We start from the raw sequence: 288,358 nt of genomic DNA on the forward strand, positions 1-288,358 counted from the left end.
GTCAGTCTGCCCCAGGGCAGCTGTGGCTACAACCGTAGCTTGCCTCCACCAGTGTATGAATGCGAGAGTGAATGAATAGTGGCATTGTAAAGCGCTTTGGGTGCCTTGAAAAGCACTATATAAATCCAATCCATTATTATTATTATGAGAACTCTTGGTGGCTGGCCAGGGTAACATTGGTGAACGTTGGGTGGAAAATTGATCAATTTGTGTGGTGTTTTTGGAAATGTGTTTCCACAGCTTCAGTGGAAAATGTAATGTTTTCATTGTAAAATTACACCGTTTGTCCTCAATAACCCTAAATGTTTTGGGGTTTGTTTGTTTTTGTTTTATTGTAAATTTACAGCTTTAATCGTACAAATTGTTAGTGTTTTCCTGCTGAATTTTACACTTTTTATCTTCTAAATTTACAAATTTATTCTAATTTTTTTTGTCATGACTTTGGCACTTTTTTGTAAATTTACAAAACTGATTTTAAAAAATTTAATGTTATCTCATAAATATGTATTTTTTTCTGCTAAATGTACTTCTTTAACTTTTTTTTAATTTAAAAGAACTTTTCTCGTGTTTTCTCGTGAATTTCTTTTTTATTCTGTAAATTTACAACTTTAAGCTTGAACGATGTGAGGGTTTTTTTTCCACAGAAACAAAAGTTGTTTTTTGTGAAATTCGCATCCTTTTTACGGAATCGTGTATTTATTTATACCTAGTACACCGTGGTGACTATATTCCATTTTGTTTAGAATATTTTATTTTGAAAGCATTTACGCACACTTCCGGCACCGAGGTGAATTTCTGCAGCCTGAACTCCGAGCTGATCGTAGGCAGCAACATATCTGCTCTATTGAGTGCGCTGATGAGCAACACTATCATCCGAGGAGGATCATGGACTAAACATGGCCCACAATAAGAGCTTTTTCTTTGAAGGTAAGCCGTGACACTCTGCTCCGTGCTCCGGCCGCCCAGCAGCTTTTTTACCCACACACAGAGGCAGGTTCTGGCCGCTCTGGCGTTGAACACCATCGGTCCAAATTACGTGTGGAACACCAGCGAGTTATGGCTAGCATTAGCTCGCTGTTTAAACACATTTATCCTCACACACACGGGGTTGAACTGAGCGCTGCGAGGCCGCGGGCACAGACACACTTCGGGGCCCAGAGGGGGAAGTTGAGACACGTGCAGTCCAGTCCGGTTCGGTTCAGTTCTGCGGGCTTTACTGGACTCTGGGCTTGCACAGTCTGAGCTAGCGACCCCCTCGTTAGCGCTGACGTTAGCTGGGTTTGCAGTGTTCAGCGACAGGCCTTCCTGTCTCTGCTTGGCAGCTAGCTCTAACAACACGTTAATACAACAGGAGAAAGATGCAAAAACACCCGAGTGACACACAGAAAAGCGGCGAAAATGACACACGCAGCGCCCAACCTAGCAGGGTAACACCAGCCCAAGATGTTAGCATGCTAACTGTAACATTAAAAAAATGTAAACATTAACCCACCGTGCTTTCTCTCTGCCCTTCAGCTTAAATTCAGATTGAAAATTGAACTCTGAAGGGCTCCCGTCACTCACAGCCAGGTGGTTTACATATGTCGGTTAATGCCTTGCTCACCGGCTTTCTGAAAACCACACAAAACAGATTTTATCTGAAGGTGGTGCCAAGCAGTTAAGCTGTCTCCTCATGAAGCAGCCCTTTTTTTTCTTTTTTTTACCCTGGAACAAAAAATAAAACGTATATCTTTTTGTTGTTATTATTGGGGGCATTTATTTATGTATTGTTCAGCCCATCCAGTATGTTACATATGGCCCGTGAGGTTTGCTGTTATCTTTTTCTCATTGAAAAGACTGAGGTTTAAAAGGGATAATTACATTAGTGAATAATAAAATTCAGATAGACTCAGCAAGTTTATTTTGGTCGATTGTTGAGAGTTAGGAGAACATTTCATAAAAGCCAAAAATCACATTTTAGTCCCGCAGGCTTGGGGCATTGTTTTTCTTGGCTCGTGGGCATTCAGGGGCTGATTGGTCATGTTTTACTGGGCTTGGGATATTACACCTGCAAGCGCAGTTGGTCTGAGCTACCTTTTTGTTAAACAGAAATATGTGCTGAAAAAAGTGGATTTTTCCAGCTTTTGGGGACGTTGATGAACAAAAAAGGCCTTGTTTTGAAGTAAATGAGGTCAAAAAGCACCCTGCTGGTGATTTTCCTTTATCTTTGGGAGGCAGCAACATTTTCTGTTTACAGGGAAAACCTTATTACTGTTTCGATTAAAGCTTTGCAATCAATCAAAATTCAAACTCAACTGGCTTCCAACAGTGATTAAAATAAGATGATTAACGTCGTTCATCTTTAGCTCTTCTCTGAATCCTCAGTCAAACTCCCATAAACAATGTGGCAAGTTCATTTAAGCTTGAGCCAAAAATGGTATTTAAACCAGATCATTTGTTTTTAAATGATTTCATTTCAAGAACTCTGTCAAGGAACAACAAACATATAATAATAACTTTATTTTGTGTAGCATGATTTAAAACTCTCAGCTAAAAAGTGCTTTGGTTTGGATTAAAAATATATTTAACAAATATATGTAAATTATCAGTGTTTCAGTCATTGTTAGATATACACACACACACATTAGAACAAAAGCCGTAGACAATGGACAAAAGAATAAAGAGAAGCTAACCTATAAAATAATTGTTTAGTTCTTGTTAGTAGCCGAGCTACAGTGTTAAGGACCAGTTGAAGATGAGCTAAGGAGGACTGAGAGATGCATGTCAAACAGACAGTAATCGAAATGGGAGAAAATTAAAGCGTGTACTGGAAGTTTCAGATTATTTGGTGTCAGTAAAGGACTGATTTTAGTGATATTCATTTCATTCATTTAAGAAACAAAGACTGGATAAGCCTTGAGATGTGAGCTTTAAATTTGCACTTCTGGTTAAAAATGACAGCAAGGTTCTAAGTAGATGATTTGTTGGCGAGGGGGCAGAAGAACATCAGTTTTGCCAGGATTGAGAAAAAGTAAATTTGAAGACGTTCAGTCGTTAATGCCAGTGATTGAGGTAGGAGAGTCTCTTAAGGTTGTTTGGATTAACAATAAATTACAGCTATATATCATCTGCATAGAAATGATGCAAATTGTCTTTGAAACTGTCCTGGGGTAACATATACGAGGAAAACAGTGTTGTTCACATGTGAGGGATGCTGATGACAACCTTAATTTTAGTTCTGAATTTTTCTTTTCTTCTTTCACTAGTATGATGGGGGAAAAAATGTCAGAGATGCCAAACCAGTTCTGTAATCTGTCAGTGAGTTTGGTATGGCCAGAGATGTTGAAGGCTGCAGATAAGTTAAGATTGGGCCTTCATGACTCCCAGTTCATTCTTATCTCATCCTGGACCTTCATGCAGCTTCTCAGGTCTTTCTGTATTGAGTTAGTTTTTCAGTCTTTTAACTGCGACCTGCTGGGGGTACATTTAGATGGGGCAGGGTGGCGTTTTTAAAAGCAGGTGGAAACCCTGACCTGCTTTTTGTGCAACTGAACAATGGAGTTGGGGTATGCATCTGTTGACAGATGGGAAATCCAGAAAGTGCTGCAGAAGTAGAACAAAAAGTTTGAAAGTGCTCAGATCAGTGCAAAGACATTTGTTTACACTAAAAACAGCTTTAGTTTTAATCTCTGTTAGTGCAGCTTTTTGAGACTGTGAGTTAACTACCCCACAAACTGTTGTAATAATTTTTTATTTAAATACAAATATAGCCTATATTGTAATTTAAAAGACTAAAACTAGCACAGAAACAAAAAAAAATCTAAACTGAAAAGAGAAAATCTGCAGGCATCAACTGAAGCCCAACTGGCCTGAAAACAAACTCAAAATGAAATAAAAATTAACGCAAATACTAAATACAGGTAAACGTAGGAAAATAGAGTTGTTAGCATCGATACCCCACCTGGCTTTTTAAATCAAGATCAGAATAATATTCCCTCCCTTCCTGCTTAATCTGGGAAATGTCATGTTCTTAAAAAAAATCTCAATCTTAGTAGAGGAATTGCAAGCGTTGTAACCCTGAAGCTGCAGGCCAGGATTTGATGTCATGCTGTGGATCTGTAGAAACCGATTTCAGGACTGTGCTTGAAGTGTTTCAGGTGAATGAACTGGGTGTTTATTATGGGGGGAGGAGGGTCCCTCTGAGCTCATTTATGATTGATAATAAGCTGTCAGCTGCTCAAACATCTGTTTGGATAATTCCTGTGTGACAAAGATGCTTCCCAACCCTCTATCGTGGATTTGTCCTTCAGGAAATCTACTGTTAGACCCCCTGCAGTCCAGATAAATGAGCGGAGTAAACCTCAAAGAATTGAAACGGCCTCGACTCCCTGTTTTCTGGGGCATTTGTTGTGATTTATGAAGCTGGGAGACGGAGCCAATGTGAAGCTTGCAGAGTGTGTGTGCGGGGTCGTCTCTATTAGCTGGAAGAGATAGGAACAGGCTCAATTAGGTTTGTGCAGGATTGAACTAGATGAGAGGCAGCTGAGGCAGGGGAGCTCTGGAAGAGTAATGTAATATGTGCATTTGAATTTTAGCTTCTTTTTCCCCCCCTAGTCATTTAAAAAGACCCATAAAATGGATAAATCACTAAAAATAGAGCAGTGTTTTTCCTTACAAGATGAAAATATTCAGCTGCTTGTCTCTCCTAATCCTGGCCTCAAGTTTTATGCGGGACACTTGGGGGGCAGTGGCCTCAGAATTAGTGTTTGTTGGCGGTAGAGCTTTAAAAAAGCATGCCTGTATGAACCAAGGGGACCTAATTGTTTAGCTGCTGGGCCTGCAGCCAGACGGATAACCTGCATTAACATGATGCCATCAGTTTGTCCACTTTCTGATCCCCTAGATGGAATAAATCAGCTGAAATGCAGCCTGTTTAATAACTGTTAGGTTTGTTTTTTCCTGGTTTACTGAAGTAAAATTCTTCCACCTTTTGAATTCCCTGCTGGGTGCTGTGGTTTTGAAATCCGCTTCAAAGTAAATCGGTTAATTTTTGGGGGGAAACAGGAAGTCAAGCGTTTGTGGCGACATCCAGCAGATGTTTTTGCATTGGTATTTGTCTCCGGTGTTTTTGTTTTTGGTCAGTGATTCAAACTAATATGCAAATTTTAAAAATATTTTTCTCCCTTGAGGAGGTTTAGGGACACACAAACACCAAAATAAGGTATTAATTCCTAAGAAGGTTGCATGTCACAGCATGACAGAGAGAAGGCGCGAGTTTAACAAAACAAACACAAAGGTGAAGAAAAACGCGCAGCTGACATAAAAGAAGCTCCGTTCCCCTTAAACTTAATATGGGTATTCACATGTTTAATGAGACTTCGTGGAGAAAGCTGGACGCTGCTTGAGGCTTAAGCTTCTTGTTAAAGGATATAGTGACTGTTCCAGGATAAAAGATGGCTCTAAGCCGGTTACCTTTCTAACCAGCAGCCGCTTGTTTTCAAAATGCCACCTTTCTGAGAAAAATTTGAGCTATAACTCAGTTTTCAGAGTATGTACTGTATTTTTAAAAATGTGTTCTGTGAACAGTAAATCTCTTTGAAAAGCCTCCCAGATTCTGTTTGCCAGGCTGCCTGGAAAAACAGATTTTTATTCATTTTAAATATGATTGTGCAGCTGTTTATTTTAACCCCATAACTCATGGATAATGCAGAGCATGGACAGCTGCTCACTGTGTTTTATCACATGAAACCTGTCAAGTTAAGGTCACCGGTAACAGACTACTTGCATATGTTTCTGTCAGTAACACACATCAGACTCGCTGAGTTTACTGTCACATGTAGTGACCGCTGAAGGTCCATCCTGAGATGATGAATCCACAGCAAAGCTTAGCTGGAGGCATTAAACTGCCTCTGACATTCATTCATACATTCACAGACATCAGTGACGTCTTTACGCACTACAAACCTCTTTACCTCCAACCTTCAAGGCTTGGTACAAACATTTAAAAGCAGTTTTGTTTGTTGGAGGAAATGTCAGACATCTTCTGCAGGACTTCCAGGTTATTCCCACTGATTTGAATGTAGTTTCCAGTTGCTCGTAAAATGAATGAATTCTACTCTCATGTCACAGGTTATCACATTTGGCATCTGTTTAATAATCTTTATTTAGAGACACAAATTGGCATCGTTGTCACACTTTCTCATTGATGCTAACGCAGTAATTAAGTCTGTAAAATGATTAGAAATTTGCTGTTTGATCACACTTCATTGCAGTGACGTGAGTGTATTCCTGTTGTCGCCACGCTGCAGCAGGTTCCCGTCTTTGCTGATTATTACCAAGCTTTTCATATCTTCTAGGTGAAAGGATCAGCCCGTGAATTGCGGGGCATCCTGTAAATGGTCATTTCAGCTAATGCCTGTGTCTTGTTTCCGTGCACTGACATGAGTCTGATTTATTATTCAATTCAAGCCCTGGATAGATCAGAGACCAGGCGAGATGGAGGGTACAAGCACAACTGGAGCTTTTCTCTTTCTGGTGACTGTGAAGAGGAAAGGAGACATGAGTAAGCACTTCTCCAGCCCTCGTTTTCAGCACCACCATCAGCGCTGCACTGCACTGCACATACAGGAAAAAGACCCCAGTGACACCCCTGCTGCTGACGAGCAGCCTATTCCCCACTGATTATGAGTTCAGTGGTGTTTTAGCGCAGCAGACCTGAGCAGTGTGCTATTGTAAACCTCTGCGTGCGTGCACATCCTCGCCTGCTAGGGTTGGACCGATATGTTGGCTAATATTAAACATCAGCGACCAGGATGGGTCGCAGATTTGTAAAGGCTTCCAATAATAGGAATGTAAAAAGCAGGACATCAAAGCAACTGATGATTAATTTCTATTTAATAATTGCTTAATGTTCTAAAACCCAAGCAGATGTTCTTTTAATGTCTTAATCTGAATGGGCAGTAGTCCAAAAACAACACAGCCACCATGTTTACTATATACTGTCCTAACGCTAAAGAGGAACACGAAGCATTCCTCTTTAGTGTCATTTTAGGACTTAAGCTAAACTACAAAGTCCTTGTTAGATGGCAGGTAGAATGGGAGTTGGCACAAATACATAAGCACCAACAAGAAGAATGGGACAGTAAAGCGGGTCCTGAATGTTAAAGTGCCTAAAAATTTGTGACTAACTTCAAAACAGAGTCACCTCTGGCTCCAAAAACCAACATAGCAGCGGCTAAAATGTTAATTTTTTGACTAGTTTACCAGCCGACCCTCTGGGAGGCATGGGGCAAATTTATTTAATTTTTTTTTTGGGGGGGGGGGGCAGCTTCCTGTGGATCTCCAGACAAGACTTGGTTTTCTACTAAACCACCATCATGGTTTTGAGATTACATTTGGTTCATTTTGTGCCTTTTTTTTTGCACTTTGCATGCAAAAGAAGAAAAATTTGTTAGTCAAATTTGAAAACCAAACTGGGTGCCAAAAGTCCCATCTGTCTGCATCTGAGGGATCATACGCCCATCCCTGGGACTGAGATTTGATCTAAAATTGCTGCTTGCTCTAACAATTTGAGTTTGAGTTTTATTTAAAGTTCCTTCTTTTTAAAGTTACCAATGCTGATTCAGAAATCAAATCTCATCCCAGATATAAAAACAGTTTCTCTTCATTTATTATTAGTTGGCATATCTAGTAAAAATAAACTCAGCCTTTAGTGTTGAGATCACTTGTCTAAAGTTGAGGTCCACAACCTAAAACAACACACCCATTTAAAATTAAAAATGTAATAAATAAAAAATGGTGAAATGTTAGTTGCAGGTTGGATTACACCTGGAAGAATTGACGTAGCCACCAAGGCTACGTCCACACTAGCCCGGATAGATTTGAAAACAGCGTTTTCGTCCACACTAGCGTTTTCAGTTGTTTTCACAGAGTTGTGCGTCCACTCTCGAAAACTGATACATTTGAAGACTGTGCGTCTTCAAATGTATCAGTTTTCCAGAGCGTTTTTCTTCAGGTAAAACGCCGTCTCAGTGTGGACGGGAGGCCAAAACGAGAGAAAACGATGTGTTTTTGTTTGAAAACGCATTAGTGTGGACGTAGCCCAAATTAAAAAGAACAAAAGCGTCAAATTGGAACAAGCTCATGTTTTCAGATTTTCATTGATTAAACTTTTTTTTTTTTTTAAATAGCTTCTAATAAATTTTCTGTCTGCCTCTTAATTATCTCTGCTCAGTCTGTGCTAAAATGAAGGAATACAAATAGTGGAGTAATGAAAATATATCGGTCAAACCCTACGACCCACTTTGTCCCCATTAAAGTGCAAACGTGTTATTTTATACCCACACGGACACATTGAACAGCCTTTGACAGGCTGAGTGTTAAAATATGTTAAAGCCGAGAATAAACATGCTTTTCATCATGTCCTCTTTTCCTCTCAGTGCGAGTGTGGTGAGTGTGGAGGACATGGACCGGCAGCCGCTGAGCTCCCCTGAGGGGAAAAAGGTAAGCTACCCCTCTCTCTCTCTCTCTCTCTCTCTCTTCTCCCCGTCGCATTTCCTGACTCCCACCCGCCGGTGGCGTGGACTCCCAGCGGGCCGTGGTGCTCTTCGATCAGTCCTGCAGTCGGAGCAGACGATGCCAGAATCTGTTTGGCGCCCGGCGTGGCACCCGAAGGACCCCGGCGAGCTATGAGCTCAGGCTGCCGGGGCGTCGTGGGAGTCGATTTTAAGGGCAGCTGATGATGATGTTGTTGGGGAAAATGTGAGCTCTTGGTGGGCGTTGGCCTGTAGTGATTCTCTCGAGGATGAGCTTGCAGTCAACTGGATGTTTTTTAATTTTCGAGACTTGTCTTCATTACAACAGCGCTCATTTATGCCCGTTTCAAAACTAAATGAAGCCTATGAGGTTGAATGCAGGAAATCATAATTAAATGCATCACTGTCTGTTAATCAGTTTAAAACTGCTGTTGATGTCATTTTAAATGTTTTTTTCTGACCAGGAATCCAAAATGCTAAAAGGGAACATTAAGAAAATTGAAATTAAGAGAAATGACTGATTTTTGCTAAAAAAAAAAAAAATGACTGGGAACACAGATTTGTACTAAAAGGTTCAAAAGATTTGCCACAACTGTATTCTAAATTTCAGTGTCTTCATCACTATCTGTGGCACTATTTGTCAGTAAAATACTGACAAATCCACCTGGTTGGTTGGTGGTGCATTTTATTTACAAAATAATATTTATCCTGTATTCAGTAAGATTTGAAACTAGCAGCTTGGATCATGCACTGATCAGAAGACTGTTTACTGATCTCAGAAATGAATTGAGATGTTGGGTGGTTTTCCCATACACTTCTATACAGGTGAACTTCCTGAACCCAGAGTTGCTGTCCCCTACTGGTCGTTAGAAAGAATGCAGTTTAAAGGCACTTCCGTGTTGCTTCACATTTCAGATCTGGAAGCGAGTGATGTAATTCTCAGTGGCAGGAAATTTGTTGCATTGGGTTTCACAAAAGTGCAAAACTTTAAGGTTTACTGGTTTGTCTGTAGGCTGACTGTTTATCTTGTTTTGTCTCAAACTGCTGGCTTCCTTTTTTTTTTTTTTTTTTTTTTTTTGTAATAATAATAATATACGTCTCCTCTCTCCAGTCTCCCACTCTTAGGCACTTCACTCCCTCGGATTCCTTGAGGACGTATGAAAACCGGACGAATAATCACATGAAGCCTCTGACCAGGCTGGCACCTAAAAGGCTCAGGTATGCTGCGTGCTGTTTGTATAAGCTCTCTGTTTGCAGGCAATGGAGTCAGAAGTGACCACAACAGAGGGCGGAGTATTAGGTTATCAGATGATTGTAGCTTGGTTTGTTATAAACCTGCATCCATAAATCCCTTAAAAAGGCTCAAAGTCTCAAACTGCACAAAGTCTGATTAATAAGGACCATGTCAGTGGTTTGAATTCTCTGAAATGAAGTCAGGCCTCAGTGATAGACTGTAAGCCTTAATAAAGTATAAGTGTGTCATTAACATAGAATTAACCCCTTTGGCAGCTGGTGTGATGTGAATAATGGCTAAAATAGTTTCTTGTAGTGGGCTGTAAACATGTAAAGTTGGATGCTTGTGGAGCCTCAGGTGGCTGTTAGCAGAACTACAGTTGTTGACTTCACTTGTTGCCAGCAACAAGACGAGACACGGGTGAACAAATGGAGGACGATTTAAATGTTGAAGCAGCAGCGACAGAGGTAGAGCTGGTGGAGGAGGAAGAGGAGACGCTTGTTAACAAAAAAAATGCATCATCAATCGTTTGGCAACATTTTGGATTCAACAAGGATGATATTGATCAAAAAATTGTTAAATGTAAACTCTGCAAAAAGACTGTTGTGTCAAGTCAAGGTAACACAACCAACCTCTTCCACCACCTGCAGCACAAGTTTTTGTTTAAGAGTTTATAGTTTTCACTAGTCACATGGCAGTGCTTAGTATTTATTATACTTTTTTCTGTGTTCAATTGACATTTGTGTTTGTGACATTATTTGTTTACAAGTTATAGTACCTCAAGGCCTTAGCAGAGATAGGCCTTTGTCCATGATGGCATTACATTTGCACAATCATTGTTTACTTTGTGAATAGCCAATGTGAAACATATTTATTATTAAACTATTTTGTTTACAAGGGATATACATTTTTTAGAGAGCATGGTTACATATTGTATCCTACACTTTTTATTTTGTTCAGTTAATAAATCTTAACCACTAAAAGTACTTACTACTATTGTCTTCATTTATTTTCAGTGACATTTTACAGTCCTTTAAAGTGGTAATAATATAATTGCAATGAATAGGTGTAGGGGGAATAATATTATCAAAATAACTAGAGGAACTATGCTGCCTGCCACAGCCCCATCAAATGAAAAACAAAAAACAAAAAACGTTTGGGTTTTTTTTTTGGCACTTGGGGTGGTTATCGTCCATTTATCGTTATCGAGGTTAACTGCTCAATTTATCGTGATATTGATTTTAGGCCATATCGCCCAGCCCTAGTCTCATTACTTGAAACTACAGGCACACTAAAGAATCTTTGGGGCTGAATGTGGGTAAAAATATTTTCAGAGTGAATTCGTGTTTTGTGTCTCTGTCTTTGTGTTAAAGGGTTAATGTGTTCTTTCTGTCTCTCCTGCAGTGAGGGCCCTCTCACAGTCGTGGTGCCGTCCATGTCCAACGGACCCACACGCCTAACGTCTGCACCTTCACAAGGAATTTTTATACAAGGGCGCCACTTTCAGCACGCACAACTGCCCTCCGCAATAAGGAAACCAGTCCAAAGGTGAGACAGAGCCAGTCCGAGCAACTTCTTGTACAACTGCAGATTTGTTTTTTATTTTTCTCCTTTTTTTTTTTTCTTTCTGGCTTACTTGGAGATAGGGCTGTGCGATATGACAAATCTCATATCCTGATATAAGACCTTTATCGTCCAGACAACGATATTTAACACAACATTTTTACTTTTTCTGTAAATTCTGTGAATCTCGGGCAACTCGACTTGCGTGAAGTGGTTTCACCTGGATGATAGCTGCTCCCTTTTGCAGTCTTCTTGTATATGTGCATACATGTCACTCAATTACTGTAGCAAAAAATAATGGATGTAGACATTTTCTACTGTACCTGAGCACCCAGAGCGCTTCATACAGAGAAGGCTTTGGACTGCGTCCCTGAGTGTGTCCTGTGGGGGGTGCTGTGGTAGTGTGCGGCATCAGGCCTGTGGTAACGTGATGTTTGATTCTTGCGCAGCTACAACGAGTCCTCGGTTTGCTTTGCTGCCGACAGGCTCAGACTCGTTCTACATTGCCTCTGGTCGGTGACTCTGGTCATAACTTCTGTGTGACAGAATTTCCTGGTGCAGCCCAGTGATGGAGCGGTTCTGGTCTTTTGTGGATGATGAAGTTCTCTTGGCTTCACTTTGTAGCTGAGAGCGATGTGGCTGGGAGGAGCATCGGCAAATGATGCCACGGAAAAGTGCCCAGTGTGAGGGAGCTGCTGGCTCAGCCAGAGGAGTTTAAGTATCTCGGGGTCTTGTTTGTGATTAGAGGAGGGAGCAGGAGATTTTTGCAGCATCTGCACTGATGTGGATGCTATACCTCTCTGTGGTGGTGGAGCATGAAAGCCAAGCTCTCAGTTTAGTTGTTACCCACCCTCACCCGTCGTCACGAACCGTGGATACAAGCACCCTCCAGAGTTTTCTTTGAAGGGTGTCTGGACACTTGGTCAGCGGGGGCTCAGAGTACAGCCGCTGCTCCTCTGCATCGAAAGGATGCATGGACGCCTCCGAGGTCCCATAAACACATCACGAACGTCTCCTGCACGCTCGATACTGCTGTTTATGTGTGAAATTTGCTTGAGCTATGACTTCAGGAATCGTGTTACCGGCCTCAGAGTGAGTGCTGCTTCTTACTGGAGTCATTCTGAAAAACCACCGTTTAGCTTTTACATCCCTATAATTCCACTGTTGGGAAACAGGCTGCGTAAATGTTCCTTAACTAGATAAAACTAAGCTGATGCTTGATAAGCATGAGATATTCTTGACAGTAGATGAAAGTAATTTGAATCTAAGAGATGTGCTCGGGTTCCTTTTATAGTCTTCCTGTGTGTAAAAGGAAGTGTGCTGCAGAGAAATAAGTTTAATTGAACTGCAGCTGCAGAAAATGAATTACAGTGCAGGACTTGATTGCATTAGTGAGATGTTTTTCTCTCTTGATTTTCATCTTCAAGCAGCCTTGATTTGAAGGAAAGGTAAGGCTTTGATCCGAACTAACCGGAGCTCATTTCATGGCCCTGGATCGTTGATCCTCTCATTTGTTTCTAAAGGTTTTTTGTTTGTTTGTTTTTGTGCTCAGCACATTTTGTCAGTTTTTGCTTTGCTTAAGTTTCATGACTGTTTGATGGAAACACTCTTTCCAGGAAAGTTACTCAGGGCATGTTTTTCACAGTTATTGTTTCATTAACGGTGTTGAGGTTTTTCTGAATGAAGAAGGATCTCAACCTCCATAAAATACCAGACTGAAAGCCAAACTTGCTGGATGGTCTGTTTTACACTGTGTTGGAATTACTTTGTCACATAATTCCATTTAAAAGTGCTACCAGCTACAGCGGTCGTGTCACACTCCCCATATATACATAAAATTAAAAAAATTGGACCCCTGTGAAGCTGATGATCGGAGAAATTGTGCACATTGAAGAAGCACTCATGAAACTCGGCATATTTCTAAGATGTTTAGTTCTTGGAGCCTTTTGTTGACTGTTTGTTTTGTGCCGTTGGACGGTTATGAGAGGGGAAAATGAAGAACTTCAGTCCCATCCAAAGATACTGGGACAAAATCAAATGTAAACGGCTCTGGAAGCTTTACTTGCATGCCTCTAGTGCTCGGTCTCCATCATAAATATCCCATCAAACACCTAAAACGAATTTTCTTCAGCCAGAGTGCCAAACCGTTCCGTTTGCAAAGTTGTACAACAGACTCTTTGTAAGTGCTCTCATCAGAAAACCTGGAATCAGTAAATATTTATCATTAATTGCTTCATAAATGACTTAATTTTTATGGCAGCATCTGTTTCTTGTGATTTTTAGCTTCAGACACCATCAGTCTCCGTGAGAGGTTTGTGTTTATTTTAAGCCCGGTTAAGCCTCTCAGTGTTCAGCCTGTTAATTATTTAGCCTGCGGTGTCTCCACCACGATCAAGATTATTTTTAAAGTTTCTCAATTTACAGAAAAAAAAAATGTCTGAAAGTCAGAGTGAAGATCTGGATTTGCTGAGAACATGAACTGCCAGCTTTGCCAGAGGTTACCAAAGTATTTATGTTTTGGTTTTTTTTGGTCCCCTTCTCCTGCAGAAACGACTTCTCCACCACACAGCAAACTCTCGAGGTAGACAACATCGTCCTCACCTGCCCAGAGATGCCAGGTAACCTCACAGCACACTGAGCGCATCGCACTGCATGTTTTTAAAGACTTTCCCGAGATCAGGCTGCTGGCGATTACAGGCAGTTGGCTGGTGTTGAGTTTCGACAGGCACGCTGTGTTCCCGTTACCTGCAGAGAAAAGTGTGCGTGATGTGTTCGGCATCTGTGTGTGTAAGATGAGTGCTACTCGGTGTCTGTATTTGTGTAACGTTTGTGTAAGCAGGCTGCGTGTGTGTGCTCGCTGAGTGTGACAGCCAGCAGCGTCTGCAGGGCTACAGATCTGGGCTCAGCCTCCTCCTTGTTCCTGCCAGAGGACGAGGAGGAGGAGACCCAAGGCCTCCCACATTAATCCTCCAAGCTCCCGGCAGATGCAGGAAACTTAGAAAAACATTTGCTGAGCTAATAAATGCCAGGCTCTGAAGGCCATTGGGTTATTTTGCAAAAGATATTTTCAAAATAAAGTGTGACCTTGGAGAGGAAGGTTTTCTTATCAGTAGTTTTAATTTTGCCAGTTAAAGTGATTAAAGGAGCTCAGAGAGAATAAAAGAATTTCGTTACGTGCTGAGGCATGTTTCACTGCTCATAATAAAACGCTATGAATCAATATTTGGACACCTGTGAGCGCACCGAGCATTTCCACTTAAAAATGTACACTTCTCCAGTCTCACTTAATAAGATCATGTGGGACTGTTAGTACGCGGCAGCTCGTGCCCGCTGCACTAGTTCGCCCTGGGTTTCGCCTCCCAGACTGCACACACGCTGCCTTGTCTTTGTCCAGGAAGGTTTTCAGAATGATGCCACCTGTTGATCCTTTTATGGGTTCATCTTACAGAGGAGGAGACCCTGAACATAAAACGTCGTGTCCAGCAGAAGAGGAAACCGCTGGAGGGATGCAGCTTTTCTTCGCAGGTCAAAGCAGCAGAGGTGAGGGAACCCAACACTCGGCAAACAGTCAGACAAACTGATGAATGTTTGGCAGGAAGTGGGTATTCGCCACGGTCTAAACTAACAGAGTGAAGAGCTGGTGAACAAATGCAGAGTTTATCCATCCCGTGTGGAAGACGTTAGATGAATTCATTCATTTAAAATCTGTGATTTATTTATTTTATTTATTTTTAAATAATAATGCGTCAACTATGTTGTGAAAGTGATGACTGTACAGTTTGCTGCCCAGCTGAAGCTTCATGCACACAGAAGGGGCTGCAACACAATCATTTAAACGAGAAATCAGACTTTTGGCTGTGAAATAATCGACTGTGGGGACAAAAATCGACACCACCCAACAGTAACAGAGGTGATTGCATGTATGAGGGGTTTGTTTTATCATTTTCAGTGGGGAAAAAACATTTTGTCACTCATCCTCAGTCTGAGGACCAAACACTACATCCACATGAATCAACATTTCCAGACCTGGATGATTCAGTTGAATCAAGACAAATTATTTAATGTGGTGTTTGGTCAGTTTTGAAAGCACTAAACCAAATCTGGAGTACAGGTGTCTTAGACAGTCTGTTAGTACTGCTAACTGCACAGTAAAAGTACTTCAAAAGGCTCCAGCAACACATCCTTTAGACAGGTCCACTAAACATCAAGCCTGAACACAAATGAACAGGCGAGTTTTCACACCTTTATTTCTATGGGGCTGACCCCCTGCTGGAGCCTCTGGTGGACATTAAAGGAACTGCAGCTATGTTAGTCTTGGCGGTTAAAGGTCGGAGTACATGTGTGAAAAAAAGCTTTAAGAGGCTGAGCTTGGCAGCTGTTATGTGTCACAGGAGTTGTAAAGTAAATATTGGTTTAAGATGCTGACTCAGATTCCTGAATGGGTAAATAAACAGTTTTTCCTAGTAAGGTCACCATATCTGATTCCATGTTATGTTCACTGCTTGCTTCTGCTGCACATAACTTTATTTTTTTAGCCTCTTTAAGTTTTGTCCACCTTCTTCCTTCTGATCCCGTTTAACTCGTAGTTTTGGAGCTGAAACAATTTCATTAATTCTCACTCATACAGACTCTCGTCTTCAGTGGAATAAAGAAGAAAATCTATAATTAAATCATCTGCTTGTAACTTTCAGATTGTTGTAGTGACCAGAACAAAACCTTTTATCGCCTCTCTAATGAGTGTTTTATGTCGGCAGCCTCTCCGGTCGACCGTCTGCTCGAGGATGTGTGTGAAGTGCAACAAACCGAGTAACGACAGCAGCAAGTGTCAGAACTGTGGGAACAATCTATCGACGCCGCCGTGCCAGCAGACTACGCTGCCCACCCCGGCCCTGCGGCCCTCCATCAGATCCCAGCCCTCCTCTGGACCAAACAGCCTGCAGCAAAACTTTTACAAACCGGTCGTGACCGCAAGGGTTCCCCGCGGGGACGCCCTGTCCACACGGCTCGCGACCACCAGGGGGACCCTGCTGCCTCTGAACAACGGGAGGACACCCCTGTTAGCAGGGACGTCGAGCTGCTGCGCGGCCAGAAACCCACCCAAAGCTACGAGGACGGCGACGGCGGCACAGCAGCACGAACTGAACGATCCTAGTGAGTAAAGCATCCGAGCTTTTCATCGAGCTTCTAGGTAAAGCAGAGTGTGGAGATGATGAATTCACTCGTCGTGCATCACTTTGTGGCTGATGTTGACAGGAAAGTGTAAAAAATATTTAATAAGTAACTGCAAATAAGTAAGTACAGTAAAATGAGATTAACAAGTAGTCTCTGTAATTTAAGATGGCTTTTCTGCTTTTGAAGGATTTGGTTTCGGGTGATTGTGGCTCAAGAGTTGGGAGTTCGTCTTGTAATCAGAAGGTTGCCGGTTCGAGCCCCGGCTTGGACAGTCTCGGTCGTTGTGTCCTTGGGCAAGACACTTCACCCGTTGCCTACTGGTGGTGGTCAGAGGGCCCGGTGGCGCCAGTGTCCGGCAGCCTCGCCTCTGTCAGTGCGCCCCAGGGTGGCTGTGGCTACAATGTAGCTTGCCATCACCAGTGTGTGAATGTGTGTGTGAATGGGTGGATGACTGGATGTGTAAAGCGCTTTGGGGTCCTTAGGGACTAGTAAAGCGCTATACAAATACAGGCCATTTACCATTTTATATTTTCATATCCAGTACCTTTCCTGTTTTTCTCTCCGAGATAGAAGCTTTAAAAGACTTCCCCTAGAAGTTCCACATTTTTGGGGGCTCAGGATGGAAAAACCAATTAATTTGTCGACTTGCTTCCTGTTTACTTTTGGGTTTTGCATAGTTTATCATACTGGGATAAGGCGTCCTTTTGATTGATTAAATGAGATGTTCTGGGCTTTTACTTTAACTGCCTGTCCTGAAGTTGATCCCACGTCTCTCATATTTTTAGTTTGATAGAAACTCGGTGATTGAAAGCTCTCAGACTTATTTTCAGTAGCTGTTTGTCCTCGTGCTTGAAGCCCGTCGTCGAGAGTGTCTCCAGTTTTTACAGAAATGCAGTTTTCGCCTGGTGACCGATCGGGATTAGCCGATTCATGTCTGCACACCACCTTCGGTTTGTTTAATGAAGCCGTGCAGGATTTGAAGATTCTCAGAGTTAAAGTTCATCGAGGGATCAGATTCGTAGTCATTTTGTTTGTCCACGTGTTTGGCTGCTAGAGCTGCACAGAGCTCAAACATCGGAGGCTTTGTATCAACCGGAGACGCTGAGAGACCGAGCTGACATTTTAAAGGCTTATAGCAAGAATGTACAGTAATTATTCCACCAGTGGAAGTGCATTTTTAAAAAGCTAGACAAATTATGTGCTTCTAGTTCTGCCGTGTTTGAAAAGACACAACCTGAATATCTACATCACTCCTCATGCAGGTCCAGATTTGTGTGGTTTGCTTTTTGCACATATGAGTAATGTCGTGTGGTTGAAAGGTTTCCGCTCACTTCAGGCACAAAGCTGAAAATGAGCCAGCGGAGAGACGTTTAACAGGGTTTCATGTTACCCTCAGTCGTCCTGTCCAGTGATGAGGAGGAGGAAGAGGCCGACAACGCCAGCACAGGAAGCGTCAACAGACTGGACAGCGTTTCCCCTCGACCCGCCGACTCCGCTCACTCCTCTCCGGCGCCCTCCGGAGGCAGGGTGGAAGCGGCAGTGAAAAGCGTCGCAGAGGAGGAGGAGGTGAACCTGGACTTCTTTGAAGAAATGGTGAGCACGAAGATCACGATACCTCGGCGAGCGCGGATGAAAGATCAGGTGAGACGTGGTAGGATGTTTTTGGGGCTCGTCCGATTCCTCCTGTAGCTTCACCGCAGATAACTGATGCTTTTCCTTCTTTTCTTCCACAGTTTGGGAATCAACCTCCCGAGCAGTTCTCACCGAGGACGAAGAAACCCAAAATTGAGTCCAGCCTGTGCGACAGCATCATCCTGGAGTGTCGGAGCGTAAGAGTGGGATCTCTACGCAGGATGGTGACGAAGCCCGTCGTCGTGAGTCTCTCCAGTTTTTATAGAAATGTAGTTTTCAGTCTCGGGATCAGGATCAGCTGAATTGTGTCAGCACACCACCTTTGGTTTGATTGATGAAACCGTGCAGGATTTGAAGATTTTCAGAGTTAAGATTCACAGAGGGTGGGTCTCAGATTTGGTGCTTCTTAATCATTTTTCTCACATTTTGAGCCCTCTGAGTGCAGAAGCTGGAATCATTACATTTTCAGGGCTGGAAAAAACACATTTAAGCTTTACAAACTGCATCCAAGTCAATTTTCACCCACTTAGAGTCACAGTCTAAACCTGCGTCACGTCTGTGATGTAGAGGAACACGAACGAGCTTCGGTAATTAAGATGCTTTGTGTGTTTTCTGATGATTCACTGGAGAAAACGTCAGAGTGCCTTTTCAAAGGTCATATCAACCAGAGTGCTTTCCATTTAAGGCCCATGTATTCACTTTCTTAATGACCAATCAATTCTCCAGAAAATAGCATCACCATTCCCGGAAGATCCCTCGGATCTGTGTGTAGAGAGCAGGAGGGCGTGAAGCGTCTGATGTCTTTGCATTTCCCTCACGATCAATAAGAAGTAGAACTCCGAGATGCAGCTTTACTATTTGATCTTTTCCAATTGGCTACAAACAGTTTAGTTGTTCCTATGAGCATTAATACCTGATCCTAAACCAGCTCTTTGCTCCTGCTGACATTCTCTAAGCCTGCACTTTAATGCTGGTTTTTATTTGTATTATTGAATGTCAGACCTTTGAAACAAAATGAAAATGAAACACTTTTCTTCTTACGCTGATTTAGTCAAATTTTTGAGATGTTGGGAAGTCTGTCAGCTTACAGCTTCAGTGATCACCGTCGGCCTCTGTTTTTATTACCACTATTCATCGGCAGCACGTTTTAAAGCTCAGTTTTTAAAACCTTATGATGTAACTACAGCCCAGCCTATGCAGCAGTGTATATGAATGACTAACGTCAGATTGTGGATGGATTATCTCAGTTGTTCTCCTGGCTGATGTTTGGTCCGTTTACAGCATCCTGCCATGTGATTGCATTTGTCCCTGACCACCGAGAACGCTCACGTTAACTTTTATCAAGTGGAAAAAAGTTAGCGTTCATCCTCCAGCTTAAATGTGTTTATATTATGTTAACCATAGCTGTGTAGCTAGCCACCACATAGCACAGCATTATATATGAGCTAGCCCAACTTCAGTAACCCTACAAACGTCACTGCTGTTTAGTTTTCTGTCTCCATTTATATTTGAAGTGATGGCAGAGCTGTACGTTTTAATTTTGTCAGAAATCTCTGAGTCAGAAACTCAGAACTTGTATCTAATATGTTTAGGTGGAAACTAGAAAGCTAACTTCTAACTCCATTAAATTTCATAAATTCTGTTTTCATGGATGTCTGGATGTTAAACTTTATTGTTGCACCTGGTAGAGCAGCCACACTGATCACTTTATTACAGATGAAAGAAAGTAGACCGTCTGTAACTGTCAGTGATGCTGCAGTGTTTGTTTGACTTTGGGACCTGAAGCAGAATTTGGACCCAGAAACAGCTAGTGATGTCTTACTGACCAAAGAGCTTAAGCATGCACCTTTAGCATGTCACTCTCGTAGTGCAGTTTCACGTTATTTGTGAAAACAGCCACTTACCCATAACTGTGATTGGGATGCTGCAGTGCCACCTCTTTCATGTGAGCACACAGGGGAACCTCTGGGTTAGCTTAGGATAATTAAATCCTGATAAAGAGAAATTAATTCGATTGCAGTTTTTACACAGAACTTGAGTGTGTTTATACTTTCACTCCACTTCTGTGTTCTCTCAGGGACTTTAACTTGGATGATTTTCAGAGTATGAATTTTGTAGTGTAAGCTATTATACAAACCAAAAAAAAAATCAGCGGTGGGGGATGAAGGGGTCTATTTTTCATTAAATGATCTTTTATGTTAGTATTCTAAGAAGAGTTTTAAACACTTACCAGCAGCAAGACATAAACTGCTGATATGTGAAAAATGACTGAATTTGTATTAGAAGAGTTATAAGGATCTACAGTAGACAAATCTGCTGGTAAGTAAATAAATAAATAAATAATAAATAAGATGACACATTTAGACTTCTGGCAGATTAATTAAACAGATTTAATTAGATGTACCGTAATTGTAGTTGCCATTTTTTGTGGTGTTACCTTATGTGTGACGCTAGGGGTCACTTTTTGTGTGTTAAGGTATGGCGTGTTTATGGAACTGCATTTAAGGTAGACACGGGTAATTGGTGTCAGGTGTTATTGGTCAGAAGAAACAAACAGTTTGTGACCGCTGCACTGTTGTGATTTTTATGATAAATGATGTTGGATAAAGAAAGTTTGAATAACTAAAACAACCGATGGAATGCAATAAAGATGTTAAACAGATGCGATAAGTACGACTGGAGTTATTGGACTGTGACAAGAAAATTCATAACGGTGGCATCGCGTCACCCCTGCCATCGAACACCTCAGTGGCTTCAAGCGTAGGCTTAGCCTCTACCGATGTACAATGTAAAAATAAAAATGTTTTAAAACCTGAGATTTAAGCCTCAAATTTAAAAACTGATCGAATCGTGAGTCCGGTGAGAATAAATTAGTCTGTCTTGTTCTTTTGTCTCCTCAGTTTTCCATCGAGCACATCCAGCTGGAGACCGAAGGTATGAAGCCGCACTAATGATGGCATTAAATAACTCGCAGAGAGGAGGAGGAGGATGATGGATGCTGAACATTGCTTCAGAGTAGAGCTGGGCGATAGTACGATAACGATATGTATCGCGATATAACTTTTACTCGATAGAGAAATTAAGCTATCGCGATAGACCTCGCCGCTCTTGTCCTCCCAAAAAAAAAAAAAAAAAAAAAAAAAAAGGTCAGCCAATCCAAATTAAGTAGCGCAGAGCCGAACCAATCGCAGCGTCACGTCGCGTGACTTGTTACGTACAGCACAAGTGCCAAGCCGCACGTGTGTTTGTTTGGGAAGCAGCCAGCGGGTAATGGAGGAAATGAGTGTGCCGACTAGAAAAATCAACCGAGCGTGACCGAAGAGAAAACAGATGATGGTTCCAACGCCGGAGAGATTGTCGAACGGAAGAGCCATAGAAGTTCCGTAGTGTGAAGGTATTTCGGCTATTTCAAGTCTGACAAAAAACAGAGTAGCGTGCACTGTAAATTGTGCCGAAAGCAAGTCTGGAAATACAATAAACTGGTGCATGCGTCACACTGTGCGCCACGTTATTGTTTCAGTGAAATGAATTTCTACAATACTGTTACTGTTAATTCTACTCTCTGCAGTGTTTAAATGCTTACATATACACACAGTTACTGTCCCTCCACACATACGACTCGGTTCTGCTTCTATGCCCCAGCTTTGTTTACTTTTTCCCACCGAGGCTTCTAGACTTCTGATTGGCCAACATTTCTGCACGGTTAGGAATCTAGCGCCACCTGCTGCTTTGGCATGTTCATAGCAGCGTTTTCCTTCATTTCTGCCTTTATGTGTGGACGGGATTATTTTTTTAAACGAAAACGGAAAATCTCCGTTTTCAAAAATACCCGTGTACGTGTGGACGTAGCCTCAGTCTCTGACTGGAAGCGCTAATTCGTCATTCGGCTTTTGTCAGACTAAAGTAACTGTTAAAACTGTTTGAAAAGCTAAGCTATACAACAAGGAGAGATTGAGAATTTCCTTTTAGTTTTCAGTTTATTTGATATTGACAAAAGTTAGTCAGTTTTGTCTGTTCTTCTGTAAAACAAACTAAGATTTATTTTTAGAATTAATATTTTGTTTCTAAGTGGAATTGACAATTTAGTCTGTTTCGTTTGTTCTATTTTGAAACTTAAACGCTTTAGCGGCTGCCTTTTGTGTAGTTTGCAATATTTGCCTTTATTTATCTGAAAAAGTCTCATGTTCCTTAAGTACATCTACCCTGTTGAACTTATTATGGGAAATAAATATTTAAATAAGAACAAGCTGCTGATTATTTCACATTTTACTTGTGAGCAACGGCACAATTAAATCTTACAAATATAGTTATTTGGCTTATATCGTGATAGATATCGTTATCGCCTGAAATGAAAAAAACATATCGTGATATGAAAAAATCTCATATCGCCCAGCTCTACTTCAGAGAAATGCAGCTGTGCAGTTTCCTCTTTGTGCTTGTCAGCAGAGATCAGAGCTGTTACTAGGGGGAGAAAAAAACCCCTGAAACTGCAGCAGACTGCAGCACGCTGCCACTGATCAGATAAATGATTAAATAAATCACATGACATCAGGGTGGAGGAAGCCCGCAGGGTGTCAGGGGCAGGTGTTTGGTGTACATTTCCTAATAATTAATAACACTTAAATGAACCTGTGATCTCTCTTTTATAAACCGATGAAAACATGTGGAGGACAGAAACTCTGAGCTTCAGCAAACGTGAAAATAAAGTTGTTGTTTACGCAAACGCACCCTCATGGCGTCCCTGTTCGTTTTTTTTGTTTGTTTTCCTGAAATGTGTCCATTTGTCCACCTTCAGGCTCAGAGCGCGGCACTGTAGAGAAGGTGTGCCTTCAGGCGTCGGAGCTGATCAGCTGCGAGTGGTGCAACGTGCGGAAACTTCCCGTCTTGTTCTTCCAGACGACCCCGCAGGAGTGCCAGCGCCTGCGCACTCAGCTCAACATGTCCAAGGAGAAGGGAGGCCAGTGGTACGACTGCACAGGAGACGGTGAGTACACAAATGTTTCCTTGGCGGCGTGGCATTGACGTGTCTTCACGCTGAGTCAAAGTAAACTCAAGTCAGACCGCTACCCCTTCTCGCCGCCAGAGTCGGACGAGAAGTACATCGTCCTCATCTTCGAGAACGGCTTGCCGATGAAGGAGCAGATGATCCTGGAGGACATCCTGGGCGAGATCGGCAGGACCAACAAACTCATCCCCTTCCCTGCCAAGCTGCCCTTCGAGGAGGCCAACATCCGACTCGTCAACTACAACAAGGCAACAAAGCAGAGGGAGGAGAAGGTGGGAAACCTGCAGATCTCAAAATAAAGTCAAAACTGGGCTTATGTAATGTTCGAGGTTAACGTTTATATGTACCAGTATTACATTTATGCAGTAAACTGGACGCCCTCTGGGGATGGGTATCGTTTAGGTTTTATCCGATACCAGTACCAAACCGGTACTTTTGAAACTGTGCTCGAACCAGTGCTTAAAGAATGGAGAACACAAACTTTGTCCTAAACCTCTCATGTTCAGCTGTTTCCCACTTTTTCTTTGGTCATTTTAGCCTTTTTGGCCAGGGTGAAGGGAGTATCTGCCATCAAACAAGAAGACAGCCGCATGTAACTACGACAGTGTTTGCTAGTTCACCTTACATGCATTAATGTAATAACGTGGTTAGCATACTCAACGTAAATTACACACGAACAACATTAAGCTACTCGCCCAGAGAAGAACGGCTGCTGCCGCCATCATCATCCGTCATCATTTCTGCTACACTGGCAGGGCTAGGGGGCAGGACTCTCCTCTTCGGGTTCTTGGGGGATGTTGCTAACTCCGGGTCCGATAACAGGCACCACACCCGCAGTAGATGTGCTCGGTGTGAGTTCTTGCAGCAAGCTACCAAATACGGCGCATTTCTCGGCTTTTAAAAAAAAAAAAAACCGCTTTGCATCACCAGCTGTTTCATCGGATTTGAGGTGTTACCTCCTTTGCACAGTATCAGCTTAAAGCACTTGTTGCAGGCTGCTGAGTTTGCATCTTTTGCTGTGGAGTACAGCCAGACTTTTGACCGCTTTGCTTTGGGCATTTTTAATCTGTAGCTCTGCTCTAAAAGAACGTACGTACCTGGGCCCGCCTACTATCCTCGGAAAGGTAAAATGATTGGCTAGAATTCAAATTGTATGACATCTCAGGGGGAAAAAAACACCGAAATAAAGCACCGAAATGTGCGCTGCTTTTCGGTCTGGTTACTACCGTTTATGACAGAACCGGTGCCATAATTGCACCAGATACCGGTACCCATCCCTAACGCCTGATGACTCATATCCACTATCCACCCCCAGGGCTGAAAAATAAATTGATTATGGCGTGTTTTTATATATAAAAACACGCCATAATCAATTTATCTATATGGTCATATTTATGTGGTATTGTGTTATACCACAGTGACTGCAGCTGGTCAAACAGTTTAAGATTAAAAGCCAGATTTCTTTTCCTTTTTTTTTTTTTTTTTTTTAAATATTGCGCTACCTTTTATTTCTTTTTTTCTTTCTTCTCTTCTTTGCTCTCTGCAGGTGACGCCGGTACACACCCCACCCAAACTCACCCCCGCCTCCTCCCCAGTAACCAAGGCTTCACAGGTCTCCCCCGTAGCATCCGTCAGCATGCCTGTGCGCACGCGGATGGCCACCCGACAGCAGACCAGCGCCTTCTTTGAAGATGATGAAGACGACATGACCGACCTGCAGCCCACCTTCTCCGGACCAATCATCAAGTGAGCACCTCTGCTGCCCCCTGCAGGGCTTGTTGACCTGTTCAATTCAAAACTAATCCTGCAGTTTAAATCACAGCGTCACGTTTACTTTTCAGTATCAGGAGTCATTTAACTGTTTGCCCTGTTGATGGCGCTGCTGTTACCCTCATCTCTGTGTTGCAGGTTAATGGTGTACCCTCCTCCTCCAGCCAAAGGTGGAATAACCGTCACTAATGAAGACCTGCACTGCCTTAATGATGGGGAATTCCTTAACGATGTTATCATAGACTTTTATTTAAAGTAAGTTTTCATGTCGTCTATACTCAAGATCATTCTGGGGTTTTTTTTGTTTGTTTTGTTTTTTAAGGCTGAGATCATTTTCGGTGACATTTTCTTCCTGTCCTGTTTAGATATTTAGTTTTAGAGAAGTTAAAAAAAGAAGATGCACAAAAAATCCATGTGTTCAGCTCTTTCTTCTACAAACGGCTGAACCAGAGAGAGCGCAGGAACGCCCCGGACACCACAAACCTGCCGTGAGTGTCGCCTCTGCCTGCACCGGATGTTTTTAAAGATAATTGTCTGACGGTTTGACTCCTAAACCTGACTTCTTTTGGTTTCCCAGCATCCAGAAAAGGAAGCACAACAGGGTAAAGACGTGGACTCGACATGTTGATCTATTCCAGAAGGATTTTATTTTCGTTCCTATCAATGAGTCGTGAGTGTCTGGATCTGTACTCGGCTGTTTTTCATGGGAAGCTTTGGTCCTGTGAAGCCGTTGAAATGCTGAATGACGGAAGCTCTGTTTCTATTTCCTCAGAGCGCACTGGTACCTGGCCGTTATCTGCTTCCCGGGCCTTGACCGTCCGGTGCTTGAGCAGAATCCGCTGTACCACAGCCTGTTTCCCGCCACCCTCACCGCAGAGTCTGAGGAGAACATCCCGGACCACTGCCGGCCTCTGTCTCCCGACAGAGACGGGCTGGACAGCTCCTCGGAGCAGCTTTCACCCGGAGGAGCTCCGGAGGGGTCCTTGGACGATCTGACTGATGGCGAACTCGCTACTGAAAGCCCTGCATTCACGGAGGGTGGGCAGCAAGAGCCCTCTGCAATGTCAGGGAACGGCCAGGTCAACGGCGAGCAACAACACACGAGTGAGTCGAGCACCGGGGCTCTGACCAGTGGTTCAGTAAGGGCGTTTCAGAGAAACACGGGGTAGTTAAACTTACTTAATACACCAGAATGTGGTGAAGTTTGAAACGTTCGTCTCTCGAGAGGCATTTAATGAAAACAAAGCTACATGTTGCACACAACGGCGTAGCAGGGAGTTTGCCTCACAGAGGCATCTTCATCACACCCTTCTCACCCTGCTGAGGGTTTGATGAAAGTTTGTATTCAAGTTTTCTTCTGTTTAATAATCTGTTGATTGGTTTCTGCGATTTCTAGGCGGATTGCACAGAATCAGTATGTGCTACGGTTCAGGAAAAATGGACGACGACCCCTACACCTTCTCCGATGACCAGAGCTCCTGTCAGGTGCTTCAGCCTTCATTGAGTGTTTCCTGTCGTGTGTGTGTGTGTGTGTGTGTGTGTGTGTGTGTGTGTGTGTGTGTGTGTGCGCGCGCGCGTACACACACTCAATGAGTTCTGTGTCTGTGCAGGACGAGTGCAGCGAGGACGGGACTCTGGCTGAAGATGGTCTCGGCTCCGACGCCTCGAGCCTGACAACCAAACAGAGCCTTTGCAAACAGTGAGTGCACGCACTGCTGCTACTCCACCTGCAGAGGGCGCCGCTGCCCTGCTGAAGCAAAGAGTAGAGCGAGCCCTCGCTCACACAATCGTGTGTTCTCTCTTTCAGGCCTTGTATTCTCATCATGGACTCCCTGAGAGGCCCGGCTCGATCCACCGTGGTCAAAACTCTGAGAGAGTGAGTGTCCACATCTGCACTGACAAACATCTGGCTCATTCCTGGTATTCGTCACTGTTTAAGTCCATGTCGTATGAAAATAGGCCAATGATCATTTCTATATAGCTTGTCTTACACGATTAGCCCCCTCTATCACAGGAAACAACTCTAGGTATCCAGTTATTTATTTTTACAGTCACTGATTTATTTATATATTATGTTATTTCTACTAATATATTCTTTTAGCACTGTAGCCTAAAATGCTCATTACTTTTGCATAGCATTAATAAATGCCTAACTTAACTGAATTAAATAAAATGGTATTATAAAGTCTTTATGGTTAATTAAAAGGAGTAAACTGACAAAAATGTAATTTTAAAATCTTGGACCTGCTCACCTGTAGCTGTGCTACTCTGCAACCAAAACAATGAGTGTGTCTTTACCGCAGCTTCAAGTTAATACAGAACACAACCAAAGAAACCCGATGCTGCAGTCAGCTAAGTTTGATGCCTAATCTTAGAGGAGACAAACATTATCAAAGAGATGGTGTCTGTCTCCTGAATCCAAACTAGAAGCTGGTTCCACAGAAGAGGGGCCTGAAAACTGAAGGCTCTCCCTCCCATTCTACTTTTAAATACTCTAGGAACAACAAGTAGGCCTGCAGAGCGAGAGCGAAGAGCTCTAATGAGGTGATATGGTACTATAAGGTGATTAAGATGGGGCCTGATGAAGACCTTGTACAGGGAGTGCAGAATTATTAGGCAAATGAGTATTTTGTCCACATCATCCTCTTCATGCATGTTGTCTTACTCCAAGCTGTATAGGCTCGAAAGCCTACTACCAATTAAGCATATTAGGTGATGTGCATCTCTGTAATGAGAAGGGGTGTGGTCTAATGACATCAACACCCTATATCAGGTGTGCATAATTATTAGGCAACGTCCTTTCCTTTGGCAAAATGGGTCAAAAGAAGGACTTGAGAGGCTCAGAAAAGTCAAAAATAGTGAGATATCTTGCAGAGGGATGCAGCAGTCTCAAAATTGCAAAGCTTCTGAAGCGTGATCATCGAACAATCAACCGTTTCATTCAAAATAGTCAACAGGGTCGCAAGAAGTGTGTGGAAAAACCAAGGCGCAAAATAACTGCCCATGAACTGAGAAAAGTCAAGCGTGCAGCTGCCAAGATGCCACTTGCCACCAGTTTGGCCATATTTCAGAGCTGCAACATCACTGGAGTGCCCAAAAGCACGAGGTGTGCAATACTCAGAGACATGGCCAAGGTAAGAAAGGCTGAAAGACGACCACCACTGAACAAGACACACAAGCTGAAACGTCAAGACTGGGCCAAGAAATATCTCACGACTGGTTTTTCTAAGGTTTTATGGACTGATGAAATGAGAGTGAGTCTTGATGGGCCAGACGGATGGGCCCGTTGCTGGATTGGTAAAGGGCAGAGAGCTTCAGTCCGACTCAGACGCCAGCAAGGTGGAGGTGGAGTACTGGTTTGGGCTGGTATCATCAAAGATGAGCTTGTGGGGCCTTTTCGGGTTGAGGATGGAGTCAAGCTCAACTCCCAGTCCTACTGCCAGTTTCTGGAAGACACCTTCTTCAAGCAGTGGTACAGGAAGAAGTCTGCATCCTTCAAGAAAAACATGATTTTCATGCAGGACAATGCTCCATCACACGCGTCCAAGTACTCCACAGCGTGGCTGGCAAGAAAGGGTATAAAAGAAGAAAAACTAATGACATGGCCTCCTTGTTCACCTGATCTGAACCCCATTGAGAACCTGTGGTCCATCATCAAATGTGAGATTTACAAGGAGGGAAAACAGTACACCTCTCTGAACAGTGTCTGGGAGGCTGTGGTTGCTGCTGCACGCAATGTTGATGGTGAACAGATCAAAACACTGACAGAATCCATGGATGGCAGGCTTTTGAGTGTCCTTGCAAAGAAAGGTGGCTATATTGGTCGCTGATTTGTTTTTGTTTTGTTTTTGAATGTCAGAAATGTATATTTGTGAATGTGGAGATGTTATATTGGTTTCACTGGTAAAAATAAAGAATTGAAATGGGTATATATTTGTTTTTTGTTAAGTTGCCTAATAATTATGCACAGTAATAGTCACCTGCACACACAGATATCCCCCTAAAATAGCTAAAACTAAAAACTAACTAAAAACTACTTCCAAAAACATTCAGCTTTGATATTAATGAGTTTTTTGGGTTCATTGAAAACATGGTTGTTGTTCAATAATAAAATTATCCCTCAAAAATACAACTTGCCTAATAATTCTGCACTCCCTGTATGGTGTGGGAGAAATTAAAAAAAATAAATAAAAAATCCACATACCAGCGAATACTTGGAGTCATGGCTGGAAAGTTCAGAAAGTTGTTTTTATTGTTTGTTGTAAAATTTACAGTTTTTATAGCAGAAGATTTCTTTTTAAAAAGCTGCTGCACAGTCATCAGTTATTTGATTACCTGTTGCTGTTTGCACAAAATCATCATTACTGTGTTAAACACACATTTTAAACCTAATCAAGAATGTCAGCATAAATATTTATGAGAAACCCAAACTGTATGAAAATCACTTATTCGAGTTCTGCAGTCCTCTGCTTACACACACACACACACACACACACACACACACACACAGCACCTGTGCTGACGCATCTTCCCAGCGACCAATCAGTTGCCTCCATTTATCAATCATAGAAGTAATCTGCTTGGAGTGCATAAAATGCTTTAACGTTGAGGCTACTCGGACCTGCTCTGTGGGTTTCGTGGCGTCTGACTGCGTCTGCGTTTGTTTTAGGTACCTGGAGGTAGAGTGGGAGGTGCGTAAAGGCACTCAAAGGAGTTTTGGGAAGGACGTCATGAAGGGTTCCAGCCCACGCGTCCCTCAGCAGGACAACTTCAGCGACTGTGGCGTTTACATCCTGCAGTATGTGGAGAGCTTCTTTGAGGTGAGAGCTTTATAGAGTTGGACATCGGTGCAGTTCTGGTCAGGAGTTGAAAATTCAGGCTGCTCTGTAAGTGACATTTGTCCTTCGTCCTTTCCGTACAGAATCCGATTCCCAGCTTCCACCTGCCAATGAACCTGTTGGAGTGGTTCCCTCAGCAGAGGATGAAAACGAAGCGCGAGGAGATCAAGGAGCTTATCCGAAAGATTCAAGCTCAGCAGGAACTGGACAAGAAGGAGTCTGACCAGGTCGAGGCTCCGCCGGGCTCCCCAGAGGAGCCGGAGATCGAAGAGACATCTGGGTTGAACGGCAGACTGCCAAACGTACCCATTAGACCCTGAATCCACCTCACCCCCCTCCTGTTTGGCGTGGGAGGGGGGCGTGGACCTGATTGTACGCTGCTGGTTTCACTTTGACGTGTCTGAAACGTTCCTCACCTCCCTCCGTTAACCACAGATCACACCTGAACTTTGTACTGAATAAATGATGAAGTGTAAATACGCCGGAGTTTCTCCCGCTGCCTTTGTAATTTACTGTTATACGAGTCATTCATGGAGTGCCCCGTTAAGTTATGTTTCATAGATGTTCTTCTCTCTGCAGGAGGATCCCTGCAGAAGATACTGTCTCGCTCTCGCATTGGTTATTTTCTAAGCTTTCAGGTTTGTGTAGACAAACAGAAGGAGAAGAATAAAAGAACAGAAAATTGCTGTCTAAGTTATAAGGATCCACCCGTCTGAGGAGAGAAACAGTTTTTGGAGAGTTGATTTCCAGCTCGTGAATCACACGGTCGTAGTTCAGTGCTTGTTGTGTCTCTTCCATGTGGAGTGGATAAATTTTCAGCATTAAAAGAAAACTTTTGATGCAAGAGCACTTCCTCTGCCTTAGCTTCTCATTTGTTTCCTCAGCCACAACATCGACACCCACCGTCACAGCGCGGACCGCCGGTCAGCTGATCCGGGCTCCAGCTTCAGGTGGAGGTTTGGTTTGAGCGTGATGTGGGAGGGGTGTAAATGTAGCAGGAAAATATCCTCCCAGCTACGTGCTGTTGATATACAGTGGCTTGAAAAGGTATTCGGCCCCCTTGAACTTTTCCACCTTTTGTCACATTACAGCCACAAACATGAATCAATTTTATTGGAATTCCACGTGAAAGACCAACACAAAGTGGTGCACACGTGAGAAGTGGAACGAAAATCATACATGATTCCAAACATTTTTTACAAATAAATAACTGCAAAGTGGGGTGTGTGTAATTATTCAGCCCCCTCACATGTCCTTTGTCCTTTCCGTACACATTCAGATGTGCAGAGCTGGTAGAGACATACCCTAAAAGACTGGCAGCTGTAATTGCAGCAAAAGGTGGTTCTACGAAGTATTGACTCAGGGGGCTGAATAATTGCACACACCCCACTTCTCAGTTATTTATTTGTTAAAAACGAAGTGGAACGAAAATCATGTCTGATTGTACACCACTTTGTGTTGGTCTTTCATGTGGAATTTCAATAAAATTGATTCATGTTTGTGGCTGACAAAATGTGGAAAAGTTCAAGGGAGCCGAATACTTTTGCAAGCCACTGTAAGTGAAATGAAGCAGGTATGTCAAACATCAACTCTGCTGAATTTTGTTTTCACCAATGTTTGGAGTTTTCTGTGACCTCATCCATCTACCTGAATGTCTTCCTTGACTTGCAAGGAGTGCCTGGAGTTGGCCACCCCTGCTCTAGACGCTGCTGAACTAGCCCAGGGGTGGGCAACTCCAGGCCTCGAGGGCCAGTGTCCCTGCAGGTTTTAGATGTGTCCTTGAACCAACACAGCTGATTTAAATGGCTAAATTAGCTCCTCAACATGTCCTGAAGTTCTCCAGAGGCCTGGTAACGAACTAATCATGTGATTCAGGTGTGTTGACCCAAGGTGAGATCTAAAACCCGCAGGACGCCGGCCCTCGAGCCCTGGAATTGCCCACCCCTGAACTAGCAGATTAAGGAGCTGCTTCACTCCTGGCTGTTTCATCTGGGCCGCCTAGATGCCGAGAGGACTTTGAACGTCTCTGTGTGAACCTGCGTTAATTAGTTCCCTTCATATCAGACCAATCTGTGAACCTGAGAAGCAACCCCACACATAATGCTATCACCCCCATGCTTCACAGTAAGTCTGGTGTTAACAGTGCCTGGTCTTTCCTCAGCAATAATTTAGTTCACTCCCTAAAAATCCAAGTTTTGAATTCATCTTCAGGATTTCACGCTCAAGTCTGGAAGGTGGACGTCTCCATGTCAGGCCTCTGATGCTCAGTTAGAGGCTGTTGGGCTATGACAAAGGCTCTTGGCTGATAATCTCGGAGTATAACGTCTTTTCCCACGACCACCAGAGTTGCTCACTGCAGCTGCATCAGCTAGTGTTAAATCCCTTGAACCAAATTAATCGCTGTAGTAATTATCCAGTGGAAGGTTCTTTCTAATTTGCTCTGTTCAGTCCTGCTGGTGACTTTATTTTATATATGTGTTTTTTTTTTTTAGCAGGCAGCGTTCTTAAGAGATGTGAGATGTCCACTTTCGACCAATCGTGGAACAGTAAAGATATTACGTCTGAACCAGTCAACTCCAGATTTTCTCTTCTTAATTGGATCGAGCCCCACGTCACATAAAAACACATCCATGCAGACAGGCAAACCGAACCGGTCCCGTCACCATCCTAGGAAAGTCCAGAAAGGTGACTAACCAGCTGTTTGATTCTTTTAGTTTGATATGCCAGTGAGCAGAAACATCTGGACCTGCTGTGTGTCCTCACTCAGGTGTGGCTCCTCGCAGTGATCAACATGAAGCAAGTTCAGTTTGTTGAAGGTCACCTGCTGCATCAGGTGGTTTGTTTGAAGCGCTGCTCTCAGCTTTCAGTTTTCTAACCAGCGTCCCATTACAGACAATAAAACATTCATGACTCCTCTGCGGTGTTTTGTCCTTCCACTTACCATGAAACCTTTACAGCATCAAAGCATTAAATATAAATTAAGTGTTTTGTGTTGATGGAAGCCGAAGCCCTCATCATGATTGTCTTTAAGAAGATAAAACCAGCGCCTGCTTTACTTCCTGGCTTCTTTCCAGAGTTTTTAAATCAAGAGCAGCCACTCAGGCAGGGCTTTCTCCAGCTGCTCTAACAGCCTGAGCTTGTACAGTCTTATTATTTCAAACTTTAAATAAAGCCTCGTAGACTCGAGTCTAGCGTTTCTGACTGACACAGACTGAATACATCACATATAACCTCATCAGATGCTTTTCTGCTCTTACTGATCACTCAAAGCACTTTTCACGCATCCTTTTTGTTTTATTCCCTGAAATGCTTCATCCACTTTGCATCCACACCAAACAGACACAGCTGTGGTAGGAAGCCGGAGTACCCGGAGGAGGAAACCCGGGAGACCCCAGGTCTCATCTTGAGATCTACATCAAAGAGAAAAGAAAGCACCACAGGAGATGGCAAATACCATAAATAGACACAAACCACAACAAGAACAAAAACACTTCAAAGAGACACAAAAAACACAAATACACAAAGGATCTACAAAGAGACATCAGTAATGACGAAGACACAAAACTACCAGAAATAGACAAAAAAAAGACTCAAGCATCTGCATGCAATGAGTAGGCAAAAATAAGTGTATGCAAAATATTACAGAAGACACAAAACCACGTGAAAGCAGCACACATTTACCTAAACAAATATAAAATGACCATGAAACAACTTTCTACACTTTTAAGAAGACAAAAATAATCTTAAAAGAGAAAAACACCTTGGAATGGACAGAGCAAAAGAAAAGGAAATAAAACGCCTATGTAACAGAGAAACAAGATTGTAGACAAAAACTGTCTCGCAACACACACAAAAATTACCAAAAGACACAAAAATGATAGCAAAAACAACAACAACGACGACAAAACACTCCTATGTGAAACAAACGATTAAAACGCATCACCACAAAAACATATAAAAACAGACATAAAAACAAACATATGGAAACGTCATGAAACAATTCGAAGACACAAAACAACAACAACAAAGCAATCCATGCACTGACTGCAAAACAACACAAACCGAGCACAAAGAAATCACCAAACTACGGAAAATGATTACAAAAACAAAACGACGTGAAATACGATGAGGCAAAAATAACCACGAAAAAGATGAAAACATTTTGTGAGAACCGCTGAAGAGACACAAATGTAAGATTTTTTGTGACCAGTGTTTAGAAATAAAAACACTATTTCGTATATTTCTTTTTTTTTTCTTTTTTGTGTAACATTGTCAGTTTTTCTCCGTTTTTATTCAATTATTCTTTTATTGATATAGTGAGAAATTCAGTCCAGAACAAAGAAAACGCGTCACAGAAGATTTTGGCTCATCTTTAAATCACAGACCAACTTTGACTCGAGCAACGAGAAGAGTCCTCTCAGCAAACCAAAGCACAAACTCCACAAGCATCTCAACCACCTGTGACAGCTGAGGCAACATCTGCATCTCACCTGGTGCTTACAGCTTCATTGATATGACCTGATTAATTAATGATCATCTGTATTTTACTGTATTCCATCCGAGAGTCGTGTGCTGTGAGTGTGGCAGCAGACAGATTAGCACCATTGTTGTCGTCTTTGACATTATCCCTATTAATCCTTCCTCACACACACATCTGAACGTGTAAAGAGTGGAGATGATTTTTCTACAGCCTCTGTGGGACTTCAGATTTATTCGTGTCAGAGCTTCTGCTGATTTTCCTGATTTGTCTCAGATGCTTCTGTGAGTCCCAGTTTGGAGAGTGATTTTACTCATGAAAATGAGCTTCCTGGGAACATGCCAGAAACAATGAAGCGAAAAACTGCAGTTCCTCTAACGGCCACATGAGGCTGATTCTAAAGGCGAGTGCATCCTCACAGAGAGCGTAAAAGCTGGACCAGAGTCACCAGTGCTGTGCTGTACTGCAAATTTGGGTTTTGATCTAGTACCAAGTAAATATCAGGCCAGTACTACCAATAGCTATACTTTAAACTTGTAAAGGCAGCTTATGTACAGGGGAGCAGCGTGTCGTGATTTATGAAATGAATAATTATGAATTTTCTGAACTCATTTTAGTGAGTACTAAATCACTGTAATTTTTACTTTCCACAGTAATTAGTTAGTACAATGAGTAGTTTTCCCTCTTCATAAAATCTCTAACAAGGATGAATAATTATTATGAGCCATCCATTTGGATGCTGCACCTCACTGTAGCTAATTTAAAACACTGAGCTGGACCTCTCATTTGGAGTTATACGACCAGTAGAAACCAGACCAGTGAGTGATGTCACGGTGGCTAAATCCATCTTTAAATACAGGCTGGGGGACCCTCAGGGCTCCGTGTTCAGTCCACTTCTTTTTTACAATGTACACAAACAACAGCAGACTTCCTGCTCAGAACTTTGATTCCTTCCTGGGATCTTATGTTTTTCACACTCTTGTTTAAAACGCAAGGGGTTTTATAATTTATAATATATAATAGTTTTTTAATTTTCTGTTATGTATTTGCAAAAAATAAATAATACAGCACCAAAAACATTTTCATTTCCTAAGTCAGACTTTTTATGAGATATTTTAGTTGCTGTGTGAAACCCTGTTACAAATGCACCAGATTTAAAAAATGTTCTTTAATAAACTCTTGGCCACTGGGCTGAAGGTCATCCTCGTATTAAATATTCAATTTCAGATAAAATTTAATAAAAATTACATTTAACAATTTTTCAATGGTTACACTTTTTTTGTTTGTTAATTTTTAGCATTTATTTGCAAATCTTTGCTCAAATTTAAACTTTTACAAAGTCAGCAGATTTGCCCCCCCTCAATCTAAGAGACACATTTGTGATTATTTTATTAAAAATGATATGGGAACCGGGTTAAAATTAGAGTAACAGGATTGCACAAGTTATGCATTCAGCCACGTTAAGTAATATATATATATATATATATATATATATATATATATATATATATATATATATATATATATATTACTTGTATTTGTAGATTAAATGTGACAAAAACCAAACAAAAGAAGGAAAAAGTGGATTTGTAACTTATTTTAGAAATGTTTTTCCATAGATTTCTTTTTTTATTTGTTTATTTATTTTTTTACAAAGTTTACACAATAAATGTGTGTCTTAGTGTTTATTTTCAAATTAATGGGGAGTGGGGGACAGAAATTGTTGAATATTTTGCTTTTCTTTTTAGCATAAAAAATGAAACTATGATGTTTAAATAAAGCCCTCCTCTCCGGACAGCGGCCCCTGCAGGACGGACCCCTCCGCCGGAGATTATTGGCACAGCCAGTGACGTCACGGGGCCAGTTTCCCAGGATTGCTGCGGGAGTCGGAGGCTGTTGGGCGGGGAGAGCGTGGGCCAGGTTGCCGGAGCGGATCATCTGGAGACAACCGGCACTGTGCGGCTAGTACGAGCGCTCCTTTTTCTGGAAATTTCTTTTTTTAAAACCCTGCTTCTGTAAAACAAGCTGAGGAGTCCCGGGAGTTTCCTCTGAGAGCAGGTAGGTCGTACCGGCGTGCACCGGGGAGGTTTTATCTTTACAAGCCTGGGATGTTAGCTAGCTGACGGGCTACAGGAGACGCAGCGTCCCGGTGCTAGCAACAAGCAACCCGGGGAGGCAGTCCAGACACCGGGGACGAAAACCGTCGACACTGGGCTAAAAGCTGGGGGAGGAACTACCGAGTCCACTGGAATTTAGCGCAGTTTTCCCCTAACAGCATCCACCATCTTTATTTTAATTTTTTTTTTTTTTTTACAATGAGTTAATATGCTTGGGTTTGTGTAGCTTTGTTGATAAGAGTTGATGCCACACTACCTTCAAAAACCTGGCCATTTAAAGTTTCTGTAACGACCAAAGGAGGGATGTACGAAAATTACAGTCTCCAATGCATATTTCGAATAATTAGGACCCTCTCTTAAATTCGGCTTACACAACAACTGCTGTGCCCCACTTTATTTCAATACAGCTTCCAACTTTTTAATGCGCTGCCATTACCACCCGATGGAGGGGTTCTGGTGGCAGGACTCAGTGTAAGAAGATGAAACAGCAAGATCAAAAAGTTGGATTATTTTCGTGGAAATTTTATACACCTGCCGAATGAAAACAGGTGTCTCTCGGATTATAAAAAACGATGACTCATTGTTCATATCCAGTGTGCGTGCGTGAAAGGCAAGGCGATTCAACATGTCACCTGTTTTGAACGAGGTTCGGCCCGGCGTGAGATCGCGTTAGAACATTTATCACAAGCCTTGTTAGGTTAGAGGGAGGTAAAAGGGGAAAGAGGCTGGCAGTTGAGATGCAGGTTCAGTGGTGCGTACATGACACGGGAGGCTGTGGTGTTGCAGCACCGATATGTCACATCTCACAACACGAGCAGGGCTGCGGCCTGCACAATGCACACTCAGCACACTGCTCCTGAGCCTGGGAGGAATCATCAATGGACATGCTTTGCATAAGAAAAAAAAAGGCAGAGTGGGCGGTGGGCTCGGTCTTTGTGATATTATTGCTTGAGCGATGATGGAAGATAATGTGGCATCTTCAGGAAAGTCAGGATGCAGAGAGGGAACGAGCCCAGGCTTTGCTCTGGTTTTATCTGTGTTGCATGATTATATAAGAGTACTCAGCTTTTATTGTGCGTTTCCTGAGCTCGTTGTTGTTGGCCTAGAGCTGCTTTGAAATCACTGTTGTGGAAATGATTATGACCCCAAATGCAGAAAACTGTGTGAATTACTCATATTTTATTCGATTTGTGATGCCCCACATTGCATATTTGTTCATGTATGAAGTTTTCAACGCCTCAGGTCCTTTTATAATAGAGCTCTGAGGTTATAGTATGCCTTTAGTTTGGGTGGAGGCCTCTTCAGCAGGAACCTTCTGATTTTCAAAGGGACTTTGACTTTTCTTTTATGGCCAGATTGCTGTATAATTTCATTATGTCACAACAGGAAATGACACTTGTTGTAAAGTGAGTTGCTCTTCCCTTCAGGAAAATGCAGGAAGGTCATGGATCAAGGTCCTCTTGACCACCTCCTGCTTTTAAACATGTCCAGTGGAAGACTAGCTTCTTTTTTAGATGTGTAACCAATATCAACAGCTGGATGGCACAAAATGTTCTTCAATTAACAACCTCAAAATCAGAAGTTATATACAAGTGTTCTGAAACTGTCCCAGGCCCCTTAGCATCCACAAATCTAGGAAACATTTTGATGGGTGGGTAAGTAGGTAGACGGGTACATATGTAGATAGGTAGGCTGATAGATGGATAGATACGTTGGTATGTAGGTAGATTGGTAGGTTGTAGATGGGGTACATAAGTAGATAGATGGATAGGCTGGAATTTATAGATAGATGTATATGTAGATAGCTGGGTAGGTAGACGATAGGTTAGCAGGTATGTGGGTGTAGATGGATAGCTTGGCAGGTAGGCAGATAGATGGTTCGGTTGGTTGGAGGATGGATGGATCATTAAGTTAGTAGGTAGGTAAATTGTTTAATGATTGGTAGATGGATACTGTTTTGTCCCCATGGGGAAGTCTGACTTGGACTCCAAAGCTACAACCCTGAGCACATATGGACACACAGCACCAACAGACAGATTTAAATACTAAACAAACAAGAAGGAGACATCACTCAGTCTGGAATTGCTTTGCAGTGCAACCTGTGGTTGTATCAATATATTCTTGGCCAGAAGAAAGGCATTGTTCAACCTGATAGAAAGATCAGTTTGCACTGCTGAGTCTGAATTGTCTGCCTGATGGCAGAAACTCATATTGAGACTACAGAACATGGATCACGCAGTATTCTCTCTTTTTGTGGGTTGAAGACCATTGAAGATGACGATCTTTCTGCAGTTTGAATATGCATGTTAACTATATTCTCAGTGACAAAGGACATTTCTTAAACTGTGACCTGATTACGCATTCTAAAGCAGCCCAATACAACTTAAAGAGATTTTGTTTTTTGTTCAGACGCAGTCTGCCATAACCATTGAGCCAAACATCAGAAAAGCTGTATAGTTCTGCTTCTTCTTTTTTCTAATTGTTCACAGCTTGTCTGTCCCTGTTCAGCTTTCCGTTTGAATTTCTGCTTTTGCTTGTCTGTCAAAGTGCTTTGTTATCTGTGTTCTTCCTAAGGTGCTGTGTAAATAAAGTTATGCCTGGTTATTGGATTAGTTGGATGACATGTTGCTCCCTTCAGCCCTTGCTCTTAAGTAGAAAGAGTCTGTCTGGATAAAGTTGATTTCTGGCTGCAGAGCTTCCATCCTCTGTGCTATGGCTCTTGGTCAAGTGTCTTATTCGCGATAAGCTGTTTATGTGCATCTTTATCCACTTTAAGTTCTCTCGTAGACACGAGGAGGCCGAGGATTCAGGACATGATACGGCTTCGGCGGCAGACTGGGTTTAAATGTTCATGCTGGATGTAATTTCTGTCAGTAAACACCTCTCGTGCTGTGTTGTGTTTTCCTTGCATTGTCACCCTGTGGAGGAAGCAGTTGGAGAGGTGGGAGGATAGGAAGGAATGAAGTTGTCCTTTGCCCAGTCCAGGAATCCCTGGAATATCCTGAAATGTTTAGAACGTGCAGAATCTGAGGATGTATTAGCCTCGAGTGTAATGAAGTAAGAACACAGGCTGACGCGTCACCATTTGGGCGCTTTGAACTTTTTAACAGCTGTTGGTAAACGGTGCACATATGTTGAAAAGTTGTGCAGATTTACCACCAATCAGACCTTTAAGATAACCTAAGTGTTACGGGAAGCTATTATGTAAAGTTCCATTTATTTTTCCTATAGAAATTTGAGGTACTTCCTTCCTTAAATGTTGTAGGGAACGGAGGGAATTTCTACACTCTGAGCTTATATAAAAGTCTTACCTCACCTCGTCTTACTTCAGATTGTGTTTGGTCAAACTCCAGCATGGCTGTAATTTCTGTTCGGTTTTTGTTTCGGTTGCTTTCTTTTCTTTTTCTGCTCTGTTCTTTTTGCCTCGTCATCACCTCAGCTCTGTGTATTTTACAAATCCGACAGCTTATTTCATGCTTAGAAGTTTGAGGCACAGTCAGAACTCATGTTTGGACAGTTGCTTCACTATAATAACTATAACCTTACTCGTCTAAGGATGCTGACTAGAGATGTACCTGCCACTTACCTAAGTAAGAAAAGCCTCAGGAATCAGTCAAAATGAGCACGATAACAGGCGAGGTTAAACTATGACCATGCTGGTACGCTGCCTGTATCTCAGTGCTGTGTGAACCCGCTGATCACAGCACCCAATAATCGAAACATGCTTTTAAAATTGCTGAAATTTGTGGCAATGTGAGCAAAGCAACGCACCTGCAATTCAGTGTGACAGTGCTTGACATCACCGCATTCGAGGTGAATTGGAGGTGAGAGCGCTGATGCCATCACCTCAAAGTGATGGGTTGCTTTTATAATGCAACAAAGCTGATTGTTAGTTTCCCACAATTAGACTTTCTTTGGCTGGAAAAGCATATTTACTTTGACATTTTTATTTTTTTATTCCTGTGGTCTCATTTTTAAAGCACAGCTGGTCAACACTGGCTCGCCCCGGTCGGTTCCATCTCGTTTCCCACCAGACGGGGTGGTCAGGTCGCTGTTGTGGCGATTTGCGATGTCATTTAGTCTCAAGCCTCTCTTGTCATAGTTGGTCTGACAGTATTGAACTTCACCTGTGCTCCACGTGCTGTTCACTTTATTTCATTAATGCTTCAGTTTCTTTATTGCACTGCCAGATCCAGCAAAGGGAGGATTCCAGTTAAAGAGTTGGAGGAATTGAGAATAAAGCAGTTTGTAGTTCATAGTGTTTCTGACAGGCGAGGTCGTTCAAAGTTAGCTGTTTGTCAGAAAACTGTGCATTTTTTTACTTATTCCTTTCAGAGAGATTAGGTGCTAAAAATATGATCGAACTCTGTGGAAGACCCTGTGTCTACTGTCTCTACTGTGTCTGCTGTTTATACTGTGCGGCGGGCACATATCCTGACTCCGGACCTGCTCACTGATTGGCTCAGATAACACTCCAAAAGCCACGTTACATACAAACAGGACTTCCCGAACCATGACAAACCTCTTCAGCCTGCAGCAGCAGCTGATGATGATGGAGCAGCAGAGTTCATGCATATCTTGTTTCTGATGGAGATATATTAATGGTGGTGGTAGCGGCAGTGGTGGGACTCCACTACCTTCCATCAGCCTTTGTAATAAAGGGAATATGAGCTGAATTAGTCACGCCACACCGAGCAGACCACATCGCTTGTTGATGATGATGAAGAGTGTCGGCTTACACGCCGTCTGCCTTGCCCCAGGGTTGGGTTGTTTTTTTTTTTTTTTTGAGTCTCTGTGGGACCTAAAACGTGCTGTTATGTGACTGTTATGTGTTTTGATGAATCACACAAGCGAAGCAGGAGTTGTAAACAGAAGCCTCGTGGACTTGTTTTCCTCGGAGCTAACAACAACCCCGTTTCTGGATCTTTTAAGATAAGAACCCTAAAGCTGAGAGCTAAAGTAGATAAGATGAATTCAGTAATGTAAAATAAACAGAACAAATGGCTCCCAATTCTTGTACCGACTCTAGCAAAGCAGACAAAATGAGAAAAGATCTTCTTTCTTTTTTTTCTTTTTCAAACATAACAGCTGGCTATCAGATGTCAGCATCTGTCTCTTGATATACCCATGAACCTTTGCTTTTTAGGTTGTTTCCTGCAGTTGGGTCAGATTTCCTTCCGACTCCAAAAACTTCAAAAGCTTCAACATTTGCCTGCTCTTCTTTGTGTAATTTTAAAAGGAAATTCTGGTTTAGTTCAAAATATAGGGCTGTGCGATATGACCAAAATCTCATATCCCGATATAAGAATTCTATTGTCCGATAACGATATAAATCACAAAAATGTAACATTTTCTGTAAATTCTGTGAATCTTGGGCAGCTTGACTTGCGGGAAGTGTTTCCAGCTGCGCGTCATGTACCTGGAGTTGAGTTTTTAACTGATGCATGAAACTACACATTTTTAGACATAAGTTGTAAAGGCCGCCGTTTTCTTTGCCAGTATTTATTACACGGCGTGCTGCGGGGAAAAGCCTGTTCTAACGTTTGAGTCTAAGGTTTATTTTTTTAGCACCTGGCGGCTCTTTTTTTACTTCTCATCCGTAAATAATCTGCTCTTTCACGTGATTCAGTTTATTTTGAAAAGTCTCAACAGCATCTTGAGCTTTATTGTGAAAGGTTTATGTGGAACATAAACAAGCGGACACGCGAGGGTTTTACCGTCGTTGTTGCTAACCACAAGCATAAAACAGGCGCTTGTCCGTCTGTAGTGTGGTTATATAAAATATAAGAGAAAGAGAGAACTTAAAAAATAATGATTATATTTCATGCATGAACAAATAAAATGACTCTATTGCCGTTTCCTACATATGCCAGGTCTCTAATTTGACCAAAAAAATGGGTTTTAAGTGTTGTTTGTATTTTCTTGGTCATTACATACAGTAAATACAACATTATCAATTGCATGTTAGCTCCAGTAGTGGACTGGCTCCTTTTTGACCTGATCTTCTTTATTCCCGTTGGTTCTGATCTGTTGGAGGTGCAGAAGGTCCCTCCTGACTCATATCTGTGGTGCTGATGATGACACCCAATCAAAGTGGGTGCACCATGTGTTATGTAGGGGGCTCTTTGAACTCACATGGAATCAGAAAGCAAGATATGTAAATTCTGAAAACACAAAAAAGGTAATCACATGCTCATTTTTTATTTTTGTTTTTTCGAGTAATGAAATGTAGTGAGGTGCGTTTAAGAACCAGAGCTGTGGCTAATTTCTAAACCAGTTTAATCACAAGTTAATATATATGTTAGTCAGCTTTATCTGACTCACCTTTGAGCAAACTCTTGGCAACAGTGGGAAGGACAAACTCTGTTTTAAACATTTCACAATAAAAGCCTCACAAATAAATGATGTTTTTTTTTGTTTGTTTTTTTGTTTGTTTTTTAAACTAAAAAAAAATGTGTACAGGAGATATTGAATCGATATAAACCAGTAAATTTAACAGAGTATTAAAATACCAAATAGGGTGAGAAGTAAAAATAAAAGGCAGGTTGTGATAAATAAAGAATGGTGACAAGAGTTCATGTTTACTTGTTGAAACATGAACAAACAAGGTGACAGAGATGTAAAACTCAAATTAAAGCGTTAAATATCATTAAAACTGCCTTTATTAGCTCATTTGCAGTGAATACTGCTCAATGATTGGCGATTTTCTGCAGGATTAAAGCTAAAAACAATTTATTCTGTTTCCTCGCAGAGTGTCGGAGGATGGTGCCGACGCTCCATGTTGTACTTTTATGTCAGGACAAACTATTTTTAATTTTTAGTTTATTTTAGACATGTTTATTTTTAGCGGCTGCCGTCGGCTTTAATCGCCTGTACTCTCAGTCGCTCTCTTCCTTCCTCTCTCTCCGTGGCTCAGCTGTGACTGAAACGCTGTGTCATGTGTCAACATGCAAATGCACCCGGGCCATCAGCACGCCATTATGGTAGTGGGGGCTGTAACCACAGCAACAGCGAGGGCAGCCATTTGTCTGCTGATGGTGACCTTTGAATACGGAGGCCTTTCTGGTAACGGAGGCCTTTTCTCCGCTCTGACAGGCAGCTCTGATGTTTGAATTTTGGGTATTTTTCCAGGGAGGCTGGCTGCTTTGACATGTTACTGTGTTTTAAGCACACAGCTGGTGTTGTCGGATATTATTAAGCTTTAAAGGAATCTGTTGAAAGCGATGGATTGTAAAAAGCTGAGCACGTTTTTCTTCTTGCCGTCAGTACTCAAGAGTATTGCTGTTGACTTGAGCACGGAGAGCAGAGGTGTATGTGTGCACTGTTTCTTCCTCTGATGCGGCGTTTCCTTGCTCTGGTTTTTCACACTGCTCATGAGGTTTGTGTGGCTCCACTCCAGGAGGACTTTGACCTGAATTAATCCGCCTCTCTTTAGCACTTAAATATCTAAATGACTCAGGAATACTGGCGCTCGCTGTTGCCAGGGTTTCACAGCGCTGGACCTTGTACTTCTAACTGCTGCTTTTGGGTCTGTTTTCAGATGTAATGTAAACTTTAAAGCTGCATCTGAGTGAATGTGAAGCTTTTTTTCGTTTGTTTTTTTTTTTTGTCTTCCTCTTTTGACTGCTCCCTTTAGGGGTTACCACAGTGGACCATCTGCTTCTGTTTCACGCTGTTTAACCCTTTGCATGTCCTACTTCACCACATCCACGAATCTCCTCTGAGGTCTTTTGGTTAGTGTCACAGAATTTAAAGATGAGGCCTCGTTTGCCTCTTATTGAATCCTGTGGACAGATTTAAATAAGAAACCATAGAAATAAATTTATAACAAGGACAAAAACAGAAAAATAAAAAACATTGGTGCAGCTGTTTTTTATTTTGTTAGCCAAGATTAGCTTGAAGGGAGTCTGTTTTACCTGGTGTTGCCTGTGGAGGTCAAACAGAAGTATGGCCAGTGTTGGGGCCAAACTGGGGCAGTAATGGGAGGGCGTTACATTTATGTAAGGACCTGCATTTGGGTTTTTTTTTTTTGTTTTTTGTTGGGTTTTTTTTAGCTAATGCTAGCTTGCCCATTGACACAGAGAAACTGCGCAATCTCCTATGTCAGAAAATAATGACGTGGTTTAGGTCGGCTCGTTAAACCAATCTCCTGGAGTTTTACGAGAACCGATTGGTTTCAAATAAGGTTTATGGTCGAATTTTAGCCAACATTTCTGAGTAAATGCAAATTTGTTGAGTGTTTCTTATTGTTAAAGTTGGTTGATGTCATCTTTTGTTTTATTTTATATATATATACACACATATATATATATATATATATATATATATATATATATATATATATATATATATATATATATATATATATATATATATATATATATATATATATATATATATATATATAGAGAGAGAGATATAGATAGAGATATCTCTATATATAGAGATAGATATAGAGATATAGAGATAGATATATATATATATAGAGAGAGAGATATATAGATAGAGATATCTCTATATATAGAGAGAGATATAGAGATAGATAGAGATAGATATAGAGATATAGAGATATAGAGATAGCTATAGAGATATAGAGATATAGAGATAGATATAGAGATAGATAGAGATAGATATAGAGATATAGAGATAGATATAGAGATATATATATATATATATAGATATAGAGATATATATATATAGAGATATATATTAAAAAAAAATTTTTGGGCCTTTTTGTGGCTTTATTTTTGACAGGGACAGTGAAGCCTGACAGGAAAGTGGAGGAAAGAAAGAGGGGAAGACAAGTGGCAAAGGACTTGAACCCGGGCCGGCTGCTCTCAGCCGTGTGGGATATGGTCGCCTGCTCATTCCAGTGAGCTAACCTGACGTCCAGCTTGATGTTATCTTATCTATAGCATGGACAAATTGACCTTCGTGAGTGAATTAGGTTGCTGATTTATCTGGGGCAGATCCTGGTTTCAGGAGAAAGCAAGAGCTCTGCTAGTCTTTCATAGTCTAACATGGAGAAATTGTTAGCCACAATAAACTGAATTTAATTAAAAACCTGGGCCCGTATCCCTAAAGAATCTTTGTGCAAAAAGTGGCTCCTAGCGGCCAAATTCTAAGAAAATTCTCAGAGTCATGACGTTTTCTTAGAATTTCCCCTAAAAGTGACACGACAATCCCAGTTAATATAAAAGCTATTCCTCAAGATTCCTAGCGCTTAAAAGGGCTCCTAAGGCGAGATCTGCTAAGAGCAGGGAAGAGGACTTTTAGTGGCTTAGGAGTTCCCCTAAGCAGCTGCACAAAATGGCCAACAGAAGAGGCAGGAGAGATGTCCTGCAAACACTGGATGACAGGGAATTATTGAGATGCTACAGATTGGATCGTGCAGGAATCATGTTTGTGGTGGATCTCCTTAGAGATGCAATTACTTCACCAACTCGACGCCACAACGCTATTACACCGGAGACGAAAGTAATCACAACCCCGAGGTATTTGGCAACCGGGAAAATGCAACAATGCAGCAGTGATGACTTGGGTCTTCAATCACAGACATTGCTAAAAGCTGAGTCGTGTTACCCTCGTTAAGACCGTTGTGATTTCTACTTCATTAAGGACAGCCTCTTGAGATAGGCCATCTTGTTTTCAACGGGGTCCATATGGGAGTGAAAGTACAAAATATGCCAGCTAGGATATTAATATGAGCAAATAAGACACGAATCATTATTTGAACAGGGTGTAATGAGTTTAAGTTTTCACATATTTTAGATTCTAATGGCTATAACCCCTACAGCTTACTATTCATTTTCCAGATATTTTCTTGAATGTGAAATATTATTTACAATTACAGTCAGCATAAGATTAGAGTATATAATATGTTTATTGATTTGAGGGTACATCCTTTGCTCATTATCACCAAAAGCTCATTTCCATCAAACTTGTAGGATCAACCAATCACGGCTTTTGAAATGATGACTCATACCTAGCAATGGGGTCAACCACACCTCCTCACTAAGATAGGATTTTCCATCCATTCCTTGCTCAGAGTTCACTGAAAATGTTCTGGAATCACTTCTAAGCTAAAACTCCTGGCAAGGAATTTTTAGGTTAAGTTAGGAGCTCTCTGAGAGGATTCTCAGAATCTTTAGGGATACGGGCCCTGGAGTTTAGGTTTAGGCACGCATCAGTGTACGTGATGTTGACTTTATGGGGTTTTTTGTTTGTTTTTTACATGATGTCAATTCTGAATATAACAATGACTCACAGTAAGCTAATAGCACGCACAAGCTCCTGTGGCATGTTGAGATGACAGTAGCACACAAACCTGTAATTTTTTTATTCATATTTTACATTTTGTAAACCCATATTTAATACAAGTTGTTAATTTTTGGGTTGTTAACATAGAGAGTGAAGTACTGTTGGAAAATACTACAGCTGGCTGTTGTTGGACTCACTGTGGCTGATTGGAAAATTTCGTCATTGTGGTTTGAAGGCCACTAAACATTTATTTCTGAGAGATCAGATTAATTTTGTGTTGACCAGCTGATCAATTATTCCACCAATAGTTCCAGTTGTAGCTGGGCACAAGTGGCAGACTCAAAGTTCGGGGCCAGAGTCAAGCGGGGTCCCATGGTTCGGGCCCAGTTTAGTACTGGTAACGGCGTCACAGCCTTTATTCCTCTCTGTTTCCTGCTCGTTATATTTAGCCGATACGGGTGCACAGCCAGCTCTCCAATGGCCCTCCACACTTTGTTGCTATGAGATGTGTTATGTAACTGTACGTCGTCCACACTCAGGAAAAAACAGTTTTCAGGTGGGGTTTTTTTTCTTAATGTGAACACATATGAGTATGTGTGTTTATGTTCCAGGATGCTCTTGGCTAAATAAGCTGATGCAGCTCTTGTCTTTTGGTCCTCGTTGTCTCAGAGTCTCTGTGGAGCCGGGCACTTCCTGTCCTTTTATTTTTTTTTAAATGTGAGTCGTTTGCCTGATATCACCGTCTGTCAGCCCCATTCAATAATCTGCAGTCAGGAAGTGACAGCATGGAGGAAAAGACTGCTGGACAGGTCATAGAAGTGTTTCAGAGTGACAGGAAGCACACTCAAGAGTCACTTAGAGTATTTTATCTGTTGGGACAATTTCTGGAAGTCAAAGAGTGCTCCAGTTGTGGGTTTCATGACTACAGAGACTTCCATGATAAGATACTGCTATTGACATTTTGAGTCGGGCTGCAGTTTCCATGTTTATGTTGTTCTTAATTAGGATTTAAAACAATAAAAAAAGTTTTTAGCAGGTTTGGTGAAGTAAAGGCAACTAAGACTACTAGAACAGCTACCCTGAGGTACCCCTGAGCAAAGTACCATCCCATTGAGCTTAGGATAGATCAAGGGTAGTTAAAACCAGGCCAAATGCAGTGAATCATTTGAGGTAAGTCACTTATCAGTTAGAATCCAGATGGCCTTCTTTTAACATGTGGACTAAACTACCCTGACATCACGTTTTGGATTGTGGACATTTGTGGAAAGTTGATTCTGTTTATCTGGAAATAACATTTTTACTGGAAGAAACATTTAGTCACTTGTCCAGGTGACTTCAGCCTAGTTTGGCCATGGCCATCTTCTTAGAGCCAAAAATGACAATAGAGGGTTGGATTTGATGGATGCTGCTAATCTATTTGGTAACATCCAAAAAGTTGATTTTGTTCATCTGGACGAAGCATTTTCAGTGGGAGAAATGTTTCATCATCCAAGTGACTTCTTCAGTCTCAGCTGATTGCAGGTTTCCACAACCTTATAAAGAGTACACTTGCACAATGACTATGATAGCCCGCTGATCAGTGGTTGCTGATCAGTGGTTGTTGATCAGTGCGGATTGGCTTTAGTATTTTCAGGGCTGTCACTGCTCAGAGCGAGTCGGCTCTTTGACTAATGTACCACCTTTTAGCTTCTTGTGACACTTTTTATTGGGGTTAGACTTCAACTTGAGGAGGATGACTCCTGTCAATCTTTAATCTGGATTACAAACTGTTCATAAAAGATCAGCACTTCAGAAAGCCCAGACGTCGGCTGAAATTGCAAAGAAGCAGCGTCCGAGCAGGTCATGCAAGGGACAGATATGCTCTTTGAGACCAACTGTAATGTTTCTGAGTTTTAAAAATAGGATAACAGAGTATTCCTGATATTCCTGAACATTTTTGGATGGTTGAATTTGCTAATTTAAGATATTTTTACTGAGGAAGAGGATTTACTTCTTGAACAATAAAGTTCACTGCCTGAGCGTGCTGTACTACAGCAGCAGTCTATTAGGGGTGTGTCTCTAATTTATGTCACAGTGTAGAGGCAGAGCACAGGATCAGATAAAAGTACTGTATGTGAACCAATACAAATACTAGTTTTTATTCACTAAACTGAATAGTTTCTGTGTGTTTGTGTGTGTGTATCACCACCTTTGTGAGGACAAGTTTCAGTTTAATTGTCTGTAGTCAGGACCTTTCTGCAGACTGAGGACCACTTCAAGGGATTGTCTCACACCTTGTTTTAAGGTTTGATTTGAGATTAAGAAGTGCAAAGTTGTGTGTGTGTGTGTGTGTGTGTGTGTGCGTGGGGTTACCAACTTTGTGAGGACCTGGTTCAGTTTTAATCCACTGCAGTAAGGACTATTTCAAAAGACTGTTTCAGACTGTTTAAATGTTTGATTTGGTTTAAGAAATGTAAACTGCAGAAACACACACACACACACAGGTTTGTATGTGTGTGTGTGTGTGTGTGTGTGTGTTGACCTATATTACCACCTTTGTGAGGACTCGGTTCAGTTTTAATTGCCTATAGTGAGAACTTTTGTGTGGTCGGTGAGGACCGCTTCAGAAGAGGTTTTCAGACATTGTTTTAAGGTTTGGCTTGGGATTAAGAAATTGAAAGTACAGAAGTACGTGTGTGTGTGTGTGTGTGTGTGTGTGTGTCAGGGAAGGTCACGTTACTTTCTGAAAGGACTCACCTGCTGACACGCCCTTTTCAGACCAATGTTTCTTGTGGGTGCGGCTGCAGCCGGTGAACTGCTTCAAAGAATGCTGGGTAACTTTCATGTGTGACTTTTTAAATAAACAAAACTTAACACAAGAAGAAAGTTTAGATCACATCCGGATTGGTTTGATCAGTTAGTGCGAGATAGCTTTGGTGTTTGATTTAGGCAGCAGAAAGTGGAAAGATGGCTGTGCACGAATGATTGTTTGGTTTCCTTTTAACCACTGAATAATAGAAAAATCAGCGAAGGTCTTTCACCTGATTAGCTGATTTAACCTCGGCTACTTCAGGCTCAAAGTTTTGTACATCTTTGAGCCCTCATACCTGTGTTACCCACATTAAATTAAATATTGCCAATACCAAATAAATATTGCAAACAGTCCAAAGACAGAACTGTTTTTTGTTTAGCTTTTTCAATGAGCATCAGTGTCATTAATTATGTTGTGGTCTCAATTGCAAAATTGCACCAATTTAAGTCTCTGATGTACAGGAAGAGGTCATATCACCATCAGGTGTAGGTGACTGATTTGACTACGTTATAGTATATTTTCTGAGACCCTCTGTGGGGGGGACAAAAGGATTGATTGCCCAAAGAGACTAAAAATCAGTTCAATAACCATTTAAAAACTCCTTTAGTGATACTATTACACAGAAGCAATGCACGACAGGTTTTCAAAGTTGCCAGAAGTGGGTCATTTAGATATCCCTGGGAAGGACACTGAAAATCAGAGAGTGTATGTGTGTGTGAATGGGAGACAAAAGCACTAAGACATAGATCAACAGTGAATGAGTGTGAAAGTGCTTTGAGCATCTAATTGTTTTTAGACTAACAATGATCTAATCCTTGTTATGTGAAACAGACTATCCTGCATCACATTAAACTATGAGCTAAGTTAAGACTGGTCTAACCCCACAGACCAGTCTAAACTATCTCTGTAAAACTGCTCCCACGCTTTGTTGCTCTTACTAATCAGCAGCCTTAAAAATACATAAGAAGATGTGAGTGAGCTGATAATGTTGCATCACGTCCTCAGAAGCGATGTCGTGCTGCAGTTTTATGGAGGAGGAAATGTGATGCTCGTTAGCAGAAAACCCTCACGGCTGCCCGTAAAGACACCCCGACGAAGGCCGTTATCAGCTGTGCAAAGTTCAGCGGCGCTGTGAGAGGGCGAAACACGGCATCATTTTCTGCACAGTTAGAGAACAGCCCGAGCCCATCAGCTGGTGTTAATCATCTCCCAGAGAGGAAAATGGCAACAGGACGAGCTGAAAAAGTTAGCAATCAGGAGCCCTTACTTCATGTCATGGAGAAAACGGCGTGTAGGAATAACCATAATCTAATGTTCGCTTGAATCGCTTTCACAATTCTGCCAGCCTAAAAATATACACATATTGTCTATTATGGTGGCTTATGCTGATTAACCTTTGTCCATGTCCATATAAGCCGGTGGGTCAGACTTTTACTGGCCCACATAAAACTCAGTTTAATTAATAAAAGTACTGCTACCTATAAGAAAGTATTTATTATGGAGACTTGAGTTTCTGAGTTTATATTAAAAACCTAACTCTATTGGAGTAAATGCTGAGCCATACTGTTTAGCAGTCTCTAGGTGATCGGGGCTTTTATGTTAAAGCCTCTAACAGCCCTGCTTGTTTCATAGTACGGAGCTCTGCTGCTGATGTCTAAAAGCTGTTTGGATTGTTTTTTATCACGACTCTTTAAACGGTGCAACTGGATAATTAGCAGTAGTTTCCCTTCATTGCTGGTCGATGGGGCAGCAGTCTAAACAGACCTCCCTCTCCTCAGCCTCCACCTCCAGCTCTTCTGTGGTGTAGGTGTTCCCAAACCAGCTGAGAGACATAATCTCTCCAGCATGTCCAGCATCTCCTCCCAGTTGGGGATGGATGAAACGCCTCACAGAGGACATGTCCAGGAGTCGTCCTGTTCAGAGCTGATGCAGATTCATGACTGTACGCTTCCTGTAACTACCCACAGCTCATGGGCGAGGGTGGGGACGTAGATGGGCTGCTAAATCAACAGTTTCACCTTGACTCTCAGCTTTCTCTTTACCACAGTATACAAGGTCAAATGAAGCTAAACAATGGCTGTTCAACTTTATGTGCACACTTCCATAATATTTGCTTCATATGTGGTTCACTGTGCTTTGAAGAATACCTCACAGGGAATGTTATTGGCTCTTCAGTAGGAAAGGTTTTCATTTTGGCTGTTTGTATCCACAGATTTCCAGCATCTTCCCTGGAAGTTTCAAATAAAGAATCTATCATGGTGTAGTTGTATCTCCTCCCCTCTGTTGTTGTCAGTCTGCCCTCGGGGGGTTCTCTGAATTCATCGCAGGCTCTGCGCTCACCACGTGACCTGGCCGAGCGGTCCTGACAGCGAGCTCTCAGTTAGCAACGACGCAGATCCAACAATCAGCTGTTTGTCGGCTCGGCGCAGAGTGGGTCGGCACACATACGACCGCAGGTCGATTCGAACAGTGCTTCCTCTGCTGCCGTGAAGAGCGGCGTCCTCAGAGCCACAGCTGCTGCAGCGCGAGCTCAGCCACTCATTTCTGACCACTCCACCGAATAAAAGACCGACTTTAACGCTACTGTAAGGTGGCTTACGACACACTATGTGCAGATGTTTCAGAGCATGGTTTTTAGATTGATCTTTAAATGTATTCATTGTTCTCTTTATTTGTGAGGGAGGGACTGAGAAAGCATTTTTGATTTTACACTTCAAATCATGTAACGCTAAACCCGACTTCTCCAAAACTGAGATTAAAAATCGAGAAACCAGCCCCAAATAGCCAGCGTACAGCCTCCAGTGCAGCATAAACCTAAAGCATCTCCTTCATGTGTGGGTGTGTGAGCTTGGTTAGCGAGCTTTATTTACCTGCCGGGACACTACTGCACGGCTCGGGTGGAGCTCCTACTACACCTGTGTGACCAATGAATCATTGCTGGGGTGAGGAGAGAGATCTTTCACACAGTAAATGAATTTTCTTAATTTCTAGGAGTCGAGGCCTTTCCTTGCCAGCCAAAAGATATACTCTCTCCAGGGTGTCATGGCAGGGGCCTTGGTCTGGTTGAAAAGGCCACTTTGGGGTGGCACCTTAGGGAGGCATCCCGGTCAGATGCTTAAACCACTTCTTCAGTTGGGTGCTTTCTGAGCCCCTCCTGAGTGAATGGGCTCCTCACGCAATGTTTTATAACATTTTATCCACAGCAAAATGTCTTCTTACCAAAGAAACAACAGAAGTGGTCACAGATGATCACAAGTAAACCTTCCCATCAGTTGGGTTGGGCGATTGGACCAACTACGTCAGTGGGTTTTCTTTAAACTTTATTTTGCTAATGACTTTGCCTCGTGAGAGTTAAAAAAAACGGACACATCCAGGAATGCAGAGCAGAGATCGCCAGCTGTGCTCTAAAGGTGCCCTCACACCCAGTTTGGCCCCTGGCATTGTCGAGTGTTCAGCCTTTGGGGTCTGTAACACAGCGCAGCTCTGATTTGTTGCTAATGTGGCTGCATAAAGCTGAAACGAACCAGAAGCACAAATACCACAAAGGCGCACGTCTCAATAGGGCAAAGAAAACAGTCTGTGGACTAAAAATACCTCCTGCTATGATGTGACTCAGGTCTCACAACGAGACTCGGCTGACAGACCTAATCAAACGCTTTTTGCATCACAGGGGAAACCAAAAAAATCTACTTCAGCTCCACTCAACCACGCTCGTCTGCTTCAAAGCAGCTGCACACTGGAAAGAGAAGTTTTCACAACCTTTATTTACGCCCCAATGATTCAGACACCCCTACTGCCACCAGTGTAGTCCAACATCCTCTCTGGTGCCCACATTGAAACCGGTGGCATGGTGGTAACTCCACCCTTTACTTTGTCCTGCATCAGGATGTTTTTCCAGTCATTTAACCACGAAGAGCTGGTCTGTTGTTTGACATCATATCACGTTCTCCCGCTTTTATTCATTATTCAGATGAGCAAACAACTGGCTGCTCTTTTACCATCGGCATGTTTGAATATGCAAACTCTGAAAGATGTTCAGCTTGTAAGCAAATACTGAACCTCTTTGTTGTGGAAGTTGAAAGGCTGAGAAGCAGGTGTGTCAGCCTCCTCACTGGAGACTGGAATAAAGGGAATAAAGGGTATAAAGTTTCCGACCTTGGAAACCGTAACCTCAAACTACTAAGTCACTGCACTTCTTCGAAATAGCCGTGGGACGTTTATGTTTGTTATGCTAAAATAATGGTCAGGACGCCATGGTGGTAAAATCCATTTTTCTGAGCGTGTGTTTAAACAATAAAGAGCACCTTTTGTTTTTGGTAAATATAGCATCCACAAATGATAAGTATTTTCCATAGCAGGCATTAATGTAATGTAGTGGTAATCATTCATATGCTGATGGTGGCTTCTGTTAGTCATGGAGCTGCTAATGGGCTCGTCTGCTGATGTTTAAGGATGTTTTCCTTTTTAATTCATGTTTTTATAATAAATTAAAAAAAATATCTCAGTGTGAACCAAACTGTAGATGTAACAGTGTTTCTATATGTCTGATTATTTTTGTGCTGGCTCTCTTTTCTTTCTTCACCTCTCAGATATATGATCCTGTCTTTGGTGGTATTAATATCAGCTTCACTGGGACTGAGGCTTGTGCTTGTGACAGCATATTTTTTTGTCTGAATAAATTCCTCATCGTGTGATTGAAATTTTTTGCTAGCTTTCCGGGTTTCCTTTAACTTCTAGGTGAAAATAATTGTTGCGACTGTGTACGGGAATTCCTGGGTTAGAAGTGCTAAAGCAGTGTTTGTGTGTAATAATGATCATTCAGTTCAAGATGTTTGCCTGGATTTACGGAAAAACAGACTGTATATAATAGATGGACATTGCCACTGTGCTTGCACACTCACAGACGGTATAAGACATGGATGAAAAGGCTTCAGGTGTGAGAAACTTGTTTTGTTTGATCTGTGAATCTTGATCATACTGTGTTTTGTTTTGTTTTTTTTTTTTTTAAACGGGATTATCCGGCGTGTACTCACTGGCTGACTTGTGATTGACAGAACATTAGCCGGTGAGAGTGCCGCGCTCTCTATCCTCCTTTCTGACTGGAATAAGGACTGTCATTTGCAAAATGAGCTTTACATTTTATTAATCAGGGGAGTCACACATGAGCTGAGACATTAATAGAGCAGAGGGCCGTGTTCTGATACACTGCTGCAGGCAGTGGAGCTTCCCCGGCTCGTCCTTTCACGCTTTGCTTCTCAGACCTGGGAAATACTTGAATATATGCAACTTATGTGAACAATTATGCACCACACTAATGATACGACATGTTCACTGTGTGAAACATGATAGAATACATTTGAACAATATGAATGAAAACTAAACATTAATTTATTGTTATTCTGTTTTTTAAGCATATTTAATAACTTTGGTTTATATTTTATTACCGTGTTTATTATAAAGTGTTATAAAAAGTAGTAAAGGTTATTTTTACTCTGACTTCAGGCGTATCTGTCATGATGCGACCTCGGTGTGTCCCATTTATTTTTAGGATGCTCATCGTGCAGCAGCGTTGAGGTGGCCGGTTTCTAATATTTCAGTTTCATTATTTGCACTTAGGTGAAAACTCGTCCAGCGAGTTGCTTTAAATACACTTCCCTGTATTTCCCTGTTTTCCTTTCTTCTTCTTATTCAAAGTTTTCACTCTAAGCAGCTTTTTATTATGATGGTCTGATGTGAACAATCAGCAGTCCTTCACTTCTCAGCTGCGTCTTTAATGTTTCGTCTGAATGACTCTGTTAATGGAAATCCTGCTCCAGAGGATGCTGACAGCTGGAGACGGGTTAGCTAAGGAGCTACACTTCCATGCAGGATTTTAATATTTAGGGCAGCAGCTAGAAATAGCTTCAGCCCTTTTAGTTTCAGGCTTTTGCTAGAAAAACCCCCCAAAAACATTAATGTGACGGTGAGCGCTGCAGTCGAGGCTCAGCTCTGCTGCTGGCCGGCTGTCGCTGGTACTTTGTGGTTTTCTTAATTAGCTGCTTCAGACGGGAGGGATCAGTCGTCCCCGCAGCTTTGTGAGCTCCGTGGTGAAAGCAACAATTATCGAGTGCGACGTTCAGAGTCTAAAATTAGCTGCAGAGTCAGTTTAATGTTAATGTAGTCAGCAGTAAGGCTCGTTTCTCCAAGGGCTTACCGTTGGAAATAAAGTTGATCAACAGCAGGTTTGATCACCTTTTCAGCTGTGATGGGTAAACGTTGTGCCTTTGTTTACGTTGGAAAAACTACACGGGATGACAAATAGATCATTGTGATTTTTTTATTTTTTAATGATTTGCACAACACTGGTCACTATATTCTTCATTTCCGGTTAATACTTGTACAGCTGCTGTTATTGTGTATATATTTATTTATATTTATATTTCTTCATACATTCTTATATAGTTCTATATTGTGTATTTTGTTGTACAGTTATTTTATTTTCAACTTTAATTTATATATTTATCTTTATCTTATTCTTCCCAGTTAAATTTACCCTTCATTCTAATTTGTGTTGTACAGTTATTTCATTTTTAACCTTAATTTATATTCTATTTCTGCCTAGTTAAATTTACCCTTTTTAATTTTTCATATTTATTTCCTATCTTATTCATAGCCTTTTCCTTTTTTGTTTTCTTTAGGTCACGAGCAGTTGTCCAAGCATTTCACTACATATCGTACTGTGTATGACTGTGTACGTGACAAATAAAATTTAAATTTGAATTTGAATTTGAATTTAATCTTTTTCGTGGCAAAAATTTGCAGATTTCAGCAAAGATTTTATACATTTAAAAGTAGCTAGGTGTGGACAAAAACATTTTAGTTAGTTGTGGTTTTTCAGTTTTTATTTCAGCTATCTGAAATGATATTTGCCAGTGACAAATATAATGTAATATAGTGTAAAATAACAATTAAAAAGACAGAAACAAGACTGAACTAAAAAACCAAAACTCCAGACAAAATTAAAACTGCAGTCCAATCAGTTTCCACAGACTTGTTGGACTGTTGTTGGCTGTCGCTCTAAGAAGCTCCACATCACTTCCTGGGTGGCATTGATGAGCACCCACGAATTAAATCATGTTGCTATATGTTGATCTGATTAAATCTGGAACTTGTTAGAGTCCTGGGATTGGAGAAAACTCTGGGGGAAGTGCAGACTGACTGTCCTGAGGCAGGTTTTAGTGACAGTATTGGTATGCTTGACACGTTTGTGTCATTTTGCAGGGGAAAAAACTGAAGTGAGATAACTTTATTAGATAAAAACATGTATGGATATGCTTTTGCAATACTCAGCATATCGCAGAATGTTTAAATTGCATTGATGTTGTATTGTGAATGAAGTATTGTGCAAATATTGTATCGCGGGGTGTCTGGCGAGTCCCACCTCTGTAAAGTACAGCAGCTGTGAATGGCACAAAGCATGCCTGACATGCCTCTTTGGTAAAAATGGCTGACTTGTTGGGCGGAGCTTCTTTGTTGCAATTTTGTAGGCGGTGCTATGGAGCGTTTTCAGGTACAGGAACCATAAAATATATAAATTGTTACCACTTCTTAAAAATATGAAACTTTAATAACAGCTTCCAGCTTCACCAGATTAATGCTTGAGCTTTATAGTGCTAGTTGTTATTATTATTATTATTATTATTATTATTATTATTATTATTATTTTTTTTTTTTTTTTTTTTTTTTTTTTGTTATTAATACTATAGAAAACTTCCCAGGGTGCAGGGAGGCAAACACAGCTCAGTCCCACTAAGTGGAACGATCACTCTTTGATCTTTCAGCAGTTTTTATTGCAGTAGCTCAGCTGAGTTAAAGGTGATTACATCACATCCTGTGAGCTGCAGGAGATGTTTGCTGTGTCTCTGATGGTCTGTGCAGGCTGCGCTGAGCCGCTGTAGCAGGTTTGATCTTGTCTTTGTGTGACCCGCCGTGTGTGCGATTGTTCTGGAGGATTGCAGACAGTGTTAGACTCATAATGGAAAATCATCATATCGATGAGAGGCCAAGGTTCAAAGCCAAAGTGCCCTGCAGCAGCGCAGCATCAGTATACAGGAATGAATGAGTGAAGGCTCCCTGTGGGAGTTTTGAATGCCTTCATTAACCTGCTGTGAGACGCTGTGGCAGACTGAACCTCTGCTGTACAGTCCTGAGGTTCCTGTACACTTTGTGCTGCTGTCAGTCACTTGGTGTTTGAGGCTTCTACACTGTAGATGTGTGAATAGTGACTGGCAGCTAGTGCTGCACTGGAACAATATATATAAATACATAACTATATATATCTATATATCTATCTATATATCACTATAAAAAATTTTTTAAAGCTTTTATAGACCAAATAATTTCAGAAAGTTACAGTTTATGTTACAGTGTGCTTATTAAATAGGTTACATTGTTTTAGCCTGTTGTCGAGTGTAGTTATGCGTTTCCTTTTATATAACATCAGCTGACATTTATCTGAACTTTAACAAATGCTTTATTTGTAATACTTTGGGTATATTTTATTATTTTTAAGTACTTCATCAATATAAGATTATCTTATTTTTAATAAAGTTGTTGTGTTTCAGATATTAAAGGTTAAAATAAAATAATATAATAAAATACAATTGTAGCATCTGGACACTGTAGATCAGTCTGAGAAATGAACTTTATTTTTTATTCTTAGTTTAAATAATATATTTGACCTTTTTAGAACTGAACGTCCGAATCAGTTACCGGTAGTTCAAAGCTGTGCCATCAGGAAGTCGGTTTGGATGACCTCATAGTTTTGTCCTTTTTTTTTTTTTTTTAATGAACTTCCTGGTCATCAGTCATCCATTTGTAAGTGCAGCTTCCTTCTCAGCTGCAGGATTAAATGTCCTGATCGAGGAGCTTTTGGACGCAGAGTCGTGGGTGAGGTCATATCTGTAGATCACTACCTTCGCCCTCATTGGCCAGCAGAAGGAGTCGGCGAGCGTCCGTCTGTCCATTTCTCCGGGCCATCGGCTCCAGCTGTTTGCTCAGCAGCACTTCAGGCAAACGTCTTTACTTGGTTTATACTTTTACAGTTTGACAAATTAATTCGACCTGGGAAACGAAAGTGTGGTTAATTAAAACATCTTTGCCTTTGGCTTTGAAACCAAGCTGCCAGTTTGGCTTTTATTTTAAAAGTTTAATTTAAACTTGGAGCAGTTTACACAAGGACAGCACACCTGAAACTGCCTTCCCTCTAAAAGTAGTTGAAGTTAACACCCAAACCCTTAATCTGCTGGCTCTGCTGTGCCTCGGGGCTCATGTTTGGACTCGTGCATGTGTTACTTTAAAGGTGTCTCTTCACTCACAAAGCGCTTCAACAGGCTTTGATGAGCATGCTGAATGAGCCGTGCCTTATATCAAATACAGCACAGCGATTACTCACTGCAGTCATTAACTTCCACTTCATTTTGATGCCAGATGCTACGACCGACAACCCCCCGCCCGCCTCTCTCTCGGGATAGTTTCATAATGGCTAACGGCCGTGCTCGAACTTCTCTCCACTGCAAACAAGCCAGAGAACCCACATTTCAGTTTGCCAGTACGTGATGTCACCTCATTGAAAGTGAACAAGAGGCCTGAAACGCATACCCATGAATCCTTCCTCCGGCTGCTGCAAACAGAGGAATTAGCATTAAGTGAAGTGCACACTGTGACCTAGAGTCCCAGCTGATAACTACGCTTTTTTTTTTCTCCAGTGACAACAATAATAATACTGCACACGTACAAGGTCACAGTTTGACCCTGTGACCTCGTATTTGAGCGTGCAGCTTGGGAGCGTGCATGCGGTGTGATCGGGTTTGCTTCTGCTTATGTAAATGTGCATCACAGTGAACACCTGAGGGGATCACACCTGTTGGTCTCCAATTACAGCAGCGTCCAGGCTGCTCTGATAAAAGGGGCTCATTGTACTGGGATTGTGATGGTTTAATATCCCTAATTAGTTTTGATGGGCTCTTAGTGCAGCACTCAGACAGTGCGGGGTAATTATTTTAAGTTCCCAGAGAAAAGCCTGCTGCTGTTTGGCAGGAAGCCACCGTGTGTGCAGGGAGCTGCTGGGTGACAGTCGCAGCTGTGTGGATGGAAACGAGCTGGCTCAGAGTCTCGCTTCTTATTGGCTGCTCACCCCGCCCGGCTCCTCTTTTTTTCTTAGCGAGGTCACGATGCTCCTCGATGGTTTTTCTTAGGCTTTGGGATGATGCTTAGTCATCCTCCAGTGAAACACAAGCTTTCACTTTAGAGCTTTCAAAGTTGTCTCCGCGTTCCCACGGCAGGATGTTCACTGATTTAGGAAGCAGATTTGTCATGTCCTTTTAAGAGTTTCTAACTTTGTGAGACACTAACATTACTGTTTTTATTATGATTCTTTGGCAGTTTTTATAATCTGGTTTATTATAAAAACTTGCACAGAAATGTCACTTCAAAGGGACAAACAGACTTTTAAGATCAGTGTTATGTGTTTTTTTCTTTGCTCTACTACACAAAGGTCAGTCATTGTCTTCAGCCAACCACTTTTACCACTAATGTGATGTGTGGTTTAGAGACAGTGTCACGGATTTAAAAGCTGAAGATGTTAGCATTTCATTGCGAGGACAAGGATGGGACAGAATTGGAAATGAGTCCATCGGGTACAGCTGAGGCTGAGATGGTGTGGACATGTGGGACAAAGGTCAGAGATGATTCATGGATGTAGTGAAGGAGGACGTGCAGAGAGCTGCTGTGACAGAAGAAGCTGGTATGCTGTCTGTAACCACACCATCGCCGGTACTTCCTTTAATGTGACAAATGCATCAATTCTGCATCAGGTTAAAACCTCAGTGTGATAGAAAGTGTTTTTTGAGCTGGAAGTCCGTGCTGTGTGCGTGTAAACACGCTCTGGCCTGCGAGGCTGACCGTCAGGTTCTCACACATGCTGGTAGTTTATGGTCTGCTCTGCCTCCGGCCGCTCGTATTCACGGAAACAACGGAGAGGACAGGAATGATGAACTGCAGCTACTCCGGCTCCATCAGCTTGCATTTGTTTACATCACTACATATCCGGTTGTTCAGTGATGATGCGACGAATCCTACTTCCGGGTCTAAAGTAGGCCTAGTCTGCGTTTAATATGGCTTTTGTGTTGTTAACATGTTTAATGTTATGTATTTTCTTCTATTTGATCTCAAAAAGCTCCTAAGACAGTCAGTGATCCCTGTTGACCTCCCTCGGCTTTTATTACCGCTAATCATTTATTTAAGCTCAGTTTTTAAAACCTTAGGATGTAACTACAGCCCAGCCCATGCAGCAGTATATGAATGACTAACCTCATATTGTGGATGGATTATCTCAGTTGTTCTCCTGGCTGAAGTTTGGTCCTTTTACAGCATCCTGCCATGCGATTACATTTGTTCCACCGAGAACACTCACGTTAATTTTTATCGAGTGGAAAAAAAGTTAGCTTGTTTATATTATGCTAACATAGCTGTGTCGCTAGCGGTCACGTAGCACATCATTATATACCAGCTAGCCCAACTTCAGTAACCCTACAAACGTCACTGCTGTTTAGTTTTCTGTCTTCATTTATGCTGGAAGTGATAGCAGAGCTGTACGTTTTAATTTGTTTCCAAAACCCCGCAGTCAGGACATGCTATATTGTATTTAGATAGAAGCTAGCGAGCTAACTTCCTGCTAACTTCTAACTCCGTTAAATGTCATAAATTCCGTTTTCATGGATGCCTGGATGTTAAACTCAATTGTTACACCTGGTAGAGCAGAACGCTGATCATTTTATTAAAGATGAAAGACTTTAGACAGTTTTTCAACTCTCAGTAATGCCATAGTGATCGTTTGATATATGGAGCTGCAGCGGAGTTTAGACCCAGACACGGCTAGTGACGTCAGACTGAACAACCGGATTACTGTACTCATAGGGGTTTCCACGACATACTATACTATACTGTATGGTGACACACATATGTGGTGATGCTAGCGTGGTAGTGCGATGAACGCTGTAAGGAAGAAATGGAAATCATCACATCAGTCTGTGGGGAAAAGAATATTTTGTGAAACTTTTCTTTTCGAACTTTTGTTTCTTACAACAAGGATTAACAAGTCCTAAACGTTACACTGCTGTTTTATAAAGTGTGTCATTTTTGTGATTTTTAGTGTTTCATGTTTGAATGACAGCTGTTGAAAATCATCATTTTTACAGCTGTCAATCCATAAAATCTGATAAAATATAAACACTGGTGTGCCTTGCTTTGTCCTCAGCGATGTTATTGTAAATTTATTGTCCTTTATTTAATTTTTGGGCCTTTGTTTTTGACTGTGTTCAGTTTCCAGAGCGGTTTTGGTTTATTTTAGGTTTGTTTTTTATTGTTTAAGGAATGCTAACGTTCAGACTTCATTACTTTGTGTGCTAGTTTTAATCTTATTAATGACTAAAGCTAAAGACAAATACTTGGGAGTTTCTGTCCCTGTGTCACCGCTGTAACGCGATCAGCTGCTGCTTTGACTCACTAACACTGTAATTGGTTTTCTTGCTGTCAGAAAAATCTCCAGAAAGCCCAGAGTCAGTGCTGTGTTTCAGTCTGTAGTATAATGAATATTTCTAATCTTGATGTCCATTTCATTGATAAACTAAAGAGAGACAAAATGGTTTAATAACGTGGCTGTTACAAATGCAGGAACAAAGTTTGTGCTCTAAAATATCTTTGGAAGTCAGGGAAGTAGGTGGCCCCACCCACCTCGTGTTTAAGCCTTCTGTTTGTGAGGGGCAGCCAATCAAAAGAAGGCTGGGCTGAAGGGGGAGGGGCTAAAACTGTTTCAGACAGAGGATCGTGGCACAGTGTCCGATAAATAAAGATTATTTTGAAATGCAAGTCATCAGGGTGCAGTGAGATAAACAGACTTTAAAACAGGAGGCACACCTCCTACATGTCACTCATGAGTACAGCATCCTTTCAGTGTTGTGTGATTGGCTGTTTGGGATTTTTATGGTTTGCTGAGTGAAACGAGTACCAAGGAGCTGAGGTGCAATCAAGGCAACACACTAGGAGCCAACTGAGCTTTAAACAGAAAGAAATGTTTGCATGTTGGAGCTGAAAGAGCGCCGCTGACTGTCGTGTGTCATGTTTTCCAGAGCCTTCAGAGCGGCGAGATGGAGGATGGGAAGCCGGTGTGGGCGCCACACCCAACAGACGGGTTCCAGCTGGGAACCATAGTAGACATCGGAGCTGACAGCCTCACCATCGAACCCCTCAAACAGAAGGGAAAGGTGAGCAAACTTTGAGGGTTACCTGCTTTACAGGAGCAGTTATTACTGCACTGCAGACTTATTTACTCGCCTGCCTTCCTACCCCGAGACCGTCCCCAATTTCCCAACTGCGTCCTGATGTCTGTGTGCAGGACTCGGGTTGGAAGGATGACATTTATTTTACCTCCAAGCATCAGCGTTGTATTAATAACACAAAGCAAAGACTTAAACGGCTAGCTGTAGCTTCATCACCTCTACGTCAGCCTTTTTATGCCTTCCTCTTTTATTTTGAAGAAGAATGAGTGAGATGAAAATGGTTTTGAATCGATCGGTCCGCTCTGGCCCTTCTTTGATGGGTTTATCTGATGTGCTCTCACCTGCTGTGTGTTAATGATTTAATGTCCCACTTAGCTCGCGGGGCTTCAGGCCACCTTTCTGGAAGCAATAAAGCATTGTTCACTCTGAGATTCACCTCCGGTGCTCAAGTGCTGATTAATCAGAAGCCAAGTGGCTCTGTGCAGCAAGATAAACGAGCTTTTTTTGATATCGCCTCCGTTGATTCGCTTTTCTGCTGCATCAGGTGCTGAATCGCCTTCAGCAAAGCTTTTAATGTCACTGAGAGTCTGTTGCTGTGGTAACCCCTAAAGCTCGGTGTCCGTCTCACTAATCTTCCCCCTCGGAGAGGCCTTGGCAGTGACAGCGTTCCTCTTTAAAGAGGCTCCTCACTGATTTACCGTCAGCCTGTAAAACACAGAACCGCATAGGTGTGTTTCCACACCTGCCTGAGTCATGAGTGATATTTAAACAGGAAAAGTGATTTTAATCCTGCGTTCTTTTAAGAGTGGCTCTCGTTCCTGGATGTTTTCTCTGAATAAAAGATGTTGCACAAGGTTGGCCTCACTGGATTTCTGGCCGTTTACTGGAATGAGTTGCAGCAGTTTTTACAGCAGTCATTCGACACTCACACAGCCAGTTTTATGGTTTTTATCTCCCTCCTCACCATCTCTATCCAGAAATATTTACTCCACCTTTTACTGTGCCCCTGATCTTTGCACATTTGCTCTGCAAACGACTGCATAAACGGGGCCTCTCTGCATTTACAGAGAGATTCCTGGTAAATGTATTTTAAATGTCACGCCAGTTTGAAATGATCTCCGTTATGGATGGAAAATTACAACTGGGGAATTTCAAGTGTTCAGTGATTCACAACAATTCATGGATTCAATAAAACACACGAGGAGACACTCCACTTTAAAAGTACCCGGTACCTGCTTCAGTAGTATTTTTTACTGCACACATTCTTCCATCTTTAGTGGAACAGTAAAAGTAAGCTAACGCTGACAGCTAACATAAACGTTTTATTTTGTTGGGACTGACCTTTATTTACCTCACCTATGGCCATACCTGGCCTTCTACTAATATATATTTATTATAATTAATTCCACTTTAGCATTTGTATCCTTCTTGCTCCTTCTTGCTACATTTCACTGTTTCACAGAAACCCTTCACTCCTTTTCAAGGCTTTTATTTTTAATCATTTGCACAAACTTGAGTGTAAAAATAGATGTTTTTCATTTGAAGAACCAAAAAGCTCCATGAATCTGACATACGTGTCTTATTATTTTTATCAAAGGAGCGACTGACAGAGGTGCAGGTAGAGAAGTGAGATGTGAGGAACAAGTAAAGGCTGATGAAGATGCTTCTAGACAGATAGCTTTATTATGTATTTGTGTACTCGGAGCGTTACACCTCTGCACACACAGTGTGTTGGTTTGCATTAATGAAGTTTGTCCCACGTGTATCAGTCTCTCACTCGTGTGCTGAAGTCAAAGAAATACGATGAAATATGAGACCTCACGTTACGAGCAGAACCAGCCTTTGTGGTGTTGCTGTTGCTCGCTGTGGTCTCATTTCAGGGTGTGAATATTGTGACGTGTCAATGATATGTTAACAACTGAGTTTATATTAAGTGTCATCAGTGATGTCGCCCCTTTTGAGCTGCTAGCTTCTGGTTTTCTGGTCACACATCCTCTTTAACAAAATATCTTCATGATATTCATCGTGACAAAAATATATTTCGTGACGATGGCGTCAGATAAGTCGCCTTACTGTGCAACTGAAAGATGAGAGCATCAACACAGGAAATGATGCTTATGTCTTTGTAGCTGACTTGACGCATTGGACCGCTAATGGAGGCTGTTTCAGTCTTCTGTCTGTAATCTGAGAAAGCTTTAACTCAGGATCCGCCCACTTTGAGCGTTCAGCAGTTATCTCAGTCGTTGTTGCTTAAAGTGACTGAATGTCATCGGCTTTCTGTGGTCAGCAAAGTGCTACTAGTTGCTTCCTGTGTGGACGACCCTTAAATCATCACCTGCAACAACCCTGTGACTGATGATGCTAACCCCGGCCCTCTGCTATTAGACTGTGTTGTTTCTGTTTTTAAAAATAGTTTTCCTGAGTCTTTGCAGTTCTGGACAAAATCAGTAATTATACTGACTGCTGCTCATCAGAAAAGTCCTTTTTGCTTTTCTTCAAAGCGGCGTGTGGGCATGCACCGCGAGCCCGTTGAATAAATCGGCTAAAATGAACTCGCAGTGCAAACTTTGATGGCGTCGATCAGTATAAGAGTGCAAGCTGTCTGCCGTCTCAGGTGGATTTGTTAAAAACCTGAGGATTTTGCACCTTGGAGCCATGTGAGTAAAATAGTAGGGTCCCTGAGTTTTGCCTCAAAGGAGCTGATAAACCAGTTCTGACCCCAACTTAAACACCATAAATCAGTTTTATCGGTCGAGGCAGTACAAAGCCTGCTTCAAAGGGTTTCCTGGTAGGAAGGGTCCCTCTCTGGGTTTACCACAGAAAACAGTATTTTAACAGTAATGCTCTGATCTGCTGTCAGAGCGAGTTTCTGGGCTTGAATCTGAACAATGTCCCGTCTGTCCCGCTGCAGCCACTTTGTGCCAGTGTCTGACGATGTGCTCACTCGCTGGCCGGCCTCCCGGGATGGACGTCAGGGGAAAGACGGAGAGCATGAGACCCTGTCATACTATCGCTCACAAAGAGCCGGCCTTGTCTGTGTTTCTGTTTCCCAGAGAGTGTCTGATCTGCCTCGGAGCTGCAGATGGACAAAACTGTTTGAAGGGCATTACTGAAGGAGATGAAGTTATTTTTGCAGCAGATACTTAAAAAGGCAATTTTGGAGTTACTTATTTTGTAACTTATTTTGTTCTCGCCAAGAATGAAATAAGATGATGAAGTTTGATGATGTGGCTTTAGTGCCAGGAAGTTATTAGCTTTGATTAGACTGGAAACAGGAAGAGGACTAGCTTTGTTTGTACCATAAACCATGAGTCACTTGCACCAGCTATTCATCCACTTGGCCAGTTCGTTGCACCAGTTTATAGCCAATCCTTAATATCCAAATCACTGATCAGCCACAACATTAAAAGCAACTTAATTCCATTTAATTGCATTTATATGCCACCAAATCACAGCAGTACTTATCTGAGTCTGCTTCAGGTTGTTTGGTAAATACTACAGTACTTGTGACTAGGGCTGGGCGATATATCGAGTTTTTTAAAAATATCGATATATTTTCATACGAGATATAAGATGTGACAATATCGTTTATATCGATATAGCTTATGTTACGTTATAATTATACTTGTGGAGCCGCAGGTTTGCCTCTCTTTCGTCCACTTTTGTCTCTACGCAACGTTACTCGGCCTCGCCTCTCCTTCACTGAACACAACTCCCCCTCCCACATAGCTTCACCTGCAGGCAATGACAAGATGAAAGCGGAAAATCTCCGTTAGCGAGTTACCGCGGATCGTCCCGTGCGTGGGGCTGGACGGCGTCAACGTGTTAGCGAGCTAACCGCGCTAACGAGCTAACCGCGCTAACGACATGCAGCCCGGAGGAGCTGCACGGCCTAAAATCCTTTCATTTTCTCAAAACTCGACAGTGCGCCTTATGTATGAATTCTGGTTGTGCTTACTGACCGCGAACCGATTTTATGTGGAACACGGCGCTCAGCAATCTGTCAAAAAATGTTTTAATATGACTTTGCTAAGCTACGGAGCTGCACCGCTTGATGGATTGTCGGAGGATTACGGCTACCGGGGAGGAGCCTCGCGGAGTGATACGTACTGTGCTTCAACGTAATATTACTGTACTGTGTGTGTATAAGGACCACAAATGGCACCTGTTCAGAGACGTGGTGCAGCTGTGAAATCTGTCTCTTTGTTATTATGCTCAGCGTCTATTAGTTTACATTTTGACTGCACAATTGTGAGCTTTTTGTTATGCACAAAAACAACATTGTTTTCTTTTATTTATGGGCCATGATTATTTAATAAATGCTGATAATTTATTTTTAAGTAATTTCTTCATGTACATCTACGCTGTATGTAAATAAAAGTGCCCGTGTGACATCTGGGACACAGTGTGACTAAGAACTCTCTTTTTGTTCTTAACTTATGGCTTTAAAAAGAAAATTGAGATATATATCTTATATTGCCATCCAACTAAAAAATATCGAGATATGAATTTTGGGTCATATCGCCCAGCCCTACTTGTGACTGAATCCCCAGCCCTCCAGTCTGAGAAGGTGCTTGGTTATGGTGTTGTCTCACTGAGGCAGCGGGTCCACTTCAGGCCACTTGTCATCTTGACACATGGCTCTTTTTCCAGGGCTAGGTGTGGAGGGTTGTGTCCAAAGCAACTGTTCTTTTCTTGCCTTCTTCCCAGCTACATGAGAGTGAGCCAACTCTCATTACTACATTTTCAGAAAGTCTCTCCCCAGTGGGACGATTGGGGTCCTTGCCAAGATATGGGAAGACATTGCAAATGTACTTGGATTTTAGGTCGCAAGCCACCCAAAACTTGATCCCAAACTTGTCAGGTTTACTTGCAATATACTGCAGGAAACAGCACCGAGTCTTTGATGGGAAAAGCTGTTCATCAACGGTGATATGTAGACCAGGGTTGTAGCACGTGATGCAGTTGGTGACAAATGATCCCCACACACTGGAAATTGCAGCGAACTTATCAGTCTTTGCTCGATCACTGCAGGTGGACTTGTCATCAAAGCGTAGGTGTTGCATGATGTCTTGGAAGCGGTTTCGTGCCATAGTTCCAATTATCTGTGGGTTTCCCAGGTTTGCTGACCAGCAGTCATTTAGAGATGGAACCCTGTTAACCCCCCGCAAGATGACAATTGCAATAAATGCCATTAGTTCAGGGAGGTCCATGAACCAATGAACATGCTCCGTGCACCACTCAGCAGGCCATTTGTAAATATGTGTACAAATGGTTGGTTTTTTGTACTGTTTTTATCAATAAATCGCAGCAACAAAGGACATACACCCATGTGTGTTGATTCTCCCTAAGATGGCAAACTGAAACACTCCAAGTTGGTGACTTTTGGAGATTTATTTCCCTGGATGATTGAGAATGCATCAAGATGAAACACAAAAGGAAGTTCACAGCTTTTAGCAGCTCGCCCACCCCCTCATCCACACACCCCCACTCCCCTCCCTCCAGAATTCCCAGGTAACAACCTAATTTACATATGAATGAAGAGCCAATTTAGCTTCCACTTGGCTGAAGCTAAAGCTTAGCTAAAAGCCTACCAGCCATTTGGCTGCTCTCCGGGTTTTAAAGGTAGAAAGGTAGGAGCCTGGGGGTGCTACTGTTAAACAACTCTGAAGCATCGGGGTGGGGGTGGGGTCACAGGACCTCTGGGAGTGTCCTGTGGTGTTGTGGAATTGGATGTTGGGGGTAGGGCCTGCGTGGATCGGGCTCGCTCCCGGGCATGCAGCAGATGCTTGATCAAACTGGGACCCCGGGGAGTTCAAAAACACTTCAGGCCCCTTGTTGTGTTCACTGAGGCCTCCCTGAGCAGTTAGCATGGCGCTGTGGGAACGCCGTGTGTGTGAGTTCTGGACTGTTGGGTTTGGAAAGCTGGAGAAAAGGCTGGAAACTGATGAAACTGATGGTGTGCTATGGTGAGCATTGATATTCACTGGGACCAATTTAGCTGTTCTTCTAACATGTACCTCACACCTCATCCCACACTGTTGGCAGACGAGTCCTCTTTACACTGGCTCCCCGTGAAGTTTAGGGTTCAGTGTCAGGTTCTGGCCATTTCAGAGCTCTTCATGTTCAGATGCCTTGAAGTGTCCACTGATCCCTGCTCAGAAGCAGCTCTGTAGGGGTCTGCACATTCCAGGAAGGTTCAGTAGTAACACTGAAGTAATAGCTGGCTGTGCTATAACACATTATTTCCCCCCTTGTCCTCACGCGGCGCAGTGTTGTGGAATCGGTCCAGCTTGGGCTGAGAATGTGGAACATGCCACCACTGGAAAGAATGAATCGGCTGTACGTCAGTCTCTGGCTCGAGCCGAGGCCTGCAGCGCTTCTTTAAAGAGCCCGATTCAAAGGAGTGAGAGTCTGCCGGGGCCTTCAGGAGCTGGCAGCGATCGGCTTTAAGATCACACGAATACGACACACACGCCCCCGCACTCCAAAACACTGAGGTCACACGTCCTCGTAAAGCCTCCAGCATTGGTTCAGCATGGCCGGCTTCAGCTCGAAGTCATGTGTGCAGAGCTAATGCTCCAAAGCTTTTAGAGTAAAAGAAAGCCGAAGGTGGAACAGTGAAACAGAGAGCACTTTGATTTTAGTTTGAGCCCTCAGGTAAATGCTAATTATACGGAGCATTAAAGAGCAACAGAAATGCAAAAACCATCAAATGTTTTTTTTCTTTTTAAGAAATTAAATTTGTTGTTTTTACTTTCACACTTTCAAAATTCAAAACTGAGCGCTAAGTTTGGCGCCAGGTCTGAGCTGGTTGTGCTGACCTCGAGACCACGTGAATGAGTCGGCGGTTTCAGACGTTTGAGTGGAGCCGGGATTGTTGCCGACCCGATCGAAAGTCAGTAGTTGGATGTTAATAATGCAGCGCGGCATTTCTCTGCATCTCAGTCATTGGACAGTCCCGTCGCCCTGATCCCGTTACCTCCTGTCTCCAAATAATTCATCGTGTCTGCAGCAACCGGTAGATGACACTCACCCTGCTGGAGCCATCATTTAAAAACATGAACATGAAAGAAACCCATGAACTCTGTCGAAGGTGCATCATGCATCAACAGCATCATGCACTGAGTTTTTAAAGCCCCTCTGTATAAATTAACTCAGTTTAAATACATTAAGCTGACAGTTTATTTCATCATAATAATAAATCTCTCTTTTCTTTTCTTTTCTCTCAGACGTTTTTGGCTCCGGTGAGCCAAGTCTTCCCTGCAGAGGATGACGTCAACAAACATGTGGAGGATAACTGTGAGTACTTGTGCTTCATCGCTCCACCTACAGATCTGGCTCCTCCTTTTTTTAGATATTTGACATTAGACATTTGTCGTCCTCCTTAAGCTGCTGTTACTCTGGAAGTCTGGGATCAGCTGTTTCTGGTCCCCGGGCCTTATGTTTGACACCCCTGGTCTAAAGTCTTTTCTTGATGCACATCAAAAAGGAAATAAAGTTCCATATAGGAGTATTTTTATTGCAGGAATTTTACTTGCTGATCTGTAATTTGAGTTAAATTCAGCTTTAACACAGAGTTATAACAGGATGCACGTCAGCAAATGTTGGTCTGATATTTCTGAGTCTAAACAAAGCAGCAGTGATATTCATAAATTTATTAACGGACCAAGTCGTCTCTTTTTTCCTTCAGATTTTCCATCGTGGCTTTAAATAGATTTTATTTATGAGGCGTTCTTCCAGTCTTTTCCCGGGAATGCACCGGGCGCAGTGCCATCATGATGATGCCCACTCAGAACAGTCTCCTACTGTGTCACTATGCTTCTCCTCGCTTAAATAATGAGTTTTTTGCTTGTTTAAAGAGCTGCAGAGGGTAGGAAATCAGGTCGATTTTTAAAATAAAAGAACCTCTTGTAGGCTAAACACTTTTCTCCTGGTGTTGCAGAAGGTGAGGTTTGAGTACCCGGTATTGAAAGCTATTCGCACGTTAAAATGCAGCTTTTTTTATGCAGCCAGGTGTGCATCTACAGGGAGGGGATGGGGTGGCATTGGCCCTCCCTGAAGACCCTGCTGTTTATTAGTATCTACAGTCATTTAATTACTTTGCTGAAGTGCAGTTTTAATCACTTTATTGCAGTATTTTCATGTTATGCTGTCTGGGTTCCCTATGTGCCCCCGACTGATAAAACCCTGCACACTGCAGTTTTCCTCTCATATAATCTGCTGGTTTGCCGACAGCTGTTGTTGTTGTTGATGATGTTGTTGTGTCTATAGCATCCTCACATTTCTCGAGTGGCACTGTTATTTGTTTTTTGTTTTTTCCTTTCTGTAAATTCAGCTGCTTTGAGTAAACCTATGCTTGTTTCTGATTGGCTACATGCTGCTGAAGGTGGTTATCAGTCTGACTGATAACCACCTTCACGTGAGCTCTCGGCCCGATGGATGATGCGATGTGCAGCGTGGATCCGCTGCTCTGCTGAGTTTAGTAACATTTTGTCCTGCTTGTGTCTCTCAGGCTCTTTGATGTACCTGAATGAAGCCACGCTGCTCAACAACATCCGAGTGAGATACAGCAAAGACAAAATTTATGTAAGTACAGACATGAGGGGGAGCGGCCGGTCGGTGAAATACTGTGAAACAGAAACGGTTGTGAGGTCGTCCTCATCCTCGGCGTGCTGTATTCACTCCTGGACTCAATGGTGTGTTAAATGCACAGGACACACCTGAGGCTCAGCCTTCAGGTGAACTTGTGGCGCTGAAAATGAAAGAATAAACACCAAAAGGTCACAAAAGCAAAAAGAAAAACTCATAAAGGTTCGGGGTTCGTTTCCTCTGATCGTAAAAAGTCAAAATTTCACACCGAACCAAAATAATTCCGACCTCGGAAAGACAACGTCACACGTTATCATCACCCGATGAAGGAAACCAGCTGCCGTGTCAGCACAAAGCGTCGGTCTTGACCTGCCCGCACCACCTGTGGGCGGGCCGCACGCTCAGTCATGTTTCCACACTCCACTGAAGCAGAGATCTACTCCACTCTCGCCTGAAACAAAGGCATCACATTTTCTTACTGGACAAACGTGTGCACTCCCAGTTCAGAAAAAATAACATGTGTGCAGGTTACTGTGTAAATATACATGTAATGTACGGAGGACTGAAGCTGCCAAAATAAAACGTTTAATGAATGAATAGATTAAAAACAACTCCTATAAATCAGATCAAACTTTATTAGATTTTTTTTTTTGCATCAACATGTGACAATTAATATTTCTGATTCGTTTGTAGTATTTGTTTTTTCTTGTTGCTCTTATTTTTTTTCACTTATTTCCCCTTAATTTTACTTTTTTGATTTTTACATTTTTTAAATTTTTTTAACTGAATTTTTGTTTTTTTATTTCTGATATTTTTTCTAGTTCCTGTTGATTTCCTTAGTAAATTTATTTTTAAATAACTTTATTTATATATGTATTTATTCATTTAATCAGTTTAAAGGTTTTTTATTTGCTTTTTTAAAATTGTTGCAGTTATTTCTACATTTTCCTTTTTCTATTTTCTTTATTTTTTCATTATTAGTCCGATTTTACTCACTAAAAATGAATTTTTGTTAGTTACTTTTTATTGCATTGCATTTTGTGTTGCTCTTGAAAACTCACTTTCACACTGATTGAATAACTGTTTTATTTTTTAATTATTATTATTTTTCCTTCATATGGATGTCTTCACTTCACGGGGTTCATGAATGATCTCGGCTCTTGTCACTTCAAAAAGACTTCAGTAATTATTCATGTCCATCCAGATAAAGAGGACGGCTGTCACGTGTTTGCTATTATTTAAATAATTATAATTTTGCTCAAGTCCTTAAGATGAAACATATGTGGGCCAAACAGAGTCTTCAGCTTACCAGCAAACCCTCAGCTGATGATTATTCCTCCACATGAGGCTCTGATAGGAGCAGCGGGGCTACACAGGGTGTCTTTTCACCCCAGGGGGCTTTTCGGCCCGGCCTCACACCTTGAGCACCCAGCAGGGGCTCATGTGACCTCTGCTGCCTTTGCTATTTAGCTCCATTTTCCTGTGAAGCTTCCAACTGATGTCAGCTGGAGTCAGACTTGGTCCACACTGACACCTAGTGGCCGAGGAGGGAACTGCACTGTGAAGCTCACAGAGGGCATTTCTGATATAAATCAGGTTTTATTGATAAATGAGGATATTGTAAAGCTTTAGAAATCTCTGCAGCGATTATAAATGTAAATCTAAACCTCTCCAAAACTTTTGAAAACACAATATAATCATTGTAACCTCCATGAAGACTGGAAACACAATCCTCAATCACAATGTGATGCTCAGGAGTTTTATGAATTCTTGAAATTCTTGAGATGTGGCTGAATGCTCGTATTACTGGCTGATATGGAGTTTGGATCAGTACAGAAATTCAGATTTTCTGATCCTGATTCCGTTAAACTCTGACAGATTTTGGAGCCTCACACTTTTTATAAGTGCTGAAAGAAAACGTTTGCTGCTCCTTCAGGAGGAGGCAGAGAAATTAGAGACTTTGTTGGTTTTATGAGCCAAATAAGTGATTTTTATTCCTCTTGTTCTTGTTCTTCTTTCAGACATTTGTAGCAAACATCCTGATCGCCGTCAACCCGTACTATGACATCCCGAAGCTTTACTCGCAGGAGACCATCAAGAAGTACCGGGGCCGGTCGCTGGGCACGCTGCCGCCGCACGTCTACGCCATTGGTGAGCAGCTCAGTTTATCACAACTTTTACATGCTGGACAGTATTTCCAGGAACTTGTCCCACATTTTTGTTCTGTGCTCGTGACTAAAGCTCAGTTTGAGCATTTTTGGTGTGTTTTTAGAAAGAGGGAAACCTTTCGTTTGCCGTGATTTTAAAAACACAAACAAATCGTAAGCAGAAAGCCTCACATTAAAGGAGAGACAAGAAATGTTCTGTTAGTTAGTGAAATCTACCTGTGGAGGGAACAAGGCATGATACATCTCTGCAGAGCTCATTTTAACCTGCTCGAGTTGAGCAAAGTTTGTTTACATATTCAGAAAGTTAAAGACTCCTGAGACGGTTTAGAGGTCAGTATCTTTATTTTAGACTTTTTAAGCAGTTTTTGGTCATGGATGCTTTAAAATGTCCTAATCCCTGTCATTTTTATAAGACTTATTTTAATGTTTCACAAATTGAACAAGATCATTAAAGTCATTAAGAAATTATCAGTTTAATCGTCCTCTAATAATTTAATACCAAAAGCAGTTCTTTTAGGGTGAGAGTTAATGTTGTAGTTCGCAATTTGTTCACTAGGGGGCAGCCAGCACTCAGATTTCCCAGAGTCCCCTGAACATCACGGTACCAGACTGACTTATTGAAACCGCAGGGGTTTAATATCTGTTTGATTTTTGGGGTCAGCGTGGCGTCTGATCTAACTGCTGCCTCTGTCTTCAGCTGATAAGGCATACAGGGACATGAAGGTCCTGAAGATGAGCCAGTCCATCATCGTCTCCGGGGAGTCTGGAGCCGGCAAGACTGAAAACACCAAGTTTGTTCTCAGGTGAGGGAGGCGAGGGTCTCGTCTTTCAGCGAACGCGGCGACGACAAATCTGAGAAAATTATCCACGTTTTCATGTTCGTGTGATTATTGTAATGTGACCTGTACTCGGAGCTTATATACACAATCAGTTTTGATATCATCGATTTTCATTTGACCTCATTTGTGATTTTAATTATCAGCTTGTTTTCATAATTAATTGATTGTTTTGTCCAGAAAAGGTCGTAAAATGGTTAAAAGGCCTGTTTTAGTTCATTTAAATGTCCTGTTTCATTTGACTCACTGACCCCAAATATTTTCTACTCAGAGTTATTCTGATAACTCAGAGTTTAAAATATTTTGCAGTTTTTCTTAAGAAATTACTTATTTGATTATTAAAAGCGGTATTTGATAAATGCTCACACAAAATCTGGACTTTGGATATGCTAAAAGCTGTGACATTACAGTGTTTAGACGATGTGAGCAGAAACGTTTACAGGCAGGTGAGAGCCGGTGATTCTAATAATGCTCTCCTCTGAAGCAGCTTTTCAGTAAGATGTCACGGTGTTATCCATGGTAAATGGCCTGTTTTTATATAGCTCTTTACTAGTCCCTAAGGGCCCCAAAGCACTTTACACATCCAGTCATCCACCCATTCACACACACATTCACACACTGGTGATGGCAAGCTACATTGTAGCCACAGCCACCCTGGGGCGCACTGACAGAGGCGAGGCTGCCGGACACTGGTGCCACCGGGCCCTCTGACCACCACCAGTAGGGGTGAAGTGTCTTGCCCAAGGACACAACGAGCAAGACCGTCCAAGCCGGGGCTCGCACCGGCAACTACAAGGCGAACTCCCAACTCTTGAGCCACGATCGCTGGTGGGCGATTGAAGCCAGAAATGAGCCTATTTGGATGAAAGGGTTAGCAGAGATATCTGCTGAGTACCAAACTATTAAAGGTCCTCTCTGTAGACTTGTTGGATGGTCGGTACCACACAGGAAGTGATGTCATCGCTCAGATAACCGCAATAAAAATGCTCCAGTTCGGTGATTCACTTAGCAGGCACGAGGTTTAAGCAGTGAGGTGTTAAAATATTCACCTGCAGTAATGTGGGAGTCTCACCGATGAAGCCAGCCTCTAGTGGACGTCTGAGGAACTGCAGGTTTGGGCTTTGTTTTGCCAGTTTTTCGCAGAAAGGAAGCGTTTCTGTGGAGGTCACAGGAAACTGTACTGTAGGTCATCTACTAATTGGAAGGCAAAAGTGTCCTCAGGGAGGGAACAGTGTGTTAATCAGAGCATGAATACATGTGAATAGGGGAGCAAGGCATGATGTATCAAGTGCTTTAAGTGCTCCAGTGGAAAAGCTCGATATAAGAGTCGTTTACCAGGAGCACTGCGGCAGCCTTAAACCTGTGCAGTGACCCTCTGGTAAACCCAGAGTTTCTGCTTTTCTGATCACTTTAACCTAAATATTTAACACAGTTGTACTTCCTGCAGAGCATCGTTCTTTGCTTTCACACAAACATCTGACAATCTACCGGATTTGTTTTGTTGAATATCAGAAATGGTCTTCTTCCTCCTTCTTACAGCATTTTCAGCAGTATTAAAAATGAAATATGGTCCAACAAAAACAGTTTTTATTGAACAAACTTTAATGTTTACTTGCTTTAAAAAACCTTCAAGGCTGTAAACCTGTGAGAACCTCTGCTTTAAAATGACAGACGAATCGCGTGTTCTCAGGTGTTGATGATGTGCTGTGCTTGCAGATACCTGACGACCTCGTACGGAACGGGTCAGGACATCGACGAGAGGATAGTCGAAGGTGAGGTCGCTTCTGCTTCTCTCATCAGCTTCCTGTTGAGGTTTGAGTTTGAACTCGACTTCTTTCTCCCTTGCAGCGAACCCTCTGCTCGAGGCCTTCGGGAACGCCAAAACTGTCCGGAACAACAATAGCAGTCGCTTTGGGAAGTTCGTGGAGATCCACTTCAACGAGAAGGTGCTCAGGGCCGTTCTCGCTCAGTCGATCACGAGCTTTAACGTCTGCTGATGAAAGTTATGAATTACAAATGAAGCCGCACTTATTCAGCACGATCTGTTTACGTTGATCTTTCTGCTTTTGTGAAGAGACGCGATTTGCCCTCTGCCATCTCAGATGCTTACGCAGCATAAACTCAGTAATGAGGCCTCACTTATGATCATTTATCTCTTTTGTTTCGCTCTTGTTTATGTGTCCTATAAATCACCGTATTTCCATGTTACCCAAAGGCAGACTCTTCTTTGTGATTTCCAGCTTTATTATCTACATTTTTCTTCTTTAAACTATAATATGAGATAAATTCTTTATATTTAATATTTAATTTCCATTTAATTCACCATATAATTTATTATAATGACAAAGTGGCAGGATATGAAGATGAAACGCGCTGATAGATGCCATAAATGAGGTTTTTTTTTGGTTTTTCCCCTGCTCTTCCTCCTCAGAACGCCGTCGTGGGCGGCTTCGTGTCGCACTACCTGCTGGAGAAGTCGAGGATCTGTCGGCAGAGCCCCGAGGAGAGGAACTACCACATCTTCTACCGGCTGTGTGCCGGAGCTCCCGAAGACATCCGGCAGAAGTTTCACCTCAGCTCTCCGGACACGTTCCGGGTACGGATATTAAGATTTTTATCATCCTGACGCTCGATAAGCCCAATCAGATGGGCGGGGGCTGATGGCTGATGAATGAATGGAGGAGGTGCAGATGATGGGTGGGGGCCTGATCGCAGACTTGATGGAAGGACTCTGTATTTTTCTTGTTTCTGTCAAACCAGCACTGAGTGTGTTCTTCTTCATCAAAGCCCAAACCCCACAAAAGTCCTTCATCACCACGAGCTGCCCAAAATCTTAATCCGCCACTGAAAATAGTCCTCAAAACACCACAGTCTCCTGATGTTTAAGTCATGTTTGCTGCCAAAATAATCAAAATAAAGCAGAGAGGGATGACTTTCCAAGCCCACGGTTCAACTTCTGGATGCTGCTGTGTTATTTTTATCACTTTATTTCTGTTTTTTTACTCTCAGCCAGTGCAGCAGTACAGTTAACTGTACAGCAGTAATATTATTGGTCAGATAGTTGCATTAAAAATGCTTTTTTACAATTTAAATTGGTTTAGTTATACAAAAAATTCCAGGAGAACCACTTTCTTTCTGCTTCCAGCATCGCACACCATTACTGTTTACGTCCTGCCAGGAGCACTCGAGGCTCTCGATGTTGCTCTTGCACAGTGATTTGGTTTGTGTTTGTAGTTTAGTTATTGCAGCCGAGGTTGAAGTGCCTCTGCCTGCAGTTGTTAGGTTTGAATCAAAAACGGGTAACGGTAGAATTTTTTTGTTATTACATAATTCTGTCTGAAGCCTAAACTCCCTCCAACTCCATATTTGTGCTCTTGTGCTCTCTATATTTGTCCTCTGTCTGAAACAAGCCAATTTAGCTCCTCCCCCTTTAAGCCAGCTCTCTTCTGACTGGCTGCTCTTCACGAAGAGAAGATGATCCCTCGTGATGTCATACAGATCCAAGGGTTGAAAAAACTATGTGGAACTGAGTGTTTGAAGCAGTTTGAAGGCTGAGCTTGTGGTTCATGCGTGTACATACACTGACCTCATGTGAAGCGTCGGCTGTGTGTGCTCAAAGTCTGCAGAGCCTGGTGTGGGTGTGACTCCTGGGTCGACTCTATGTTAGGAGGATTCCAAAAGATCTAAATAATGGTTTCAAAATCCAAGAAAGTCAGATGTCACACCCTTTAAACTAAGAAATTCAGCCTGCTCTTTCCCTGTTTGAACAGCAGGGGGCAGCTCATCCTCAGTAAAGCCCACCTGCTGCACATGCTCTGTTTATCAGCCGTCAGCGGTGGATGGAGAGCGGGGAGAGGGGGTGTCAGGTGCTCGTGTTTGCCATCAGGTTTGCCACCTGCAGCCACAAACGCAGACGTCCACAGTCCTGAGGTAACGGAGGCAAAAGCAGCCGTGATGGCTGTTACATGACGGTGATGAACTCGTGTTGATTTCTGTGCCGTCAACGCTCTAACATGTAATCTGTGACAGAGCTGAGAGGTTAGACGGGAACGTGTGACTTCTGAGTGCCTAGCAACCGGATTTTAGGGAAAACAACAACATCACAGATACACAAGAATCATGACAGCAAACTAAAGTTAAAAAGCAAACAGACTGAGAGATGATGGTTTTGCTTTCTTTTGGTTCACCTGAGAAGAGCTGACTCATCCTCATACTCACATCTTCTGGAGGAGAAGAAGAAAACCTGAGGTCACTTTCTTTGTTCAGGGTCGTTTCTTTTATTGGCAGCTTCTAAATTCAATCATCTACTCTCACCTCCGACGTTTGCTCTACGGCACCCGCCCCTGTCCCCCTGCAACTTATTACACCACCTGCATCTTCTGATGGTTCATGCATCTGCACTTTCCCCCGATGATGCGGAGGGAGAAAAATGCTCACACGGTTTGAGCCGTGATGAACTCCTGAAGTTCAGCTTTTGTGCATCACAGGAGGAGCTGAGGTGTGTTCAGGTCCACGAAGGCTTGTTTAAAGGGTCAAAGTGCTGATGACTCCAAAGAGAGCAAGAAGGTGTTTTCATCATCAAATACTGAAGAGGACATGAAGTGCACTTTTTTCTAAGGAGGGAAGAGAACATGAAGCAAAAAGGTAAAGGAAGAAAAACAGTGAATAAAGAAGGAAGCAATATGGGAAGATGCTGTTTCAGGAGGAAAGGCGGGAAGGAAGGAAAAAGGAGGAAAGTAAAAAGACAGAAGAATTTCACTTTTTAGAAGAGGTGGAAGAGGGGATAGAGGTTGAGGAAAGATGATAAAGAAGGAAAGAAATGGGAAGAAAGCTATAAGGAAGGACAGAAGGAAACGGATAAGATGAAGGAAGCAAGATGCAAACAAATGCAAGGGTGGAAAGAAGGAAATAGAAATAGAAGCGGTAACCAACGAGGCTAGATTAAGGAAATAAGGAGTCAAAGGAAGAAAGAGGGAAAGACAGAAAATGGAAATTAAGGACGTAGACAACACAAGGCTGAAGGAGGGAAGGAAAGAAGACAGAAATGGAGGGTAGAAAGGTGAAAAGAAAGGACATAACGAACCACATAAATATAAGAGTAGTCTAGATGAGTAGAATAGATGAGTGTGAAAAGAAGACATACAGGACAGGAGGCAGAGAGGGTGGAAGTAACTGAGGAAGCACCAGAAGGAGGATAGAAGCCAGGAAACAAAGGAATAAGGAGGGCTGGAAAAGAGAAGGACAGAAGGATGCAATGGAAGCTACATGAAGTCCCAGAAATCTTGAGAAAAAGTACTCAAGTATTTACTGCAGTAAAGGGGCCGAGGTGCATTTCACCTCGGCGGGGTGACTCTGAGGTTTTTCAGGAGGAAAACGAGACGCTCCCATCGGCGGTCTGCCGGGGAAATGGAGGACATTCGGTCCTCCCGGTGGCTTCGGCTCTAATGAAAGTTTTTGTTTATGTTCATCTTCTCGGCGAGAGAAGGGCTCGCCTCTGCAAACAACATAAGCCCTGGCTCGAACCAGCCTCCCCCTCTTCCCAAGACACCTGGGAGGTGAGCACCAGAGCCACTGTCATCTCGTGTCTGTGAAGAGAGGAGGAGGATGTCAGCAGAGCAAAGCTGCTTTTAATGCAAATGCAATTATCCAGGTGAACTCTGACCGTCTCTGAAGCAAAGCGTTTCCTGCACACAAACTCTGAGAGCACAGCGTTCCCATTTGACTGATGATTTAAGCCGTAAAACAAAGCGCTTCCATACATGGAGGCGCGAGGCCGCCTCTCAAACACTCGAGTCGGAAAATGACATTAGTGCAAAAACGCCAGTTTCTGCTGCTTCGTTTCTAGTTATTGTTGCTATGTTTTAACTTTGACAACAGGACATTTAGCTGGATTTGTTTCATTTCTGCTCATTTTTTACCTTTTGAAACTGCATCTTGAAGTGTTTTAGATGTACAACTTCACAGGACGAGCCTAAACCTAAACTCCACTCTGAGATAAATATACGAGTAAAGTTGTTTCAGAAAAATGCTGATAATAGTAAGTGACTCATATAAGACTACAGAAATTCACATTTTCTATTGAAAATATTATTTTTCCCTTAGTTATACTAGTCTGAAGCTTGTGCAGTCCTCCTTAATGTAATCAGTTATTAAAATGTATTTCCATGGCTCTGATTTTGCATATTTATAATAACACAGTGATGATAATTTTATTTCAGTTGTACTTTTCATGCAAGTGCTTTCCAGAGCAGGGAGTGCCAATAAAAATACATACATTTAAAAAGAATGGATAAATAATCAAAATGAGTTAGTTTTTTTCCCCCCAGGATTTATAAAAGCTATGACAACGAACTAAATACTAAGTTAAAAACAGCAAACCAGAGATAAAAAAATCAAAGCTGCTGTCAGTCCAGGGGTCTGAGGATAAACAGCCTTTAATGTCTGATAGTTTTGGATCTTTATCTTTTATTTGTAGTTTTCAGGACTCTGGACTCCAAAGACCACCTCTGTCTGCCGAGTGCGATTCAAAAACCTTTTTTGTTCTTTGAAGCTGACAAACTGCGTGATAGTTACATTTATGAAGTCGAGACCCAAACAATCGAAGAAGCTAAAAGACCCAACTTAGCAGATCTTTCCCCCCATGGTGGTCTGAGGAAGAAGTTCAGGGCATTTCTGCTGGAATGAAAGCACGGTGGATTAATCTTATGAGTCTTTTTTTTTTTTTTTAATGGCAGACTTGCACAAGAACAGCTCACGAGGTTAACCACACCGGCTTGTATAATGTCGGGTGATTTCTGATGTGCTCTTTCTTTTTAATCTGCCTTTGAAACTTTGCTCATCTTTCCTCTCTCTTGTGTCTCATTGCTTTGCAGTACCTGAACAGAGGATGCACTCGGTTCTTCGCTACCAAAGACACAGACAAGCACATCATGCAGAATCGGAAGAGCCCAGAGGTACAGTATGCAGAAAAGTCTCTGAGTTCAACCAGTTTATGAAACCTGGACCACAAAATAAGCAGAAAAACACAGTTTCACTGAAATGTGAGGCTGATATTACGATATTACAGCAATAAAGCAACATACTGATCATTCCAGTTGTATATTTTATTGTTGAACTCTGAATCATGCAAAGCTGCTCTAACAGAGTTCAGAATAATTCTTATATTCATGATTCTGGGACCTGTGCAGCTTCTCAAATCATCCTGTATCTGAAAAGAGGTGTTTTAGCCCCTCCTCCTTTAAGTAAACTGTATTCTGATTGGCTGCCACTCATAAACACTGAGTTTGGACAGCAGGTGGGTGGGGATTCTTGCCGGAGGTGATCATATCTGGGATATCCACACTCTGTGACATCATAGAGAGCAGAGAGTAGGAAAAAAACTGCGAGTTTAGATAGATCAGATACAGATCTGATGAGGTGATTTGGTTTCCACAAACAAGTTTAGTTGCTAAATTGAGTTTTTGAGCTGCAAATTTTCCCTTTTTTCTTTTCTTTAAACAGCAGAGAGGACTTTTTGTCCTCTTGTAGCTGCAGTAAATTTGTGTCCCCCAATAATTCCATTTCTTAGAAAGGAAACTCTAAAAACTGAGAAGAAAAACGTCGACTCATGCCCCTGTGGGCTGGAAGAAGGGAAACGGTCGCTTTGCAAACTCCATTAGCTCCTTGTTAAACCCGACTCAGCAGATTCGTTCACGTCGTTACGCCCTCCAGCTCCGCTTTTCTTCTCACAGTCGTTGTGTGAGCGAGCCTCTCTTATCTCTCCGATCACTCTGTCTGTTTGTCCAGTGGGAGCTTTTCAGAAAAGAATAAAAGATCTAAGAAGTTGGCTTTAACTTATTTGTCAATGTGTGAAATAGTCTTTTTTTTTTTTTTTTTTTATGGGGGAAAAGAAGAAGAAACCTGCCTGTGAAGCACGTGTGTGTCTTCACTGATAATTACAGACTTTTCATGAGAAACGTGTGTGATGTTTTTCATCTGCACAGAAAACCAACATGTGAAAGACTGAAAAATGAAAGAATTTATCCTGCACACGAATAAAAGTCCAAATTCTGATTCAGCCAGTACAATGCTTTTGCACGCCCAGCTTTGGTTTGTATGTCTGTTAAATTATTTCATTTAAATGATCTTTTTCTAAATTTGTTTGATGATCTGAAACATTTATTTGTTACAAATATGCACAAAAATAAGAAATCATGAAGTACATGAGTACAGCTTCACCATCATGACAGCGAACATCTGGAAGCAGCTGTTTCACTTCATGGCTGTAACAGCTGTAGCTGGAAGAAGCTTTCAGTTAAAATAGAAATTGAAGGAAGGAGATTTACAAAAATCAGGTTTCAGCTTCTTAGATTTTCTTCAAAAACATATATCTGTGTTAAAAATTTAGAAACAAAAAAAATCACGTATCACACAGCAAACGACCAGCACAAAAATGGACTCTGTAAGCTGCTGGGAGCAGAGAGATTCTGGTCCATGCTGACGTGACAGCTTCACAGACTGCACAGAACATCTGTGATGAGAATCAGAGGCGCTCTGTTAGATTTAACTGTGGACTCAGGCAGGCTGTGGGGTTTAGATGGTGCTCGGATGATACAAGGCAGGATGGATCCAAATTCTGTTGAGTCTGTGTGAACTTTATATCAGTTTCCTGTTTTTTGGCTTGCAAGACGGACACCTGGTGTGGTCTTCTGCTGCTGTAGCCCATTCAGAGATGCTCATCTGCATACCTTCACTGAAATGAGTGTTTAACCCTGTCAGGTCAAAGCAGTCTGGCCATCACTCTCCTGTGACATGTGACTGGATATTTTCTCCCTTGTGTGGGAAACTCCCAGCAGATCAGCAGCTTCTGAAACACTCGGACCAGCCTCAATCCAATCTCATCGACTTATTAGATGTAATATTTAATGAGCAGGTGTGTCTAATAAACTGGCCTGCAAGTGTATACGGTTAAATAATAGGCCCATAAGGCGAAAAGAACGGCATTGGGAATCTTAGAACTAATTGAAAGTTTGAATCTGAGGTTGTTCGTTAACACGCTGGTCCATCTGTGCTACCTAAAGCCTCAGAGATGGAAATAAACTGACAGTAAAGCTTTGATTATATGCATTTCGTTACGAGGCAGCAGATAATCCTAACAGCAGCCACCCTGTGATAATTCATTAGTGCTGTTGTGTAATGTTCTTGCCTGAAATTGCTCGCTGCAAACAGGCTCTGCTTATATAATCTCCTTGTTTTCAGATGCTTCATATATAAACAGCAAACATTTTAATTAGCAGCCAGACCGAGAGCCTCGGTGCAGCGCGGGACATTTAACGCTGTGCATTAATAAGAGAAGCTCATCATGTGAAATGAGCTCCTTTCTTTGCCTATGGCTTTTGATTAATTATGCACAAGTGTTCTATTACAGCGTCTGTACACGGCTTCCTCTGCAGTGCGTCGGTATTAATTATTGCAGCCATTAACAGGAGCACGGACGGTACATCGGAGCGCTGCTGAAGATGGCGGATGGAAAGAGGAAGAATCCGGTCGCACACATCCATCACTGGTGGTTAAGAGCATTGTCGTTTTAGTCTTTCATCTTCATCTCACCGAAGATTTAAACTGTACAGGTCTCTCGGTGAAGAGCAAGAATAGTTCAAGGTCTTACAGAACAGTTTTTGTAAGGTCTTTATGTGAGGTACTCCTAAAATTGGATCCGGTACAGTCTCTAAAACAAGTCTACCAACACTGTCCTCTATGATGATATATGCACAGCCATCCGTCCATCCATCCAGCAACAGTCTAAGACCTCCCTCACCCCGGCCACCTGTTCCAGCAACTTGCCCCCCTGTTGTTCCAGAGAAATATAATCTCTCCAGAGAGTCCTGGGTCTGTCCCAGCACCTCCTCCCGATAGAACCTCCCCGAAACGCCTCAACTGGAGGCTCCAGAGGTGGCATTGTTGGAGTTTAATGCTTTGTGGACTGGGTTGGAGGTCCTGGTGCTGCTTTTAAATCTGGTTATATGCACATTCAGTCTACCTTCAGTTTTATTCACGTAGCAGACCTTTATCTGGCTCAATGAACTGTGACTCAGTTCAGAGTCACAGTCGTCTTTGCTTTGTAGATGTTTTATAGAACCCCAAGAATCAGATGATTCTGTGTGAGCAGCATTTGGCAGGAAGAAACCTTCTGTAGAACCAGACTCGGGGACGGGAAGCCATCCGTGACTGACAAAAGAAAGTTTATAGATGCCGTGCATCATGGGAAGTCCCAAAGCAGTGTTATCATACAGCACGTTCTTATTCCTCAAAGTGTCCAAAATTCCAAACAGCAAACCAGTAAAACAACAATAAACACAAAAAACAACTCTAATATTAAATTCCAGTGACATCAGGGTTTCTCTTCAGAATAAAAACATGCAGAAGGAGAAAGAAGCTGACTGATTTTTCGACAGATCTGCTCCTCGTCCTTTAAGTCAGCGCAAGGGTGAAATAGATCAGGTGTCAAACTGTGGACTCGCAGAATTAAACTGTTTTTGGCAGAATGAAAAAAACAGATTGTTGGACAACGGTCCTTTTGTTGTAGCCCGGGAAACAATTATCTGGCAGCATCAGAGTGGGAGGCTTGTTTAATAGAAAGGAGGCACACAAAGGAAGAAAGTTGTCCTGGGAAATGATCTTCGGAAAGTTTGTTTTTTGCGTGTCCTCTTGCTTTATTTCATGACTTCCTCAGAGACCCAAGTAAAGAAGTATTTGCAGACAATCTCCAGCTTTTGTGCCTTAACTTGAGCTCTGGGAGGGAGGGCGTGCGGCAGGGCAACTCAGGTAATATCTGATAAAATCCCGGATCACAGAGGAATATCCCGCATTAACTGTGAGGCGGCCTCGGAGATCAAACGTTAGGGAAACTCGAGCTTCGCCCCTCCCGCCCGGTCCTTTGGGTTCACGAAGACAAATTGTGAGCGGGATCAGTCCCAGATTAGCTCGAGTGTAGCTGCTGTAATCTCTGATAAATGATGTGCTGTATGTCTCCTCGCTGCTCCGGCTCGTGTCACGCAGGACGACCAGGTGATTGGCTGTTTCTCCTCTCGCTTCTGACTTTCCGAGCATGCTTTCAGCTCTGCAGTGCTTTCTGCTCCTTCCTGCTTTGTAGAAAATAATCGAGCCTTTCAGTCAACCTGTGTCTGCTTTTGTGCATCTGGGAATGTCACAGTGCAGTCGGCCTGTCTCAGAAATGGGAGCTTTGCTGGTCCAGCCCATCGAAGATCCAAGTGGACCGTATGTGGCTGTCTAAAGGAATTACTTATCTTAGCTTAATGGCTGCCTGAAGCTGTCCTGTGCCTAGATTTGACTCCACTGTGGAGTTTATTCTAGATGCGACAATATTTATGTCACTTCCACCCAAAACTGCAATATTAACTAACACTTAACTTTATTTTGATTTATATCCTAAGTTTGGATTTGACTCTGCACTGAAATAAGCGCAATGGTGGCTGACAACAAACCACAAGTGCCGTGTTTTCTTCATTGCAGTGAATTACTCCTGTTTCATAATATCAAATCTGCGTAATTATACAAACTGGGGTAAATAAATACCAGAACAATAATTTATTAATAATAATTTGTTACATTGTAACACATTAATGTTGCAGCTGCAGATGATTTTAGTCAGGCTGTTTCAAAACAGGACCACATATTCACAAATGCACATTTTAAATAGAGCACAGAGTGTAGTGCATAGGTGTCAAACTCTGGCCCGTGGGCCAAATTTGGCCCGCAGCCTAATTACATTTGGCCCGCGAAGCCATACCAAATTACTATTAGAGCTGGCCTACTGGTATTATACAGCTAACATATATATTGTTTAGTATTAAGCTTTGCTTGTTCCATATTCAGTTTTCCAGAAAAACTTATTTGAGTCCATAAGAAAAGATTCATTCTTATATCTGGAGGAAGATTTTTTTTTCAATAAATATTAATGTTAGCCCACGACTTTGTTCCAGTTTTGAATTTTGGCCCACTGTGTATTTGAGTTTGACACCCCTGGTGTAGTGTTTTCATCCTTAATGCAGTGGAGTAGAAGCAGAAAGCAGTACAAGTACTCAGTTACCTTCCATAACCTGTCCTATGCGAGCACCCAGCCCATTAGTGTTTGCCGGGAGGCTGCTGGGCTCTGGCCTCGTGCAGGTTTCAGCTTCTGTGTTGCTAAAGTTTTTCTTCAGATGATTTTCAGGCGTCTAAGTGAAATTTATTCACATTTTTGTCTCATAACCAAAACTCCTAATGCTCCTAATGCTTCTAATGTGTAAATAAATACCGGTTAAACTGACTGATGTTTGCAGAAATGCTCCCTTCTGGCTGTTGATTCGACTGCTTGAGCTCTATTGGCGGGGGGGAAGGGAGAGAGAAATCTGGAGAGAACCTGATTAAATGGAAGAACCGGCTAAGCAAAATAATTCGTTTTCCACTTAATCCACTATCACAAGGGACACGCGTGCGCTGGCGTCTATAGTTTAGCCCGTGGTTATCGTTACAATGCGGCATTCCTGAGTGAGTTTTTCAGGTGTGTGTGTTTTTCTTCCTACTTCTCTCTGCTGAAGATTGTGCTTCTTCTTTCGCTGCCTGCTCTGCTTTGTGCAACACGATCAGTGATAAACAGGGTGATTGCTGCACTCTGCAGAGTGAAAGCATTCGGCTCGAGATTAAGTTAGAATGATTTGGAGATTCAGATTTCTCCAAAGTGAAGGAAGAGAAGAGAGCAGGTAGGCAGAAAGGTAAAAATGACAAGCGGTAAAGAAATGAAGTTAGAAGTGAGTTGTGTAAGAAAGGACATGAGAATAAAAATATGAAGGAGATGGAGATGAACGAAGATTTTTAAATGTCGGTGACGTTTTCTCTCCTGGTTCCTCAGCACACAAAGTCGGGCCCGTTGAAGGACCCGCTGCTGGACGACCACGGCGACTTTGCCAGGATGTGCGTAGCCATGAAGAAGATCGGCCTGGACGACACAGAGAAGCTGGATCTGTTCAGGGTGGTGGCCGGCGTGCTGCACCTTGGCAACATCGACTTCGAGGAGGCCGGAAGCACATCAGGTGAGAACAAGAAGTCACACATGTGAACCTGTTTTTGGACTTGGAGAAGACGTTTCACGTCCTTTGTGTTCTTTGGGTTTGTGGGGCATCGCTCCTGTTGTCACGGGGTGTTCGGTCCGTTTACAACCTCAGACAGAGTTTTGGTCAGACTCAGTCAGAGTGTAGTCGATCGTATTGGGGGAAACTTGGTTCATTATTTTGCAGACTTTTTGAATCTGCTGATTGGTAGATGACTACTTGGTCTGGAAGCTTCTTGGAGATGATGTGATTCTGTTGACAACCTGCAGTTTGGTGCCCAGAGCGAAGTCACCGGGTTGTGAATTGGCACCTCTAAGTTCAAGGCTGTGTCTTATTCCGGGCTGGGAATGAGTCGCTGCTCCGATTGGAGGAGTTTGGTGTCCCGACTCGTGCTCAGCAGTGAGTGAAGAAGGAGCAGGAGGCTCACTAATGCAACGTACACGTTAGATGTAGATCAAGGCTGTTGATCTACATTCCCACCATCACCTTCAGCCACGAGCTGTCGAGCACACCGAACATTTAAAACAGAAAAACGTGAAATTCATTAACAGCGTCGTGAAGATAATAAACCCTTAAACTTTCTGAGAACCTCAATCAAACTTTTTTTTTCTGCATCCCAGGTTGGTTGATGTGTCGCTGCCATTTTGACTTCCTCAATTTGTCATTCAAATGTCAGATTTCACACGGAGATGATTCCAATCAAACACAAATAGCACAAGGCCAAACAGGTCGTTCTCTTCGACTTTAAAAATGCAAAGACGTCACGTCGAAGCATTCACTGAAAGACGGGAGGGAAACGCAGCTGTAGTTGATGTGGGGATGGATGTCAGGTTTACCTGCATGATCACGCTGCATTAAAATCACAGTCCTGAACAGGAAGGCATTTTAAAAAAGTGCCTTTGTGTGTGTTGGTGCTGCTGAAGCCCATAACGCTGTCTGACTTGAAATTTAGCTAATGTGAATAAAGTTCTGCACCGAAATGTTATTTAATTAAACTTCCTGTGCTTGTGGTTTACATATCCAACCGCGTCCATCAGTCTGTCTGACAGAGAGCACCGATGGAGCGATTAGTTGTGCACATTTTCCAGAGTTTGGACCTTCCTGTTTGCACCTTCACTTCCACTCACTGATTACGTTTTAGCACTAAAGCCTACTTCAAGAACCCTTCTCGATCACTCTCCACGGTCATAAGTGAGCCACAATCCCAGCTTTGATGAAGCTGTGCTGATTGATGCCCCAGAAAGGAGAAAAGGGTTGCGTAATCCATAATCCACAAACCTTTTGTGTGGCTTTGCTGTTTGTTTATTAACCAGCTAGTTATTAAGTCTGCTAACAGAATAATAAGAAATTAAAACTACACCAGAAAGATTGACCCCAACAGATCAGGACGTGAAGCACTGTAACTCGACGGAGTGCGACGTGGCTGGTCGTGAGCTCTAACTGATGAGGTGGGCGTTCTCCGAGCGGAGCCCTGCGGCGCTCCGTGATTGCATTTGCTCTGTATCAGAAGTCATCCATCTCTCGGGCTTCCCAGCTCCTAAACGGCACCGGTTTGGCTCCTGAGAGGCCGACGCCTCTTTGATCTCATCCCTCAAAGCTCTGTGCTGTGATTGATTGCTGTAATATTCAGCCTCGATCTCCCTCCGTCTCACTTCAGCCTCGTTGCGATGGCTGATAGATGTCGCGGGTCTGACAGCGGCGTCACGGAAAGACGTTTTCTTCTTGTTGCACTTTGTTTTTTTTCGCAGATGAAAAACACTCAGAACACTAATGACTAATCTCGAGTTATTTTTCTCTGGCTGAGGGGAAATTCATTAATTACACAGCCAACAAACTAATTCTGTAATTATTCCAGTGAATATTTCAGGGATTATGCTCTCTGCACTCGCAGAGGCATTTTTCTGTGCCTCGTTTTTCCACAGCGGTTAAGACTCGAACCCTCAGGGAGGCTCAGTTTCCATGAAAATCAGCTGATCCTTTGAACTTCAACTCGGTCTTGAAGTTCCTCCCCGTCGTTTTCTCCCTGCGCGGGAAAGAAGAGGAAGCACAGCAGGGAGCCTATTAAACGGAAAGGTTCTCACAGCAGGGGGCTCACTTGGCACATGTTTTACAGTAAACGAGGATAGAGCGTTCAGGCCGAGGAGCCAATCAGATGGGGCTATTGAGACGGGCTTGGCTTGCAGTTGCAGAGCGGTCCCTCGGGGAGCTTTTAAAGAATATTTACTTATCTTAGACCCAGAAAGCATGAAGAAGTCAAGTTCATTTAAACAGCTATTCCTAATGCCGCCGTTCACACAGGAGGATTTCATTTATATGAGTTTTCCAGTGCGATCTGACCAATCGGACCGCAGCATTTGGCAATGAGTGCGCTTGTAGCTGAAAGCACGCATCAGCACTGAATATAGGATGATATGGAAACAGTCAAATAACTTCGACTGCATCTCTCAGCCTGTTTGTGGTTTTCAGGTTCTTTGATCACATGACAAAAGAGAGCGAGAGGGCGGTCTCATTAAAACGTTTCCATCAAGGATGAGTGGTGTAGAGCGGGGACGTTCTAATGAGGTCCAACCTTTAGCCAACAGATTAATTAGCGGATTCATCTCTGCTGTTTGGCTGTAATAAGTCCACTCAGACGACGGTGCTCTGAACGGCAGGATGGAGTCTCTTCAAAAGGTCAAACTGCTCTGAATGTTCTCATTTCAGCTCGTTGTTAAAGTCTTCCCATGAATCTCCTTTGGCGCTGGTGTCAACGCTCGCTTCTTCTCTGGACTCGATTCATTTCAGAGTAAACTGAGAAATCTATCCAGAGAGGCTGGAAATAACGGTCCTTAATTAACTGGGATTCATGTCCAAGTGTTCGTCTTCTGTTCTGATTTGTGGTTTGAGCGCTCGCCTCTGCGGGGCCTTCTTTCACCCTCCAGTTATCGATTAGGTATTAGCTTAGCTTAGCTTTCAGGGGCTATCGATTCCTGGCATTGATCGAAGGAGCAGCTGTAATGATGTGAAGCCGTGTCACGGGGGTTCACGGCTGCTCTAATCCAATCTTTGATGTGAACGGCTTCCGTCAGCAGCCTCAGCCCTGAACACCATCGGACCGCCTTTCATGTGAGAAACCAACTTGTCACTTCCTGTGGTCTGTTCACATGCCGAGGCGTTCATACGTAAAAGCCTGCGTCATATACGGCCTTCATCTTATAGTTGGATTCACTTGTCATGCGAGTGCTCGCTGTCTGGTAAGTGTGGGGGGTTTAGCAGGTTGCTACATTCATATTTTACATTCACGTAATCCTTTGGTGGGTCGGATCAGCTGCTGCCGCCATCGGCACAGAGCGGTATAGAAACAGCTTTTCTCCTTTTTCTCCTGCTCACAGTGAGTTAGGAAAAGATGAATCTTCATTGATCCAGCAGGGGAAACATGACCTTTTTAAATTGAAAATTTCAATAAATAACCCTACCCCTGACCCTAGATGGGAAGAAGTGTGGCATGGCTCCATAGTGGGGCTATTAAAGTGTAAAAATATAAAGGAAGTCTTGTGAGGTGTTAAAATATCAAAGTGAAAGGAAATGAGGAACATGTTCACAAAGACTTGCAGATGCATATAGATTTTGCCCCACCAGCATTTTTCCCATTTTCTGTAACCGCTGATTTATGTCGTGCCTTAAAGTGACCTCACAGCCGACGACACATCCGCTCTCTGGTGGAGTTTCACTTGTTGTGCATCTCACAGTTTCTATAAAGCGACACACGGTTGAGTTTAAGAAGCACACGTGTGATTGTTCACTGCTTTATCAGTGATGTATGAGTACAGGAGTTCGGAGATTCTCTGATTGCACATAGGAAGATGTAAAGATGAGACTTGTGGATGTTCTCCTCTGGTGGTCAGCAAGGCATGGTGACGTCACAGTTGGCATGCAACGACCAATGCGTTGACCATAAATCAGACCAAGAGTTTTGGTTTTAAAACCTGTGAAAATGTGGGTTGGTTCTGAAAAGACACCAGGTTAGAACTCCGTGTGGACCGCTGTAGTAATCATGCTCCAGGCTGTAAAAGCCAACCAGAAGACGTTTCTCTTAAGAGCACTCAAAACTTACATTGCTGTCAAACAAAGCAACAAACATTTCTTGAAGCGCCACTTTGATTTCTGGGTTTCCGGGTCAGGAATGTGTAGCTATTGTGCAATGCATTCCTCGGGTTGGATTCAATAAAAGTCTATAAGAAAACAGCCCTACATTCCTGGCTGCTCAGGCAAGATACTGAAACGTGAGTTGCTCCTGACATGCTGATGGGAGTGTGTGTGAATATTAGATAAATAAGTGTGTGTGTGTGTGTGTGTATATTCAGTACGAGTTTTGCCCTTTTCCTCGTCTTGCAGGCGGCTGCGCCATCAAGAACCAGTCGAGTCAGACGCTGGAGCACTGCGCTGAGCTGCTTGGCCTGGAGGAGGAGGACCTGCGGGTCAGTCTCACCAGCAGAGTCATGCTCACGACAGCAGGGGGCGCCAAAGGAACGGTGATCAAGTAAGAAGCTTCTGTCACTCACACAGACACACACAGACAGTCAGACAGCTGTGTTCACATCAGAGGACCTTTCACTGATTTATGTGCTACCCATGATCACTGCATTACTAACACTAACCAACAGTTTATTACAATGATGATGTCACGGGGACCAGAGGAGGTCAGGTCACCACCAGAACGTCTCTCTCTCACACACACACACACACACACACACACACACACACACTCTGACATTTTGAGGATCTCAGAGACCGCCTTGCTGCTGTTGGGTGGGGCCTCATGCTGAGAGGGACTACAGGTGTTTTGCTGACTTTAAGCCAACCGGTTTGTTCCTTTGAGCTCTGTGGTGTCGACCAGTTTAAAATGAGACGCTCTCACACATAAAAACCACCAGCTGTGCCTTTAGAAGGAGCGTAGAGGAGCATGAGAGTGCGTGCTCGTCTCAGAGGGATTTTACTGATGATGATGATAAAGGTTTTAGGCTGTAGTTTGGCACCACCTGGAGCTCCGTCTTTATATCAAGGACCACAAAGGAAGCACATCTTTGACTTTTATCTTTGTCTGTGTGATTTCATCTCTTTCATTCCTGGATTTTTTTAAAATTGCTTTTAACTGTTAGAAAACATTACTTGTAACTATTTGCTGGATAACATGGCAGCTTTTGCACAGTGAGAGGAAGCACTGACATTCTCCTCTTGATCACGTAGATTTGTAAAGCAGGGCTTCTTACGGCTCAGTTTAACTACAGAGCAATGTTTACTCCTAATGCCAGTCAGGAAGGCACCTGCTGTAAATCTTGGCCAGATCAACCAAGTGGATCATGAAAAATTAGATTTCCTTACTGGCTCGGTCAGGGCTCGGGTTAAGGACCGCCTCCGGTGCGGCAAACCGTGTTACTGTTTACCGAAAACAAAGGACGTCCAAGTGTGGTGCATAGACTGTATGTAAAAGATGTACATAGTCATTGGCTTAATATATATTGTCCTGAAGCCTCGATTGGAACATTTTGGCCGTGCTGGTGTTTTCAAAGCGGGAATGACAGACCTTCAATTATGAAGTAGCCACATCCCAAAGTGTGGAACATGGTCCCCAAGTGGGTTGTGAAGGTACTCCAGGTAATTTCTGTGAAATATTTACACTTTAAAAAGAAACTGAACTAATAAATAAAGTCATAGGATTTAAATATCAGTTACTTACTGTAATTTTTCCTCTTGCAATGTCTTTGTGATCCTGAACTCCTCTCATATCCCATCATTAGGAGGGAAGACGTTAGTTTGGAGAGACAAGCTATAAAAGTTCAACAAGAGAATCACTAGATCGAAATGATCCATTGAAATTCTTGATGAGATGTGATTATAGGTTTGGCTGGGAGCGTAACATTGGGCATTCAGTACCCTTCAAAACTGTCTGTGGTGTATATTTGCTGTCTTGAAGCTTTGTGTTTGGTCTCCACCAACCTGCGTGTGAAGTATCTGCCTCCTGAATGCACGGCAGTGTTTCCAGTTAAACTCTGTGTCTGCCGGCTGTTTGCTGCCGAGCGGAGCCTCCACGTGTTCACTTTGAGTTTTCAGTGAACTGAAACACGTTTTCCTGTCTGACAGCTCTCACCGTACAGCTTCTCACACTGTTATTGTTTAAAAAAAAATCTACTGTGCCTGCAAAAAGAATTGACAGTTTGAAGCTTGACTGAAAGCTTCAGAACAGCTGCCGAGTGGAGTTTGTACTCTGAGACTCAGATAGAAGTTGAGTAAATATGGTCATAATTTTATTTTAACTTTGTTTCGTGTTTTTTAAACCTTCCTTCTCCTACTGCATCTTTTGTAGGGTGTCCTACGTAACTCCTCGCTAAGAGCCGGCTGACTCTCCGCCTCATCTCGTTGTCCTGATAAACACCTGATTGAATCTGAGTGTTTTTGCCAAAACTTATTATGACTAAAGTGGAGGGCCATCTGGACTCTGATTGAAGCGCCGGGATGCTCAAATGAGGTTGATTTGAAAAGGTCAGAGTGGTGGCTGAATGTTTCAGGAAGGTCGTTCCATCGTATTTTTCATGTTTTCCTTCAGAAACACAAGAAAAATACGAAACAACCAAGCACGTACGCCCAGAATCCATATCAGCTGATCGGGGGCCAACAACCACATGGTCACATAGTTTCAACCCATCGGTGTCCCTGGCAGTAAATCGAAGCTGTAGGTATCTCTAATCCCCTCAAACTCTTTGACGTTTTCTCCAGTGAATAATCAGGAAAAGAAGATCAAACATCTACAAAAGAATCAACCAGAATGAGTCAGTTTTTAGCTTTAGATCAGGGGTGGGAAACTCCAGGCCTCAAGGGCCGGTGTCCTGCAGGTTTTAGATGTCTCCTTGATCCAACACTGCTGATTTAAATGGCTAAATCACCTCCTCAACATGTCTTGGAGTTCTGCAGAGGCTAGTAATGAACTTTTGATTCTGATTTGATTCGATTCTTTGATTTGATTCGTGTGTTTTGACCCAGGCTTGAGGCCTAAAGTTCCCCTACCCCTGCTTTAGGTGATGACACAAGGGCTTGAAACGCTGAAATACGGTACCAAGTCTCAGTCCACCCCAGTGCCCTCACTGGTCTCTAATTCTTTCGATAGTCACAGTGTGACGGGAACATTTTGCTCTTTGCTGCACAGAAGGGTTGGGTGGTGCCAAGAAAGCTAAAGCAGTACTTGGAAGCCAAACATCTGAAGGTCGCTGGATTTGAACCCGATGCAGAGAGCGTCGCATTGGCAAGTCCAGTTTTCATGAGCCAGGCGTAAAAAGATAAAAGCTGAATTTAATTGAAATTGACTTCAACTGTTTTATTATTTATTCATGTTGTGACACTTGGGGTGGCTGTAAAACTCTTCTGCTTACAGCTTCTGGAACGTGTTTTTCAGCCCAGAAAATTTCAGCTCTCATTATGAAGGAAGCTTAAAAATATTGGAAAGAAACAGGGGTGTTAGAAAAACCCCATCCTCATGTGCTTCCATCTAGTTTCCTTAAAATCCAGTCCATTGTGACACTTTAATTTGGATTTTTATTCCTGGGCATAAACACGTAATCCCAAATGGGAATAAAAGAATCCTCATTATTTCAAACTACTTTCAAATGTATCTGGGGTCAGAACATGCTTCACTACATGCCCGCTCTCTGATTTATCTTAAACTTCACACTTTAACCCGTCAACAATGTGATGCAGAAACTTGTAACACCAAGAGGGAGCAGCATGCACCAGTGTGCTCAGAGTGAGGGAGTTCCTGGTCTTAGGCACTTTAAATCAGGGTGACCTTTACGGTTTACTGCAGCCTGAAAGGGATCACAGATAATGCTGATAAAAAACATCATCCGTTAATATTATTAATGGCTCTTATTTAGAAAGAAAGGCGAGAGGAATAAAGGCAGACACTCACGGTGGATTTAAACAGTTTGTCTTTGGCTGGCTGCTTCAATTATGTGAATCTAAGGTTATATAAGATGTTGACTGTCTATGTGTCCGACTTTTTATCATGCTGCTTCTGGACCAAATGTCCACTGAGGGTTTTCTGTGCTGGATGCTCATAGTAGATGTGGAAGTTCTTGAAAAAAAATGTAGTTTTTTCTTCTCTGGGCTCTCTGTGCTGTCATAGAAGCTGTTCAAACAGCAGCGACCAATGAGAAGAAAGCTTGCTTAAAGCAGCAGGTACAATTTTACCTTTTAAAGGTGTAAAATACCAGCACACGACAAACAGACACCATCAGCAAGGAGTCCAACAAAGGTGACAGAGTCCTGTAAACATCATGCAAACAGGCTTCTAGACCTCTTTACTGCTCAGGCCAGTGTGTTTGCCTCACACCTTTATATAAATGTGCACATTGAAATTCTGTCCGTCTCCTCCTTCCACATGCTAAACACCTAATTTAAGTTAAATGTGACAATTGGCTTGTCGGAGCACATATGGCGCTCCCCTTCTGCTGGAGGAAAACACTGTGTGTGTGTGTGTGTGTGTGTGTGTGTGTGTGTGTGTGTGTGTGTGTGTGTGTGTGTGTGTGTGAGTGAGAAGAACGGCGTGCAACTTAAATTTTCCAGGCTTTGGTTTTGTTCACAGACATATTTAACGTTCTTTACATAATGTCCTGTTGTTTCTGGATTCTGTTCTCTGTGCTTAATGTGTTTTAAATTGCTGGTAATTTACCTGCTGCAGCAGTTTCAGTGTAGCGTGCATCACCTACAGGCAGGGGAAGGTGTTTTCTTCCAGCTCAATTTATGCACTTTTGTAAAATTTGTGCATAAAAAGCCAAACTGGAAATGCTGAAAGGTCCAAATGTAAACAGAAGGGAGTTTAGTTAGTGAGGACTTATTTATTTTTATGCTGTCATAAAATGCGTAGAAACGCAAAATCAACCCAATAAAATGGGCTGAAATGGGACAAAGGTAGCACTAAATATCCAACTTTTTGAGAGGAGGTGTAGGAGGCTCTGAATAACTCCTCTTTATTTTACCTGCTTCATTGAAGACCAGCTAAACTGAGTAAACAACATGGAAAAAGGCTAAATACATTTTTTATTATTATTAGTCCTTTATTTATCCAGGTAAAAAATCTCATTGAGATTAAAAATCTCATTTCCAAGAGAGACCTGGCATCATGGCAACAAAAGTTACATACCACATAGGTATATAACATTTAAAGCAAACACAATATCCCATACCAACATGTGTAAAATATACAATAACAGATCAAATTAAGAGTACATTAAAAACAATCACACTGAGTAAAAGAGCTGTTCTCTCGTTCCTTTAAGACAGACTTAAACTCTCCCAAGGTAACCAATTCTGATAATTTCAGTTCCTTCTGCAGATTATTCCAGGAAGCAGGGGCAGCGTATTTAAAAGCCTTTTTCCCCAATTCTGTTCTGATTTTTGGGACAATCAATTGTATGATATTGTGCGAAGGAAGGCTGTATTGGTTGTGGTTTTTACACATATAAACACATAAATAAGATGGAACCAGCCCAAGGAGAGATTTATAGATAAAGATCAACCAATGGGAGAGTCTGCGAATATGAAAGATAGCAGCAGCATACAAAGAACAATGATGTACACGATTTCCATAGCCAGTAATAAAACGTAAAGCACAATGGTACACAGTATCCAACCTCTTTAGGTAGTGGGCAGGTGCATTCATAAAAAGCAGGTCACCATGTTCCAATAAAGGTAAAAAGGTTGCACAAATCAAATGTTTTCTCACTTGGAGGGAGAAACAGGATTGGTTTCTAAAAAAGTAACCTAGTTTTAGTTTTAACTTCGACACAAGCCTTTGAATGTGAGTCTTAAATGACAAATTCTGATCTATAATTATCCCTAGATACTTGTAAGATGGGACCATTTCAATTTCAGTTCCTTGAATTGTTTTAATCTTAGGAGACATAGCTAACAACTCTTTGCCATTTGAGAATAACATGAGCTTGGATTTATCTGGATTTAACACCAACTTAAGTTGAGTTAAATGGGACTGAACGACATCAAAGGCACACTGCAGAAATTGCAGGGTGTGTGCTACTGAAGGGGATGAACAATAAATAATTGTATCATCTGCATAAAGATGAAATGCTGCATTTGACAAATTATCACAAAGGTTGTTTATGTAAAGAGAAAATAGCAATGGTCCTAATATGGAGCCCTGCGGAACTCCTTTGGGTACTGAGAGAAAAGAGGAAGAAGACCCAGCAGTATGGACACACTGTTTTCTTGCTGACAAGTAATTTGAAAACCAACTTACAGCATTTACAGATAGACCAATATTGTTTAGTCTATTTAATAAAATAGCATGGTCAACTGTATCAAAAGCCTTTGACAAGTCAAGAAAAAGAGCAGCACAGTATTTTTTGCAGTCCATTGAATCAACAATGTCATTAACCACTTTAATAGCATCAGTTATTGTGCTGTGTTGTTTTCTGAATCCTGACTGATGTTGGGAAAGAACTGAATTTTCGTCCAAAAAGTCTTTCAGTTGTTCACTAATGAACTTTTCTAGAACTTCTAGAACATCTGAAGGATCGCCTCCTTTCAGCAAAGGGAGAACATAGGCAGATTTTCATATTACAGGGATCTCACTGTTCGAGAGGCTAAGATTAAAAATGTAAGTTATTGGTTCTGCTAAAAAATCTACAGCCATCTTAAGAAAATAGGGATCAAGTTGATCTGGTCCTGCAGATTTATTTAGATCCAACAGATTTAAAGCCCTGTGGACCTCAAAAACATTTAACGGAGAAAAACTGAAGGGTTGGACCACAGGTTCAGTTTGAGCGGTTGCAGAGAGAGCCTCTTGTTGATTAAGCTGTTTAAAATCTGGATATAAAGATTCAAATAGAGATCCTGAAGAAACAAAATGCTCATTAAAGCAGTTTAGAATGTCAATTTTTCTCTGTTAAAGTGCAGGAGTCTTTTACAACAAAAGTTGGCATCTCATGTGTAGTTATGTCCCCATAAGAAGATTTTATTATTTTCCAGAATTTTTTAGGATCGTTCAAATGTTTAGTAGTATTTGAAAGATAGAATTCTGATTTGGCCTTTTTAATTAAGGAAGTTGAACGGTTTCTGAGCTGTCTAAAAATCAGCCAATCCGCTTCGGATTTAGTTTTTCTGGCCTTAGCCCAGGCAGCATCCCTTTTTTTGAGTAGACTGGAGAGCTGAGGAGAAAACCAAGGGTTGTTTTTGCATTTTACTCTAAAATTGCAGATGGGGGCATGTTTATTTATAATTTTGATAAACGTATCATAAAAACAATTCCATGCCAACTCAAGATCAGTTATCAGGTAGATTCTACTCCAGTTATAGTCCCATAAATCATGAAAGAAAGCTTGCTCACAGAAATGCTTAAAATCTCGTTTAAAAGCTATTTGTGGCCTTGATTTTGGGAGCTTTGATTGTCTGACTACAGCTACCACACAGTGGTCACTGATATCATTTGCGAAAACCCCAGTGTGAGAATATTTACACGGCATATTAGTTAAAAATAAATCAATACGTGATGACTTTTCTGGGCATTTAAGATTTGGATGAGTTGTGCTGTAAATTAGTTGTGTGAGATTATATGAATCACACATGGATTTAAAACTGTCTCAGGCAGAGGACAATCAGTCCCAGTTGAAATCTCCGGCCAGCACAATTTCATTAAAATCTAAAGTAGAATGTTTTTCACTAAGTGAAACTAAAGCCTCACTACTAGCTGAGGGGGGTCTATAACAGCCCACAATGGTATTAAAATAGCCCTTGAAAAGTTGGAGCTTGAGGGCAAGAAGTTCAAACTGTTTACAAACAGATACTGATGAATCGACAGTAACATGGAATTTGCTTTTTATATAAATTGCAACACCGCCACCCTTTCTGGGGCAGTCGCAACGGAAAAGATTATAGCCCGTTATTGCAATGTCTTTGTCAGTAATTGATTTAGTAAGCCAGGTTTCTGATAATATAAGAATATCAGTATCTAACTCTTTCATCCAAATTTTCACAAAATCAAGTTTGGGAAGAAGACTTCTGACATTTAAATGAGTGATACCAAGACCTGCTCGAGTTTTAAAATCACAAGGAGTACTTAAGCATTTGCAATCTGGACCCGGATTAGGTTGCACATTTCCAGATAAAAGAAGCAGAAGAACAATAAAACATTTTCTTTTCACAGATTTTTTTTGTAGGATTACAGACTGATTTCTCTTAGTGCCCAATCTCTTTGGGGGGTGAGAGGATTGGGAAATAAACCAGTGATATGGAATGAATAAATCAGTTAAATCAGTTGAAATGAGATCTCTGCTGATCTCACGTTTTGTAACAAAGAAGCCTCCAAACAGCAGACACGGCTCCTCGTACAGGTTCAGGTTCTTCACTCCGCCCATCTTTTCTTCTTGCAGTTCTTCAAAAGTGGAAAATATTAATTTTCGTATGTGTGAAAAGTCATGTTTAAGGACACAAAGATGAGCGGTGGAAACGGTCACACATGGATGCTTTGGAGGTCCAGTTGGTCCTCAAGGATGTCCAGGGTCATCTCCTAGTTGGGCCAGCTCAGCTCGCAGTTCATGAGTCAGTAGCAGTGGCTTTACTTTGAGCCCCTAATGGGCTACTAACTCGCTCTCATCCCGTTATATAGGTGAGCTTGGTTGTGTTTTGAAACCAGATGTGACAACTTAGAGGTGGATCTGACTGTAAAGCCGTTAGCTCATTGGCTAACGACTTGTCAAACACAAGTTGCCATAAACTCATCTGAGAACTGAGCTCAGCAAAGCGAGCATTATTCCCATGGACTTTTACAGGACCAAAGTCTTTTTGCAGCTACTGGTGTCGCCCCCCGGTGATCGTTAAAAAGAATGCAGGGTTAAGTGTTACCTGTTTACCTCGGCCAGTTAATGAATGCTTTGCCGCTATGATATACCAGTCCTGAAGGTAACTCAAAAGGTTTAAGTTTAAACGCTACACCAAACACCCATCAGTTGTCTAATTTTTTAAATTTGTTATTAAGAGTTTTAAGTTCAAATAAGTGAAAAACTATAAAATAACTTACAGACATTTATTTTCGCTTTTATTGTCTTTGCGTCTTTGCAGAGTTCATATTTATGGTAAATCCTGATGCTACCTAACTATTCGTAGTTCTCACTGTCCTAAATACGTTATTTTGGAGTGTGTACTTTGGTCTGTTGTTTGTTTGAAGATTGATGTGTGAAAGTTGCAGCAGTGACTTTCTGACGGGATTAACTGGAGTCCAGGTGGACACCAGCGTGACTCGGTGACGGATGAAGACTTGAGTGGCGTTGACGCATCTTCACTTGGAGAGATGGCCCGGACCTTTCACAGCTTTACCAGCTGGCTGCGGCTTAACGAGATAAATGCGAAGCCATGAAGCGTTCAGGAGGAGGAGGAGTTCAGATGAGTGTTATGCCATTTTTATGGCTCGGCGCTTGCCGCCGGGAGACAGCTTCATGCATTAGATTCTCCCTCTGGCTCAGAGAGGAGTGAATGCACCTAAACAAACCTTCCCCATCACCCAGTGCTGCTCCACCATGAAGGAGTTCAAGGCAGCTAATAACGTAATCCTCAGAGTGATGAAGAAGAGGAGATGGGAGGGCAGGGACACAGCCGAGCACTGGCCGGTGGTGATGAGAAAATAATACGACAGTCATAACAGAAACCGCCTAGCACGTTTACCTCGAGAGCTGTTTAACACTAACCCTAACCCGAGGAGGTCAGTGGAGGCGTTAGCTCCCAGCCTCTCTCATTTATGCTCTTCATTGTGCATGTTGCATACACTGAGCTCGCTCTCTGAGGCCTCTGATTGTTTTGTTGGCAGCTCGGCCCGAGTGTGCCATCTGAACGCCGAGCCGCTCGCCTTGGCTCCAAACCTCCCACGCCAACGTTTGTTTCCCGTCTTTTGTGTGCAGAGAGAGGAGTAGGTGTAGGTGCATTAAATGCCACTTCCAGCCTCTATCTGCCTGTCAGTTATCGACTCGCCGTACAATGCCCGTAATCTTCTGCTATTCTTCAAGTTCTGGTACTAGATGAGATGTTCTGCATCTGTTCGTCTTGGAACCCGCCTGCCTCGCATCACTGTTATTTGACTGAATTTCAGATCAAGTCTTTAGATTCCATGTTTCTCCTCTCAGTAATGTTAGGATGGAAATTCATTTGAAGCCCATTAACTGGCCTGAGTGTCACTGGATACAGGTCATCGCAGGGTCAACATTTCTGTGGTTTCATCACTATTTAGGCAAAAGAAGAAATGTCTTCTTTATTAAGAACAGAGAAACAGCAGAATTTGGTGCGGATTCCAATAAAGCCTGTCATTACTGACGTCTGTCTATCTGTATATGTGATGTCAGTGCTGAGCGCCTGTTCAACTGTTTGTGGTCCCTGAATGGATCTCAGGAGCGATGGAGGAGTGGACGGATTTGGACTAATGGACATCAGCTTTTCCTGCACGCTTCTCTGGGCAGTCATTTGAAGATTTTTAACTGGCTCATGGCCTGTAGCCAAATAATCAGACAGGCAGAGGAGGTGTTTGATGTTTTAGAATTTTAAAAAGTATATTTGACACAACTTTGCAACGCACATGTCCCAAATCACAAACACACACCAGGAAGGTCCTTCATTTATTACCTCCTGCTGGCTCCTGATGATCCTCTGATGTAGAAACCCAGAGTCCATCAGTCCAGCTGTTCGTCCTGTTCGTCCACCCCGTCTGCTTTGGAAATGTTTGGAGTTTCCCTTCCAAAGAGCTTTTCCTAGCAACAGTAAATTAGAAGAACCAAAACTGGCTGAAGTTGACACTGCAGTGCTGTCACACTGGGGACTGTTGTCTTGTGTGAGCGACTGAGTCTGGGGGAATTAGAGGGAGAAGTGCAGTCTGTTGATATTTTGGACTCTTGTACATTTTGCTTGTTCATTTTTTGGGGGTATCTTGTGTGGACCTCTGGGCAAATGCCTGGACCGAGAGCTGGGGTGGGTTTACTGTGGCGCCTTCAAAACTCTCAGGTTACAGTAAAGAGGACTGAATCCTAAATGCTCTAATGACCGGGTCGGGTCCAAAAATTATGATCCCTAATAAGGTCAGGTGATGTAGAAGAGAGCGAGAGAGAACCGATGAATATAAATGAGTGCACACAGCACCATAATACAAAACCATTAGTTTGAAGTAGAGCTGGGCGATAGAACGATAACGATATGTATCGCGATATAACTTTTACTCGATAGAGAAATTAAGCTATCGCGATAGACCTCGCCGCTCTTGTCCTCTAAAAAAAAAAAATTAAAAAAAAAAAAAAAAAAAAGGTCAGCCAATCCAAACTAAGTAGCGCAGAGCCGAACCAATCACAGCCGCAGCGTCACGTCGCGTGACTTGTTACGTACAGCACAAGTGCCAAGCCGCAGTGTGTTTGTTTGGGAAGCAGCCAGCGCATAATGGAGGAAATGAGTGTGCCGACTAGAAAAATCTACCGAGCGTGACCGAAGAGAAAACAGATGACGGTTCCAATGCCGGAGAGATTGTCGAACGGAAGAGCCATAGAAGTTCCGTAGTGTGAAGGTATTTCGGCTATTTCAAGTCTGACAAAAAACAGAGTAGCGTGCACTGTAAATTGTGCCGAAAGCAAGTCTGGAAATACAATAAACTGGTGCATGCGTCACACTGTGCGCCACGTTATTGTTTCGGTGAAATGAATTTCTACAATACTGTTAATTCTACTCTCTGCAGTGTTTAAATGCTTACATATACACACAGTTACTATCCGTCCACACATACGACTCGGTTCTGCTTCTATGCCCCAGCTTTGTTTACTTTTTCCCACCGAGGCTTCTAGACTTCTGATTGGCCAACATTTCTGCACGGCTAGGAATCTAGCGCCACCTGCTGCTTTGGCATGTTCATAGCAGCGTTTTCCTTCATTTCTGCCTTTATGTGTGGACGGGATTATTTTTTAAAACGGAAACGGAAAATCTCCGTTTTCAAAAATACCCGTGTATGTGTGGACGTAGCCTCAGTCTCTGACTGGAAGCGCTAATTCGTCATTCGGCTTTTGTCAGACTAAAGTAACTGTTAAAACTGTTTGAAAAGCTCAGCTATACAACAAGGAGAGATTGAGAATTTCCTTTTAGTTCTCAGTTTATTTGATATTGACAAAAGTTAGTCAGTTTTGTCTATTCTTCTGTAAAACAAACTAAGATTTATTTTTAGAATTAATATTTTGTTTCTAAGTGGAACTGACAATTTAGTCTGTTTCGTTTGTTCTATTTTGAAACTTAAACGCTTTAGCGGCTGCCTTTTGTGTAGTTTGCAATATTTGCCTTTATTTATCTGAAAAAGTCTCATGTTCCTTAAGTACATCTACCCTGTTGAACTTATTATGGGAAATAAATATTTAAAAACAAGCTGCTGATTATTTCACATTTTACTTGTGAGCAACGGCACATTTAAATCTTACAAATATAGTTATTTGGCTTATATCGTGATAGATATCGTTATCGCCTGAAATGAAAAAAACATATCGTGATATGAAAAAATCTCATATCGCCCAGCTCTAGTTTGAAGTGTGTGTGTGTGTGTGTGTGTGTGTGTGTGCGCGCGCGAGCGAGCGAGCGAGAGAGACAGACATGGCTGCAGTCTTGTGGCAGATGGTGGAAGGAATGAAAAGCTGATGGGAAAAATCCCGTCCAACATGTTTATTCTCTCTGTTAAAGCCAGAAAGAAAAACCCTGTGACTGAGAAAGCAAAAGATCCTCTTTGCACGAGGAGGCGGCAGACGCACCGATGGAGGCAGATGGTCGGAGGGGATGGAGAAAATGCTTTCCAGCATGTTCCTCCCCTTCGGGGAAGAGGAGATTTGCTGGGAAGCTGCACAATTATACAATTAGTTTAGAAGGAAATGAAGTCTTAATTTATCAGACGCAACATTAGTAATATAAGAGGTGTTAATACCCTGCGCGCCCGATGATTCATTTAAGTGTTTCAAAGGAGCACAGATACAACTGCTGATTTAAGAAACATATTGCTGATAAATAAATAAAACGTCATGTGACCTGTGGCATGATCAGCATGTACTGATCACAATATGGGGAAAAAAAGATTATTTTATCTGTTTATTTCAAAATAAAATGAGTAAAAATGTAGCTTCCAGGTCAGAAACCGGCCACCAGATGTCGACAGCTGTAGATGCTCAAAGACTTTCAGTCCTCTGGAAGTCTCCATTTACGTACTCAGTCGCTCATTTTGGGTCATAATGAATAAAAATAAAATCTCAGTCATTCAACATTATCTGAGGGTTATTTGGGAAATTATAAAATCCCACAGTAACTGGCTGTTGAGTGTCAACCACAAGTTATTAGACAAAGTCCCGCCCTGCCCTGCCTCGTCACACCTGCTGTAAGCGCTCAACTCGCGGCTCCGAAACAAGACACCCGCAACCAGCGGGTGATGCCACGGTAGCAATGCCTCAAGTGGACATTAGAGGAACTGCAGCTTTTGGCGCTTCCATACACGTTTCATTTTCAGCCGCAGAGGTTGCTCCTTATTTTAAACAGACTTCAGTAACTTAGATGTTGGCCACGTTTTTAATGAGTTTAATCTAATAATTTACCACTAACTAATGCTCCTCTTACTATTGTTTTTCTTTGAGTGGTTTGTGTTTTTGCTGCTTGACTGTGTTTGCAGACTAGTTTTAAACTGCAGGCGACTGCGGAAATCTACTGACGATGAAAGCAAAGGGAGGGTTTTTTGACGTAGTAAGAATGGCGACACGTGATGTAGAATGGCGACGGTGGCTCTGAAAAACAGAAATGAGGTCGATGTTAAGATTTTAATTGGAATGGAGCAGGATGGAGGCGAGGCTGAGATGGTCTGAGCATGTGCAGAGGAGGGAGAGTGAACATATCAGACTAAGGATGATGAAGATGGAGCTGCCAGGCAGGAGGAAAAGGGGAAGACCTCATAGAAGATCCATGGTTATAGTGAGGGAGGACATGCAGAGCATTGGTGTGACAGAGGAGGATGCTGGGAGGACATGGAGGCAGATGATTGGCCGTGGAGACCCTTAAAGGCAGCGGGTGACTTTCATCCTCGTGTGTGTCATTCTCTTGCTTTCTCTCTCTCAGTGAGCAGTAACAGATGCCTTTGACCCAATCAGAGTTCAGTGGTGAAATTCACAGTGTTGCTGGTTTGTTGACACCTTATTAGGAGATATTGTTTGGAGGAGGAGGAAGAGTAGGAGGCCAGGGGGAGAGCGAGGACTGGGAGTTCTGCACAGATTGATAGCTTTACCTGTTGCTGTTTATTTACATCCTTTAAAAAAACAAAAATCCAAACAAACAAAAAGTCTCAAACTCAGACTTTAATTTTGTGAGTTTCTCCCACATAGTGGCTGTAACTATTCAGAGCTCTGAGGGCGTTGTGAAAATGGTGTCGCAGCGTTGCGGTGGCACGGTCGGCTCCGTACTGTTGCTCATTTATATGAAAATTTCACACGCTATTGCTGTAATTTTCGCTGTTGGCAAAAAGCGGATAAAGCGGGTGAACTCTAGCGAGGCAGCCGGCTGGACCGTCGCCAGCTGAATGCATCGCGTCAGCCGGCTATTTGTGCGTGTGGTTCATGAAGGAGGAAGTGCAGACGGCGGCGTGTGTGAGGGCGAGAGACCGTCCGAAAGAGTGGGGGAATAAAGAGAGGAGAGGCGTGCGAGGCACATGGGATTCAGAGAGTCTGAATTAAAATCAGATATTTGTCTTTTGGTTCTTTTTTTGGTCTAATTTCAGGAGAGACATTTCAGTGTGTTTAGGTGCGTGTGTGTGTGCGCGCGCGTGTGTGTGTGTGAGTGAGTGTGTGTGTGCTGCTGCTGCTGCTTCCTATGTGACCTGATTTCTTCAACTTTCATCATGTTCATGCAGACACACTCCTCAAAACAAATTAAAGAAAGAAAACAATCATTAAGATAATGGAACTAACAGCCTGGTCAATCATTTGGATTTCACTAATTTTATTTCTGCAGACTGCAAATGAGCCTTTCATGTTCACCATAATACTCGATTTCTGCACTGTAGCTCAGGCTGAAGACAAGTAAGTGCACTTTCCTGCTCACATTTACTCGAATATTTCCTGAAAAATGCTTCTGACTTCAGCTTTTAATTTTAAAAACTGTTATTTCAGCAAGTGCATAATTGACCCTTTTTCAGTGTTGTGGACAAAAGCTGAGATCTCACAGTAAATTGAGTTGTTTTACAGTCATGTTTCTATGGCTTTTTAGCAAAGTGACAAAGATAACCAGATATGGCCGAGTTCAGCCAGAGTTCAAACTCTGATTCTTTGATGCTTCGGCTTCGGCTGCTGCGCCTTAAACAGGGTTCATGGACCTGCGATGGTGTCCAGGTGTTCGTCTCTGCAAAGTGGAGGATCGAGGCGACGCAGAGCAGCAGACACCGCGGTGATGTGAACCCTCCGCGGGGGTTTAACTGGTTTAACCTCCCAGGACCTGGCGTCCGCATATGTGGACATCACGTTTTGGGTTGTCTAGAACAAAATACTAAATTTTGCTCTACAAGGGCCTGATATCCACTTACGAGGACATTATACTGCCACTGTTCTATTGAAATTTAAAACGAATGCTGACATGTTTCCCACATGTAGACGATGCACTGCAGAGCCTTATGTGTGCTGTGTATACTATCAGTGCACATCAGCACCTCCTGCTTTGTTTCTGAGGCTCTTGGAGGAGAAAACAAATATGATGGGGATTCAAACTGAAGCAAGTAACCGGCTGTTGTCTTCCAGTCTATACCTACAATCCAGCAATCCAGTCAACACAGGAACATTGTGTAAATCGACTTTGTGCCCCTAACATTGAGCAGAATATTTGACTGTGTTGACATTCATTTGTTTCTCTGGGATGAGGTCTTGGAAAAACTGGGGTTTTGAGTCACTGTGGCATGCATGAATAGACTGAGAGTGTTAAAGTTGTCGTGTCTGCAGGCATACTAGAGTTCGCCTGGTTTCAACGACTCGTTCATGATCACCATTCTCACCCCTTTGAACAGCGCTGATTAACTAAAGTGACATCAACAGTTTTAAACCCTTCAAAAATCCAGTTCAGTTCTGTTCATAAAATGCAGAATAGCAACAGCAACATCCTCCAGTAATACAAAGCAAAGAGTGGGAAGGAAAACTCCCTTTTAAGAGGAAGAAACCTCCTGCAGGGAGGGACGGCCATCTGCTGCAAGAGCCCAAAATCAGCCAGTAGTTGTGAGGTCAGGTTGTCCGTTACATAAACCCTAACAAAGTTGTTTGCTCTCACTGCTGTCGCCTAATAACTTTTAGCATCGTCGCCGTGATCAGACGATGTAGGAGGAGATTGATCGTTGATGTCATTCACATTTGGACAGACTTTGAGCTCCACCTTGGACTGGTGTTTGTTCTGCTCTGAGCTGGAGTGCCGCTCTAACCAGAACCTGCAGCAGGTGGAAACTTTTGTCCTTACTCTGAGCGTGCTGAGGCTCCAGAGCAGATCAGACGCTACACTCTGCAGTCCAAGGTTGTATTTAGAGTTTACTCAGAGTCCACGTTGGAGGGGGAATTGATTATTGCATCACAAAGTGAATAATAATGTCGTCTATTCATTTAAAAAGCACCTTCTTTCTTGCATGCCCCACGCCCTCACTGCTGCCGTAAATACAAACCATGTTCTTTGCAGAAATAACAGATTAACATGGTCACGGAGTTTTTAGTCCTTGAACATCTGCAGTTGAACATCTTTTCACCTGCTGCTGATCTCACGTTCATAAACACAAAGACACACAAACTACTGACTTACTGAAAGGCGTCTCGTTGCTCAGTCAAACAGTCAATGTCAGGTCATCATGTCTCTGAAAGAACATAATTGCATGAAGATGCAGTTCAGAACGATTCAAACAAATGGCACGCTGGATGCATAATGAACTCGCAGAGGCTCTCTGACACGAGTCGCCTAATTACAAGTCAACAAACTGACTCATCGCGCCACCAGCGCTGTCGGGAACCTTTGATGCTTTTAAGGCTGAATGAGACTCGCTCTGTTTCGGCCGTGAAGAAGTCAGAAGACGCTTCAGTCTCGTTAGCGGCATAATTTATATTCCTCTGTGGCAGCCAAATGCGTACAAGGTTGCACAGTTTGTACTCAGGCACTCGGTAACAGCAGACTTGCGTGCACTTGTGCTGTTGTTTCATGGCTGCGTCCCTGGAGTGAACGTTTAATGGCAGCTTAGACTTGTGGAGAGTCTGTGCTTTGCTTGGAATTGCTGCGGCAGGTATAAATAAAGAGCATTCTGATCAATTTAATGCTGATGTATGGCAGATAAAACCATGCAGTGTGTCGTCTAAATCGGCATATGACGGCCATCGAAACGTCCAGTCACATTCACTGGCAACGAACACGAGAGCGCAATCATCGGCCAACTTGTTGCAACGGTGCGTGAGCTGGTGGTTTTCATGGAGCTGGTTTGCTTTTATTAACCAGAAACTCAATGATGTACCGCTTTTCCTTTCTAATCCGGTTGCTGCTCGTTGCCTTTCTGTAGTGCAATACTTCAACTGATTACATAGGCATGTGAGTAAATATGAAAAATTTAAGACTAATGTGCAGCGTGTCCCTCTATAATAATGGGTGACAGTAACCTCACCATTGGCGGATCTGATTTCCATCGATAAAAAGGGGTTTTGATGAATAACACTGGCACTATGAAAAGATCCTTTTTTCTGTGTGAACAGTTGTTTTTCTTTGCAGACTGTTCTCAGTCTTCTCAAGTTTGTTTGAATAAAGAAGGCTGATAATTTTGGGAGCTTTATATGTCGAGGCTCATCTCTCCAAAACATTTCTAAAGCAGTTCAGTCAGAACCATGTCAGTCGAGAGAAGATTTCTACCTGTAGTAATTATGTCTTTTCAATTTCAATTCAATTCGGTTTTATTTGTACAGCGCCAAATCAGAACAGCAGTCACCTCAAGCGCTTTGTATTGTAAGGTAGACCCTACAATAAAACATACAGAGAAAAACCCAACAATCATATGACCCCCTACGAGCAAGCACTTTGGCGACAGTGGGAAGAAACATCCGGCAGAACCAGGGTCAGGGAGGGGCGGGGCCATCTGCCGCGACCGTTTGGGGTGAGAGAAGGAAGACAGGATAAAAGACATGCTGTGCAAAAGAGCCGGAGATTAATAACAAGTATGCTAACAGTACAAAGCGGAGTACAGGTCAGTGACACCACCATGGGTTGAGGCAGGTTGCAAAGTGGCTTCCAGTAGTGAGGGTACCAGCTGATGCATGATGAACTGTTTGTTGCTGTTTAACTAAAGCTGTAGTGCTTTGGTTTGTTCTCATCGCTTGCATAATAATTCAGTTGAATTGAATTCAATTTCATTTCTACGGCACCAAATCACAACAACAGTCGCCTCAAGACGCTTTATATTGTACGGTAGACCCTACAATAATACATACATAGGTTATAGAACATTTTGTGAAACAGAAAGCAATATTTACTCTGTGAATAACCTCTGAAAACACTCCCTGCCATGTGCCAAAGAGCAGACTGACACAATCAGAAGGTGGGAATGGGCAGAAAATAACCAGCATTTGCTAGTTGTTGGGAACTATTCTCGCTGAAGATCACCTTCCACCTCAGACTGCTCACCAGGACATCAGCGTGGATCGCTGGGGCAGAGAGTGATGTTCTAGCATTCAGACTTTGGGACAGCCGTAGTCTTCCTTTGTTTGTACGGTATTGTCGAATCGTGCCGCGCATGTTTTAGGACGGCAACGCCTGATATTGCTGATGGCGTTGGTGTCATCCATCTTCAGTTTTTCTTGTTGTATGGAGAACAGAACATGGATGGATAAATGGAGGAGACCCCGAACGGGTCGCCAGTCCATTGCAGTTCTATAAAATATTGTTTGTTTGTTTTTTATATAGTAATGACTAATTGATTATTTGCGAGCAAAATGGAGTATTTCACAGCTAACGAGTTAAATTACAACAGGAGTTGGTAGAGAGCGAAAACGGAGAAGAAAAACTGGGTAGATCTTGGCGTTGAAATCAAAGATCATGTTGCTCCATAACTGAATGTAAATATTGTGTTAACAACTTGCTTTCATAGCCCGGAATAGCCCAAGCATAAACCTGCTGAAGTGATGGCACATTGGGAATGTGTCAGATCAGAAACCACTTAATTTTGTCACTCTGGAGTGCTGCAGTCATACGGGGTCCATTTTCTTTTTAATTTGGTGGAAATAATGAGTGAAATGGGAAAAAAAAACCAAACAAACCAGGGAAATGGAGTTACTTTAAAATGAAGAGAAATCAAGTGTTTTTATGTGACAAAGTAAAAGTGGAGAGAAAATTGAGTCGGGGGGCATGAAAGAGACGGACAATGTTCTGAGCATCAGATAAAATAAGCGGTGGTAAAAGAGCGACGGGCGGCAGAAAGAACTGAAAGCCAGGCGGGCAGAGTCGTACTACACCTGAAGCTTTACAGGGAACCTTTAATGTGAGTGTAATTTCAAACAGAGCGAGTGATTGGAGGAGTAATGAGTGGGAGGGCAAAGAGAAAATGGAAGATGCCAATCTGAGCGCTCGTGCCGGCTGAGGTCAACAGTTAATGGCTGTTGGAGGCTTGTTCAGTGACCTCACAGAAGATCCTGCACATGTAAATGTCTCCCAGTACTTTTACTCATCATTTCTAAGAAAAATTGTGGATCATTCTCTACCAGAAAGTTCGGTTCGTACTATTCCCAGATGTCACCATGTACCTCGTAGGGCCTTTGTGCTTGTTTCCTCTGCCAGTGTATCAGTTTTTTGTTGTTGCTAAAGCCAAACTTAAACTAAAGCTTCAGTCTTACAGTCTTACATCTTAAATCTGTACTTGTGTCAATTGTGCCCTAACCTAAGGCTGCTTTTAACCATGTGTTGTGTCTGTTAATTAAAACTTATTTTCAGACAAGAAAAAGTGTTTATCCACTCGACCAAAGTGGATTTCTTACAACCAAAATATGCAATCTTTCCCTCCATCCATCGCACCTGTATGATGAATGCGAATGACACTCGTGTACGTACTCGACAGCTGTGAGAGCCCCGTCTGCACATAAGTATATAAATGCAAACAAGCTAGCCACCTGCTGCAATGGGCATTCGGTGCAGTGTTGTAAATCACGCTAAGAAGGAGTCTTTTTCTTCGGGTATCATAAAAGTTGTTGTTATGGCTGTCAGAAAAGTTCTGATTTGTATCTCAGTGTGCCTGAGGGGCAGTAAAACAGAGGAAAAGCTGGGTTTTCAAGTTTAGCCGGTGAATGCTCCGTGTGAATGTGTCTACATGAGTGGCGGTGTAGTGCCCTCTCTTTCATATGTGAGTGCTGCTTTTTTTGGCTCAGAAGTCTGATTTAAAAGCAATCTTCTTGCGCATGTGGTGTCTTTGAGGACGGGGCCGAGGAGCAGCTGCAAGCCAGCAGGCGTCTTCAGAGCGCAGAGTTTCTACACAAGGCGACATCAGTAATTACACCGAGAGAGAAGAGGAAGAAACACATTCTCAGCACCGAGGCTCACAGGGAATACATATTAGGCTGCTTGTACGATTAGTGTTCTGACATTATGTTGCCCTGACATTTAGACCTCTTGGTTTTTAAATGAGCAGGGCTCTCTGCAGTGTTAGAACCTCCGGCTGCGGTGCCCCGGCGCCATGAATTTAACATGGAGAGAGGGCAAGCGTGAAGGAGAGGAGCTCCAGGACAGGTTATAGGCGATGAGTCCGATTTTAAGGTCCCCTCTGTGGCTGTAACTTTGGCTAAGTGCTAAAACACTTTGCGTTACATTCTGAAGTGCAACTCGGGTTATATTTACATTTAATTTTGAACCTCACTTGTTAAAAGTGTTAACTCTGCGAAGGCTAAGCTGTCACATATAATGGAAAGCATATCATTTTTATCTTTCCGATGCTTAATTTTGAGAGTTGATTGCAGTCACAGGAGCTTCTGGGTTTTTAAAATCTTGTATCTGCAGCACAGAGCAGCTTAGGTTGTTCTGAAAATGGTGAGAAAAGTGAAAAAGGAATTAGAATAATCCTATTTCTATACATGCAATACATAAGTAAAAAATACATAAGTAAAAAAAAAAGAAAAAGCAAACCAGAGATTTAATGTGAATCTCTAAAGTGAAACCTGAGTCACTTTCCCGATAGACGTTTTAGTAAATATAGCAAGGGGCACAAACAAGGCCTGTTTTCTCTTCATTAAATTGGAAACAGTTATCAGCAAACTAACTGTTAATAGAGTTTAAGGACCTGTGCAAACCCTGTAGCTTGGAAACAAAGAGTTAGAGATATATAACTGTATGTCGTCTGCATAGCGGTGAACAAAAATGTCCTTAGAAGTGCTCAAAATGTGGTGAAGAGGGAGCAGATGTAACAGAAACAATAAAGGCCCCAGAATGGATCTGTGTTTACTTTCACTTCCACTCCCTGGTAAACTGTGTGGTGGTTAGGGTTAAGAAAACGGTCACAGTTTGGGTTAAAATACACTGCTTCACAACACTGAGGTTAAAAAACGCAGAGTTCGTAATGTTTTATTAATTTGACGCCTCCAAAGGACGCCTGAGATGTGCCTTCAAAACAAAAAACATCTGCTTTTTACTCAAAGTGCAGTAAAGAGGCAAAAGCTTTAAAATAAGGACGTCTTCTGTACCATTAAATTCTAAGAAACTTAGCAGGTAGGTTGGTGGTTTGAAGCATCTTGGGTAATATAGCTGATCGATCTCTGTGGGGGCGGTCGGACCATCTGCTGCAGGACTCCTTGTTCTAACTGAGATGGTAATGACTGAGCAAACGGCTCCTCTTAATGGGCTGCACCACTTTTAAAATGACTCCAGAGAGAAGCTGCAGCTCCTGTTTACCACTCTCTTAAAGCAGTAATTTATTGTTATTATTAATAATAAAGTTTTAATGAATTCTAAGTGTGAGAATGTAGCTGAAGGTGATCTCAATTGGTGAAAATAACTGCTTTAATTGGTAAGAGAAATCTATATGAGCAAAGACGTATGTTTATGCACATGCTGGAGAATAAATTCACGATGCCTAAAATCTAAATGTGTAGCGCTTCACTGTATGTTTTCATGTATGCAAATAGACTGGAAATGCAGCTTTATTAGGTCTGCCCTTGGCTCAGGTCATCCTGCAGCATAATATATTAGAAAAATACCAACCGAGCCACCTGCAGGGATCACAACTCCCCTGATATCATGTGTGGCTTATACAGGTATGTGCAGAGGAGATAATTTGCCGCCGAGGGAGGGAGGAGGACTTTGGGAGTCGTTATTGGAAGCTTTGGTCGTCTGAGTGCCACTCGTGTGGAGTTATTTCCCAGCGTGTCCTTGAGTGCACTGCAGTCGTGCTGAAGTAAAGTCCAGAAGTAAAGCCGGCTCACAAACTCGGCCCCAGCAGCAGATTAATGCGGTGTATTTTCTCCAGCCTCTGCCATCAGGTCACTCCTTTTGTCTGCACTCAGTCTGAAGCAATTACAATGTACCTCCACAGAGCTCGCTGCCAGTTATGGTTTCTGTCGCCGTTTTATGGCCACTGCCTCCCACCCAATCCCCCTTTCTTTGCAGCTGTCAATAACACAATTACCTGCTTGGAAGGTCCAGCTAGCCCGGTTCATTTAAACCCAGCATTTATCTGCAGGTGTGTAAGCACACGTTACACTTTATCTAGACGTGGCAGATTTGTTGTTTTGGGCTGTAAGCTCAGTGTTTTTAAATCCTGGAGTTGCATGCCTGGAGCAGAAAACCAGTAAAAGGGGAGTTAAAGCCAGCATCACTGGGTATTGAGCATTTATAGCTGCCTGAGCATTATATGATGACCTGGGAGAGAGAAGAGGTTGCTGTGTCCGAGTGTCCCTGCTGGGATCTTTCTGTGGAACAAGAATTTGCTTTTGAAAGTGGAAGCCTGAGCACATGGTTTAACTTTTACACTTTCTCCCTATTTGACCATCTGTAAGTGAAAATAAAACCTAAAATCTCTGATTTATTTAAACCTGTTATCTTTGTGTCTTTCCCAGAGTGCCACTCAAAGTCGAGCAGGCCAACAACGCCCGGGACGCTTTGGCAAAGGCCGTGTACAGCCGTCTGTTTGACCACGTGGTGACCAGAGTCAACCAGTGCTTCCCCTTCGACTCCTCCGCCAACTTCATCGGCGTCCTGGACATCGCTGGCTTTGGTCAGTATCACAATAATAACAAAAAAACATCAGAATTTCAAGGTTTTTATAGATAACGTGTTTTTAAAACTAAGAAATGTTTGTTTGATGGTTTTAAGGGGAAAAAAACCTGTTGGTTGGTTTGATAACATTTTTTCTAAGGAGACAAAAAAGAAGTAATGCACGTTTTGAAAGCTCACATCACCTCAGAAAAGATCCTGTAATAGTCCACTTTGCTCTGACACACATTGTGTAACGAATATATTTGCAGAGTACTTTGAGCACAACAGCTTCGAGCAATTCTGCATCAACTACTGTAACGAGAAGCTGCAGCAGTTCTTCAACGAGCGGATCCTGAAAGAGGTGAGAACTGTTTGAAAGTAAAACCCTGCACCATCTCACCTCCGCCGGCAAACACCGTCAAATCAAAGCAGACATCTGTGGAGGACTCTCCATTTAAACTTTAAGTGTTTTTCTTATTGCAGGCAATTCTTTTCTGAGACTAGATGCCACATTTTCAAATTGCAGGTTGCAAAGTTTTCATTTTCCAAAAGTCTGAACATGAAGTTTAAATTTTCATCTCTGCAAAACATGAATTTTATTGTAATAGGTTTTATTTTAATGTGAAAGTGTGCTTCAGGTTTATTGCTGTTTATGTCAGAAAACTTTTCCATCCGTTCAACTAAGTTCTACCTTTTATTTGCACTTTAAGCAGACACATGCCCAAATACCCTCAACCTGGCTCCATGGCTGAGCCTTTCACACTACTTACATCAGATCCTCACATGATCTCTGGAGAGACTCCCGTTCCCTGCGTTCTCTGGAGCTTTTCTGAAGCATGTAGCATCCAGCAGGAATTTACCTCCGATACGGACGGACCTTTACCTGCGCTGTTCTCTCAGCGTAGAGATGTTAACACCTTAAATGTGAGCTAGACTCTCATTTAAGGTGGAAAAGTATATCTGTTGCTTTTTCTAAGCTTCAGAATTAAAAATCTGTAAAAGTCAGAAACCTTACTAAGATATAAATCTGGCTGATGATCCCTTCAGGATCATCTTCTTGTGCATTGCTGGACCATTTTGTGTCCTTTTATTTCCCTTTGTACCTGTTCCACTGCAGAGTGTTCAAGACCTCATCCACTATGTCAAAATGGCGCTCTTTAGACTCCACAGGAAGTGAAGGACATTTAAGGGAAGACGATCTGCTGAAGAGGACTGGTGGTCCTCGTTTAAGACCATCTTTTGATGGTTTTTCTGGCCCATTATCAGCACGGCCGCTATGACAGATTTGACAGCTCTCCTTGAAAGTTAGGAGATCCTTAAAGTTGATTTGTCATTTTTGAGTCATCAACAAAAGTCCTGAACTTTTGTGAACACACTTCGTAGAAGGACCAGCCTTTAGGCTCGTCTCGCCACAGCAGACCGGTGTGTTGTCTGCGCTACTAACAAAGCTCAGCATTGAAAGGTGGGAAGTTTCGTGCTGATTTTAGTAAACTTCTTCTTGGAACAGAAGTTGTTTCTTTTCTTTCACTTGACATCCTCTCAAGTTCAGATGAAACTCTTCACTTGCCACTTCTATCAGCACCCAAACAGTCATTAGCAACAGGTGGCACGGAGACTGACGGCGTCCAAGTCTGTGAAAAGCTGCGTTTCTGTGTGGGGAAAATAACAACGCTCTCTTTGAAGGTCTTCTTATAATAAAGGAGAAGGAACTTGAGCGCTCAGACCTCCGCCAACACACAGCGTTTGCTGACCTTGGAAAGCCACAGCCTCCTTAATGGGTTTATTGTCGTCGGGAGCTGTTTCCAACAAAAGAAATGCTGTTTAGTTGAAGACCCTGAGGTCCCTCTGTCAGACTGTTGTGTAATCATAGTTCACTCGCAGAATCCAGAGTTTTGGATCAGTGCCGTAATTGAATCATCTGCTCTGTCTGTAAACCGCAGACCTCAGAGAAGGGCCACATTAAATACTGGATTGTGTTTGACTTTCCCTCGACTGTGTTCTAACAGCGGCTGTCTGTTTCTTACCTTTAAAACTCCTCGTTTGCCCAAACATCTGTCTGCAGCATGAAAAGCCCCATCACCTTTAGATGCTCATTTTTGCATGAAAGTGTAATAGCAAAAAGCCTGGCCTAAGCGCCACTTGTTAGAGAGCTTGAATGCCCCCCAGGCAGAACCTCCGAGCCGTCCCTGCCCTCGTTAGACGAACGCCGGGCATGCCGTGAATACCGTTATGATTTCTCATTAGAAGTTTCTCTGTTGCATTCCAGGAGCAAGAGCTGTACCAGCGGGAGGGGCTGGGAGTCAACGAGGTTCACTACGTCGACAATCAGGACTGCATAGGTATGAAGACGCCACTCCTCGCTCAGCTCGTGTGATTGTGCATTCAGAGCAGCTGCAGTCACTCCTCTGTGCCGATGAAATTCTCTGCAGAGGGGTTTGATATTTGTTCTCTTTTTACACCACTCCTTTTATTAGTGCATAGAGCATAATGTGAAAAATTCCCTACTCCAACTGTGCACCTCAGATACCCAACAAAGGTGCAAAAAGCAGTTCAAATTCCTCTTTAAATATCTAGATGGTGCATGAATGTGTGGAGGGGATTTGATCAGCTTCCCCCCTTTTCTGCTCTGGAACAACCAGCGCAAGAGTTAAAGAGCTGATGAGGAAGTAAATCCCTTTGGTTTGATACTAAACCTTCAGCGCACGCAGAGTAATGCATCTTTAAAAATCCCACCTGCGGCTTTCACACAAAGTTTTGCCGTTAATGTGGAGAGTTTGTTGTTTTAGTTCACAAAGCAAGATTTCCTTCTGATCCTCTGATCAGTGCTACATCTTATCTTTTGTGTGGTTTATTATATTAATATTTAGAGCTATATTTTTTAAATATTCCTAAAGAAACACAGACTCATCCAGCTGTTTTCACTTCTCGAGCTGTTACTATAAAATTTCATCTCACACAAATAAAGTGTAATAAACCCGTTAAAATCTCTTCCTGAGAGTAAGTGCTCTGAGACCGAATGCTGGCTGAGTTTTTAACACTTTGTGCAGCACTTTATTGCGAGAAGCAACCTCGAGGCTGAAGTGAATGAATCCCCATTAGACTCTTAACGTTGAAATGTCCAACTATAAGGCTGAAATAAGCACGTTTACAGTGTCTGTGGATATCGGGGGAATCTTTGTGTGCTGCGTCCAATACAGTTTATGAATGCCGCTCGCTAACCAAGCGATAACCTCTCACTCCGCCCTCTGATTTAAATGTGGTCATTTCAGGAGCCAACACATCAATGCCTAAAATCCTTAGAGTTCAGATCCAAAATAAATAGCTGACTTCCAGACAGTGTTCATTTCATTGATTTTCATCATAGGTTTCATCAACAGTAATTTCTTTCAGGCAAAAACACAATAGCTAAATAAAATCTAATACATGAGGACGAAAACCATGACGTACTGAAACTTCTGTCAACGAATAAAAATGAGATGAAAACCTTTCGGGGAAACGAGATCCAATCAGAACTAATTAGGTTCTGATTAATTGAGGGGGGGTTAGCTAACTCCCATGCAAAAATAGCACTGCTTCAAAGATGGCTGTGCCCGTCGTTATTATACAGTCTATGGGGATGTGTTGATGTCCACTGGGTACATCAGACTGAAAAAGACAGCTCTAGTTCAAAGGTGTCGCCTAAAAATGAAATAGTCTATTTGCAGTGTGCCGTATTAAAGGAGAGCTAGGCCTCATGAAATTTTATTGTATACGAAAGAAAAAGAGCTTTGTATTTATATGTCAGCCCTATATGTAAGTGTGTCCTGTAAAAGCTGCTCATTATCCACCTCAGTGCTCATCATCCTCACTTTTAGGAGAGCTGCCTCTCTTCACTTTGACCTCCGAGCCTCGGTGGCGCTTCAAAGACCGCAAAGAGGACGAACGACGAAGCCCCCACGCCTGTGAACTCCCGTCCTGACTGAAATGTGTCTTAATAGTTCACAAACATGGAGGGAGACTGATGTGACAGGGCAATCTAAGGGGAAGGAGGTTAATGATGCTTTCTGTGCTTTCAGTATGAGATGTTTAACTACAGCAGAGCGAGCTGCAGGGAGGCGGGAGGCTGGCTGTGCTCGCTGGCTCGTAGCTTACCGAAACGCGGTTGTTTGTTTGCTGGTTTGGATTCCCGTTGCGTGTTATAAAAGGAGAAGCTCCTCTTTGTTCAGGGGACGTAAAAACCACAGTTGATGTAGCAGAAAATTACATTTGTACAAGCAGCGGCCACGTGACTGCACACAGAACAAGGTGGAGATGGAAACGAACAGGAGGAGGAGGAGTGGGAACTATTAAAAAGTTCTTTAACGTCACAGAAGTTTGTTTGAAGCGTTACTTTCACTTCATTCAGGTTTTATTAACTCGTGCAGCCATGTGCGCTTTCGTTTGTTGCTGGTTGTCTCCTGTGATGGAGAGAAGGTGGACGGATTGAGCAATGGAGGGGCAGATGACGGGATGCCTCCCGAGGTTTTTGCTGCTCGAAGCTCTGCTGACCTTCATTTGCTGAATAGTTTGTGAGTAGGAGTCTCCATCAAAGAGCCTCTACTGTGCAGCATGTCAGTTCCTGTCAGGAAACATTACTGAAAAAGACTGCTAAAGCTCACGTAGGTAGGTAATCATATCTTCTAAACAATCCCCCACGTCATCCTCTGAATCAGTCAGTCATCCCACGTAAACTTCCTCCCCTGCGCCTCAGTTTTCTGTCAGTTTGCTGGCTGTTTGTTCAGCGCTGACAGCTTTTCCTTCACAGGCGTGTTGTCGGTCACTGCAGACCTCACCTTCTTCCTTTATTTTCTTCTTTCTGTTAAAATAATCTTTAAAATAACATTTTGAAAGTAGGATCTGTAGCAAATTCAGAACATTTAAAGGGAAGGTTCTTTCTCCAGCTTCTTATTTTTTAGAGGAGCTGTTAAATATTAAAAATGAGCTTCCTAAATAGTTGTTTTTTAGGCTCTTCAGCTTCTTGAGTAAAGGAATCCATCTGTCTCCATCACTGAACAAAAGTGGTGGCCTATGACACCACCTGTCAGCCTCCTATAACACAGTCTTGAGAACCCATCACAAGAGATTCAACACCTGCTCACACCATGAGCCATCACGTGACCCCAACGGCTCACGTGATGATAGAGAGCCGTAAAAACTCTAAGGACCACCTCCTGACTGCACCTTAGAAGTTACATATCTGAGACCTGCATGAGTCTCTTGGATTAGCGATGGAACATCTTTAAGAACGGCTGCCTTCAGATCAAGCACCTGAGACAATCATGACCAGGATGACCGAGAACCTTCACAGATGTCCTTACAAAGACTGATATTCTTCAGGTGGATTACTTGAGTTCATTTTTCCTCAGTATACAGAAATAAAACAATACCACAACACCAGGTTCAGCTGTGTAATATTCTGTATAGTAACAGGAAGCTTCCATTTATCTTTATGCTCTCTCTGATTGTTTAAATAACCGTTCACGTCTCTCCTGGTGTGATCAGATATGCTCACAACCCAGGATGGTTCAAAAAAAGAATCTGTCTTTGTAAACTCACAGCTTTGATCTCTCATAGTCACACAGAGGGCTTCGCCAATGACGAGATTTAATCATGTATTTTTATATGTACAACTGTTTTTGACTTAAATATGCAGAGAAACTGGTTTTTACTTAACATTTCCATGTCAGGACCTTTCAGAAATAAAAGTGCATCCAACTTCCATCACGTTAGATTTTGATACTTTTGTAGGAGAAAGGAGCGAAAGTTGGTGCACGGCACAAAACAGGAAGTAAGCAGTGAGTCCTCGGGTGTCCCAGTCTCCGTCATCAGGAGCTTGAAGCTCATTACGTCCTTAAATTGAGCCGTGGCTCTTCTCTTTAGAATGGGTCAATGACTTTTAATAGTGAGAAGGATTTGATGTTAAACTAATAAAATAAAAATCACTTCTGCACCATCCGAGAGAACTAAACTGCACTAATGCAATAATAATAATTGTGATTTGGTAAATTAGGTCCCCATCACCTTTCAAGTCAGATCAGGTTAAGGAGAAACTGTTACAATCTCCACACCTCTTCCCATTCGATTAAACTTTAATTTGAATTTGCCTACATCGCACCCTCCGTGATTCAATCGGTCGCGTAGCCCGTCAGCCTCGGGGTGATCCGCCACAGCTTCATTAAGAGGACACGCAGCGTTTATTTTTCTCATGCTTGTCACGGTTTTCCCCGCAGACCTGGTGGAGGCGAAGGTGGTCGGCATCCTGGACATCCTGGACGAAGAGAACCGTCTACCTCAACCCAGTGACCAGCACTTTACCGACACCGTTCACAACAAACACAAGGACCACTTCCGCCTGACTGTAAGTGACCGCACAAAGGAAGGAAAGTCAGGGAAGCATGCCACTTTTAACGCGAGGATTTTATGGGACTCAGGGAATGTTTGATTTACTCAGGAGATTCTCTCTGAATCATTTCAGCTTAATCTTTAGACTCAGAAAAAACTGGAGCTGATTTATATGTTTGTCTGAGTCTTCTTGTTTTACCCCATTCCTCCAAATAATCTGCTGCAAGGCCTATTTAGACCTTATTTTCCCTGTTTTGGCCTCAGCATTCAGGGTGGGCTGATATTAAACCTGAGAGACTACAGATTACAAACGCAGAGCTGGAAAAAGTGCTTTTTTTCCTCCTATCTCTCAGGTAAAGGAAGTTCTAGTTTCGTTTTCGGCTTTGTAAATTTACCAGCTGCTAAAAGATCTATTAAATTAATAGAAAACCCAAGTGGTTCACCTCATTTTGTGTCCCAACAATTAGTTCTTTATATGTAAATGTGAAAATGACTGTCGCCAAACTGAGTCCTGAAATTGTTGCTTCTGTCCAAACAGCAGCCAAAAAACTTTATAAGACAAAGACTGCAATGTGAGAAGCTGCACGTTCTCACATTGACATGTTTCGATGAGTAAATGTTTAGACTGGGTCTGAAGACCTGCAGCAGGTGCAAATCTGTTACCTGTGCCTGCACGCAGGGTTCAGTGATGCTGCAGAGCAGAACAGCTGATATCACCAACTGCATTTAAAGGTGGTGGCACTACAGCCTGAACACGAGATGATGGACTCACTGCTCTGATATTTATCACCACTAAAGATTATTAGCCGAGGAGCACTTTATCTGCAGTATTAAACAATAACTTATCAACAAGGAGCTTCACCTTCTCCCATGGCTCCTTAATTTTAAAGCTTTTATTGATAATTTGGATAATATTGATGATATTGGTAAACACAAAAAATGGGAACTTTTGATATTGACTTGAAGTTTTGAGTTTCAGTGGAGTGACGTGAAGCCTGAGAGTGAGGTGATCTCACTGACGGTTAAATTACTGGCATCAAATCTTAATCTTCCCAGCAGCGAGTGATTGGCAGGACTGGGAATTAGTTTTCCATCGTAAATGGGAAGCATGCATGAACTCTGCTGAGTCTGCAGAGTTTTAGTGTGTGTGTGTGTTTCCACCCGTGATCAGGTGTGTGTGTGTGTGTGTCCTGCAGGTACCCAGGAAGTCTAAGCTGACCGTCCACAGGAACGTGAGGGACGATGAAGGATTTATCATCAGGCACTTTGCAGGAGCCGTGTGCTACGAGACGGTGCGTCACCAGAACACACTGCGGCGTCTTCAAAATGAATCATTTCTTTTCTCTGATCACTCGACCACAGAAAACTCAACTTTTAACATGAAAGCGTGCCATCATTGAGATGAGAGTTTTAAAAACATACCGAGCGTAGCTGCGGAGAGATTCAAGTCATAAAATCGTGTAGAGATTTTTCCTTCTGCAGTTAAGCAGGCGTATCAGAAACGGGAACAAAAAGAAGAGACTCGAACCGAGCGCCCCGTTCACGCTGAAATGTTTCTCCTTCAGACCAAGTTTGTGGAGAAGAACAACGACGCCCTGCACATGTCTCTGGAGTGTCTCGTCAGCGAGTCCAAGGATCGCTTCGTCCGCGAGCTGTTCGAGAACTCCAACAACAGCAAAGACGTGAAGCAGAAGGCCGGAAAACTCAGCTTCATCAGCGTCGGCAACAAGTTTAAGGTGAGCAGCAAAAAAAAAAAGATCCAATCCAACATGCGATGTGTGATACAAATACTTGTAGATATTTATGACCACCAGGACATGTGGAGAACAGGCTGAGTCTAATTAAAAGTCTTTGCCACCACTGGCTCGTCTGACTCTGATGAAGACGTCCTGTCTGTCAAAAAATAAAACAGAGCTGCTACACCTCATTAATGGCTTGAATTAAAGATGTGCTCCAGACGTCATCCCCTCAGATCCCGGCTCATTGCCCAGTCTGCTCAGGCGGCACTTTGGGCCCCGGCCAGTTCATACTCACACTTCTTCTTTACTAAATGCTTGTTGTATGTTTATTTTAGGATGATCTGATACAAGCAATGTTGCAAACCTGTTATGTAGCTATCAAAAATGCAGGCCTCTGTCAGCTTACACAAAACACCCCGAGGCTAAAAGGAGCTCCTAACTGGTTGAGCTGGGAAAACTCGGGCCTAATTTGAAGACTCTTCAGATTTTGGTGTGAGAGTACAGTTCGCTCGAATAAGCCCTTTAGGGCTGACAGAATACCCTCAGTGTGTTCTCTCCAGCATCTCCTGGGCCTGCCCCGTGGACTCTCAGATGGACATGCCCGAAGCGCCTCACCTCACCTAGGAGGTGTTTCTGCTCAAATGCCCAAACAATGTGAAATCACTCTTTTCACCTCGGCTGTTCTCCTCGCCCTCCACTTTCATCCTACAATCTGCTCCCTTTATTCCTTACCCGCTGAACTCATCCCCAACCTTAAGTAGGCACAGCGTGAGCTTCAGAGTTTGAGCTGCAAATTCTCATCATTGCTCGATGAAGCGATGATGAGATATACACAAATCCAGAGGCCAGCAGGCTCATTCAAGGGTTCCCACTCATCCTTAAAAAGTCCTAAAATGTCATTTTAAAATTTAAGGTAATTAAATGCTTTAAAATCATCGTGAGAGGATAATCTGAGGGGCTGCGCAGAGGCCTAGTTTAACATAAATAACGATGATGATAACTGTGAATCATGCAAAGCTACTCTACTCTAGTCCATTAAGCAGAATAGTTCCTAAATGTTTAGTCTGCCTCATTATATACATGTCTGACTGATTGTTATAATAAAGCCGACAGCGCCCAGGCTCACCTCCGAGGTCCCGTAGGTACAAAGAGTCAAAGTAAATGTATGAAATCTTCATCAAGAACATAATTTTTCACCTAAAAACAGTCAGATGAGTGTCTCTCTTTCACCCTGAGCACAGAGATGGCAACGTCTTTGCTGTCAGCTGGAGTTATAAACGGAGGATTTTTATTCTCCTCCATCGTGACTCATCCAGCTCAGCCTCTCACCTTGATGTGCGCTCTAATGTGTCACCTAACCAAAGGCAAGGTGAGCCAAAAACCACAGCGCCTGGCTCCACTCAATCATCCCTCCTAAAATATATAAATATATATATTTAATGGAGAAAAGATAACCTGAGGTAGTGATGGCCAGGTGTATTTAACAGGGTCAAAGCCAGAGAGCAGCAAGGTGTCCAGTACAAACAGGATTTGTTTCTTTTCTTTTTTTTTTTAATTAAAAACGCGGGAACACAATAAATTAATTTTCACGTGTACAGTGACAGTGATTTATATCAACCGGTCCTCCAACATTCATAACAGGCCTATGTTGCAAAAGTCTGAAACAACAGCAGGAGGGAAAAAGTGTTTACTGGAGGCCATTTTTAACCTCGCCCTGCATTTTTTCCAGGCTTAAAATTAATTGGAACAATTGACTGATAAGAGTTTCATTTCCACGAGGGGCCTCGTTTCTTTCCATTTCCTGACAAATTAAGGAGAAAGGAGGTCTGGAGTCGTTTGCACTGTTTAATTTACATTTGGCAGCTTTCAGAATAGCCTGATAATGAAATGCAATAGTTCAGCCTCGAAGTAATAAATGCATAAAATAGTTTTTCAGCATTAGCTGAATAAGGTGTTCTTAGTTATTTAATTTGTAAGCTAATAGACATGTCCTTGTCAGAAATCACACCCGGTGTTGCTGGAGGTCAGCGTAATGCCATTTTTAGGACCAAGCAGAATAAACATCATTTGTTTTCTGAATTTTCTGAAGTAGAAAATTACAGCGGATTGAGGCCTTTATGTCTGTAGTTTATTTCAATGATTTGTGTCATCCTTCTTCACAGATTCGTAAAACTGCGTGTCATCTGCATAGCAAAGAATGTATGTATAATGAGAAAAGTATTGGGCCTAGTTGAGAGCCCTGTGGAACTAACTTCTAACTAACAGCTTCTAGTTTCTGTAATAAAATGTTATGATCAGTGAATTTTAGTGCTCTAGCTTTGAAGAGCACAGGGACGAGTTCACTGTGGCCGGTTTTCTTGTTTTTTAATGACAAACCAATAAGACGGGAGGTGTGGAGTCGGCTGGATACTTTGGATTTGAGCAGCAGCTGTTTGTCTAAATTCTTAATAAGTTATCCAAAAGTGGTGACGATTCAAGTGATGAAGGATTATTATGAAGCACAGTCGGTACCAAAGAATCTGCCGGCCATTACAATGAGCCTTGTATGGAGGAGTAAGGAGTCTTGCATGAGACTGATCTTAAGTTTGATTTCCACTTCCTGTTTGTTTAAGTTTATAAAACAATCATAGTTTGGGATGAAGTTGACCCTTTTTTACAATATTAATGCTTTACCCCATGGAGACGACGTTTGAAGACCTTCCCCCGACCTTTAATGCCGAGTTTTCACACCTCAGTGTAGATGAACATAGACATGGTTTGACAACCATTAGAACAGTTTCCAGGTTTTTCCAAGGGTAGCTGCATAGACAGAGACCGAATCACTGATTTCTGCTGCACATCCAGTCATTATGTTTTATAAGTAGGCATAAAATATGTCAGAAAACAGCTTCAGGTGTTATTCCTGGTAGGCTCAGGCATCTCTTCTTATTTGTAGTCATCCTCACAGTAAGTGTTTTTAATCATAGTCTGCTGACTGAATTGGGCCAGTACTCTTCAGGATTGGTCCACTGGTTTTCTGTCCAGCTGAGTACTGTGGCTCTCCATCACGAGGCTATGTGGAAAGTTCCTACCATAATGAGTCACAGAACAGCAGCGAATTTAAAAGTATGTGAGGATAAATATACACTTCAAATTTAGATGTGATAAGGTAATTACATGAAGCAGACATTTTTCTAATGTAGCGCCATTTTTATCAAATTTGTTGGTGCACATGGATTATATTCTCAGCCAGGTGAGGTCAGCTGACCAGCTGAAACTGTCCGATGAAGGTCAGTGTTTCCTGTGGGTTTATTGCTTTTGGATTTGGGGATGTGCCTCAGGCTGCACTGTTTCTGTGACGCACGAGGAGAATGTTTGAAAACCGTGAATGTCCAGCGTGGAAGATCAACTAAACTGATGCTTTCAGGAAAACAAAGAACAAGTCATGTTTGTCTGCCACTGCACCAGCAAAAGCATCCCGCGGTCGTTCGAGAGGGTTTAACTCGAGTCCGTGCAGACTGGATTTAGTCGTTATTACGTGTGTTAGTGTGTTCTGTGTTTTCCTCATCCCGGCGCTTCTCCTCCTCCTCCCCTTCCTGAGCCCTCACTATTCGAGCTATGATTACGGTTCAAAAGGTGTACCGGAGGACCCAGACGGGAGGCGAGCCGTGGGTGCAGAGGCGAGCGGGGTGGGGAAAATGAGCAGTGATAAATCCGAGACGGTGGAGGTGATGGAGACGCTGCTTCCTGGAGCTGCAGCGATGAAGGGAGATTGTGATCCGTGCAGGTTTTCATTATAACCAGACACCGTGGCTTTGCCCCACTTCAGTGACCAAATACATCATAACAAAGGTGTCCTGCTCCAAAGGCTCATCCAGACATGGCTGATAATTCACCTGCCTGCCTCTGAATCATCTGCATGCTCCTCTGTTATGAATTACAAAGTCATCGTGCAGCAGCAGACCTGACCGGGTCAGATTGCATTAGCGGCTGTTTGTCTGTTTGCATGAGCATGACTGAGAGAGATGTAAATAACATCATAAACGCTTTACAGACATTTAAACCTTTAAATGGAGCGGAGGCCGGCCGGCCGTGCATTCTTCTGCTTTTTGTTCCGCACAGCTGCTTTTCGTCAGCACATGTAGGCTGCTGCATATAAAAGGGAGTTATGTAAGCCGTAACACACTCTCATACGTCCTCTCACGAGAAAATGGATGAGGCGAAGGCCAAGTCCATCATTTTATTAGAGCATCTCCAAGTATATGACTGTGTTAATTCCACAAGCAATTACAGTAAGCAGATGGATGGAAAGGCTTTCAAGCTGTCGTGCCTGTTTTAGCCTTACCTGTGCCGTGGCTTTAAGGGAGACATGGTGAGTTAGCTTTTTCATCACTGCAGTTTGTCTTTACTTAATTATATCACCAAAACTTGCAAAACTAATGATTTTCCAATCGGCCTTAAACGTAATTTGCACAGGTGCTGCAGTGGCTTTTTAGAAAGTTTGACGAAATAATTTTTTAAGCATTTTTAATACAATGCTTCCGAAACTTAACCAGCAGGGTCTCAGAAAAAGGCGTTGGGTTTTAAATAATGAAGGGTCAAGAAACTGTCCCTGCACCATCGCATCACCGTCAGTCTGAACAGTGGATACAAGGCAAGATGGGTCCATGCTTTCACTAAACTCTGACCCTACCTGTCCTTGTCATGTGTCCTCATCCGCATCACATGACCTTAAAAATGCTTAAAAATAAATATCTGGTGCTCTTCCTCAGCCCTGCTCTGCTTCTCTGGTCAGGCTCACCAGCCTGCAGAGCTTCTTCTTCTGTAGTTATTGTGGTGCTCAGTTTGTGAAAGCGTGAGGAAAAAATTTAGTTTTCGAGACAGCTTCCTGCTCGCATATGACAGTGTTTGCCACATCAGCCGAGGGCGTCATTGCGAGCCTGGATTGGCCGTTGTGTGTCCGCCAAACACATTAGTGGACAAACAAGGACGTTGTTGTGGTGTTAATTGCCGTTAGCGGGCCGTCCTTTACAATCCGTCACTGTTTGCTTGGCTTCACTGTGCACTCATCTGTCTTCCATTATACCCCCTAATCAGTATACATCATTTACATTTGCATATGTTCACATTCACAGATGCTCCTCGTGTCCACAGTCACATCAAGAAAAGCTACAAGAAGCTTTAATAATGCAAGCATTAGTGAGAAGTTTCCCCTCTCTGAATCCATTTCTGTGCTGACTTGTAACTCTGACTGTTGTTTGGAACAAACATTTTTTTAAAGAAAAGGCAGAGACCTGATCAGAAACTGCACCCAGCAGCTTACTGGGTACAAATATGCTGATAATGTAGATTTACAAAGGTTTTGGTTCCGTATCAGAAGCGCTGCCTGCAGACAGGGCGGCCCTGCCGTCTCCCTGCGAATCTTCTTCTCTCTCCAATCACAATTTTACCTTGTATCTGCTCCTCTTCCTGAAAAAACAGAGAAAAGATGCCTCCCTGCCTAGCTTTGACTATAAATGTCATTCTACCAATTCTACTTATTATCTAAGTTTGGGACATTCTGTTTGGACTCCGTAGGCCCAGAAAATATCCTCCTGACTTTTAACCAGCATGATGTTCTAAGCATGTTTTGCAAAACCCTCAGAACTTCTACATGTCAATCACGATAATTCAATTCAGTCATGGTGCTGAATGAAGCTTCTGACCTTCATTACACGGAGTGCCAACTCTTTAATGCGCACAGCAATGTGTAAAAATCATAAAAAACAACTTTATTTAATCATATTATCCCTAACAGCAGCAGCAGTCTGCAGATGGACAAATGTGCTGCTTTCAGGGATTTTTGTATGTTGTTTGCAGCCCAGTTAGCCAAATCTGATCTCCTCGGCACTCGTCTCTGTGCAGATGCACAGCTGCTAGCTTTCAGAGGAAGGTGCAGGTTCAGGCGGTACATCCCACCTAAACCAGCCAATTATGGACGGAAGGTCTGATATGACTGTCACGCTAAAACTGTGCAACCTCCTATCCCACATGGTCATGTAACCCCTGAAATTTGAAGTAAAAGCACTTTGTGACGCTTTCTTTAGTCAATTATCAGAAAGCAGATCAACATCCACAGTAGCATCGTGATACATCACATGATAGTGATGTTCAGTGGAGAAACCAGACTTTGGCTTTAACAATGAAGTTTGTAGCAGGACTTGAGCGTGTTTATATTCTCTATTCTCTATATTCTCTAACGTGGATCTCCTGTCCTCGTGAAGCTATGAGGGCTCAGAAATGCTGGAAAAATTATTTAAAAGGAGCAATTTTGAACAGACTCCTCGTGCATTCTTACGGCCTATGACTGGGAAAATATTGGGATGTGATGTGGAATAACCCGTACCCAGTTTTGCAGTCACATGATGGATGTCGGGCGATTGTGTGTCTGCCTGTCTCTTGAGGTTTTCTCAGTTTGTTTGAATAAAAGTGATGATGCGTCTCCCTCCTCTGTCTCCCGCAGACCCAGCTGAATATTCTCCTGGACAAGCTCCGCAGCACGGTCAGTGTTTGCTCCTCTTTTGTTTACATGATTGATGTTGCGAGCCGTCCTGTCCGTACATCTCGCAGTCCCCACCTCCCCTCCCCCTCGGCGCCGTGCATCACGTCCTGAGCCCGATATGATGAATGCCATGAATTTGTGATGTAGGTTGTGGATCATGCTGTTGGTGTAATAACTTGTTTCATCTTCTCCGCTCTGGTTTCTTTACCCCCCAACTCCTCCTCCTCCAGGGCTCCAGTTTTATTCGCTGCATTAAGCCGAACCTGAAGATGGTCAGTCACCAGTTTGAAGGAGCTCAGATCCTCTCCCAGCTGCAGTGCTCTGGTCAGTGTTTCCTGCACACTCTGATTTTAATGTTTGCACCTGGAAGGAAGTGAGGTCATTTCACTTCTAACATCACTTCCTGTCTATTCTGTCTTTTTGAAGAAGCAAAACATGTCAGGGCCTCGTTGTTCTGGTGTTTGAACACTTTTAATAGACTTAACAGTCTCCTCGAGACACTTTGTATTGTAAGGCAAGACTCTACAATAATAGAAAGGAAACCCCAAGAATCAGATGCCCTGCTATGAACAAGCACTTGGCAACAGTGGGGAGGAAAAACTCCCTTTTAACAGGAAGAAACCTCCGACAGATCCAGACTTGGGGAGGGGCGGGGCCATCTGCAGTGAGGGAGGAAGATGTGACAAAGACATGCTGTGGATGAGAGACAGAGATGAATAATAACTAATGAAGCGTAACTAAGGGAGGATTCAAGGTCACCTGATCCAGCTCTAACTATACACTTTAGTCTTTAAGCCTAATCTTAAAGGTAGAGATAGTGTCTCCTGAATCAAAACTGGAAGCTGGTTCCACAGAACAGGGGCCTGAAAACTGCAGTTCATAAATGGCAGCACATTATTACAACGGTTATGGTTTTGGACAGTTTTCTTTCTTCACCAACAAAAACCTCACAGTACAAGTGTCACATTAGCTCTCTGTTAGTAAAAGTTAATGTTCTGGCACTGTCTGTGTGCCTGAGGTTTGAGATTTTCCCATAAACTGTGCCTCAAACAGCAGTGCGTAGGTCTGACGTCCAAAGACGGCTGATTGTTTACTTATTAAAAAAAAAAAATCTGTCCACAGGTGTTGATAAGAAACAAACTTCTGTGTGACTATTTTATAATCTCCCCTTCAGCGCGTTTCACACATCTGTTATCAGTACGTCCTATTTGTCCTATTTAAATGACAAAAAACATGCAGCGCCTTTACAGGTGACACCGAGACTGCAAATAAGAACAAAATGTCACGAAATCTCAGAAAAACACGGAAAAATTTTACCAGAGAGAGAGGGCGAGACAAAAAGGAGGCAGTGACTCATCGTCTTTTACAACAAACAAGGATGTTTTTCAGACGAGTCTGCGGGAAAATAACAAGGGTTTAACGGTGTGAGAGCAAGGTTTGTGAATTATTTGAAAAACGAGTTTAAAAGTTGTACAGAAGGAAAACAAAGTGAGTTTAAAAAGTGACAAAACTGCTGAAGGTGAGCTCTCTGTCTTTATCTCCACAATAAAGCTCTCACACTGTCTTGTGTTGTAAATCAAACGCACCCAAACCGCCCACTGTTGGGTCAGGATCAAGCAAAGGTGATACGCCTTTGGCCAGACTGTGATCAGGTTGTGATTAGGAGACCCTCATCTTGGAAGGATCACTGCATGATATTTGTCAGGTAACACACAGTTGCTAACCAAAATAATGTGCTAATTTTTTCCATAATTAAGGAGCTCGTCAGGTTTGTTTTGGCCCGGTGTGCTCCGAGAACACGATTTCAGGTTGAGCTTCGTTTCGGTTACACAGACCTGCAGATTTCATCAGTAATACAAGCAGGAGAGTGCATCAGGAAAACAAACCGTCTGAAATTCTTTAGAGCTGCTGTTGATCTGATCGTCCCCACAAATGCCAGCTCACCTGTGGAAAAGCCACTCGTGGATGAAGCAGGTATGAGGCCTGTTCTTCCCTCTGTGCCTTGGAGCTTTGATCTGCTCCCATACTGTACATTAAACTCCAGCTCATGATTTACAGTCAGGAAGATTTTTATAGGCTGTTTAGTAAAAAAACGCGGAGATGCTACACACTTTAACATATCTCACTGCCATCAAATTAAAAAATGATTTTCCTGAAGGTGGTTGTTTAAAAAAAAAAGTGTTTTCTGTGAGTGATGCTGTTTTTTATTGCACATCTGTAAAGGAAATGGCTTCATTAATAACACGCACAACAAAACGGGAGCTTCCAAATAAAAACGAGTGCAACAAAGTGCTTGTTTATGCCAATGATCTTGTTTTCCTAATTGTTGGAGCTCATCGCTGGTAGTTCAAATTAAACTGTGATTAATTACCCAACACCCATTTGAAGCCACACAGCAAATCAACCTCCACACTGCGAGAAGAGAAATTGCGACAGATGTGTTTCGTTAAAAGACTTATATTTTTTAAAAAGGTGTTAAAAAGGATTTGAAATGTGTTTTTGATGCAGCTTCGATTTGATAACTCACGAAAAGTGCAAATAACAGAGGATTTACTAAACACAAGAACAAAAGTTGATTTTAAATTGATTTTGTTCATTACTTTTTCTTGCCTTTTTTTTTGTTTTTTCAAGTAAATGTAAATTGTAACCAGTCGGTATTTTAAGCATACCCAGATGGCCTGTATTTCCTGTGGTCCTGCTTGTGACTGTGGCCTTATTCTTAAACATTTTCTTTTTCCCTCTGTGAGATTCACCCCCATCTCTTCCCTGTCCTTGGCTTTGGAGGTAAAGAAGTGATGAGTTCAGATTTAATATCCTCAGAGATTCGGTTCATGCTCGCAGAGCTCAGATACCGCACCCCGCCGAACTCTTTATCACTTTTATTGTGCTGAGAATCGAAGTGTTGTTGGTCTGGAGTAGACGTGAGAGACTTCGGTGTACCAGCTCGACACAGTCGACAAAGTGGGAAGCTCAGCAACAGCCGGGGCACAGAACCTCTGAAAATGAGATGTAGATTTAATCTGAGCCTGAGACGGGGCAGGGTTGTCTGACCCGAGCTGCCTTGAGCAGAAAGTACAGATAGACTTAGAGGGCTTAAGTAAATCAGTCCACGTTGAAGTTGTGATACACCTTGCGAGTTAGACGCAGGACTTGATAACCACGTGTGGTGTTACAGCTGCTGGAGGGGAGGCTCACAGATTCAGGGTTTCTTTTCTTCTACAAACAAAAGCGCAGATCAGCTTTTAATACCTTCATGCCCCCCAAAAGGGCTCCAAGGTGAAAGCCCACACTTCTGAAAATTGCCTCCATGTAGCTGTGAAGGGTGATGTTTCAATTAAAGATGATATCAAATCCCCAAACAGGAAGCCGTGCAGCAATTACAGCTGAAAGCCCGATATGAGTTGTGTTCAGCTCGGGGCCAGCACTCAACAACTTTCAGCTTTATCTGAATACACAAGAGGGAACTTCTCTTATCACGGGGCAGCGGGCGGAGGAAGTCATTCAGCAGAAGAAAGTGCTTCGCGGTCGATGGGCTGAAGGTAATGATGGGGAAGATTTGAATTTGATCCTCGGGCTCCGGACGGTGTCTTGTGCTGCTGATTGTCACTCATCACCACAGTTTTATTAATCAATGGAAACTAATGAAATAGCAGAGACGTGAGCGTAGGCTAAACACAGTAGGAATCTAGGCAGTGTCTCTGTTGCTCTCAGTTAGTGATGCACCTCCAGGGTTCAAGTTAAAATAATCCTAAAATGTCTTATTTTGAAATTATATCAGTATCAAAGCTGGATATGCTCGCTGCTGTGGGAATGTCCTCATGCATTTTTTTTTCTCTTTATTTTGGAACGAAGTCATGTAAGCAAAACCATAGACTGTAAACAAAAGATGGACACATCCAATAAAGCAGTACTGAAGCCGCGGCATCAGCAGTTTGCCTCCCGCCATTTTTCCGTTGGATGCTGAGATTAATAAAATACTGACATTACACCTACAGAAACTGAAGCACAGACTTTTTGCATGGTTAGTCTGTACAATCCAGTCTGTAGAAACCAAAACTGTTTCTTTAACGGGACGGAAACGTGATATTTAATGCTGGAGAGTCTTTTTTTTTTTTTTTAACAGTGATATCTGTGGGTTTGAACAGTTGGGCATAGCCATTTCAGAAGTGCCTTAAACCTGCATGACCAGCAGGGGGCGACTCCTGTGGTTGGAGAAATATAAATATCAGTATGTACGATAGTGCAAACAGACACAAAGTGGCACAGTGGTAATTCTAACAATAATGCTGTTGGCAAACACCATAACAGGGAATAAATTATAGAGGATGCCATAGTGCTAATCCTCCCATCTGGTAAAGAACAGATGGATGGAGTATGATATCAGAGTGCTGATGTGCATGTGCAGATTTTTAAAGTGTTTTAACTGGTTGAACAGAGAGGAGTCATACAGTCTAACAGCCACAGCTGGAAAGGATCTCCTGTCGTGCTCAGTCGTGCAGCACTGAGCCTTTCACTGCTGTGGTGACCAATCGGTGACTCGCGCACGGCCTGGATCGTCCACGATGCTGAGTATCTTCAGTGACCTCTTCTTAGACATCTCCACCAGTTCCTCTTCCAGAACTGACACCAGCCTTCCCAATCATTTTCTTGGCATCAGCTGTTTTCGCCCTACTGCTCAAGCACAACTCCACATAGAAGACCACGCTCACCACCACATCGTGATAGAACATAGACCGTGTGCTCCTACAGACGTCTGTCATTCTGCACGGTCCAGTGTGCTTTCTGTGTGAACCGTAAACCGAACGGTTCTTACGCAGCTTCTGTTCATATATCTGAACTGCCTGAGCCACAGTGTTCATCATCCACCTCAAAACACTTTTCTGACGAGTTTATGGTCTCAGTTCTAGTTTGAACAAAGCATCAAGATAATTTTGTAAATTATATTATTAGAGTCAGAAAGGGGGAATAGCTAGTCTGTGCTCATTGGCTAACATCTTGTACAGCCAAAGTCCACGAACCAGAAAGCGACATCGCAGTGGCTCTGATTGTGTTTTATGTTCAGTGTGTCATAGCAAATACAAAAAAGTTCTCTGGTGCATGCTTCAGTCTTATGCAGTTTGAACGCTGTGTTGTCATTTTATTTCTTTATTTTATCTTTGAGCCATATATTCTGCGTTTGTGCCGTCCTGTGATTTAAACTGTTAACTCATTTAACGTGGCTGTGAGAGTACTTTATGCTGAGGAGGGGGTTGACGAAATCAGTGGAAAAACACTCGATGGAGGTCATGAGCTCCAAAGCAACTTAAGGACACGAACAAATACTGCAGAGAGGATGAATGAATGCCAATTAGCAGCATCTGTTTGACATGAAAGAGGCCTGAAAATGAGCCCTTTGATAGAAGCTTCCAGAGCAAAATGAGATGACTAACAATGCTTCAAAAATGGCGAATGATCTCCGTTTACAGGCGGTCTAAATAAATAGATTAATGTAATGTGTCAGAGGAAAGTTGTGGCAGCACAAGCAGCAGACAGAAAGGGTCACAAAGCTGAATATGCAGTGTCTGATAAAGGATGCTAATTGGCATGCGCAGACTGTTTGGACCAAGCTCTTTAAGCAGCCTTTAGCTGCTTTGAATTTTTTCTATTTGGAAGTTCTATTAATGGGATCAGCCGAAGCTCACTTCCATTTTTGTGCCAGTATACCTGAGAGTATTTTGATTTTTACCCATACGTCTAACAACAGATTGCACAATCCAGTGTCTAAAAAAATAACAATGCCATCTGTTTTGTTTTTCTGGGAATTATATTGTTCCTGTTTTTCCTGACAGCTGCCGTCAGGTCCGTAAGTACTTGTACAATGACAGAGCTTTTGTAGTTTTGCCTCTGTACACCACCACTGAGGATTTCAAATCAAACATTCAAGATGTTTATGACTTAAGTGCAGACTTTCTGCAGCTGTAATTCAAGGTGCTTAACAAAAGTACTGCATCATTTTTTTAGGAATTACAGAAGTTTTTATACAAAGGCCTACATTTTCTCAAAACTAACTGCTAGTCTGACATCATTTTAAGTATAAGCACGGCTTTTAATACTTTGACTGCAATAGATTTTCATCCGTGATTTCCTGAAGTCTAGAACCCGTAGACATCTTGAGATCCTCTGCAGGCCTGTTTCTGGGTCTCTGTTTTTGTTTAACACCTGCAAAGCTGCTCTGTTGGGTTCAGACTTAGGTTGCTTTTGCAGTTTATTTGGGTCATTATTCATCTGTTTTGTGAAGCTCTGTCCGATCAGAGAGTACAGCCCTGAACACTTCAGGACTGAGCAGAGCAGTCATTGATGAGCAGTCATCAATAAACTCCAGTGACCTGCTTTCCCCAGCAACCATTCATGCCCATGTTTTAACATGAGCTCATCAGCTGTTTCGTTCTTTCTTCAGACTTCTCTCTTCTCATCATTCTGGTACAGGTTTGTCTTGAATTTATAAAAAAAACAAAACACCAAAAAACATGTTGTTGTTGTTGTTGTTGTTTTTAATTAAAAAAACAAGTTTCTTTTGTTTTGTTTTAACTACACGTGCTCTTTTAGATGTTTTCTGGTAAAGTCTAATTCTAAAAAAGTCTGCTCTTGAGTGTAACCAGTGGTTTGCACCTTGTTGTAAGCTCTTGAAAGTGATACTCCTTAGTTAGTTTTTCTCTAACCTCTTGTTTCTGAACCATGGAAATAATTCTGCGATCATGTGCTTTAGCTGTCATCTGTGATCTTTCGGGTCTTTTGTTGTTGGTGAGCTGCTCAGAGCATTCTTTTTATTTATTTTTTTTATTTTTTTTTTTTTAAGAATGCACCAGATTGTTGATTTGGTTATTTGTAAAGTTTTTCCTCTGTCTGATTGGTTTATTTTGGTTTTTCATCTTAATTATGACCTCCTTCTTTTCATTTCAGTCTATAAGTTCAACACTTTGAATGACATCCAGATCATTTTATCTGCTCAACTTATCTTGAAATAATCAGGGAACAGGCAAAATGACAAAAACTGTGTTGTTGTCCAAGAGCTTATAGAGCTGTCTGTATTACCTACTTACCCCAGTCAAACCTGAAATGAGTGTTTTCTCGTTTTACACAGGTTAGTTGGCATCAATTCATATGCCTACTTATTAGCCTATAACAGTTTTAACCCTGGAAACCTAAGTCCTCATTAACAATGAGGAACACTAAGTCCTAAAACAAAACAAAAGTTTGGTGATAAAAAAAATTTAGTTTTTAATAAGTCATCATGTTGTTTCCTCTTCAGTGTGTTCAGATTTGAGGAGTCCAATGGTGCTTGGGAGGGGTGTAGAGGAAGCTGTGATGCTGGGTTAAAACAGCGGTTTTAAGTAAGACTCTCATGTTTATAATCGGTTCTTTAGAAGAAAGAAGAGATTATTTCGACTGCCAGATGGATTCATAATGAATCCTAATGTGAGATGATCTAAATCTATTATTAGTCAAATTCAGTGAAAAGATGTCCACATTGGTCACAGATTAAATTTTATTCATAACTGATGCTTTTTTTTAAGAGTAGGTCTCTTTTTAATATGGTCGGATCGTCAGAGGTCATCCACATTCGAGCCCTGCGACGATGCGGCTCGTCTATGAACTCGAGGATCTCCCCTCTGTCACTTCTGTTTGCATCAAGCCTCGAGGTCAGCCAGGCTTCCTGGTGTCAGTTATCTAATTTGGAAGACGGTCTTGGTCCTCGCTGTGCTCCTGTGTGTGCATAAGGAAGTAAAAATATTGTGTTTTTGTATTGTTGAAACTTCCTCTGTGTTCCAGTAACTTTCTATTTCTTTTTTAGCTGCAGCTAAAAAGGGACCTGCTTAAGAGAATAATTGAGTGAATAATAATTGAGTGACATTAATCAGTTAAGTCCATGAATGCAGAAACAAAAATGAATGCAGCAAACAACAAAAATGTATAAACAAGACTTTGGGGGAATTAGAGATCAGCTGTACATGGATACAAGTGAAGTCCAGACTTTATTGAGCCTGTATGTGATGGAGGAAATAAAAGGTTTCACTATGTCAGAAGGAAATATAAAACTCTCTGCTAGTAAACTTCAACCTGCTCCGCACCATCCACCACACAGCAAAGAGAGTGAAGAGGCTGCAATGGGATTACAGAAACTGGCTCTTCATCACTTCAGAGCTGCTGTTAGAGGTGCTAGTGTAAACAGGAAGCTCCCAGCAGGGGCTCCCCGGTTGGTTTCTATCTGCAGGCAGTCCTCAGAGCTGTTTGATGTGAAAGCAGGAGGCATAAAAACTGCAGAACTGGGCAGCTCATACTGTGGACTCATGCCTTTTCTCCTTGGTATCAAGTATTTGTGTAATTAATTTATCTTATATGTGTACAGGTGGAAACCTTGTGTCGAGTCTTTTCGTGTTCCAAAAGCAGAAACGTCTTTTCAGACGTCCACTGAGATATTTGGTTTATGATTTACTGGTTTGGAGTAAAATGCCTAAAGCTCATGAGCTAACTCTGAGGGATTGTTTTTATTGCCTTTCTTGGCTGTGCGGTTAGTGGATCTCGAACTTTTTTGTCTGGTAAAATCATATTTTCCTCTTTTTTTTGTCTGTAGGTATGGTCTCGGTGCTGGACCTGATGCAGGGCGGTTTCCCCTCCCGAGCTCCATTCCACGAGCTCTACAACATGTACCAGAAGTACATGCCTCCCAAGCTCACCCGCCTCGACCCGCGGCTCTTCTGCAAGGTCAGCCCTCCGCCCCTCGGGTCTGGCCCTGAGTGGTTATCATTTTAACAGAGCTATATCCCCATGTTTATCTCTGCCCTGCATATCTGTGTTGCAGGCTTTGTTCAAAGCTCTGGGGCTGAATGAAAATGACTACAAGTTCGGCCTGACCAGAGTGTTCTTCCGGCCTGGGAAGGTGAGGCTCTATTCCCTGCTCACTCTGGCTAATATAGATTTTGTTCACCTAAAGAAAGACAATAGAGCCAAAGGAAAAGCGCATTAGTTTTCTTTTGCTGCCGAGGTGAGACTAGATGAGGTTTTCTAAAGAAGTGCCAGAGCCAGCAGATGGGCTTTTTTTCTCCACCAGATGAATAATTAATCACGTTTGGGTCAGACGCGTGGCTTCCAGGAGGGACTTATGAAAGTGCACACATTTGCAGCAGAGAGCCTTGAAGCGCTACATGCCGGACAAACTATAAGCCTGACAGTATAGCTGCAGGACAGGGGGATACATAAATACTTAAGTCCTCGCTGGCTGCTTTCTGAAGACGACACCACCCTCCAGTGTAGACGCAACATCACATGGTCCCCGTGAATAACTGTTTGCACCTGCGAGCAGCCACCGACAGTTGTGGCTTCCAGTTTTAGCAAATGTTAGGTGGCAGAAAAGTAAGTTTTATGTGTCAAAGCTTGAAGCACAGCCTTGGTAATCTTTGCACATCTCAGAGGCAGTGTAGCTCCTAATGTGATGGTGTGAAGCTTCAGACATCTGAAACCCGGAGGCGGGCGGGGGTTTGGCAGGGCTGCGTGTCACTGCTGTTAGAAATCAAGATTTGGAAAACAAACAATAAGGACACACAGATGTTGAGCAGATAATGCAGGAAATTCAGCAGTTTCTTTCATCGTTCAGGGGTGTTTGGAGGACACGATCACAACAAACGTCAGCTGCACAGTCGTAAAGAAGAGCTCCGAAGCCTTATAAATCCAGAGCAGTTAAGGTTAGAGAGCATTAAAGCGTGGGAGATATCCTTGACTTCTAAAACATTCATGAATGGAGTAGAGAACTCGAACTAGAATAAACGTACACCTCCGGTCTTCTGGCTGCTCTTTAGTGAGATACAAAACACACTAACAGAAAAATAAACCTGCTTTTAAGACTGAAGGACAAGGATTCAAGGCTATGATGATGATGATGTGTTATTTGTTTGGGATTATTTTCAGCGGAGTATTTGATAAAGAAGAGGCACACTGCCCATTAAAATGGCTAAAAGAACAAACGAGGTTTATCCGGGTAAAAATCAAAGACAATCACTGCTCTGATCACGTGTTTCTCGTCTCTGTCCAGTTTGCAGAATTTGACCAGATCATGAAGTCTGACCCCGACCATCTGGCCGAGCTGGTGAAGAAGGTCAACAAGTGGCTCATCCACAGCCGCTGGAAGAAGGTCCAGTGGTGCGCTCTGTCCGTCATCAAACGTACGCAACGTCTGCTCTTATATCACGATCGTGAGCTTTAACATGACGATGATCTAACAGTGTTTGAAAATGTGCGTCCATTTAAGATTCTGAAATGATAGAAAAGCATCCTCAGTATGAATAACTGGCTTTATGTTCTCTCAGTTGGTGTCTCAGTGGTCATACTGTAGCTGATGGCAATGAATAAATAGGCTCACTGAGGTTCTGTTGTAACCACCACAAAATCACATGTGATTTTTTAACTATACATAGAAGCTCCTTTGTTCACAGCAGGTTGCTTCGCTCGTATGACTTGTTGGGTTTTTACATCGGGTGCCCTCCTGATGCAACGTTCCTCCTCCCGGGATCAAACCAGGGATCTCTATCTTGCTGAGGCATAGAACGCTGCACTTGCTGAATTTCATATTAAGGTTTTGCAGGTCTTTGCATGTGAGCACTGCCCACGTGACGTTAACTTAACAGTCATGGGGATCATTTAGGATCCAGTCACACACTCCTACAGACAAGTCTGCAACCGTCGGCAACCACCTGTCGCTAGGAAGAACGGGCAGATGTAGTCTGAATGTCAATGGACTTCAAACACCCTGCAGCTGTTCTCCAAGCTGTAGTGCAGCTGGGAGTGGATAAGATTCCGCTTCAAACTTAAGGTTGTGCCTGCTGAAGCCAACATGTGGAAGTGGAAACTTCCATTAGTTGGCGAGTATTTGCAGACAGACAGGAAAAACTACAGGTAACCATGGCAACATGGTAGAAACCAAAGAAAACACCTTCTTTGCAACAGATTGCACCAGATGAGAGAGAGAAACCTCCAGGAACCACCGCCAGCCAATCAGGGGGTTGTTTTCACCTTCAGTGTGGCAGGAAACTCTTGAGCATGGCGTCACCTGACAAATTGACACAGTGATGTAACTCAGAGCTTCGTGAGTCCAGTCATGCCAAACCCCAGAACGGAGGTGGCCACCGTCACCCACTGCTTCATGAAGTCCCATTTTAAAGCTTCCTGTCTGCATTTGGGACATTGTCATCTTGTTTGCTGAGCACTCACATTGACCACCTCTGTGAGTGTATGCAGAATACTTATCTGCAGTAGAGGCACCTGTTGATCTGTCATCAGAATCCTTCAGGGTTTTTTTTTTTTCTTTCATTGAGTAAAAAGAACCATTTTTTGTTGCTTAAAGGCGTTTAGGAGACCTTCAGGGACAGCAGCAGCAGGTCAGGTTTGCGCAGATTTGCGTAATTCTCGTATAAATCTTGCTCATTTAGCTCACAGTGTAGTGCAGGCAGATGTGTTTGGAGCCCCGTCGCGCAAACAGGAGGTGCACGGAGCAGGGAAAACAAACCACTGGCTGTTTATGTGCAGCAGAGGCTGCTGTGATAATGTGGGCTTGAGCTGTTGGAGGAGCGGTCCGTCTGTCTGCTGGTTTTTATTACTGCAGTGTCGGTCACTGCCTCTCTGTCTGTGTCCGTCTCCATTTATCCTGCTCTTCTCCGTTTTTGGGTTTTTCTCTCTCTCCTTCTCCATATCGATCGAGCTTTATTTGCAAAAACTACCCAAGCACGTCACCCATCCCATTAAAAATGGATCCAGGAGGCGTGGGGATGTTTCAGCCGTAACTGTTAGACAATACTTTGACTCGTGGGCTGCAGGAGCGCCTGGTGTCCTCTGCTCTCTAAATGCAAAGTCATTAATTCATCATCCTGTTATTGACGGTGTAGAAGTTACATATTCTGAGGTCATAACAAGATGAAACGAATTTGGCAGCGAGCAGAGATGTTATTGATCTCTGTCTCTATTTATCTTTCACACTTCATCTCCTCGGGCCTCCCTCGTAACCCCTCCTCTCGCTCTCTCTCGCTTTAATTTTCTCACTTCAATTCAATCCAAACTTCCTTCATTGGGAGGACGGAGAAGTGCCGGTGCTGTCACAGACTTGGAGACGGGTGGGTCTGAATCACAAATGATGTTTCTCTGTGAAGAAATCGTGAATTTCTGCAAACAACAGAAGGTAAACTGCATCAGAGAGCAGCTCGCCTCAAATTAAACCGATCTGTAGGAATTCAGCGGAACAAGGTTTCTTATCAGGACAAAGTCTGTAAACTCTAAGTTTTCTATTATTTACTCCTGAATTATGAGACAGAAAAGAAAGCTTCCTGCTGGCTTTGACCAGACCTGTACCTCGCATAGTCTGGACCTAGCTTCTGGATCTGCGTCTCCAGGAAGATGACCCTCAGCTCTGCTGATCTGAGGCCTCGGTCTCACATTTCAGGTCTTTTGGATAAAACAAATCTGATGTTTTATACCCAAATAGATACGAAATCCATGTGTGTTTTAGGGAAGGCTTACCTTGTGGTGCGTGCCAGGTCCTGTCTGCTTTCATAACACCAAGACGGGGACGGCAAAAGGTCTATAGTGAAACTTTACTACAATAGATTCAGTTCAGTGTTATTTATATAGCCCTAAATTACAGCAAGGTGCTTTATAGTGTCAGGTCAAGACAATAATACAGAGAAAGCCTCAAGAATCAGTCCCTATGAGCAAGCACTTGGTGACAGTGGCAAAGAAAAACTTCCTTTTGACAGGAAGAAACCTCAAACAGACCCGGGCTCAGGGTTGTTTTGCAAAAGACTTTTAGCTATCCTAGTAAGGAGTAAACCAGCAGTCTGAGTGCTCTCTCCAGGTGAGCGGTGCTATGAGCTCTTTGAGATGGAGCCTGATTATTTAAGACCTTTATGGCCAGCAGGGGGCGACGACTCTGGCTGGCAAAAATAAGTCGAGTTGTTTCGCATTCTGTAGTTTAATGTCCCGCTGAATAAAACAGGAAGTTAATTTATCTAATTATCGTCGAACTTATACTCTTGTAGTGTAGAGGTTTGCACATTTTTCTAACAGGAGGAAACACAAATCACTTCAGAGTTTTATCGTCCGGTGCAGAAATCTGCCAGATCAAACATGAGGAGATACCTGCTGTGAGACTTCTTGGGAATAAAAGCACAAAGCCCATAAATCACAGTGGTGTGAAGTCGTGACTAATAGGTCGTTAGCCAATGAGGTAATGACTGGATAAACCAACCGCACTTTGGGATTCTGAATGATCCCTGGTTTCCTACAGGATGCTGAAGTCGGGTTGTTTTGGTCTCGTGGTGCAGACTGTGACCTCGCTGCTTTCAGCTCTGAGGTTAAAGTTCCCATCTCGTTCTGCTTCTTTTCTTCTGTTTGTCACAGTGAAGAACAAGATCCTGTATCGAACCAGCGCCTGCATCCAGATGCAGAAGACGGTCCGGATGTGGCTCTGCATGAAGAAACACAAACCACGGTGGGTTTCCTTCTTTCTTTCCTTTGTTCCTCACTCCTCCTTTTCTTTCCTTATCTTTGTCCTTCTCTCTCCTCCCATTTTCATCCATTTATTCTTCTTAATTCCTCAGCTCCTCTCTCTCCTGCTCACGAAGTTTAACCCCCTTTCTCTTTTCTTCTTCATCTCTACCTCTTCATTATTTTCTTCATCTCCCTCTTCCTCTTTATGCTCACACAACCCTCATGCTCACCTGTTGCTACTCATGCTTTCTCTTCGCTATCGGCCTCTTTCACGTCCACGGTGTCGCGTTTCCCTCGGAGACGGCTGCTCTGTGATGCTTCAGCTCTGCTTATTACCACCAATCTCTCGCCGATAAACAACCTGCCGCTCCACGCTGCGTCCCTCACTGCAGGATGTGCTGGAGAGTGTGATTACAGAGGCCGGGTGGGGGTGCGCTGATGACCGGCGGGAAGAGTTTGGGCACAAATTCAGATTGAGCAAAGCAACATGACAAGGTGACAAGCATGAAATGAGCATCGTCAAAGTGGAGGTGGCACAAAGTCCAAGTCTGGCACGTCATAAATATGGTTTCGGTCATCGCGTGAAGCCCAGGCATCCAAGTCCTGAACAAGACTTTACACACCTGCATCCATGAATCATGCTGCACACACCTGATTAAAATATCGAGTAAAGTGGTGACACGTGATTTTCAACCAAACTCCTCTCTTGAGTAAAAAGATGCAGTTTAAGTGTGATTAAAATGAAGAGCTGATCAGATGCAGGCGAGTGTGAGCGTTAAACAGCGCGTCATCAGAGAAACTAATCAAGTGTTGAAGCCCAAACTGTGATTGAGATTATTCTGCGAGTAATTAGCGAGCTCTGCAGCAGAGCTGACGGTGCTTCGCTGACTGCCAGGTGACGAGATTACCAGCGTTTAACGGCTGCCCGCTGTTAACGAGCCCCCCGGCGGTGCTCTCTCCCTCTGATGCTTTTCATTACTGAGGCCTTGTGTTTGTGTGGCAGGATCGACGGGTTAGTCAAGGTGCGTAACCTGAAGAAGAGGATGGACCGCTTCAACGAGGTGGTGGGCGGGCTCAAGGAGGGCAAGCAGGAGATGAGCAAACAGGTCCGGGAGCTGGACGCCGCCATCGACACCCTGATAGTCAAAATCAAGGTGGGTGTGGTGCATAGTTTGACTGGCACTGAAAAAGTGCCATGTTTATGAGAAATGAGATGTATACAACATTTATGAGAAAAAAAGTTTGCAAATTTGGAACAAAAATTATGGAAATTTACAAAAAATTTACAAAAAAAAGATATTTTTTCTTAGATAAATGCTTGCAAATTTGTTTTAAAAAGAGTCTTTGATTGAATGATTGAATGTGATTTGAGGAATTTTATCTGGTTATCTCGTTGATTCACAGGCACTCAGCCTCTAAAGCGACCCTCTCACTGTCATAATGGTATTTCCTGTTAAACTGGATTAAACGGTGTGCTTTGTCTGACTGTAACGTCACCTCCTCTTCTAAGATAATCTTACCCGTGGATGTCATAAATCCTGAACGTGCCGCAGTGGATTATTTTTTTTTTTTTAATTTCCATAATTTAGCACACCGTAGCTTCCCTGTCACTTTTCTTCCTGGAGGGAAGTGGTGCAGGCGTGAGGCTGACAGGTGTTCACCGCGGTATGTGTCGAGATAAGAGGGACAAACGCCGGTGGAGGAAGTCTGACTGAAAGGCTCCCGTCACTTCAGACTCCGCCCCGCAGCTTTGTTGTGGAGTGACTGCTAGTTGGAGGAAAAGTGGTGCGGTGACAGCCAATGTTCCCTCTAATTTTTCATGTGTCTGAGTGAACACACAAGCTCCCTGAGCGGTGAGCAACAGCAGACGTGTGCACTGTGGTCACGCCGGCATCGAATCCATCCAAAGTTACATGGTTTATTAAAATAATCAAATTATAGCATTTACATTTATGTTAAACTACTTTTAATTAAGTGCTTTAGCCCACTTACAATGAAAATTAAAAACAATCTTGTTCATGACCTGTTTAGTATGTTAACACTATTGGAAGTAAAAATAACTTGAACTCCAATTTTGAAAACAAAATTTTCTTCTTTTTTTTTTTTTAAGTAAAGCTCTGACTTGTATTGTAAGTATGAGTCTGTGGTCTGGGAGAGAGTCCTGTAACTCTGTCTGCAAAATACAGTAAATAATGACCAATGTTGGGCAATTAATTATGTAGTTCTTCAAAAAGGGGTTAGGGTTTGCAAACAACAACGTTTCTTGCAGCTGTTTACCTAAAAATGCAGCCAAGGCATTTTTAAACAAACATTTCAAACTATTTACGGAACAATCAGGTGTTCTGCATCAAATTTGATGCCACACAAATCATTTGTGCCACTCCACAAAATAATTTCTGTCCACTATGAGATAAAGGAGAACAACAGCCTGATACCTGCAGGCCTGACATCAGGAGATGTATCACTCCTGTAACATTCAGCAGTCGCCTCATTGTTCTGACACACACAACAAAACTATTGACCAGAGGTGTGGACTCGAGTCACATGACTTGGACTCGAGTCAGACTCGAGTCATTAATTTTATGACTTTAGACTTGACTTGAAAAAATGTTCTAAGACTTGTGACTTGACTTGGACTTTTACACCAATGACTTGGGACTTGAATTGGACTTGAACCGGTTTACTTGAAAAGACTTGATATTTTACCCCAAATATAAAATTTAACACGCATATTATATAGAGATTGAAAATGTAACGTCATTCACGGGTAGAACCGCAAAGGATTCTGGGAACTCGTGGCAAGCGGTACTAGCGCACGCAGGCTTTCAATTAAAATCAGTTATACAGCGATAAAAAAGAAACACAAGAAGCTGTTGTATTATTAACTGCAATAGCCGGTCGCATGACAGCCACGGGAAGCCGACGGGTAAAGAGATCGGTTGTTATCGGATTACGTCGTTGAAGAGAAATTGTTCGAGCCATGTTTCCGAAGTAATAAAGAGGCGACTGGATTGCAGCCATTCAAAGACCAATTATAACGTCCCAGAACACTCCAGCTCACAGGTTAGTCTGCTCCAAGCATTTCCACACAGGTCAGTCTGCTGTTGTAGTTAATGCGTCATTTTTCTTAACATAATTGGTGATATAGGTTACAAGCAAGTCTGGCGCTGAACAGAAATGGTCGCGCTATGCTCCTTTATTTATTGTGCATAAATAGTGAATTGTCCTGACACAATATTGCGTTTCGCTTCTGTTATTATGGTACATTGACAAAAACATATACTTTTATTCACAGGATAAAACTGTTGTTTTGTATCACTAATTGCCCAGTACGATTACAGCATACAGTATTATTGTCACTGCTACATTTCTGTGATGCTACCAGAAATTATTTCCACTGCTAATTAATTACCGTTGAGCTCAAAGGTTATATTAATAAACGGTTAACGAATGTGTATTTATGACGACGATTTGTGAGACTGGTAAACTTATGATACGTACGATGGTCTTTACTTTCTACACGGTGCATTTCAAGGTCCTGTACCCATCCGTCGGTAAACTGTACCTGGGCTTGTTGCAGTGACCTGAAGTTACTAAACTTCATGAGTGTATGCACTCACTCCAAGAAGCGTATAATTATAAATATGCATATAAATATGCTACGATGAGATAGCTGACTTCATCTAACTAGCAAATGTTTTCCAGGCTACGTTGGTGATGCAGTTTTTTTTTAAAATGATATTTAAAAAAAAAAAAATCATTTATTTATGTATGATATTTTTGTCATGCGATTTTAAAGCCGGTCCTACAAGCGCATCCAAGAATAACATGCAGCTTATCTCAGAACTGTCGGTGAAAATTATTCTTGGAGCTAGGTTTAATTGAGCTGCATTTTAAAGAGGTGCAATTTCACAATTTGTGTATATTTTCTAAGTTCACTATTTTGTCATGTGTTGAGAAAAACACAGATTTAAAAATTACATGGTCTAATATTTACATTTAGCATATAACTGCAACATGCTTTTTTTCGTTTTTTTTTTTTTTAAGACTCGAAAGGACTTGAAATTCAAAATTTCAGACTTGTGACTTTACTTGGACTTTTACACCAGTGACTTGAGACTCGACTCTGACTTGCCTGACATTACTTGAGACTTGACTTGAACTTGAGGATAAAGACTTGAGACTTACTTGAGACTTGCAAAACAATGACTTGGTCCCACCTCTGCTATTGACTACACTACACACTAACTACACAAGATTTGCGGTAAACGTTGCTAATCTCTCACATCCCAAAACACCGTCACTCCTGAAACTCCCCCCATTCCCAAACAACTAAGTGCGATGTTGCCATATATTTTTATGATTGGTCGACATGGTACATTTTTCGACCAATAGGAAAGGGTGGGGGTTTTCAGTTTTGTTTTTGCTCGCAGGTGGTTTTCCTTATAAAACGCTGTTTTTACCGTTTCTTCCCGCAGTAAATATAAACAACGATAGTATTCAGGAAGAAAACCAAACATTGCATATAATTTTATCATAACTCTGGTTTTACGTGGCCTATCAACACAATTTCAAAAATGGTATAAAGTCCACACTTTTTCCATCAATTGTTCCGTCTGTCCTGCTCACATCTCCAATGGTTGTACACGTTGTCATTAACGTGCCAGCCACGCCGCTTTGCCAGCTAAAACACTGGTGTCAGCACATCAGGACGCTGTCATAGCCTGCCAACGATGTTGATTAGCTGCGTATATACGAATGAATCACATCATTGGCTGGACTATGGGATAAGGTGGCATCGTTCTAATCCCATACGCGCAGAATTGTTAAAGTTTTAATTTTTATTTCAATTCAGGTTAGATTTTTTTTGTGCGCAACGCAGATGTTCTGTGCTCAGAGACCAGCAGTGCGCAATTCCGCACGCGCACAGCTTAGAGGGAACATTGTTAACAGCAGATGCACATAAATATTCATCATCCTGAGACTCCAACGCGTTTCCCTCCTCTGGTTTACACGACCGCCCCGCCCCGTGTTTGTCTGTCAAATGTCAGATCGTGCCCCGATGACACCTGAACACGCCGTGACGGTGAAATGTGAGAATACCGACGCTTCCGAGGGAGTTTTTGTAGCCCTGGCAGAGACTTAAAGGCAGGCTTCTTCACTCTGTGATCACAGATATCAGATGTGGCCTACACGACCACCGGCTCAGCACAGAAACATAAACGGGGCCAGGGGTCTAAGCCCACCTACTCAGCGTGTCCTGGTCTGCCCAGGCCTCCTTCCAGCTGGATATGCATGAAACGTCCAGGAGGCATCAACCGAGCTCCTCGCCCTGTCTCTAAGGCTCCCTTCAGAGGAAGCTCGGTCACTATTCGTATCTCGTGGCTGGAGATGAGGGTGGAGGGTGGATCATAACCGCATTTCACATGCGTGATGCAGTGAAATAGATCAGCCTGCACAGATTCTCCATCCAGTGCTTTGAATCCGCACGGTCCAGATATCGGGATCGGTGCTTCCTTTTGTGAGACCTGACTGTAAGTGCAACCTTGTTTTTGTGCCTTGTAGACCACCATAATGGGCCGCATCGACATCGACCACGAGTACAAGGGCCTGGTGACCCGGTCAGAGAAGCTGCTGACCGAGATGCAGAAGAAGAAGAAGGAGGAGGAGGAGCGCGAGCGGCTGCGACGCATCCAGGAGGAGATGGATAGAGAGCGGAAGCGAAGGGAGGAGGAGGAGCAGCGCCGCAAGCAGGAGGAGGAGGATAGACGGCTGTAAGTGGGACGGGGGGGTTTAAAGTTGGAGTACTCGAATGTTTCTGGTCTCTTCACTGAAATACTTTTGTTTCGTTGTCGCAGCCAAAACGTGGAGAGGCACTCGTAGAAGTGACAAACACACTCAGACGGCTCGGCACAGATTTACAGCAGCGTTTACCACAGCTGTGTGTGTGTGTGTGTGTGTGTGTGTGTGTGTGTGTGTGTGTGTCTGTGTGTGTGCATGTGTGTGTATGTATATGTGTGAGTGTAATTCCTGTCCATAAATACAGCAGGTCATTGAAAGGATTTAAGAGATGATGCCTTCAGGATGAAGATTTTGTTGGAAGTTTTTACTGTTACTGGGCTGCGTTGCCATGTAACCTTTAATACCTGAGGATTTAAAAATGGCAAAAGCTAAATTTACATGTTTATATCGATTGGCTTCATGTTGGTTTCAGGTTTCAGGAGCCTTTTGTGTCCAGCTGGAGTTGTTTTAGTTTCCTGCTGTTTCCGAGTCTCTGTTTTAGCTCAGTTTTTGTTCTCCACCACCTTCTGTGAACGATGTAGGGTTTCTTAGCTTCACTTTAACACCACAGCTCTGCAGAATTAGTCTCAGGTTTGTGAGAGCCTGTCTTATAAAACACGCCAACTCCTCCTACACCATCAAACAACACTGGCACACAGGTGCATCTCAGGCCCCTGTATCCGATGCTATCATGTCATCAGATTGCTTAGCAACCACCAAGCAATGTGCTAAAGTGACCCACTTGTAGAGTTTATGCATCTCCTGAAAACCATGGTTTCACAAACACACACACAGGTTATTAATGCTGCCTAGCAACCACCTAACAGCCCACTAAAACACAGACCAACATTTCAAAGCGCAGCACTGACAGCCCCTCTGTGAGGTCATCAATAATTGCTTAAAAAAAGTGTTTTTTGCATCATTTGACAATAAGTGGGAAAGTCCACACAGGAAGTAAGATTTGGTCTTCCTGTGTGTGATGCGCCTAGTGGGTGGGGCTTTAGAAGATCTGCTTAGATTCAGCAACATCTCTTGTCGACAAGAGAAAGAAAATAGTTCCTTCATTTAATGTTTTTCAACAGAGGATTTCTGGGTCATGTTTTATTCTCAGTCTTCACAGCTTACCACAGTGTGTGGTGTTGCACGCCATCTTCACACACACACACACACACACACACACACACACACACACACACACACACACACACACTCTCTCTCACTAAACAGCTGGAAATTACATCTAGCTCCTTATTTATAAGGAAGTCACTCTTTTTTCTTGGTAAGCTTTCAATCAGCTCAGCAGCACTGTCTTTATATGTACCTCTAAAAGCTAAAAGCTCATTTAATGTCACAGAAGCACAAAATGTGAATAAGCATGTTTTCAGACTCTTTTATTCTGACATGTGTCCTGCACAAGCATCACTGTGCAAACACAGAGATGTCTAGCGTAAGTTGCTCTGTGCCGGAGTTTCCCAGATTCACTGTGGTTACGAACATCAGTCACATGTCACGGTGGTTTCCATGCCGACCTCGGCTCATGCACCAGTCTCTTTCATCCGCAATATAAAAGCACACCACACACACAAGCACATCTTAGCTTAAAGCACAGAGCATAAAATTGAAATTAAGAAACAAAATCTGTATAAATATATAAGTATGTCCGTGCAGCGTCTCAGTGATCCAGGTCGAAGGCAGATGGACTTCTTTTAGCTTTCTGAAGATGTTTCACCCCTCAGCTGAGAGCCTTCTTCAGCTCTGAAAGCTCCAGTTTTCTTTCAGCTGAAGCACTTTGGACCAGATCACGGGGCGAGGGCCGGCTGCTTCCATTATACTGAAGTGAAGGCAGACACGTCTACCTCTGAAATCTCCAAAACTTGAACCAAAAGGAAAAGGGCATAAATTTGGAGTGAACTCTTTCAAAGTTCTGCTGTATTTGCATGGTCTGTAAAGATAAAATACAAAAAACAAACTTCATATTATACAGTTATCTTTAAACATCAGCCGGGCTTTAACACCTCCACCTGAATATCACACGTCCTTTAGAAAAGAAACTACAAGCTCTGTTTTATCTGCTTAACGTGCGCAAATACCAGCCGTCCTCCTTAAAAAGTTCATTCAAAGTTCAACAGCCCAGCTTCAGCACTAAACCTGCCTTTGGGGGCTCTGGCTGTGGAGGTAACCTCAGACTGCTGTCCAATCAGAGCTGTTACAGCCCTCCTCAGAGCGTCGTATTTGTAAGGCTGAGAAAACCATCCAGGAGTGACGACGCGCCGCCTCCCGCGCTCCGTTTTCACTCTTTATCCTTTTCCTCGGGTCTTTTTTGATGTTTAAGAGACTGCTGAGGATTTGAATCCATCACACACCCGCAATCGCTTACACGGAAAATTTCATTTCCCGCCTAGATTGTGGCATTCGTATTCCTCACACGGGTTTGTCCTCCACATTGCTGCTTGCAGCGGGATGGAAGGTCTTTTAGGAGGACTGATGGGGGCCATTGTGTTCGTCACAAACCACTAGCTGCTAATATAAGACATTAGAGACGACAGCCTGAATTTTATGGCCCTCTTCCCTTCACTTTATTCTCCTCCTCTGGCGAGTTATGAACCCCCAGGATTCACCTGAAGGTCACAGACTGAAGGTCATGAGAGCAGATCTCGTGCAGCCTTAATCCTTGTAGTATCTGTAAGAACACACTAAAGCCTGCCAGGTAATGAGAAACCAGAAACTTCTGTCTTGACGACGACTTGGAGCCCCGTGTTCTGTCATCTTTTTCCACACAAAGATGACGTTTCTATTTACGGCGGCCCGCAGCATGTGCAGCAGCACAATAACCTTCAGGTCCTGCATGACTGGCGAGGACAAGCTGGAGGTAGTAAAGAGGCCAAAAGTCAGAGCTTTGGTGGTCTGATAGTTTTCCAGTGAGCGCACAACAGAAATAAAACGGCTGAGAGACGACAGGAGGAATCCATCAATCAGCAGATTTCTGAATATTCTTCATTCCACCTTCGTAAATGAGGTTTTTAAAATATATGCTTGACTGTGTGTCTTGTTTAAGTAATTATAAAGTCTTACACTGGGATTCTTTGTCTTTTAATGAGAGAGGAGAGTAGAGAGGTTTGCAGTTGCCTAAAGGCCACCTCAGCTAGGTGAGCTCTCACAGGAAGTCATTTCCAGCTCCGTGTTTTTTAATGACTCTGCTGGAGTAGCTTTGCATGATTCACAGCTTAGAATAATCCTCCTTTAATTTTTACTGAAAATTATATGAAACGAGCCATTCTTGCTCTTCGGTTTGTCAAGAAAACTTTCTTCTGATTAGCTGCCCCTCATAAAGAAGGAGGTGGGTGGGGCTTCTGTATCTGGCTCTCAGGATTTATGTGCACTTATCATCGAAACCTTGTTTAATAAAAATGTGTGACAGGAAACGAAGAGAAGCCAACAGGTCTGTTTTTCCACTTTAAATCAGATTTTTGTACAGAGCAACTTTTTGACGTGTAACCGAGTTTAAATGAAAGTAGGGTTTGAAATGATGCACCTTTCTTTGCTGTGCTAACTTAAACTTCTGATAACAAGTGGTTGGTGGAGACCAAATATGGGGCTAAAAGCACATTAGCTACAAAGCCACATGTTTTTACAGATCAGTAACCTGCAACAAACGTTTCAAAAAGCCTTTTAAAGGAAAATATTAATTCTGTTAGAAAATCATGCCTCTGGTAAAAGGTTTCAGCTGTTAATAATGGTCTTTACTGGGCCGAGTCGACGCTGCTGAAAATGTGTTGGTTGTGTTCGCGTTCATCCCCCTCCAAGCTGTTTTTACTCCTGTTACTAAAGCGTCAGAATGAAAGCTAGGAAAGCAGGTCTGGTTCTTCTGGAGACAAACAGAACAAGAGGCAGTTGGTGTCACACCGCAAATATTTCAGTGATTACATTCAGATCTGTGTATTTATGAGTGATTCATCATCGTCTGAGAGCGCTCAACATAACGGTGAACACACAGAGAAGCGCTGCACTTTCAGTCCCCCTCTGTCTCCTTTTCTCTGATGTTTTACTCTTCTTCCAAATGTGTTTTGCCTTCTTTCCGCTTTTCTGTCCTCATCTCTGCTTTTGTGTTTCGTCTCTGCAGGAAAGCAGAGATGGAGCTGAAGAGGAAGCAGGAAGAGGAGGAAAGGAAGAGGAGGGAGGAGGAGGAGAGGCGGATTCAGGTGGGTGTGTGTCGCTGCAGGCGGCCCGCAGACAGCAGAGCTCTGTTGGCCTTTGTTGTTTTTAACCCTGGAAGCTGTTTGCAGATGATTTACAGGACGGATCCTGCAGGTTAACAGTCCAGCGTCTATAAAAGGGGCTGTTTGAGTTTAGGTCTTCTATTTTAAATACATTCCAGAGTGTGACACCGTGATGAGTAACACTCTGCATTTTGGTACAACAAGAGGATGTGGATTCAGTTTGTTTCTATTTACAAAATGTGTCCTTTTTTTACAGAAAGGCACAATTAAACTTAATTAAACTTTTTTTTAACCTTTATTCATTCGTATAAAACGACACCAAACACAACAAAGTGCAACATGTGCAGATATCTTCACATAAATACGTTCCTAAATCAGTGCTCAGTTCCACCTTGGACATTTCTGTGTTACAAAAAGCAATGAAACTACCTTTTTTTAAAAAATGAAATCTTCTTTGATATGAAAATCCTGCAGGAAGTCTCCCCACAGAGGGGCCCTTCCCAGGTTTGAACCCACGGCCCTCGAGCTGTGAGGCAGCGGTGCCGACCGTGCAGTCTAAACACATCATTTCAGTTCAACCTGCGGGCATGTGAAACTGCTATTGTTTCTATGGTTACAAAAACACATTCAGACTTCAACAGGAAAATGTTGTTCAGATTTTGTTGTGATGAAAGAAAATCAGCAAATGTTATGTCTTATCACAATAAAAGGACCAGTTTTTCTATGTCATCCTCTTCTGGTGGAGCCCCACCAGCAGACTGGCTGCCCCTGCCTTGCTCTCTTGGGGGCTCTTCCTGTTATGTTTTATCCTCCCCACTGTCACAGAGTACTCCGTGTACTCCCCCCCCCCCCCCCCCTTTTTTTTTTTTGTTTGGTAGATGGTTTTGTTTTTAACAACTAGAACTGTACTTGTGTTGAACTTGGCCAGAGTCTCAGTAATGGTCAGTGCGTGTACAAATAATGTGTGAGAGCTGAATGCTCAGGTTCACTCTGTTTTTTTCTACTCTTGTCCCTGTGTGATGTCATACAGAGGGCATATCCCTAACATAGTGATCGTCTGCCCAAAGGGCTGGCCCAACTCCTGTTTTAAGAGGGGCAGCCAATCAAAAGAAAGTTGACTTAAAGTGGGGGGGCTAAAACAGCTCTTGCTGTGATGCAAAGCTGGTCTGTAGAGTGTAACTGAACCCTTCCGATAATTAAACTATTACAGGAGATGAAATGAAGTCACGCTATCACCATCATCATTTCGAATCCCACCTGATCTCAAACTCCTTAGCAGTTCTCTTTCATAGCATTCGTTTCGTGTCTCACTATGGGAATGCCTCCTGCGTGACCTCATCAGAAGCTCAAATACCATTACGCCAGCCCTTACAGGCTGGCTAGGTGACGCCTATGTCAGAAGGGGCCAGTGCCTCCCTATATAATAGGCTGACATAGCGTCAGATGTCATTCAAAAACCTCTTCTCGCCTCTCACCTGTAGACAACTGTGCTGTTGGGTGCTAAAGCTAAACTGCACACAGATTCGAGTGAACAACTCGGTCGCCGGGCGCTTTGTTCCCAGCTTTTCAGTTGTCCACTAGCATACAAGCAGTAGCAATACTGTTCTGTGGCTAGTGCCGGTGCCAAGTAGCAATACTTTCACCCAGCGAAGTAGCAACACTTTGCTAATAAAGGTACCCCTAGCTTCACCATCAGGTAGCAATACCCTTCGACGCTAGCGGTTTTACACATTAGGTAGCAATACCTGTAGAAAAGTAGCAACACTTTTCACCCCACGTTAGCGAGGAATAGCAATATTCTCCGCACTCGGTGTCAGTCTCGCTAACGTGCGCGACCCTCTAGCTAACCATGGCTACGACGGCCAACGAAGTTGCAAAACTTTGTCCTTGCGGAAAGAAGATTTCTGCCTGAGATACACACCCCGTGTGTGCGGCATGCCTGGGTTTATCTCACGCTCAGGCTGCCTTGACACCTGCACATGACTGTATCCACTGCGCGGCTTTCCCAAGCAAACTACTCCGCCGCAGGCTAGCTCGCCAGGCTAACCTGTTGGGCGGCGACCCTTTGCTGTGTGAGGCTGCTGCGGCGCAAGGAGAAACTGAGATGCCCGATGATTTGGCCGCAACGCCAGAGCCGAGCTGGGCAGAGGCAGACCTTCAGCCCATCACGACTGCTTTCCCGTCGCTGGAGGCACACGGAGATCGTGTGTTTTTCTGCGATGCTGGAGTCACCTGGGGAGGAGATGCTAACGAGGACGGAGATGAGTCAGCTGACTCTGAGCTCCTGCTGTCTGACGACGGTGAGGAGGAAGATTCCACCTCCTTGGCTAGCATCAGCTGGGCTGCAAAGCCCTCGGCTACCGGCGAGGTTGAAAAACCGACACCGCCGTCTCCCCTGGATCTCGACATGCAGGACATGTGCAAGCGCGCAGCCGCTAGGCTCAATATCCCGTGGCCCGCCATACAAACAGAGGTTGTAAAGTCTCGTTTTGACGGTAAGAAATTGCCGAAGGCGAAAAAGACGGGGAAGCATGTGTTGCCTGTTTTCCCTGAGCTACTCGATGAAATAGCGGTGACGTGGAAAGCAAAACCTTACAGCGAGAAACACCCCATCGTGGGGAGCTCCCTGCTGGATTGTGAGGGGATGGAGTCTATCGGCCTCCGCCAGATGCCACAAGTGGAGCCGTTGGTGGCGAGCCATCTTCACCCGAAGACGTCTCTGTACTCATCGGCTCCATCTCTCCCCTCCAAAACAGACCGCTTCCAGTCTAGCCTTACAGATAAGTGCTACAAAGCAGCGGCTCTGTCGGTAAGAGCCAACAACGCCTCTTCTATGCTAATGGATTACCAAGCTGAGCTAGAAGAGGACATGACAGCTAACCCAGATACCACAGTGTGGGAAGAAATCTGCGTTATAACTGACCACGTCCTCCGCCTCCACAAGATAGCCATACAGGCTACTGGGAGAGCCATGGGCCTCATGGTTCTTCAGGAGCTAGCACGCTGGCTCGGGCTCACCAACCTGACGACCAAGGAAAAAGAGGAACTCCTCAACACCCCTGTCGTCCCTCACGGTCTCTTCGGTGCAGCTTTTACATCCATGCAGAAGACATGTGAGGAGAAAAAGAGAGATGATGAGGCTCTGAAACTCTGCCTGCCGAGGAGGGCCCAGCACGCCACCCCAGCAGCGCCGCGCCAGTCATTCGCGCAGGCAGCGTCTCGCCCGGTCCCCGCTTTCAGGATTCCCAAAGTGCCTAAGACGCAGGCAGCCCCCAGGCTGCCCGGGCCCCTAAGAATCCATGGACTCAGAAGCAGTCTCCCCAGGCCAGACCTCAAGCGGCCCCTCCTCCTCCCCCCGCTGCCGCGATCGTAAGGAGGAAGAAGCGGCCGGCCTGACAGCCTCTCCTCTAGGCGGGAGCGAACCCAGTTTCTCCCCTTCATGGGCCGCCCTGCCGCCTCCCAGCTCCGTTCCAGAGCAAGTTCAACGGGACATGTTCCACACAGAGTGCTTGACTCGGGCCGGCGTTCCTGTCACCAGACCCGCCAGAGGGAAAGAGAGCCAAAGTTCGCAGTGTTGTTTCACGAGCACTTCTCTCATGCATTCTGTATTAAAAAAGCCCCGACACGTGCATCCAGGCAGTTAGCCGTCGAGTGTTGCAAAACACATGAAAAAATCAAACATGCTGAAAAACAGAGCACCGTCTGCCATAACGCAGCCCGTGGAGACTCGCGTTTCCACGGCTGTGATGATGCAGATGAGCCCGTCACCTCGCTCGCCTGTGACAGAGGTGATGGGACACTGAAATGGCGTATGTTTCGCGCTGCGACCACAAGGGGGCGCCAAAACGCCATATTCGGTGGAGTGGCCAGTGAGTGCTCTGTCTCTCCACATGAAGAGCTGGGCCACCTGCACTCAGTCAGCATGGGTGCTGAGGACATTGAAAAAGGGCTACAGGCTGCAATTCAGTGTCGCTCCACCACATTTCAAAGAAATCGTTTACTCTCGTGCTCTGGGTGAGTCTGCCAGTTTTCTCCTGGAGGAAATTTCCACCTTGAGAGACAAAGGAGCTATAAGAGTTGTCCCTCCCGAGGAAATGCACAGCGGATTTTATTCAAGGTATTTCCTTGTGCCAAAGAAAGGGGGGAGGGGGATGAGAGCCATTCTGGATCTCCGTGCCCTGAACCGGCATTTGAGGACATACAAGTTCAGGATGTTGACGCACGCCTCGCTGCTACGGTTTGTACGAGCGGGCGACTGGTTCACATCAATCGACCTGAGGAATGCTTATTTCCACATCCCCATATATCCCCCCACAGGGGATGGCATACGAGTTTGTAGTCCTGCCTTTTGGTCTCTCACTGAGCCCAAGGGTGTTTGTGAAATGCACTGAGGCAGCAGTGGCCCCGCTCAGGAAAAAGGGCATTCGGGTGGCCACATACATCGACGATTGGCTGGTGGCAGCCCCAACCCGCCAGGGAGCGACTTGTCACACAAATGCTCTCATACACCATCTGGAGAGTTTGGGTTTCCAGGTAAACGTGGAAAAGAGCACATTGACGCCAACTCAATGCATTACTTTCATAGGGCTCAGCCTAGACTCCCTTCGGGTGAGGGCTTTTCTGTCGCCGGAGAGAACAGCGGCCATACAGTCATTCCTAGCACTGTTTCGCAGAGGCAACACAGTGACCCTCAAACAGTGCCAGAGGCTGCTCGGTCTGATGGCTTCTTCTCTAGTGGCGATAACACTGGGACACCTGCACATGAGAGGCTTTCAGCGCTGGGTGGGCTCGCGGGGACTGGACCCTCACCGAGACGGCCACCGTCGCGTGAGAGTCTCTGCAGACTGTTCACTCGCTCTCCGCGAGTGGAAGTGGCCAGGTTTCTTGTCTCAGGGCGTTGCCATGGGGGCAGTTTCAGCCAGGAAGATGATTTCCACAGATGCCTCTCTTTCGGGCTGGGGGGCCACCCACGAGAGCAGAACAGTGAATGGGGAATGGGGCCCTCACATGCGCTCCACCCACATAAACTGTCTGGAACTGCTGGTGGTTCACCTGTCACTAAAACACTTTCTCCCTTGGCTGAGAGGTCATCATGTTTTAGTGAGGTCGGACAATTCCACCGTTGTGGCCTACATCAACAGACAGGGCGGTCTGGGGTCCCCTAAGTTACACACACTGGCACACAGACTGACAGTCTGGAGCAGTGTCCACCTGCTGTCACTGAGAGCAACTCACGTGCCGGGGATCTTGAACTTTGGAGCAGATCTTCTCTCCAGGGGCAACCCGCTGTATGGGGACTGGTAGCTTCACCCAGAGGTGGTGAAGCAGATCTGGCTGCGATTCGGTCAGGCGACCGTGGATGTTTATGCATCCAGGGCGAATGCTCAGTGTCCCCTGTTTTACTCGCTGCACGATCAGAGAGCTCCACTCGGGGTGGATGCTCTAGCTCATGAGTGGCCGAGAACCCTCCTCTATGTTTTTCCCCCAGTGGCCCTCATTTCTCCAACTCTGGCCAGAGTGAGGGAGAGAAGTCACTATATGATCCTGAAAAATCTCCGCCAGCCAGTGCTTCCCTGGCCCCGCACTGGCCAGGGAAGCACTGGCTGGCGGAGATTTTTCAGCAGCTGTGCGGCCCAGCTTGGCCGTTACCACTACGCAGAGACCTCCTGTCTCAGGCACAGGGGGAAATATTCCACCCCCACCCAGAGAGGCTAGCTCTATGGGCTTGGCCCGTGAGTGCCCGTGAGCTGGTGCTTAGAATCACAGGCCATCCCTTTTCAGTGCTCTGTGGCTGTGATTCTGTCATTTCTTCAGGACCTGACTGATAAGGGTAAAGCCTTCTCCACCATCAAGGTGTATTTGGCAGCAATTTCGGCCTGTCATATTGGTTTTGAGGGGAAGACTGTTGGCCAGCATCCCTTAATATGCCGTTTCATGAAGGGTGCACGGCATAAATTGCCTATGTCATGGCCGTTGGCTCCATCGTGGGACCTTCCCACAGCATTGGCTGCGCTCTCCTGTTGCCAATTTGAACCCCTGGAACAGGTTGGGTTAAAATTTCTGTCCTTGAAGACGGCTCTATTAATTGCTTTAGCTTCTGCTAAACGTGTGGGAGAGATCCACGCTCTCTCAGTGCATCAGTCATGCATTCAGTTCTCCTCGGATAATACGAGGGTCAGTATGCGGCTCAACCCTGCCTTTGTCCCGAAGGTTGTCGGCACATGTTCCCCTATGGAACTGCCGGCCTTTTGCCCACCGCCTTTCTCCTCAGAGGAGCAACAGCGGCTGCATGCCTTGTGTCCAGTCCGTGCTCTGCGCATTTACATGGACCGAACCCAGAGTGTCAGACGAAGTGACCAGCTGTTCGTGTCCTGGGCTAAACCACATATGGGAAAGCCTGTGTCTAAACAGCGCCTCTCCCATTGGATAGTAGGAGCAATTGCCCTGGCCTATACTAGCAGGGGCCTTCAGCCCCCTGCTGGCTTACGTGCGCATTCCACTAGAGGTCTGGCAACCTCATGGGCTCTCTTTAGGGGAGTTTCTATTCAGGAGGTGTGTGCAGCTGCATGCTGGACCTCACCTCATACATTTGCTAGGTTTTACAGGTTAGATGTGACAGCACCTAACCTAGCACATTCAGTCCTCAGTGCAGGTTCTTCCCGGGTGGGGGCCTCTCCCCTGTGAAGTGCTGTTGGGGACAGTTGTCTTCTTAACAGGCATGTCTGGCAATCCGGGAGTCAGTATTTCTCCCATAGTGAGACACGAAACGAATGCTATGAAAGAGAACTTAAGGTTATGTATATAACCCCGGTTCTCTGAGTAGCATGAGTGAGTGTCTCACCAGACCGCCCTCCTTGCTATGGAAGCGAGGAAGAGGTGGGCTTGTTTTGAATGACATCTGACGCTATGTCAGCCTATTATATAGGGAGGCACTGGCCCCTCCTGAAATGGGCGTCACTCAAATACCGTAATGGTATTTGAGCTTCTGATGAGGTCACGCAGGAGGCGTTCCCATAGTGAGACACTCACTCATGCTACTCAGAGAACCGGGGTTATATACATAACCTTAAGTTACTCTCTGTGAGAGAGAAACAAGGTTATGTTTCGGGTGTACTCACCAAATGTCTGCAGATAATGTTTCTCCGGTTTAAATTAAGGCCAGCAGTCGGGCTTGATGTGAAGCAGTTTTGTGCGCTCGGAGCTTTTGTGTCTCCATCCTCACAGATTTGTCTTTGCCATACGGCTGAGTTACAGCCCTGAAATCCCTCCTGTGGAGCTCTGTTTTTGCTCTAATCCATTTCTGGCTGTTCTGGCAGGAACCCGGCTGCTCTTCATCTCTCTCCATCACACTCTCTAATGGTCCTCTCTGTCTTTCTGTGTCACAGAGAGGATGTTCACTAAGATCAGCTCAGCGCGGTTTAGGAGTTTTAGGGGTTTCGAGCTAGTTTAGTCCCACTTTAGGTGCAATTGAGGCTGACGTGTTAATTATTAAAGCATTAAAAAAGCAAGTGATGAACCGGGTTGTCTGCAAATAGCGGATTTTTATCTTTGCCTCCTTGTCACCACCACTCTCTGTCACAAAAGCACACACTCTGAATGGCCGTTGACATATGAAACCATTAATGACTATGTTTGAGTGAGAGGGTGAAGTTATCAAGTTATCAGCTAAGGCTGGTTAACTTGGTGGACACACTGCGTCGCAGAGATATCTGCTGATTGGGAAAAGATAATATCCTCGAGCACAGACTTCCTGGATGGTTTATTAGTACATTTAACTGCTTCAGAGTCACTTCTGGAGCCCCGAGTGGCCACTAAATGAACTGCAGCATTAATTATTGGACGAACTTAACAGCTGTGGTTTTTGTCGAGTTAGCAGAGGAGCTGAAGTCGCTCTGTGTGAGCAAACAGCTGCAGAATGAGGCAATACTGCATGAAGAGCCACGCTTGTACCAAGCTGAATAGCCTTTTGTAGATTAAAACATTTATCAGGGTGTAGCTTTGTTGAAATCATAAAGATTTGATGTTCCGAAGCAGAGCAAGAAACCAGAATGTGTTTATGTAACATCGCTAACACGCACACGTCCCACAACGCTTTACAAAACCCTGCATGCAGCATACAGGATGAAGAGAAGAAGCACTAAAACTTAAAAGAAGAAAAAGCAGCCGATGTCTCGTGGTCGTTCTTTTGGTTTTGAATATGAATGAGAATAAAGTGGGTTACAGACTCTGGTGAAGCAGACAGGAAGTTGCAGAAGACCAGCGGGAGAAATCCTGATTTAATCCCAGCAGATACCTGTCAGTTGACTGACAGGTGGCTGTAGCTAACTGAAATCCCTGAATTTGATGTCTTCAAGCTAATGTTGAAGCTTTAAAATGTCCAAAGCAATGGCTGACATCGCGGAGGAAAATTTTATTCTCTGTGACCGAAACTGTTGGTGTGGCGGAGTCAGCGAGGCTGCAGGTGGGTCAGACGTGCTTTTAAAGGCGGCTGTGACGCTTCAAACATGTGCGTCATGTGTTTTCAGACTGTGCAGGTTTCAAAATCTGCTCTTTGATACTCGCGCTCTCTGCAGATGGTGTGTGTGTGTGTGTGTGTGTGTGTGTGTGTGAGTGTGAGAGAGAGAGAGTGATAGCGGGTTTTATGGTCACAGGGTTTTATGTTTATCATTTAGCACATCTCCGTTTGGCCCATCTGTTGCCGTGGCGGCTGGTGCCTTCGGGTCCCCGGGGCGTCGACCTGGCCCGGATCAAGTGCAGATTTCGGCAGCTGTTCAGATCAAAGCTGTTGGCCGGCAGCCCAGATCCCCTGGGCTGGGTTACCCACAAATCTGCTGCACTTCCATCAACTTGGAGCTGTTGGGCTTCTCAGCACGTTCGCAATGCTCAGAATTTTCACGAGTTGCGCTGCCGAGTTTATCGGGCCTCAGGATCCTCTACGCTGTGAAGTTTGGGTCGTCAATCTGAATGTGAAGCGTTTAGAAGTGACATGCTGAGATCACATGACCCATCAGAGTCAAATCAAAGGGGTCTTACTGCAGCACATTCTGCTCCTCATTCAGCCATTGTGTCACTGTTCTTAGCTCAGCTGGTCAAAGGATCGATGAGCTCGACACAGCGAGGCGTCCATCCTCCGTCCACAGAGATCACTGCTGCTCCTCCGCTGTTGGTCAGAATTTGGTCAAACTTGCATGCAGTGGATCAAATCAGATGTGTCATTGTACAGGCAGTGACCTTGAAACTCCACCCACCTGCTGTTCAAACCTTGTTTTTATGACGGGCAGCCAATCAGAAGTAAGTTGACTTAAATTTGTGTTTTTTCATACACACACATCATAAACTCAGTCACAGACTTTTCTTCTGTTTTTGTTGTTGCTTATATGCAATATGAGCCGGGCACTGATGATGTGTGTGGTTTAAATAGGTGATTTCTAAAAAAGCAAACCCTTGGAGGTTTGTGAGAAAGGAGGAAACGATCCACAGAGGCTGAAGCTGATTTTTACAGCAGGCTGTGAACCTTTTTATTTCTGCTGTAATGCTGAACATGCTAACGTGGGACTCGCTGCTGGAGCCTCAAGTGGACATTAGAGAAACTGCACCTTTTGTTGTTTCAGTGTTGGCTTCATTTTTCAGCAACAGAGACATCGGCCTCTCCACTGCAGCTCCTCAGGTTTTTCTCCAGGTGTGCACTTTAATCGGTCCAAAACAAACAGACTGAAAAACACTAAAACTATTTTTTTTTAAAAACAGCATGTGGAGTACTCTTAAATCCAACTTGTCCCTGAAGCAGCTGACGACTGAATTCGCATTTAAAAATCCAGCTGAGGTCTGTTGGCTCCAAACCTTCAAATGTTTCACCATGAAGCAGGAACATAAACAAAAGGCAGCTGTGTAATAAATTAAAATGAGTATTGCGGATAAATCTGCAGCTGCTAAACTCAGAATATTCCTGGAGTGGTCTCATGTGAACAAAACTTGCTGCACTGCGACGTGGCCTCACAGAGGAGTTACCGCATGGAAAACGTGAAGGCTAAAGAATTCGTCCACATCTTAAAGAAAGATGAACTTCAGTTAATGAAGTGATGGCCTTCAGATCCCTGCGACCTTCCTTAGCCAGTCAAGGAGCCGTTTCCCTTGATTCATGATGGAAAATGGAAGCCAGAGCATTAATCATCCAGTTTAGCGCCGCCCCTCGTTTGCCACCCCTTGTTCCTGCTTTAATGAGCAGCTCAGTCGGTGATTATTGGACTGTGTTAGCATTGAGCAGTGATACGAACGGCTGCCTGATTAATCAAAGCTTCATAATGATCGTCCAATCAGGAGAAGATGACATCATCTTTCTTCTGAAGATTGGGAAGGTTTGCCCACACATACGTCAGAATGGCTTCAGTGAATCAATGATGACCAAATAAAATTTATTTTGATTATTAGAAATAAAAGGAGCTAAAAAAGATGAACATGCACTAAGGAATCGAAATAAACTCTATAAATGTAAAAATAATTTGCTTTGGTTTGATGTTACAGCAAAAAGACTAAAAGCAGTCATTATTTTAATGATTTAAATATTTTTCCATAGTTTTTCAATAAAATTGCAATCCTGTGCTAACCTGCAGGAGGCCGGCGATGTGTGAAATCATTTTGGTGACGCTGTGCCATCTAAATCCTGTTTCCCTGCAGACGTGTTCAGAGTGTCCTGATGGACGAGCTCGGACAGGTTTGATGAAAATCGTCTGTGATTAAAAACAGGCGTTGTTTGTAGGTTTTTTGTTTGTTTGTTTTTTACAACTTTTCGATAATGAGTTATTCATTCTGGAAGCTTGAACTGATTATTATTTTTATTATTAACTGAACACAAAAAAAAGAAAACCTATGTTTGACGCACCCACAGAGCGGCACACAGCTCGATTCGTGTTTGTTTTCCTCGTTCTGTGTTTTGACAGCACACAGCTGAATGAATGCAGCGTCTCAGCGTGTCTGTGCAGATACTACTCTGTGCAGACAAAACTCACTGAGGCACGTTTTCCAGCAAGTTTCAGGCTCATGCAGATGGAGGATATCTGGGAGAAACTGCAAAACCAGGAGATGCACAGAAAAACTCTGGAATAATGGGAATGTTGGATGAGAAGACCTGAAACTGGATTTGTCAGAGATGCTTCAGAGGAGCTGTGATGAAGGCCAGAAGGCCTAAATGTTAGCATGTTTGTTGGTGTGAGCAGGAAGTGGTTTCCTGTAGGTTTTTGTCAATGCTACTTTTTTCATTATTATTCAGCATCGGAATGACACGACTCTGAAATTCGCATCCTGCTTGTCAGTGGCAAGTGGCTGGAGGTTGCTCGGTGAAATCAGTTGCAAAAACCAGCAAGTTGCCAGAATCATATGTAGTTTGTATGAACCTGGTCTGCAAACACTCTCAAAATAGTCTCCAAGCTGCAGTGAAACCATGAAAATCAACCAGAGGATTCTGGTTCATCAGAGAAGTCTCTGATGAAAAGTCGGCATGTTTGCTGACACGAGCGGAATAAAGTACTGAAGCTGAGATCTATTAGCGTTTGTGTCACCGCTGCATATTTACCTTCAGCACTGTAACTGCATGAGCCTCCGCCTTACTCCATCCTGTCAAGCCATCTGACGTCGCCACACTGTGACGTCAGATGGCGTCTATCCTGATCTCTAAGAGTCCCGTCTCCTCACCAGGTGAACGTAGCAATTAGTCGTTTTGTGTGCTGCTGCAGTTTTTCTGATGTTTTGCAGCTGAAAGCGTTTGCACGCATGAGCAGCTGAACCTTCCTGCGCTGATGCAGCATCGCACGCCAGCCGTGCCGCAACGAAGCTGGCAGACATGTTCGTACCAGCAGATGGTTGACAAAGTGGGAGCGTTCAGAAAGTGAACTGAAAGCTGGCTACAGCAGCACTTCCAGTCGTGAACATATGTTAACTGCGGCGGAGATGCGCCAGGTGTGCTGCGACTGAACGAGAGCGTGTGTGTGTGCTCGGTGTGTGTGCAGATGGAGATGGAGCTGCAGCTGCAGGCGGAGCGTGAGGAGGAGGCCGCTCGGCAGGCTGTTCTGGAGCAGGAGAGGAGGGACAGGGAGCTGGCGCTGAGGATCGCCCAGAGCGAGGCTGAGCTCATCCCCGAGGAGGTGGCCAACGACTCGGGCCTGCGCAGGTAAGCCTGAGTTTAAGGAGACCCTCTGCGACGCGTCTTCACGGGACGGAGACGTCTTTGAATGCCGCTCGGACTCGTCCTGGAGAAACCATCGTTTCCCTCTGATCCTGAGTTTAATCATTTTCTTCTTCTTTGTTTTCTTTTTGTTTGTTTTTTCCTCTCAGTAACGGCTCCTCAGTTCCATCGTCCCCAGAGCGATCAGCGTAAGACCCGTCGATTCTTAACCCTTTAATTTAACCCCCTCACTCCCACACACCTGACCTTTGACCTTTCAAACCATAACAAACCCTCTGCATGCTGTAACAATCTGCCAGCCCGGCTCTGCCCTCTGATTCCAGCTAACGGATGCATCAGTTTGAACACAGTGACTTTTATTAACTTACATTTAAATCCAGATATGAGCACCAGGTTTGATTCTCACCCACCAGAAACTCGATCCAGGCTCAGGTTTATCAGACTTCTGAGGGTTACGACCTTACAGCCATAGAAAGAGACAAAGTAGAAGTAAAATAGTCCAAACATGCACCCCTAGATCTATACTAGGATCCATACTCTGTAATTAAATAATTCAAAAGCTATAAACCTGGAAACGCTAAAAGTGTTATTACTTTTAATAAATAAGTAATATTGGTGTATTTTCATTGATATATACTGATATTTATATTTGATGTTAGACAGTTTTAAATAAAAGAAATCAAAAGAAACGTTAATAATTACCAAACAAAGGGGGAAAAAAGCAGAAGCTTCAGCTCATTTTTTTTAATGCACAAAATAATAACATTTTAAGAACTCACACGTTTAAAGGATAATTTTAAAAAAGCTGCCACGTTGGTCACAAAGATTCTTACAGAAACACGTCGCTCATCGCTGAAGATCTGCAGTCATGTGGTTCAATTTCAGACTTTAACTTTCAGTGCAGTAACATTTCAGGAATAAGTCACCCTTCATACACGGATCAGAGGTCAAAGGTTAACTGGAGAATTGATTTGGAAGTGGCTTTCACAGCCAGCTGAGGTCAGTCTGCTAGTTATTGCAGCATAGATGAAATAAAACATCGAGAGGTAATTCAGGTGATTTTAATCTTCTGTACAAAAAAAGAAACGAAAACTTAAATGTGCAAAAATCTCTGCTCTCTAGCCCCACCTCTACTTCACCTCCAGATCATCAAGATGCATCTGAAAGCAGGCTTTAGTCCAGATTAGTTTCCCTTCAGGTGTGACTTTCAGGAGTTTGATGAATCTGAGGCCTGTCCTCAGATCACAATTTGGAAGGAGAATGATTTCCTGATGAGCCTCGGGGGAAGGAATCACCTTCGCCTCCCTGATTGCTTTGTTATGTTGTGCTCTGCTGCTCCGTTATAATCCTGTAATCCTCTGTTTACAGCGCTGCCGCCGCTGCTGCTGCCTCCCCAAAGCTCAAGAGCTTGACCATGTAGGTTTCCTGTCACACCACACGCCTCAGACAGCTTCAGGGCACCGTGCGACGCCGCCGTGCGCTCACAGCGGCGAATCCAGACATAAAGCACTCGGTGTAGCCTTGGCCTCGATCACTCTTCTCACTTAGCCTGAAGCGACACGTCTCTCTGAAAGTTGAAATTGATGCTTCACGCCGTGACTCGGCTTTGTTAGTGGCTACATCAAACTGTTTGACCTCCCTAGAGCGCTGCGTCACAGAGCTTTGCACTGCGGGTGGATCGGCCACGTAGACCCGGCCTCTCTGTTCGGGTTCTGTTCTCCACATCACCGAGTAAAACCTGCACATGCATCAGTGTTAAAGATGTAGATTTGAAGAAAAGAGTCATCACAGACATTCAGACAAAAGAATCAAAGGCAGACATTGAAACCTCTGAGCAGGGCTGCCATGATCAGTTTTATCTCAGGTTGATCTGGACATAAAAATATGACTTTAAAAGAATAAAACTTGGAGGATGTCTTTCTTTAAGTACTTAACACCTACAAAAACATACAAAAAGCGTGAGTGCGTAAACACGCCTGACCTCACTGTGTGAGAAAACAGCTGATTTACAGCCTGAGATGTCTGGAGAAGAGCGAGTGAGTTAAAGGCCCTGTATGTGGTTGTTTCTACACATCAGTCTGTGTCAGAGCTCATAGATCCAAATGAAAGACATTAAAGTGTCAGTTATGAACTTAAACATGTACTCTTTCCTTTCCCTCACCTCCTTTCTTTTGGCATCCTTGCCTCCTTCCTCCCATTCCTCTCACCTGACTTCCTGTTTCTCTCCTTTTGTCTTCTGGAAGTTTAAATTCTCTTAAATGTGTCGGCTGTGTGCGTTTTGATTCAGAGCAGCTGTACTGGCAGTCCGCATCATGTTTCATGCTCAATAACTGTGAAGTTAAGTCATTTATTTTCTAAGCTAAGCTCATCTTCTCATGGCTCCAGGGCACCTGAGTAGAAGGAAGTGCAGGCGTCACTGTCATGGCCTCTGATTTGTTGCCAGTTGAACCTCTGGACTCAGCGTGACAGCGTTTAGTTAATGGCTCAGCGGCCGCATAATGACGCCCGCTGCACCTTTTTTTGCTTTCTTTTAACTACAGCAGCTGCTTCCTGCCTGATTTCACCTTCCTCCGTTTAATGCCTAATAAGGACTCGTGTAAACATCACAGGAGCGTCGTTAATGGCTCGCACGCAGGAGGAGGCTCGGACCATTAAACGTGTGACCAGAGACGACATAATGAATACATGTTTCTGAAGTGAACGAGGTCGTCCGTGCACAAGCTTATCATGTTGGTAATGAGAAGAATTATCAGATGAAGGTGGAGGTCTGCAGGCTTCAGAGCTTCTGCAGTCAGAAAGCCGAGCTGTGGGCGGCACCGTAGGGACCTTTTTTATAACGTGGACAAAAAGAAAGTTTAATTGTAACAAACAGGACAAGTAACGTCTCCGTCACACTAGAGTGAAAATACCACAAAGAATTGGTCGAAGCTGAGGTCTCTGATGTCTCAGCCTAATGGGAGTCGACCTGTCTCCAAACAGAAAGCTACCTTTAGCTGCTCCTTCATTCAGCGGCGTCGCCCAGCAGGTAGCTCTGCATGTTCGATTTGCTAGTTTTTACATTACATGCTCCTCCCGTCTTCTCACGGGATCTTTCGCTTGTAGCCAGTAATGTCTCCAACCGATACCGGTTTGTCACTCTTAGACCAGTTTAAGAAGGATTTTAGATGGTTGCTGTGTGCAACGACAGAAGACTCCACTCGGATGTTTATGTTCCTGTGTGAAAGCAGCAGAATTGAATTTCTGTGTATGCAAACAGCAACAGACTTGCGATATTCCCAGATTTATCCCAGTTATTATTGATCACATGACCACATTCAGTTCCAGACCAATAGCAGACTGACTGTTGAGTGGTTGCAGACCTGCTCCCGGTCTTTAAAGGCATCGAGATCACATGATCACTGCACACAGTGTGACTGTAGCATGAGCTTCTCCTCCGTTTCTGATCATCTGTGAAGTTACGAGAAGTGTGAACAAGTGTTGTCGTGTTGTAGTTTCAGCTGTTTAAAAATCGAAGTGCATGAACACCAACTTCTGTTTTTCCTTCTTCTTCTTCTTCTTCATTTTTAACCCTCTCTTTGTTTTCCTTTCACTTACCTGCTGTCCCTGTTTAGTGAAAAAGATGGTGATGAAGTATTTTGTAGTAAATGTCTCGGCAGCATACTAACAGTTTATCCTAACATCGTGCTTTTTAGGGAGGAAATGGCGAGGGAAATGTCCGAACTTCTGGCTCGGTGGGTAGAAACAGTCTATGTGGATCACACCTCAATGACCAATCAACTCACTCTTTGATCAAAGTTAATAGAAAATTTTAATGAGAAATGAACAAAAACTAAAACTGAATCATTTTTTGATTGTTGATGATCAAAAGTAAATTGAGCAGTGTTGATTACAGGGTTAATAATAACTATTTAGCCTCCACTGTAAAGAACATGATTTATTTTTCTTTTGTGATTTTGAAAGTCGGCCGTGTACACGGGGACGCCGTGGCCCGTTAAATGTCACCCAGCTGTTATTTCCCGCCTCCATCGCCCGGCCGCCGCAGAGGCTCCAGCTGCTCCTGTTTTTAAGATTTTACAGATAAAAGCTGTAACTTTCAGAAAAATGCAGAGTTAGTGGAGGATTTTATGCTGCTGCTTATTAAAAGTCCAGCTCAGCTTTAAACGTTGAAATGTTCACTTCATCATTTCAGAGACAAAATGATTTTGATCTAAATTTCTTTACTGTCCTGATATGTTAATGATAATAATATTTATTTGGAAATGTAAATATTTTCCTAGTTTTTAAAAAAAAAAAAAAATTTACTAAGAAAACCTTTTTAGATGTTTTGGATTTTTGGAAGCAAATAAAAAGTAGTTTGTTTTCTCTCAAAGCGCTGTTTTAAAACAGGGTCCAAATGCTTTATTTCCAACAGTTTTTTTTCTTCTAAATTCAAATTCGAATTTGAATATTGTCTCTTCAAGATGTTATAGAGGCGATATGTCTAATATGGTTAGAAAACCCACCCACTTACTCTCTAACGAGGGGCAGCCAGTCAGAAGAATGTTGGCCCAAAGTGAGAGGAGCTAAAATGTTGCAAACAGAGGATGAACCAAAGGGCTGCTCTATTGGAGTCCAGGAATAAAAACATGGAGCTGGGAATGAGCCGAATAAATCTCCTTCAAGGTTTTTCTCTTTGGTCTCTGACTGGATGTTAAAAGGAGGGTGATGCGTAGCAAACAGCTGAGAGCACAGTCAAACCTGGACCTATGAGATAAGGACACAGTGCATGTGCTCCGGCAGGTGCTGCTCAGGTGGTACACCTTTTGATCCTAATGCTGGAAAGCATGCAGTACAGAGTTCCAGATCTTTGTCTTCAGCCACACAAACAGCTTTTTTCTGTAATTACCTCTGCAGATGAAACACAATTGAAACACACTTTGAAACACATGCTCCTTTGAAGGAGCAACTCGAGTTCCAGTGATTTACTGCCCAAAAATGTAAAGCCATGACTTTAATAGAGATTTAGAGTTCAAATTCTTCCTCCTGAAACTCCACCACAGGGAGTTATTCCACCTTTAACCTATAGCAGGTTAAACTGTCGGTCCCGTCAGATTACTGCGAGCATACGCTGTTTTCTGCCCGTGTTCCTGTCAGCATCCCCGCTGCTGTGAATGAGTGATGTCAGCTGAAGCCGTGCCAGTCCCTGCTTCTCATGTTCGCCTGTCTGCGGTTAATTGGCGACAGGAAGCAGGGGCAGAAGGTGACTGCAGCGCTTGGCCACTTAGCACGCCAAAGTCACCACGTGCTTGTGAAAACACGCTCAGCAACCCCGGGTCTGAGGCCCAGCTCGGGCTAAACATGAGATCCAATAGGATTAGAGGAGCAGCGGGGTCCCGCCTCCAACTTCCCGGCGTTCTAAAAAGGGCAAATCCAGGTCACGGATTAATCAGGCCTGTCAGCAGCGCCGCAGAGGAGCGAGCAGCTGGAGGGTAGCCGCTGTTCTCTGCTGTCAAACGGTCATTCATAATTTAACAGAGCGAGCCGTCACGCTGTGGCGGCCACACGCCGACACAATGGAGGTGCTGTGTGGCTTCCTAGAGACTGAAACAGCATGCATTTTAATGATGTACTCACACCTTCTGTTCTTCTGGTCCTCTCCTTCTTTATAACGCTGCTGTCTGACACCCTCAGTCCTCCTCACCCTGACGTTCATAATGAACCAGCAGCTGTTTAAAGAACGTGGCGCTGCTTCTGTTCCTCGTGGAAAACTGGTTCCTGTCTCACCTGGTGACTTTCACCTGGGTGGAGTTTACTATGTGGGATGCGTCACTGACTGTGTTTCCATGCACCCTAATGAACTATTCAAGTCACAATCAGGCGTTATAGAACACATCCGGCCAACAAATCGTGGTTATGTCATCACTTCTGTGCAAAAGTTAAGGCCGTTCATCTCCATCAATTCAGTCGTTTTTGTCATCATTGCTTTGGGCAAACATATCCACCTCCGGGCTCCAGCGGCTGTGAGCCATGTTTCACTGCAAACGGTTGAAATATGAACCAAACTTCTGTACACCATAACTTCATTAATGATCAATAACCGTCCCACTTATGCTTCACACATCAGAAAAAAGAAGAAAACATTTGAGTTGCCTGGATGTAGAAAACCTTCCCCTGCGTTATTTTTCTTTTCTGAGATGCCGCTGTTGGGCTGTGCGATCATTTATCTCCAGGACCCAAAATTATAAATGTTAATAAGAAATCATTAAAATCTGATCCTCGCAATAATCCATCAAGTGTGCAGTTATAAATGGGATTTAGGTCCAGATATCCTGCGGCTCCTTTACTGAAGATTAATGGTCGAACAGGCCCGTTGGAGGCTTTCAAAAGCTAAAATGGAAATCAAACTTTAATGCTGGATGGTTTTTTCTACAACCTGGCAACTTAAGTCATTCTTAGTTACAGATTACACTATGAAACATTAGCAGATCAGTTCCAGATAATAATAAAACCATTAATTACAGAATTGCAGGTCTTTATAAATGAATGTTCTGCAGGTCTGCAGCATCCTTTGCCTCTGAAGCCACCACTTTAACTAATCTTATATCTGCACAAGCTAGAGAAACCTAATAACCTCAGTTCAATGGACCTGATCCAGAATTCCTCACAAAGAGCTTCTTTTCAGGACTTTTAAAATCTGAAACATGACTGAAGTTTGTCTCAGTATTTTAAGATTAAGATAAATGATCCCATCCTGTACGTTGAACAAAGACTTGATAATTTGATTTCTTCACTGGGTTGCTGAAACAATTCGCATCTATAGATGGCTATCACGTTTCCAATTCTTAGAGACTTCTGGGAAACACTAGATTGAAGTTTAAGAGCCGTATAACAGAAACCAACCCGAAACCTGCCCAGTCAGATACTCAAACAATGTAAAGGGGCCAGTGTAGATTGGAGGCAGGTAACCATGTAGGCCAATAAATAAATAAATAATTGACTAATACGCACAATAAGAACAACTCGTAAATTTTTCTTCCCTAATAAATTTGTGACTTTTATATCATGGATGGATGGAAAACCTATGAAGAATCCAACTGGGTGCATGGCACAGTCCTTTAATGACCCTAACAGCGACCCCCTCAGTAAACTCACCGATGTGGTGTCGGTGGAAATGATCACCTGCTGACGGTCCCCCACAGTTCTCAGCTGTGGGTCTATGTCACTCACCTCTTGCATCCTTCTTCTGTTTCCTGTATTAGAGGTCCGCAGGTCCAGGCGTCCAAGGCGGCTGCGGGCACCAAGAAGTACGAGCTGAGCAAGTGGAAGTATGCTGAGCTGCGTGACGCCATCAATACCTCATGTGGTGAGTGTTTTCTTATTTACTGTTGCGCTGATAGTTTTCCAATAAAGATAATTGTTTGACATTATTTAATGGCTATCCACACTTCCCCAAGCATAAACTAGACATTCTACGTGCCATTGTGGGTTACAAAGACAAATTTTCACTCATTAAATTTTTTTTTTTATTGGATAGTCAACGTTCTCAGAGGATGAACCACTTACCAGAGGTTGATGCTTGACAGCTGCAAGGAAATTATTCAGATAACTGACAGTACACATATTGAGTACCTTAACGTTCCCAAAGGATGAATCTTTCCCATTTTGGACACAGTGGGAGCTTCACCCTGGTGCCACATTCAAGTTGAATTAGTTTCATGCATTGACCTTGTGCATTTTGCTCTGTCGAGAGAATCAAGTCCAGACTTTGCCTTTTAAGAAGTGCTTTTCAAAATAAGATCTCTTTAATAATTTATCACCAGAAATCTGTGATTTTCAACTCCAACTTTTCAGCCTGTCAGATTAGAGATTAAGATTGTAAATGATATAAATAACCTTTTTTTTTTTTACCTTGCCTTGAAGTATTAATATGTAATGGACATATTTACTGTGTATATTCATATTCCCAGAGGTTGAACCTTTTAGATTTTAATGAACCTGTAATGTCCATTGTTGTCTCCTAAAATTCCTAAACTTTATGTTAAACTCAGAGCTTCATGTCCACATTTTCCTTAAATTTGATGTTCTCTGTTCCTTTGTTCTCACTGGTACTTTAAAGCTACTTTCGTGATGGACTTCTTCTGGAAACTGAGCAGACTCTCCTTAAATTTTTTAAAGTCACTGTTCTTGGTCCTCAGAGGATTAATAATGGATCCGGTAGACATTTCTCCAGCACTGCTGTGAGGCGAAATATATTTAAAATGGCTCAATTTGACTGACAGACTTGAAAAATCCTAATTTTCTCAGAATGTTCATACTCCTCAGAGGATGAGCTCTTTGATTTTTTATTTTTAAACTTTTTTCCATTATCAGCGCGCTTGGATAGAAATCTGATCTTTAACGGTGCAATGACAGGCACACTGATGGGAATTGCTGATTGTATTCACACTCCCTAAGAAGACAGACCGCTGTTATTTTTATCGACCCCATGGTCTTCCTTTGTCCTCGCTCTGAGAATAGCTAAATGGTCGTAAAGGCTGTTTGTTCTGAGTGAAGAGTTCACTCCTCTTGTTTCCAGCAAATGGGCAGCTTTGACAGAATTGTTTGCCACCGCTCGCTTTCCACACCACTTAATTTTATTTTTGTAAACGCCGCTTCATTTTATGACCACTTCTCTCGTGTGGGAGTGAACTGCCGGTCGAGCAGAACAGAGGACAACTCTTTTAGCCAAACTCATCGTGATGATACCACAGCTGTAGCAGGTGCTTTGTCAAACAGAAGAATTTCAGTACGAGGTGATATCACTGTAACATATCAGAGTGTCGAACCTACTCAACCTTTACACTGACATTTAAAAAGCGGCTGATGATCCTATCCAGAATATGTAGAATGTGTTACCTGTGCCAAATTTGACTGTTATTGAATTGTTGTTATATAATTTAAAAATGTTAGAGGAAAAAAAAGTGTGATTTCATATTTGGACCTGCACAGACAGGAAAGAGACCCAAAGGCAACAAATACAGATATAATATGTCTATATAGGTCTTTTTTTAAGGAATATGTTCAGTTACTACGTAATGATAGCAGCGAGGCTGCTGGTTTTAACTGCTGCTCTGGCTGATTTGCTGGTTTAGCTGTAAGGACAAGAGCAGGAATGTTCTTCTACCATAAAAGGCCAAATTTTTACCCTTTAATGTTGTGTTGCATCAGTTCATTGAGGTCTGCAGGGATTTGTTTATGTCCAGTTCTGTCAAGGTCCTGCACCAGTGTTTAAATCAGGTTGAGGTCTGGACTTCGGACTGTTGGGGCACCTTGATTCTTTGCTTTTTCAGCCGTTCTCCTGGAGATTTGCTGCTTTGCTTGGGATCATTGTTCTTCTCTGTGACCCAGTTTGGTCCAAGCTTTATCTGTGGCACAGATGGCCTCATGTGTCTATAGAGTACTTTGATATACAGTTCATGGTCCACTCAGTGACTGGAAGGTGTCCAAACCATCATCCCTCCACCACGGTGCTGAAAGCTTGTCTCAGGTGTTTGGGCATTTCCATTCAGAAATTATTTGACTTAATAGGCTTCCAGTTTTTCTTCAGCTTCCATACCAACTGGTGGATAAAGAGGCCATAGGTGCTGGCTTTGCCCCTCAGCAGGCTACCAGAAGCTGGACAATAGAAAGAAAGTGGTCTAATAAGCCTCAGAACCCTGTTTGAGGTGTTACTGCTGAGTTGGACGGCTGTAAAATTGTAGCTTTTGTCATCAATACACAAAGCAGTTCCTGCTTTATCTAAGATCTAAACATGTCTTCCATCCCTGAAGCCGTTATCTCAATGTACAGGAGGTGGAACATCCAATCAGGGGACTCTGATAGTGGACGAACAAACTTTCATCCTTGGTTTGATTTTGATTCACTTATAAAAGAAAGTGAAACTTAAAGAAAACAGCCAAGAGGAGAATATCCGCCTGTTTCCTCTCTTTCTTTCTCAGTTTAACCTCAGAGATCACCTGTCCTTATCCACGCAGCAGGAAGCGTGGAGGACTGGGACAAGGAGGGTCGACGCCCGCCGGCTTCTCTGAAATGAATGTGCTGAGAGTCGCCTGCGGGCGGCCGCATATAAACACATAGAATGACTCGGTCAGCGTTTAACAGTCCGCTCACCTCCCCAGACAGAGGAGGGGATCGCATACTGATGCGATCACGTCCACAGCTACGGATCATCACGAGCAGCAGAATAAAAAAGTCCAGCGTCGAGGGCCTGTTGACACGCAGCGTATTCTGCAGAGGTTTCCGCTCGCCTCAACAAACGGAGGATGTTTTTTTTGTTCGTCTGGCGTTACCTAAGCACTTAGTGTGCATTATGCATCTCATTGCTTGGTGTTAGCCTTCGCACTCTGGATGATAAATTGAATGTGTGTGTTTTTCTTTCTTTATTTCCTTTCTTTCTTTATATATTACTGAAGTCATTTATCTGAATCGTCCAGATGAAATGTGTGCTTAATGCTGCTGCCTGCCTTCTCTCGGGGCGCGCGCACTACATTGATTATGTTGAGATGAACATCAGCGCCGTGTGTGGGGGAATCAACAAAAGTTGGTCCATCTGCCAATATTAATTATGTGAGTTTTAACGGTTCAATAATGTGGATTTTTTTTGTCAACAAATTGTACTTTTTATGGCCAAAGGTTTGTGGACATAGAGAGCTGTATAATTGTACCCTAAAAAGTTCATAAATAACATCTATGTACATAAAAATCCACAGAGAAGATTTGTTTTTCCAAAATGTTAGCAATCAGGCAACCCAAACCAGCTGGAGAATTTAAATCTACAGCCACAGATAAAGCAAACCAACCTTCACTCAGTGCTTGCTCTCTGACAGCTGGTGACTAGTGGCCATGGCCCTGATTGCCCTTTAACCCTGTGGAGAATTTCTCATCCTAAATGCTTAGGAAACAAGCGGGGAAGTCACTGAGGGCGATCTTGTCGCTGGGCCTGTCACGTCTGCCATCCAAGGCCCGGATTTCAGTGACCTTCTACGTCTTATGGTCGCTGCTACTCGTCCTTATACTTGTGTCTGCCTGTTAAAAGGCTATAATCCCTTTATTTGATACAGCCTTTAGCCAAACACCGTCTGCTGCCTCAAGAAAACATGAATGAGGGAGTTTAATGTCAGGTAACCTCTGTTTAATATGGATTCCCAGCACCTGGTCCACTGCAGCCTCTGTGATTATGCAGTAAGAATTAAGCCCGGTTGACGGGATGTCGGACATCCACAGAAAAGGTCTGAACCAGTGAATCGGTCAGCCGTGCGCTGCTTCAGTTTGTGTTCACCCTCTTTGCTGTTTCAACCTTGAGGCGACTTTTGTTGTGATTTGGCGCTATATAAATAAAATTGAATTGAATTGAACATGACAGAAACAGTGAAAGCCAGCTCAGTGAAGAAATGGTTTCCCCACTTAAGTAAGAACAGAGCTCGGATTTTAACACCGACTTGAACTCAAACCTGATGACTCAGTGGCTGATTGGAGGAAGATGTGCAGCCAGCACTAATCAGAAGGTTGTTGGTTCGATCCCTGTCGGCTCCAGTCTGCATGGACAAGATACCAGCCCCAAATTGGTCTCCAATGCATCAGAGTATGAATGCGTTTGAATGTCAGCTAGTAAGCACCTAAATAAAAAGAGCCGCGAAAAAGTGCTCGTGTGAAACTGTGAATGAGGCGAACTGTGTAAAGTTTGAGTGCTCAGAGTAGCGGTGCACAAGAACCAGCCCACTTTCAATATGTAATTATCACCAAAGCTTTCAGTGCATGTTGTTATTAACTATTATTAAATATAATGGTGGAGTTGATGAAATCGGAAGGACAGCACTGCTTTTTCCAGAGCGACGGGGTTCAGACTCCTGTCAGATTCATGGTTCTCTGTTTGAATATGACTTTTACACAGATTCGTCCAAGTTCTCGGTTCTTTCAGGTTCTCCAGTTTTCAAATCGATGTACGTCTCTGAAATGTATTTGCAGAAGCTGTCAGTATTTCTTCTGCCTGATTTTCTGATCCTGTCTCCTCCAGACATCGAGCTGCTGGCCGCCTGCAGAGAGGAGTTCCACCGCCGGCTTAAAGTTTACCACGCCTGGAAGTCAAAGAACAAGAAGAGGAACACCGATACAGAGCAGCGAGCACCGAAATCTGTCACCGACTATGGTATGACGGGCGCCGCAGCGTTTATTCCTCTGGAGCTGTCTCTCTTTGTGTTTTTCCCACAGCGAGTGAAACGCTTTCTGCATTTTTCATGCACTCGGTACAAAAACAGCTCTCTCGTTTGCAGATTGACGTTGAAAGTACCTCAAAGTACCTCAAAAACATTTTTCGAACACTTCTAACTCCTTTTGTATAACCTTGTGGCCACAAAGGTCTCTCATCCATTTAATCTTTCTCTCTTATGTTTAAACTTACACTTGAAAGAAGGAAACAACCCGAAGCTTTACAGGAAGAGAGAAACACACTGAGCCTTGAACAGCCTGCAGGTCAGAGGTCACAGAGGTCGACTTTTGTTTGGATGTGAAGGAGTCTCAGATTTGTGCAGAACGGTGAGACGGATTTGGTTTGTGCACATTTATAAATGAGATCCTCTGACCTTAAAGATTCCTCTGAGCGATTTTAAACCTCTGAAGTCTCCAAAATCTGAAACTGATTCACCGTGCTGGACTCTGACCAAACAATGCCTTCATTTGAATGCCAGACTTTATAAAGACGAGCACTTCGGTCTGTCGGGGTCGCTGACAGCTTGCCGTGATTGTCAGTCAGCAACAAGACGAGCAAATGGACTCAGTCTCTCACCTCTCCACCGCCATCGCCTCATTTCCTTGTGCCACACGTTGAGTTGTCATGACGACAAAGAGCTCTTATTCAGAGCTGTCTATTGTGTGCACTGCTCAGACTACAGATTGGTCCACGAGCCCCCACACGCATACTCTCTTTTATCCCTCATCCTTCATGTGAGAGTCGCAGCTTTTGTCCTGCTGCTGCTTCGACTCCGGACATGTGACATGTGCAGCCGTCAGAAGATCCGGCTTTAACGGTGGCCGTGGCTCCGTGTGTGAAGGTGATGACATGTATTTATAATATCCGATCCCCAAATCACTCCCAGGGTCTTTGACGTGAGCAACCCCCTCTCTGGTTTTCTGTCTAACATCCACACTCATTAGCACCACGTGTGTCAGTTTTCACACGTGGTGCTGCACCGCTGTGTTGCACCAGAGTGTCGACAGAACCATCATGATGATTTATGCTTGCGTAGAGCTTCAGATGTAGTCTGTATAAGAGCCTGCTGCCCGTCACCAGGCGATGGGGTTTCTATCATGTTGGTACTGGTTCATTCTAAAACCGGAGGAAACGGCAGGACAAACGTGGCAGTACATCTTCTCGTGCTCTGCATCGATGTGATGTGCAACAGGTTACGGAGCAGATGCAATGCAGACGCAGATTTAAAGCCCCCAAAAGTTTTAGATTTGATGAGTCGCATATTTATGTTTAGTTACGTGTAAAAATCTGACTCTCCGTTCCTCCGTGTCGCCCTTTTTCTCGTTGCCGCTGCTGAACACGCCTCACTAACACCTGACTGAGACATGATGTCGAAGCGCGGTGCTGTCTGATACCGTCAGTGTTCATGTCTTCATTCTCATGTTCTCATTCATCACTGTTATCATAAAGTGTCAGTGTTGCATCACTTCCTGTGTGTGTGTACGTGTAACCTGGCATGTTTACTTTCAGATCATGCACCACCTGTGAAAACAGCATGTAAGTGGTCCTCTAGTGTGTAATGCTACTTACACCCCGCCGCCATTACTAACCCCTTCCTCCCCTCCCGCTCAGCCCTGGGATCGCTGCTGGCCTCAGGCTTGTGCTTTCGCTAGTAAACGTACTTTTTTTCTGTGGTAGGAGTAGGAAATAGATGGTGGATGGGTTTCCGTAGCAACTGCTGCCTGTATTGAGACATTATTTGGGCTTCTTTTTTAAGCACCATTTTGTCTTTACGAGCAGCGTGCTGGTGCCAGCTCTCGCCTGCCTGACAGCCATAACGCTTTGATAAAGAGTGGAGGATATTCCTGCGAGCTCTTTAGGCTGCTGTTATTGATACTCCCACAGAAAGGACTTCTCAAGGAAGAGGAGAGGGAGGGAGAGGAGGACAGAAGGCTTTCTGGGTTTTCAGGGTAGTTGGCTTCTGTTTGGCGAGGGATGATAGCATCATGTTTACTGCGCTGTGACGGGAGGAAAAGGCCGCCACGCCGGCTGATCGGAAGAGAAACGTAGTAAAAGAAGTCATCAGTGAAGCAGATGGCTCACTCCCCTCACTCCAGACTTAATGAAGAGTTTAGATACACGACAGCCTGTTCAGCTGAGCAAGGCACAACAGGGAGATTGAACTCTGAGTGACCAAAGAGGTTTATTTTAACAGGTATACATTCGAAATTGTCCCTAAAGATGAGGTAGATCATGTCATCAAGACTTGAACTCAAAAACACTGGAGAAAAAAGGTCAGGTCAGCCAGAGGAAACCAAAACATGTTTTATTGCTTGTTCCTGCTGAGGTTTTTTTGTTTTGTTTTGTTTTTTAATACAGTTTTCTCAGTCATTTAAGAAGCTCTTCAACAATATTAAAGCTAGCAAGTGAAGCTGTTGACGTCTGGACTGTATGTTGTATAAAGCAGGAGAAAATGTGGAAAGTCTTGAAACAAGTATCTGGATTTTCAGGCTGAATTTTGCCCTTAAAGGTTAAATCTGCAGCAGCAAACATCAGCTCCTCCAAAACCAAAGTGAACCAACACAGATGGACTAATCGCAGTTACCGATGGCCCACTGACCAAGTAAAGAGTGTCACTTATCATGGCTCATCAGCAAGAACTGTACAGCACGAAACTAGATAATTACAGGCTCATTTCAGAGACTCCAACCCATCTAGAAGTCAATGCAGTGCAACCTGAGAACAGAGGTTATAATACAAAACCACAACATCAATCCCTACAACATTACAAATAGCCAGAGCATGGTGTGCCTACCACCATAAATTGGACACCACCTGGAAAACACAAACGAACGTCGGCCCAAAACATCATGGAACTGTGATGGCGACCTGAAGGAGATGGATCTGGTGTGGGTAAGCCGGGTTGGGCCCAGATGGAGGCAGATCAACAATGTCGTCCAGGGATGATGAGGACTCATTCTCACTGTAACGTTCCAGAACTGCTCCCAATGAAGACATCTGGAAGAACACGTCAGCTACCTTACTTCCAAAGGCAGATGGAGACTCGGGTCACTCATCAGTTTGTTCATTCATACGTGGTACACGGCAGCGTGCAGCAATTCATCCACAGAAACCAGTTCCACCCTTTGTCAGTGCTATCCTGTGCGTTCGTCAGCCTTGAAGCCTGAACCCTCCTCTCGACCCCTCGTTGAGTCACCTCGGGTACTAAAATACGACAAACGGTAATCAACAGGCCGAGTGAATGCAGCAGGGAGTTCAGCACAAGTACCTCTCTGAAGGATAAACTTCCATTTCTGCTGCTTCTTCTAAACAAAGAAAGCTGATTTTTTTTTTTCCCCCTCTTTTTTGGCGTTTTTCTTTTGAAGTTTGCTGACGCCTGGAGGTGAAGTTTGTTTTCTTGGTTTCTGAGGTGGTTTGTAGGTGACGGCTAAACAAAGCGTTGCTTTGTAGAAGATGGTTTTCTCACTTTTTTTTGAAACGCTGCAAAAAACCAAAACCAAACAGACCTAAAGATGTTTGAAACCAGGTTTAAAATAACACGTTGCCTTTTTCTTCCATTTGTCAGCTTGAGAAATGGAACAAAAAGGCAATTTATATCAACACGAGCTGACATGAATCGAAAACTAGATTTTATTTTGTGAGTTTCTTTCTGAAATGTGATTTTCTGCAGATTAAATGTCCTTTATCACGTAGAGAAGCTTCTTCAATCTCTGTAGAGTATTACTTTACACTCCACTTTTTAGAAAGATGCAAATTGTTTTTTAAATGTTTCTCACGAGTGTACAAACCCCTTCGTAAACATCTGGCATCTGCTTCACGTCTCGCTGATTTCTTTGCTCTTCCACCAGCTCTGCTGTGATCTCTAACCCTCCTCCTCTTCCTCCTCAGCTCTAACAGCAGGACTCACTGACTGCACTTAGACATGGAGACCAGGGAACGGGCTCTTTGTTCAGACCTAATGGGAGTACGGCAGACGGGGCTTCATGTTTACATGCTGTGGGTTAATGGGAAATATGAAAAGGAGATCAAACATTTGACCAGGTTGTGCTGATTGAGATTCTGTGTTTAGTCCTGTTCCTGAGCCTTGACCTGTGTATTAACAGCTGTAGATATAAAGCAGCATTTCAGTAGAAGGTTCGTGGTCAGGAGTCCATGTGAATCGTAGACAAGCGCAGGGTAAGATTTAAGCATGAGAGCCAAAAGCAACAATCAGATATGAGCCCGTCCTGAGTTTATGCTGGTTGCTGTCCTCACAAACAGCAGACAAAGCTTTTGGATTTGTTTCATCCAAAAAGTGTGCAGGCCTGTCAGACTTTACATGCATTTCAAAGATGACTCAGTGCACTGATGGAGATGACCGCTGGAAAAAGAGATTTAACTTTTTTCTGAACTTCCTGTGTTGAGATTCCCATCGTTTAGGCAAGGCAAGTGTATTTATATAGCACAATTCAACAACAAGGTGATTCAAAGTGCTTTACAGAGACATTAAAAAACAAATAAAAAGCATGATTTAAAATTGATTAAAAAAACAGTAGATACAATCAGAACAGTAGATAAAATCAGTAGTTAAATGTAAGTTTTGAAATTTAAGCTTAAAAGTGTGGATTTGGTGCTTTATTCAAATGCAGCTGGGTGGGTGAGTCTTCAACCTGGATTTAAATAAACTGAGTGTTTCAGCTGATCTGAGGCTTTCTGGGAGTTTGTTCCACATATATGGAGCATAAAAGCTGAATGCAGCTTCTCTGTGTCTGGTTCTGACTCTGGGAACTGATAAAAGACCAGATCCAGATGACCTGAGGGATCTGGAAGGTTCATACTGGGTCAGGAGGTCATTGATGTATTTTGGTCCTAAACCATTCAGAGCTTTATAGGCCAGCATCAGAACTTTAAAGTCTATCCTCTGACGGACAGGCAGCCAGTGTAAAGACCTCAGAGCTGGACTGATGTGGTCCACTTTTTTGGTCTTAGTGAGGACTCGAGCAGCAGAGTTCTGAATGAGCTGTAGTTGTCTGACTGATTTTTTTTTTAGGTAGACCTGTAAAGAGGCTGTTACAGTAATCAAGCCTACTAAAGATGAATGCATGGACTAGTTTTTCCAGGTCCAAGACATCAGATCTTTTATCCTTGAAATATTCTTGAGGTGATAGTAAGCTGATTTTGTTATTGTCTTAATGTGTTTTTCTAAGTTAGGTCTGCATCCATCACTACACCCAAATTTCTCGCCTGGTTTGTGGTTTTTAGGTGTATAGATTGAAGTTCTCTGGTGACCTGTAATCGTTTTTCTTTGGATCCAAAGACTATTACTTCAGTTTTGTTTTTGTTTAGCTGGAGAAAATTGTGGCACAACCAGTCATTAATTTCCTCAATGCATTTACCAAGACCCTGTACAGGGCCTCGGTCTCCTGGTGACATTGTGATATATATTTGTGTCATCTGCATAGCTGTGGTAGTTTATTTTGTTGTTCTTTATAATCTGTGCCAGTGGGAGCATGTAAATGTTAAACAGAAGGGGTCCCAAGATGGAACCTCGGGGAACTCCACATGTGATACTTGTCTGCTCAGATGTGAAGTTACCTATTGATACAAAGTATTTCCTGTTTTCTAAGTATGTTTAGGGGAATACTGACGCAAGGTCAAGCAGCCTCTGACTTACAGTGCTGTGTTGATGTCAAGAACAAGATCATTTAAACTCAACACAGGTCAAGCTTTTTTTTAATCACTTGCATTTTAATGTACTTTAATTGCAGATTTGGTATATGCAAGTTTGCCTTAAAAGACTTTCATGCCAGCTGGTAAACACGAAGCTGCATCCTGTAACCAGATCTTCTAGTAGAAAAAAGGACAAACTTGAAGGTTACGAAGCTACCAATGACACCCCTACGGCTTTAATTAGATGTGCCTTTAAAACACCTTAAAGTTTGTCAGATTAAATGTATGTAAAACTGTATCTACTGAATTCACAGAGGTTGAAGGTAGATATTATTTACCAGGATCAGCCTCTCTTTTCCAGTTTTTATGCTAATCTAAACGGTCGCTGCTGTTTGGAGTGCTACTGAGTAAAATGCAAAAATATTCCTTTAAACTGTCCAGTTTGAGAATGTCAGATGTAATTTGTGCTCAGGCAGCTGTTGTTAATGTCTGTATGCTCACTGCAACTCACTATTGTGTCTCTTGCATAATTAACGAGGCCGAGCAGCTTTTAGCTAAAACACTAAAACGAGCTGTAAACATTGGAATTAGTAAGTTCAGATAAAAACAACTCCAGCCTTTTCTTTCATGTCATTAAGCAAAAAACTAAAGTTTTAAACATCCTCTGAGCCTTAGTGTGGTTTGTTGAAATTCTTACCCTCGTACTCCAAGTAGAAAACTATTTTTTAAAAAAAACAACAACAACAACATGTTTTTGTCTATCTTTAGTCTGCAAAGAACTCTGTCTTTACTCTGCTTCATAAGTTAATGCACAGGTTGATAAACAGGAAACAGGATAAGCTACATTTACCATAACCACTTCCCAGGCTACTGCATGTAAACATGGTCTCTGATTTATGAAAGACTCCTAACTTTTTTTTAATATATTTCCCTCTGCATCCAATCAACAGCCCAGCAGAACCCAGCCCCGCCTATACCGGCCCGGCAGTACGAGGTGGCGATGAACCGGCAGCAGCGCTACTTCCGCATCCCGTTCATCCGGCCGAGCGACCAGTACAAGGACCCCCAGAACAAGAAGAAGGGCTGGTGGTACGCGCACTTCGACGGACCCTGGATCGCCAGGCAGATGGAGCTGCATCCCGATAAACACCCAATCCTACTGGTGGCAGGTCAGTACAACCCAGATATCTGAGGGAGGCAAAGACTGAGCATGGAAATAAATCTCTGTCTTTACCTTACGTTATACATTCACCTGTGTTGGAAACATTTCTGCACACATATGTTAGTCGACAGTGGCCGGGTTATTCTGTTCTTTGAGAGTCTATCCATCTACAGACTAAATGAAACAACATATATATGCACCAAGTTAAACACAGTTACACCACCCATTGGGTTGCATCACAGTATGACAGAGTGAGTGACAGGCATAAGGAAACAAGCAGTTAAAGAGTAGAAGAAAAAACGAGAAGAAAGGGTGGAGGTGGAGAGGAAAATCGATGAGTTGATTCTGCGACAGCCACAGAAAGAAATGAAATCAGAAGCAGCACTTCGCTGTTAATCAATGTTCAAGACTTTGACTTTGTGCGAGTGCAGCAGATTGATTATATTCGAGTCATAATGCACCGTCAGGTCGTTCTCTGTAGAGACGCAGAGGCTTTTATTTTTAGGAGGCCCGTGCAACGAATCATCAACCGCGATTTGACGAGCTCTCCTTCGAGAATGCCAGAAATCACGCGTCAGCTTTTATCAGAACATTAGAGCGATACGCTGCAGTTTTCATTCTACATGACTTTATTCAGTTCAATTCAATTTAATTTAATTTATACAGCGCCAAATCACAACAACAGTCGCCTCAAGGCGCTTTATATTATAAGGTAGACCCTACAATAATACATACAGAGAAAAACCCAACAATCATATGACTCCCTATAAGCAAGCACTTTGGTGACAGTGGGAAGGAAAAACTCCCTTTTAACAGGATTAAGAGATTAATAACAAGAATGATTTAATGCAGAGAGGTCGATTAACACATAGGGAGTGAAGAAGAAACACCCAGTGCATCATGGGAATCCCCCAGCAGCCTACACCTATCCAGAGTTACTAAGAGAGGATTCAGGGTCAGCTGATCCAGCCATGACTATATGCTTTAGCAAAAGGGAAAGGTTTAAACCTAATCTCAAAAGTAGAGTGTCTCCTGAATCCAAATGGGAAGCTCCATAGAGGAGGGGCCTGAAAACTGAAGGCGCTGCCTCCCTTTCTACTTTTAAATACTCCAAATGTTGCAACACTACTTGTTTCGCCGTCAATTTTCCTCAACACCTCACTTCATATTTATCATATTTCATATTTGTCTGTAGAGAGGGTCTAGCCTAGGACCCTTACTGGATACAGGCGCCCCCAGGTGGGAATCGCACTTGCGAATCCCATTCCAAAGCCGTGCAGTCTTACCACTACGCTATCCAGCTGCAAGCCTCCTGAATATGTGCCTTTCATAAATGCCTTCCTTTTTTTTTCCTCAGAAATTTCCCTCATTCCAACAGTTTACCTTGTCGATAACATTCAGTTTTTACTTAAATGTAATCCCTTGATTGACCTGATATGCTGCTCTTTAATTCCCGTGTCTAAAAGAGATTTTATGAAAGTAAATGTTTAACTGGGGATAAACATTTACTTTGAATTGTTAAAGTGTGCCTGGGATTTCTTTAATTGTCCTCTATACAGAGCACTTCAAAGAAAAACAATCTGGAATCTTTTTCCAGTTGCATTAAAGAAAAAAGGTTTGAAACTCCAACATTTGTCAGAGCAAAGTGTAATATTTGTATTCTATTGATAACATAATATAACAGATATCCACAGATGCTGCTGCATCCTCCCACAATTTGCCAAATTAAATGAAAGCGCCTGAGTGAGTGTTTGTGTCAGAACAAGCTGTAAAATCGCAGATTGTACCAAATGACGAGTACAACAACAGTAAAGAAGGAAAAAACGAAGCGTTTGTTTTGTTCACCCACCTGTCTGAGCATATGTGTGCTGATGAGTTCAAACATCACAACTCCTAGCAGCATATTTCTCAACTTTAATTTGGCTCTGAGGGCTGCACTCGTCTGTGGGTTTGAGGCTTTATGAAAGCGAGTCACGGCTGTGCAGGATGTGTGATTTGAACACTGTGAGGTCGTCGGTCTCAGAAAGCTCATGTCGTAGGGAAATAGCTGCTGTTTTGCAGCCGCTGTGTTCAGATGGCGTCAGTATGTGGGTGAGTAACTGCCTCATATGACACTCAGAGAGCACACTGCTGCAACTTGTTATTGCCTTAACAGCTGTAGATACACACTGAATGTAAATTGCAAGCATTGAATATGTTTGGTGGAATAAAGGCATTGAATGCTTCTAGGGCTACAGATTTAATTCAGACTGTTAAAGTGGGCCTTAAACACTCTGTGATTTCAGATATTAAGAGGCAGTATCATTCAGGGCCATTTTCATTCTGGGACTCTAGTAGAACAGCTTTGCTTGACTGACAGGTCAAAAGACTTGAATGATCAAATATTGGCCTTTTAGGATGCCCTTCAGTATATCTTAAGAGGGTTTAGTTAACCTAAACACGCAATTCATGTTTCTGCCCATAAAATTTTGGTTGTTGGTTTTTAATTTTCAGTGTTGTACTGCTGTATAGTTTTTTAGTATTACAGAGGTGTATTTGCACTAACTGGGAACATTTGGTCTGCTAAAAGAGCTGAAATTGAGTATAAATATGCTCTGTATTAGCGTTTGTCTCCTTGAGGGGCCCTTCCTTTAAAGACCCCCAAACATCTAATTGGCCAGCTTCTGGAAGCCTGCCGGCAGCACCAGGAGCTTGTCAGTTGTACTGCTCGTACTTTGCGGCAGTCACGATGTTTGTCTGCTGTTCCTGTTGAAAATGAAGCAAAATTACTTTTAGCTACTTTTAACTCATTATTTGAAACTTTGGCTGTGTTTAAGCCTCTAATGTAAAAGTAGATAGCAACCACATCTATAAAAAAAGATTATTGGTGAAATATTTAGAAAAACTTTGTATTGTGTTTTTTTCCCTTTGTTCACATTTAAACCCCATTTACATAATCTCTATTTAAGATGACGTTATTTTTAGCTAACATTTTAGATATGCTAGCAGCAGCTCTGGGTTTTTTGTCAGTTGTCAACATGTTTCACAATAATGTCTAATTTTACCACCATAATTTCTCCCCATTTTAGAGATAAAAAACTTTTTTAGTTTATGGTGCAGTTTAACAACATTTATACATTTAGTATTTTAGCATGCTAACATGCTAAGTACATACATTTGAGCTATTAACATGGTAAAAAAATATATATATACTGTATCAGAACATTATTATCAACATTATTCTCGTGTCGTAACAAAATATTTCAGAGGAAGTTAAAAATTCTTACATTTTTTAAACAAAGGCTGTTAAGGCTGCTAACCTTACGAACGTTAGTTTAGCATTATATAACAATATGCACAACAAAGAAATGTGTTCAAGATGTTAGCATTCAACATTTTATTTAAGTTTGATATTTTTGTTAAATATCAAACTGATTTGTGTAAATATGCAATCATATTTAGCTTTACATTTATTTTGTGGCATTTATTATTAACACAACTTTTATATTTTTCTTTAAAGGGTTTATAACTCTCATAGACATCTCTCCCATTGTTTTCCTATTTGAGACTAATAGCAGCTTTACACTTTAACTAATTTATTCTTTAACTTTGTATTAAACTTTGAGCAAACTTAGAATCGGAGAGGATCTAAAATAGTAAATAATTAAATGAATGCATTGAAAGAAGAAAAATGGCTAAAATGACTTTGCTATCCAGAGAGAAATACATTTCTTTATACAACAGGCATCTGCACTTGGTTCTCTCAGTTAAGTAAAACTTCCAAATGAGAGATGTGAACTATTGCCACAGACTCGTGGTGGTTTTCCAGTGTGAAACTATTCTGCAAGCATTTTTGTTGACAGTGCAGTTGGCCTTGTTTGAGTTCCTCATCACTGCGTTTCACGTCTTTTTTTTCTTTTCTGACTCGTTTCTTCTCACAGGAAAGGACGACATGGAGATGTGCGAGCTGAGCCTGAGGAGACGGGCCTCTCGAGGAAGCGGGGCGCCGAGATCCTCCCCCGGCAGTTCGAGGAGATCTGGGAACGCTGCGGCGGGATCCAGTACCTCCGCAGCGCCATCGAGAGCCGGCAGGCGCGGCCCACCTACGCCACAGCCATGCTGCAGAGCATGTTCAAGTGACGGGGCCCGGAGGCGGGGCTTCGCGCTGCAAACAAAGGGACGAATGCACCAGCTACCTGACACAGATGGAGTGCGGGCGCGCTGCACAGGTTCTGACTCCAGGGCGTTCGACGTGAACGGCGTTTTGTTTTTCTCAACTGTCCTTTTGTTTTTCCTCCGTTTGATGAGTTTTCGTTCTCACTGGCTTTTGGTTCCTCAGTGGGGGCAGGGCGGGGAAGTTTTGCATTGAACCCTATGCAGAAACGAAAAATCATGCTAAATGATCACATCCGGTTGTTTTCCAACATTTCTGTAACATGTGTGCAAGTCTAACTATGAGGCCTTAATACTACTTTAACAGGGTTTAAATGCTGAAAGGTAGGACTTTCTGTTTGTTTATTCAAAGCTGCCTCCCCAGAACAAGTTTAATTCCTCTGTAATTATGCATTCCTGATGATCCTGATGATTACACTGAAATCTCACAGGTGTGTCGCTTCCGTCTTAACAGCTAGCTGGTGATCCCGCTCCGACTTAAAAGCTACTGTTTACGTCGTCTTCATGCGGTTATTGGAGGGTGAAAAAGAGAAACTCGCACAAGGAGCTGCAAGCTCTCACCACGAGGCTACATGCATGGGTGTCCGATTATTCCACCGAATTAAATCCAATATTTACAAATACTTTTTTTTTTAATTACCTCCTGTTTTTCCAGCTGAATGTAACTTGAGACCTTGTTGATTTTTTCATGTCGTGATTCTTTTGTTTCTTCTCATCGTATGTGATTTAAATTAGTAAAGGGTCCAAAAACCTTTTGAGACCAAACGTGGCTCCGGACATGAAACCTTGTTTTTGGTTTTTTTCCTCATTAGCGGAGCCCCATCCATGATTAATTTCTGTTTAAGGAGCCGAGCAGAAAATGTGAATTAATTATGCAACTGCTGAGTGCTGAGATACGACTCCACGTGTTCGTGGTGTTTTTCAGAACAGATCAGCGCCGCAAAAAGAGACCCGAATAACTCAGCCATGCTTCAACACTTTGAATTTGATTTGTTTAGTAATTTGCAAGTGCAGCGAATCCCAAGGTAGCACAAAACAATATGGTTTGGAATCAGTTGTTAAGATATTCTGTCAGACTGGACATTTCCCTGCTGTGTGAGAAGCTTTCGAGCACGAACTCTACGATGCACTGGTACTTGGCCTCAAACTGGAACATTCATATAACACTGAATATTTTCTATAGGGCGGTATGTGCAGACAGCAGTGTTATTCCTACTGGAATGTAAAAGTTTATTTTTCAAAGAACAGTTTCTACTTCATCGGCTTGGGCACATGAGATCGTCAAGCAATAAATCACACAAACTCAGCTAAGAAGGAAAAAACAGGCCTCTTTTGTCATTACTTAGAAGAAAAAAAAACAACAATGACAGACAATCTGTGGTGACGTCGCACTGCGTTATTCCCCCGAGCCTGTTTGTTCCCAAGCTTTCTGTTCCCCCTTTGATGCTCTGCACAAGAAAAATGTGGCTGAGATTGTCTGAAAGCATGAACATCTGTCTTGTTGCAAAGTAGCCGAACCCCTTTACAGACAGCGATAACAGCATAGCCAGGATGGATCTGATAGTTGATGAAGACGGCTCACTTACCACCAGCTAAATTTAAAAAGAACCTAAAACTTGATTTAAACATTATTTTATTAATCTCAGAAGTAGATTATATAAACAACTGCATGTAGCAGAGGGGTTTAATATAAGCATGCTCTGCATAGCCAGGCTTTTGTTTTAGCTGCTTTAGCTGGCTATACAAAACCTGAATTATCACAAAAGAGGCTGACTCAGGTTTTTGGCATTGGGCTCTGAGCACGATCACTGAAAAGGGGAATTTAATTCCCACATCGTAAACAAACGAGGCCCAATTTGTATCTGAGACATGCAACAATATAAGGTCATCAAAAACCATATATCACACGTCAACATCAACAATTGATGAAATCATACCATTTGGGTACTAATTAGGTTAGAACGACTGCTATCAATAGTTAAGTGAGTCCTTTTGGGACATTTCCTGTTAAAAGCTGCGTACAGTCTTGCCTACTGGAGCCAGAGAAAGACTAGAAATGCCAACCAAACTGATCAGAGGGTCAGATTACAATTTTGGACCCACTGCGAGCTTGGTGTGTGGGCCTCTTCCACAGCAGACATGTTGACCTAGCTCGGTTCCATTTACTAAGCCATCGCACTGAACCAGGAGCCGAGTGGACTGCGGCCATTGTTGATAGACACAAAATGTTTTGCTGGGGAAAAGGTCCATCATCAGTGTGGGGGGAACTGCAGCAGGACTATCTTGGAGACCGTATAATCTTCATGATTCATTTTGCCAAATAATAGCTTTAAAAAACATCAACATGGAAAATCAGACTGGTCCAGGAATTTTCATTTGTAAGGATTCCAGCCGTGTTTGAAGCAGGTCAGAAAACCTCAAATTTCTTCAGTAAAATCTGTACCAAATACAAAGATCAACTTCACCAAGCTTGGCATTTGTATATAATGTGCCAGTACACGTGTTAATGCTGAGTGTAAAGGGGACGCGCTCTGAGCTTTGCCGTCATTAAGACCTCAGTGTTTGTTTTAACCAAGTGATGACCTCGAGATATTTTCCTCCATAACATGCAAAGAAAGTCTTGTGGATTTGCTGCGATCTGTTTCTCGCCACACATTGCAATCATTCCTGGGGAAGCACTGCCTTTGTCCACTGTCATTTTTCTAACGCTGATCTCTAACGGATGAATAAAAGCATTCCATGTTTCACTCACCTCTCGCCTCCTCTTTTCCACCTCAGAGAAAATGCTTTCAAAATGAAGAAGATGGAGTTTTATTCAGCACAGTTTTGTATTTTCAACTACTGATTGCGAAACAAACACATAATATTTTAAGACTTTAAATAAGAAAAGTCCACATTACAGTCATTGGGGGAGGCTTCCCTCCCCACACAAGCAGCAATAACCATCAGTAGATGCATTGATTTGAGACAAAAACAGTGAACAGTGTTTACATCAATAAGACGACAGCATTTGGGAAGTTTCAGTATCGGTTTGATCTGTGACATGATCCGTGCGAGTAAGATTAATCCTGAGAAAGGTAAGATTTGGTCTTACTACCTACGACTTTAATGGAAGATCATTTGACTCCACAGAATTCATTTACAAGTATAACGCCATATAAATGAAACTAAAAACAAAAAGCTTCTTTTGTTCTGTTTTTTTTTTTCAGTTTCTAACACAATGAAAAATGTGTCCCGAGCCTCTCAGCAGGAAGAGATTTACAGGGCCCACTCACCAGTTTTATGGTGTGTTCACATCAAACATGAATACCGTTGCATTGGGATGCTTATTGTTATTGTTAATTATTGTTATCCATGCATTTTTTTAACCAAAAAAATGCAAATAATTTGTTCTTTAAAATGCCAAATTACAGTTATTTACTTGCATTGCTGAGCAGAATGACGAACTGAACGTTCTGTTTGATTAATTTCTGGCTTTTCAGAATAGAACTGCATGGCGGCTTACATTTGGGCAAAACCACATCAGTTTTCAGTTTGACTAATAAACCATATAATTTTTAGTTTTAAGCAAATATTTCTGACAGATTTCCAAAATATTTGTTTTCCTGTGCCCAGTGTAATAAGCACTTACATATAAATTATATACATTTTTTGTTGATGTCAATCAGAATTCCGTTTTTTTTTTCTCTACATAATATTAGCTTACGTGCTAGCGTGGACAAATTGCTGTGTCCTAGGGTTTACTTGTTTTTAGACAAACATTAACACTGCTGACTGTTCACCTTTTTTTTTTTTTTTTTTTTTTGCAAAGGAAAGTCTATGACAACTTCATTTACTCCAAGCTCTTAACTTTTTTTTCTCGTCTCTGTGTAAAAGTGAATTTGAACTGTATAGCTCCAGCTGCCCTGAAACAACATCAGATTTGACAGTTTAACTCACGTAAACTGACCACTACCAGTTCATGTTGGTGCAAATTTGCACCATAATATAGACTAACATATGTAAATGCATCACGCAAGAGAAAGTTTATAACTGGCGTCCTATTTAACTGTCTGTTAGGTATTTTGATACCACGGTTAGCATTTACAGAAGATTGTTTTATACAGAAAAGAGTTGCTCAATAAGGCCCATCTACTAGTTGTTTTTCTCTTTCTCTGTGACCCAAGAATTAATGTGTAGGACTCACAAGCTGGTACCCCAAGGTCGAAAACACCACAGAGATGAGACCACTTCCTTACTCCCATCCTCCCTTTTTCTTTATCTCCTGGAAAAGGCTCGTTAAAGGCTAGGTGGTTTGTTTCAGAATTCACTGATGAAAGAACTCTGTATTCTATGTCTAGGAGTGTATTTTGCTGGGATGATCATAAATTGTAGCTGAGCTGATAAACTACACACAGGATACTTCTTTGCTCACAAGGCAGGAAGACGTTTCCTTATTTGGTCTGTACCGGTTTGAACTGGGAAAGCTGACACACGAACCTTTTTTTTTCATCTATATAAACTGCTGTGTATCAAATAAACCTTTGAGTCGATTGGGAGGGCAACCTAAAGCAGTCTCTGTTTTCTTGTTCTCCCAAGCTGCTCCCGAGCTCGTACTAACACGCTGAATGGCATACCTGAGTGTTACTTTAAATAATTAGGAATCTTAGAAGGAAAGGACAAAACTCTGCTTATCGCTCACGCCACGGAGGAAACCCGGGACGGCAATTTCCTTCAATTTTGGTGTCAGAAGTGGGATCCGCTGACAGAAGGTAAATACACGTCTTTAATATTTATATGAGACCGTGTTATGCCTCTCTCAGTGATCGATCCATAAAAAAACGGGATATGCTGACGAAGTTTCACTTAGTGATCCAGAGAGATACACTGACGACTTCCTCAGTCCCCGAATAAAGTAAATTAACCCTTGTGTGGTGTTGGTGGACACAGGAAGTTGCCTGTTGTCTTGAATATTTTAATTTTGTTTAAGTTGCTCACTCAGAAAGAGTGACACAGGAAGTTGCCTGTTGTCTTAAATACTTCTCGTTAAGTGAGAAGTTGCTCACCAAAGAGTGACACAGGAAGTTGCCTGTTGTCTTAAATACTTCTCGTTAAGTGAGAAGTTGCTCACCAAAGAGTGACACAGGGAGAAGTTGAACGGGTCTCACAGACCCGATTACCATACAAGGGTTAAAAGCAGTAAATTAAAAGCAGAAAGACACAGGAAGTTGCCTGTTGTTTTACGAGAAGTTGCTCGTTAAGCGAGAAGTTGCTCGCTAAGTGAGAGTTGCTCACACAAACAAAAAATTGCTAGCAATAAATTTAAAGTGACCTCAGCTGTGCCGCAGCGAAAATACTAACCTAAATCCTCCTAGCGTGTAAACCCCTCTGGAAATCACTGAACATGGGTCAGAATTATTCAAAGACCACAGACAGGTCCGATAAAAAATCTAAAGTACCTGTAAAACCAAAAATTAATAAAATACAAAATAAAGTCTCAAATAACGGCTCAGTACAACTCCCATTTCCGGTTACGTGTAACCTACGTCCGCGAATCGGTGAAGACGTCCATGATCACGTATCCAGAACATGCGGGAGTGCTTATGTGACTGACTTTGTTTACAACTTAAGAAGTTCAATGCATTCTAATTTCTTTTCGGAGCCTTATCCCGAACGATTATCGCCAGAAAACAGGTCAGTAGAAATGTTGAATATCATTTGTGATAAGAAAAGTAGTCTGCTTAAAAAGTCCTGTAGAAAATATATGATAGAATGCCGCGACGTGATGCATCAAATGTTACCGCTATGGACAAAAGGAGGGTAAATAATGACAAAGTCGCCGATTTCTTTAAGAATCTAAAGAAATTCCTGCTAACAATGTCCAGAGACAAAAGTGACTTAAATGCAGTAACTATGTGTAAACAGAAGCCTGATGAATCTATCCTAGTATTCATAAAACGCTTTATGCACTGTTGGACAAGCTAGAGGTGCAAATTTAGCTCAGTTTTCCAGCAGCCGCAGACACCCAAAGCAAAAATGAATTTGTGTATTTAATTTAACACAAAGGGTGAAATGTTTGCTGACACTGATAACAGCTTATGTTTTCTCTGCCCTATGTACCGACATTGCCTGTTTACTGAAGGGTTTGGAAACAGGCTGATCGTGACACACGGAACTTTTAAAGTGGATCTCCTGTGGACTTGATTTTTAATGACTGAAAAAGACTTGTAGTTAAATCCTCCGCGGGATTTGTCTTTTTTTCCTTTTTCATCACTTAGCCTGGAGAAATAGTTTGCTGCTTTATAAGAAAGCCCTCCGCAAAGCCAGAACATCTTACTATTCATCACTGATTGAAGAAAATAAGAACAACCCTAGGTTTCTCTTCAGCACTGTAGCCAGGCTGACAAAAAGTCAGAGCTCTTTTGAGCCAACCATCCCTTTAACGTTAACTAGTAATGACTTCATGAACTTCTTCACAAATAAAATTTTTATCATTAGAGAAAAAATTACCAATAATCATCCCACAGATGTAATATTATCTACAGCTACTCTTAGTACCATTGATATTAAGTTAGACTCTTTTTCTCCAATTGATCTTTCTGAGTTAACTTCAATAATTACTTCCTCCAAACCATCAACGTGTCTTTTAGACCCCATTCCTACAAAACTGCTCAAAGAAGTCCTGCCATTAATTAATTCTTCGATCTTAAATATGATCAACCTATCTCTAATAATCGGCTATGTACCACAGGCCTTCAAGCTGGCTGTAGTTAAACCTTTACTCAAAAAGCCATCTCTAGACCCAGCAGTCTTAGCTAATTACAGGCCAATCTCCAACCTTCCTTTCATATCAAAAATCCTTGAAAGAGTAGTTGTCAAACAGCTAACAGATCATCTGCAGAGGAATGGTTTATTTGAAGAGTTTCAGTCAGGTTTCAGAGCTCAGCACAGCACAGAAACAGCTTTAGTGAAGGTTACAAATGATCTTCTTATGGCCTCTGACAGTGGACTCATCTCTGTGCTTGTCCTGCTAGACCTCAGTGCAGCGTTCGATACTGTTGATCATAATATCCTATTAGAGCGATTAGAACATGCTGTAGGTATTACAGGTACTGCACTGCAGTGGTTTGTATCATATCTATCTAATAGACTCCAATTCGTGCATGTAAATGGAGAGTCCTCTTCACACACTGAGGTTAATTATGGAGTTCCACAGGGTTCAGTGCTAGGACCAATTCTGTTTACATTATACATGCTTCCCTTAGGCAGCATCATTAGAAGACATAGCATACATTTTCACTGCTATGCAGATGACACCCAGCTCTATCTGTCCATGAAGCCAGATAACACACACCAATTAGTTAAACTGCAGGAATGTCTTAAAGACATAAAGACCTGGATGGCCGCTAACTTTCTGCTTCTTAATTCAGATAAAACTGAGGTTATTGTACTCGGCCCTGAAAATCTTAGAAATATGGTATCTAATCAGATTCTTACTCTGGATGGCATTACCTTGGCCTCCAGTAACGCTGTGAGGAACCTTGGAGTCATTTTTGACCAGGACATGTCCTTCAACGCACATATTAAACAAATATGTAAGACTGCTTTCTTCCATTTGCGCAACATCTCTAAAATTAGAAATATCCTGTCTCAGAGTGACGCTGAAAAACTAGTTCATGCATTTATTACTTCCAGGCTGGACTACTGTAATTCATTATTATCAGGATGTCCAAAAAACTCACTGAAAAGCCTTCAGCTAATCCAAAATGCTGCAGCAAGAGTCCTGACAGGGACTAGAAAGAGAGAGCATATTTCTCCTGTTTTGGCTTCCCTTCATTGGCTTCCTGTTAAATCCAGAATTGAATTCAAAATCCTGCTCCTCACATACAAGGTCTTAAATAATCAGGCCCCATCTTATCTTAATGACCTTGTAGTACCATATCACCCTATTAGAGCGCTCCGCTCTCGCTCTGCAGGCCTACTTGTTGTTCCTAGAGTATTTAAAAGTAGAATGGGAGGGAGAGCCTTCAGTTTTCAGGCCCCTCTTCTGTGGAACCAGCTTCCAGTTTGGATTCGGGAGACAGACACTATCTCTACTTTTAAGATTAGGCTTAAAACTTTCCTTTTTTCTAAAGCATATAGTTAGGGCTGGACCAGGTGACCCTGAATCCTCCCTTTGTTATGCTGCAATAGATGTAGGCTGCCGGGGGATTCCCATGATGCATTGAGTTTTTCCTTTCCAGTCACCTTTCTCACTCACTATGTATTAATAGACCTCTCTGCATTGAATCATATCTGTTATTAACCTCTGTCTCTCTTCCACAGCATGTCTTTATCCTGTCTCCCTTCTCTCACCCCAACCGGTCGCAGCAGATGGCCGCCCCTCCCTGAGCCTGGTTCTGCCGGAGGTTTCTTCCTGTTAAAAGGGAGTTTTTCCTTCCCACTGTCGCCAAAGTGCTTGCTCATAGGGGGTCATATGATTGTTGGGTTTTTCTCTGTATCTATGAAGCGCCTTGAGGCGACTTTTGTTGTGATTTGGCGCTATATAAATAAAATTGAATTGAATTGAATTGAATGATGGAGAAGGAACATCCTCTGTGTCAGCTGGACCCTCAGCAGAGAATGAACTCAACATCCTTTTTGTCCGGTACTCTATGTCACACACTGTGCCAAAAAAAACGTGTACAGACGCCACTAACAGGTAATCCCATGACTGGGAGCCACACTTTTGTTTCTCTCACACTGTTCAACAACATGATAACTGCTCACACAAGTGAAGGTCAAACAGTGATTTTGTCACATAACTCAGACATAGTTTATGACATAACTACACCATGTCGTCACATAGATCTAACCTACCCTATCCACTGTACTATTTCTGCAGTTACATTGCCAGCTGAATACCAGAATATGACATTATGGTCTAAAAGTGAGAATGATATAGGATTTATTGACTGTACACTTTATCACGTACACCTATTAAAACACAACAAGCAGTATATGTCAAGCAGCATCCCATTTCCACGGAAAAAGCCGCAGCCCTAGATGTCATGATAGGAGATTTATTGACTACAGGAGTAATAAAGCCCACACTCCTGTCAATCCTGTGCCAAAGCCTAACAAACCTGGCGTATGGCGTTTCATACAAGACTTAAGGCAAATTAATGCAGTCAACATTCCTCTGCCACCTCTCGTTTCAGATGTTCACAGCATATTGACATGCATTGCATACACATTTTACCGTGGTGGATTTATGCTCCGCTCCTTTTTCTCAGTACCTGTGACACACAGCCGTTATTTGCATTCACACATAGAAATAAGCAGTACACTTGGACTCGTTTGCCCCAAGGCATGATAGACAGCTCTGCTGCTTTCTCAATGGTGCTTCACTCCTCCAGGGCTGCACCCTGATCCACATGTGGATGACCTCCTCCTCTGTGCTGAAAGTGTAAAAACTATGTCAAACTGCTACACACATGCTTCTCCAGCACCTCCAAAAGACTGGCCACAAAGCATCAGCAAAGAAAATGCAGTACTGTCAGACTTCTGTTCAATATTTGGGATTCACACTGTCTCACGGAAAACGTTCCATGACTGCAGACAGGGTCAAAGCTGTGACCTCTGTCCCTCGTCCCACTACACAGAAGGAAATGTTGTCCTTCCTAGGCATGGTGAACTATTGCAGACAGTGGATACCAGACTGTTCTTTTCATGACCACATTCTGCGTGACTGTTGTAAAAAAGACAAGCCTCCTCGAATACTGTGATCCACAGAAATGACTGTCTCTTTCAATGCATTACAGGGAGTGCTGACCTCCGCCACTCAAAGGTGCTGCCTGAATTGTTCAGGGAATGCCGGCCTGCCTGAGGGCAGTAGCAGCTTGCTCTATCATGATAAGGGACTGCGAGAAGCTCACACTCTCACATGACACTATTCTACACACCAATCACCAGGTCACGACCATTCTAGCAAACATAACTAAACAACATATGCAAATCTCACATTTATTGATCCTATGCTGTGTTCTTCTGACCGACAGGATGGCTCAGACAGGCTTGACGATCATGACTGCATGACACGTATACAGGAATCCACAGCACCACGTCCAGATTTAGAGCAAACACCTATCCCAGACTCAGCCACGGTTTATGTGGACGGGTCCTGTTCAAGGCCGAATGACAACTCATTTCTTTGTGGCTATTCAGTGGTGACATTGCCTGACATCATACTAGAGGCTCACTCATTACCATTTCACTCAGCACAAAAAGCAGAGCTCATGGCTTTAATACGCGCCTGTGAGCTACATTTGGATAAGCATGTGACGATTTACACAGACAGCCGCTATGCATTTGGCGTTGTGCATGACTTTGGCACATTGTGGAGACAGAGAGGATTTAGATCTGCTGATGGAAAATAAATTGCTAAATTCTGATTTTGTTCAAAGACTTTTTCAGGCTATACAGCTGCCATCGGCCGTTGCAGTTGTAAAAACGAAAGGACACAGTACAGCTGACACAGACGAAGCAACAGGTAATGCCTTAGCAGACGTGACAGCCAAGGCTGCAGCTGCATCACAGCTCCCACCTCCGCAGGAAGTATTATCTGTGCCCCTACAGCTGCCACTTGTTACACTCCCAGACTATTTAGAAACAAATGTTGATTTAAAATTCATACAAGAGCAAGCCTCTGCATCTGATTACACCTATTGGGAGAATAATGACTGTACCTTAGATGACAGAGATGGCTTATACAAAATCTTAAGGGTTTGATTGCCCTCCCATATTCCCTGATGCCAGTCCTTGCCCGACATTTTCACGGTGTGAGTCATGTCGGACAAAGAGGGGTAATAGGGGCAATAAAATCAAGATTTGTAATTGAGAAAACATCACATGCAGTAAAAAGCATATTAGCAACCTGTCTAACATGTGCGCGAACTAATGTAGGTAGCTCAAAAGCAAAACATCAGCATTTACCACAACCAGATTTTCCATTTCATACATTACAAATTGATTTTACACATGCCAGCGCAAGGAAGCATCAAGTACTTACTGGTAATAGTGGATCAATTTAGTAAATGAGTAGAAGCTTATCCAACCTCAAAAGAAACTGCAGAAGTAGTCTGTCAAAAGTTGAGCAATGAAATAATACCCAGATTCGGAATACCTCACCAGATTAACAGTGATAGAGGATCTTCATTCACATTAGAAGTAATTCAAAAGTGTGCTAAAACTTTAATGACCTGGGTCAAATTACTTCCTCAAGTCCTGTGTGAAATTAGAATGACTCAATCTGCAGTAACCAAATTATCTCCATTTGAAATAAGATCATTTCCAACACCATGGTCAGCTTCCAGAGGGGCACCGCTAGTAGAAGGTGATGTATATTGCATTGTCCACTGATGTTCACAACCTGGTAGAAAAACTGAATAATAACTATCAGAAAGTTTGTCTCTCTCAGCCTTTCCCCTCCACAGTTCCACCAGTGGAGACAAGGAGACGCATGTTGGAGAAGCCACTAAAACCAAGGACTCTCTGGGAGGCCGCGCGTGTTCCAGCCCCAGACTGTACTGGCAGTGACGAAGAACCAGCATCCTTACGGACGGACAACCTCAGTGGATTCATGCCAGCAGGGTTAAGACCAGCCCAATCGGACCATCTCAGGCGTCGGATCAAGCAGACGACATCTCCGGCGAGCCAGCGCCCGGATCCAGAGCAAATAAACACACACGGGTAGATGACATCTCAGGCGAGCCAGCGCCCGGATCCAGTGCACACACGCAATCACTGATTAACACACAACGTCTGAAAGAGCCACAGCAAGGTACTCAAACATCCAGCAGGAACAGAAAGCCAAAAGTACCACATGATGTCTAACCTGATAAAGCCAGACTCATTTCATCCTGATAATGGAGAAAATGAAATGCCCATTGTCATCATACGACGCTTATTCAATGTCTCTCGAACCTGGGACCAGGCCAGGAGACGACTGAAGAACTGTTTTTCTTATATATTGTCTTATATATTTAGGTTATTTATCATATCTATCGCATTAACCTTAGGATTTCTCTTTGCTATTTTGTATTGTAGACTGCAACCATGTTCACATTTCTGCAGGTCATATTTTGCTGACTATACCTCATGCTCCATTTTGCAAGACACCTACTTAATGCACTCCTCACGCTCCCTAAAATCAGTAAATAGCAACATAGACGCCACTAATAAACCATCTTATGCACCCCATAGAGCAGGAGCTAATGCCTGGTATGAAAATGCCAGAACAGCCGCTCGTGACTTAGGAAACAGTAACTGTTATGTCTGTTCAAAGGCTAATCCAGAACAGGTAATAGTAGGATACCCCATATCCGGTTTCCCCCTCACTGAGGGACTAGAGAAAATCGGCGGAGATAATGCTCTCTTTAAAGACACTTTACAGTTGACTCTGAGCCCTCTCGACTGCCTACTTAGACACACACACACACCAACTAACCCTGAGACTCCATTAGGCGAATTATTGAAGTTATCTACTGACACCGCAGGGACCTGCGCCCCAATGAAACGCCCTAAGAATAGGTTAAAGCCCTCACTGCCCTTAGGACAGATCCCTCTCCATTTTAATACTAGTATGATATGTCTGCGCAGACTAAAGTTAACTGGCCCAGACACACACATAGATTATACAAAGGATAACTATACATTCTTCTCTGACTCCCCAGGTGCACGCTGTAATGAGACATGGCTAGCTGTCTCTATGGCTGAAGTTTTATCATATCTGGAGGAACACACACACAGTTCAAGTTCGAGCAGAGACTCGATCATTGTTCCCCCAGACGGTGTCTTAAATGATACTGACTGGGGGGAGTTAGTTAAATCACACATGATCACGCGCCTGACCAGACCAATCCCACATGCTTATTGGTTGTGCAATAATACCCTTAGATTAGCTTTACCTGTTAATTGGACCGGTACCTGTGGTCTAGTAACCGTTGATGTATGCTGTACTTTCATTCCCAATAATACCGCCCCTAACGGTTCATTCACACAAGCTATGAATAAACTTGAAGCATTGCAGATAGAACTAATTGCCAATGCAGGTCACGGTCAGTGGCTACATAAGTGGCTACAGGACACGTTTGGAAGATGGAAGGAACTAATTGTAGCCTTTGTAACCGTTGCAGCATGTTTTTGATGATTATTGTCTGTTGTGTGGTACCCTGTGTACGTTCAATGATAACCCGTATAGCTACTAGTACAGCTACTTCAATGTATTTGCAATTGGCACAAATTGACCCAGATTATGTGTCAGATGTTACCAATGATGTTCCTGATGTGTATATTGAACATTAGGTTGTGAACTATTACATTTTATGATTTGCTTTTTATATTATGTTATTACATTTGTGATTTTTCCTTTCTATTTGAGTTATTATTTTTTAAAAAATAATAAAAGAGGGGAGCTGTTAGGTATTTTGATACCACGGTTAGCATTTACAGAAGATTGTTTTATACAGAAAAGAGTTGCTCAATAAGGCCCATCTACTAGTTGTTTTTCTCTTTCTCTGTGACCCAAGAATTAATGTGTAGGACTCACAAGCTGGTACCCCAAGGTCGAAAACACCACAGAGATGAGACCACTTCCTTACTCCCATCCTCCCTTTTTCTTTATCTCCTGGAAAAGGCTCGTTAAAGGCTAGGTGGTTTGTTTCAGAATTCACTGATGAAAGAACTCTGTATTCTATGTCTAGGAGTGTATTTTGCTGGGATGATCATAAATTGTAGCTGAGCTGATAAACTACACACAGGATACTTCTTTGCTCACAAGGCAGGAAGACGTTTCCTTATTTGGTCTGTACCGGTTTGAACTGGGAAAGCTGACACACGAACCTTTTTTTTTCATCTATATAAACTGCTGTGTATCAAATAAACCTTTGAGTCGATTGGGAGGGCAACCTAAAGCAGTCTCTGTTTTCTTGTTCTCCCAAGCTGCTCCCGAGCTCGTACTAACACGCTGAATGGCATACCTGAGTGTTACTTTAAATAATTAGGAATCTTAGAAGGAAAGGACAAAACTCTGCTTATCGCTCACGCCACGGAGGAAACCCGGGACGGCAATTTCCTTCACTGTCTAATAACTAAAAGTTCATCCATGCTTTCTAACCAAACAATGACAAATAATCCTAATCCAAAGGATATATTACTAGCTTTGTTGCTGCAACATGGTTTTCAGCTAGCTCAATTTACTAACTCTTTGCAGTGCAGTTTAAGTTTATGGCAACTACATCCACTTCTAAGCCTCTAAACTGACTCAAATGTACATTTCACAGGTGTGCAAGTCGCACCTTTGATGGTATGCGGTACTTGAGTTCAAATTAATCCCCTCAATGAACTTTAGGGGGGTTTTGCGTATTGCTTGACTTCCTGTGTAATAGCAGCAGAATGTAAATAAAAATTACAGAAATATCACAAACAATGTAGGGAACAATTAGATAACACCAAGAGTTACACGGTAAACGTTTCTAGTTCACGGTGTCTGTCAGAGCATGTAAGAGCTAATATTACATTAAGGATAGTTAATGCATGTACACAAAGGATAAATCCATGAATCCATGTTGCATATATTTAGAACTTTGAGAGCTATATGTACTATCATGGATGAACAATAAAAACGTTGGTTATCCTCTGACAGTTCCTCTAGCGCCACCACCTGATCAAATTAATTCTCTCCCAGCTCTGCTGTAAAATGTTAGTATGCTAGCATGCAAATGTTAGAAATGTATTCAATAAAGCGGGCACTATGTTAGCATTCAGCCACCCACTAATGGTGCCACCTTTGATCAGTTATTGTAGCTGTAGACAACTGCACTGCATCTCAAATTGTGTACTTTACACTTTTGCTGTCAAATTGTTGTCAGCGACCATAGTAACAGTAGTGGTCAGTATCATAATAGGGATAGTGAAATTAAAACAGTCCAAATGTTGAGAATGCTCAATACTTTTAAGTAGTCGCCATGTTAGCTAGGTAGCAAAAAAGACAGAACCACAAACTCATGCAAAAGTTGTTAACTAGCTAAAAGCACCATATTTTTATTGGGCCTTTATGCTAAATGGCTTGTGGTATTGTTTTGTTTAGCTGTGTTGAATTGTTTCTGTCACTGTTAAATGTATTATTAGAAGACTAAAAAGTTTTAAATTTTAGCAGTTAGCATTACAGTCACAACCAAAAACTGCAAACAAGAAACAAACACTAAGTACTGTGTTTGATTTATGACTACCATGCCGAAAACACAATCACATACATAGTGTTACATGAAAAACTCTTTGGGTCTTGTTAAAGGTTTATTTTTTGACGCCTGAAAAAATGTCTTTGGTTAACTGTGGTTTTGTTATAGAAGGGTTCGGGGTTAGGTCAAGGAAGTGGGTGGATTTTTATTTAGGTTTTGTTGTAACTGTAGATTTAATGTTTAATACTAGCAGCTAGCACACAGTGAGTGTAATGTTCAGTTTGTGACAACACATTTAAAAGATAATAGCTTTTCATTTCTAAACGATCTGCTTATTTAACAAGGCTGAAGCAAAATCAAACCTTAACCATTGATGGGTCACCTGATTTCATGTTTTGTTCTACATCATAAAATAGATACAACTATTCTGTAATCACCCAAACTCCTGGATTTTGAAGCCACTACATGTGCCAGAGAAGGTGTGATGGTAATCCTCAACATTTTCACAGCAAATACAGGAACTCCGTAATTTTACAACAGTTTGTCAACAGTTTGTTAGTGTTTCATTAAAGTGTAAATCATCTTGCAAAAAAACATGGAAGTATTCCCACAGCTTAATTTCTGCAGTAACATCCAAGAAAAACCCTGTGGCTACATCTTAAAGGATCCAGGTGTTAACATCAAGGTTGGCCAATGCATACACGTTTTACTAACGCGGAGTCTTGAGCAATCAGCATTAGCTCAGCACTGCACTGCAGCTAGCCATAGTTTAAAGCTCTAGATTCCCAACCTTGGGATTAAGACGAGACCATAAAACATTACAAAAATTAAATATGGGGCATAATAAATCTAATAAGGGATGAGAGAAAGAATAAATACTGGATATTTTAACCTCATTAAGCATCCAAATGTCCTTTGAATCAAACTTGATAGAAAAGTAATAACTTTTTTTTATCACTACTGCATCTTCACTCGATATATAAGGTTCAGGTGTACAATAGGAAGTTAAAGAACATCTCTATTATTTATCTAGAAAATATTATCTGAACATCATAAAATTATGCTGGTATGAAACAAATTGCTACCCACCACTGGAGACCTTTTTTTTTTTTTTGTAAATTGCATTAACATCTGGGGAACCATCAGATTACTTCCTAATCATGTGACACACAGCCTACAGACATATAGAGTCAGCAGACATATATAAAAGCAGTCCAGGGTCAATCGATATCAACCCGATCGATGCTGTGGTCGTCCCCTGAGCTCCTCTTCATCGTCAGCTGCAGACGACAGCTTTCTGACATTTTTAAAATGGCCTAAACGTTTGTTTTCCCCGATGGCTGGTTGTCCTCTGGTATGAAGCTCAGAGCGCTGGGGAGTGTAAAAGCCAGCGGTTTGTCCCGAAACCTCCTCAGCTCTGCATCAACTTGAATTTAAACCGAGTGACTGAATGAGGCCGCGATGAGTCCGAGTTCCTGTTTCAAAGAGACAAGAAACAAGATCGGTGTTTTACATGTCAGTCGTTGAGCAGCCTTTGGGGAATTAAAACTTTGGCACCACAGCCAGAAAAAATGTATAACAATAAATAGGTAAATTTATGCTTTACATAACAAATTAGTGATTACTTTTTTCTGCTATAAATCTTGAAACAGTTTTTCTTTCCATATCAGGACATCTACCCTCAAACTTTCCCGGATTAGGACCAGTTTTACCCTACACTGTTAACGAGCCCTGTAGATTACCACACGATGGGCTTTCTTAATTGCCTTTAATGGCTTGATTTGTTTACCCGATGGTTTTAATTGCTTCTTAATGGCTTCATTTGTTTTAATATTTTTGCAGCACTTTGGTCGATGTGACATATCAATAAACTCTCTCGATTTGTGGTCCATCGTTTACAAAATCCACAAACTTACACAGTCAAAGAAGGGAGATTTATTAGCTGTCCCTATCATCACTGTAGCTTAATGTCCCCTGTAATTATTCATGTGGGTTTGGGAGAGCTCCAGACACCAAGATGTATTCAGTGCAGGTTTTGTTTTCAATATTCATGGAACTCAAAGCCAAGTCTCAGTGTTGAGTTTTCTTGTCATTCAGTTGTGGTTTCTCCTCCATTAATATTACAGAAAATTGGTACTTTCATTATTTATATGAAACAAACAGCAGTGGTAAGTTTAAGTTTCAGGGGAGAAAAACTGGAGTTACATTACACTACCAGGCTTTTTTAAATTTATTTTGAGATTTCATATAAATAAAACTGAAATCAACAGATTACAAAAGTATTTAAGAATAGAATTTAATTAATTTAATTAAGCAGTTAAGTACATCCACTTCCAGAGCCCTGTAAAATAAATATTTTTCCAGTAACTGTGGATCCAAAATGCTGCTTTCTGCCCTCAAACTTCTCCGGTGTTGCAGTTAATCTCAGCAGTAAACTCTTCAGCCTTTTCAAGGGTTCAGAATCTCTTTCTAAACGTACACGGAGTGATGTAGGAGCCGGCAAAGCAGAACAAAGACTTTAAGGCGTGTGACCCTGGTGGAGGCTGCAAGCCGCTGTCGTGGTTTATCTTCCTCTGAAAGCCTTTCAGAGATGTGGTTTCCAGGGTTTTTCTTGTTGGGGGGAGATGCTCTGAAATTACCTCGCAGCTTTGTGGCGACTCAGACCCCGAAAGAGGATCAGAGAGGAGGTAAAAGGTGGGCTCAGGACAGTTTGTACTAAACAGCAGCGTCAGGTCAGGGTTTAGTCGTCCTCCTTTGGGAGGTTTAATTACTCACTGGTCATCTGCCTAAACACACAGCAGCTTTAAACCAATCGGGGGTTTAGACTAGCAGGACAGATTATCTTACTGTGATTATTTTATCGTGCTGTAAAGGCGTACACAGGTGTTCGTGTTTGGGTTTAGAGCTAATCTCACACTGGGAGAAGGAGGAGGAAGGTCTCTGCATCATCTGATAACACTACCACTTCTTAATCAGCTCCACTTTACACAATGAAGTCCTGCTGAGTGTGCATCATGTTCTCTCCTGGCTGCAGCACACGAGTCTACATGAAGGACACAAACCAGTCCCCTCTCACCTGTGGTGGTGTTCTCATGTGCCGTCCGATCCTTTATATTCTCTTAACTGGAAAGGGCTGGGAGGGAATAGCCGTCTTTGTGTCTGCAGAGAAAAGAAAAAGCGGAGAAAATGAGGTGGGCAGGTATGAAACTGCAGCTACAGCAACTCTGCACATGCACCAAAATCAGCCTCTGTCCTGAAGCCACAGATATCAGAGAAGATCTGCAAATACTGCAAATGTTCAAAATACCTGCAGAGGAAAGAGAAAAAAATTACCTAGACTGTCAGCAGATTACACCAAACAGACTATTTATTTAACTCCTGTGAGAAGCACCTCGAGCCTGAACCTGACTGATTTACAACTTTCCACTGCGGTTTATCTGCATGTAATCAAACGGTCCCTCCTTCACAGCCGAGGCACAAATGAGCAGACGCTCAGCTCCTGCGAGTACAAAGCTTCAGACATGCAATGTTTTTATTTTCAACCGCAGAACATGCATTTTATTTAATGACCAGCTCAGCTGTTAATCAAACTGAGCGTGTCTCTCTCTGCAGTGTGATTTGGTTTCATTGCTACTCAGATCAAACATGAAGCTTGATTTGAAGTAAAAACTCTCACTTCTCTTTTACTCTATTTAGGCAGCATCATCCAAGGGCAGCATACAGCCATTTGAAACACATTTAAGTCATAATCTAATGAATTTGTTAGGATTTCTAAGTTTTTATTACTATGCTATGCAAATTAAACATTTCCATCTGAAATATTAAGTTGATGCTGTGGAGTCCATTGAATCTTGTTGTTAACGGATGACATATAAATCCTGCTTCCAGTCCAAACTCCTACTCCGTTCATTAAGGCTGTTGTCTTTATAACGCATTTTAATGCTTAATATTTTATTATATTTAACCTGAACACGTTTTAATCCCTCAGTCAGAACACGGTGTATTCCGGTTTGGACCCGGAAATGGTTAATGACGCCTCAGGCACAAAGTCCTAGGGACTGGCCCAGTCGTTGTAGGAGGCTGGTTGCAAAGAGACATATTGTGCCGCACCAAAAACCTCTCTGTGACTGCTTGGGTGGGCAGTAGATGGCTGTGGTCACTCGTAGTTTGCATGGAAAACGCAGACTAGTCTGCAAACACTGGCTCACTGCTCTCAGAGTGTAAGTAACACTTGGAAAATTAAGACACAAAGACGAAGCAGAAAATTTTCTCCTTCAAAGTAAAACTTTGGAATGCTTTGGCTGTAGTGGTGAGGCACAACTTTTATTTTGAAGGCCAATGTTCCCCATTTCCAGTTTTCACAGTTTACTACTTAACATTATTCGTTTGCATTAGAGCCCTCTTGCAGTAAAAGAGAAAATATATAAAATACATAAATAAATACAATCCATCAATAAACCAGCGTGGCATAATAATGTCTTGCACAGCTTTACTATCTTATGTGCATTTGGTCTAAAACACAGGAAATATTTCTGTCTTTGCAACTTGGTGAGTGTTTGCAGAAGTCAGCGTATTTCATGGAAACTGTGGACAACTGTGGTAATCTGCGAGTGACCAAACCAATCACAAGGTAGTTTCTGATTCAGCACCGTATCTTAGCAACCAATTTCACCTAGCAACTGCCAGCAACTATTTGCCAACCAGTCAGGGAATAATACATTAGCGACCAGCAGTGACCAGGGTTCACTGGTCTCTAGGCCTGTGTGACTGGACCTTTGTTAAAGTCACGTGAATAGTGGTCTAGTTAGTGGACAGCAAAACCTGAATATACACTGGTCTTGCAGTTGCACAGTAGCATCATATTGCAGGATAATGGTTTGTACACAGTGTGTACGTGCGAGCTGTTTCTGAGGTTGCACAGAGGTACTCTCATCTTAAACTAAAGAGCTAATTACACTGAGTTTCTTTATGATCTTTCTTCATTTTGTTCTGGTTCCAATATCAAAGAGCGCTTGTCTCATGTTGCTGTTAAATTGCAGTTTGGCAGCAACAACGTCACTATTTCTGGATTTCTATTTCAAATCTGGTTCTGGCAGGACTCTGAAGGTAAACCGTTAATGTGAATTTCTCTGCATTTAAGCAGCATCAGATTAGCAGTTTTTACTGATTTACCCTATTGTTGCAAACAGATTGCACATAATTGCCAAATTTATCCAATTCAATGTAGACTGATGGACTGACTGTTTGAGTTTCCATTTTAACACCAGTTGAAAATGGCTGCGAGAGGCTGCAGACTTCATCTCCGTCTTCTGTCATCTCTAACCACTGAAACATTAGCTTAAGTAATTTGATGGACAACAGAAATGGAAAATATTTCAATTAAAAAAAAAAAAATCACAGTTCTGAAAGAAACAAAATGATTTGTTGCAGCATCTTGAAGTGTACACGAAACACTATGTGGATTTACACTTTGAAGCCCTGCTCAGGAAATGTAAATACATGTAACTCTGTCTGTGAAGCTGAAGTTAAGAACTCTGTGCTTAACAGCCATCCATTTTCTTCCGCTTATCCGGAGCCGGGTCGCAGGGGCAGCAGCCCAAGCAGAGAAGCCCAGACCTCCCTCTCCCCAGCCATCTCCTCCAGCTTATCCGGGGGAACACAGGCCAGCCGAGAAATATAATCTCTCCAGCGTGTCCTGGGTCTGCCCCGGGGCCTCCTCCCGGTGGGACATGCCCGGAAAACCACCTCAACTGGCTCCTTTTGATGTAGAGGAGCAGCTGCTCTACTCTGAGCCCCTCCTGAATGGCCAAACTTCTCACCCTATCTCCAAGGGAGAGGCCAGCCACACTTCGGAGGAAGCTCATTTCTGCCGCTTGTATTCGCGATCTTGTTATTTCAGTCACTACCCACAGCTCGTGGCCATAGGTGAGGGTAGGGGCGTAGATCGATCAGTAAATCGAGAGCTTCACTTTTACGCTCAGCTCTCTCTTCACCACAACAGACCGGTACAGCATCCGCATCGCTGCAGCCGCTGCACCAATCCGTCTGTCGATCTCCAGCTCCCTTCTCCCATCACTTGTGAACAAGACCCCGAGATACTTAAACTCCTCCACTTGGGGCAGGGTCTTGTCCCTGACCCAGAGTGGGCACTCCACCCTTTTTTAAAGTTATAGTTTTTAATTTTTAAGTACAGAATGTCACCGGGTTGGTTTGTTGGTAGGTTCCGCTCAGAGCCATTTAATGGACCGATAACTGAATAAGACTCAAAGGCTCTGAATGTGTAATTTTCATGAACTTCAACATTGTTCTCATCTATAAAATGCTTTACAAACCTGAACATTACAGCTAACAGGTGGATTTTTAGTGCAGCTGGCTGTAGCTCAGTTCGCAGAGCGGATCAGCCACTAACCAGAAGGTCTGTGGTTCGATCCCAGGCTGCTCCAGTCTGCATGCCAAATATCCTTGGGCAAGATACTAACCCCATGTTGCTCTCCGATGCATCCATCGGAGTGTGAATGTGTATGAATGTTAGATACTTAGCACTTAAGCTTAGAAGTGCTTGTGTGAATGGCTGTGATTGGGTGAATGAATTAGCTGTATAAAGCGCTTTGAGTGCTCGGACAGAGTAGACAAGCGCTATATAAGAACCAGTCCAAACAATGATGACTCCTTTACTGCTAAAGACAGAGAGAGTGAAAGTGTAAAGAATATCTTTGGTTTGTTAACATAAAACTCATTGTTACAGCCAGGAGCAACTCAAAGGTGATCCCCTTGGACTGAGTTTAGGTTTAGTCCCTCATTTTCCTCTGAGTTATCGGTTCTGTCACTAGTTAGCTAACATAAACTAATTTAAGTCTATTAGCCGCAAATCTCAAAGCTAAGCTGGAGAGACAAATCAATCAATAACCTTTTTATTTAGCAAAAACCTATTTTTTTTAATGCATGAACCAGTATTAGGATCTGTTTTCATAAGCCCTTCATCAACTCAGCTGGTCTTCTGTAGAGAACCCACCAACGCAGGAACCACAAAGAAAGGCAGGATTTAAAGTGAGATCTTTCTTACTATGAAGCGACAGCTCTCCTTTGCTCCATTACTTCCTCTAATGTCCATTTAAGGCTCGCTCCAGATAGGAGTCGGTCCCCATAGACTTTGATGTTAAAATGTTTCACGTTAGAGCAGAAATAAATGCATTTAGAGCCTGCTACAAAAAAACGGTTTGGGCCTCTGTGCACAATTATCCAATTTAACTACAGAAATTACACACAGGCTGATGCTCTGCAACACAAACTGTCTTATTTTTAGTGCTCCAAAGTCACTCTTTTTTAAACTGTGCAATTCAAATAACTTCACAATATCTGCTTTAAAACACTACATTAGCATTTATTTGTGCCAGGTTGGTAGGTAAAGTCACCCAGTGCGAGTTTGCAGCAGATAAAAACACATTACTGAGGAAAATTTTTTTTGAAATATCAACTGAAGATTCACCCTGCGTGGAACTAAAACCTCCACCTTCCCCAGCTTCACCCTTTAAACCGCATATTAGAAAACCACACATGGTTGTACGCCTAGACACTAAAACCAGTCTGTTACACCTGCACTCACCCGGGCAAACACCCAACTAAAACAAGTCTGAGCCAGCCAGCGAGCAGGATTAAAGAAACGTGACCTGGAGTATCAGGGCCACATGGAGAGCAAGGTGCTAAAGAAAACCTGCACAGCTTTGTAGGAAAAAGAAATGGGACTCCTCGGAGTCGTTCCCTGTGTGCCTTTTCGGGGAGTCTTTTCATTAGAAAGCGTACCAAAATGATTTCACTGCTGCCAGCTCTCTGTGCTGTCAGGCAGCCAAATGAGATTAAAAGGAATGTGCAGCGCCGCGGTACTAACCTGCCAGGTGGTGTTCGGTGTTTACGGCTGTTTTTGGTTTCTTTGTCCTCTCTCGGCCGGTCTGGACGCTGGATTAGACCTAACAGGGTTCAGTGTTAATGAAACGTGGCAAATCTAAGTCGACCGCCACCCCCTCAATCCCCCAAGACGGAAGAGCGTTTCGGGAGGAAACCGGCAGCGGTTTCTTTCTGCTGCTCGGGCCAATCGGGCCAATCAAATATTCATGTTAAACAAAACCACAAACCGCAGCTCCGGTTCAGGGAAAAATCACGTCCGTGTCCTCGGCTCCGAATGCAAATGAAGACATTCGGGTCATCGACTAAATGTAAGAAAATCAGATGTCAGACTTTGCTTCAGGTGCACATCTTTCTGCACTTCACCTGTCATTTGTGGGCACGAGCATTCAAGCCTGAACTGTGTTTACTTATTTATAAAATGCAGAAATATCACATTTATCCAATTAGTACTGCTGCTTCACTCTTTCCTAGAAGCCGTTGGCAGTTACAGAACAAATACCCCTGGTTGTGGATCACTGGGCTAAGATGCTGACCGTGTATTTGTGTGTCCCTGGAAACCATCTCTCCTCCTCCTCCTCACATTTCCTCTAATCTCTCTGCTGTCCGCTGCCTACAAAGAGACAAGAAATCCCCCGAGATAATAAAGGAAATCAAAATAGTTTCCAAGCACCATCCAAATATAAATTCCTGTGCCCCCAAAAATGCTCTTTTTCTTCTGATTGATGAAACTTTTCATTATTCATATTCAGTTACTTGGTAAACATAGCCCTCCTCTCCTGCAGAGGTATGTGGGCCGTCGCTATGAGTACCGTTGGTGCAGCTGTCCGCACGCTGTTGCTGTTTCTGATGGAATCGTAAAGAAAACGGGAATTTGTTTTGGAGCTGCTCTTTTGGGCTGCTAATCTTAACCCACCCCAAGTTTGGTGATCACGACGTGGTCAGGAAGGTCGAAGAGTAAATGCAGAAATAAAAAAAGATCAAAAGAATGTGGAAATATGTTGTCACTTGTTTTGAGTTCTGTGCAAAAGTCTTGAGCTGGTCAAGGTGGAAGCAAGAGAGCTGTTAACCATATCCTCCAAAAGCACTGTATTTACTTATTTATTTGTTTATTTGGTATTTTGAGGAACAAGAAACTTCCGTTTTTAGTCTGAACCTCCAATTATGATACTCAAATTAGCTGCTGTGCTGTCCCTTATTTTCCTGCTTAAGTTTTTAACAACTGGGTTTCGTGTAGGTCAGGATTTTACAACAACGCTTAACAAGATGAATTCAAAGGAGATCACAAAGGATTAGCCCCTAATACACCACACTTCTTAGTTTTCTTGTGTTTTTCTCCAACGAACAATAAACGAAGTCCTCAGTCTAGAAGCTCAGAGCTGTGGATCTCCTGCCTGTTAATCTGTGGACACAGAAGCTGTAACGATGGCGTTTTAATACGTGTTTTACGCTTTTGTGGTTTCTCTAATGTCTCACCACTGCAGATCCAGAAAATGAAGTTTGTGCTGTCTGACAGGTGAAACAATGCAGACCCAAAACTATCTGTGCAAAGGTTGAGCTGATGGAAAATCGACGTTTGAGCGTGAGAATCTCTGAGGTGCTGTGTGTCAGGAGGCGAGGTGCTGGCATATAACGGTGCTGAAATTAGATTTTTCTGGCAGTTGAGCGGCAGCGACTCTCTGCAGGTGGTTAATAAAAGAAAAAACGCTTTCTCTCCGTTAAAAATCAACTTAGCATTGATTTACAGTGGTGAGGGGCTGGATCTTTGTGCGCCGTTGAGTAGGTGAAAAGATGGTTTCACAGTGTGTGGCATTAACTGGCAAACATGGAGGAGGAAGTGTGATGGTCTGGGGCTGTTTTGCTGGATCCAGGGTGGGTGACTTGTACAGAGTGAGAGGCGCATGAAGCAAAACGGCTCCCACAGCATTCTGCAGCACTATGCAATAGCCTCTGGTATGCATGTAGTTGGTCAAGGATTCATCCTACAGCAAGATAATGACCCAAGTCCAAGCTATGGCAGAATTACCTCAGGAAAAAAGAACAAGATAGTAAGCTTAAAAACACGAAGTGGCCACAGTCTCCAGGCTTTAACCCCATTGAGCTGGTTTGGGATGAACTGGACAGAAGAGTGAAAGCAAATTAGCTGTTACACCACAAAGCGACAGAAGAAGAAAAAGAGGCTCCACCCTTCTTCTTTCACCATAGATGTCTCTATACGCTCACTTTCCTGCAGTCACGTGAGTGGCTGGTAGTTATATCATGGCTTCAGTCTGTGTCAGCCTCCAGAGTTTATCTTCTTGATCCATTTCAGGTGTTTTAGTGCAAATCAAAGTGACAACGGGTGATCTGGAGAGGCACGGCAACACAAACCCCCAAATAGGGAATGGTTCTGCAGGAGATGGACACGGACCGCCGCGCTCTCCTTATCGCTTCTTGCTAGAGAAGATTGGATTGGTTCCTGAGTTCCTGATCCCAGATTGGATCAGGAGCTCAGTGGGCTCCTGGGACAGTCTGAATCAGATAGACAGATAAGGATTTTTTTGGTTGTCTGTCCTATTGTGGCCTTTTTGTTTGTTTCTTAGGGGGTATATTTGGGTGGCACAGTTGCCTAACAGCAAAAAGGTTCTGGATTTGAATCCGCTGGCCCGCTGAGGCCTTTGTGGGAGGAGTTTGCATGCATACCAACCTAACCGAGTAACTTATTGGCAATTAAAGAGCTTCATGCGTTATAAAAAAATCCAAATGAAGCATGAAAATCTGTGTATGAGTATGACTCTGTGTCCCCTCCAGCCTCCACATGTGGACTTTTTCACTTTAAAAGATGAAAGTGTTCACTTTCTCTCCACAGACGCCTCACCTTACCCTTCTCCCTGTGACAGCTGTGACAGGCTATAAGTGGTTAAACAATGGATGTTTACTAATCAGATTTCATATTTATTCTACACTGAACAAAAATATAAACGCAACACTTTTGTTTTTGCTCCCATTCCCCATGGGATGGACGTAGAGACCTAAAATTCATTCCAGATACACAATATAACCATCCCTCCCAAACAGTGGTCACAAATCAGTCCAAATGTGTGGTAGTGGGCACATCTGCTATATTGAGATAATCCATCCCACCTCACAGGTGTGCCACATCAGGATGCTGATCTGACATCATGAGTAGTGCACAGGTGTACCTCAGACTGCCCACAACAAAAGGCCACCCTGGAATGTGCAGTTTTTTGCGCTATTGGGGGTCTGGGGACCCAGAACCGGTCAGTATCTGGTGTGACCACCATTTGCCTCATGCAGTGCAACACATCGTCGCATGGAGTCTATCAGATTGTCAATTGTGGCCTGTGGAATGTTGGTCCACTCCACTTCAATGGCTGTGCGAGGTTGTTGGATATTCGTGGGAACTGGTACACGCTGTCGTATACGCCGGTCAAGCACATCCCGAACATGCTCAATGGGTGACATGTCCGTGAGTATGCTGGCCACGCAAGAACTGGGACATTCTCAGCTGCCACCTGCCCTGAACAATGTGAACCATGATTCATCCGTGAAGCGCACACCTCTCCAACGTGCCAGACGCCATCGAATGTGAGCATTTGCCCACACAAGTCTGTTACGGCGACGAGCTGGAGTCAGGTCAAGACCCCGATGAGGACGACGGGCATGCAGTTGAGCGTCCCTGAGACGGTTTCTGACAGTTTGTGCAGAAATTGTTTGGTTGTGCAAACCAATTGTTCCAGCAGCTGTCTGGGTGGCTGGTCTCAGACGATCTTGGAGGTGAACCTGCTGGATGTGGAGGTCCTGGGCTGGTGTGGTTACACGAGGTCTGCGGTTGTGAGGCCGGTTGGATGTGCTGCCACATTCTCTGAAACGCCTGTGGAGACGGCTTATGGTTGAGAAATGAACATTCAATGCACGGGCAACAGATCTGGTTGACATTCCTGCTGTCAGCATGCCAATTGCACGCTCCCTCATTGCTTGTGGCATCTGTGGCATTTTGCTGTGAGACAAAACTGCACATTCCAGGGTGGCCTTTTGTTGTGGGCAGTCTGAGGTACACCTGTGCACTACTCATGATGTCAGATCAGCATCCTGATGTGGCACACCTGTGAGGTGGGATGGATTATCTCAATATAGCAGATGTGCCCACTACCACACATTTGGACTGATTTGTGACCACTGTTTGGGAGGGATGGTTATATTGTGTATCTGGAATGAATTTTAGGTCTCTACGTCCATCCCATGGGGAATGGGAGCAGTAACAAAGGTGTTGCGTTTATATTTTTGTTCAGTGTATTTTAGTGACACAGTTTACGATTGAGGTGATTGCTAACACTGTTTAATTGTATGTTTAATTCCTGTCTCATATTTTATTGGGTATAATTTGGCTTCAGTCCTCTGTTTTGCATGCTTAAGGTTACCCTGCGTTAACCCCAAGCTGAGGTTGTTAAAAAGTACCTGAATAACTTTCTACTTTTAACAGAGAAAGTTAAAGAAGGCTGCAGAGAACAGCTTAAACTCGAGGCATCACGACCCTTTACAAAAAGAACGATTCCACTTAAAAAAAGAAAGCAGAAAATCACATTATACACCGGCAGGCTCCAGCTCCCTCTGATAAAAATTATACATCTGTAATGAAAATTATGGCTCTCGGTTTGAATCCAGCGGCTCAAAGAATGGCAGCTCAGTCTGAGTGAGGATAAGACAGTCACACATTATCACTCTGAAATGATTGTTCCCACATTCCTGCAGCCGGGACTTTGAAATGACTGAACGCTGACTTTCCCGCTGTACCTGTTTGCAAACCCCGGTCCTGAGATTTAAATTCTGCCTCACCATCACTCCAAAACTGAAACACGTGCTGCCCATGGTCTGTGTTCCTGTTCTGTTGTTCAGCTGAATGTTGTAAAAATCGTATTTTTAACAGTCAAATCAGTCGTGAAGGTCAGCTTTTACAAAACTGCAGCTGGTTTTAACTTTAACGGCCCTTTAATGACTTCTCAGTTGAACTGCGGTGACCCGTTTATGTTCAGTTTGTCCAAATCCACTCAGTAATCACAATTCAGCTCCTACACATCACGCAGTGGTCACTGCACTGGCTATCAATGAAATTTGCCCTCCATGAATCGACTCCACAGCCTCTCAAATAATCTGCCAACCTGCACAAAGTTCAGCAATCGACCGTTTGAAATCCTATTTAACACTCGTCCTGTTTTCATTCGCTGAGTCTGAGATGTCCTGTCCACCGTGAATGTTTCTTCCTGTTTTTTCAGTTTGTTGTTTTTATTTGCAGTCTTTTTTTGTATTAAAACCTATTATTAGCTTTAACCTAATGTTTTATTTGATTTCATTCATTTATTTGCTTCCTTCAGTTTTGTTTAACTCCTTTTTTCTTTAAACAACCCCCCAACAAAATGTTTGGGACGCTGTTTTTGTTCCTGTGTTCTGTTACTTCCTGTCTTATTTTGAAAGTCCCTCATCTCATGTGCTTTTTGAGTTAACTCTTTGTCTCTAGAGTTCTGCATATCAGTGTAATAAGTAATATGGAGGGACAGACTGAGACTGCCATTATATGCTGATGATGTGGTTGCGTTTACTGTAAAATTATAGAAATAATAAATTTTGTGATTTCTGCTCTGTGTTCTTTGTAACACTTTATAGACCAAACTGTGGACCTGCTGATACACAGTCCGCATACATCGTCATTTACCTGCACACGGCTCCGTATCCGGGAACTATGCGGCACTCTCCTCCTTGGCAGTAGTTCGGCTGGAGGACACACAGGCTCTGGCAGGGCAGACTGTCCACTGACACGAAGCCCAACTGGCACTGACACTCCGCCTCCTTCGTCCAGGCGTTCACCACGCAGCGAGAAAACTCACCGCAGGCCTGGAACTTGCAGGGATCGGCCTGATCAGCTGCAAGGAGAGGAAGGCAGAAAAACGTGGACACACATTAGTATTCAGGAGGAGTTTCCCGCGCCTTCCTCTAACCACCCTCCTCTCTCCGGGAGGTGTTGAGGAGTGTTTGATTTTAATGAGATCCTCTCCTCCTGCTCTGCACTGAAATGTAAGGTTTAGCCGGCCTCCGAGACTAAACGTCAGATTCACTCCGGGGAAATTAGCATGTGTGCAGGGTGTCACGGATGAGAAGTACATCATGTTGTGAAGCCACAGCACGTGGTCAGTATCTGTAATCCAAACATACATCAGCAAGTATGTGTGTTTGAATCAGGGCTTCTGCTGGGGGTCTACAGCCTTCGTGTCCTGGAGAGTTCCTGTTTATTTATACTGTATATTTATTAGAGATGGCACGATACCACTTTTTTATGTCCGATACCGATATCATAAATTTGGATATCTGCCGATACCGATATGAATCCGATATAGTGTTTTTTAATCAACAAAACTGTTTTTTAAATATCTTGCTGCATTTTGTATAAGTTCATACTCAAGTTTAAAACAACAACTACACTAAAGCTATTCTGTTATACCTGTATGCAAAAAAAAAAATTTCATAGTTCAGCAATACTGATCAATCTAATAAACTTAAACCTACACCATCCTCACTATTCTGGTATTTTAAAGAGTACTTAGCATAAATATTAAGCAACCTAACTAATAGGGTTCCAACTCCCAGCAACAACAAAAATAAATAAATAAAAAATAGGGAACCACCCCTCACGCTCCACCTCATGATGCTTAATCGACGTAATCAACCTTAATTTGATGCAGTGTGGAAAAAAAAATACACAGAAATCAATTCTTTTTCAAGAAATATTAAATAGATTCAACATCTTTCTTCAACAAAATTGCAGACTGCACAGATGGTACCTTCCCAAAGGAAAAATTACTATAGCTTACTAGGGTATATATATTAGACTTAATAGTTACTATATACAGTAATTGACTTCTATACATTTTACATCAGATTAAAACTTTGGGTGTAAGATTCAGATAAATATTAAATAATTAAAAGCTAGACATTTTAAATGAGAATAAGAAAGAAAAGTATGTCTTTGTGCCCCCTTTTCCCTGTTAATGCCCTATCGGCCCCCCTGGCTAAACTTTGCTAGATCCGCCCCTGCACAGTTACCAGCGTCAGCTGTGTAGAAAAAGATCCTGGAGTAGAAAGTAATATTAAATAAATTCTAACAACAGCTGATCAAGCTTAAACGTGCTGCTGTTGTTCAGCCGCTGGTTTCCTCTTTCTGGTGCAAAGTGGGCCAAAAACAAACAAGAGAGACGGACTCACGACAGAAAAGCCGATCAGCTGATCGTTAAGCAGTTTCATGATTGAAGTAGCAGCAGGAGAGGCAGTGCTTGTTAAGCTTAACGCAGGAATGCTTTACAAACATTCAGAGATGGACTTACACACTTGCTTTACTTCTCTCGGGGATAACTCTGTCGGAGATGAAATGCCGGGTTGCTAGCGAAGCTCCAAATGCTATCCAGACCACCGACAGGTCCCGCATGCCACAGCCGCTCTATCACGTGATGCATACTGCTCCGACGTGCTAACATTCTGAGGTAAGTTACGGCGTGTTGCAAGTTTTGTGAGGTGCTTTCGTGATATTTAATGGATCGGATTGCATTTTTTATTTTTCTCCGATATCCGATCCAGTAATTTAGGTCAGTATCGGACCGATACGTAATATCGGATCGGTCCATCTCTAATATTTATCAGTGTATGCCAGCTGGAACAGAAACAGCTGCTTTTACATCATGACTTGGAATAAATAGCCATATTTAATCTGTGTATGTAAAATGTCCCTCTTACTACTTTTCTTAGACTGTGTAACTGGCAGGTTTGAGGAATCTATCAAACATATCGCTGCACAGTTTTTGGGAGATTGCTTGTAACCCTCAAATCAACTACAAGAGAATTTAAGGTTTTATAAACCTGCATTTACCTTTGTTTTTACAGTGTATGTAGTGCTTTATAGCCTCTTTTAGTTCAAAATCTAGTCTTGCCAGCCACTTTATTAGGTATCCCTTGCTGGGGAACACTCCTCAGAGATGTTGGTCCATACCGATGTGATAAAAATCACACAGCTTCTGCAGCTTTGTTCACAACAAACACGAGTGTTTCAGCAAAAACCTGATTCCCAATCAGGATTTTGCTGAAACACACACACGCTCGCCTCGAGACAGAAGATGTTGCAGCAGCACTTCTCCTCTCAGCAGCTCACTTCTCATCTTCATCACCATTATTCGGGCCCTATAATGTTCTCTACGATCCCACCGTGTGCCGTTGGATTTGACATATAGACCTAATTACCAAGTCTGTTTGAATGTTTGTGATCTCTGCTCCCTGCCTCAGACTCATCTGTGGAGAATATTACATCACAAAGCTTTTAGAGTGTGAACTGCATGCAGAGGAGCGCTGCTGATACAACAAATGTGAATTATTCTAAGATGCCTGTTTATATCTCATACATAAAAAGAAATCCTGGCATCATAAAACACCACCGCACTGCAGCTAACAAAAGAAACGGCATGTTGGCTTTTTAATCTTTCATGTTAAGGAATAAAAACACCATCGCATGCAAAAAGGACTCTTAGATATTCAGTTGAACAACAGTAGAATCAGCACTGAGCCAGAGCTTGCTTTAATCACTGCTAACATCAGCCAAAACAAACTGTCTTCCTGTGTTATATTACTCTATTTTATAAACTGCTACGGACCCGTTGAGGCATGCACTCCACTCTACTCCTGAAGGTGTGCCGTGGGATCTACACCCAGATGTAAGCGACAGATCCTTTAAGTCCTCTAAGCTGCGAGGTGGGGGCTCCATGGATGGGACTTGTTTGTCCAGAATATCCCACAGATGCTCGATTGGACTGAGATCTGAGAAATCTGGAAGCCAAGTCAACACCTCAAATTGTTCCTGAACTATTTCTGGTTTGTGGCACCTCGCATTATCCTGATGAAAGACACAGCCATCAGGGAGTACTGTTTCCATGAAAGGGTGTACATGGTCTGCAACACCGCTAAGGTAGATGTTACATGTCAAAGTGACGTCCATGTGTTGGCAGGACCCAAGGTTTCCCAGCAGAACACGGTGGATGGGGTCAGTGTGGGAACCCTCGCTGTCTGTAGTGCCAGATGTTCTGTGTATTCTGACAGCTTTCTATCAGAACCAGCTTAAACGTTTTTTGCAATTTGAGCTAAAGTAGCCACACGGGCCGGGCTTCGTTCCCCACATGCATCAGTGAGCCTCAGCCGCCCATGACAACTGTTCGTTCCTTGGACCACTTTGATAGATACTGACCCCTGCATACCGGGAACACCCAACGAGAGCTGCAGGTGTAGAGACACTCTGAACAGCTCGGCCCTTGTCAAACTGTGATGGCAATCCTTACATTCGCTCATTTTACCTGCTTCTAACAAATCAACTTTGAGAACAAAATGTTGACTTGCTCCCACCTGCTAACAGGTGAAGAAATAATCACTGTTATTCACCTCACCTGTCACTGCTCACAATTTTAGGCCCGGCTGGTGTACATGAGCAGCAGACCGGAGTTCACATTCAGTTCGGTTTGGGGCAGAGAAAGCTCAGGACACCTGCAAACCCGGTAGCGTTTCACGCACCTGGTTCGATGTCCAGAGAGTGGGTGTCAATCTGGATGTGCAGCTTCTTGGCGGCAGCGGTGCAAAACTCCTCCAGGATGCAGTGGACCGCCTCGGTGATGTTGTACGGCACTGACTTGGTGAACTTCATCTTGCTGTTGACGACCACGCTGCCCTTCCTGAAGTTGAGGATCTCCAGTTTTTTGAAGCCCGTCAGGTTGGCCTGCAGGAACGGCAGCAGCTGCAGAAGAAGAAGAAGCAGAGAGTGACGCGTAGGCCATAGGGGAGTCTGACTGATTAACAAAACTGAAGGAAAAACAGAAGAAAATTGATGTAAATGTAGTTTGGGCCGATTAAACTGTCTCATCATGAATTCTGTCTAAACTGAGTGAATTCATAAATAACTTGATGCCTCTCTGCTCACATAACTCACATCTTTTATGCCCATGAAGTCAAAGCCTTGGCTGAATTGATGCACCCAGTCTGATTTTATCCAGAGTTTTGTGTGAATGTCTGGAATTTCTTTCTACAAATCAATACATTCATCTACGTTTCCTCCTCCTGCTCGAGAAATTCTTGCAATGCCTGAACTCACACTGAAGATTTATATTGTAATTCAGAAGCTGCAAAGAATACAGAACGCCTTTTAAATCACACAAACATCTCTCTGAGGAAGAAACCATCCCACTGTTTGAGTCAATCCGCTGTCAGCAGACACAGAAAGGAAAGATTAAAGTCATAATTTTAAACTTTAATGTGATATGGATGAACTGTGTCTTCAAACCAGAAAGTAATCAGAGGATTTATCCGGGTTTTTTCTAGTTAAATCCCAGTTTTTGTGCCCCAAATTGATTGGCTTATTCTTCTTAATAGGATTACAGCCCTGTTCTTTTCTCCCTTCAGTTTAAGTCAGTACTTCTTCTTCAATCCCATTTATCTTCAATTCACTTTAAAGTCGATCCTTTGGTGCAATTAATTATAGAAATTACATGTAAATTTTTACATGTAACATGGTTTATTCAATAACTTTGCATTAGTATGAACATCTGTACTGGAAGCTGTTTCCTCTCGTGCATTTATTTGTAAAAGATCCGCACAAAAAGCATCCACCTCATAAAAAGAGAAGAATGGCTTTCACCACATTTAGCCCGACGAGCTGCTTTCCATCTGTTATCAACCAGACAGCAATCGCTTCTATTATTTATAGTACAGCTAACAGCGGCGGTGTTGAAGGGAGGCATATACTTGGAGCTGACTATCTTATTTGTTCACATCTTACCGTTTTTGAGAACCTTTAGAAATGCAGTGACCTAAGTGTCTTCTGTTTGGTGTTGATCGCGTTGCCTCAAAGAAAGGAACAGCCTGTTCTGTCTTCCTCCCCACACAGCAGATAGCCGCAGATTCTTCCTGTTAAAAGGAAGTTTTTCCTTCCCACTGTCATCAGTGATTTGGTGTTATATAATCAAACCGAATTGATTATCTATGCGATGAGTTTACAAAGTTTACTTTAGTCTCTATCAGTGATTCTAAATATTTTTCCTCATTCATCAATTTAAACTTTTTTACGAATTTTTAAAATGTATTTTTATCATCGTGATTATTATTATATCATAAATTTCAGTTTAAAACAAATATTTTTCGACCTTAAATTGAACCCATGAGAGAGAGACAGTGATATATCACTGGTAGAAAAAAAAGGTTTTACTCTTTAAAGTCGGGTTAAATCCCCACAAGTCCAGTTTACCGAACATGCTTGTTTCTTCCTTCATTACACAAATATTTATGGTCCTTTTTGCATGTGCGTGTAAAATGTGTCCGGAAATAATAAGTACATTTATAAGTGCCGCTGGCAGCGAGTGCCACTGATGTGATTATGCTGTTTACGGAGGAGATGCAGTAAAGCAGCGCACTTCGTTTCAGTCATCACTCCTCTTCATGTATTCCTCCTGTCATTGAGTTTTTTTGAGAGCATCCTCACCTTAAATGAGACACTGTGCTGACAAATTAGTATCCCTGAAAATGAAGTTCAACACACACACACACGCACGCACGCACGCACGCACACACACACACACACACACACACGATCTGCAGAGTCAAACTAAAAGAGAACAAATAGAAACACTCGACAGTTTTGTTTCTCTAATTTGCATTGACCGGACATAATTACCTCTATTGATGCAGTTTAAACTGTTCAGCAGATGAAGAGTAAAATCTATTCAGAAAACGTTGGTCCCCAAAAGGATTTAAAGTACTTTCTTTACCAGGCAGTATCTGTCGGCCTGAGTCTGTATTTCTATTCATGTGATAATTACTGCGTCTTGCAGGGCTTGAATTAATTTTTCACCGCCAGCAGCAGAGCGAGGACACAGAGGAGACGACTTAAAGGCTGCTGGTTCAATTCCTCGAGTTAAACACAAATAAAAAGCTTTTCTGTGTTTTTTGACTCATATATTACCCAGATCTCTCCATTTTCCTGCCTGCCCCTCTTTTAATTAGCCGATATTGCTGATAATGCAAACTCAGCATTTCTGCAGACTCAATGGTTCCTTCCAAGTTACCCAATTAAACAAAAAAGAACAGTAACTCCAGTCTATTCACCTTTGCCACTCTTTCAAACATTGTAAATCACTGACACTCATTAAAAGCCTCAGCTCGCAGGCTGCTGTTCCTGTAAGGCTTTTAATGTGAAAAGTCTGCAGGAAGTGCTTACTCATCAATGAAAGGTATGTTTATGACTGCTGAGTATTTGAATAGTCACTCAAGCTTATGTGAAATATTTGCACCTTTAGTTACACTGAGCCGTTTTTAGCTCTGGATTCTAATTGGCTGCTGCACAAACATCACTTGCTGCAGCTCCATATTAGTATGTAAATGCCTCCAGGCTTGAACTCAATACTTTGAAACGTCAGTACGTAACGGTCACCAAAATGTACATTTGCAGCAGGAATTAGTTTAGGGTAGAGTGTTAATCATTGATGGATCCAAATGAGAAAAATAAGAAAGGTAAAGAAAGATGTGAGCGCCATGCAGAGAGTTAAGGTTGATAAAACTGTCTGAATGCTAAGAAATCCAGATAGAGCTCCCACTTCTTCAGAAATTATTTGATCTGAAATCTCAGCTGAAGGACACTGACGGCAGGCAATAATCTGCAAATAAAACTGCAGTAAGTAGGAGGCACGTTTCATCTTTAGATTAGTATTTCAGGCAGAGGACTCGCACCTGCATCATCCATTTACCATTATATTCCCCCGGCGTGTTCTTCCTGCCTCATTAATCCAGCAGAGTCATTGTTCAGAGAGAAATAAGGGCTGTATTGTACCTGCCTGAGCTTGAAATTATTCTCTCACTTCATCCAAAACATCAAAACATATCCATTCACTGCGCAACAACCTGCAGCTCCGACGCTGAGGGCTCCAGGAGAACTCGGAATGAAAACAGAGCTTGTGTTATTAATTGTGTCTGGCTTTCTGTTTTACCCATCAAGTCATAGAAGTATGAGGTATCGCACTCACCAGGCACTGTGTCGATACACTCTAAATATCCCTATTAATATGAATATTTTAATCAAAGAAGGAAAAATAGCTCATTGGCATCAAAGCGGGATGAAACCAGCTCCAATTAGGTCTCAGTTTGGGGAATATGTTCTCCTCTCCTCTTATAATAATGTATGAAATGACATGAAAGGAGTCTCTGGTGCTGATGGAGCCACACATGATTATGATCCGAGTCTGTAGCTCCCCTCAGCTCTCAGGCTACAGCTTCATGATGTGATGCTCTCCCAAATATTAAACAGTTTGGATTTTTCTGCATTCAGCAAGTGCTCAGTTTTCGATTTTAGAATTGGATAATTGCTTCTTCTTTTTTTAATGTGGTGATATAAACCAAATATATCGGCTCTGCCAAAGAGAAGAAAATATCTATGGACCCACGTTTAACGAGGAAAAATACCCAGAGTAAACGGATATGTCAGGTACAGCAGCTAAATCTATCACACTCCAGAACATTAATGTCACATAAAACCTTGAACTTTATAGTCTGTGTCATTTAACACTCTAAAATCACACATTAAAAAAACCTGCAGACATGACATGCAAATGAATGCATTAGTGCCAATACCTGCAGTACCTCTAGTTTCCACATGAGGCTCCAAAAGTGAGTCAGTCTCCATAGACCGATGGATAATATGTTAAAATGTCCAACTTTACAGCTGAGATAAAAACCTTCAGAGCCTCAATGATGCATTGAGTTTTTCCTTTGCAGTCACCTTTCTCACTCACTATGTATTAACAGACCTCTCTGCATTGAATCATATCTGTTATTAATCTCTGTCTGTCTTCCACAGCAAGTCTCTATCCTGTTTTCCTTCTTCCACCCCAACCGGTCGCAGCAGATGGCCGCCCCTCCCTGAGCCTGGTTCTGCTGGAGGTTTCTTCCTGTTAAAAGGGAGTTTTTCCTTCCCACTGTCACCAAAGTGCTTGCTCATAGGGGGTCATATGATTATTGGGCTTTTCTCTGTATCTACTGTACAATATAAAGCGCCTTGAGGCGACTTTTGTTGTGATTTGGCGCTATATAAATAAAATTGAATTGAATTAATACAAAAAACTGTTTTGACCTCTATGGATGGTTTCCTCCTTCAGAACAACAGTAGTGGAGAAAACCTTTTATTCAACTCTCCTGTTTGAGTTACATCGAGGTTTAAAGCTATGCATTAATATTGCCGTGGCCACTTTCTTTTTTTTTTTTTTTTTTTTTTTTTTCTTTTAAATGACATCAGAAACAGCAGTATGCGACATTACGTGATGGCAGAGCTTCAGTTCATCCTTTGTCATTTTTTTTTTTTTTTTTTTTTTTTTTAATAAATAGGACAGGGGGAATGAATGAGAGAAAGAGGGGGAGAGAAAGAAAGAAAACCAAAGGGGAGAAGAGACGGTGAGAAGGGGGGGGAAGAGAGAGAAAAAAAAAAAGAACTCCTGGGTCACCTGTATGGAGAAAAAAAAAACAAACAAACAAAAAAAACAAACAGAGGAGACAGCAAACAACAAAGAGCAACATAATAATAGAGAAAACAAAGCACCATCACAATAAACTAGCTAGTCATAGATATCAATATTTACTAAATAATAAACGATATTGTGCAGCACGCAAGATAGACAGCGCACAGTGTGCTTTGAGGCAGCAGCCAAGAAAGCTTTAGTCCGCGTCTGTGAATACCCATGTGTGCATACCTGTGTGGATCAGCATGCTTGCATTCCAAAGGTTTCTCCATGTAATGATCTGCTAGGGAGTGTGGGGGGGCCACAGCCCCGTCCTCCAGGGTGTGAAGCGGGTATGGAGGAGATCAAAACTCCAGACATCCAGAGGCCCCCAGAACACAAGAGACCATGGAAGACCAACAGAGGGGCAGCCGCGCCACTGTTCCAGTAAGAGCTGAGGAGAGTCCCAGATGAGGGCTCGCCCAGCAGCCGCGGAGCAGAAGCCAGGGGGAGTTGCAGTGACGCGCCCGTGAGCTCCGCCGGCCCCCAGCTGTGCCTGAGTGACCGAGCCCCAAGCTGAGAGGCCGGGGGCACCCCACCTCCAAAGGGGCCCGAGCGAGCCCCAGGCCCCAGGCCCCGACAAGCGGCCGCCAAGGAGTGAGCCGGTGTGTACCCGGACGCCCACCCCCAGACACAAAGAACCACCAACACACCGACACCTGAGGGAGTCCGCCACCGGCAGGGGAAGTGGTGGTGGGTGGAGATAGGCCTCCAAACCTTGGAGGGCCTGAGGTGTCCCCAGAGAGGTGGCGTCTGATACCCAACCTGACATATAGACACAGACATACAGGCACACACAGACACAAACATCCATTCCCACCCTCATGCTCTCATATGCACTCACTCCACACTCAACCAACGTGGAGACAGACATAAAGAGACGCTGTACACACAATCACACTCCCCAAGCGTACTCTACAAACCGGGTCTAGGTACCCTTGCCCCTGGAGGGGGGAATTGCACCCAGACCCAGGTGGTGTTACCCTTTTCCCTGCGGTGGGGAGAGGCAGACCACCCCGACTCCGCAGCAGCAGGGAGGCCCCACACCCCAGACCGCAGTCGGACGGCCAACTCCTCCTACTAGCCCTCCCGCTCCAGCAGGCCGCAGAGAATGGGGGTGGGAGAAGACTCCAAACCTCCCTCCACCCGCTCATTGTAGTGTTGATGCATATGTGTTCTAAGGTGCAATTAAAACCCAGGAGGGCATGGAGCTACCTGCCAAGGAGCAGCAGGTAAGCGCATAGTCCCTCCTGCTAGCCCTCAATGACTAAGTGTATTTAAAATTGAGAGGTGGGCAACGACGTCAGGGGTGAGGTATACACCCTGATGGTAATTTGGACTCCGTGATTGTGCCCACCCCCAAGATCCTATATGTATGTGTAATGAGAGTGTGAATAATGTGAATGTCTAAGTTGTGGGATAAAATTGAGGCAGAGGCAGCCAGAAGGGGACAGGGGGGGGTGGGGGGGTAGCCTCCTCTGCACCCTGGTGACATACCCCCACTCCAAGGCCCTGCATGTGTGGGTGGTTGTGGAGGAGCGGGAAGAGGGAGGCAGCTGGAGATGGGGAGGGAAGGAAGGGAGGGGCAGGTAACCCCTCCCTGGGGCCAGCTCCCCCGCTGACCCCAGTAGGCACTCCCACCCTTCGCGACCCGCCAGGGAAGGGGGGCCCAGGCCCATCAGACCGGGGCCCAGTGCAGTAGCGCCCTCCGGCTCCACAGAGCCCTGGACAGTCCACCCAACCCCACCACAGAGAAAACTGCACCCACCCCACCATCCACACATCTTCCAGACTACATAAGACGGTAAACGCCCAGGCTGAGATCTTCCTCCACCTCTCCTGTATCTCCCCCTCCTGCAGAGAGTTCCTGAAGAGAAGAAAGCTCCTGCAAGATGTGACCATCCCCCCCACCAGTTGAAGAGCCCCCCAGGCGGCTCGACGCACCGGCGGCACCCTGCTCCAGGGCCGGGCCCCCATGCACCCACCCGCCCACAACCCCGGCAACACACCAACCAGGACCCAAGCCCCCGAGGCCCGGCCGTGGCCACTTTCACAGACAGGCTGGTGCCGACAGGGCTAGCTGCTGTCAGCTCTGCATCATCGTAACTAGTTCATCCAAGTTTACACAGCACATTGAACATGTTTTATCAGTCATTAAGAAAAGCAAAGGCCCAAGGTTAGCAGTACCCTCAGGTTTACCCACAGTTTTATTAATTTTCCATCCATTTGTATTTTTCAGCTGGTTATCGATGCCCCACCTGCAGCGGCTCATGTCCCACAGTTTGAGAAATGCTGCAGTACGTAAAACTTTAAATATATTTTTACTTAAACAGCTGTAATCCACTAACTGGTGATTGCTGATATATTCAAAGAGGTGTGACAGTTTTGCAAACAACACATAATGACTCTTTAAACCAGACAAACCAGCAGAATAAAGAACCCTAAAGAAGGATGCAGGTTGCATTCCAACTCACCACGTCTAAGAAGGTGTTCTCCAGGGACCTGTACTCAGGTGAAGTCTTGTTGAAGAGGTCCTCAGAGAAGTCCATGTTGGTGACGCGCAGGCTGAAGAACACCACCAGCTCCCGGCCGTGGCTGGCCGTGGTCATGGTGGGAGTGGTTAGGTATCTCAGTGGAGGTGTGGCCGTGGTGACAATGGTCCTGTGTTCCTCCTGCACAGACAGGAAGCCGCTCCCCTCTTCTCCCTTTTCCAGGAGCTCATTTGGGTCTGTGGCCACCACGCTGGTTTGATCCAGCTCCACAGCCAGGTCCTGCACAGCTTCTTCCACCATGTCTTCGGTAGCATCCGGCGGGGTGGTGGGGCTTCCGCCTTCTTTTTTTATGTAGCCTCCCAAGTCTTCATCAATAATGACGACAGCTGGCTCGCTTTGCTCTGACTCCACCTCCGGCTCAGCGCTATCACCCTCAGGAGACTCAGTAACAATGGGGACTTCAGATTCCTCTGCTACCTCAAAGAGTCCAGAGTCAATTGTTGGGACGGGTAAAAACACTTCAGAAACATCGACAGAAGCTGCCGGAGGTGTAGGCAGTGAGTCTGAAGCTGGTGGTGCTGTCACACTGATGTCTGTTTCTGGGGATAAATTACTTTTTTGTGTCTCCTCTGGCAACTCTTTAGTGGCTTCTGATGTGCCTGTTGTGTCTGCAGCTGCCACTTTGAAATTTCAGGCAAAAAGGATTAATTAAGTCATGAGTGCACAAAAAGGATTTCAACAAATTACCAAAATGTGCCTGTATACATACATAATAAATTCATACAGCTAATGCAGAATCCTCACTTCTGCACTAAGATAAAATCTTACAGAAAAGATCCATCTGATGGAGTCTTTAATAATCAAAAAATAACCCACAACTTTTCATGCAGCACAGACACATTGCACAGTCTGCACTGAAATGTAGGGAGATCACATTTTGGTTTGTACACGGCTCTAAAATTATATAATCAATCCATCAGAAAACATGTAATCATCTCACTTCCATCTCATTTATAATTACTGTAATTCGCCCATATATTATACTCTTTATAGGTTTTACAAAAGAAACACTTAAGTAATGTAACAAGTAGTGTAGTGTAGTGTAGTGAAGCGAACTGATTTCTCCGGCGAGTAATTAAGTACTGCATTACTTTTAAGGAAAGTAAAAAATTATGTGTAATAAAGTACTTTTTTGAATAACAACCCCAACACTGCTCTTCACACCTGCTCACCTGTGATATGAGAGATCGTCTCCAAGTGTGAATTGCCTTTTGTCGTTTCTGTCATTGTGGTGGAATTGACTTCATGCTCCACCTGAACGTCTACACTCTCTACATCCTCCTCGTTGTAAAAATGATCAATGATGGGATAGTCATGGTCAGGTTCGCCTACATCTTCGCTGGAAGGTTGGACTGGTATGACGGGTAAATTATGCTCCTCTGCTGGGTGATGATAGTCAGTTCTGACAGGATACAGGAGGTTTTTATCTTCAATGACCTGAACAGCATCCTCTCCAAAAGGAAGGTTGTCCACACCATCCAAGGAGGGCAGGATTTTAATTGATTCGGCAGGTGGCTCAGTGGCATCTATTTTAGGTTCTGGTTCTAACATCTCTACTACCCCCTCACCTGGATCCGATTCTAGGCCATGAAGATGCTCCCCTTCTGATTGTTGGACTTCCTCTATTACCTCTTCTTTAGATTCTGGCTCTGAGACTTCTGGTAGCTTTTCCTCTGGTGGTAAACTGTCAGCTTTGCCTTTGACCGGTTGAGAAGCTTCTTTTGGTTTTGGGCTTTCAGCAACCTTCACTTGTTCCACGACTTCTTCAGATTGTGGTAGTGGGACCTCAGTTACATCCAGTACTTCTGATTCTTTCCCAGGTAATGGTTCGTATGGTACCTTTTTCATCTCTACCACCGACTCAGTCGGTTCTGGTACTTCTTCTTGCTCCTTTTCTGATTCTGCAGTCCCAACTTCCACAGGTGCCATTTCTGTTACTTTGGGCACTTGGGTTTCCCTTGTCGGTGCAGTTTCTGGTTCTGCAGTTTCTTCTGCTGGAGATTTAACTTTTTCTACCCGCAAAACCTCTTCCTCCTTTCTTTCGACATCTTTATCATCTTGTGCTGGACCCTCAGAAACCTCTTCTTCTGCTGGTTTCACATCTGCTGGCTTTTCCTGAATTACTTTTGCTTCAGGTTCAGAGGCCTCTGGCACTAGTTTTTCTGATCCTGTGGCATCAACCACCTCTCCTTTTGGTTCTGAAACATCTTCTACACCTGTGAGTTGTGACTCTTCCTCTGGTTCTTTAACACCCCCCACATTTGGCTCAGGCTGCAAATTTGGAATTACATTTTCGTCCATTTTTTTAATCTCTTCTGTAATTTTTGCTTTTTCCTCTTCTGGTTGTAAAACACTGGGCTGTTCATGCAGTGCTTCTTCTGTCAGATCTTTGACGGTGCTTTCTTCTGCTTCTGCCTTGGGCTCTGAAAATTCAAGGTCCTTCTCTTCAATACCTAGAGTAGTAATTACTTCTGTAATTACTTTTTCTGGCTCTGAAACAGCAACTTCTTGAGATTCTACTATAAACTCTTCCCCTGGCTCTGAGTCTACAGGCACTTTTGTGTCTGGTTTTGCATTTTCAGCTACTTTGTGACCTGGCTCTGAGGTTTCAGCTGGCTCTGAAACTTCAGGCACTTCATTATCTACTTCAGAAACTTCAGGTACTTCTTGACCTGGCTCTGAAGGCGCAGGTACTTCTTGAACTGGCTCTGAAGGCGCAGGTACTTCTTGACCTGGCTCTGAAGGTGCAGGTACTTCTTGAACTGGCTCTGAAGGCGCAGGTACTTCTTGAACTGGCTCAGAAGGCGCAGGTACTTCTTGACCTGGCTCAGAAGGCGCAGGTATTTCTTGACCTGGCTCAGAAGGTGCAGGTATTTCTTGACCTGGCTCTGAAGGCGCAGGTATTTCTTGACCTGGCTCTGAAGGTGCAGGTACTTCTTGACCTGGCTCCGAAAGTGCAGGTACTTCTTGACCTGGCTCTGAAGGCGCAGGTATTTCTTGACCTGGCTCTGAAGGCGCAGGTACTTCTTGACCTGGCTCTGAAGGCGCAGGTACTTCTTGACCTGGCTCAGAAGGCGCAGGTACTTCTTGACCTGGCTCAGAAGGCGCAGGTACTTCTTGACCTGGCTCTGAAGGCGCAGGTATTTCTTGACCTGGCTCAGAAGGCGCAGGTATTTCGTGACCTGGCTCAGAAGGCGCAGGTACTTCTTGACCTGGCTCAGAAGGCGCAGGTACTTCTTGACCTGGCTCAGAAGGCGCAGGTATTTCGTGACCTGGCTCAGAAGGCGCAGGTACTTCTTGACCTGGCTCTGAAGGCGCAGGTATTTCTTGACCTGGCTTTGAAGGCGCAAGTACTTCTTGATCTGGCTCCAAAGGCCCAGATACTTCTTGATTTGGTTTTGAGGCCTCGGCTACTTCATGACCTGGCTCTGAGACTACAGTTACCTCTTTTACTGGCTCTGAAACTTCAGGCACTTCATTATCCCTTTCAAAAACCTCATATACTTCTTTTTCTAAATTTGAAACTTCAGGCACTTCTCTGTGTGGTTTCGAAACCTCAGCTACTTCTTGGTCTGGCTCTAAAACTTCAGGCACTTCTTTTTCTGGTTCAGAAACCCCATGTACTTCTTTTTCAACTGATACTTCAGCTACTTTTTCATCAGGGTCTGCAACAGTTGCTCCTAGTTTGTCAGGTTCTTGAAGTTCATCTACCTTGGAAATTTCAGCTACTACTTCTTTTAGTTTAAACACATCAGCTGATTCTTTGACTGTCTCTGAAACTTCAGATACTTCTTTGACTGTCTCTGAAACTTCAGATACTTCTTTGACTGTCTCTGAAACTTCAGATGATTCTTTGACTGTCTCTGAAACATCAGATACTTCTTTGGCTGACTCTGAAACTTCAGATACTTCTTTGACTGTCTCTGAAACTTCAGATGATTCTTTGACTGTCTCTGAAACTTCAGATACTTCTTTGACTGTCTCTGAAACTTCAGATGATTCTTTGACTGTCTCTGAAACTTCAGATGATTCTTTGACTGTCTCTGAAACATCAGATGATTCTTTGACTGTCTCTGAAACATCAGATACTTCTTTGACTGTCTCTGAAACTTCAGATGATTCTTTGACTGGCTCTGAAACTTCAGATGATTCTTTGACTGTCTCTGAAACTTCAGATGATTCTTTGACTGGCTCTGAAACTTCAGATGATTCTTTGACTGTCTCTGAAACATCAGATACTTCTTTGGCTGACTCTGAAACTTCAGATATTCCTTCAACTGTCTCTGAAACTTCAACAGTTGCCTGCAAAACTTTGAGCGATTCTTCATCAGGTTCAACTGCCAACCCACTTTCTGGTTTGAGCAGGCCCTTTTCATTTTCCAACTCTGAAACATCCTTTGTTTCTGAAATATCACCAGCATCGTGGGTTTTAGAGACACCCAAATGTACCTCCTCTTCTTCCTCTGGAAGAGCATTTTCTTCTTCGTCTTCATGAAGTATCACTGTTGGCTTTGTGGGTGGCTGGTCTGTTATGGCGGAGACTGTTGTGATGGGGAGTCTAACATCAGGCGCCTCCTTTGCAGCCGGAATTGTAGTGAATATAATATTAGCGGTTGGGGTAATCTGAACAGTGTCCAATCTAGGACCTTCTCTGTCGTCACCAACAGGACTCAGGTCTCCCTCTGGTATCAGGTTAGGAGACAAACTGACGTAGGGAGCATCTGTCTCCAGCTCAAGAAGTGCAGGAGGGGTGGGAATGTAGTCTCGCACAAGTTTACCGGTTTCATCATGATGAATGGTTTCAATCTCATGTGTAATGATCAGCAATTCTTCTCCCTTCCCCTCTTCCTTTACTGGCCCGGGTTCACTCACATAAATCGACTCATCAGTAACGTCCTCCGAGCCTGGGAGTTGATCGCTGCCCTCTGCCACCCCACTGGTCACTGCTGTCGCATCATCATCTGGGACTGCTGTTGGGTCAAGCAGGATCTCCAGGGCATTTTCCTTCTCCATGGGGGTGAGGGAAACTGCCGGCCAGAGTTTGTCAAACTCTGGCTCCACAGTGGAAATTTCCAACTCGTTGTGTGAATCAGGCTCGCTGGACTGTGGAAGGCATGTTGGCAAAAATGAAAACAAAACAAAAAAAACCAAAAAAAAACTATTAGACAACTTTAATTTACAATATTTAAGTCTTAAGGATTGTATTTAAACATGTTACCAATCACACTGAAAGCTGTACAAGACAACACAAACAAAGACTGCTCTAGTGTGACCTGCACAGTTCTGGAGATCAGTTGTCTTCAATTTAATAGAACGTGATGGATAGAGAGCACTGCAGGCTCTATGGGGTTTCATCTGGGGTGGTCTCTCTTTAAAATAAGCCAACTACAGTTTCATTAACCATTATAATGGTCTTACCTGATTCATTACTCCAACTGAAGCGGTGGCTCTCAATGCTGGTAGGAGGATCTTTTCTATGACATTAAAAAAAAGCAGGTTGAAATCAGATAAAACCAATCAGTTACTCATATTTCTCAAAATCTTGTAGTGGAATTATACACCAAGCCTTAAATGCTTTAACTAAATAGAAATAGCTGATTGTCCAAATTAGGAGTTACGTAAAAGTTTCCACCGGATGCTCCAGGTATCACTGAGCCCAAAATTCTCAGTGGAACCACAATGTCATAGAGCTCCAGGGAGCCTGATTATGTAAGGTTTTCTATGTTTACAATTGGCCAGTACAAAACTGAATTAAAGTGAAGCTCTTTAATTCAGTTCCTCATTTTTAATTCAGATAAACGAGGCTTATTTAAAAGAAAGTGTCAGATGGGACGTTTTCGACTGTTTTCTGAGAATTCACTGGAGAAGTCTTTATGAAAGGTGTTTTTTTTGTTACAGACTGTAGCTGTGAATCCTTCTGTATTAAAATAATGTTCTAACATCGTTCTCGTTGAAGACTGAACAATGCCGGTGTTCACATGTTCTAAATAATCATTTGGGTGAAACAAATTTAGGTCCTGAAGAAATTTTTTAGCTTTTGAAGGGCCTGGATCACAGAGGACGATCTGAGACAGCTGTGTCACAGTAGCTGGATGTTGCCCATGCCGTCTAAAAAATGCAAGTAGAGCTGTTCATGACTCTTTACATGCAACTTATTTGTGCGATGACCATATAAATGAAACCAAAGAGTGACCTCTGTGGAGAGACGTTACCTGGTTCAAAGTTAATTGAATCCAGGTCGACTGGAAGGGACGCCTCCTCACGCAGAGCCTTGGTCACCATTTCCCTGAGTGCAGAGTTGGCTGAGGAAGACTTGGGTGTGTCAGTCGCATTCTCTGAAATCTCAGAGGTGATTTGAGGGGAACTGACCTCAAAGACCAGAGAGTAGTGCACCGAGATTCCTCCAGGCCTGAAAGAGGAAATATTATCCTTTTTATTTTTTAAAGATGGCAAAACAGACATGAATATGGGGAGCAGATGAGGGATGACATTCAGTTTCATGGGTAGGTGGGGCAGAGACTCTACAGGGTGAGCTGTGTCAGGGTCAGGAGATACTGCCTCTGAATCTTCTCACTAACCGCGCTGATCAATAAATGTCTGAACTCTGCAAATACAGGTCGACTGTTATGGAGATTTTGTGCTTCTCAGCTTTTGTTTCGTCAGTCCTGTAACATCGTGTTTTAACATAATGCTGCAGATTTCATCGTGATCTCTGCTACGGAGTGTCCTTTGGCAGAAATATCCGCTGTCTTTAAAGCAGCTGAGGATGCATAGGTGGCAAAAATCTCAGATTGGCACATTTGTGAATTGCACTAAGTTTTAGATGCCTGGTCTGTTTCGCTTGTTACTCTCTGATTGGATTTAGGCAATAAAAACTACTAACTACAAACTATGAGTTTGCGCTCATGTATGCATGTGAGATCACAGACACTAAAGGACAGCTTTGACAAAAGGAGCCGACATATGGGAAAGAGTTTCACATACATAGTTAAAAGGTTGCACTGAGAAACACTACTTTTAAAATGCCAGGCATTAATATCTGAAGCTACACTTCAAAAACAAGAAGAGAATATTGAGCTGCATCAATATTCTGCATCGCTATCATCATCAGCAGAGAATAAGCTGATTTGTTAGATGGGACAATTAGAATGCCGATGATGTGAATTTCTTTGTTTTGAGTGAACTGACGAAGTGAAAGCACTTCTTCTTTAGGCCGCGAGATGGTTCTCCATTCGGAACTTGTAAGTCACCAGGTTGGTTTTACACTTACTTCCCTCTTATCGCTGTTTTTTGTCTCCTCCACAGACTGTACATAAAGGAAAGGCGTAGTGATCTCCGCCCTAACACACCTTCCACCTTATTTGTCTTGTTGAATCCAATAATAATTACAATAATAAACTTCTTATATTCAAACAACCTAGTGGCACAGACTCATCAGTCACAGATAAATGAGTCCATGCTTCCCCTACCAACGCCAGTCACATGGTCCATTTGAGCACTTCACTAAAATAAGTTTTGTTGTATGTTGTTTGAGTATTTCTACTCCGCTGTATTGTGGTTGTAAACACTCTACTTTGCACTCCATTTATTTATTTACTACAGATTTGAAAACAAATGTACTCATGCATGGTAACATATCGCTCTAAAGCTAAATCACATTTATGATTCTACATAATCTGTACTTTTATTTTAGGTACTAAACATATTTTTATGACTTTTCCTTAAATAAGAGACTGAATACTCTTGTCACTCCTTCGTTTTGTAGAAAGTTACTGTTTTTAATACCTGTGATTCACATGTATTTCTGCAATCCTCCGTGGCTGGCTAACTGAATGAACGCCAGTATAACGCGCTTCCTTTTTCCATCTTTTATGTACAGTCTGTGGTCTCCAGCTACCCCTGACTAAAACATCTGGCTGCTCAAAACATCTTTAAGACTTGAAAACCAAAACAAGCAGCTTAAAGAGGCTAAAATCTCGAGGGGACACGGTCAGTCAGCCATAGGTTTGTGAGGTCTTCGTTACGTGTTGTTGTTTGATTTTATTTTTACTGACATGAGTCCAGCTCTTGCTGCTTATTAAGAAGTAAGAACAAGTGTACAGACATGTGAAAATATTCTTGCTCATTGTCATAATTCAAACACTGAGAAAAGTCACTCTTTGCTTTGTTGCAATCTGGCAGGCAGATGAAGGAAGGAGGAGCTGCGAATCCTTCCTGAGATTAGAGGACGAGCTCCCGCTGAGGCCTCACCTCCGTGTTATTGGCCGTGACAGCCCCAGACGCCACAGGGGAAGGCAAATTAATCGGGGGAGCAGCCTGACAATTACAGTATCCACAGGTCTTCCTGTTTCCCTGCTCACCTGTCTTCTCCGACACTGTCACAAACTTCATGAAAAAGCATCTGTGCTCCTTGTGTTCACCTGTAACGCGATTGCGATTCACAGGAAGCTGTCCGCCTGTCTGAGCAGTTATTTGGTCCCCGTGCAGATCTTTTCACTGAGCTGTGTGAACAGTTTGGGGGGAAATAATCCCCCCTCTGTGAGTCTAACTCGGACACAAATAAAAGCTGAGCCGCATGTTGGCAGGAAACTGAACACAAACACACAACAGGAGGCGGATACTACAGGGGATGTTTCATCTCTTGGTGCCATTTACCCGTCAGTGTCCTGGGTCTCGCTTATATTGGGGAGAAGAAAAGAAGGCATTAGAGCTGGAAATGAAAGTGTAACAGAAAGAAAGGCACCACCAGGATGACAAGAGCCACAAGAAATGAGCCATTTGAGTGTCACTTTAAATTCGGCATGAAATGATGTGTATTATGGTGGAGTCTGAAAAAGCCTGTTTCTCTGGGGGAAACATTGTAGACAAAAGAACAACAATCAATGTTAAAGCTGGCAAAAAAACATGCTCAGAATAAAATACAAACTTTAACAATGAACAGCTTAAATAACCTGCTGCATCAGGACCGAGTGGCTCTGACTCCTGCAGTGATTTCTGTAGCAGCGCTTTACATCAAAGGTGGAAAAGTGGGAACAGTGATGGGAAGTAACGGCATTACTAACGGCATTACTTTTTTCAGTAACGAGTAATCAAACTAATTACTATTTCTATCGTTGCAACACTGTTACCATTACTGAGAATGGTAAAACTAAGAATTACCATTTTTCAACAAACAGACGGTTGAAGCTGTGTTCAGCTTACCGCACTTTATATCAGTTGCACGGAAGTAGCTGTAAGTAATCTGGGCGCTACAGCTTTAAGCAGCTGCGCGTGCTCCCACCGACGGCAATCACTTTCTGCCCGACGATCACTTTTTGCACAACACCTGGAGCTAAGGGGGCAAAACAATCGCATGAGTCCTGCTGTTTGACTGAGGAAGAATAAAGTAGTCGTGGTAAGCCAATCACATGACCACTTTAAGATGACAAAGCAACAAGGTGATATTTACCAGTTTTTAAATTGTGTTGATAGGCCACGTAAAACCAGAGTCATGATAAACAATATATACGCTGTGTTTTTTCCTGAATAGTTTCGTCACGTTTACTGTCTAAGGACAGCGCAGCAAGCACTCTCTGCTTATGACCAAGAAAACCAAAAAACAGCCTGTTTGTGTTGGTGGAAAAATGCACCATGTCGACCAATCATAAAATGATATGGCAACATGAGATTTGGTTGTTTAGGGAAGAGGGGAAGTTTTAGTAGTGATGGTGAGAGGAAGAGAGAGAGAGATAAAGACAGCAGAAAGAGAGAGAGAGAGAGAGTTTTGAGATGTGAGAGATTTTTGACGTTTAGCATGTTTGAAGTGTGTAGTTAATGTGTTGTCTTGTGTAGTTAAGTGTGTAGTGTTGTGGTTTTGTGTTGTGTGTCTGAACAATGAGGCGATTGCTGTCTTGGGATCTCACAAAAGTTGAATTCCAACAATTGCAGCAGCTACTTAGTTGTAATCAGTTTTGGGACTAACGCGTTATTAAGTAACGCGTTACAGTAACTACGTTATTATTGTGGTAACGAGCACGGTAACTAGTTATTATGCCAAAACCGGGAACGCGTTACTCGTTACTGGGATTTAGATAGGCTCGTTACTCGTTACTTCGTGTGGTGGCTATCGCGGAGCTTCCACAGATTCAATAACATTAGCAAGTGGTGGAGGCCAGCAGGTGGATGAAGGAAAAGGGAGGCAAGAGGAGAGACCCGAAGCGGCCGCTGGTCCGAGAGTGTCAGGTGAACTGAACTTCAGGTAAGAAGTTATGACCTGCAGTGTATCTGAGTCAGATATGAACCAAGTTTAGGTGGAGTTTATTTTCGTTATGCTGACTTTTTCGTACTGCGTGCTAGCTAGCATGACGGAGTTTCTATACAGCTGGGTGGGTGCTATGATGTTACTGATGTTGAACTTTATTTTGTTCATAAGGTTAATTATTAGAGTTGCCAACCGTCCCGTAAAAAACGGAATCGTCTCATATTCAGAGAAAATATTACGCTTTTGGTATTGAGGTGAAAAGGAACAGTTTGTCCCGGACTTCAGCTACAATGAAAAAGATACAAAGCTGGAGTTATTCTGTCTTTATGCTACACAGCTGCCTCTTCTTCTCTCATTCTCTGCCCCTCCCTCTCCTGTTTCTACTTCAGTCATGAAACTGATCAATGATCAGCTGATCGGCTTTTCTCTCTTGTTTATTTATCGCCCACTTTGCGCCAGAAAGAGGAAACCAGCGGATGTCGCGGTAAGACAAATAACACCAGGATCCTTTTCTAAGTAGCTGACAGCTGGTAACTGTGCAGGGGTGGGTCTAGCAAAGTGTTGCCAGGGGTCCATGTAGGGCATTAAAAGGGAAAGGGGGGCACAAGGAAATACTTTCTTATTCTCATTTAAAATGCCTCACTTTTAAAAAAATAATTATCTGAGTCTTACAACAAACAATTGATAGATTGATACATATATACCATCAGAACAGTGTACATCACTGTCACAACAGTGTTTATTTTCATTCAAAGGCTTTATGATTTTTCCTATAATGGTTAAAATGCCCGGGACGATTTTTTTGTCCCAGTCCAGCCCTGTATGCAGCTCATCTGCAGTCTGGTGTTACCTACATCTTCCTATTCAGAAGGAAGAATTTCCGAGTTCTGAGTACAATCGAAAGCACCACGACTGCAGTTTTTGTGTTGGATGTAAAAAGCAGGCTAGGATAGAATCAGGCGTGGGATTTCTCTCATGGAAATGATTACATTATTTTTTCCTTTAATTGGTAGGTGGCACAGTGCACTTGTGGCAAGTAAGCAAGCTAGAAGACTGGAAATCTTGCTGGGTATCCAGTTACGGAAGCAACACATTAACAAGAGAATTCTGAGTAAAACCAAAGTTACTTTCCCTAGTAACTAGTTACTCTGAAAGTAACGAGTAACTTGAAGTAACTGAGTTACTTTTGATAGAAGTAACTAGTAATGTAACTAAGTTACTAATTTAAAGTAACTTACCCAACACTGGTTGTAATATTACTCTTTCTGGGTCACAAAATAAACTTTTAAGATATTTTGAGGCGTGAATGTAGTTGTGTAAATGTCAGATATCTGCTTGGTTTACAAGACATCACATATTTGCAAAAGTGCTCCGACGTTTTTGGAGATCTGACACCCACCATCTCGAAGCTAACGGGAGGTCGAGACCTACTACAGCCGGGAGGAACACCGCTTTCCTGGCACATCGTGCCTCAACCTCCCGGTCGGCTTCGAGCTGGCGGCCTCCGAAGAATGCGGTTTAGACTTTTGCGAGATCTCGCAAAACTTTTGTGAGATCCCAAGTTTGTTTTGCGAGAACTCGCAAAAGTCTGTCTTAATTTTTTTTTCTCCCATGTCCCTTGCGGGGCTCCGTAGTGTGGCATTTTAATGAATGCAGAACACCTGATGGTTATGTCAATAGTTTGAAGTGGTTATAAAAAAACGGGTAAAAGGTAAATGGCTGCAAATAACTTTTTAACTTTTTTAAAAATTGACAATTTATGTTTGCATTTAAAGTTATGAAATATGATTCAATAAACATGTTTGTGGTTGTTAAAAATATAACTTTTTCAACTCAGATTTTATGTTTTTTGTCTGATTTTAGATCAATTGTGTTAATACAGTATGTCAAAATGAAAACATAACTGTAAATTCAGACACGTAAGGATGTGCTGAAAAGATTGATACCAAACAAGGCGAAGTAAATAGTTTTTAAAGGTGAGGCAAAAGTAGTTAAAAATGGCCAATTATACCCTGGACCCCAGAGGGTTAAAGAATTTTTTAAAACGCAATAGTTACTTTTCAAGTAATTAATTACTTTTAATATCTTGTAACTCAGTTACTAACTCAGTTACTTTTCTGAAGAAGTAACTAGTAACTATAATTAATTACTTTTTCAAAGTAACTTGCCCAACACTGCATGTGAAAGCGTTTAATGAGACTTCTTCAAGAAGTCCTCTTCACAGTCACATATGCTCAGAGACACAACGGCGCCCCCTGGTTGGTGAACAGTTGCTTGGTGCAATTGACCTCAAACAGTACAGTGAAGCACTAAAATCCTTCTCATAGTTGCTTTGGTTACAAGCAGGTTGTCACGAAGATGCCGACCTGTCTGCAAACACTCGGAGACTCAGTGAGCAGCAGTGAAACATGCAGGATTACCAGTGGTGTCTACGGTGACATTCTCAGAGTTTTGGGGTTGAAGCTGAGGTACCGGGTGGTGAAACTGGTCTAGAGGTGCACGTGAGGATGAAAGGTGAATATAAGATTTATAACCACAGATGTCTGCACAGGCGTGGGAATGCTAGCCCGCAATAACAGAGTCACAAACAAAGCAAAGTGCTGATCATCTGAGTCAGAAAATGAAATGAGCAAGTGTTACTTTTATGTGCAGCCAGTTTGGTGGCAGGGTCGTCCAGGTGAAGTATGTTATCGGAGATAATTTCATTCTTTGGTTTTTAAGGAAGCTAAAACAGGCAGGATGCACAGACATCTGTGTGTGAAGGAACAGCATTAATCGATTACTCTTACATCAGGTCATATTGTGGTTAGAATAAATGCCCCATGCTGCTGCGAGGTGGCTGTACGGGAGGCGTCTTGAATAATTTTGCTTCGCTAAATGTTAGAAAAGCTCATAATCGTATTTGGCGCCTTGGTCAAGGGCTTTATGTGGACGTGAAAAAACCATATCAGGCATATATTTGTGATTGAGCCTTGGTGCGCTCGGTGAAACTGAATTCGAAACGCTTGGATTATAGAATCATGCAAAACAAAGCGCTCTGTGACGAATGGTTGAATGTTTGCTTAATTCATTCCTGTTTGACTGATTTCAAACCAAGTTTTTTTTCCTAAACGGTTAAAAATGACTTTGTTTTTGAGGAAAAACTATAATAATATTTTCTTCCCCCGTCAGGTTTCGATGCTGGCCCGCTGTCACTGCTTATAAACTGGAAACGCATCCAGCAGAGATAAATAATCTTTCCATTCAGTCTTGTTAGTAGTGGCACGAAACATTCGCCTGCGGCGGTGTCTGAAACAATCCGACTCACAACCGGCCTCTTATCTATTCACAGGCCGCCCACGCCAACTGATCTGCTCGTTTCAGATGTGATGAAATTATCGAGCCTCGCTGGATTGCCTCGCTGCCACCACCACCACACTGGAGAGATTTGATTACTCAGATGTATGCTTCACGGTTCGAACTCACCTGATACCCAGCACATGGATGGATCTAAATCCAGGAAGTTTATCAAAGACATGCTGCATCTGCAAAGGAAAGAAACAAACTTCTTTATACCGTCGTCACCCTCTTCCCGCTCCAACATAATCAGTTCTGGGCCACCAAACAAGAGCCAGCGTGTGAACATGCACAAACACCGCATGAATGGGAAACCCCCATTGATATCTATCTTTGGGCGAGTTAAGCACCTGGACACTTATGACATAATCGTCTTTAAGAGCTCCATCAGGCAGCATCCCGCTGCGCCTGGCGTGACTTTAAAGGACCCAGCTGCCTTTCTTTAGCATCAGAAAAAGAGAAAATAACTTTGAAGGACTCGATTTCTCAGCAGGGGACACGACATGACTCGCAGCAAGGAGCCCAGAGCAAGGAGACAAAAGGAAAACCCTCGTAGGGAGAGCGGGCTGGGGGTAATCTTCTCCCTTTCTCTGAACCCTGACCTCGCTGCCCTGTGGTGTAAGCTTCTTTACTATCAGCCTGGACCAGCAGCGCCGGCACAGACGGACGCTGATAGAGGAAGAGGAGGAGGAGGAAGGGCAGGAGATCAGACTGTCACAAGCGAAGCTCGTTCAGAAACTGAGAAATAAAGATTTAGTTCTTTGATTAAAAGTGCAGACTGAGCCTGATGCAGCAATGCAGAATTAACCAATCAGAGTTATTTAATTCTTCCGTTGCAGCCGTTGTAAAGAGCGAGACCCAGGAAGAACAAGGTCATTACACGAAGAGTGCCTCCCACCTCAACCCCTCAGAATCAGCTGATGTTTTTACAGCAACTTGAGCCCAGATCTTCCCCTCATATGTTGGTTGAAATTTGCTGATTTGTCATTATTTTTCCAGCGTTTCTCAGTGTTTGGCAGATATCCACAAGAAAGTGTCAGTGTGGAAAAACACGTTTAAACTACTTGTGTATGATATCCAGTAACCAGCTCTGAACATCAATGTCATGGGATATATCATAGTTTAAATAAATTGCACCAGTTTAACACAGAGGACCTGAAAAGAGTGCTGGTACCCTGGATGTTTGATATTTTCTGATAATTTTCTGAGGAAAACTGCAGAAAAAGTGAACTTTAAACGAGTTTCCACATGGTGGAGGACCCAAATGCAGACACGCGAAACAAAACCTTTAACAGAAAGCGAGCCGTTTATTGTGGCTGATAAAAAGTACAAACCAAACAGCTAGGCAAAATCAATTTGACCCTAAAAGAAAAAGCCTAAAATGAGAAAACTAGAAAGTAAACATAAAAAACCTTGAACACGGAAACCTGGGGAGATTACGTAAATACCTGAAAGCACAAAACCTTGGAAACATGGCATGAACATAACAGATGACCTGACAATAAATGAATAACAACAGACTACATAAATACACAAGAGGGTGACGAGGGAAACGAGACGTAAACTGGGAGCTTGACACGAGAGACAGAGAGGGAGTGAGACATGACGGGCTGAAGAAACATACATGGATACACATGACAGACAGGGGAGACATGGAACAGAGCACAGGGAGGACACATGTAAACAAGAAGGGTTGATGAGAAAACTGGACCAGACAAATGAAACTAAACATACAGCAAATGCTAAGAAAAACTAACATATTCCAAACACAAAGAATTCACAAAAAGACGATAACCTCAAAATGCTGGGTCATAATCACTTTGTCTTTTGCAGTTTAGGGAGCTTAGGTTTATTTTCCCACTTCTCTCTATTGGTTTGAGTGAGGTAGTTTTTTTTATTCTCATCAGTAGAGGTTGGAAAAAAAGGAATCAGGAGGTCTCACCTGGTCCTGCAGGTGTTGTGCCAGGTCGATGTACTGAGGGGAATCCGGGTCATCCAGCAGCTCTCTGTAACCCGGATCCACCAGGTCGATACTGAACTCCACGATCTGCTCCACCGGACTATCTGGGACGACGTTTGGAAGCTCCGGGTCCTTCAGGACGGCAAACGAGACAAATGAGAGGCGCTAAAAAGGGACAGCTTACGTGCATCTCTTCGTTATGCTTTAACATTTTAATTTGCATTTCCAAATACATGAAACTGACTGGTATCAGAGAAAATAACAAATCTGCTTGTGTGAATAGAACCACATATGCAGACGAGAAAAAAGAAACGATAGAGCGGGAAATTCAGGCTGAAAGCTCTTTTTATGATTCATATTTCAACAACCATAAGGATCAAAAGGAAGTTTTCATACATCCAAGCACAACAGGAAATAGCGTATCTCTTTGTTTATGTTTGAAACTAAAGCAAAGATATTCCATAATGAAAGTATGAGGAAAAAAATGGCTGCAAACATGAAATAGGCTCGTACCTGTATGTTTAACGCTCCTGTAGGCCGTGAAAGAGCAACGACCTCACTGCTGCGGTCATTTCAGAGAACAGTCAGCAGCGAAATGACGCCATGTTCCCTGCTTTAAAGGAGTTTGATGTCAAATGTCAGCCCGGGCTTTTTGTCCTCCTCCTCTCACCGTAACCATGAATAGGTCAGTGGTGTGAAAAAGCAGTAATTATCTGAGGGGGAGGAGTGAGGCGCTTAACAGCTCCACCTGTGCAGCAGGTAAACCCGCTGTCTGCAGACTGAAGGTCATGTGATCCTTCTCCAACAAACACAGCTGCCAACGTGCACATCTTTCAGGTTTTTGCAAAGCTGGCTTTTTCTTTTATTAGCAACTGTTTCACTGAAATGAGCTGAAAAGAAATTGATGTGACTAAAAATAAGTGCAAAAAACTTCACTGGCTGAAAACTGGCTGAGGTGTTAAGTGAAGTGTGAATGAAGTTTGTGCCTCCGTTCATCTTGTGTTCAGCTGGTGATTATCAGAAAACCTCCATCTGACGTCTGATGTGCAGTCGAGGACATTTCAAGAACAACCAGAGGAAAGCTAAAGGAAGCACGAGGACCACAGAAGAATTAAATGTAAGAATCTGTCACTCGATGGAATTTGACAAAGTAATAACTGATCCCAGCACTGTGAACAGTTTTTAAAAAACTAGACACCACCAGGTCCCGTGGATGTGATGGGACTTTCTCCTAAACACTGTGTCTGCTGTTGTGACTCCAGCTTGTAGTCTGTTGTTTCGGCTCTCAGCTGACTCAATCTTCATCCCTAAAATAATGAGACCCGTAGCTCTAACGTAACCATGATGAAATGCTTTGTTTGCATTCTGGTAGAGATGCTGTGGAGTGAAGCAGAGATCTGATGATGCTTTGATGGGTCTGAGCTCAGCGTTAAACACCAGCCTCCCTCACAGTCTCCTAAACAACACGACACACAAAGGTGTGTATTTTTTATATAATTAAAAAACAGCAGCAGGTGGAAAGTAACCTGGCTGTTTCACTCGTGCAGGAGTACAGGACACCCCCCCAGGGTTGTGTGAGCTCTCTCCTTCCTGCAGTATACAAACAAGCTTGTGATTCAATTCTCAGATCATATAGAAATTCTGTTTGCTTATATAAGAGAGAGGGCAGGGACGCTGCTTTGGTGGGAGGGCAAAACCAAATGTTAAATGTAAATGAAACCGAGGGAAGATCGCTGATCTGAGATCAGGCGCTGACCTTGGTTGTCAGTTAAAACCGGTTTGAAGCGTTGTTGTTGCCCCTTTTTTAAAGAAGGCTAACAGCACAGCGGGAGGATATTATTTTATAAGGGACCTATTGAATCTATTATCAGTTTTGGTATTACGTTTGGTAACCTGTCTGTTGAGCTCAGATCACAAACTCAAAATCTGATCAACAGGGCTGCAAATCTGGGCTCTGTGTGGATCTGATATCATGTTTATTTTAGGCCATGTGCTCCCTTGTTTGTCCGAGACAATAAAGTCTAATCAAATCTACCTTCTTCTTTTCCCACAAAGGGAATCCCGAGCTACTTCCTCCTGCTTTTCCTGGTGGACCCCAAGGCATCCCCAGGTCAGAGGCGATATAATCTGGGTGTGCGGATTTTATCCACTGCAGTGTTACCCTGAGCAAGCCTCTCCAATTCCCACTGAAGGTCACTGTTGACTGAAACCAGGAGGACATTGGAGGACATCAGAGGGCTGGTGGTTTACGTGCCACAGGACCTTCATTTTAGCACTTTGTTTTGCTTTGTTCTTAATCACCTTTTTCACCGTCTTCTTGTTTTCACACTACACTACACAAACGCTGTGGGAATAAGAACGAGGTGGATTATGCTGGTGCAGGAACCGGAGGGCTCACTGTTGTTTTGGCTCGGACAGACGTGAAAGAAGACAAAACCGATCTTTGTGCTTGTCTTATTTATCGATGTAGCGTTAAAAAAGAAAATCTTTGCTTGTGATTTGTCCACAGTGCGACGTCATCCCTGCAGTGGGTCATACAGCGGGACAATGATCCCAAGCAACAGCAGATCTCAGAACGGCTGAGAGAGAAAAGAATCGAGGTGCTGCGACGGTCCAGACCTCAGCCTGACTGACATGCTGTGCTCAGAGAGCTGTGCACAGACAAATACTGCAAACCTCAATGAACTTATGCAACACTGTGAAGAAGAGTGGGCCAGAATCCCTCCACAGTGACATGAGAGGCTGATAAATCACACAGAAAATGATTACTTCAGCTTATTGCTGGTAAAAGTGGTTCTACTCCATCATCAGAGTAAATTAGTTTTCACAGGACTGGTTGAAGGATAAACCTTTGAGTTCTCAAGTACGGAGCAGTTAGTAAGCAGCTCTTAATGGGTTACTTACAGGTGATTACAGGTTAAGAAAGAGGACAGAGGGACAGAAGTGATGCCTTTCACTCAAATTAACTGATGTATAATTTCATGAACGCCCCAGCGTGACATTTTCAGCCTGTCAGACACTTGAGCTCCTTCCTCCTTCAGCTTCCTGCGGCAGATAAGAGCGCCAGATTGATACTTCGTATGTAAATGTAAGTGCTCCTCTGTACCTCTTTGAGCTCCTTGGCAGGGTGGCTCGTTTCAGGGGCGGAGCTTGGAGAGGCACTCGTGGAACTGAAGAAGACAGTGGTGCTGGTGACGAGCACTGGGGGCGCTGACGGGGGATCGGTCTGAGCCTCAGGACCTGAAGAGAGACAGGAGCAACGTTAATCTCAGAATAAACCAACTACAATCTACCTGTATAATATATTTGTGTATACAGGGAGTGCAGAATTATTAGGCAAATGAGTATTTTGTCCACATCATCCTCTTCATGCATGTTGTCTTACTCCAAGCTGTATAGGCTTGAAAGCCTACTACCAATTAAGCATATTAGGTGATGTGCATCTCTATAATGAGAAGGGGTGTGGTCTAATGACATCAACACCCTATATCAGGTGTGCATAATTATTAGGCGACGTCCTTTCCTTTGGCAAAATGGGTCAAAAGAAGGACTTGACAGGCTCAGAAAAGTCAAAAATAGTGAGATATCTTGCAGAGGGATGCAGCAGTCTCAAAATTGCAAAGCTTCTGAAGCGTGATCATCGAACAATCAAGCGTTTCATTCAAAATAGTCAACAGGGTCGCAAGAAGCGTGTGGAAAAACCAAGGCGCAAAATAACTGCCCATGAACTGAGAAAAGTCAAGCGTGCAGCTGCCAAGATGCCACTTGCCACCAGTTTGGCCATATTTCAGAGCTGCAACATCACTGGAGTGCCCAAAAGCACAAGGAGTGCAATACTCAGAGACATGGCCAAGGTAAGAAAGGCTGAAAGACGACCACCACTGAACAAGACACACAAGCTGAAACGTCAAGACTGGGCCAAGAAATATCTCAAGACTGGTTTTTCTAAGGTTTTATGGACTGATGAAATGAGAGTGAGTCTTGATGGGCCAGATGGATGGGTCCGTGGCTGGATTGGTAAAGGGCAGAGAGCTCCAGTCCGACTCAGACGCCAGCAAGGTGGAGGTGGAGTACTGGTTTGGGGTGGTATCATCAAAGATGAGCTTGTGGGGCCTTTTCGGGTTGAGGATGGAGTCAAGCTCAACTCCCAGTCCTACTGCCAGTTTCTGGAAGACACCTTCTTCAAGCAGTGGTACAGGAAGAAGTCTGCATCCTTCAAGAAAAACATGATTTTCATGCAGGACAATGCTCCATCACACGCGTCCAAGTACTCCACAGCGTGGCTGGCAAGAAAGGGTATAAAAGAAGAAAAACTAATGACATGGCCTCCTTGTTCACCTGATCTGAACCCCATTGAGAACCTGTGGTCCATCATCAAATGTGAGATTTACAAGGAGGGAAAACAGTACACCTCTCTGAACAGTGTCTGGGAGGCTGTGGTTGCTGCTGCACGCAATGTTGATGGTGAACAGATCAAAACACTGACAGAATCCATGGATGGCAGGCTTTTGAGTGTCCTTGCAAAGAAAGGTGGCTATATTGGTCGCTGATTTGTTTTTGTTTTGTTTTTGAATGTCAGAAATGTATATTTGTGAATGTGCAGATGTTATATTGGTTTCACTGGTAAAAATAAATAATTGAAATGGGTATATATTTGTTTTTTGTTAAGTTGCCTAATAATTATGCACAGTAATAGTCACCTGCACACACAGATATCCCCCTAAAATAGCTAAAACTAAAAACAAACTAAAAACTACTTCCAAAAACATTCAGCTTTGATATTAATGAGTTTTTTGGGTTCATTGAGAACATGGCTGTTGTGCAATAATAAAATTATTCCTCAAAAATACAACTTGCCTAATAATTCTGCACTCCCTGTACGACAATATACAATGAAAACAGTAAAAAACTATCAGTGTATAAACAGATGACATGCATTCCGCTGAAGATGTCCTACCTGTGATCTCCGGGAGCTTCTGCGTTGGTGCAGGAGTCGTCGCTCCCCTGCAGAAAGACAAACACATCATGACACAAAAATTTCACATTCTGAAAGTGAGCAGGGGCATCAAACATAAGGCCCAGGGCCTAAAGTCGGCCGAGCAGAGACTCCAGTCTGGCCCCACTTAACAGCACTGAAAAATGTGAAGCAAGGTGTAAATGATTACGTTTTACAGCTTTATCATTACTGACAAAGACCTCCCACATGCCCATTCATGCTACAAGTAATTAGAAAATACTTTTAAAAACATAAAAGCTCCTGTTTATTCACTGTATGTGCTACAGAAGTTCCTGTTTTCACATGGATGCTATTTTTCTGTAATTTCGCACATTGATTTTTACAGTTAAAGAGTGCTTTCTTTCATTCACTTCAGCAGAATTTCTTTATTGTGTGGAAAAAACAGATGTGTTGAACATTGCACTTCTTTTTCTTATACTAGAATATCTCAGGGATTAGATGTGAAATTAAATTTCTTTGACATCCCCAATTTGGAGTTGTTGAAGAATTTCAAAACTACTAATGCACATCTTTGACTCATCTTTTCAAACATTTACAAACAATGAACATAGTTACAGGAAAACATATTACACAAACATATTTATTTGTGGCACAAAGGTATATGTTAGATTGTATAATGAAAACAGAGGATGATCTAGATAAGTACAGTGGCGCAAAAAAGTATTTAGTCAGCCACCGATTGTGCAAGTTCCCCCACCTAAAATGATGACAGAGGTCAGTAATTTGCACCAGAGGTACACTTCAACTGTGAGAGACAGAATGTGAAAAAAAAATCCATGAATCCACATGGTAGGATTTGTAAAGAATTTATTTGTAAATCAGGGTGGAAAATAAGTATTTGGTCAATAACAAAAATACAACTCAATACTTTGTAACATAACCTTTGTTGGCAATAACAGAGGTCAAACGTTTACTATAGGTCTTTACCAGGTTTGCACACACAGTAGCTGGTATTTTGGCCCATTCCTCCATGCAGATCTTCTCGAGAGCAGTGATGTTTTGGGGCTGTCGCCGAGCAACACGGACTTTCAACTCCCGCCACAGATTTTCTATGGGGTTGAGGTCTGGAGACTGGCTAGGCCACTCCAGGACTTTCAAATGCTTCTTACGGAGCCACTCCTTTGTTGCCCGGGCGGTGTGTTTTGGATCATTGTCATGTTGGAAGACCCAGCCTCGTTTCATCTTCAAAGTTCTCACTGATGGAAGGAGGTTTTGGCTCAAAATCTCACGATACATGGCCCCATTCATTCTGTCCTTAACACGGATCAGTCGTCCTGTCCCCTTGGCAGAAAAACAGCCCCATAGCATGATGTTTCCACCCCCATGCTTCACAGTAGGTATGGTGTTCTTGGGATGCAACTCAGTATTCTTCTTCCTCCAAATACGACGAGTTGAGTTTATACCAAAAAGTTCTACTTTGGTTTCATCTGACCACATGACATTCTCCCAATCCTCTGCTGTATCATCCATGTGCTCTCTGGCAAACTTCAGACGGGCCTGGACATGCACTGGCTTCAGCAGCGGAACACGTCTGGCACTGCGGGATTTGATTCCCTGCCGTTGTAGTGTGTTACTGATGGTGACCTTTGTTACTTTGGTCCCAGCTCTCTGCAGGTCATTCACCAGGTCCCCCCGTGTGGTTCTGGGATCTTTGCTCACCGTTCTCATGATCATTTTGACCCCACGGGATGAGATCTTGCGTGGAGCCCCAGATCGAGGGAGATTATCAGTGGTCTTGTATGTCTTCCATTTTCTGATGATTGCTCCCACAGTTGATTTTTTCACACCAAGCTGCTTGCCTATTGTAGATTCACTCTTCCCAGTCTGGTGCAGGTCTACAATACTTTTCCTGGTGTCCTTCGAAAGCTCTTTGGTCTTGGCCATGGCGGAGTTTGGAGTCTGACTGTTTGAGGCTGTGGACAGGTGTCTTTTATACAGATGATGAGTTCAAACAGGTGCCATTCATACAGGTAACGAGTGGGGGACAGAAAAGCTTCTTACAGAAGACGTTACAGGTCTGTGAGAGCCAGAGATTTTCCTTGTTTGAGGTGACCAAATACTTATTTTCCACCCTAATTTACGAATAAATTCTTTACAAATCCTACCATGTGAATTCATGGATTTTTTTTTCCACATTCTGTCTCTCACAGTTGAAGTGTACCTCTGGTGCAAATTACTGACCTCTGTCATCATTTTAAGTGGGGGAACTTGCACAATCGGTGGCTGACTAAATACTTTTTTGCCCCACTGTATAGGATTTGATAAACGTTTGCGTTCTCCCCCTAATATGGTCACTTTAAGCGATTTCATGTTTGTCTTTTTCTGTATTAACATTTATTACTTATATGTTTGAGATAAAGATTTGATTGATTGACTTCCTGTCACATCTCTCCTGCTCCAGGTTGGTGTATGTACGAATCAGAACATACACTCAGCTTCAGGCAGTTTTTTCTACTCGTGGTTCTTAATGACATCACAGGGAGAGGATATCCCTAATATGGTAATCTGAAACAGAAGCTCCACCCACCTTCTGTTCAGACCTTCTGTCAGAATGCAGATGACTTAAAGTGGGAGGAGCTAAAACAGCTTGTTTCACACAGGATTAACTGAGGGGACAGCAGCGAGGCTCAGTGTGACATAAAGAAGGTTTATGTTGAACTGTGAATCATGCAAAGCTGTTCTAGTATCAGTAATGAGCACAGCTGTAAGACTTCCAACTTTATGTTTTACAGATGCACTGATCTGAAATTAAAGACTTTTTTTTTTTATATCCGTCAAATTTTTAGAACTCTATTTGGTTCTTCCAGAAGTTTCTTCCTGTTAAAAGGGAGTTTTACCTTGCCACTATTGCCACTCTTGCCAAATGCTTGCTCACAGGGGGTTGTTTGGTGGGGTTTCTTTCTATCACTGTAGAGTCTTTACTTTACACTATAAAGCACTTTCAGGCAGCTGCTGTTGTGTCTGTCCTGTTTTTGGCCGAGTAACGCAGCTTAAAACTTTGCTCTATGTTTGGTGTGAGCACCGGTGGAAAACGGCCGATGTTTGAACAAAATCTGTTTTACTTCATGATGAGGGTTACACGCTGATATGCATTTGAGTTACTTAATAAAACATGGCCATGCTGTATGTTAAATGTAATGCTAATCCCATATAAAGCAGTGTTTTCGGGCTTAAGCCTGTCGTATCCAAACGCCACCACAAACACAAAGGATTTTGCTTTTAAGAGGGAAGAAGGGCTTCTTCCAAAGTCTTAAATGTTTTACAGAGAACATTTAGTGCAGATGAAATATTAAAACACTTCAAGTTAAAAAAAAATAAAGGTCTGGATGTTTTTTAATCACGTTGAATGAATCTTGCATAACCTGCCTTGTACTTCTAATAAGAGTCACACTCGACTCATCATAACTTCATCTATCTTTCATGAAGAGAGCAGCAGAACGAGCTGAAACACCGACGCTCAGATCAATGAGTGAAAATGATGAATTAAAGTAATAAACTTCACTCTGCTAACAACTCACACGCACACACATTACTTTGTATTTATTCCTTTATGGAAGAGACACAAAGATCAGAAATAATGACGGTGCTGAGTCATCCACGAATGATTACAAACGCACAAAAGTGCACCTGTCAGCTCCAAACGGCACTCTCTCCACCGTGTTCATGACATTAAAGCAACATCTGCACCCATGTGACGTTTCTCCCTGAAACATGACTCACTGACAGACTGCTCAGCTGAATCTATGAAAGTGATGCTTTGCTGCAAATCAATAAACACTTAAAATTTACAAATGAAAACATACATTTCAAAATCCTTTACTGTAGCACTTCAGTCCTTAGTAAAGATCCAATGAGGAACCTTTTGATTGCATGTGTGTAATTACCCCTCAAATCTGCTATTTGTTAAGGGAAGTTATTTATTTTTCATGCTCCTCTCCCTCTCCCTGCACACGTTATGTATGGTAAGATGTTTCTGATGCATGAATACATATTTTGAAGGAATCTTTCGATTGAAGTGGCAGAAATGTGTAGACAACAACAGAAAAGACCATAACGACCACCAGAAGCTCATCCACTGTTATTTTTGCCCAAGCTGTCATTGACGTCAGCATTGGAAACATGTCTGTAAATTTCAAATATTGCCAAAATATATTTGGCACCTGCAAAATTCCCAACCTGTAAATGGCCAATAACTGCCTGGAATCGATTAATTTTGCTGGCAATGACGGTGCTGAAAATCTGCTTCTCCATTCAATTCAATTAAATTACATTTTATTTATACAGCGCCAAATCACAACAACAGTTGCCTCAAGGTGCTTTATATTGTAAGGTAGACCCTGGAATAGTACATACAACTATATTACCAGTGAGCCAGCACTTTGGCAACAGTGGGAAGGAAAAACTCCCTTTTAACAGTAAGAAAGTTCTGGCAGAGCCCGGCTCAGGGGCAGGTTGCCGCCCCCGCCTTTTTTGAGTGCTCATTGTTAAGTTTAACTAATGAATATTTCTAACAGCTATGCAAAGTTCAGCACGTGGTAAGACACTAAAATCGTGTTGGTTTGCATAAAACCTCTGAAACACGCCTCAGGGAGTGAGGGTTCAATCAGAACCACGATCCTTTTAACCAGATTACAAAATCTGATCTTTAGACTGTAAACGTGTAAAATTACACAAATGTGTATTCATGTGTACAGTGTATAGTTTTCAGTGGATACACAGGATATCCTGCGTAAAAACAAAATGAAATATCTATAGTAGGTAGTGAAAAACAGGAACTTTTATGTAAGTGTTTTATTTAAGTTTTTTTTACCCAATTACTTTGGTGGAGCATGAATGACCATGTGGGAAGTTTCTGTCAGTAAATAAAGCTGTAAAACTAAAAGTCCAAAGTTTACACCGTCTATCACTTTTTTCAATACTGTTTAATGGGACTGCATTATTATTATGTTTGATACCTCTGCTTTAGACATTTTTTTAAGAAATCACCAAGTTTTTAATGTAAAGCTGATTTTCGCTCTGACACTCGAATCATTTGTTTAAATGACATTTCTGGACTCCTGCGGGTTCACACCCCCACACACACTGTTTAATGGCCTTGTTTGCATCATATTCACATTATCAGTGTGCATGCAGTCAGAGAAGCACAGTGAGAGCTTAACGAACATGAATCATCTGTCAGCTCTTACCGTGATGAAGGCCTCCTGTCTCTCAGCCGGTCCATCCTCTGTAAACCAATCAGAAACCAGAACAATTGTTTACTTTCACCACACATTATTTCAGCTCGTGTGCAGCTGTTTGGTTTTACTTTAACTGATTATTTGATTTACTTTTACACCAGGCTTCATTTAAAAAGTGCCTCTTGTGGTTTAAACCTTCATTTAGCTGCAGCTGTCCCTGAAGTTTTACAAACCTTCTGGCGATTAAACTTATTAAATCTCCACAGTATCATTTTTTAAAAACGCCTCTGAATGTTAATGAACGTTTTAAATGTCCAGCTCGCTCATATTCTTGGCGGTTTTGAGCAGCTAAATGCTATTAAAGCATCTCTTTTCTCCTTTGCAGGTTAACTGGACTGATTCAGTACAAATCTCCGCAGTTTTTAATCTTCGTGCCGTTAATGTTGAGACTTTACAGACAGGACAGATGCTGCGGTGACGAATGTTTGCATGTTTGCTGATGGATTTACAACGCGGCTGCCGGCCAACAAACTCCAACCACCACACTCCTGCAAGTGAGGTGCCTGAATGATTTAGAGGGACTGATTCATGCTGGGATAATCAGCTTATTTGTTGTAAAAACAGCAAAAAATATCCTAAATTAAGAAAACTAATTAGCTCATTGTGACCAAAACATTTTAAATGGAAGTGAAAAAAAAGTAGACTTTAGGAAAAAACAGTAGAAATGATGCAAACAAACACAACTGAAAGCAAAACATTAAAATATACTGGAAGTGTCTGTAGCTAAAGGCTCAGGTGAAAAAAAGAAAAAGAAACCAAAGAAAGTGAAGGATCTTCAGAAAACTGTAAATAGTATAAAGTAAAAACTGTCTCCATTCAGTTTCACTGTGATTGGATTAACATCAGGTTCTCAATTAAATACAGATGACAAGGAGCACTGCATATTTACTCTAGTTCACTGTGTGTCTTTGACTGACAGCGAAACTCACTCCGCTTCGTTTATTTAAAAGCATCCAAGACGTAACTCACGCCTTCAACATAACGATGAAAACAATGACAGGTTAGCTGGGATGAACATGAAACATGGTTTGCAGGCAGATGTGAAGAATCTCGTTCGTACCCGCTGAATCATGCTCACGTGCTCCTCCGAGTCGCTGAAGTTTTTGGCGAGGTCAGAGATGCAGAGCGACTCGTGCTGACACGTGTGAACCCATCGCTGGTACTCGGCCGTCCCCGGAATCCTGTCGAAGAAGATCCTGAACGCCTCCCACACCGCCTCCTGACAAACTGACCACAGGACCACACGCACGCACGCACGCACGCACGCACGCACGCACGCACGCACGCACGCACGCACACACACCATGTTCAGCACTGAACACTTTGCTGCTGGATCCGGAGGTTTCTTTATATCATCACAACATCGTTTTCTAATCAGATCTGCACTTTTAAACTTGTACAAAGTTATTCCAAGTGTCCAGTGTTGTCACATCTGACAATTTATTTAAATCCAGATTGACTCCAATAGTTAACCAGCAGACATCAAATGTATCCTAAACCTTAGATCAGGTTTAAACCTTCGACCTGGTCTGATGACAGAAAAACTGCACAGGTGGATGTTGATGTTGTGCCACATCACTAAAATAAAGAAGATGGGTTTTAATATAGTGACATTTCCACCTCCTCACCTCCAATATCCACCTCCTCACAGCAGCCTCATTCTTTTAAATATAAACAACATTTCATCCATTTATGGATGTTTATATTCATAAACATGTACATGTTTATCTATTTGCAAATACAGATTTGTTGCGAGGTATTTTTAAATGAATCAGACAGTTTCAGCTCTCCAACCTCCAGAGGACGTATTTAACTCTGAAGCAGTGTCTGTGATGGATGAATTAACTGAGGAGGATTAAAAAACAAAAACTGATGGCACAGTAAGATTGGTTTAGTCGTCCATCCATCTTCTTCTGCTGAAGTCTAACAGGTGTGCAGTTTATGTCTTCCAAAACCAAGAAACTGCAATGAATTGCAGACATGTGGAGAAAGGCAAACTAAACTAAAGTGAGCCTTTCTTTTATGGGCTCTTTACTAGCCAAAACAAAGTCCATCAGAAAAGTAAAAAAAAGAACCCCAAAGCTGGAGACACATGTGGGAGATTAACAGACGCTTAGACAAAGACTGAGGGGAAGACAGTGCTGTTTATACACGAGGGTAAGTAAAGCAGAAACAGCAGGGTAACAAGACACAGGAGGCAAAATCAAAGAAATTAGGCTAAACACAAGACAAACTACCAAAATAAAACAGGAAGTGACACATGAATTAACTTAACAAAAAAATGAGACAGGAAACACTGAGGGAACAAATCTACAAACAACCTAAACCACAGTCACACCCGGGGTCATTCAATTCAATTCAATTCTTTAAGAGTTGCCTGAAGTAGCTTTGTATTGTAAGGCCCCACAATAATACTGAGAAAACAGAGAAAGCCGTCTGCTGTGAATGCTTAAAGGTGAGTGGAGGAAGACGATCAATGATTTCATCGACTGAAAGAAAATATTCACATGAGAATGCTGCACCACAGATGTGATTGTGGTTTTATTTAGGTAGCAAAGATGCAATACTTATTATTACTGCAGAAATCAGACCAGTATTTCTTGCTTTGTCTGAATGAACCACCACCATCTGTGGAAACGTCAGCTTCTGTCTGGTTTCACTGGGAATAACTAAAGAATGTCCATCGGTGGGATCTGTGAGCAAAGCTGTATGATTTTCCCTTTTTAAACAACACACTGAAGCCTTCGGTATGTCCAAATTTACAGAACACACACGAGACTTTGAGCTAATCCGCTCTGAATCAATCGGAAAATAAAGTCCGTGTTAGACGAGGATAAAAGATCAAACAGGAGCGTGAGCAGAGATAAGACGAGAAAGATGAAAAGATATTTGTGCATGACACGAAAATCAGATGAAGGGTGAACGTCTGAAAACAGAATTAAGCCATCAGAGTGGGGCGGGATCTTTCTGACATTTACAGCACAGGATAAAGGAACATGGACACAGCATGCAGCTCTGCAGGCTGCAGACGCTGCGCATACATGGGTAAACATTAAAACACATTTAATTTGGCTTCTTGCAAGTAGGAGCTCCTGGGTGCCGGTAATAACAATAAATAGTCATAAAAGAGTGAATTTTAACTGAGGGAAAAACTCCTCGAACACACAAATAAACTCTCACTGAACATCTGAAGAGATTCACACGTCTTGTTTATGAAATTCATGTTTTATCCATAGCTACTCTGGCCCGTCTTTCTTTGGTAGTATCCGGCTAAACACGCATACAGCCCGAGGCGAGCTGCATTTAAAACTGATGTCACAAACAGTTTTCATCAGTCATCTCAGAGCTGCTCTGTCAGGGGCGACTCAGATGAGATCGAGGCTTAAAAAGAAAGATTTATTAGACCAGCTATGAGCACAACGAAGAAAAAGCTGAATTATGTGAGGACTCTTTGGCCTTTAGACGCCATTTAATTATTTTTAGGGGGTACTTGGGGCGTGAGGTGCACAGCTATGCCCCCCGCGGGGGTCTAGACGCTGAAGGTGTGGGGAGGGAGGTGAAGGCTGATGTGGATCAATGTGAAGTGCAAGGGGAGCTCGGATGGAAAACGAAGATGGAGGAGGGCGCCATCGATCTGAAGCCACAGAAGCGGCGGTGGAGGGAGGAGTTAAAAAATGACGGCAGCGAAATGCTCGAGGTGGATGCCGCGACCAACTAGTACTTTTATATATATAACCCCATGTTTTTATGCACATGGGCGCCCGCTGCTGAAGGTTATAGGGCACACTTGATTTTTGGGTAACGCTGAATTCTGTTTTCATGAACAGTTTGTCCATATGAAGAGTGGTGTGGCTTTACTATCAGAAGGAGATGGCGTCCCACGACTTGTGCCGACCGTTCACAAGCAGACTGAAGGGCGATGAGGTTTTCCACTCATGCTGTAACCTGCTGACATGCTTTAAAGATTCAACAACAGGCTTTTAAATCCACAGCTGAACTGCTGCTGTATTAAGATGTGCTTGTTATAAAGCTTCTTCTCTTCAGAGCTGACCTCTGTGAATAACGATAATGAGCTTTGTGAAAATGGAGTGAAAGTGGAGGTTGATTTGGTTTTGTCCTCTTTCTGGGCATTCTGCACTGACAGATTTGATCATCATCACAAAGCCATTAAAACCACAAGTTTCCTTTAGCAGCAAGAGAAGATACGAGACACATTTATACAGCCTGCATGCAAAAACCACACATGTGAAGAAGTATCTATGATGAGGAGTTTCTAGTCCAGCAGTCTGATCTTCCTGGCCTCATCAGCTCTCCTTCACACCTTTCCTTAAGCTCATGGTGTTTTGTTTAAAGCTCAAGAAAAAGGGATTAGAAAACGTCAGTGGGGGTGGGGGGGGCGTCACCTTTTGGACCACCTGCAAACATGGGACTCCTCACACTGTCCTGCATCTGTCGCTCAGAAGATTCGTGCGGAGGCCGTTTTGTTTCACAGGTACGATCCCCGTGCTTCTGCTCCTGTGCTGAACAAGCCGCACAGCTCGGCACTTTTCTGTGCGGAGGAGGGGAGTGACTCACGCCTGTGACTCACTTCATCGCTCCTCAGTGGCGCCGTGACGGGTCAGCTGGCTCGAGTGTGGGATCATGTACCTGTGCTTTCCTCCACAGTGAAACTGCCTGCTGGAAACTGTGTGAAGAAACCGACGCTTCTGCACTTCAGCTTTGTCTTTTCTTTGTGTGGATGTCTGCAGGTAAAATCTGCTAAATGTAAGGCTTTTAAAGCTACTCTTGAAGTTCAATCTGATTAAATTTAAGACTTGAAAGCATGCAAACACTTAAAACCAGTAAAATTATATTCACAGCGTCATGTTTAATTGCTTTGTCCTCCACATTTAAAAAAAATTGTGGAGCCACAAATTTAATTTTCTCACAACAAAAGGAAGCACAGTGGTGAGAGCAGTGCCAGTTAAAGTTGAAGAAAAGCTATAAATTTGGAGATTACCTTTCCAAATGTGCACGTTATTAGGAAAAGCATTGCTTCCCTTTCTGATACTTAACTGAAATCCCCATGCTGGAGCACCAACATTGGACTATTCTTTGAACTTTTTTTTAACTTTTAACAACCCCTACATCCCCACACCTCACCTTTTTGTATTTTTATTTTTGCACCATCAGTGGTTCCAACACTCTATCGTACTGCTAAATGTAAGGACCTCATCTTAAGGAAGAGGTAATAATAAGGCGTGCATTCAGCGCTGTCATCCGATCCCTCCAGATGTTCTTTGATATTTATTCCCTCTCCCGTCTTCATCAAATGATTTCTGAACATTTCTGAACAAACTGATGTAAATTCATTCTGATGCCAGTCAGTGAGGCTCATAAACAGCCAGAATAAAGAGGAGACATGGTGCTCAAAGCACGCCGTGTCACGAACAGAAGCGTATGGGTGCAGTCTGTAACAGGGTGGAGGTTCACGACTGTTTCAGCTGTTTACTGCCTCCTGCATCCACCCACATACACAATTCTTACCAAAGCATCAGAAAACATTTTTTTTCACTTCTGCAAAGAAAATAAGCAGATAGTAAAATATTTTTCACAGTTTTTATTGCTGTTGTGGGAAACTTTCTTACCTTCAGCCCTGCACAAAATGCAAATAAGAGCTGCTCTGACGAAAGGACCCCCATAATGAGCCGCTAATTATGGCATAACGTCGTGTAACTTTGCACGTGTGCATCAAACCTATACTCCACTGGAAAAAAAATCTTTCTAAACTTTACTTTGAAGCAGATTTACCAAACCCAATATTTGTCTCATGGTTTCATGCATGATTTTTACATCCTGGTGACCACAGACACATTCTTTACACTTGAGCTTCAAAATAAAAGCCCAAAAAGGGCCTGTTTGTAGAAGGAATTTGAACAATATCAATATTTGGCCGATAATTCGGAGTTGTTTGCAGATTTATAGGCAGAAAACCAGCAATTGATTTAGGAAAGGTAAGATAAGAAGCCCTCCTTGAGACTGGTTCTTCGTGTTAAAAGGGTTTTATTTTTCTTGCCACTGTCTCATCAGGAGTCGTCTGATTGTAGGGGTTTCCCTCTATTATTGCAGGGGCTTTACCTTACAACATAAACCACCTTGAAGCGACTGCTGTGATTTGGTGCTATATAAATAAAACTTGAATGCAGTTGTAGTATACCTATAATTTATCAGAGGAATACTGCTGACAACAGCGATTAGGGGGTATTATTGTCTCCAGACTAATACAAATTGTACCTCTGAGCTGGTAGTACGCCTGGTGGCTTGCGATCACTTCACTGATGGTCTCCTGGGGGCAGATTCTCACTCCGGAGTGTAAAAACACCGACCTCTTGGATCGGCGTAGCTCTGGTTTAAAACCTGAACTTTTGGTGAGGGCGGGCATCTTTAGCAGCTGCGCCAGTCCCGCTGGGCCAACGGCCTCCATCTTCACCCCCGAGTCCATCCTTCCATCGCCCTCTGAGCCAGACAAAGAGAGGAGGTAAAAAATAACTTCAGGGTCAAAACACAGTCATTGCAGAGCAGATCGCGGTCAGTTCCAAATCCCTGGCATTTGTTTAGAGCAACAGATGGGTGGTGTTTACTACAAAGAGCAGCGCAGCTCATGTCACCAGATTTAAACAACATTTGAAAACAGTCGAAATCGGATTTAGAGTCATTTTCTGGCACTGGCGACACAAACGACACTGCCTGATTTAAACCCCATCCGTCTGGTACTACAAGAGGCTTAAAACAAACAGGAGAAGAAGCTTGGAGCTGCAGGAGAGGAATCAGAGCCGAACGCAGTGAAGAGCAGATAAAACACCAGCTGCTGCTACGCTGCTGTGGTAAATAAACAGATGCCAGATATTTCAGAGACAAACACACATCGTGACGAGTCAAACGCAGACTGATGGAGCAGCATCAGGACCACAGTGACACCACCGCCGGTCTGATTTACTCTGCAAAGAGTCAGAGGTAGAAAAGACGTCCATAAACCAAAAGGCCTTGATTAGCATTTCAGTAATTAGACAGATCCACATTAAACTTGCTATTTTCTGTCTCTATTCATTAGAAACGGAATATTCTGAGCCTTTGGACGACTAGTTTCTGACATTTAATATGCAAAACAACTCTTTAGGAGACAACAAAAGTAGTTCTGGTCACTTCAGAAACAAAACTACTTATCCAAGTCTGATATGTCCAGAACAGGGGGGCACAAAGACTTTACCAAAGGGAAAATCTGGGTCTGCTCCCAGTAGGACATGGCTGAAACACCTCAGATGAGGGCCCAGACACCCTTCAGTGTCTATGAAAAATAAAGCTTATAGTTAGGGCTGGATCAGGTGAACCTGAATCCTCCCTTAGTTATGCTGCAATAGGTGTAGGCTGCTGGGGGATTCCCATGATGCACTGGGTGTTTCTTCTTCAGTCACCATGTGTATACACTCCTCTGCATTTAACCATTAGTTCTTATTAATCTCTGGCGCTCATTTCTACTACTATTGCTCCCTCCTTATTCCCTCACAGATAAGCAAAGACCTCAAGTCTACCTCCTCAACTTTACCTCCTCCATTTGAGAACAATGAGAAAGCAGTAAAAGAAAAGCAGTGACATCACAGGATTAATTTAAAAAAATGGTTGTCACTTCCACAGGACACATCATCAAAGATGTGCTCTGAAAGCAAACGCACAGCTTCATGGCTACGAGCTGGTAAACAGAGTCAGAGAGTATTTTATAACCGGCAGATTTACAGTTTTTGTATTTTAGCTCATAAGATAAACCTGAACTTTCAGACACCACACCAGCATGCTACCAGTTTGTTAGCAGCATGTTACCAGCTTGTTAACAGTGTGTTAGCAGCATATTACCAGGATGTTAGCAGCGTGTTAGCAGCTTGTTAACAGCGTGTTAGTAGTGTGTTATCAGCTTGTTAACAGCGTGTTAGCAGCGTGTTAGCAACATGTTAGCAGCGTGTTAGTAGCATTTAAGCAGCATGTTAGCAGCGTGTTAGTAGCATTTAAGCAGCATGTTAGCAGACACAGATGCAAACTCTAACATCACTGCCCAGATCTGAGGAGACTGGATCCACACTTTGTTCCCTCAGTGGTCTCATTCAGAGGGTAAAAGGTCTGGAAGTGCTTAGTTTGACTTGTTTATCATCACAGCTAATTTTTACATTCTCCCCTCTGGCTGTCTCGGTTAGTTACACAATAATCACTCGACAAATCTTTATATTAAAATGTCATGGACAAGACTACAGAGCACAACAACGTAGGCATCAAGATTTGTGACTGAGATTTGTGTTCTTACAGGCGAGTCCCTGAAAGCTTTTAGGTTATCAGTATCGAAGTGTCAGTGGTTTGAAGCCTGGTATTAAATGATCTTTCTAGAGACGCTGACTTTCTGTGACCTCCTAACATGCTGCTACACAACACGTATCCCGTTTCTTTTTCTTTCTTACAGACCTTTAAGTTTATTTTAGTTCAACATACATAGATGACAATAACATATTTACATGCGTGACATTTTTTGCAAAGAAAATAAATCGTAAAGAAGCTGCAACGTTACAGCTGAATGCAGAAGAAAGTCTCCAAGATATGTTATGAAGCATTAATGTGACTAAATCCTCAGTATCCTACAGAACCTGATGGATTTTGGACATTAAAGTCAGCTTTAATCAGAGGATTTTATAACTGTAAATTATGCACATTTTTTCTAGTTTTCTAACTGTAAACATCATAATTGTTAAAATTTATGAATCCTGACATCTTCTGAACACCGAAGCTTTTACTGTCTGCACTGACGGTGAATGTGGGATGTAAAAGTATTTAAATACTTCACTTCTGAGTTTGCTCTCATTAGATACCGTTTTCTATCCAAAGAAGCTGCAGTGTTGAAAATGTCCAGGTTAATTTTGATGATGTGCTTTTTTATGCAGCATTAATGTGACTAAATCCTTCCGTATCACTGCCGACGCTTCAGTTTGAAGGAGCAGTAATACCTGTAAATGATACAGTATGTGTTATTAATAAACAAGGGAACATCAGGAAAAAAAGAAACGGATTAATTAAAGATATTAAACCTGTGAGTGATGCAGAAATGTTTCTAAAGGTTTCTAATGACTGAACTGAGAAAGAGACCACCACCAAATTGCACCAATAAAACCTTTCTGTGTTGAATATTTTATAAAGCTGTCTGCTGCTGCATGTAGCTCCATGTTTTTGACCTTTTCTTCTGATTCTCTCTATGTTCTTGTTTCTAAACCTCCACCTATCCCTCACATTCACTTTGGGCACATGCCGTGATCTTTCCCTACATTAATCTGTGTGAGTCCTTCAGCATTTCTCTGTTTTGTGTTTATCTGCTGCATGGAGCTGAGCCGAGTTCAGCGTTTGCCTTACAGTCATTGCTCAGGGTCGACTCTCTCCTTCAGGCGCCCACACACACTAAAACTGGAAGCACTCGGTGTACCAAAAGGACGCTCCTAAACAAGAGGTTTGTTGTAGATAAATTTAGGACAGCATGAGTCAAAGTGAGGGTTGTAATTCATCGGGCTGCTTTTGGGAGAAATAAACAGCCTGAGAAATGTTTTGAAGTGAAGGTGAACTTTGTTTTATAACTTTGATTATCAGCCCCTCTTTTGTCAGATTTTTAGCTTTCTTTCTTTCCTGAATAAGTGAGGAGAGAAAGCTGTAATTCAAATTGTCAAGCTGTCAGCACGCCAGCCATGAATCTACTGAACTGCCATTATCTGTTTCTGCATTTCCATTTGCATTGAGGACATGTTTGCACACACATAATTGGAGGAAGGCAAACTTCTTGCGATGTCACCATGCATTTAAACTGCCTTTTTGGTATCCTCGGGGGAAAAGTGACAGTCCAACTCCACGATGACTTCACAGCCAAGTACTTACGCAATCGTAATAGGCTTTGCTTCACATTGTGACCAAGTTTAGTACGAGTATAGATAGCCTTACTCTTTAAACCCTCACATCTAACCTCTCTGTTTGCAAAGAATAAAATGCGAACCAACGAGGCTCACCTTTAATCACGGCAGCCTGCGGAGCGACGGCGAGCAGCAGAGCGAGTCCAAACGCCCAAAGCATCATGTAGGACGGTCTCCTGAAATATGAACGTCAAAGTTAATCCAGCAGCACAAGGGAAGGTGTCAGCGAAGAGGAGGGGGCTCCTCTGGCTCAGGTGGAGATCATGGGCGTGGGTCGACCTCGTGTCATTTGGGGGACCCTGAGCGGCTGCTGAAACGCTTCCGATGAATTCCAGGATGCGTGTGGAAGCGTAAACCGATCCAGAACAGGACCTGCTGCAAAGTGTGGCAAGAGTGACGAGGTTAAAAAAGTAGGCACTGTTTCTGGAATAATCTGTTTATCTACTGCTCAGACATAATCCGTCTTTACCTCGCAGCCCTCGCAGCGCAGGCGTCATCCTGTTAGTGGCTTTCTGGGGGCATCTGTCAACCACGATGACTAGTTGGCTCAACACACCCCCTCCTGGCCCAGCCGGACACGCCGTGCCATGGTTCCCCGGCTGCTTTCAATCAAGGCATCCTGCAGGCCTCACTGCTCCGAGCGGTCCTCACGAGCACATCACATGTCTGCACAGACTCAGGTTGCTGGACCTTTGAATCTTTGCTGATGTTTTTCTCTTTCGTTTGGCGGTTTCCTGCACGTTTCTGTCTCCAGGCTTCATTGTTTCAATTCGAAAACCTGATCGCTGCACAAAACTGTGACAACCGTTGGGCTTGGAGGAATAAATGAATACTTAAATCCTCCGCTCAATGTACTTTCATGCCTTTGTTACAAATACAATAAGTCCAGAAGCTTATGCCATCTCAGGGTTTAAGTCCCAGGAAGCTCCAGACAAATGATGTTTGTTCCACAAGTGCAGAAGTCCTTTAAAAGGAAATCTGACTCCGACACATGAAAAGAAATGATTTTAGATCAGAGAGCTGAAACTGCACAGTGTGCAGAGCCTTGGGATGAAAAGAAGAAATAAGATCAGTCGCTTTACTTGAACACAGTAAAAAATATTAACATTTTAATGACTCTGCTCTTTTACTTGAACTATGATGTTTCTGCCAACAAAATAAAACTCATTTAAAACATTTAAATTCCTTCTTGCCATCTTATCTGTAGCACTTTTACTTTTATATTCTGCTTAATTAATAAATAGAGTTCATTTAGAATATGGATCAGTTTAATATTAAACTCCTCAAATATCTGATGTGAAAGTCTTTATTTAATCTGCCTGTAAAGAAGCCGTTTACAGAAATCTGACTCTGGATAAAGAGAAAACAAGCTTGTAGATCAGAGAGAGGGACAGAGCCTCCATATACACGTTGTTGTAATTCAAACATATGTGAATAGTTTTCTTTATATGTTGTTGTATTTTCTTCCATTAAATTACTGTGACATTCAAAGCCCTGAAAAACATGAACACGCTGTTATCACTAATGCAACAATTAAAATCCCTGTGTTCACAACAAATATGAAAAATAAACCCACTTTAAAACAAAAATCTTTTTTTACTACTTTTTAACTGTCCTAAGCTGATTAATGAATACATTATGTGTACACATATTTTGCAATTTTCAGTTTTCAATTAAAAACTTTTCTTCTTAATCAGCCGACTTTTACTTAGTTTCATTTGGTTAATATTCACTTTAGAAAGACACAAACCGTGATCACATCCAAGTTTCTGCTCTCGAACAGAAAACCCAAACACGTATAAATACAGTATATAAAAAATACTTTTATGTCCATCTTATAAAAACAATATAAAAGCAACAAAATACAGTCGCACTGGAGAAGCTGCAGGCAAACACTGTCAGGTATGTCATCATGTTACTCAGATAAAAGCCTTAAACTAATCTAATTCTTTTAGTTCTCCCACAATGGTTTAATATTTAATGAGTGAATAATTAGATGAAACTTTCCCAAAGGACACGCTGACAGATCATAATCTCCTTTTTCCCCCATCCAGCAACCAAAAAGAATAAAAAATAAAATCACTCTGAGGAAGCTGGAACCAGATTATTTTAGACTGTCTTGCTTAAAAAGAGAGAAAAATTAATTACCAAATCTTTGTTCAGTAACTTGTTTGCATTTTTATTTTATTTTTATTTGCCTTTACTTTGCTCTATCCAAACACTGCAGCACTAAACCAAACTTTGTGCGACTTTAACACATGAAACCAAACCTAAAAACTTCACACTGTTTCGAATGGCTGTGAACTTCAAACCTCTTTCCTTCAGGTGAACCCGACTGATGAAAGGTGGAGTGAGGCTAACGGCTGGGGGGAGCGAGGGGGTCATATCTGAAGAGCCGTGCAAAAGAAGATTAGAAATTGCTTTTAATCTGTAATCCGGTGCCTGTTTTACTGTCCAACACAGCCTGTGTGTTTCACTGCTGCCAGACTGAAGCACTGGGATTAGCAGCTGTAACCCCCCCCCCCCCCCCGACACACACACACCCACACAGAAAAAGAAAATATAAGAAAAATATTAAAGAAAAAATAAAAGGCAAAGTATTTGTTCATGTTATTTACCTAATCTCTCCTAAAAACAAAGTTAGTCCATACGAAACTGAACACGACGGCGGTGAGGTCAAACACAAGGACTGGTTTCTGTTATGCTGAGCTGCATATTTGAGTTGTACGACTACCCAGCCTGCTGTCATTCCTCAGTTTGTTGATCAAAGTCCTGATCGGTCAGCGGACGGACGAGGAAACCGTGCAGCATCATGTTCACTCTGGACTCGTGGCACCTGCTTTCAAAAAGCTCAGCAAAAACACTTCGGCCGAGGCTTCAAAATAGCTGACATCACAGTGGCTGCAGCGATGACTCAAACTCAGTCCATCCACTCCTCATTATAAAGCTGCAGGTCTGCAACAAAAGAAAGTGATTGACTCCACGTTCTGGTCCTCTGAGGCACAAATTCTGGTACTCTTGTTGATTATTTGGCGTGTTGCGCTTTGACCTGGACTCTGAAGCTTTTGTAGCACATGTGTTTTACTTCATGTACTTTGCTTTGTGCTTGACTTTGATGTAGTTCATTTAAAGTGAGTCCAGCAGTAGCTCAGAGTCCATTAAAGCCTTTCTGCTCTCAGTGACAACACTTCACTTGTAGCATTGTCTGCCAATCTCTCCTCCATCCCCCTCAGCTGTTTTATCTAATAAAGCCGAGGAGCTCTCAGGGAGCCGCTAATAAAAGTTTCACTTTGCACATTAAAATCCAGCTCCGCTTATCACCGCATTACATTTAAAGAAAAACCCTCCTCTCAGGGCTCAGACTAAATGCACTCTGACATTTGATTAAATACTGAAATATTCACAGTTGATACTCCGCTCTGTATTCATGGCAGCAAAATGAAAATAAAAGGGAGAGATAAGCAGGAGTCTCTGTCAGGTCTCAGGCACTTTAAGAAAATAGGTGAAATTATTTGGTATTCAAATGGGAGTTCCTTATCATTTGGGCTGATTTTAATCAGAGGAGAAATGTGCGGATGCCGGTTTCCAGCTTACTGCGGCGTCACTGGTGAATTGTCTCAGATGGCCCGTCTCCCACTAAATCCTACTATGATGAAATCCAGACAAGAATGGCAGATAATCTGGTTAGTTCAGTCAGTCGAGCTTCTCCGTTTAACCTTTCACCGCTAAAAATAACACCCGAGACTCCCCCGCAGGCTTGACATCACACAAACAACAACAACAATGCTGCCGCCGCGGGTCACAGGGCGATCTTCTGTTTCTGAAGCGAACCTGCCCTGGATCCGTTTTACCACATGACTCTACATTGCATTTACTTTGAGACACATTGGTAGAATTGAGAGTTCATAACAGTCGCCTGATGCACAGTCGAAGCTCACAGACTACGTAACCATCGATCACACAAGACCGTGACACACCTCAGTGTCAGACTAGTGACCTGGACACCGTTTCTCATTAGGAACAGATAACTGTAAAGAGCCCATCTTTAAAACTGTTTCAGTGCATGTTTGTCTCTCTGCAGCCAGTCAGTCAATAATTACTCATCCAGACAGCATCTTCAGCTACAGTCTGCTCAATAAGCTTTTAGACAGCAACACTTTTTTCTACATTTGCCTCTGTAAACCAACACAGAAAATTTTAAATCAAGCATTCAAGATGTGACTGAAGTGCAGACTTTCAGCTTTAATTAACAAGAGTATGCCATGATATGTTTAGGATTTACAGACATTTTCTACACAATCTCCAATTTTCTTAAAAAGAAATGGCTAAACTAACAATTTTAAATGTAAGAAGTGTTTTTGGTTGAAATCCTTTGTGTTCAGTGACTGAAGTCTAGAACCCATGGACTTCAGATGCTCTTTGCTGCAGCCACCATTGGTTGTTGCTTGTTTGTGGGTGTCTCTGTTTTCAGTTTTCCATTTAATACCTGAATAACTTGCTCTGTTGGTTGAGATCAGGGGAGTGACTTGTCCATTTCTTTCCTTTGAGAAACTCTTGGGTTCCTTTATTTGTTTGCAGTGATGTGGATGCTGTACACGTCTGTTGTGGTGAAGAGAGAGCTGAGTGTAAAAGCAAAGCTCTTTACCGGTCAATCTATATCCCTACCATCACCTATGGTCACAAGCTGTGGGTAGGGACCAAAAGAACAAGACTTTGGATACAAGTGCCAGAAATGAGCTTCCCCTGAAGGGTGGCTGGCCTCTCCCTTAGAGATAGGATGAGGAGTTCAGTCAGAGGGCTCAGAGTAGAGGTGATACTCCTCCACATCAAAAGGAGCCAGTTAAGGTGGTTCTGGCATCTGACAAGGATGCCTACTGGGCCTCAGATCAATGTTTGTTTGGGTCATTATTCATCCATTCTGCGAAGCTCTGTCCAATCACTTTTACAGTATTTGGCTGAATCTGAGCAGAGAGTACAGCCCTGAACACTTCACAGCACATCCTGCTGCTTCTGTCAGCTTCAGTCTTTAAATCCCAGTGATCCGGTTCCACCGGCAGCCATTCATGCCCATGTTATAACATTACATGTTTGAAAGATGATGTGATATTCTTCACATAATTAGCTGGTTCACTGCTTCTCCAGACCTTTGCCTTCGTATCATTCTGGTACAAGCTCATCTTGGTTTTACCTGTCCAAAGAATATTCTCCAGACCTGTGCAACTCTCTACATGTTTTCTAATGAAGTCTAACCAGACTTACCTGAGTGTAAACAAGTATTTGGATCTTCTTGTAAATTCTGTATTTCCATTTTAGAAGCATGTAATGGTGGAGAGGCCAGAGCGAGAGAGTGGACCCAAATAGCAGACTCAGACGGAGGCAGTTAACGTGGCTTGGACGTGAAAACTTTATTGCTCAAAAACTCTTAGGGATGCTAAATGTTACGAGCAAACTATGACTGGAATCTGGTGCTTACAACTAAGAACTGGTAAACAGGCAAGGAGTCGTGGTTCTGGGCTGGCGAACAGAGTCACAGAAACAGAGGGAAAGAGGAGTCAGGCGGTTCACTGGTGAGAGGTCCAATATATTTTGCCTTACTTGTCCACAGTCCGGCTGTGGCGTGGGGGGAGAAGCTGATGGCAAGGTCCTGGTGAGTACTCGTTAATCCTGAGAGTCTGGTGGATCTAAGTGATTGAGACAGGGAGGCGAAATAGTGAACCACAATTGCAAGTATGGTGGCTGTGGTGGATTGCGAGTCCAGGTGAGTGTTAGCAATGGTTAGACATGGAAGGGTGATCCGAGGAAAGCTAAAGCACAGGAGATAACAGTTAATTCACTAGAACCTTATAACTTTACAAGAACTTGAACTTGGTGGCTTGGCTCTAACAAGAGTTAGCAGATAATCTGGCGATGATTCATTGAGAACGCTTGACTTAGATACAACCAAGGAATTAGTGACAGGTGTGTTGAGGGACTGCCGATGCTCCACCCGTAGGCTAAGAAACCCAGCCACTCACCCAGACCATGACAAGGGTCTTCTTAACTTGTTTAGATGGTGTGAAGTTGTTTTTCTTCATCATGGAAATAATTCTGTGGTCTTTTGGCGCATCAATGCATTCTAACAATGGGTCTGATTATTGATGTGGCCACGTCAAGTTTCTGTGTAACCACAAAAGAGTAAATGTCACAATTCTGGTACTTAGTTTTTTATCTGCTGCACAAAAACTGTTTCCCAACATATTTTCCATTTACAGTTAGCAGATACATCGGAGTGCCTTGTGTCAGTTAAGTCTATGAGTGGGAACCTGATATGTGTATGATGGCAGTACTTCTTACTTTCCTCTGTTCTGGCACTACAGAGTTCTTCTTCAGGGTTCAGTCTCTACTTAAAAACACCTCCAACAAAGAAATCCTAGAGGTGGTGGTAAGGAGATCACCAAACTAAGCCCCCCATCTGTTCAGCAACACCTGGAAGCTAATCTGTTGCTCCTCTGCACACACAGCATCTATTTCCTGTCACCGTCCTGCTTTCTCAGTAGCTCTGTAAAGAATGCAGAGGAAAGGACCCAAATGCAGGACATTTAGAGGCCGAGCACAAGTTCAAAATCCAAGTCTTTAATCAGAGGTTGGCAGTGAGGCAAACAACCCAGAAAGAGAGCAGGCAACGAGGCCGAGTCCATAAAAACATCTCTGAGAGTCACACACAAAGAGAAGATGTCACGGTCTGGCTGGCAGACCGTGGGGAGATGGGGAAATAGGACCCAAACGCCGGACTCTTCAGTGCAACAGTGTTTATTTACAAGGTGGTGAAGTAAACAACAATAAATCCCCAGTTTCCCAGACTCCCGTGTAGTGTCTTCTTCCCAAAAGTCCCCGTGTAGTGCTCTCTGCCCCAGTGTCCCTGCACTCCCCGTGCTCACTGCTCCTTCTCGTCCCACACTCCTCCTGAGGGGAAAACAATAGAGGCAGCCATTAACACTTATCCCAGCAGGCATACACTCACACTTGACTTGTTTGAAGACTGACGTGTAGTCAAACGCAATAATCCAGCGTCGGTGGAAGCTCCATCGCTCATCTAAATAGCTCCCCCGACGAGCCCAGATGAGGAGCAGGTGTGCGGCCAGGACTTCGGGTGTGGCCAGCCCTCAAGTTAGACCACGCCCCCAGGGCTGAAGGTGCCTGTAACTTGGCCACAGCAGAAAGGCAAAACACACACACATACCTGCCTACATACAGATGTGCATAGGGGCAGTGCAGACAACACACCAAATAATAATAATAATAATAACAATAACAATAATAGTCACAGTCCCCACTGCCCACGGACCCCGAGTCCCCAGAGCCGGGTCCGTGACAGAAGAACAAAAGATTCAGGAAACAGCGTCTCTCTCTCTCTTTCTCTAATTACTGGATTTCGCATGCATACTGTCTGCTATCCAGCTCACATCCTGTGATGTTGCATAATTTCATAAAGCCTGATCAAACACAGCTCTGACAGACAGCCGGAAGGACAGACTCATTTGTATACAGTTTGAAGCATCGTGCATTGAGTCCTGCTGTCACTGCACTTTGTGAGTCACTGAACTTTGTATCGCCAACAAACCCAATTAAAACAACCTTCATGAGATGCAGAAGATTAAGCTGTTTGATGACTCCTGTCTCTCCGTGACCTTGGAGGGGAAGGAGAATCAGCATTGTTACTTTTTCCCAGGAGTTAAACTCGTGTTAGCGAAGCCTGCTGCTACAACACCTCTGAGTTTTTACAAGAAGTGAAGAGGACTTCAGTGAGCTCATCTGTTACAGCAGTGGCTCATGTTTCCTCTGCTGAGACTGGCTCTTTCCCAGACACCACACAAATGTGTGTCATTTACATTAAAGCTGCTAAGATTTGAACAGTTGAGCAGGTCAAGTGGAATTTAGAGCAAAGATCCAAGAATCTAACTTATTCCAGCTCCAATACAACAGGTTACCTGCTGATAGTAAGCACTGATCTGAGACCAGCTGTATTCCTCACTGTGAGGAAGAGAGTGGGAATCCTTTAAATGTATCCTCACACATGAAGTGGAGCAGAAAGCAATAGGAGATGGAAAATAACATAAATTGATGTGACAACAACACATTATGTTACTGTAAGTGCAAAAAAGGCATTTCAACAGGTTTAACACCAGGCGGGAGACTGAGAGCGAGCATGAACGAGAGGCTTTTTTGGAGTGTTTTGTTTAGAAACATTTGCAAACATAGAAAGACAAAAACCTAAAGCAGCACCAAAATTCAAACATGTGTAAATTATTGGATATGTGCATCTCAAAGGTAAAAATGACAGTGTAGTGTAGTGGCTTTGAAAAGAATGATTTCCTTGGGGGTTCATTATTTATTACTGGTTCATGTCTCCCTGCAAGCTGCTGGAGAACTTTTACAACCAGTCTGAAGTGTAAAGCATCTAAAATTTATGTAAAACATGAATTAAGTCTATGCAAGTGTGCTGGAAAGGAGAGTCAGTCCCTTTGTCGAACCTCAGAGACAGGAGGAACAATATGGTTTTCGTCCCAGTTGCAGGACACTGGTCCAGCTCTTTACCCTCTCAAGGATACTTTAGGGTGTATGGGAGTTATAGCTGGTAATAAGCTGGACTTGTTCCCGGTGGGTTCTGGACTCCGTGTTGTTGAAACAGTTTGGAGGAGAGTGTGAAGGGGTGGGAAAGAGGTTCAGCACCTCCAAATCTGAGGTGATCCTCAGCTGGAAAAAGCTGGAGTGCCCACTCTGGGTCAGGGACGAGTTACTGCCCCAAGTGGAGGAGTTTAAGTATCTCTGGATGTTGTTCAGAAGTGAAGTGAGAGGGAGTGAGAGATCAGCAGACAGATTGAGAGAGAGAGAGGTGAGCGTAAAAGTGAAGCTCTCAATTCACTGATCGATCTACGTTGCTACCCTCACCTATGGTCACGAGCTGTCGGTAGTGACTGAAAGAACAGGATTGTGGATACAAGTGGCGGAAATGAGCTTCCTCTGAAGGGTGGCTGGCCTCTCCCTTAGAGAGCCAGCTGAGGTGGTTCGGGCATCTGACAAGGATGCCTCCTGGGTGCCTCCTTGGTGAGGTGTTCCAGGCATGTCCCACCGGAAGGAGGCTCCGAGGCAGACCCAGGACATGCTGGAGAGATTGTATCTCTCGGCTGGCCTGGAGAGGCCTTGGTGTTCCCCAAGACAAGTTGGAGGAGGTTCCCAGGGAGAAGCTTCTTTGGTTAGGCTGCTGCTGACCCGTTTCAGGTGAGTAAACTGGACCTTTTCACTGTTTCTTACATTTTCTGGCTCATAAAATGCAGTGAAGAACCCACTGTCCAACAACTTAGTGCTTTAGTCTTGATTCAATTAATCCATTACTGAGCATTAATTAGCCATGTCTGTGCAGTGCACTTGAACGGTAAACAATCCATAAAAAGCAACTTCAGGCTCCAGAAAAAACAAACTGGTAGAGGCTAACACACCAATACTGATGTCATAGGTGATGTCATCTACAAAAATTATTTATTCAATATACCCCCCCCCCCCCACCAAAAAAAAAAGAAAAAGCAAATTGTGGAATCAAATCTGGCTGGTATGAAAAATGTGCATAATAACCACCAAGCATTCATCTCGACAGCTTCCATATGAACACTTGACATCTGATCCAAACTGAGAGATGCACAGTAAATATCACTTGGCGGCTGCACTAAGTTGTTGATGAATACCTAATACTGGAAAATGCTGAGAGTTGTTACATCAACCCAATTAAGATGTAATTGAGTTGGCGCGCTCCATCATTAGCACATAATTTGCCATTTATACGCTGCATATTTACCGTTTAAAGTGATTAACTTGACAATAAATTGCCCTCTGGGTCTTATCTGCACACTTGGCGTGGGCCAGAAACACAGACTGCATTAACCCGACAGATCAGCAGTCTGATGAAAACTCGCTGTGCAGAGGGTAAATACGGAGAGTGAGGACTGTTTACTCGGCAGATAGTTCAGAAATCAGTGTGTGTGTGTGTGTAAGTGTCAAATATTTTACAACTTATAAATAAAGTTATGGTTTTTAGGTTATTTCTGTTATTTTGGGTTTTTCTTCCTTTGAGCCTTTACTCTCTGCCAGGACCTCTGGTGTTCACCTGACTGTGTTTGTATACCTGTCTGTCTTCATGTCTCTGTTTTCCTCTTTTATTTTGCTGTTTGAACAACACAGAGTATTTCCGGTAATGACAGCATATCTGACACTGCTATATGTGAGAAAGGACGACTTCAAAGAACAGCTTTAAAATGACTAAAACAGATATTTTTACTCACTAATCTAAATTCAGTAACCAATAAAGACAAAGTGAAATGTGTTTTTAGAAAGCTGGTATAGGCTCTGGAGCTCTATCCATTTGGCTTCTCAGTCACCTCTCATGGTTGAGAGTTTTAAACTTCTTCCATCTCACTGTTATTAAGGTCACTGTGCTGCTGGGAACGCTCTGAGCCTTAGAAATGGTTTCAGACCCTTAACCTGATCAATGACTCACCACAGTTTTATTGTGGAGGTCTGCAGAGAGTGTTTTTGCTTTAATGCAGTCCAAAATGTGAACCCTTTGATACACAGAGTGTCTCCAGCCCCTTGAGTGTGCCACAGCGAGTCTGCAGTCAGGTTCAGCAATAAACAAAGCAAACGGGACGAATCTCACCAAACAGCACAGGGTCTATAAAAACACCTCTGTGGGTTATTAAACTTGGGATGGATGGGGGAAAATGCCATTTTTCATGTAATATTAAAAGTACATGCTTAGGAACAGTGCAGAACCTGATGGGGTCTGAATAATAATAATGGGTTGCGTTAATATAGCGCTTTTCGAGAACCTCAAAGCGCTGTACAATTCCACTATTCATTCACTCTCACATTCACACACTGGTGGACGCAAGCTACAGTTGTGGCCACAGCTGCCCTGGGGCAGACTGACAGAAGTGAGGCTGCCATATCGCGCCATCGGCTCCTCTGGCCAACACCAGTAGGCGGTAGGTGAAGTGTTTTGCCCAAGGACACAACGACCGAAACTGTCCAAGCTGGGGCTCGAACTGGCAACCTTCCGATTATAAGACGAACTGCCAACTCTTGAGCCACGATCGCCCTTCTGAAACAACTGTAGCCTATGAAATATGAGAGTTCTGCAGAGATGGAGAGATGTATTGTATTACTGCAGGGTCTGTAGGACTGCTGTTGTGATTTGGTGCTATTTACATCAAATTGAACTGAGCTGAATATTAAACCAAATAAAAATGTCTACTCAGACTGCAGGAAGTTTGCATGACAACTTTTCATGTTTCATAGACTATATTAAGATAGTAAGGGACTGATAATAGAAAGCGAATGCATCTCAGCAGGGTTTTTCTGGCTCACAAATCAGCCTTTTTAGGGCTGGCTACACCTGTAAGCACAAGTGCTCCCACATAGTTAAAGTACTGAGTGTACGTTCTCGTACTTTAGTGAAGTCTCTGATTTTCCTGTTGCTCTCTGATAATAAAATATTTTTATTACAGTCTTCCTTTCGGTCATCAATTGCAATCAATATTGGTAATAATATAAGAAGATTATGTATCTCAGTAATGCCATCTGTCTCTTTATAAAGTTCAATAAATCCACCAGGAAACTAAAACTAATGGTAAATGGCCTGTATTTATATAGCGCTTTACTAGTCCCTAAGGACCCCAAAGCGCTTTACATATCCAGTCATCCACCCATTCACTCACACATTCACACACTGGTGATGGCAAGCTACATTGTAGCCACAGCCACCCTGGGGCGCACTGGCAGAGGCGAGTAATATATCGCATCTGCTTCAGTATTTTCCACTTAGCTGCATGACTCAGGTTTGTAAAGTTTGTACTTTTTATTTTGTCTGTTTGTTTTGGTTTTTAGGCTTTCTTTCTATGAAACATCCCCTTGCTCTGTTACACCTAAGCATGTAGTCCCAATTCTTTCTCTGTCGTTTCCCTACTGGCTGGTATTCCTGGTCCTGGGTGTTTAAACCAGTGTTTTTGAGTTTTGATCTTTCTAGTTCTATTTATTATTTTCTCATGTATTATTACAGAATTTTTGTTTTATTATTTTTGCTGGTTATATTCTTTATGCATTTTGAGTTCAGTTAGTTCATGCTTCCTCCACTTCCATACTTCTATAATTCCATGCGATTGCATTTGCCTATAACTATTGGGGAACCCTCACGTTAAACTTTATCGAGTGGGAAAAAAGTTAGCGTTCATCCTCCAACTTCAATGTGTTTATGTTATGCTAACATATCTGTGTCGCTAGAGATCACGTAGCACATCATACCTGCAAGACCAACTTCAATAACCCTACAAATGTCACTGCTGTTTAGTTTTCTGCCGTCATTTATGTTGGAAGTGATTGCAGAACAGTACGTTTTAATTTTTTCAGAACTCTCTCAGTCAGAACTTGGTATATCATGTTTAGTTGGAAACTAGCGAGCTAACTTCCTGCTAACTTCTAACTCTATTGAATTTAATAATTTCTGTTTTCATGGATGCCTGGATTTTTAAACGTAATTGTTACATATGATAAAGCAGCAATGCTGACCATTTTTTTTAAAGGTGAAAGAATTTAGACAGTTTTTAACTTAAAGTGATGCCGCAGTGTTTGTTTGACTTTGGGACCTGAAGCGGATGAAGTTTTGGACCCAGAGTACTCCGAGTCCGCGAGGCTCCTGACTACGGTTGCCATAATGCTCCGACAATCCATCAAGCGGTGCGGCTTCGTAGCTTGCCAAAGTTGTACTAAAACATTTTTGACCGATTTTTGAGCGCTGTGTACCATATAAAATCAGTTCGAGGTCAGTAAACACAACCAGAATTCATACATAAGGCGCACCGCATTATAAGGCGGACTTTCAATTTTTGAGAAAATTAAAAGATTTAAAGTGCGGAAAATAGTGACGTGTCGGTTGCGAACGAAACAGCCAGTGTTGCCAACTTAGCGACTTTGTCGCTATATTTAGCGAGTTTTCAGACCCCCTTAGCGACTTTTTCTGGTATTATTGGAGACTTATTTATGACGACTTTTTGAAGTGAAAAAGCGTATCGCTCTTACTCTCAACAAGCAGCGGTGCTGCCATGGGCACTTCACCTGTGCCAAAGTGCTCACAGGCGGAGGATAATCCTCCCCCAGCTGCTATCAGGGCAGGAGACGTTCACACCTATGTGTCCAAACCGCAAATGAGTCGTGCATGAGCGAAGCCGCTGTTCCTGCACTGACTGTAAGGCAATCAGTTCTTCATTTACTGTTATGCTGTTTTGTGGATCACAAGGTTTAAAACTACTTATAAACACACACCCACACACACAAAGTAACTACACCAGAGTGCCAATTTCGGGTCACTTTTAAAGGAACAGGGTTGGAATTGTGACAATAAAAAACAATAATTGCTAAAAGACATTTAATTTGTAGTTCTAAATAAGCCCGGGTTGTTTTTTCAGAAGCAGTGTAATTTTTTCATAGTTAGATGCCTGGCTGACAACAGTATAAAACAAAAACTACACACAATATTCGAAGCACATAGTGCACACTGTGGGAATTTACGACTGTGCGTAAATCCCCCTTAATATTGGTATGATCTGAGCTCAGGCACTAAGCGGGCGGGGCAGCTGCTGCCTGCGAGTGCGCTGTTGGAGAAACGGAGCTAGGCAGACAGAGGAGAACTGAAGTTTGACCAGGTACCAAAGCAAATCATTCATACTGTACAAATAATGTAAATATGATGGTCTATCAAGAAAGATTGATATCAAACTGATCACTTGACCCATATTATGTTACTCGCTCTTCAAGTGAATCAACAAATGGTGAAATGAAAAGCCGAACAACAACAATGCTGTTTCTTTAGAGAGTCTCAGCTTGTGTGTTTATTTCATATTTTCAGTTGTTACCCTCCACGGCTAAATAAATCGGTTTCAGTAATGTACTGATATACAAGAATGGACATAAGGGGCTTCTTTCAAAGAAAAAACTCTGGTAGTATTTTATATATTATGCTTTGTATGTTGTTCAGTATATTTCTATGCAAAACAAGAGGAACTTCAATACAAAGCAGTATATTCACAGTTTAAACCAGATATTTACACTTTATGGAAAACACAAGAACATTTTTTTACTGTACAACATCAATTTAGAGTAAACTTGTTTTGGATAAATAAATATTGAAATATCTTTTGAATTAGTTAAATGTCAGAATAAAGAGAGAGAGCTGTCTATTTATTATCACTTTCATCAAATGTAGGAGCACATATACACTAAGTTTATTGTTAATTAATAAGAAAACTCCAGACGATTCCATTCTGAGCTGAAGAAGCTTCTGATAGGTTCGTAGAGTCCATGTGAGTAAATTGGTGGCACAGCTGTGGATGCATATAAGGAAAAACACAGAGCCTGTTTCTTTGACATGGGAAAATCCAGAGATGTCAACCAAAACACCAGGAAAAGAACTGTGGAGCTCCATGAGTGTGGCTCAGTTTTGAATACAATTTGGTGCCATTTGCAATTAAGAAATACAGATAGTTTCTCTCTTTACTCTTAAAGTTAACAAATATGTTTTTATATTTATCAATCTAAAAAAATAAACATTTAGTCTGATTTGATGTTACAATTAAAAAAGTGTTTGTGTTTTGAACTGAAGAGTGTGTAAATATCTGGTTTCAACTGTATGTTTGATGATTGTCAGCACAAAGAGGGAGAGAGAGGAACAGAGAGGGAGAGAGAGCAGGTGAGACACACATGTTAGTCAAATGGTTGTTTACCAAAAGTATCACCGTATCATAGGTCCTCATGTATCTCGTGTTTCTTTTTAGGTTTGTTATTTTTCAAATTCTACATTTATTAAGTTATGCAGGCTTGTTTACACAACAAGGCTAAATAATTATATAAACTTTTCTCAATCTAAATAGTGGACTTTGGTAGAATTAAAAAATAAGTGTAGTGCAGGTCTATGATGATTTTTAGTGCTACTATCATTTAGTTCTGATTCTGGTTCTGTCTTGGTTAAGTCCTCAGTAGTCCTGATTTTGAACTGTTGTGTCCTGTTTTAATTCCGGATCAGTTCTGGGTCTGGTTGAATTGGGGTTTAGTCCGTGTGTCTTGATACAGCCCTGACCTTGTTCTGCCCTGCTGCTTAATTAAAAAACTAGCTTAAGGTGCTCTGCACATGTGGTATATATTTTTCCCTATATGAAGCCATTCTTTTTGAACAAAAGTCAAAACAGAGGCAATTAATCTTTCAGTCATTTCTAACCCCCCCCCCAAAAAAAAATCCCACATGCATACCACCCTTTAGGGCTAAGCTCCGGGTGTTTCAAATGTCTGGCTCCGCCTCTGATGGACACAAACCTTTAGTGACTGCTGGTGTAATGAAGTAAGGACGTACTCTCACTGTCTTCCTGCTTTTTCTGGGAGATTTTTATTCACTTCAAGTTTTGGGAGGTTGATGAAACACCTCTGTCATTGTCACACTCTGGAAATCTTTTGTTGTAATTTTTGTTTCTGATATGAAAGTCAGCGAGCGAGCTTTAAACTGCTTTGTGTCGGTCGGTGCGTGAAGATGTTCATCTCGGCTCCTGAAAAGTTGACAATTGAGAGGAAAGTCATTCGTGGGAGCAGAAAAATGTTCCCACATCCGGCAGCCCGAGCTGAGGGAAGCTCTAAATTACTGGATGTGAAAAGTATTTTTAAAGGCCAGCAGAGAAGGAAAAGGTTTTATAATGAAGCAGCTGAAATGTAAAAAAAATTGTGGTGAATGTGAAAGAAAAATCTGTCCCTTTGATATGAATTAATTTATATGGAGTGAGATTTGTTGCTTCAGTGAATATCACTGACCTCACTCACAGTTTTTGACTTTTATCAAGACGGTTTTCTCTCTTCACGTTTAAAGAAGACAAAGAGGAGGCCACTGGGCTTTCCCTGGGTTGATGCCTGTCTTTGATCCTGAGATTAGTATCCCTGCTTTTTGCAGAGGATGTGGTTTGGTTTGCAGTGTCAGTGTTGTACTTGACCATCTACCTCCTAACCTCATGTGGTCATAAGATCTGGGTAACAAGTTTCCTCATCAATCAGTTTCCTCTATAGGATGGCTCGGTTCAGCCTTACAGAGGAGGAGCTCAGACAACAGAACGAGATCAAAGTAGAGTCATGTTGAAAGGAGCCAGATGAGGTGATTCACGTATCTGGTTAGGTTGGACGATTCCAGGCATGCCCAGCTGGGAGGCCATGGCATACACCATCTTATAACACTTGGCATCCCTCACAAGGAGCTAGAAAAGGTTGCAGAGGAGAAGGTTGTACTGGAATACTTGCAAGAAAATTCCCACATGGAACAAGTGAAAGTAGTTTTTGACCAGTGCTACATAGAAAGACTTTGCCTGAGAGCAAAGCGTTATAGTTACATTTGATCAAAGCTCAAGGTGATTTTTATGTTCAGGGATGTTACAGATAAACCACATCATCCAAGATTTCTTCCACGATGTAAAGTATTCTACTTGCCAGCTGCTCAAATTGGATTTTATGCTTTTCTTTCTCATAAATAACAAAATGAAGTTGAATATTTTTGGACTCCCAGGATATTTGCCAACAGTACAAGAGGTGACATTGTTGGCTATTTTTTGACATTTCAGTGATGAAGGGGGGGGGGGGGGGGGGGGGGGGGGGGGGGTGCTTAAGATACTTAAGATCTAAGTATCTTAAGCACTTTGGCAGAATTACATATCATCTGTTTTATAATGTCTAATAAGCTTCATACAGTTAAGCACAGTCGCTTAATCTCTCTATCAATAAAAATAGTATACATGTATGCTTTAATTAAAAAAACAGGTGAGATGTTAGAACACTTTTATTTTAATTTTAGTAGACTCAAATTACAGTAGACAGCTGCACATTTGTAGTCCAATTATGTCACAGCGACACGATGAAGGCTGTCCAAATTTATAGACTCCGCCAAATGCTGCCGACAAATGCATCCTGCTTTTCCCCAGATTTGAACAATGGGTCGGGTGTATCCTTTGTGGCCCAACCTATCCCAGAATTCATATCGCGGCCCAGCCAATTCCAGTTTTAACATTAGTCTTATTACTCTTTCTGGTTCACAAAATAAACTTTTGACTTTAGGCTTTGACTTTAGAGCTTTTATTGTCATTGTGCAGTTTCTTGCACAGTGAAATTGGGTAGCTGGACCACAAAGGTGCAAAAGTAAAGAAAACAATATGCAACAAGAAAAAAGCAATATACATGTATGTGGGAGTGAATGTGAGCACGAATATGTGAGTAAACTATATACATGGTGTATGAGTAGAAACATTGAAACAGAAACATTGGGGCTTTATACAAGGGCAGATATATAATAAATAAATAAATAAGGGTGGAGGAGCTATGGTCATTTAGGGTGGGGATGGTAATTTCATTGAGACCAAAATATTACACAGAACAAGGAACAAGGAAAGACTGAGCTATTGGACATGGGATGGCAGCAACATAGTTAATCAATAGCAGCGTCCGAGTGGTTGTATGGGAGAAGTCTGTTCACACTCTTAGTTTGCATTAAGAGTTCTGACAGCCCACAGGAAGAAGCTGTTTTTTAGTCTATTGCTTTTGCACCTGATTGATTTGAAACTTTATCCAGAGGGCAGGATGTTGAAGAGGTGATGGTTAAGGTGGAGGTGGTCTTTTATAATTGCCCTGGCTCTCGAGAGACATCTCGAGCTGGCAATTAAGTCCAGGGAGGAGAGCGGACAGCCGATCACCTCCTCTGCAGTTCTGATGACCCTCTGTAGGGATGGCGTGCACCAGCACACTCTCGTTTGTGGCACGGTAGAAGGACGCGAGTAGGTCAGTCTGCAGCCATCTCAGAACCCTCAAGCGCTGCTGGGCCTTCTTCACAAGGGCTGATGTATTTGTGGACCAAGATAGGTCCTCAGATATGTGGGTGCCGGGGAACTTAAAGGAGGACACCCTCTCCACATAGTCACCTTTTATGGATAGGGGAGGGGGATCAGTTCTTGTTTTATGGAACTCCATGTCACTTCCTTGGTTTTCTTTGTGTTTAGGGTGAGGTTCCAAGTTTAGTCCAAGTTTACCGGCTTGGCTATAAGATTGTCTGGGATTCAATTCAATTCAATTCAATTTTATTTATATAGCGCCAAATCACAACAAAAGTCGCCTCAAGGCGCTTCATAGATACAGAGAAAAACCCAACAATCATATGACCCCCTATGAGCAAGCACTTTGGCGACAGTGGGAAGGAAAAACTCCCTTTTAACAGGAAGAAACCTCCGGCAGAACCAGGCTCAGGGAGGGGCGGCCATCTGCTGCGACCGGTTGGGGTGAGAGAAGGAAGACAGGATAAAGACATGCTGTGGAAGAGAGACAGAGGTTAATAACAGATATGATTCAATGCAGAGAGGTCTGTTAATACATAGTGAGCGAGAAAGGTGACTGGAAAGGAAAAACTCAATGCATCATGGGAATCCCCCGGCAGCCTACATCTATTGCAGCATAACAAAGGGAGGATTCAGGGTCACCTGGTCCAGCCCTAACTATATGCTTTAGAAAAAAGGAAAGTTTTAAGCCTAATCTTAAAAGTAGAGATAGTGTCTGTCTCCCGAATCCAAACTGGAAGCTGGTTCCACAGAAGAGGGGCCTGAAAACTGAAGGCTCTCCCTCCCATTCTACTTTTAAATACTCTAGGAACAACAAGTAGGCCTGCAGAGCGAGAGCGGAGCGCTCTAATAGGGTGATATGGTACTACAAGGTCATTAAGATAAGATGGGGCCTGATTATTTAAGACCTTGTATGTGAGGAGCAGGATTTTGAATTCAATTCTGGATTTAACAGGAAGCCAATGAAGGGAAGCCAAAACAGGAGAAATATGCTCTCTCTTTCTAGTCCCTGTCAGGACTCTTGCTGCAGCATTTTGGATTAGCTGAAGGCTTTTCAGTGAGTTTTTTTGGACATCCTGATAATAATGAATTACAGTAGTCCAGCCTGGAAGTAATAAATGCATGAACTAGTTTTTCAGCGTCACTCTGAGACAGGATATTTCTCATTTTAGAGATGTTGCGCAAATGGAAGAAAGCAGTCTTACATATTTGTTTAATATGTGCATTGAAGGACATATCCTGGTCAAAAATGACTCCAAGGTTCCTCACCGCGTTACTGGAGGCCAAGGTAATGCCATCCAGAGTAAGAATCTGATTAGATACCATATTTCTAAGATTTTCAGGGCCGAGTACAATAACCTCAGTTTTATCTGAATTAAGAAGCAGAAAGTTAGCGGCCATCCAGGTCTTTATGTCTTTAAGACATTCCTGCAGTTTAACTAATTGGTGTGTGTTATCTGGCTTCATGGACAGATAGAGCTGGGTGTCATCTGCATAGCGGTGAAAATGTATGCTATGTCTTCTAATGATACTGCCTAAGGGAAGCATGTATAATGTAAACAGAATTGGTCCTAGCACTGAACCCTGTGGAACTCCATAATTAACCTCAGTGTGTGAAGAGGACTCTCCATTTACATGCACGAATTGGAGTCTATTAGATAGATATGATACAAACCACTGCAGCGCAGTACTTGTAATACCTACAGCATGTTCTAATCGCTCTAATAGGATATTATGATCAACAGTATCGAACGCTGCACTGAGGTCTAGCAGGACAAGCACAGAGATGAGTGCACTGTCAGAGGCCATAAGAAGATCATTTGTAACCTTCACTAAAGCTGTTTCTGTGCTGTGCTGAGCTCTGAAACCTGACTGAAACTCTTCAAATAAACCATTCCTCTGCAGATGATCTGTTAGCTGTTTGACAACTACTCTTTCAAGGATTTTTGATATGAAAGGAAAGTTGGAGATTGGCCTATAATTAGCTAAGACTGCTGGGTCTAGAGATGGCTTTTTGAGTAAAGGTTTAACTACAGCCAGCTTGAAGGCCTGTGGTACATAGCCGATTATTAGAGATAGGTTGATCATATTTAAGATCGAAGAATTAATTAATGGCAGGACTTCTTTGTGCAGTTTTGTAGGAATGGGGTCTAAAAGACACGTTGATGGTTTGGAGGAAGTAATTATTGAAGTTAACTCAGAAAGATCAATTGGAGAAAAAGAGTCTAACTTAATATCAATGGTACTAAGAGTAACTGTAGATAATATTACATCTGTGGGATGATTATTGGTAATTTTTTCTCTAATGATAAAAATTTTATTTGTGAAGAAGTTCATGAAGTCATTACTAGTTAACGTTAAAGGGATGGTTGGCTCAAAAGAGCTCTGACTTTTTGTCAGCCTGGCTACAGTGCTGAAGAGAAACCTAGGGTTGTTCTTATTTTCTTCAATCAGTGATGAATAGTAAGATGTTCTGGCTTTGCGGAGGGCTTTCTTATAAAGCAGCAAACTATTTCTCCAGGCTAAATGATGATCCTCTAGATTTGTGACACGCCATTTCCTCTCCAGATTACGAGTCATCTGCTTTAGGGTACATGTTTCAGAATTATACCACGGAGTCAGGTACTTCTGATTTGAGGCCTTAGTTTTCACAGGAGCTACAGTATCCAGAGTCGTACGTAGTGAGGAGGTGAAATTATTAACAAGATAATCGACCTCTGTTGGGGTAGCGTTCAGATAGCTGCTTTGCTCTGTGTTGGTACAGGGCATTGGAGATGATAACAGTGGGTGGATTATATTCTTAAACTTAGTTACAGTGCTTTCAGAAAGACATCTACTTTGATAAAGTCTACTCTTCACCGCTGTGTAATCAATTATTGTAAAAGTAAATGTTATCAGGAAATGATCAGACAGGAGAGGGTTTTCAGGAAACACTGTTAAATGTTCAGTTTCTATGCCATATGTTAAAACAAGATCTAGAGTGTGATTAAAGTGGTGGGTGGGTTCTTTTACATTTTGAGAGAAACCAATTGAGTCTAATAACAGATTAAATGCCATGTTGAGGCTGTCATTTTTAGCATCTACATGGATGTTAAAATCACCCACAATAATTATTTTATCTGAGCTCAGAACTAAATTAGATATAAAGTCTGAGAAATCAGACAGAAACTCTGTGTAAGGCCCAGGTGGACGATAGATGATAACAAGTAAGACTGGTTTCTGAGTTTCACAGCTGGGGTGGACAATGTTAAGCATCAGGCTTTCAAATGAATTAAAAGTCTGTCTTGGTCTTTCATTAATTAATAGGCTGGTGTGAAAAATTGCTGCCACACCGCCCCCTCGGCCTGTGCTTCGAGATTTCTGGTAGTTAGAATGACTCGGGGGTGTTGATTCATTTAAACTAACATAATCATCCTGCTGCAATCAGGTTTCTGTAAGGCAGAGTAAATCAATTTGTTGATCAATTATTAAGTCATGTACTAACAGAGACTTGGAGGAGAGAGACCTAATATTTAATAATCCACATTTCACTGTTTTACTCTTTGGTTCAGATGTGGATACTGTATTGTTCTTTCTTTGTAATTGTTTATGTTTAAGTTGTTTGTTGCTGGTTTTTAGTTTGTTTTTTGTCTTTTTGGAAGCTGACACAGTCTCTATGGAGATGGGTTTTTGGGGGGGTAGCAGGAGGAGAGAAGCTGCAGAGAAGCGTGTAAGACTGCAACTCTGCTTCCTGGTCCCAACTCTGGATAGTCATATTTTGGGGGGTTTAATAAATTTGTCCATATTTCTAGAAATGAGAGCTGCTCCATCCAAAGTGGGATGGATGCCGTCTCTCCTAACAAGACCAGGTTTCCTCCAGAAGGTTTGCCAATTATCTATGAAGCCCACATCGTTTGTCACTGATGATACTGAAGTCAATATTTTTAAGACATTTTCAAGTGAAGATTTAGCTGTATAAACAGTAAACAGTACATTCGCATAATGACTGAAACTAGCACCACTAAAGGAACAATGGGCTGAGAGGTACTGTTTATAAGATTGGGGAAACCTGCAGTCAGCTGAGACTGAAAAAGTCACTTGGATGAGGGACAAAACGTTTCTCCCCCTGAAAACGCTACATCCAGAAGAACAGAATCAACTTTTGGGTCATCAGTTTTTGTATTTCATCCCAAATACCCCCAAAATCCCTGGTTACATCTGAACAAATATAAGACAAAACTTTTTCCCAGTTAGGTATAAAAAGGTAAAAAGATCTAAATGAGATGTTTCATTATTTAAAAAAAATCTGTATGTATTTATTGGTCTTATTTAAATTGATTTTTCTTTATAAATTCTGTTCATCTCTTCATGTTCTCCCCGTGTTTGTGTGGGTTCCCTCCGGGTACTCCGGCTTCCTCCCACCGTCCAAAGACATGCAGTTTGTGGGGATAGGTTAATTGATTAATCCAAATTGCCCAATAGGTGTGAATGTGGGAGTGAATGTGAGCACGAATAGTTGTCTGTCTCTGTATGTTAGCCCTGCGACAGACTGGCAACCTGTCCAGGGTGTACCCCGCCTCTCACCCTATGACAGCTGGAAAAGGATAAGGATAAGCGGAAGCGAATGGATGGATGGGTGGATGTATTATATAAGTTCGATTTTTGTTTTTCTGATGTTCAGCTGAAGAGATGATCAGCTTTGAGGAGGAAATGAGATCATTGAAAATGTACATTTACTGGAAATGTAAACAAACAAACTTACATGAAAGTATACAGAGAGGATGTGTATATATATATTTATTCCTTACTGAGACAAACTGGTGAATGCAGAGAGGGTAAGTGTGCTGCATTCTCGTCATGGCTGGGGTTTTTGGATTCCCTTGTCAGTGTGGCTTCATCTCTGTGCAGAGGGTTCTGGCTGAGAGGAGACCAGAGCATTTGTAATGAGGTTGGGAATCCTCCATTGTGTTTGATTTCATGAAGCCAAAAGGTTGTGTGGGTTAGTGACAGCAGCTGAAGATTGATTTTGGTCTGCTTTCAGCACTCAGATATGGGCTTTCATTTCTGGGACCAGTTTGGACAGCCAGTGGTTGTTTCTTTGGTGGTGGTTCGCCCAAAATGTCAATCACACAGTTCTGATTAGGTTTAGAGTCTGTGAGTGTACACACACTAAAAATAAACCAATAAAAACCTTTATTTACATGTTAACAGTAGGGATGGGTATCGAGAACGGATGACAACAGGGCAACTCGCAATACTTGCAAAGTAGATATTTCATTTAAGGGAGGAAACACGACGAATATGCAAAAGCATTTGCTCACAAAACACGCGATGACCTTAAATGAATGTCGCGTTTTTAATTCCGCTCCGGACTCGTGAATCTCAACCCAGCAGCAGCGGTAACGTTTGCACGTCCTCTCCTGTTAAAGCGGCAGGTAAATAATCAACTAACAGTGCATATTATGTTAGCGCGATCTGCCTTATTACAAAACCTGCCATTACTGTGCATTTAGGTGACCATGATGAGAGAGACAGAGTCTGGCTCAGATGCTGGCAGTTCTCGCTGCAGTCTACCGGTAGCGTAGACTGCAGGATAGACGAATGTCACCGAGCAGAGACTCAGTTTGTGGTAAAAGGCTTGCACCCATTTGCCACAGCAGATGCCCCCGATTTTCGGTAAGTGAATGTGTTTAATTGTAGGCAGGGACATTACTGGATATTCTTGTGTAATTGCTACAGAATATTTTATGTTGTACTTTGTTATTGCTACAGAAGAATATTTATTTTATTATTTTACATTTGCAATTTTTTTTCCTGGGGACCCTGTGACACCCCATTGAAGAGCCGTCGGCTGTGGATCTCTTAAGATCTCACTGTTGGGTTTGTAAGGCCATGTTACTCCTAAATTTCTGTCTTGTTCAAAGAGAAGATATAAAACAAAGTTCTAAGCTATTCGACCTTAGTGTTCTCCTTTTTAAAAAGAATCGATAAGAGAATCGATAAAGAATCGAATCGTTAAACAGAATCGAAAATGGAATCGGAATCGTGAAAATCTTATCAATACCCATCCCTAGTCAACAGTTTATCATGTGAAGCAAGTGGCTTAATAACAAAGGCTAAAATCATAAAAACTCCACCCAGTTAATCATCCTCCACCGTACAGAATACTCTTTGTGCTTCATCTATGTTTTGCTTCACATTAGCTGCCTTGTGTTTTAGCCCGGCCTCTAGTTTGGACTGGGCCAAACTTTTTCTGCTCCGACTCAGACGGTTTTCTGTACAGTTGAAGTTCATTTTTGCTCTCACTTCAGGAGGCTCAAGTGGCCCCTTAA

At 42.7% G+C, this 288,358-nt stretch overlaps 3 protein-coding genes across 16 annotated transcripts; 2 read left to right on the top strand and 1 right to left on the bottom strand.

Annotated features, from left to right (window-relative positions):
• Nucleotides 1-758: 758 nt before the first annotated feature.
• Nucleotides 759-30,208, top strand: senp6a (SUMO specific peptidase 6a). 2 transcript variants are annotated; one of them, XM_082505952.1, is made up of 23 exons: nt 759-927; nt 6,448-6,541; nt 8,418-8,481; nt 9,625-9,731; nt 11,152-11,295; nt 13,858-13,928; nt 14,759-14,850; nt 16,065-16,461; nt 17,879-18,123; nt 18,216-18,356; nt 21,015-21,048; nt 22,910-23,098; nt 23,198-23,391; nt 24,666-24,865; nt 25,028-25,144; nt 25,255-25,377; nt 25,467-25,559; nt 25,662-25,993; nt 26,286-26,374; nt 26,500-26,588; nt 26,697-26,765; nt 29,559-29,709; nt 29,811-30,208. In XM_082505952.1, the coding sequence occupies exons 1-23, from the start codon at nt 897-899 to the stop codon at nt 30,045-30,047; spliced, it is 3,303 nt and encodes a 1,100-aa protein (XP_082362078.1). In that variant the 5' UTR covers nt 759-896; the 3' UTR covers nt 30,048-30,208. The 2 variants fall into 2 exon arrangements, with proteins under 2 accessions (XP_082362078.1, XP_082362079.1); XM_082505953.1 differs by lacking the exon at nt 6,448-6,541.
• A 5,820-nt stretch (nt 30,209-36,028) lies between these two features.
• LOC309689484 (unconventional myosin-VI-like) lies at nt 36,029-190,856 on the top strand. 12 transcript variants are annotated; one of them, XM_082505942.1, is made up of 37 exons: nt 36,029-36,262; nt 45,076-45,255; nt 62,539-62,673; nt 69,921-69,990; nt 71,204-71,277; nt 73,302-73,431; nt 74,146-74,251; nt 76,001-76,056; nt 76,133-76,230; nt 76,716-76,880; nt 81,157-81,237; nt 87,174-87,354; nt 91,747-91,891; nt 114,477-114,634; nt 114,885-114,976; nt 116,882-116,954; nt 120,864-120,991; nt 122,172-122,267; nt 122,541-122,711; nt 129,196-129,234; nt 129,465-129,558; nt 137,846-137,976; nt 138,074-138,151; nt 139,301-139,430; nt 142,654-142,744; nt 143,747-143,897; nt 148,309-148,517; nt 152,645-152,723; nt 164,744-164,904; nt 165,069-165,107; nt 166,288-166,335; nt 168,612-168,650; nt 172,158-172,261; nt 176,951-177,082; nt 178,652-178,678; nt 183,742-183,960; nt 187,874-190,856. In XM_082505942.1, exons 2-37 carry the CDS (start codon nt 45,238-45,240, stop codon nt 188,299-188,301), a joined length of 4,176 nt encoding a protein of 1,391 aa, XP_082362068.1. In that variant the 5' UTR covers nt 36,029-36,262; nt 45,076-45,237; the 3' UTR covers nt 188,302-190,856. The 12 variants fall into 12 exon arrangements, with proteins under 12 accessions (XP_082362068.1, XP_082362058.1, XP_082362066.1 ...); XM_082505932.1 differs by lacking the exon at nt 45,076-45,255 and having other exon boundaries at nt 36,031-36,262; XM_082505940.1 differs by lacking the exons at nt 36,029-36,262; nt 45,076-45,255 and adding an exon at nt 60,122-60,184.
• Nucleotides 190,857-202,204: 11,348 nt separating this feature from the next.
• Nucleotides 202,205-264,454, bottom strand: LOC309689481 (uncharacterized protein). Of its 2 annotated transcripts, XM_082505923.1 has the most exons (18): nt 264,400-264,449; nt 264,217-264,296; nt 260,429-260,650; nt 255,216-255,382; nt 254,105-254,142; nt 248,859-248,905; nt 247,008-247,141; nt 243,884-244,033; nt 242,071-242,129; nt 237,021-237,041; nt 234,578-234,774; nt 233,784-233,839; nt 229,538-233,468; nt 228,288-228,985; nt 220,796-221,015; nt 216,912-217,119; nt 206,379-206,461; nt 202,205-204,777 (listed from the first exon to the last, which is right to left on the bottom strand). In XM_082505923.1, exons 2-17 carry the CDS (start codon nt 264,281-264,283, stop codon nt 206,422-206,424), a joined length of 6,255 nt encoding a protein of 2,084 aa, XP_082362049.1. In that variant the 5' UTR covers nt 264,284-264,296; nt 264,400-264,449; the 3' UTR covers nt 202,205-204,777; nt 206,379-206,421. The 2 variants fall into 2 exon arrangements, with proteins under 2 accessions (XP_082362049.1, XP_082362050.1); XM_082505924.1 differs by lacking the exon at nt 237,021-237,041 and having other exon boundaries at nt 264,217-264,454.
• Between the last annotated feature and the right edge of the window lie 23,904 nt (nt 264,455-288,358).

This window comes from Aulonocara stuartgranti (genome assembly GCF_965226115.1).
Source record: "Aulonocara stuartgranti genome assembly, chromosome: 15".
NCBI classification, from domain to species: Eukaryota; Metazoa; Chordata; class Actinopteri; order Cichliformes; family Cichlidae; genus Aulonocara; species Aulonocara stuartgranti.

Coding starts and splice junctions, on each gene's coding strand:
- senp6a (XM_082505952.1), top strand. CDS start 897: ATGGCCCACAATAAGAGCTTTTTCTTTGAAG. Junction 23,392..24,665: donor CAAAGCAGAGGGAGGAGAAG/GTGGGAAACCTG, acceptor TGCTCTCTGCAG/GTGACGCCGGTACACACCCC. Junction 26,589..26,696: donor AAACAGAGCCTTTGCAAACA/GTGAGTGCACGC, acceptor TCTCTCTTTCAG/GCCTTGTATTCTCATCATGG.
- LOC309689484 (XM_082505931.1), top strand. CDS start 60,330: ATGCTGGTAGTTTATGGTCTGCTCTGCCTCCGGCCGCTCGTATTCACG. Junction 71,278..73,301: donor ACAGCAAAGACAAAATTTAT/GTAAGTACAGAC, acceptor TTCTTCTTTCAG/ACATTTGTAGCAAACATCCT. Junction 129,235..129,464: donor TGGACAAGCTCCGCAGCACG/GTCAGTGTTTGC, acceptor CTCCTCCTCCAG/GGCTCCAGTTTTATTCGCTG.
- LOC309689481 (XM_082505923.1), bottom strand. CDS start 264,283: ATGATGCTTTGGGCGTTTGGACTCGCTCTGCTGCTCGCCGTCGCTCCG. Junction 237,042..242,070: donor ATCCATGTGCTGGGTATCAG/GTGAGTTCGAAC, acceptor CCCCAATATAAG/CGAGACCCAGGACACTGACG. Junction 217,120..220,795: donor CTCTCTGGACATCGAACCAG/GTGCGTGAAACG, acceptor CTCTCCTTGCAG/CTGATCAGGCCGATCCCTGC.